General features: G+C 47.7%; 6 protein-coding genes, 1 long non-coding RNA gene and 1 other non-coding gene across 20 annotated transcripts; 3 read left to right on the forward strand and 5 right to left on the reverse strand.

Moving 5' to 3' along the window:
• Positions 1-9,984: 9,984 nt before the first annotated feature.
• Positions 9,985-28,410, reverse strand: RBP7 (retinol binding protein 7). 2 transcript variants are annotated; one of them, XM_060141503.1, is made up of 4 exons: positions 28,262-28,410; positions 16,855-17,033; positions 16,638-16,739; positions 9,985-10,225 (listed from the first exon to the last, which is right to left on the reverse strand). In XM_060141503.1, exons 1-4 carry the CDS (start codon positions 28,332-28,334, stop codon positions 10,175-10,177), a joined length of 405 nt encoding a protein of 134 aa, XP_059997486.1. In that variant the 5' UTR covers positions 28,335-28,410; the 3' UTR covers positions 9,985-10,174. The 2 variants fall into 2 exon arrangements, with proteins under 2 accessions (XP_059997486.1, XP_059997485.1); XM_060141502.1 differs by lacking the exon at positions 28,262-28,410 and adding an exon at positions 27,483-28,237.
• A 5,657-nt stretch (positions 28,411-34,067) lies between these two features.
• On the reverse strand, positions 34,068-62,433 carry NMNAT1 (nicotinamide nucleotide adenylyltransferase 1). 2 transcript variants are annotated; one of them, XM_060141500.1, is made up of 6 exons: positions 62,003-62,433; positions 53,743-53,865; positions 43,173-43,343; positions 40,932-41,115; positions 39,487-39,632; positions 34,068-38,761 (listed from the first exon to the last, which is right to left on the reverse strand). In XM_060141500.1, exons 3-6 carry the CDS (start codon positions 43,285-43,287, stop codon positions 38,361-38,363), a joined length of 846 nt encoding a protein of 281 aa, XP_059997483.1. In that variant the 5' UTR covers positions 43,288-43,343; positions 53,743-53,865; positions 62,003-62,433; the 3' UTR covers positions 34,068-38,360. The 2 variants fall into 2 exon arrangements, with proteins under 2 accessions (XP_059997483.1, XP_059997482.1); XM_060141499.1 differs by lacking the exon at positions 53,743-53,865.
• TRNAE-UUC (transfer RNA glutamic acid (anticodon UUC)) lies at positions 45,413-45,485 on the reverse strand. Its single transcript has one exon. It is a non-coding gene; the product is annotated as a tRNA-Glu (tRNA).
• LZIC (leucine zipper and CTNNBIP1 domain containing) lies at positions 62,207-72,779 on the forward strand. Of its 2 annotated transcripts, XR_009539101.1 has the most exons (9): positions 62,207-62,485; positions 62,797-62,956; positions 66,919-67,023; positions 68,095-68,230; positions 68,565-68,663; positions 70,515-70,610; positions 71,021-71,102; positions 71,597-71,779; positions 72,473-72,779. XR_009539101.1 is itself a non-coding variant. In XM_060141504.1 (8 exons), exons 3-8 carry the CDS (start codon positions 66,923-66,925, stop codon positions 71,653-71,655), a joined length of 573 nt encoding a protein of 190 aa, XP_059997487.1. In that variant the 5' UTR covers positions 62,207-62,485; positions 62,797-62,956; positions 66,919-66,922; the 3' UTR covers positions 71,656-72,004. The 2 variants fall into 2 exon arrangements, 1 of the variants encoding a protein (XP_059997487.1); XM_060141504.1 differs by lacking the exon at positions 72,473-72,779 and having other exon boundaries at positions 71,597-72,004.
• Positions 72,780-88,225: 15,446 nt separating this feature from the next.
• CTNNBIP1 (catenin beta interacting protein 1) lies at positions 88,226-141,225 on the forward strand. 6 transcript variants are annotated; one of them, XM_060141509.1, is made up of 6 exons: positions 88,226-88,395; positions 89,652-89,744; positions 111,307-111,391; positions 122,504-122,622; positions 123,183-123,273; positions 124,151-124,423. In XM_060141509.1, exons 4-6 carry the CDS (start codon positions 122,527-122,529, stop codon positions 124,264-124,266), a joined length of 303 nt encoding a protein of 100 aa, XP_059997492.1. In that variant the 5' UTR covers positions 88,226-88,395; positions 89,652-89,744; positions 111,307-111,391; positions 122,504-122,526; the 3' UTR covers positions 124,267-124,423. The 6 variants fall into 6 exon arrangements, with proteins under 6 accessions (XP_059997492.1, XP_059997488.1, XP_059997494.1 ...); XM_060141510.1 differs by lacking the exons at positions 88,226-88,395; positions 89,652-89,744 and adding exons at positions 103,044-103,178; positions 107,788-107,900; XM_060141507.1 differs by lacking the exons at positions 88,226-88,395; positions 89,652-89,744 and adding exons at positions 103,044-103,178; positions 110,530-110,760.
• A 22,949-nt stretch (positions 141,226-164,174) lies between these two features.
• Positions 164,175-166,406, reverse strand: LOC132515256 (uncharacterized). The gene is made up of 2 exons (XR_009539102.1): positions 166,034-166,406; positions 164,175-165,165 (listed from the first exon to the last, which is right to left on the reverse strand). It is a non-coding gene; the product is annotated as an uncharacterized LOC132515256 (long non-coding RNA).
• A 358-nt stretch (positions 166,407-166,764) lies between these two features.
• Positions 166,765-246,436, forward strand: CLSTN1 (calsyntenin 1). 4 transcript variants are annotated; one of them, XM_060141514.1, is made up of 19 exons: positions 166,765-166,922; positions 207,855-207,977; positions 219,566-219,595; positions 220,764-220,959; positions 222,303-222,511; positions 225,605-225,754; positions 225,868-226,053; positions 228,847-229,095; positions 229,435-229,556; positions 234,728-234,890; positions 238,508-238,564; positions 239,846-240,003; positions 241,066-241,214; positions 241,507-241,733; positions 242,219-242,389; positions 242,728-242,873; positions 243,915-244,050; positions 244,345-244,529; positions 244,862-246,436. In XM_060141514.1, the coding sequence occupies exons 1-19, from the start codon at positions 166,832-166,834 to the stop codon at positions 245,069-245,071; spliced, it is 2,958 nt and encodes a 985-aa protein (XP_059997497.1). In that variant the 5' UTR covers positions 166,765-166,831; the 3' UTR covers positions 245,072-246,436. The 4 variants fall into 4 exon arrangements, with proteins under 4 accessions (XP_059997497.1, XP_059997499.1, XP_059997498.1 ...); XM_060141516.1 differs by lacking the exon at positions 238,508-238,564; XM_060141515.1 differs by lacking the exon at positions 219,566-219,595.
• Positions 246,365-276,240, reverse strand: PIK3CD (phosphatidylinositol-4,5-bisphosphate 3-kinase catalytic subunit delta). 2 transcript variants are annotated; one of them, XM_060141513.1, is made up of 24 exons: positions 276,109-276,240; positions 274,200-274,318; positions 260,741-260,913; positions 257,888-258,116; positions 257,558-257,787; positions 256,960-257,139; positions 256,495-256,644; positions 255,917-256,006; positions 254,695-254,916; positions 253,907-254,003; positions 253,673-253,803; positions 253,131-253,181; positions 252,882-253,049; positions 252,669-252,790; positions 252,328-252,471; positions 252,058-252,157; positions 251,733-251,911; positions 251,526-251,638; positions 251,222-251,300; positions 250,517-250,684; positions 249,808-249,931; positions 249,465-249,610; positions 249,161-249,293; positions 246,365-248,510 (listed from the first exon to the last, which is right to left on the reverse strand). In XM_060141513.1, exons 3-24 carry the CDS (start codon positions 260,879-260,881, stop codon positions 248,373-248,375), a joined length of 3,135 nt encoding a protein of 1,044 aa, XP_059997496.1. In that variant the 5' UTR covers positions 260,882-260,913; positions 274,200-274,318; positions 276,109-276,240; the 3' UTR covers positions 246,365-248,372. The 2 variants fall into 2 exon arrangements, with proteins under 2 accessions (XP_059997496.1, XP_059997495.1); XM_060141512.1 differs by having other exon boundaries at positions 252,882-253,181.
• Positions 276,241-284,068: the final 7,828 nt, after the last annotated feature.

The following is a 284,068-nucleotide window of genomic DNA, read 5'->3' on the forward strand; positions in this document are numbered from 1 at the left end:
TGTGCTCTAGAGCCCACGTGCCACAACTACTGAAGCCTGGGTGCCTACAGCCCGTGCTCCGCAGCAAGAGAAACCACTGCAATGAGAAGCCTGCACACAACAACGAAGAGTAGCCCCCGCTTGCCGCAACTAGAGAAAGCCCGCGTGCAGCAACGAAGACCCAACGCAGCCCAAAATAATAATAAATAAATTTTAAAAAATAAAAGAAATTAAAAATAAATAAAAATAAACATGACATACAGAGTGGAAGTCCTGGATTGATGGATTTCATTTATTTATTTGGCCATATTTGCATTCCTCACCATGTTTCTGTATTGAGAACATATGTGTCGTTTTATCATTATCAATATCTGGGTAAGTAATATAAACTGAGGAAAATGGGAATTCCCTGGGAGTCCAGTGGTTAGGACTCAGTGCTTTCACTGCAGTGGCCAGGGTTCAATCCCTGGTCTGGGAACTAAGATTCCACAAGCTGCGCAGCGTGGCCTAAATAAATAAATAAACTGAAGCAAAGAGTCCAGGAGAAATTGGCTCCGTCCATAAATGGAATTTATCGATTTACATAACTGCAAAGTCCAGAGCAGATTTTCAGGTCAGGTTTGTTCCAGAGACTCGACAGTGGACCCAAGGTTCTTGATTCTCTCTGTTTTCTGCAGTAGCTGCCTGCTCCTCTGGAGGGCTTCCTTCACCGTGTGCTGGTGGCCCCCAGGATGGGTTATACTTCCTCATCCAAGCCTTGTAAGGAAGAGATTGTCTTTTCCCATCCTTCCCAGCTAGAATCCTGAAACCCGCTCACATTAGACCACTTGGACAACATGTAACCAAAACAAACAAGCACTAATTGATTTAGTCTGGGTCACATGTTTCACTTCTAGAGCTGGGGTGGAGTTAACTTCAGCAGAACCAAATTGAATCTCCCTGAGCAAAATAAAAATCCCATTATCCGGGCTTCCCTGGTGGCGCAGTGGTTGAGAGTCCGCCTGCCGATGCAGGGGACACAGGTTTGTGCCCCGGTCCGGGAAGTTCTCACATGCCGCGGAGCGGCTGGGCCCGTGAGCCATGGCCGCTGAGCCTGCGCGTCCGGAGCCTGTGCTCCGCAACGGGAGAGGCCACAACAGTGAGAGGCCTGCGTACCGCAAAAAAAAAAAAAAAAAAATCCCATTATCCACCCCACTAGTTAGAAAGCTAAATGACAGGGACTTCCCCAGCGGTCCAGTGGTTAACAATCGGCAATGCAGGGGCGTGGGATCGATCCCTGGTAGGGGAACTAAGATCCCACATGTGTGGTGTGGCCAAAAAAAAAAAAAAAAAAAAGAAGAGAGATAAATGGCAGCTTCTCCTGAGAAATAAGTGACTAAGTAAATAGTCTTAAGTTGCTATTTTAGATAATACCAGTACCAGGGATGGATCTAGGTTTTGTAGTATCTAAAACATAAACAATTTCGGAGATCTTCTTTAAGAAAAAGAATACAAAATGAGTCTCAAATGTGAATTTCAAGAATTTGAAATTTGATTAACCGCCCTTAAATAAATTTTAAGGGCGGTTTGATTAACCGCCCTTAAATAAATTTTATCTGCAACATACTCATTGTCTCTTCATATGATAATTTCATAATATAATTTTTTAGAGAGATTTTAAAAAGTAAACTAATCTTTCCTCTATCGTGGTTGACCTAAATCTACTTTTTATTACTGATAGCTTAGGAAAGTTTCTTTTAGCTTCACAACTCATTATAGTAAGGATATTACATTATTGGTAAGGATAGGTAAATTTTAGGACTGTTTTTAAACTTGGGGCTATTTCTTTTTCTTTGGTCTGCGGGATCTTATTTCCCTGATCAGAGATCAAACCCACGCCCCCGGCAGTGGAAGCCCAGAGTCTTAACCACTGGACTGCCAGGGAAGTCCCTTGGGGCTATTTTTATGAAATTTCAGACATGAACTGGGATATTTCAGAGCGTCATACGTTTTCTTTTTTTTTTTTTTTTTCGCGGTACGCGAGCCTCTCACTGTTGTGGCCTCTCCCGTTGCAGAGCACAGGCTCCGGACGCGCAGGCTCAGCGGCCATGGCTCACGGGCCCAGCCACTCCGCGGCATGTGGGATCTTCCCGGACCGGGGCACGAACCCGTGTCCCCTGCATCGGCAGGCGGACTCTCAACCACGCGCCACCAGGGAAGCCCTGAGCACATAAATTTTCTTATGCTGTGATTAACAGTAACACTCTGAATTGAGGACTCACAATCACCAGTTTGCTTTTGCCTTCATCATGGTGTCTTATGTTTCATATTAACTCCATCAGTGTCAGTATTTTATGTAAACTAGCCAGAAATTTAAATCTTTTGACTCACCCCCTTTCTTTTTTTAACATTTATTTTATTCATTCATAGTTCATTTACAATGTTGTGTTAATTTCTGCTGTACAGCAAAGTGATTCAGTTATAAATATATACATTCTTTTTCATATTTTTTTTCCATTATGGTTTATCACAGGATATTGCATATAGTTTCCCATGCTATATAGTAGAACCTTGTTCTTTATCCATTCTATATATAATAGTTTACAATCTGCTAATCCCAAACTCCCAATCCATCCCTCCTCCACACCCTTCCCTCAGGGCAACCACAAATCCTTTCTATGTCTGGAGTCACTCCCTTTCTTTTTTTTAAATTAATTAATTAAATTTTGGCTTCCTTGCTGAGAGCAAGTGGGCTTTCACCAGTTGTGGCAAGCGGGGGCTACTCTTCGTTGCGGTGTGCAGGCTTCTAATTGCAGTGGCTTCTCTTTGTTGCAGAGCACAGACCTTAGGCGCGTGCGCACGCGCATGGGCTTAAGTAGTTGTGGTGTGTGGGCTCAGTAGTTGTGCCTCCCGGGCTCTAGAGCGCAGGCTCAGTAGTTGTGGTGCATGGGCTTAGTTGCTCCGCGGCATGTGGGATCTTCCCAGACCAGGACTCACACCCACGTCCCCTGCATTGGCAGGCGGATTCTTAACCACTGCGCTACCAGGGAAGTCCCTCCCTTTCTTAATTGGGTTATCAAACAATTCAAGAAACTATTCATTACACCTATGTAAAATTTATCCTTATAATGAACTATTGCTTTGGGTATGACCTTTAAAAAAATTTTTTTGGTTACAATTCACTGCTTAATGTTAGAATCATTTATATGGAATTTATCATTGACTTTTTATGACTTTTGTTTCATATTTTCAGGACCTAGTACCACTTGGTGAACCTCTCCAAATGTCTGCTGACTTGAATCCAATCTAAGCAATTGTGATAAAATGCGTCTAATAGTTAACTATAGTAAATCACCATGAAGATGGCCTCTTGCATTTTAAAATGACAGAGGGATACTTTGCATATCATATTTTCCCACTTGTTTTACGGAACCATGCCAAAATGTCTTTCCAAACTGCAATTAAAGCAGTGAGGCATAATTAAAAATATATATTTGGTCTTTGTCTTTGATTCCTGTCACAGAGGTCCAAAAACTCTTGGAGTTTCCTGAGTGATAGGAGTGTCTTTGTTGTTCATAAGGGGAGACTGCAGATCAAGCTTGAGTTTGTCCTAATGAGACAGCTTAGGGTGTTCCCCCCCTCCAAATAGCCTCAGAATGGAGACTGGTCACCAGAAAGACCAAGCACTTTATTAGAGGGTGGGAACCCTCTGTCCAGCCTACCAGCCTCCGGGAGAAGAAGGGGGACTGGAGATTGAGTTCTATAAAAACCTTTGAACAATGAGGCTCAGGAGAGCTTCCAAATTGGTGAACACATCGAGACGTTGGGAGGGTGGAGGACCCAGAGAGGACATGGAAACTCCATGTCCCCCCACCCTTGCCTTATGCAGCTCTTCCTTTCGCTGTCCCTGAATTGTATCCTTTATGATAAACCAGTAACGGGAAGTAAAGCTCTGTGAGTCATTCCAACAAGTTATTGAACTTGAGGGAACTGTCGTGGGAACGCAGAAGGCCACTTACTGTACAACTTGATTTATATAAAAAAATCCAGAATAGGCCATTCCATAGGGATAGAAAGTAGATTAATGGTTTCCAGGGGCTGTGGGGAAAGGGTTGACTGCTAATGGGTAAGGGGTTTCCATCTGAGGTAATAAAAAAGTTCCAGAATTTGACAGTGGTGATGGTTATACAACACTGTGACTGTACTTACTGTCATTGAATTGTACATTTTAAAATAGTTCAAGTGGTAAACTTTGTTATGTGTAAATTACCACAATTTTTAAAAATGCACCCATTAGGATGGCTATTATCAAAAAGCCAGAAAACACATGTTGGTAAGAATGTGGAGAAATTGGAACCCTTGTGCAATTTGGTGAAATGGCACAGTTGCTGTGGTACACAGTTGGCCATTCCTCAAAAAGTTAAACACAGGATTACCACGTGACCCAGAAATTCCACTTGTGTATATACTCAAAAGAGTTGAAAGCAGGGACTCGAATGGATATTTGTACACTTGTGTCCACAGCAGCATTATTCACAATAGCCAAAAGGTGGTAGCAACTCAAATGTCCATTGCCAGATGAATGGATACACAAAATGTGGTCTATCCATACAATACAATGGAGTATTAGCCTTTAAAGGGAAGAAAATTCTAACACAGGCTACAGCATGGATGAACCTTGAAGACGTATGCTGCGTAAAATTTGCCACGCTCAAAAGGACAAATATACGATTCCACACAGGTGAATAGTCAAATTCATAGAAACAGAAGGTAGAATGGAGGTTGCCACCGGCTGGGAGGAAGTGGAATGGAGAGTTGTTTCGTGGGGACAGAGTTGCAGTTTGGGAAAATGAAAAAATTCTGGAGACGCATGGTGGTGACGGCTGCGCAACAATGTGACTGTACTTAATGCCACTGAAGTGCACTCTTAAAAATGGTTAAAATGGTAAATTTTATGTTATGTATAGTTTACCATAATTTTTTTTAAAACACTAAAAACTAAAAGAAAGAAAGAAAAGGAGAGAAAAGAAAAGAAAAAGAAAGGAAAAGAAAAGAAAAGAGAAAGAGCAAGGGCCCTCTTTCCTTCCCCAGAGGGCCCCGCGAGAAGAGGATGCAAGGCTCGTCCAGAAGGGGGCGCGTCGGGTCCCCGTGCTCCTCCGCAGCATCCGGGGCTACCCAAGAGGGGTCACTCCACCCCACCTTCCCTTAACTTCAAATCTGGGGCAGGGTGTGGCGGGGGGCGGCGGTGACGCGGGGGCGGGGTTCCCCTCTTTCTCGGGCTGTCCGGCCCCTTCCCCGTGTTTGGGTGGCGCAGACGGTGCCCCTCTGAAGCGCGCGCCACTCCCTGGAAAGCTCCTGTCTTTCCAGAAGGCTTCCTCTGCTTCCTAGGCTGGCAGAGCTCGCGTTCGGAGGAATCCCCTATTTTATTCTATTTTATCTATTTCGTTGTTGCTCTCACAGGATGGCCAGCAATAACTTTGGGGAACAAACAGCCTCAGCGCGTCACCCTCCCACACATCAGGTTCCTGCAGCGCGCGCAGCGCGCTCCGCGTGGACACGGCTACCCGCCCCTTCCTCCCAGGGACGCGTAGCAGCTGCTCCCAGAACCGCCCAGAAAAATCCGCATAGCCCTCCCCCGGTGGACGTCTCCTGATTGAAACAAAAACTCCGTCGTGGAGGATTCTGAACTCTTCATAACTGGAGCCAAACTAGCACCATAGGCAGCTGTATACCAGTCTTTTCCTTGGAGAATGAGAAGAATTTTAATTTCTAACGCTTAAAACTTTTAATAAAATGCCCGAAGAAACAGACATCTGCAGGGGTAATGGGATGAAGGGTCAAACTAAAACCACTCCTATCTTGATTTGGTAGGTTGCCTAAGTGGGGAATGTTTTTTAAAAAGAAATGTTTCCTAGACATAAGGTGAGAGGAAGGAGGAGAAAACAAGGAGAAACGCAGAGAACTAGGGGCTTCCCCGGTGGTGTAGTGGTTAAGAATCCGCCTGCCAATGCAGGGGACACGGGTTGGAGCCCTGGTCTGGGAAGATCCCACATGCTGTGGAGCAACTAAGGCCGCGTGCCACAACTACTGAGCCCGCGTGCCACAACTTCTGAGCCCGTGTGCCACAACTACTGAAGCCCATGCACCCAGAGCCTGGGATCCCAAACAAGAGAAGCCACCGCGATGAGAAGCCCGAGCACTGCAAGGAAGAGTAGCCCCCGCTCACTGCAACTAGAGAAGCCCTGCGGGCGGCAACAAAGACCCAATGCAGACAAAGAAAATTAGAAAAGAAAAAAGAAAAAAAAAGGCAGAGAACTACTGCTTATTACTTATGAGTTATATAAGGGAGGAATGGAGGAGAGCCAGCCATTCTGGAGCTGGTGCACTTGCAGGTGGAGGTAGACAGGTTCACGGCTTTGCTAAGAGTGATGCTCTTCTCCTGTGACCTGAGAGTCTCATAACTTGGTTCGAAGAACTGAATAGATACATAAATAAATAAATGCTCTATACCCTGAACTGAAGTGGATAGATCCACGTACTGCTGAGCAGCGGTCTAACAGATAAGATTGCTCAAAGTCCCCTGGCTCTGCGAAAGGCCAACCTCATCTCCTCCCACTCTCAGCCCTGCTCCAGCTGCCTCCTGGCTGCACCTCCAGAACGTCAGACATCCTTTCACTTCAGGCCCTTTGCACTGGTCCTCTTGCCCCCCAGCTCTCCACAAAGCTTATTTCCTTGTTTTATGACTCTGACTAAATATCACACTTTCCAGAGATTTTTCTTAACCATCTTGCTTAAAAGGGCACCAGCAACATCCTGTTTTCTCTATTCCCCTTCCCTATATATATATTTTTTTGATAGCACTTACCACTGTATGTTTAACATATATATTACCTATCTCCTCCCTTTGGTTCATGAAGGGAACAATTTTTCACTTTTTTCACTGCTAAATTCCAGGAATTAGCATGGTCCTGGGGAAAGCAGGTCCTTCATGTTTGTTTTCTTTTTTGTTTTGCTTTGTTTTTTGGCTTCACTGCACTGCCTGTGGGATCTTACTTCCCAGACCAGGGACTGAACCCAGGGCCACGGCAGTGAAAGTGCCGAGTCCTAACCCACTGGACCGCCAGAGAAGTCCCCCCATATTTGGATAAATTAATAAATGCTGATAAAACTTTGCCTTCCCACTGGAGCCTATTGTTTCAAATTGCCCCAAAGCAATGCAGTTATGTTAGGAGATTTCTAAAAAGGGGTGGTCTCACAGCCCACAGCCTCCAATTTGGGTTACTCACTACATAATTCTCAAATCTGACTGGGTCTGCAACCTCAGCCAATCCACCTACTGCCTGATTCTATCCTGAAACAATCTTGTGTTCTTTCTTTTTGGTGGGATCACAATATCTAATTGGATCAACAACTGTCTTCTGACTTCATTTGACTCCAAAGTCACCACTTTTAAGGTCAAACTAATAACTTGGTTTCTGTTATTTATGTCGACTGAAAAAAAAAAAGCACAGCCTAAAAGCTGAGAATTATGTTTTATTCAGCAGACTTACTGAGGACTTAAGCCCAGGAGCCAGCCTCTCAGATAGCTCCAAAGACTTAAGGGAGAAGCCGGAATATATAAGAGTTTTTGCAACAAAAACCAGGTAGTCAGAACATCAAAAGATTACTGTTAAAGAAAAAAAACAGGGTCTTCCCTGACGGTCCAGTGGTAAAGAATCTGCCTTCCAATGCAGGGGACGCAGGTTCGAGCCCTGGTCCGGGAAGATCTCACATGCCGCAGGGCAACTAAGCCCGTGCGCTGCAACTACTCAGCCTGCATGCCTCAAACTACAGAGCCCACACACTCCAGAGCTGGTGCACCACAACTAGAGAGAAGCCCGCGTGCCACAAAGATGAGCTCGAGTGCTGCAACTAAGACCCAATGCAGTCAAAAAATAAATAAAAATAGGGTTTCCCTGGTGGCGCAGGGGTTGAGAGTCCGCCTGCCAATGCAGGGGACACGGGTTCGTGACCCGGTCTGGGAGGATCCCGCATGCCGCGGAGCGGCTGGGCCCGTGAGCCATGGCCGCTGAGCCTGCGCCTGTGCTCCGCAACGGGAGAGGCCACAACAGTGAGAGGCCTGCATACCGCAAAAAATAAATAAATAAATATATATATATAAATAAAAAAGAAATTTAAAAATAAATAAAAATAAAATAAATAAATACGAAAAACAAACCAGACATCTCAAGTTAATGAATTTAGCACTTTTCTATGTATGGGAAGATGCAAGAGTCTGGGCCCATTGAAATAATTCCTTTGATATGCACCTTAGCTATCTAAGGCCAGTATCCTATTTTTCTCCATCCTGGGTCCCCTGAGGGTGCAAAGTTGGAGGCTGCCGCAGTGGCTGGTGGCTTGATGGCTGCAGCATTCTTGGTTTACTGATATGGCAGGCCACATTTTTTGTCCACACTTAAAACAAGAGCTATATCTGAGACTCAACACTTTAACTTCCTATAGATTTCTGACATCACCAGCAGATGGTAAGCTCCTACAGGCACAGACCTTTCCTCTGCTGTTGTCCACGGAATCCCTAAAGCCCAGCTTAGAGCCTAGCACGTGGTGAGTACTCAGTGGCCATGAGTCCTTCCCTGACTTGCCTTATCATCTGGCATAGACTCTATGGTCCGTAAATTCCATCCATCTCGCCAAGTCGCTCCCCTCCAAGACTCCCTGAAACTACCACCACATCCCTTCTGCTTCTCACTGTCTGTACCCCTCTGCTGGTTGGAACCTCTGCTGGTTCCAAAACCCTTCGCATGCTGCTTCAGTACCATTTGTGCTGCTAAACCATCCTCACCAAGATGGCAAAATCCTGCACCTCGCCTTATGGATAACTTGGGCATCTCAGAGAGCACTGAACCCTCCCTCAAGCCTGAACATTTCCTTCCTTTGCTTTCCTGATGTCTCCCTGTTTTTCCCACCCCTCTGGTCCTGGGGCTGTGGGGTTTGTACCTCGGGTTTCTCTCTTCTCACTTTAAACATAATGTCCCAGACAGTCTCATCCATATGTGTAGTTTATATGCTCGACAACTTGTGCGTGTCTCCGGACCCATCTATCCATTGTCTCCTGGCAGCCTGGCTTTCACCCGGCACAGGCACCTCAGAATCTGAAGTTCTGACTCCACTCTCTTCTTCTGCTTGTGTTACCTTCTTTCTGATGGGCCTCACCCTTCCTATAGCAGCCTGAAACAAAAGAGAGCACCTCCCTTGATTCTTCCCCCTGCCAGCATCCCTAGAGCTCATCCATCACCTTGGACTATAGATTCTGCCTCCTTAATAATTGGTTACTTCTCTCCAGTCCCAGGAGTCCTTTTCCCGTATTTGAGACCTGGGCTCCAGGTGATCCTGAATGACGTCACCTCACACTGTGATTTCCACCAGGCTTTCCAAACTGCCTCCTGATTCGCATCCCCCAGCCACAAACTTTCATCCCTCTGCATTCAGAGTTACTCCTCTGAACCAACCTAATTGTGCATATCTGCTTAATACCCATCACCATCTTTTATTACCTTGGGGACAAAAATCTCACCTCTTTACCCTAGCATTCAAGATTCTTCATGGTAGGGCCCGACTGTCATGTCAGTTTCGCCTGCCGTCTCTCCCCCCGCCACCCCACCCGATGCACCCTAAGCTGCAGCTATAGCAATCTTTTCAGTTTTTCAAACATCCCTCCAACTTTTGCCTAGAATGCTTCCTGCTTACCTATGCTTCAGGTCCCAGCTTAAGGATCACCTCCAGAAATACCCCAGACCCCTGCCACCACTTGCCCATCCCCAGATGTCAGGTTTGCCCCTCCTGAGTTCTCACAACTGCCTATACTTCTCACCACTGTTCAGACTGTTTGTTTCCTCCATTTTCCTCAGTTGACCTGGAAGACGGGAATTAAAACTTGTTCATTGGTGTGTCAGTGGTGTGCCTAGAAGGCTTCCAAATATTTCTGAAAATAAGGAGATATGCTAAATTTAGAAGGAAAACATCATAATCATTGGACAGGTTTATTGAAGCTGAGAAGTTTTCTCACAATCCAAATGGCTTCTGGTACAGGATGTGTGACACCTTTCTGACCACAAGGCCCCATCCACCAAACCAGGACAGATCAACACCTGTTTATCCTGGAATATAATTCAGCATTAAGATACTGCCACATGTGGACTCTGCGGCTGGATACAGATCAAGCTCTCTGGAACGTCTGTTTGCACACTTGGCCTTCACAGAACATTTCCTAGGGGCAGGGAGGAAGGGAAGACGAAAGAAGATGAGTTGGCATGTGGTCTATTACTATTAGTCACAACACTTCTGACACCAGGTACGTGGTGTCTTTTCCAATCCCATGTCTCCAACCCTCTGACGCCAAACTGGATGGTCAAGAGTTTTTCTTTTTTTAAAGTTTCACTTTTACTTGTATCTTTCTTTCTCTTTTTTAAAAAATATTTATTTATTTAGTTGTACCGGGTCTTAGTTGTGGCAGGCAGGCTCCTTAGTTGCAGCATGTGGGCTCCTTAGTTGTGGCATGCATGTGGGATCTAGTTCCCTGACCAGGGATTGAACCCAGGCCCACTGCATTGGGAGTGCGGAGTCTTATCCACTGCTGGAATGGCCAAGAATTTACTTCAGTTCTGACACTGAGGACCACAGCTAGTGCAGACCCCACAGGTCAAGGGCTTAGTCTCATGAGATTGCCCTTATTTCAGACATCAGTCACAAGTCCCAGGCCACCTATACTTCTGACCGAACAACTGTAAATTGGGGATTCCCACAACCCCCTCCCCTCAGGTTCAATACTTTGCCAGAATGGCTCACAGAAACACTCTCTACTTGTACTTACAGATTTATTGTAAAGGATGCAACTCAGGAAGAGCCAAACGGAAGAGATGTATAGGACAAGGTATTGCCGGGGGCGGGGCGGGGGGGGGCGTTTGGCGGGGCGGGGGGGCGTTTGGCGGGGCGGCAGAGCTCCAGGAGGGCTACCCTTCCAGCACTTCTATGTCTTTACCAACCAGGAAGCTCTCTGAACTCCCTTATGTAGGGGTTTTTATGGAGGTTTCATTACACAGGTATGATAGCTTAAATCACTGGTCATTGCTCATTAACTTAATCTCCAGATCCTCTTCCCTCACCCACGCTCAGGGGCTGTGCTGAGAGTTCCAGCTTTCTAATCCGGCCTTGATCTTTCTTGGGACCAGCCCCCATCCTGAAGCTATCTAGGGTCCCCAGCCACCAGTCAGCTCATTAGCACACAGAAGACACTCTCATTAACTCTGAGATTCCAGGGGTTTTAGGAACCAGGTACAAAGACCAAATATTTATTCATGTATGTATGTTTGTATGTATGTATACTCTATTTTTTTGGAATTTTTGAATTTTATCTTATTTATTTTTTTATACATCAGATTCTTATTAGTTATCCATTTTACACATATTAGTGTATACATGTCAATCCCAATCTCCCAATTCATCACCCCCACCCCTGCCACTTTCCCCCCTTGGTGTCCATACGTTTGTTCTCTACATCTGTGCCTCAATTTCTGCCCTGCAAACCAGTTCATCTGTACCATTTTTCTAGGTTCCACATATATGCGTTAATGTATGATATTTGTCTTTCTCTTTCTGCCTTACTTCACTCTGTATGACAGTCTCTAGATCCATCCATGTCTCTACAAATGACCCAATTTTGTTCCTTTTTATGGCTGAGTAATAGTCCACTGTATATATGTACCACATCTTCTTTATCCATTCGTCTGTAAATGGGCATTTAGGTTGCTTCCATGACCTGGCTATTGTAAATAGCGCTGCAATGAACATTGGGGTGCATGTGTCTTTTTGAATTATAGTTTCTCTGGGTGTATGCCAGTAGTGGGATTGCTGGGTCATATGGTAATTCTGCTTTTAGTTTTTTAACTAAAAATACTCCATACTGTTCTCCATAGTGGCTGTATCAATTTACATTCCCACCAACAGTGCAAGAGGGTTCCCTTTTCTCCACACCCTCTCCAGCATTTGTTATTTGTAGATTTTCTGATGATGCCCGTTCTAACTGGTGTGAGGGGATACCTCATTGTAGTTTGGATTTGCATTTCTCTAATAATTAGTGAAGTTGAGCAGCTTTTCATGTGCTTCTTGGCCATCTGTATGTCTTCTTTGGAGAAATGTCTATTTAGGTCTTCTGCCAATTTTCTGATCGGGTTGTTTGTTTGTTTAATACTGAGCTGCATGAGCTGTTTATATATTTTGGAGATTAATCCTTTGTCCGTTGATTCATTTGCAAATATTTTCTCCCATTCTGAGGGTTGTCTTTTTTGTAGTTTCCTTTGCTTTGCAAAAGATTTGAAGTTTCATTAGGTCCCATTCGTTTATTTTTGTTTTTATTTCCATTATTCTAGGAGGTGTATCAAAAAAGATCTTGCTGTGATTTATGTCAAAGAGTGTTCTTCCTATGTCTTCCACTAAGAGTTTTATAGTGTCTGGTCTTACATTTAGGTCTCTAATCTATTCTGAGTTCATTTTTGTGTATGGTGCTAGGGAGTGTTCTAATTTCATTCTTTTACATGTAGCTGTCCAGTTTTCCCAACACCACTTATTGAAGAGACTGTCTTTTCTCCATTGTATATCTTCGCCTCCTTTTTCATAGATTAATTGACCATAGGTGTGTGGGTTTATCTCTGGGCTTTCTATCCTGTTCCATATATCTATATTTCTGTTTTTGTGCCAGTACCATACTGTCTTGATTACTATAGCTTTGTAGTATAGTCTGAAGTCAGGGAGTCTAATTCCTCCAGCTCCATTTTTTCCCCTCAAGACCGCTTTGGCTATTTGGAGTCTTTTGTGTCTCCATACAAATTTTAAGATTTTTTGTTCTAGTTCTGTAAAAAATGCCACTGGTAATTTAATAGAGATTGCATTGAATCTGTAGATTGCTTTGGGTAGCATAGTTATTTGCACAATATTGACTCTTCCATTCCAAGAACATGGTATATCTCTCCATCTGTTTGTGCCATCTTTGAGTTCTTTCATCAGTGTCTTATAGTTTTCTATACAGGTACAGGTCTTTTACCTCCTTAGGTAGGTTTATTCCTAGGTATTTTATTCTTTTTGTTGCAGTGGTGAATGGGATTGTTCAAATATTTATTTTTATTGTATCACAGCTTGTAAGAATCATCCCAAGAGTATCCTTAGAGCAAGGGTCCTTCTATCCTCTGCTTCGGCAGAGTTCTTGGCTATGCCAAAGAAGGATGCATGCAATTTGAACATTACTTCTTACAGCCAACTAATCTGAATCCTCAAACAAATTTGTTTTTCTTTGTAGGTTCATGTTACATTTTTGTGATGGCAAGTTTCTTAACTTTGTTTTTATTGCCAGAAGAGTGTGAGATTTGTCAATCTAAGAATCAAAATATCTTCAATGTCTTTGTAATCAAAGACTCCCCAGACTCTCAAATACCACCCAAATCCAACTTTAAGATGAGTGCTCTCATTTTGTTTTCATGGATCTCACCTAGATTTCACATGTATGTTGAGACTTAAAAAAACAGAGTTGGAAGCACCCATTCTTGTCAGACTTAGATTTGAATCTCTACTCTGCAACCTTGGGGAATTTCTAAATCTCAGTCTCTTCATTTGTAAATGGGAAAAATAGTGTCCCTTTCACAGGACTGTCTTGAAGACTAAGTGAGAAAATGCACTCAAAGGATTTAGCTACGTAATCACACGCAAAATCATCACTCAAAAACTGTAAGCCAGGGCTTCCCTGGTGGTGCAGTGGTTAAGAAACTGCCTGCCAATGCAGGGGACGTGGGTTTGAGCCCTGGTCTGGGAAGATCCCACATGCCGCGGAGCAACTAAGCCTGTTCGCCACAACTACTGAGCCTGCGGCTCTACAGCCCGTGAGCCACAACTGCTGAGCCCACATGCCACAGCTACTGAAGCCCGTGCGCCTAGAACCCGTGCTCCACAACAAGAAAAGCCACCGCAACAAGAAGCCTGTGCACCACAACAAAGAGTAGTTGCTCACTGCAACTAGAGAAAGCCTGTGCTCCGCAACGAAGACCCAATGCAGCCACAAATAAATAATTTTTTAAAAAAAAAAAAATGTAAGCCATTGTAACATACCTGTATGGCAGGAAGAAATTCTCATTTTAAAAGCCATAATTAAGCCTTTATGTACAATTTTATACCCTCTAGATTATATTGAGAAATTATTGATTAGGTTGAGCTATAATTTGTATGGTTTTTAAGTGCTGGTGGCATAAGAAATTGTTATACCCTTTTGGAAGCGAGTAAGGCAACAAAGTAGCAGGAGGCAATGATGTCTCTGACAACACTGATCCTCTCGCAAAAAATTCTGTTTATATGAATTTAAGAAATAGCTGAGGGCTTCCCTGGTGGCGCGGTGGTTGAGAGGTCGCCTACCGACGCAGGGGACGCGGGTTCATGCCCTGGTCCGGGAAGATCCCACATGCCGCGGAGCGGCTGGGCCCGTGCACCATGGCCGCTGAGCCTGCATGTCTGGAGCCTGTGCTCTGCAACAGGAGAGGCCACAACAGTGAGAGGCTCACATACCGCAAAAAAAAAAAAAAAAAAATAGCTGAAAACACCCTGAAATATTCCTGGACATTGAAATTAAAAAAATGTTTTACTAATATGAGAGTTCATGAACCTGATGGAATATTATGCAGCCAGTTTGCTACGTTATTATATGTATTCAATTTATACATGATGAATTCAATAGGGAAATTATTTAGAAACCTGGAATATGTTTTTCTATTGAATGAAAAGGAAGAATATTCTAACAGACTGGATGGTAAGATACCAAACTGAAAACAGTGAGTTGGGATGATAGGATTGCTGGGCATGGTTTCCTGTTTAGCATTTTCTTTAATAATCTCATCAAATATAAGAACACTTAACAAGAAAATACAAACAACCCTATCAAAATAATGGGCAGAAGACCTAAATATACTTTCTCCAAAGAAGACATACAAATGGCCAATAGGCACATGAAAAGATGCTCAATATCGCTAATTATTAGAGAAATGCAAATCAAAATTACAATGAGGTACCAGCTCACACCAGTCAGAATGACCAGCATTAAAAAGTCTAAAAATAACATATGCTGGAGAGGGTGTGGAGAAAAGGGAGCCCTCCTACACTGTTGGTGGGAATGTCAATTGGTGCAGCCACTATGGAGAACAGTATGCAGATTCCTTAAAAAAAGTAAAAATAGAATTGCCATATGACTCAGCAATCCCACTACTGGGCATATACCCAGAGAAAACCATACTTCAAAAAGACACATGCACCCCAATGTTCACTGCAGCACTGTTTACAATAGCCAGGTCATGGAAGCAACCTAAATGCCCATCGACAGATGAATGGATAAAGAAGGTGTGGTACATATATACAATGGAATATTACTCAGCCATGAAAAGGAACGATATTGGGTCATTTGTTGAGATGTGGGTGGGCCTAGAGACTGTGAAGCAAGTGAGAAAGAGAAAAACAAATATATATTAACGCATATATGTGGAATCTAGAAAAATCGTACAGTTGAACTGGTTTGCAAGGCAGAAATAGAGACACAGATGTAGAGAACAAATGTATGGACACCAAGGGGGGAAAGCAGGGGTGGGGGTGGGGTGAAATGAATTGGGAGATTGGGATTGACATGTATACACACTAATATGTATAAAATAGATAATAAGAAGCTGCTGTATAAAAAATAATAATAATAAATTAATAAATACAAAAAAACCCCAAAGAATTACCATATGATCCAGCAATCCCACTCCTGAGCATATACCCAGACAAAACTATAATTCAAAAAGATACATGCACCCCTATGTTCATAGCAGCATTATTCACAATAGCCAAGACATGGAAACAATCTAAATGTCCACTGACAGATGAATGGATAAAGAAGATACGATACACACACACACACACACACACACACACACACACACACACACACACACACACACACACACGATGGAATACTACTCAGCCATAAAAAAGAACAAAATAATGCCATTTGCAGTAACATGGATGCAACTAGAGATTATCATACTACGTGAAGTAAGTCAGACAGAGAAAAACAAATATCATATGACATCACTCATATGTGGAATCTAAAATATGATACAAATGAACCTATTTATGAAGCACAAACAGACTCACAGACATAGAGACCAGACTTTTGGTTGCCAAGGGCGGGGGAGGGAAGGGATGGACTGGGAGTTTGGGGTTAGTAGATGCAAACTATTACATATAGAATGGATGGACCACAAGGTCCTACTGTATGGCACAGGGAACTATACTCAATGTCCTGGGATAAACCATAATAGAAAAGAATATAGGGCTTCCCTGGTGGCGCAGTGGTTGAGAGTCCGCCTGCTGATGCAGGGGACATGGGTTCGTGCCCCGGTCCGGGAAGATCCTACATGCTGCGGAGCGGCTGGGCCCATGAGCCATGGCCGCTGAGCCTGAGCGTCCGGAGCCTGTGCTCCGCAACGGGAGGGACCACAACAGTGAGAGGCCCGAGTAACATAACTGAGTCACTGCTGTACAGCAGAAATTAACACATTGTAAATCAACTATATTTCAATAAAATTAAAAAAAGAACAAAACAGGGCAAGTACCAGGTGGAGTTGGTCCCCTTCAATCCAATGGGTCCAGCCTCTGTTCTTCTTTTGCCCCTTCTGCACACAGGTGAGTCTGTCATTGTCCCAGATGACCAAGCTCTGCATGAGGGATGGGAGAAAATACTGGTTTGCTCTAGCAACATCCTCAGGTATTACTAGGGAAGGTGCCAAGGTAAACTTGCAAAACTAAAAGCCTACGTCATTTAATTTTTACCTTGCATTTTCTGTTATCCAGGCCTTTGTTATCCTCATCAAATTCTTCTCCAACTTTAAATTTCACAAGGTAGTTCCTGAAGCTGCTGTTCGTGTGAATGGTAAAAGAATCCCCATTCTGCTCAATCACTTTCTGTGGTTTCAGCAGCCTGGCTATCTTACGCGTGGCAAAGTCAATATCTTAAAAATAAGTTTTTAGAAAGAAAAGAAGACATTTCAACATTTCCTTGAGATGCAAAGACTAAGAATTTGGCAGCTGTCCTCAAAATCATTGCATTTGATGGCTAGTCTTGCTTTTACAACTTCAGTGTCGTCTCCTGACAAAATTGGATCTACAGGGTCAGCTATCCTGGCAAATCTCCTTCCAGAGGCTGATTAAAAATCTTGAACAGGGCTTCCCTGGTGGCGCAGTGGTTGAGAGTCCGCCTGCCGATGCAGGGGACACGGGTTCGTGCCGGTCCGGGAAGATCCCACATGCCGCGGAGCGGCTGGGCCCGTGAGCCGTGGCCGCTGGGCCTGTGCGTCCGGAGCCTGTGCTCCACAACGGGAGAGGCCACAACAGTGAGAGGCCCGCATACCGCAAAAAAAAAAAAAAAAAAAATCTTGAACAGCTTTCAGGGAAAGTTTATTTGGCTGGCTGTGCGTTAGGTGATGGATTTGAAGCTGGGCATGGCAAAGACAGTTCTGGGAATCCCCTCTGAGGTTGACAAGAGGACAAGGAAGCCAAGGGGACTGGGCTCAGGCCCCAATCCAGCCTCAGTCACAGATGCCTTTTTCTGCTTTATACATTTACACTTCCAGTTAAGACAGCATTTGAACAGTTTCTGAACACAGGGAAAAAAAACAAAACAAAACAAAGCACCTCTAACAAAAAAGAAAAACAAACAGGGAATTCCCTGGCAGTCCAGTGGTTAGGACTCGGCGTTTTTACTGCCAAGAGCCTGGGTTCGATCCCTGGTCGGGGAACTAAGATCCTGCAAGCTGTGTGGTGCAGCCAAACAAAAACTTAATAATTTAAATTTTTTTTAATTTTAAAAATTAAAACAAGAAAAAAATTAAAATGAAAAAAGAGGAAATAAAGCACCTCAAAAAACATTGTAATCATGCAAATACTACTATACATTGAGAAATCTTTAATAAGCTTTAAAAGAGTCACGCACCAAAACATGGAACACTGAGACGATCAGCATTTTGGTATAGACAGCTCCCATTAAGTGGCTATCAACCCATTAGGTACTAGAGGTAAGGGTTGCTATTTTATTTTATTTATTTTATTTATTTATTTTTAACATCTTTATTGGAGTATAATTGTTTTACAATGGTGTGTTAGTTTCTGCTTTATAACAAAGTGAATCAGCTATTCATATACATATATCCCCAAATCTCCTCCCTCTTGTGTCTCCCTCCCACCCTCCCTATCCCACCCCTCTAGGTGGTCACAAAGCACCGAGCTGATCTCCCTGTGCTATGCGGCTGCTTCCCACTAGCGATCTATTTTACATTTGGTAGTGTATGTATGTCCGTGCCACTCTCTCACTTCGTCCCAGCTAGGGGCAGGACAGGAATAAAGACGCAGATGTAGAGAATGGACTTGAGGACACAGGGTTGCTATCTTAAATAGGGAAGCCAAGTGCCATTTCAGCCAGAGCTGAGGGAGATGACGAAGTAAGCTGTAAGCTGTGCAGATTTGGGGGGAAAGAAGTGTAAGACAGAGGTCACAAGGCTCCCAGGAAGGGCGTGCCAGATGGTCTCAGGAACACCCAGGAGCCTGGGGTGGCTGGAGCAGAATGAGGGAGATTGAGGAGGAGGAGGAGACCTAGAGCTAAGATGCGAGGGGACAGTAAGGACCATCGGGCTTCAACCCAGAGCAAGATGGAGTCAGCTGGGAGCCACTGGAATGTTTAGAGCAGGTGACACGATCTGACATGATCAGGCAGTCACCCTGGACAATTCTATGAGTCACAGGGCATGGTTCTCCTATTTAGGGACTGTCCTATTACGTAGAATAAAGTTTTAGGAATCTTCATTGCAGAGATTTGCGTACCTCACTGCAGGTAGCTTGGTCCCAGAGTTGACCCCTGTTTTAATTTGTTTGCCTAACAGATTCGGTTTTTCCTGACACGACTGCCATTTGCAGTTAGCTGTGTTTAGCTGTGCTTCTCGGGGCCAGGTGCCTCATACTTCCATTTCCAGCCTAGAAAACGTGGCCAAGCCCTGAGTAGGGGTCCTTCAGCATCTCATTAGCCCCCACCCATTTCTTTTGTCTTCTTAAAAATTTTTTCTCTTTTTTTGGCCTCGCCACGTGGCTTGCGGGATCCTGGTTCTGTGAACAGGGATTGAACCTGGGCAGTGACAGGGCAGAGTCCTAACCACTGGACTGCCAAGGAATTCCCAGTCCCAGCCATTTCTAAGCTCAATGATAGTATAAATGTTTTAGAATGAAATAATGCCATTTGCAGCAACATGGATGGACCTAGAGATTATCATACTAAGTGAAGTAAGTCAGAAAGAGAAAGACAAATACCATATAATATCACTTATATGTGGAATCTAAAATATAAATATCTACGAAACAGAAACAGACTCACAGACATAGACTCACACCCCTCTTGTGGCTGGCAAGAGGGGTGGAGTGGGGGAGGGAAGGATTGGGAGTTTGGGATTAGCAGATGCAAACTATTATATATAGCATGGATCAACAACAAGGTCCTACTGTATAGCACAGGGAACTATATTCAATAACCTGTGATAAACCATAATGGAAAAGAATATGAAAAAGAATACAAACGTATAACTCAATTACTGTTTTACAGCAGAAATCAACACAACATTGTAAATCAACTATACTTCAATAAAATTTTTTTTAGTTTTTTTAACCTAGAACTCAAGTTTTTAGCATGAAATGCAAATGATCCAGTCTTTACTTGTTTTCAGCAATGTTTAAACATTGAGGCTAAACCCTTAAAATATTTATCTGATTATTAAAATGACCAAGCCAAATTTAAAATAGTTATCACTGACTTTCTTTAAACCCTATTCTGTATGTGGAACAAAAACAAACAAGAGGGCTTCCCTGGTGGCACAGTGGTTAAGAATCCGCCTGCCAATGCAGGGGACATGGGTTCGAGCCCTGGTCCGGGAAGATCCCACAAGCCGCAGAGCAACTAAACCCGTGCGCCACAACTACTGAGCCCGTGCTCTAGAGCCTGTGAGCCACAACTACTGAGACTGCGCTCTAGAGCCCGCGAGCCACAACTACTGAGCCTGCATGCCACAACTACTGAAGCCCACCCGCCTGGAGCTCATGCTCCACAAGAGAAGCCATTGCAATGACAAGCCCGCGCACCTCAACGAAGAGTAGCCCCCACTCACCACAACTAGAGAAAGCCTGCGTGAAGCAACGAAGACCCAACACAGCCAAAAATAAATAAATTAAAACAAACAAGAATCCAAACTTGAGATAATTACTTTACATCAGTTATGCTTTTACCATCAGTGAGATGATTTGTTGCTAGTAAATTTATAATTAGTACTACTGTTACTGAAAGCTCGGCCTCTCTGCGCACCGGCGCCTAATCAAATCCAGGAGACAGAGTTTTGGGTGAAGTAGAAAAGGAGAGCTTTATTGCTTTGCCAGGCAAAGGGGCACACAGCGGGCTTTGGCCTCGAAAAACTGTGTGTCCCAACCCCAGAGGATTTGATGAAGGGTTTTATAACAGTGGTTCAAAGGCGGGGAAGTCTCTGACAAGATTAGGGTGTGAGCAGGGCTTGCACTTCCTTAACCTCATCTCATGTGGTCATCTCCTCATCTTAATGAGCTTCCCTGGTCCCTTTAATCTTGCCTCAGGTGGTTTCTTGGCTGCAACATCTTGATTAGCAACTGTTGGAAATCCGCCCTTTGGAACTCAGGGAAGGTCATGGAGGCTGGAGTCTTGCCTGTAAGAAATGGTAGACAGGGACCTCCCTGGTGGCGCAGTGGAATCCACCTGCCAACACAGGGGACACGGGTTCGAGCCCTGGTCCGGGAAGATCCCACATGCAGCGGAGCAGCTAAGCCCATGCGCCACAACTACTGAGCCTGCGTGCTGCAACTACTGAAGCCCACCTGCCTAGAGCTTATGCTCCACAAGAGAAGCCACTGCAGTGAGCAGCCCGTGTACCTCAACAAAGAGTAGCCCCCGCTCACCGCAACTAGAGAAAGCCTGCGCACAGCAACGAAGACCCAACATAGCCAAAAATAAATAAATAAATTTTAAAAACCGGTGGACAGGGACTTCCCTGGTGGTCCAGTGGTTAAGAACCTGCCTTCCAATGCAGGGTACTCAGGTTTGATTCCTGGTTGGGGAAATAAGATCCCACATGCTGTGGGGCATCTAAGCCCCCACATCACAACTAGAGAGGAGCCCGCACGCTGCTACTAGAGAAGCCTGTGCCACAACAAAAGATCCTGCGTGACGCAACTAAGACCCGACACAGCCAAATAAATAAATATTTTCCAAAAAGAAGAAGAAATGGTGGACAAAAGAAGGCCTCCGTGCGCAGGCCGCACTCGGTTTCACTACCACATTGTAAGATTGTCACTTAACAGATTTGCAGTTGCAAGGTTGGTCTTTTTAAAGATCAAAATTTAAATTAGCTTAAGTTCTGGTCATTTTCTACCAGGTCTACACTTACCATGACCTCAGTGGCCAAATGGCTTTAGTGCTCATAAGGCTTTTGTCCAGGTCAAACCATGCTTTTCCACACCATTAGATTTTTCAGTAGGAAACAAGACATTCCAGCAGGAGGAGGAAACAATCTAAAGGATGCACATCCTATTACAAGGATGTGTGTGAGCATACACATTTTAGGGCAGGATCTCAAAGAGGCCAACACAAACAATTACTTTTCTAAACTTCATCTGTTCACATTAACCCTTCATCCCAAAGCCACTTCTAATCTTGAGGCAATGTGGGTCTTGGAGCCAAGAGATACTGGCTTTAAATCCAGTTTATGTGGTAACCTTGGACAAGCTGGTAACATCCCTGCCTTCTCATGTTCATGAGATTAAAGGGGAGTCCAGACAAGATGGTCAAGCCCTTGCAGGCATTAGCACAGCATTCTTTCCTGCCTAGAGCTTCACACCTTGGGTCTTCCTTTGCTATTGTGGGGTCCACCAAGAACTCCCAAATCCAGAGCTAGCTCCTCCAGTCTTTAGAACCCAAGCAAACTTTCTTCAATGTCCAAAGGACAAATTGCCTTTCTTCTCCCTGCAATTTGGCAGAAGCTAGGAAAGCGCAGTATCAGAGCCATGTTGGGGAGTTGCAGGATCAGCCCTAGTCAGAAAGGAGTAATTTTTCCCCTCAAAAGAGATGCTGGGGGACTTCCCTGGTGGCGCAGTGGTTAAGAATCTGCCTGCCAATGCAGGGGACACGGGTTCGAGCCCTGGTCTGGGAAGATCCCACATGCCGCGGAGCAACTAAGCCTGTGCGCCACAACTACTGAGCCTGCACTCTAGAGTTCGTGAGCCACAACCACTGAAGCCCGCGTGCCTAGAGCCCGTGCTCCGCAACAATAGAAGCCACCGCAATGAGAAGACTGCGCACCACAACGAAGAGTAGCCCCTGCTCGCCGCAACTAGAGAAAGCCCGTGTGCAGCAACGAAGATCAAGTGCAGCCAAAAATAAATAAATAGATACATTTATAAAAGAAAAAACAACCATAAACATTTTTAAAGGGAGAATTATTTGGGGAGGGGGTCAGAGTCTTTGCTCTCTTCCACTGTGTGCAGACTTTCAGGGTGGTGTTCTAGGAATCTTGTGCTCAGTCTGAAGTTACCATCATCCACCTGGGTGGAGACCTTAGTTCCCGCATAAGAACTCAAGCATAAGAACGCTGAGATGCTCATCACTGAATGTTCTTTATCAGATTGTTATGTATATTCCTTGAGGAGGAACAAGGACCCTGCCCCAAGGCTGCACTATTGTTTCTTGACTGCTCCTCCTTTGTTTCTGCACTCCCTACTTTCCCTGATAAGCAACTTGAATCTTACCTTTGGAACTCAGGGAAGGTCAAGGAAACTGAATGAAGCCTACTTCCTACAAATAAGAAAGGAGGGACACAGAAAGGATTTGTACCCATGAGGGCCCCACAGGATTCTACTCAGTTTCAGAATCACCTAAGAATCTGGTTGAATGCAGATACTGATTCCATAGATCCAGGATCTGGGATGAGGCACAAGTGTCTGCATTCTAAGGAGTTCTGCTGGTCCTTGAGTAACAAGACCCTACAATCATCTGGATCTGGGCCTCTATTTTGCCCAGGAAAAATGCATTGACCCTGGAGTCTATGTTTTTACACGTGGAAGGCAGAAGAGAGTGTTTGCCACACCAATAGCCATGTGTGCCAAATCATTTTCTTCCTAGGGTTTTGGCAACTGGCAATAGGTTTTAGGCTGATTTCAGCTATTGTATAAAATGCTAATGTAAGCAGATAGGTTAGGGGGTCCCCCAGAGAAAGAGAACCAGGCATGGCTTTCTTGACATAAGAGAAACCATTTTTGGCCTTGCCATTTTTATTTTTTTGGTGTTGCCTTTTATTTTTATTTTAGTTTAGTTTAGTTTTTGGCCATGCCGTGTGGTATGTGGGGTCTTAGTCCCCCAGGGATTGAATCCACACCCCCTGCATTGGAAGCACAGAGTCTTAATCGCTGGACCGCCAGGGAAGTCCCATGGCCTAGCCATTTTGTGATCTAAGCCTGGCCATAATGAGTGCCCTTGAGCAGGTCTTAGTAATGCAGGAACAAAGGAAAAGCCGTCAAGAAAAAATAGTTCAGCAATAAAACAGAGTCCTACTTCCGTAAGCAGCTATTTTGCCCCTTTCCTGCTTGCCTATTTCTGTTCCCCTTAAACCTTAATTATGACAATGACATCACTAGGTAACATTTAACCTAACTCCTGACTTATGCTCTACTAAATGTCCACAATGCCTTGCCTAACCTGTTGATTCTTTCCGTAGATTAAAAGAAGTAGGAATGAAGAATTAAGTAAAGAATGACTAGTTTTCTACCCCCAGCAACTCCCTGAGCAAATTTACAGGCAGACCACACAGGCAAAATAGCATCCAAAGGGAGATCAGAAGTCGGCAGGTTTGCAAGCAATGGAAAAATGACGAAGAATCTGACCTCCTACCTTAATAATTAACTGAGATTTTTTCCCCCTTTTTCCCTTTAAAAACTTTCATGGCTGAGCATAATCTTTGGAGTTGGTTTTGGGACATGAGTCCAACTTCTCCCCAGATTGCCAGCTTTTCTGATTAAAGCGACTTCCCTTTCTACCAACACTTGCCTCTTTAGTATTGGCTTTTGAGCAGGAGAAGCGGAACCTGAGTTTGGTAACAATTCCTCCTCAAGGAATATACAGAACAATCTGATACAGTCTTAGTTCCACAGGAACTAAGGCCCCCACCCAGGTGGAGGATACGATGGTGTTAACCCTCCTGAGTTGAATCAACTAAAGCTTGGACTCTGCCCAATTCTATGCTGAATTCTCCTCTGCTCAAACCCCTTCGTGAATACGCATATACCCTTAGCTTAAAACTTCACCAATTTTGCTATTCAGGGAGACAGTGCTTTGGGAAAGATCCACAGTGTTGTCCTTACTTGCTGCAAGAAATAATACGTCCTTTCTTCTCCTGATCTTTGACTTGGTTGTGTCTTTTGGCTGGACACCCACCAAGAGGCGAACCCAGATTTCAGGTAACACGAAGAGATCCCTTGGTTTGTATTTTAGACACTCTAGAGTATCGAATCTGATCCAACCACCTCTAACAGATGGGGAATCTAAATGAACTCAGAGGTTATATGACTTTGATTCTATTACCAACAATCACCAGCTAGTTATCTGGGTTTCCAGTTTGGTGGTCTGTTATACTAACTAGTCTCTACTCCAGCATCCTTAGCACACTTATATTTCTTTTGGGAAACAGACTGCAAATAACAGTTGATGTGTTGTCTGGATCTAGTATCTTTCTGGAACCTGAACCAAATGTAAAAAAAGGAGTAGTGAGGCAGGATATTGACTCAATACTCTATGGCTTAATCCTTTGTGAAATGCGTTGGATGATAAATGAATATAGCTAATGTAAATAACTAGCCTCTGTTGGCCTCTAGGATCTAATACAGTGGCAGATAATTGATAAGCTTCTACTGAAATCACGAAAAAGAAAGTATCAAACAAGGGGTCATAGCAGAGCGTAAAGAAAAGAAAGACAGTATTGGGGACAGGTGAAGGATTCCATGAATACACATTTGAAAAACACTAATTGCAACACTCAGAAGGCTCCTTTGCGATACGTGACAGGCTTAACAAAAGATGTCTTCGCACACTTGAAATGTTGACCCTGACTCCATTCCCTGTTTTCTTCTCTAAGAAATTTGCTCTAAAAGCCATGGAGGGCCTTCCCTGGTGGTGCAGTGGTAAAGAATCCACCTTCCAATGCTGGGGACGTGGGTCGATCCCTGGTCGGTGAACTAAGATCCCACATGCCACGGGGCAACTAAGCCCACACGCCGTAACTACTGAGTTTGTGCGCCTCAGCGAGAGAGCCCCCCTGCTGCAAACTACAAAGCCCAGGCCCTCTGGAGCCTGTGTGCCACAACTAGAGAGAGAAAACCTGCATGCCACAACTAGAGAGAAGCCTGTGTGCTGCAAAAAAGAGCCCGTACCACAACGAAAGATCCCGCATGCCGCAACTGACCCAATGCAGCCGAATAAATAAATAAATAAACGCCAGCCATGGAAATGGTTAAAGAGAAAGAGCATAGCAAGGCAAAATTCAAAGCCATCCCCTGGTCTTTAGCACGTTATCCTCCGTAAAAAAGCCAGATACTAGCCAGAGAAACCAGGGAAGAAAGCACTTACGGTAACATGTCGCCACTAATTTGGGGGTGAGGAGATAAGTATATTATCAGGATTTACTGCTTTTGGGAAAAGTCATCATTAATTCCTTCTTATGAATGGGAAAGAGAGGAAATGAGATTCAGGTGAAGGTAGAATATGCCACCCTCAAATGTGCCACTTTGTCATACTGACTATTTTGAAATGAAGATGATTGGGAAGCAGATAGAAGAAAAACTCTCTGCCCTTCCCCCAGAAGCAGGACATAATTGTGTAAATGTGTCCCCCCTCTCTCTGTACCAGGTCGGACAGAAGTTAGGGAGACAACACTAGATTCCTCTCAGCCTAGAGATGGCATCAGATTTTACATAATAGGCTTTACGAACTAGCTCTCATTTTCCATTAGTTCCTTCATGTATTTATCTTCCCACAATTTGCCACCCCTAGAAAGTCAAAGCCCTTTTCTTTGTCTTGTCACTCTTTGCTGAGATGCCACATAACCAAGTTCTAACCACTCTGAGATGCTCACCACTGAATGTTCCTGTGTGTATTCACCATGCATGTGCTAACAAACTTCTCTTTGTTCGTGTCTTGTTACTCTTTTTTAAAATAATTAATTAATTAATTTTTGGCTGCATTGGGTCTTCGTTGCAGTGCTCGTGCTTCTCACTGTGGTGGCTTCTCTTGTTGTGGAGCATGGGCTCTAGGTGCGTGGGTTTTAGTAGTTGTGGCACGTGGGCTTCAGTAGTTGTGGCTCACGGGATCTAGAGCTCAGGCTCAGTAGTTGTGGCGCACGGGTTTAGCTGCTCCGTGGCTTGTGGGATCTTCCTGGACTAGGGCTCGCACCCATCTCCCCTGCATTGGCAGGCGGATTCTTAACCACTGGGCCACCAGGGAAGTCCCTACTCTGTCTTTTTTAGTCTAATTAACAGGGCTCCAGCCAATGAACTTAAGATGGGTAGAGGAAAAATACTTGTTTCTTGCCTATGAGGTTTTGTGTCAGTATGAATCAGATTTAGCTTGAGAAGTTCCAGACTTCCCTACTTAGTGTGAGAAAGGGAGGGGAGAATCTTACCATAGGCTGGGAGATCTTAAAAACACACAGGAGCCTTAGAACCGTACGTTTCAAAGTGGTTAAAATGGCCGATTTTATATTTATTTTAGCACAATTAAAAGAAAAAAGAAATAAAATGGATCCCCCTGCTCTCAGTTTACAGATGGGGAAACTGAGGCCCAGGTCAGATAATGAGGAGGCGGAGCCAGAGCAGTCCCCAGGCCCCTAGACTCCCAGCAACTCCCGCCCAACTGTCAATAGCGCCACTGATGGGTGTCATTTAGGCGAAAGTGCTTGGCACAGAGTAGGTGCTCAGAACTATCAAGTCTGAAGAATTAAACTAAGGGCAGGACGAACTAAGAATCGGCACGGAAAGGAGGCGTTCTACAGTCCCGGCAGGAAATAAACTCTTGAGGCCCCGCCGGCCCCCTACGCACCCTGGAGGCCCCCGCGTTCCCTTCCCTCCGCGCCTAGAGCGCCGGAGCCCAAGCCGGGCAGGGGGCGGTGGAAGCGACCCCCCCCAGACGGCCACCCACAGTCCTCCCGGCTGGAATTGGGCCCCGGGGTAGGGGGGGACGGGGTAGTGGCCTCTGAGGGGTCTGGATTTCTTGACCCTCCTCAAGCCCTCGAGGGAAGGAGAAGCCAGAAAACTGAAGATTTCAAACGTAGCCCCCGAACTCCACCGGGCACCAGAGTCACCTGGGGGCGCGGGCGCGGCCGGAGACCGGCTGGGGAAGGTCCTCTGGGGCCCGGGAATCCGCGTCCCGGACCAGCTCCAGGTGATGTTGATGCTGCCGGCCGGGACCTCCCCGGGACGGCCACTGGGCTCGGGGAATCCCAGAGCCGCCGCCCGGAGCCTCGCGTTCAAGCGGCTGCGCAGCGAGGTTCTCTCGGGAGGGGCTTCGGGCCGGGGCGCCCCCTCACCCGGGTGGACCCCCATCGTGTCCCCGAGCCTCCCAGCGAGGTGGGCCCATGCCACCCGCGCCCCCTCCTACTTGGAAGTCCGCGATAGGACAGGAGCCTCGGCCGCGGGGCAGAGACGCACGGGGCACCGGCGGACACACGGAAGGGCAGGCTGAGAGACTCGCGGACGGGGGAGAAGGAAGGACGGGGAACGGGTGGGCGGACGGGGGACAGGAGGAAGGACGGGAGGGACCGGGACATGGGCAGACGGGTGGGGGGGGCAAGGGGATGGGGGAGACCGAAGGATGGGGGACAGGCAGACCGACTGGAGGACTGGCAGACGAACGGGGGTGGGAGTCCGACGGTCAGACGGACGGACAGCGAGACGGAGGATGGACGGGGGTGGGGAAGCGGGGTAACCGGCGGATCCTCAGGCAGACGGGGGGACGGAAGGACGGACGGACAAGGGTGAGGGGAGACAGGGAGACTGACCCACAGGACAGCCCGGCCTCCTCCGCCCTGACCCGGACGCGCGGCCGGAGCCCGAGGCCCCCGCACGGCCACCCCGGCCCTACCTAGGGCCAGCATGTAGCCCTCCAAGTTGTCGCTGCTGAGCAGGTTCCAGGTGCCGCTGAGGTCGGCGGGCATGGCGGGGCTGGGGGCGGCACTAGCGGTGGGCGGTGGGGACTCGGGAGGTAAATGTGTGGCCGGGGAGGCGGGGCCTCCGGGAAGCCCGCCCCACTCTTGGCCTCCTTCGCCACGCGCTGCTGGATTTCTGCTACCTCCCTTTTGGAGATAGCTCAGTTTTCCTTTGGGCTTCCTCCTCTCTGCTTTAACTCCAAACCGTGATCACAGCCACACTGTCTTCTCTGCCTACATGTTACTAACCAAGGGATCTCCTTCAAAGGCATGGCATTGATTACTGTGTCAGCTGCAAATAATATACCAATAAATCCAACTCCAGTGTTCTCAATAAATAGGGGGTTATTTTCCTTACCTCTCAAGCAGCCCTGGGATAAGCAGTTGCGGGTGATGATACGGCAGCTCCATTTTCACGGAAGTGGCACCTCTGTGATTCTCCCGGCTCTGTGATTCCTGCCGGTCACCTCACTGTGATGAGTTGGCTGCTGGGTTTCCAGCCGGAACATCCACATTCCGCGAAAGAAGGGGTAGAGCACCACTTGCCATTATCCCTTCATCAGATTTCTGTTTACCCTCATTGGCTCAAACTGTGTCTTATGCTACTTCTAACTGCAAGGGAGCCTGGGGAATCTAGTATCTAGTCTTTAGCCTTGTCAGTACAGAAAGGCCAAAGAGTAAGGTGCTGGGAATGTGGGCTAACGTATAATAGCCACAAACACCCTGTCTATAGGCTGGCTCCAAGACTTACCTGTCCATTTCTTTTCTTTTATTTCTATTTTTTAAAAAACTGTTATTGGAGTATAGTTGATTTACAATGTTGTGTTAGTTTCAGGTGTACAGCTTATCTGTCCATTTCTGATCTCTCCCGTGAGCTCCAGACTCAAGTATATTAATAGCCAACGTTTATTGAGTGATTACTATGTGTATTATCATTTATCACAAAATCCTACCTCTCTAATAGTTACTTTAGTATCTCCATTTGACAGAGACAAAACCTGAGACACAGAGAGGTTAAGTAACTTGCCCAAGTTCATACAGTTGGTGGAAGACTCTGGATTCGATCTCAGGCAGCCTGACTCCAGAGCTCATGTGTCACCTCTCACTGCTTAAGATGCCTCTCGGGACTTCCCTGGTGGTGCAGCGGTTAAGAATCCGCCTGCCAATGCAGGGGACACGGGTTCGATCCCTGGTCCGGGAAGATCCCACATGCCGTGGAGCAACTAAGCCCGTGCGCCACAACTATTGAGTCTGTGCTCTAGAGCCCGCGAGCCACAACTACTGAAGCCCACACGCCTAGAACCTGTGCTCCGCAACGAGAAGCCACCGCAATGAGAAGCCTGCATACCACAACGAAGAGTAGCCCCCACTCTCTGCAACTAGAGAAAGCCCACACAGCAACAAAGACCCAATGCAGCCAAAAATAAATAAATAAATAATAAATTTATTTTTAAAAAAAAGAATGCCTCTCGATGTCTCCCCTTGGATGACTTAAAGGCATTTGAATGTAACATATACAAGGCAGAAAGCATAAAACAAAATTATTCCTTGGCTTTCCTCATCTCCATAAATTGTACCACTAGTCACTTGGTTGCTTAAGCCCAAAGCCCATTTAGACACTGGATTTCTCCCTTCTCTGCTCACCCATATCCAATCCATCAGCAAATCCTGTTGGTTCTTCCAACCTAACCCAAGCCACCATCCTGTCTTGCCTCTTCCTGGACTTGCTGCTTCAACTCCTGACCCCACCAAACCATTCTCCATCCTGCAGTCTGGCAAGCTTTTGAGAAATGTAATTCAGATCTTATCACTCTCAGGCTTAAAATGTTCAGTGTTCAGTGTTGTCCCATTTTTCGTAAGAGGAAATTGCACTCCCTCCCATGGTTCCTAAAGCCATTTCTGATTTGGTTCCTGGATACTTCTCCAACATCATCACACTCTGTCTCCCTCGACTCAGCAACTCCAATCATACCAGTTTTGTTGTGGTGGTGATTCTGTGCAGAGGTCAAACCCTTTCTTTCTTCACAGTCTTTGTATACAGTGTTCCCTCTTCCTGGGAGGTTTTTCCTCCTGGTTTTTGCATGGTTAGCTCCTCTGGCTTCCAGTTCAAAAGTCACTATTAGGGAAATAGTCATTTTTAACCATGCTCTTCATGGAGAAGAATTTTCCCTAAACACCCTGTGGTTTTTTTTTTCCAACCCTATTTCTTCCTCATGGAGGTGGAATGAGTTACCTGGTTGGGGGAAACCAGGGTGACCAACCATTACGGTTTCCCCAAGACTGAAGGAGTCCCAGGCCATGGAACTTTCATTACTAAAACTGGAAAAGTTCTAGGAAAACTGGAATGAGTTGCTTGCCCTACGGACAACAGCCATTGAAGAATTTTATCCACTAGGTAGAGTTAGTCTATCGAATATTGTAAACACAGATTCTCAGTATTTTCTTCTCCCTTTTGACACGGACTTGAGGGTGTGTCTATTTCACAGACCTGAACTTTCTCTCAGATAGACTGCCTAGACTGGGGGAGTTAGCATATAATTTATTCTTGCCACTCCCAACTCAATGGCTTAAAATAATACAAATCATTAACTGGCTCACAAATCTGCAGTCTGGGGAGGGCTCACAGGGCATGGCTCATCTCAGCTCCATGTGGCATTAGCTGGGGTAACTTGACTCCAGTTGGGAGGGCTAGAGAAGCCACTTCCCAAATGGATCCATCTCATGGCTATCTGTTGGCTGGGAGCCCAGCCAGGCCTGTGGGCTGGGGGCCAGGTTCCTTTCCATGTGGGCCTCTCCATGGGCTGCTTGGGCTCCCTCAAGCAGGGATAGCTGGGCTCTAAGAGGGAGCATCTTGTACCATCTTGACCTAGTCTGAGAAGTCATATAACATCACTTCCACCAGAGTCCAAGGCCCACTCTGATTCAAAGGGAGGGAACACGGACCTCATCCCTCAATGTCACACTGTAAAAGGAGCATGTGAGATGGGAGATTCTCATAATAGCCAGCTTAGAAAACACCATCTGTCACAGTTACCAATCCCTCTTTTGACCCTCACACGAAGCTACAACTCCTAACCTGGACTTTATCAGTCATGAGGGTGCTATTTTGGGAATTCCCGGTGGTCCAGTGGTTAGGACTCGGCACTTTCACTGCCGGGGCCCTGGTTTGATCCCTGGTTGGGGAACTAAGATACCGCAAGCCTCGAGGTGTGGCAAAAAAGGTGCTATTTTGGTTCTCCACTTATTGTTTCTTTTGTCTTATTTTTCCATTAGTTTAGAAGTTGAACAGAGAAATATTTGGATCTCTTCAAAAATCTGAGTCACCTTTTCAGAACAGCCTTCTGATATACATTTACTCTGTATCACATCTCTGCTTATATCCTTCATAATTATCATAATCCATAATCATCTTTTCTTGCTTTGTTTACTGACTACCTTTTTCATTAAGATGTCAAGGGCAGAGACCATGTTCATCTTATTCACCTCTATAGTATCCCCAGTGCCTAGTACAGTGCCTGGCAAGTGCTTAATAAGTGTTTGTTGAATGAATGGCTATGACCTTTCCAAAGGAGAAATACCATTTTCATTGAGGAAACCATAGTGGCACTGCCCTGCTCAGATGAGGGTATTGATTCTCATAAGTATGAAACATTGATTCCTTTGGTGGAACATGACAGGATGATATCAAGTCCTGGGATTAGATATACTTTGCCACGTAAAGGGCACAGAACTAAGAACTCTGACCAGATTTCTGGAGCATGAAACCTGTTTAAATTCCAGATGACTAAAGGAACAGGACATGGAGAAATCACATTTCCTTCCTATCCTTAAAATCTGATTGTTCTAAATGTTGGCCTGAAAATGAAAGTCACAGAAATAAACTAATAATAGTTCTAGCAATTGTGCTGGTTGGTATGGCTTTTGGCCAGCTTGAGCAAGGGCCATCTATTAGGGAGAGGGTTGAATTTTAGTTGAAGTGGACATAGCCTGGACTTGCCCATGGGAGGAGGAATCATTTTCTCCTCTGCAATTTCAAGATCTTTCTTCTAGACTAAGACCAAAGTTATCTCTCGAAAGGAAAGAGAAAGTTATCTGGCCAAATTTGAGCCCTTTCTTTCCTTCTGTTTGATACTGGCAAAGTAAACCATAAAATTAGAGCCAAGATGAGGTCCTAAGCTTGTGTACAAGCACTGCTTCTCCTAGACAGTAATGGATGGGAATGATGAGGGACACTTGATGAAGTCTGATACTGGTCCAGCAAAGAATGGTGTGGACAGTAGTAAACTTCACCCTATCCATACCTCCCCTCCCTAACACAGGAGGCAACACCGACAGGGAGCTCGGTGCAGTTCCAGGGATAAGACCTGGATACACAGGGGTTCGTTATACTTTTATCACTAAACCTATGTCTGAAAATTTCCCTAATGTTTTAAAATGTAATTGTTGTCATGATGCTCACTGGTTTGGAAAAACTTATCAGGCAGTTTAACATGATTTGGGACACACTGTCTGCTGTATCATTCAGACTTGTAAGACGCTTGAGGCAGAAATGGATCAGAATCCCAGCACTGAAGTCCCCTCAGCGGGAGGAGGGCCATCGTCCCTCAGGAGGAGCCACAACAGAGAACGGGAATCCCCACCATGTGCCGGCGCCACTGCAGCAGGCCCGAAACCCTACCTGGACCCTTCCAAGCTCCCCTCCTATGAGCCGCCACATCCCACCCCACACGCCTGGCCTCGGTCAGGCTGGCTTCCTTGCTAAAGCCCATAGTCACACGCCTGTTCTTCTCCATACCTCCTCTTAGGTTGTTCCTCCTGCCTAAGGTTGCTGGAGTTGGGAAAAAAAACAGACTAGAAACAGGACTCCTCAAATTTCAGATAAGTGACAAATAGTTTGTAGTATAAGGAGTTCCAGCTGGAACACCCTCTGTCCTGGTTTCCTGATTACAGGACCTCTGGGCACTCATTTTGAGGAAGCCTTCAGGAGTGGCTCTGGAGACTTCCCTGCTGATGCTCCAAATGCAGCATTTCTCTGCCCGCCCTCCCTAACTGCAAGCAGCCTGGCGACAGAGGCTGGTGACAGGTGCTGAAGGGTGCTCCCTTTAGCACCTCAAGTGATGAGTGTTCCGAGAACTACTTCCTGGTCATGCAGAAGGGTGGGGACAGGTGGCAGCTCAGAGTGGTGAGAAGCCAGTGAGTGGCAACTCTCCATCAGGGCTACAACATTTCAGAGCCGGAAGGGGCCTCAAAAATCATTGTTTTCGGGGCTTCCCTGGCGGTCCAGTGGTTAAGAATCTGTGCTGCCAATGCAGGGGACTCAGGTTCGATCCCTGGTCCGGGAACTAGGATCCCACAAGTCTTGCAGTGCGGCCAAAAAAAAAAAAAACACAAAAAAACATCACTTTTGTTTACAGAAAGGGAATCTGAGAGACAAGTGACTGCCCCCATAGGCTGACTGACATGCCTGGAGCTAGAAACCCGCCTCCCAGGCAGAAGCTTCTTCTGCTGACTCACAGGCAACAGGGCTGCAGGGTGATGTTCTGGTACCAGCATGGGCAGCTGGGTGCCCTTCTTCCTCTTTTTGTTGGTTAAGAGTGAACTGCGGCTCATACCCCTCCTTCCTCTGACTGGGCATTCACTGCCCCAGTTCCAAGGAAATGCTAACACTGGGCAAGTTCAACTTAGTCCATCTGTATGGACTGAACACATCAGACATCACCATCAGACTACCATACTGTTGAAAGTTTTATTTATTTGTATTTATCCACTTTGGGTGGACGCAAATTTCAAGATTTGACTAAAACCTCATTCTTTGAAAAGTAATACATTACACAAGGAGTAAAGAGGTTAAGAGCACAGGTTCTGAAGACAAACTGCTCGTTCAAGCTTCAGTTTTGCCATTCACACCAGTCACCTAATTGTGCCCATTTCCCTTATGATATAAGGCACATGTTAGCACATGCCGGGCACAATTATTAAGTGTTGACATTATTAAGTTCAAACAGCACCACTGGTGAACTAGGTACAGATCTTAGAGATGGATACTGTCTATGCCTTCTCATAGTCAGGTGGATGCTATGGTGAACATTTTAGATCAAGAGGCCTTTGGGAGTAATTATGAGAATGGTGGAGGAATGGATGTCCCGTGGCACCCAGAAATAAATGTCAAAGGATCCCATTTCATAATATAGCAACTTCCGGGCTCCCAGAGAAGTGACTTGGAGAGGGTGGGGTAAGGATGACAGCAGCCCCACCACTGCCGTGCATGCTGACCTTGGGGGGATGCTTCCTTCTACCCTGTAGTGAGATACTCAAGGGGGCAGGAAAAGAAAGAGCATCCTTTGACCCAGGAGATGAGGCTAAATCAGCCCCTTGGCTCAATCGCACTAGGCATTCAGTGCCCCAGTTCCAAGGAACTGCTAACAAGTGCTGTTCACACTTGTCCACTTACCAGGCAAACAACAACACAGATCTCCCCGTATGCTGTAGGCTCAGCTGAATGAAGCTGCAGTAAAGGACTTCTACTGAACGCTCTTTTGCTGCTTCAAATTAGACAATGTAAGAGGTAAGGGAGTACAACACATAAAAAACACCAGCATCAAACAAAACACCAGCTCTACACACTTCCTAAACTCTTAAATTCACATTACAAGAGCCAAGTATGAAAAAGGTATGGTAGGGAACAAACAATGGCATTTTTCCCCTCTTCCTCAACAGAAGCCACAACAGTTACTGATATTTATTCCCTTGTGAAATTCATTGTCTTATTTCATTATCCAAAGAGGAAGTTCTGTCCTTAAGGATACCCTAAACTACATTATTACTTTGTGGCATTAGCAGCATCCTGGTACTGGGACAAAAAGGCAAGCAGCTCCTTCCATGTACAAAGTTGTTGATCCATAAATAGCACAACAATAGGATCATTTCACTGTTACCAGGTCTCCTGGGAGGGTCCCCACATGCCTTACCCAGTGGGCCCTGAGGTCAATATACTCACAGCTAAGCAGGCTGTGAGCACTTCTAGGCAGGAAGGCATCAAAGTAGAAAAGTTTCTAGCACTGGAAACTTCCTGCAGTTCACACACAGTTCATATAAACTAAGTGTAGTTTTCCAGGAGAAGAAATCAAAGTTACATTTTGATAACTTCATCTGTTTCTAGATTGTTATTTTTCAGTACTGCTACAATTCTTAAACTCCGAAAAGCTGAGGAGTGGAAGAATGATCCTCATCTCTACAATCTGAGATTATAACCTTGCATTTGTTCAGCAGATAAGAGACTGAAGCTATTGGGTGCCAGGCTTTGCTCTCCTCCGTCTTTGAGAAGTCAGCCTGTTGACTTTATAAGAATAAGCCACGAGCTGTAGAATTTACATTTGCCAAGTTTATTTAACATTTTCCTTTTTTAAATGGTGGCTTCAGATCTGACTATCTAACTGCACAGGTATAAGTACATTTTTTTCTCCTACAGAGGTATAAATCCTTTAGAGTGGTGTAGGTATGAAATGTAAATTATTAGATGTAGGTATGTAAAGGTAAATTATTCTACTTTCTTCTTTTAAAATTATTATTATTATTTTGGGGGGCTGTGTCAGGTCCTTGTTGCTGCGCGTGGGCTTTCTCTAGTTGCGGCGAACGGGGGCTACTCTTGACTGCCATGCACGGGCTTCTCACTGCGGTGGCTTCTCTTGTTGTGGAGCACGGGCTCTAGGGCACACGGGCTTCAATAGTTGTGGCACGAGGGCTCAGTAGTTGTGGCGCACGGGCTTAGTTGCTCCGCGGCATGTGGGATCTTCCCAGACCAGGGCTCGAACCCGTGTCCCCTGCACTGGCAGGTGGATTCTTAACCACTGTGCCACCAGGGAAGTCCCTATTCTACTTTCATTAGAAATTTAACTTTAGTCCTCTTTCTATCACAGAGTGATTGTCATGAACCATAAATCTATTCTAGAAAAAGCTATTTCTGGTCTTTTTGTTTTATTAATTGGTAAAACTTCCACAAAATTTCAATCAGTAGCAAACCATATAACAAGTTTGTGTTTTTAACATAACGTTATGACTTCAATTATTATTTGAGTGTTCTACTTTGGGTAAAGTTCCTACAAAAGGACAAGAAGAGAAAAAGCATAAGAAAACAGACTCTTTTTCTGCTTAAATCCACAAATGGCAGGTTCACAGTGGGCTGGAATAGAACCAGCAGGGGTCTTCAGAAACTCGAGAGTTTTAGATTGAGGCTGTGGAGATTTCTTCCACAAGCCACTCATCAGGAACCAAAATTCTGAGCTAAAGGAACTGCTGGGGGGCTTTCCTGGTGGTGCAGTGGTTGAGAATCTGCCTGCCAATGCAGGGTACACAGGTTCGAGCCCTGGTCTGGGAAGATCCTACATGCCACGGAGCAACTAAGCCCATGCAGCACAACTACTGAGCCGGTGCTCTACAGCCTGTGTGCCGCAACTACTGAGCCCACATACCACAACTACTGAAGTCTGTGCGGCTAGAGCCCGTGCTCCGCAACAAGAGAAGCCACCGCAATGAGAAGCCCGCGCACCACAATGAAGAGTAGCCCCCGCTCGCTGCAACTAGAGAAAGCCTGCGCACAGCAACGAAGACCCAACGCAGCCACAAAAAGAAAGAGGAACTGCTGGGCTGGTCCAGTGCAGCATTTCTCGTGTCCTTTCACCATCTGATTAAGCTACCAGTAAAGGCTAAGAGCATTCACACCTCACAAAATCCTTGAGTGAGATCTCTCATTCTCTGTGGTTCTCTCTGTGTCAGGTAGCACGACATCCCTTCTATACAGAGATGGCAGATGGCCAGGGCTGGACCACGAGCCACAACAGGGCTGTGCTAAGAGAATCTGTGCATAACGTGGGGAAGGCAGAGGCTCCCTGCCTCTCATGGGCATCAGAAACACCCGTGTACCTTTCTAAACGTTCCAGGGCTTGGACCCCTCTCCCTGCCTCTACAGGTGGGGCTGCAGGTAAGCGTGCCTAGCAAAGCTTCACTGGCCTTCTGATGTGTGCCGGAGAGAACCGGCTCCTGGCGTAGTTTCTGCCAGGACTTCACAGCCGGTATTTTACACAGCTGGAGATGACTGATCAGTGATGCATTTTACAAGATCACTATTTTAAGAATTCTTTGGCCACCCTGAGTGAGCGCTGCCCAGGAAAAAAGGCATGCATAAAATGTTCGTTCCTTTCGTAACTAAAATTAGGATCTTAAATGGTCTCTTTACTTTTCACACTTTACTTCTCTTTCTGTGGTAAAGCCAGGATGTCTTTTTTGAATTCTTTTTGTAGTTAGTTTGATTGAATGTTCTTCTACAAGGTTCTTCTACAATTAGTTCTGCTACGCATCTCTTGTTTTAAAGATAAAGAGGGGACTTCCCTGGTGGCGCAGTGTTTAAGAATCCACCTACCAATGCAGGGGACACGGGTTCGAGCCCTGGTCCGGGAAGATCCCACATGCCACAGAGCAACTAAGCCCACGTGCCACAACTACTGAAGCCTACGCTCTAGAGCCCGCGAGCCACAACTGCTGAAGCCCACGTGCCACAACTACTGAAGCCCACACGCCTAGAGCCCGTGCTCTGCAACGAGAAGCCACCGCAATGAGAAGCCCACGCACCGCAACGTAGAGTAGCCCCAGCTCGACGCAACTAGAGAAAGCCCGTGCACAGCAACGAAGACCCAATGCAGCCAAAGATAAATAAATAAATTTATAATAATAATAAAAAATAAAGATAAAGGGATTTGTATATTAAATGTTCTTCTATAATGTTCTTCTACAATTAGCTCTGCTACTAATCTCTTGTTTTAAAGATAAAGGGATTTGTATATTCCTAAAAAAAAAATTGAAATCATTCACCTTAGTAACTTCTGATAAAGATAAACCTGATTTTAAATTACTACTGATTTTTACCAACCTTTTAAACTTTAATTTATTAAAGAGGATCACAATTCCTTCCCCCATTTACTAACACCCACACTGTTTCAAATTCCCAAAAGGAAAGTCCACAATACCATGCTGGAGAATTTCTCATGTGTCAGCTTCTGCAGTTTTTCTCTGCAAAGGAGCTAGGATCACCCCAACATTCCTCTCCTCACTCTCGGAGCTATACAAACTATGCTTCTCAATATATTCCTGGACAAGGTCTGGTACCAAGTAGCGAATGCTCTGGCCCCTTCTGAGGGCTCGCCGGATCTTTGTGGATGAGATGTCATTGGTGATCCATTCATTCACCACGTGAATGTTGTTCTGGTGTTTCCACAGCAGGTCGGATTCATAGATGAATTTCTGAGCATCATTTCCAGCCCGAGTAATACATATAAGCCCATAGTCTCCCACGATTTTGGTGATATCCTCACCCTTCCACAGATTGGGCACACCAAAGGACTCCAAGAGATCTGCTCCACACAGCAACTTCACCTTTGGCACACCTGGGAAGAAGAAGAAAACAGAGCTTCAGGGTTTGCCTTTTTTTCTTTTTTTAAAAAAATATTTATTTATTTATTTGGTTGTGTCGGGTCTTAGTTGTGGCAGGCGGGCTTCTTCGCTGCAGCTTGCAGGCTCCTTAGTTGTGGCATCCAAACTCTTAGTTGCGGCATGCATCTGGGATCTAGTTCCTGGACCAGGGATCGAACCCAGGCCCCCTGCATTAGGAGTGCGGAGTCTTAACCAACTGTGCCACCAGGGAAGTCCCAGGGTTTGCCTTTTTAATAACGCCCTGCATCAAAATGAATGCGTACGTGTGTTCTTCTGGGTTCATAGTTTCTATCAGATTCAGATTCTCTAAAAAGAGATCCAGGATCCCTCAAAAGTTAAGGTCGACCTCCTGCAGGATAAATAAGCTCAGGGTGCCTCTGACTCTCCCCTCCTTCCATCATAAAACTAACAAGGGGTGGGGAATTCCCTGGTGGCCTGGTGGTTAGGATTCCGGGTTTCCAATGCCATGGCCTGAGTTCAATCCCTGGTCGGGGAACTGAGATCCCGCAAGCTGTGCAGTGCAGCCAAAGGGGAAAAAAAAAGAAAGAAAAGAAAACTAACAAGGGGCATTTTCCAGGCACCCACACATACTGAATATGAAAGTAAAATACAAAGGGGGCTTGCTCGGCTCTAGAGTCTTATCAGCTATCATTGGTAAGTCCTGGCAAAACATACAGACCTTTTGTTTTTGTTTGCTCTAGTGATTTCTTTTGACTACAATCTTGTCTTTGTTCAGCCCACTTCCTCTTCCGTCCAGGCCTTTCCAGTACAGGTGAGTCCTGCTGCTGATCACAGCTACTGGCTTCCAGCTTCTCTTGATGGTGTCTAAAAAGCAACAAAGCAATAGAACATTTCTCTTTGTCACTATGCTCAACTGAAACGTCATCCCTCTGGAGACGCCTAAGAGCCTCTGATGCAATGTTAAAGGTTGGGAGCTGTTAAACACATTTAACCACAGGTACGATGCCCAACTACTCAGAATGGATGCCTTCGAATACATAGTACTGCTGGGTCGGAACGGATGCTGGCAGCCCTGGGCTCTGGCTGTCAAGAATGGAAAGCAAGGAAAATCCTGGGAGCACAGCAAATGGTAGCTATTACTATTCTAAGCTGTATGTGTCTGTGTCATAAAAACAAGCGTTAACATTGATTACAGAAAGTAAGTCCCCTAAATACCAATGAGGTCCCTTCTGAGAGCACGTTCCTAAGTCCAACAAAGTTGGACTTTGTTGTTCTTAAGTCCAACAAAGTTAGCCTAGGTACCCAACTAACACAATCGGCTATATAGTACTGTACTGTAATAGGTTTATAATACTTTTCACACAAATAATACATAAAAAGCAAACAAGTATATACTGGACCCCAACAAGTAATCTCTTACCATGTCAGCGTGGTGGCCAGACCCTATAGACTGGGACAGTTTAAGAGCAGCATCGTTGGCAGCAGAAGCAGGAACAGTTTCCTGACTCCAACTGCAGTTAAGGAGGCATGACCTTGAAACAAGCCACCACTTCTACTCTTCCAGCCCTTTCAACATTTCTGCATGAGCACCTAAAATCCCTTTCTGCTTAAAATGCTCAGAGTGGTTTCTATTTCCTATCGTAAGCCTAACTGATATGGTTAGAACCAGAAGGTTCGAACTCTAAGAACAGACATTAGACAGGTTTTTCCAAAAGTCCTGGTGTTTTATACTCAAGAGAACATTCAGCAATAATTAGATGTCACTCACTCTGGTTTCTGAACCCTTAAACTGGAGCTGTTTCAGCGTTCTGAGCACGGCGATTTGTGACAACCCCCATATGCTGTCAGGGAAGCAGTTCCCAAAACCAGCTCTCTCCGTGATCAAGCATCATGGCTTCTCTTCCTTAAATTACCTGCCTCTCTCTTTTATACTTAAGAAGACTGACCACAGTAACATCATCTTACAACTTCACCTTTCTCACTTGGGGCACAGACAGGCCAGGTGTGCTTCCTCTATTCTTTAATAGGGATATACAGTTAACAAGTGTGCAAACATCTCAAAACACGGTGACAGCCATAAAGGCTGAGCACCACCCACACCCTGTTACCATGTGATAACCTCACACAGGAATGGCATGGCAAAGCTGACTGCACCATGGATACCTTAGCACCGTGGCAGTCTCTATCCAATCCTGTTGAAGACTTTCCCATGTATCAACTTCCAACCATTTTGAGTTCTTGGTGGCGAGTTCTGCCATGATAACTCGGTGATGGGCAGAGATGAGTCCTTTCTTCTTATATGCATCGCCGACGGGAGAAATTATGCCTTTGATAACTTCATATTTCCCTGGGTAAAGAAGCAGATTTGATATGAGGTATTATAACAAATTAGATTTTATGCACAGGAAATATCATCAATATGGTTTCATAATCACAGATTTCCCCCCTCCTCCTTTTTTCACAGGGATCCAGGTTTATTTATTTACTTTTAATTGTGGTAAAATATACATAAAATTTACCATTTAAGCTACTTTAAGTGTACAGTACTGTGACATGTTGTACGACCATCACCACCGTCCATCTCCAGAACTCTTTCAACTTCCCCAAGTGAAATTTCTGTACCCATCAAACACTGACTCCCCATTCCTCAGTTTAAATTTTGATTGATGTTGCCAAACTGCCTTGTAAAAAGCCTTAATCTATTTGTATACACAGGAGCCCATTCCTTCCCAACACCCGATATTTGACATTATCAAGTTTCAAAACTTGTGTCAATGTGATGGGAAGAATATATCTCATTTTTTATTTTAGTTCCCTGATTATTAGTGAGTTTGGACACCCATCCATCTATCAGCACACAGCATGATCACTTATGTAACAAAACAAAATAAATCTGTGTGTATGTAGGGGAGAAAAAGTTTTCCTCGACCCTCTTAGGGTCCCTGGTGGGGTGTGAAACAGACAAAGATAGATTAACAGGAGAAAAGCATACAAATTTACATAATGTAAGATTTATGTGACACGGGAGCCTTCATAAGGAAATGAAGACTCCAAGAAACAGTTAAACCTAAGTACAGTAAGTCCCCTACATATGAACCTTCGAGTTGCGAACTTTCAAGGATGCGAACGTGTGTTCGCATGTCCAATCACATAAGTTAGTTAACATGTCTGGCGTACACTGTCACGTGCACTGCATCCTCTACAAGTGGTTGTGCTTTTGTGTACTTTACTGTACAGTACTGTAAGGGTACAGTAGTATAGTATCTTTATTTCTAGCTAGATTTGCAAGAGGACGACTTCACTGAACTCCTTGCTGTGCAGCACAAGGAGCTTACTAATGAAGCTGTGATGGAATTGGAGGCCCAGAGAAAGGACAAAGAGAGAGGAGAGGAAGAAGTAACTGAAGAACTGAAGAGATTCACGACTCAGGAAGTGGCAAGGGGATTGTCTTTATTTGAGGCGGCACTGTTAGTTATTGAGGCATACGACCTGAACATAGAACGGTACACGAAGGTTGCGGCAGCCGTTCAGAATGCAATCCAGGGCTACCAAGTCATCTATGATGAGAAAAAAAGAGCTACTACCTAGATTGTTTTTTCAAGACGGTAGATGGAATTGAATCCAACAAGGAACCAAGGAACCAGAACCTGTGCCATCAGCGTCAGGCGTGAGTGACATTGCAGCTCGCCCTCTGTCTCCTGTTGCTGACGATCCTTCAGCTCTACCATCTCCCACCTCCTCTCCCTCCTCCAGTCAGTAACTCTTCTTGCCTGTTCACTCGATGCCAGCCCCTGTATGCCAGCTGTTGTCCTGTACTACTGTACTTTTCAAGGTACTGTACTGTAAGATTAAAAATGTTTTATTTTTTGTGTTTGCTTGTTTTTTATGTATTATTTGTGTGAAAAGTATTATAAACCTATTACAGTACAGTACTATATAGCCAATTGTGCTAGTTGGGTACCTAGGCTAACTCTGTTGAACTTACAAACAAATTGGACTTATGAACTCACTCTTGCAACGGAACTTGTTCTATATAAGGGACTTACTGTATTTTTATGCTAGATTAGATGAAGGGTAAACAGTCATGGCAGAATACGATAGGGCAAAGAGTACAAGGTAAGTATAGAAAACTCAGGGGAATTTAGCAAAGAATGTTTGCTTGACTTCCCTTTGTCTTCAGAGATTAGGATGCTCCTTTTCTCCGGGTTTAGGGAGAGCACCTCTCACATGAACGTTTTACGATCTGCTTCAGGGAAGAGGGGTGGAGGGAGGAGGTCAGAGTGATCTTCCTGCCTCTGCTGTTTTATCAAAGTCCTTCCGCTTAAAATATCCAATATGCCAAAGTGCTGTATTGTAGGGCAGTGCATCCTGAACCCCATCATTGCTTTTGGCTACTCTTCCTACCTGTTCCATTCATGTAGTCCCTAGCCAGCTCAAACAGCCTGAGGTGCATATTGGTGATAGGATTAAAGGAACCACAAGCAAGGAGAACCACTTCTGTCTTCTCTGAGTTTTCCATGCTGAGAATTTGAAGTTGTAGATCTAAATGGAAAACTCTGACACCTCTCTTATTGTCTACAAAGGAAAAAGAAAGTAAGTTCAGTTACAGGGCTTCTGATGTCTTTCCATGTTCTCATTCCAAAGAGGTGGAATAAATAGTTAGCTTCACTGACTATGCTGGGTGAATTGCAAAAATGGCCCCTTTTCTCCACCCTTCCTTTTCAACGTGAATTTGCAGCTCCTACCATAAAGGGATGGAATCTCCTTCGCACCCTTTGTGACTTGCGTTGGCCCAAACAATGTGGCACACGGGAAAGTGTTCCCATTCTGAGCCTAGGCCTTCGAGGTGTTGTACACTCCCACTCTCTTTTGGACTCCTGCCCCTGACATGAAAACAAACCCAGGCTAGCCTGCTGGAGGATGACAGAACTTGCAGGAGAGAGCTGGTGCTCCGGCTGACAGACAGCTAACCATCAGCTATGTGGTTGAGGCCATCCTAGACCATCCAAACCCCAGACAATCTGCTTAGATGCACGAGCAAGTCCAGGTGAGATTAGCTGAGCCTGGATCAGATCAGCAAACACACAAGCTGAGCCTAGACTCATGAGCAAAAATGAATGTTTGTTTTGCGACTGCACTATTGTGACCGGGTTAATAGATACAATGACATTATCATCCACCAAATATAACTCCCCAACAACCCGTCCTTCAAAACCGTATTTTGCCTCTTAGTCAACATGGTCATGTTATCACTTTCAACTGAGTAACAGTTTACAACGGACAAACTCTTTTCCATATCAGTTATTCCATTTGATCCTTCCATCACCCTAATGAAGTAATGCAAGGCAACTGAGTTTAAAATTTTATTAAAAATTTTTTATTAGGGCTTCCCTGGTGGCGCAGTGGTTAAGAATCCACCTGCCAGTGCAGGTTCGAGCCCTGGTCTGGGAAGATCCCGCATGCTGCGGAGCAACTAAGCCCATGCGCCACAACTACTGAAGTCCACGCACCTAGAGCCCACGAGCCACAACTATTGAGCCCGCATGCTGCAACTACTGAAGCCCACGCGCCTAGAGCCCGTGCTCCGCAAAAAGTGAAGCCACCACAATGAGAAGCCCGCGCACCGCAATGAAGAGTAGCCCCCGCTCACTGCAACTATAGAAAGCCCGTGGGCAGCAACGAAGACCCAATGCAGCCAAAAAATAAACAAATTAAAAAAAATTTTTTTAATTAAACGAATTCACGTATATAGATTTGAAATCATAGGGTGACAAAAGGCCCATAATGGAAGCAACAGTCATTGGCCATATCTCACCCACCAACCCCTCCAACCAAATCCCTAAGAGGCGACCACTTTTAACTTTTTCAGCTATTTCTTCTGGTCGAAGCTATCGTAATTCTATATTATGTGCTTATAATATTATTTCTTAATTTATTCAAAGAGTGTCTATTTACTTTCTCTCATGATCAAAGAAAATTAGCTCATACACCCCCATTACACTCAGGCTATATACTTGGGAAGTTTGGGAGAGAGTCGTGAGGGTGTATGAGAGCTAATCCTCATAGATTATGTATAGGGGGAGAGATAGAGAGAATCTCTAGTCTATGCTGAAAGTCACCTTCTCCCACAATTCTGAAGGCATTGCTTCTAGACTGCAGTGCTAACAGTGAGAAATCCAAAGTCACTTCCAGTAATTCTGATCCTTTTAATGTGGCTTATATTATTTCTCCCTTGAAGCTTACGAGAACTCTGTCCCCAAATGTTCTGAAATTTTACAGTGATGTTCTCCAGTGTGGCTCTATTTTCATCTATTGTGCTGGGCCCTGAGCAGGCCCTTTCAATCTCAGAACTCATAACCTGCAGTTCTATAAAATGTCCTTGAGTTATTTCATGGATGATTTTCTACCTTCCATTTTCTCTGTTCTCTTTGGAAATGCCTAAGAGTTAGAGCTGAAGCACCGGGACTGGTCTTCCAATTTTCTTACCCTTTCTCTTCTCTTTTCCATCTCTTACCTTCATGCTCTAATTTCTAAATATCCTCAAATTCATCCTCCAATCCACCTATTGAGGTTTTCATTTCTGCTATTATACTCAGTTTTTTTTTTTTTCTTTGGGCCACATCTCAAGGTTTTCAGTATCTTAGTTCCCCGACCAGGAATCGAACCTGGGCCCTCAGCAGTGAAAGTGCTGAGTCCTAACCACTGGACTGCCAGGGAATTCCCAATACTCAATGTTTTAGACCTTTGTCCTCTGAATGTTCCTTTTTATGGTATTCTGTTCTTGTTTCACCAATGCATTACACTCTCTTATTTCTCTACCAATATTAATGATACATTTTATATTTCCTTCAAAGAGCTGATAGGAAGTTCTAAGTGGGTAGGTAGGGCTTCTGCACAGTGGGCTTCATTGTATGGTAACTTGGCTGTATTACAGGTCTTTCTCCTGGGATTGGTCAGCGTCCACAAAAAAAGTATCCTCCAACCTCCTGCCTATATAGCATCACAGTTACAAACCCCTGCTCTGAAATCAGGTTGTCCAGGTTCAAACCACAGCTCCAATACTTACATGAGCTGGATGACCTTGGGCAACCTAACCTTCCTTTTGCCCCAGTTTTTCTGTCTTAAAACAGAGAAAATAATATTACCTACCTCATGATTATTGTGAGAATTAAATGAGACAATACACATATGCTACATAAAGCTGCTTTTGGCAAGTAACGAACACACTATGAATATAGCAATTATTTATGTTGCATATCATGTTGCTGTAATTCAACTCCTTTTTTTTAAAAAATTATTTATTTATTTATTTATGGCTGCGTTGGGTCTTCATTGCTACACACGGGCTTTCTCTAGTTGCAGCAAGAGGGGGCTACTCTTTACTGCGGTGCACGGGCTTCTCATTGCGGTAGCTTCTCTTGTTGCGGAGCATAGATTCTAGGCGCAGAGGCTTCAGTAGTTGTGGCTCACGGGCTCTAGAGCACAGGCTCAGGAGTTGTGGCACACGGGCTTAGTTGCTCCGTGGCATATGGGATATTCCCGGACCAGGGATTGAACCCTTGTCCCCTGCACTGGCAGGTGGATTCTTAACCACTGCGCCACCAGGAAAGTCCCTCAACTCTTTTTGATCTTCAAAAAAAATTTATTTCAAATGGTTCAATCAACTATTATTACTCTACTGAATCTGTTTTTTCATGGAGGCTTTTTTCCTGAAATTCTTTCTCTAATCTGGGCTGAAAATCTCTAACCCATTGTGCATCTGTCATTCTGAAATATGACATTTCACCTCTCTCCTAAGGGAGATCCCCTATTTCTTAAAACCATGTCATTGTCTTTCTTGTTTTACTTCCTAATTTTTCTGGAGCATATCCTCAAATAGCTTCATAATAAAGGGCAAATGGGAGATAAAATAAATGTCTTTATTCTTCCTTAACTGAGAGAATTCTAGGCTGCAATTTTCTTTTAAAATTATGAATGCACTCTTCATTGTTTTCTGCCACCGAACACTGCTGTTGAAAGTCTGGTGCTATTCTGATTCTTGTTCCTTTTCATGTAACCTGCTTTGTCTTTTTGGAAGATCTGAAGCATGTTCTTTTTATCCCAAATGCCATAATGATGCATCATAGTGGGGGTCTTTTTCATTCATTGTGCTGGGACTCAGTGAAGCTGTCTATCTCCAACTCAAAGCACTCAGTTCTTTAATAAACACTCCCTATTAACTATCAATAAATAAAATACTTTCAGGAGTTCCCCGGATGCCAAATTGCTCAAAGTGTTTTGGGAACTTTTAGGGAATCACCTGTAGAGCCTGAAGTATTTTTATAATTAAAGTTGAAACATAACGAATGACAATAAAGAAACCAACATTTGGGAATTCCCTGGCAGTCCAGTGGTTAGGACTCTGAGCTCTCACTGCTGAGGGCATGGGTTCAATCCCTGGTCAGGGAACTATGATCCCACAAGCCTCATGGCGCGGCCAAAAAAAAAAAAAGTAAACTAACATTTATATGATACTTTCTAACTTACAAACTACTTTTCATGCACATTATAATTTAATTCTCACCATAAAAGAACAAAAAATGGCCAAAGACATTTAGTTTGTTCCGAATAATAACCTATTGTTAGATATTTAGTTTTTCTAGTTAATCATCTATCATTGGTCATTTAGATTTATCTAATTTTTCACTATTACAAACATCTCGAAGAAATAATAAGTTGAGAATGAGTTGGAAATTAAGGCTATAAAACATCTCACTGTGTACCTGTAAGCCTTGCCAACACTCAGAAGACCTGTATCAGGACCATTTATTTGTAGCCCAATTGTGTTCAGACCCAATTGTTAGTCTGACCAACTTACTTTTGCTCAGATTTTATGCTCGCGTGAGACAAAGTTAGTGAGTGGCAGAACCAGGGCTAGAATTTAGGTTTCCTGACTCCTAGGTTCTCTCTCACCAAAAAGAAAAATTCGAGATAAATTGGAGCTGTGTAGATTGGAAATGAGCCCTTCTGGCTGAAGAGTTGCGGAATGTGAACTTCAGTTCCTTAGACAACAGGAAACTTTGACGGTTTCTGAGCAATGGAGTGACAACAGGGTTCTAGAAAAACAATGCTCTAGAAAAACAATGCTCTAGAAAAATAAGGTGACAAGAGTCTTTAAAAATCCTTATATGGTTGTATGATCTTGACCTGATCACTTAATTCTGTGTCTTAAGTTTCCTCAACTGTAAAATAGAGATCATGATATGTTACGGCAAAGTGCTTATGACAGTGCCTGATGCATTGTCAAACAGCTACCAAATAAATGATAGCTGTTATTTGTGAGGAAAGTGATAATACTGATGATGGTGATGCTATTGGATTAACTGGAAGGGGCAAAACGATAGGAAGGCCAGTTACAAAGTAATGAAAGCTTCAATTTAAGTACAGTCAGTGGGAATGGAAATTAGGAAACATTTATTCAATAAATACTTGAGGTCTACTCCAAACAGTGGCAGGGATCACAGGGACACTGCTAATTGTTAATAGGAAATAAAGGAGAGAAGAGTCAATAATGCTCCACACAGCATTAAAAAAATGAGTTCACTGGTTAGAATGATTTAAATGTCCTGCCTTTCAATTATCATCCCAAGGATGATACCAGGATTCACTTGGGGCTTGTTCCCCCCCTCCCACTCCTTATCTGCCCCCCCAATTCCCATGCAAAGTACCTGTGGTATTATGGAGTGGCCCTGGGCCCACAGGGAAATCAGGGTATCTGGCCAGCTACTGAGCATGCTCTCAAGGACCGTGGTGGAGGGGCTTGATTCAGCTGGAGCCCAGCGTCAGTTCCAGCCCCACCCATCTCAAGTTTCAGGTACCACTCCCCAGGGGGACTAAGCTGTGAGCTGAAGAACAGTAAGCTTGAGAGCAGGAGGTGCAGATCCCCTGGGAGCTGTTGGCTGTGCAGGGAAGGATGGAACAAAGAGCTTGAAGCCCCTCCCTGACCTTGGGGGCGGGCTCAGGTTTCCAGGTCCTCCCCAAGGGAAGGGGTGGGGAAGGGGTTGGGGGAAGCTGATCTCTCAGCTTAAAGGAAGCTTTCTCTCTTTTCACATTCATGACCTGTCTCAAATATCCAGCTCAGTTCTATTAATTCACTGTTAACACAGCCAGCTTTAGACTTTAGATCCTCAAAGCCATAGAAGAATTAGGTTACAGCGAGCTTCTATCTATCATAGTTTAGAGTGGCTTTCAAAGAACAAGGATCTGCCCCTCTCCATTGGAGAGTACTTCCTCCGAATCCCCGAAGGGTTCGTGTGGAGGGAAGGGGGCCTCGGCAGGTGAAGAATGAGTGTAGAGGAGGTTTGGAAGCTCTAACGGGACTGTTCTGGGTCTTCCTTGCCTTTTGCTCCAGGTGCTCAAGGACCAGGGCGACCATGATTCACTTCTGTCTGGCTCATACAGCCTATCACTTGCACTGCTGGCTGCCAAGATCTCATCAGCTCAGGCTGTAAGTGCCCCTCGTCAGCCCACCGTGGCAAAAAGTTCATTTCTTCCTGAGGCTGTCCTGAGGTTGAAGTAAAATTTATTTTCAACTTTAAAATCACTGACTTGAAGTTTCAAAAACATTGATGTGTAAACATTAATGAAACATTTTGTAAACATTAAGTCAGTTTTTAAAACATTAACTTAAAAAAAAAACTGTTTGGCTTTTCTTGTCACACTTCAGAATGCTCAATATAATTAAATCTATTTTGACCGACTGTTAATGCAATTGACTTGACAACTTCTCAGATTTACACCTCTAAATGGACACTATTCCTTTTAAAATAGTAACCTTAAACATGTAACCATATTCTAGTTCTAACAATGTGCCATTGCTTTAGTCTGGGGGTGTATATATATATATATATATATATATACATATTTTTTTTTTTTTGGTACGCAGGCCTCTCACTGTTGTGACCTCTCCCGTTGCGGAGCACAGGCTCCAGATGCGCAGGCTCAGCGGCCATGGCTCACGGGCCCAGCCACTCCGCGGCATGTGGGATCTTCCCGGACCGGGGCACGAACCCACGTCCCCTGAATTGGCAGGCGGACTCTCAACCACTGCACCACCAGGGAAGCCCTGGGGGTATATTTTGAAATTGCTTTTTGTTTTGAGTACCTTCACTGGGGGTAAATCTTTGTCTTTGGAGGGGAGATTTAATTTCTACAAATACCCTAAAGTCATTCGGTGCTAAATCCAATTAATAAAATAAATGAAGGTGAAAAACAGTTTACAGTAAAGAGGTAGAACTATTAGTTAAGGAATAAGATTTTCCTACATGTGTGGAAACTATGTAAGTGTAATCTCAAAAGAATTTCAAAATTGAGCGGTAACCACAGACCTCATTTGGTTGTGTAAGTTGTGGTAGGTACGTTAACTCACTCAGTGTGAACCACCTGGCTGGGGGGAGAGCGAGCACAGTACAGGGCCACAGGGTCCTAACCATGCTGTAGCTCACCCTCTGCTCTGTAGCTCTACTGCTCGCTACTACTAGGTGTTTGTCCTCAGACTAGACATTTAATGTTTCTGAGCCTCGGTATCCTCATTTATAAAATGGGAAACCACAGTCCCATTTCATAGGATTGTGTGCATATTAAATGAGAAAGTGAATAAAAAATGTGACACATTTGTCTACTAATTATGAATATTAATAATTCTTACTATTGCTTGTGGGTTGTCTTATGGCATTAACTTACAGCCATGGTAAAGAAACGAAGGTTCTCAGGGACTTCTCTGGTGGTCCAGTGGCTAAGGCTCCATGCTCCCAATGCAGGGTGCCCGGGTTCGATCCTGGTCAGGGAACTAGATCCCACATGCTGCAACTAAGAGTTCACATGCTGCAACTAAAGATCCCGCATGCCGCAACTAAGACCCAGCACAGCCACAATAACTAAATAAATAAACAAATAAATAAGAAAGCAAGGTTCTCAAGATTCCTTAGAGACCAGTAATCACAGTGATATAGTAGGAGCTCAATAAATGGTTACTATTATTCTTACTAAAGTATTATTAGACATAATTTTGCTGTAATGGGATGGATCTTAGTTCATCTTTGCTATGTTTAAAACTTTTATTTCTGTGGTTTGATGTAACATTCTCGTGAAACAGAACTTGAATTTGGTTTCTTGAAGGCATTTTATCACTGAAAAAGTAATGTATCATGTAACTCACTGTGTCCCATGCAGCCAAGTGACAGTGTTCCTGTTTGGGATCACCATTCTGACCCTCCAATTCTATGTTCTGCTGAAGTAAGTTCTTTCTCCAGCCAACCCCCTCCCCTGGCAGCTCAGCATGCACGTCTTACCTGTGGAGATGGCTCGGGTGCCCTCTGCCATTCCTGTTATGTGTTTAATTGCAGCCTGCCCCATTGTTTTGCCCCTATTATCAATGGTAGTCACCTGTTTCACCTCTTCGAAGAGTCAAAAATCTCAGTACAGCCAGGAGAGCTGGGATTTGGGCAGATTGAGTTTAACTTTTAGTCAACAGTTATTTCTTCTAGTATAAGAAGTCGTCAAATGGGAAACAACGAGAGCACCGACGTTTCAATTTATAAATTCCCTAGAGAGCAGTCCCAACAGCCTAGCATTAGCTAACTTCTGCAAGGCTGAGAGTGACACAGGCACACTCAACCAGATTATGACCTGACCTGTTATTTCAGATTCTATGCTGGAAAGTAGTTTTGGCTGAAAAAGGCAGTTAATACCTTTTTCGGGCAAACGAGGCAAATGCAATTTGATACATTCAAAATCAACTGCAGTTCTAAAAATCCTAAAAAAAAATCTGAAAACTTAAGTGATGGGGAAGGAATGGAAACCGTGACACTCCTTGTAATTAGCCTAACTCAAACTTGCCAGCTTCTACTATAAGAGGTTTGTGTGTGGTAGGGCATATTTCCTTACTCCAGAATTTCCACAAAATGCTTTTTCACCAAAATATCAAATTAACATGAATTAGAAAAATGGTAAACATTATTTGTCCACCAATTAAGATATTAGTAACTCTTAATAATATTTTTATTAATGCTAGCATTAATTAATTTGCAGTCACAGTAAAGTAACCAAGGTTCTTAAGAGGAGTGAGTTGCCTGGAGCCAAATGAACCTAGTGCCACAATTAGAATTCAAGGATCAGGGCCTTCTGGTGTTACACTAACAGCGTGGATTTCTTCTAATAAGTAATCAATTTATGTATGACCCAGGGTATTGATTTTTAGGCCCAGATCTTCTCGATACTGCAGTCAACCTCTCCTCACCAACCTGGTTGGTAATATCATCTTTACTTTCTTCACAATTGGTAAGTGTGCAGTCATTCTGTCAGGCACTTTTAAGTGTCTACTATTTGCCAGACACTACTAGAATAAAAACGGGTAGAATAGGACTTCTTGCTCTTCAAGAGCTCAAAGACCAAAACCTAAGAAGAAATTCACATTTAGAATTCAGGTGAAGGGAATTCTTCTTTTTGGTTTTAGTTTTTGGCCATGCCGCACGGCAGGCGGGATCTTAGTACCCCAACCAGGGATCGAACCCGTGCCCCACTGCAGTGGAAGTACAGAATCTTAACCACTGGACCGCCAGGGAAGTCCCTGAAGTGAATTCTTAAAAAGTTCCTTAGTATCTCTTTTAGTCATCCTACAACTTGAATATGAACCCAAATTAAATACTAATGTTTTGTTTTGATGTTATAAAATTCTTTACAGTTATAAAAATATCAGATTTATCCACTCATTCAATAAATAGTTACTAAGGAGATGATATAGGTAGAAAAACAGGGACCTCAACTAATTGAAGTCAAAAAATGATACAGAAGAGTTGGACTCTGAAATGTGCTGAAGTTTTAGGAACACCTTAAACTAGTATATTTTACTTATATTTTCCTTTGTATGTACTTTTAAGAGTGATGTGAACTTTAAATTATGTCTAAATTTTTATAAAGTGAAAAAAGTTATTGGATGCCTTAACATGGTTCTAGAAAGAGCCTCCAGAGAATTCCCTGGTGGGAGGCCAGCTCAAACAGTAATCCCACAACAGCAGGAGCTACTTCTTCTCTCTGACCTTCCTTGCCCTCATTTCTAAAATGGAGATAAAAATACCTGCTTCACAGTTTTGCTGTAAGGTTTAAATGAAATAATGGGGGAATTAAAAAAAAAACTGTCACAGTTATTATCACTAGCATTGCCAATAGTAAGCACATGACCTCGATCAAAGGAAAACCTTAGCCTGGCTAGGTTTTGAGCACTTTTGTTCCACAATAGATACATGAGGAAACACCTTCTATTTAGGGTCTGCATTCAAGAGTATACTTCTGAATGAAATAATGCCATTTTGCAGCAACTATATGATATCACTTATATGTGGAATCTAAAATATGATACAAATGAGTATATCTACAAAACAGAAACAGGCTCACAGACATACAGAACAGACTTGTGGTTGCCAAGGAGAAGGGGGAGTGGGGGAGGGAAGGATTGGGAGTTTGGGGTTAGCAGATGCAAACTATTATATATAGGATGGATCAACAACAAGGAACTATAATCAATATCCTGTGATAAACCATAATGGAAAAGAACTTGAAACAAATATATGTATAACTGACTCACTTTGCTATACAGTAGAAATTAACAAGACATTGTAAATCAACTATACTTCAATAAAAAAAAAAGAGAAATGTATTTCTGAGATAATTCAACCCAGTAAACTGAGGCTGTTCTGCTGTCCTTTTAGGTTTTACCGTGCTGCTTACTCAGATGGAACCGGTCCCACAGGCACTAAAGAGGATGTTTTCTGTATTTGGTGTGGGGTCCTTCAGTGAAGGAGTCTGCACCGTAGTGTTAACATTTTTGGCAACCGACTGTGTACGTTCTTAAATACTGAATTTCCAAAGGCTCATCTTAACCTGAAAGCTTGGCTGTATACAATGCACCATTAGTCCTCAACATTTATTTTCTACTTACACTAGGAATAGAGATGGAGAGATAGAACTCCTCAGTAGACACATCACAGTTAAAACATTTCAACAGGGAAAGTTTAAAAATTCCATGAGAGATTTTTCTTTTTGTAGAGTGAAGTCTGCTTTACTAGAAGTAAAAAAAAAAAGTTAAGACATTAATCAACAGTGGTAGGAACTGCTGGATGGGGTTGGCACATTAAGCAGCGAGCTTTCCATCTCCCGCTAAGTTGGTGCCTTTGTTTAAACCCTTTCAGCAAAAACATTTAAAATATGTATTGCAATTAAAAGACAAGTATTCCTAACAGTTCTTTCTTCCTCCCAAATATAGGAAAAAAGGACTCCTGAACTTTACTACTTGTCTGTAATGCTTTCAGTAAGCAGCGTGGTTTCTACAGGTAAGCAAAAACTTCCCAAGTAACCCATACCTATTTAAAGGCTTAACCAGTCCTTCAAGGGAAGTAAATGCTCAGGTAGGATTCTTACATTGCAAGGGGAATGTATAGCTCCTCTTAAGGCAGGAGCTCCAAGAAGCTGCAGAGTTTTAAAAGCAAAGAAAAAGCAGAGAGGGTTAGAATGGGATATAAAAAGCCATCCTTCTCACATTATTTCCACTCCATTTAATTAGATCCCATTCTTTATCCTACAGTGTTTTGCTCAAGCCTGGGGCTGACTTGGCTGGCCAGTGTAACCTGTCAAAGGCCAGATGCTAAATCAACAGTCTGAAGCTGACATCTGAGCCTTGCTGGTCCCCTGCCTTAGATATATGTCTTGGCAGGTTAAGCCTTTTCCAGCAGCCTTGTCATCTGACTACTGCCAGCAAACATGTGACCATCTCCACCCTGCCACTCCTAGATGAAGTGGGGTCAGCTGAACATCAGAGCCACGACAACAAGAAGCACAGCAAAACCAGTCACTGGGAAGAAATTTGTCAGGTGACAACATTAATGAGCACTGACAATGGATAAAAAGGAATCGTTCAACCAAAATCACTGGGTCGATATCACAAGCAAATTCAGCCCCAGTAAGGATCTCCTATTAGATACTTTCAAGATCATTAGTACTTTGACTTTCTGAACCTCCTTTTCTGTTTCAGTGAAGTTAGTAGCATCAGCTGGATGGCCACTATAAAAGTATTGAGAAGGAAAAAGAAAAATATAGATCTTAGTAATGAACAAAGGTCTAGTTTCAAAAGAACACAGTGATCCAGAGTGTATATTTGAACAAGGTCAATCTATCACTTCTTTAAAAGTGCAGCGGGAGATTTTAGAGTAAAACTCATCACGATCTCCCCTACCTGGGCTACACCAATCTCTTGCATCATGACAGTCAACTGCTGTCTAGAGAAAATAGCCAACTGACCTGCATGATGTTGTCTTTTGACTTGTTCTGTGTGTATGCACAGATTCTGAGGGATTTTAAGTAGTAGCTAGATACTCACAGATGCTCTCAAAGTCTTTAGTAAGTGGAGATAATGCCATTTCTTGAGGGGAAGAACAGTATCTCTTGGCAGAAGGAACAAGTTTAATACAAACATCTCGCAACACATCTATGACAGACACAGATCTTCACAAATGGGAATGATTGTTTTCCATCTGCTTCTCTGTTCAGGTGATACTTGCTGCAGGGGAAGTTACCCACCAACACACTATCCATCCACCACACTGACATTTTCTGGGCACCTTTCACATTCCAGACATAGCGCTAAAACTTAGGAGTTAGAAACGCGAGTAACTCATAGGTTAACAGTGAAATCCCCTGAAATAATTCTTTTACTATGGGTAACAGAAACTATTTAAAAGTAACACAGCCTTTTACATTCTCTAGACCTCATTAACCAAATATCAACATGTCAGATGAATGTCAACTTATCTCAAGATAGGATTTTTATCAGAAGTTTCTTTTTTCCTGAACTATCTTGCCCCTCACCCCCAAACCTGATCTACTTGAAGATCTCAGCTGATGACAAACCCATCCTCCCAGTTGCTACAGTCAAGTACCTCAAATCATCCTAAATGCATTGTTTTTCTTTTCCCACACCGCATCAGGAAGTCCTAATGGCTTCACCTTCAAAATACATACAGAATCCAACCATTTTTCGCTAGTTGGAAATTTTTAACTGATTTTCTAAATGCAAGAGGCTGCTTCTTAAGACCAAGGCTTCTTGGTACTTCTTTTTTTAAAAACTAATTTATTCATTTGGTTGCTCCGGGTCTTAGTAGCAGCAGGTGGGCTTGCAGGCTCCTTAGTTGCAGCACATGTGCTCCTTAGTTGTGGCTCCAGGGCTCCTTAGTTGCGGCACACGGGTCCCTTAGTTGTGGCATGTGAACTCTTAGTTGCAGTATGCATGTGGGACCTAGTTCCCTGACCAGGGGTCGAACCCGGGCCCCCAGTATTGGGAGCGTGGAGTCTAACCCACTGCGTCACCAGGGAAGTCCCTGCTTGGTACTTCTGTGTCTTGAAATTATGCAACATTCTTAACGTAACTCCAGAAAACGAAATTCTGTTTCTTAATTGATAAGCATAACTTGAAGCAAAATTTAACCAGCACCTTAACCCATAACCTATAAAACTGAATTTTCATGCACATTTATGCTTTTATCATTTCCTCCAAAACCAAGTCACCAGAGTTAATTTCATTAAGAAACATTTATTTTATGCTACCAATATCGTATGAAATACAAAGCATGCTCTTTCTCCACACAGGTGAAAAGTATAAAATTTTAAACTGCTATTTTTTAGCCCCTCATAACTTAGACAGCCATGATCAGCAATCGTCCCTCATAGACTGACAACACTTTCTGCTATAACCCATGTTTGCTCCGAGTGGAAAACTTTTGCTGAGCAACTTCATGGGGGATGCTTTGTTTTAGCAGTTCTCAATCTGGGACCTGGGCTTCAGAGGTACAAAGTCTCTGAAGTTGTAAGCAAAATGTTGGGCATGTGCACCTATGAGCAACTTTCTGGGAGAATGTAAAAGGAAGTTTGAGAAAATAAAAACATTAAGCATTACACTCATTAAATTTACTATAAGAAAAAAAATACTTGATGTTTGACATCCACTACTCTCCATTTAAAATTTAAAAAACAGGGCTTCCCTGGTGGCGCAGTGGTTGAGAGTCCGCCTGCCAATGCAGGGGACACGGGTTCGTGCCCTGGTCCGGGAAGATCCCACATGCCGCGGAGAGGCTGGGCCCGTGAGCCACGGCCACTGAGCCTGTGTGTCCGGAGCCTGTGCTCCGCAACGGGAGAGGACACAACAGTGAGAGGCCTGCGTACCGCAAAAAAAAAAAAAAAAAAAAAAAAATTTAAAGTTAGTCTTCACACTACTTTTTCCACAGCTGCTAAACCCTAGAAGTGAAAACTTTCTAATTACTAATTGAATTGAATTGAATATTGAATTTCTAAATGCTCATCTAATCTGAAAGCTTGGGTATATTCAATATACCATTAGTCTTCAATATATACTTTCTACTTAGATTAAAATTAAATATATGTAAAAATGGAATTCCTAATTAGACATATGTCATAGTTAAACATTTCACTGGAGAAAGGTCAAAAAATTCCACAAAGAATTCTCTTCCTTTTTCTACTTTACTATAATTTTTTCTAAGTCAATATGGAACTGTTGGAAGATTGTTTTAGGGTGTCCCCATGCTCAGAGTTTGGATTTTATCCTGTAGGGAATGGGGATGTTTTAGAGGGCTTAAATAGGGAGTAATATATCAATGCACTTTAGAAATAATTCTCAGGACTTCCCTGGTGGCACAGTGGTTAAGAATCCGCCTGCCAAGGCAGGGGACGTGGGGTTGAGCCCTGGTCCGGGAAGATCCCACATGCCGCAAGCAATGAAGCCCATGCGCCACAACTACTGAGCCTGCGCTCTAGGGCCTGTGAGCCACAACTACTGAGCCCATGTGCCACAACTACGTAAGCCCATGTGCCTAGAGCCCGTGCTCCGCAACAAGAGAAGCCACTGCTCACTGCAACTAGAGGAAGCCCATGCGCAGCAACGAAGACCCAACAGTCAAAAATAAAAACAAATAAATAAATAACTTTATTTTTTAAAAATGCATTTGTATAATGGCATATTAAATAATGGGGCTATGAGTAAAACAAAGTAAGGCAAGAGGATAAGGAGTGTTGGAATTCTAAATAGGGTGGTCAGGAAAGGCCTCACCATCTGACATTTGAGCAAAGAATTAAAGGAGACAAGGGAGTGAGCCATGCAGACACCTAAAGGAAAAATGTTCTAAGCAAAGGAAACAATGCAAAAGCCCTGAGGCAGAAGCAGGCCTGCCCAGTTCCAGGATCTCCAGCGAGATCAGAAGGGCTGAGCAGGAGTTAACAGAGGGAAGGAGTTTTGGTAGATGTCATCAGCGGTAAAAGGGAGCCACTGCAGGGTTTCTGAGCAGAGGAGTGACATGACCAAACATATTTTCAAAGGATCTCTCTGGCTGCTAAAGCCGACAACAGAATGTAGGGGGAAATAGGGTGGAAGAAAGGAGACCAGATGGGAAGGTACTGCTGTAACCCGGGTGAGAGATGATGCTGACATGGACCAGGGTGGTAGCAGTGGAAGTGGTGAGAAGTCATTCGATTCTAGATATATTATAAAGGTAGAGCCAATGTGATTTGCTGATGGATGGAATGTGTGCTGCGAGAGAAAGAGGAGTCAAGAATGACTCCAAAAATTTTTGGCTTAAGCAACTAAAAAACTAGAGTTACCTTTAACTGAGAAGAGAAAGATGGTCATGGAATAGGTTTAGGGAAGAAGATCAGTAGTTCAGCTTATAAAGAAGTTAAGTTTGGGATGTCTATTAAATATGCAAACAGTGGTGTTAAGTAGGTAACGCAGAACAGAGCCCAGGTCAGGGGAGAGGACAAGAGATTTACTAGATTTGGGGTCATCTGCATATAGATGGTATTTAAAGTCGTAAGACTGGATGACATTACCAAGAGAGTGAGTGAGACAGAATGCAACAGCAGTGTGGGCATCACCGGGGAACTGGTTAGAAATACACAACCACAGGCCCTACCCTAGGTCTACTGAATCAAAATTTGCATCTTAACAAGATCCCCAGGTGATGTGTATACATCTTAAAGTTTGTAAAGCTCCACTGGTCCCGGTGAGAGATAATGAAGGGTAATAACAGGAGGGATGGTGTCAAGGGTTTACAAGTAGATGAGCTGAGTGAATGGAGGAGGGAAGGAGGTGAAGGGAGATTTCTGACTTAAGAGACCACTTAGATGGTGTGCCGAGAGTCAACAGAGAGTATTAGGGGAAGCACAGGTTGGGAGGTATGAAGGGAAAGCATAAAGAGACACACTACAGTTTTAAAGGTGCTGCTGAACTTGAGGTATACACAGGACATCCGAGTAGGGAGATCTAGTAGGTAGACAGAAAAAGAGAGAGACTAGAACCTGGCAGTAAAACCCAGAGACACTAAAGACTACCTTCAAGGAGATATCACGGTTAAAAGAAGGCTGTTTATTTTATTTGATTTTTTTTTTGAAGAACAGAATTAGAATGTTGGTTGGTTGAGGGAAAAGCACAATTAGGAAGCCACACAGCCTGCAAGAAAGCTAATAATTGATGGAAAAAGGTCCCTAAGGAGGCCACAAAGAAAGGATTTTTTTTTAAGAAAGGATTTTAGGTACAAATTAAGAGCATAGCTTAAAAATAATGAGGAGAAATGAAAACATACGTCTACACAAAGAATTGTATGGTTGGGCTTTATACGTAATAGCCAAAAGCTGGAAACAACTCAAATGTTAATCAAGAAATGAATGAATGAATGAAGTTTATTATTAGCTCAAATAATGGAATACTACTGAGCAATAAAAAGGAAGAAACTACTCATACAAATAACATGGATGAATCTGAAGAGACATTATTTTGAGTGAAAGAAGCCAGATACAAAAAAGAACACGCTATATGATTCCAGTTATATGAAATTCTAGAAAAGAATTTATAATGACAGAAGACAGATCAGTGGTTGCCTGGGGCGGGGGAAACTGACAACAGAAGGGCAGAAAGCTTCAGGGTTCCTGCTATGGAATCCTTATTTTTTCTCCTGTGCTCTTCACTGAATGGCAATACATTCACCCATTCTCTTTGGATGGGCTTGTTTCTCAAAAATAAATATCCAGTTATACTAATGTAACTATAATGATGGTGACAACTATAACAGTAACATTCATTGAGTTCTTCCTGTGTGCCAAGCAATATACTAAGCACTCACGTGATCCTTACAACACTCCAATGAAGTAGGTACTATTATTCTCTCTTTTTTTCCCTAACATATGAGGAAACTTAAGCTGAAAGAGGTTGATTAACTTGTTCAAGATCTCACAGCCTGTGTAACAACCTTGACTCTAAAAGTTCATGCTCTTAACCGTTACACAAGATTTACAATTGTACGTTATCTACTCGTAGACATTAGAAAGAGGTCCATGCATTCAGAGTGCCTTTGGCTCATGGTACTTCTTTTTTTTTTAGATGTTGGGGGTAGGAGTTTATTAATTAATTTATTTATTTTTGCTGTGTTGCGTCTTCGTTTCTGTGCGAGGGCTTTCTCTAGTTGTGGCAAGCGGGGGCCTCTCACTATCGCGGCCTCTCTCGCTGCGGAGCACGGGCTCCAGACGCGCAGGCTCAGTAGTTGTGGCTCACGGGCCTAGTTGCTCCGCGGCACGTGGGATCCTCCCAGACCAGGGCTCGAACCTGTGTCCTCTGCATTAGCAGGCAGACTCTCAACCACTGTGCCACCAGGGAAGCCCCATGGTACTTCTTATTAGCCACTCAAGTTTCATCTGCCCCTGCATATTCCCTACCTAGTTGGAGCAGCTAGTGCTCTCTGGACTCCCATCCCAAGTCCAAGTTGAGGTGTCCTAAACCTTCCCAGCTGCCAAGTAGTATTTATCTGGTTTTCCAGTTATGACTCCCAGTTCTGAGGTTTTCTTCCCCAATACTCTCTCCTGTGACTACCTACCTTTCATTCATCTTTTCCCAACATCTTCTCTTCCCTCCCTATTTCCCCTCCAGGCTTGTATTCTATTTTTGTTTGAGAACTGGAACCCAAACCAATTTCTCTTGTCTGTGCACTAGGAATACTTTTTCATTGTCCATTAGCTCTAAACAGAACTCAAAGGTATGTAAGAATACTCTCAGCATAGAACCGCTGAATCAGATTGTCACCGAGAAACAGCACACAAATACAACGCACGTATGGTGAGGCCTTTCCTCCACCACTTCTAAGACTGTACACACTAAAACCAACATAAATGCCTAAATAGAACACCTTATTATCATCATCAAAATTAGGGGATGAACACAGTGAGAAAATGTTTATTCAGCAAGTTCTTCCAATGATGAAAGAAGTATATTTTCCAGTTTTGTTTTGTGTGGCACTGGCCCTAACTATTTGTCATTGAGAGTTCGATATTCCACAAAAACGTTGACGCTTCCACACATATTCACATGTCAAAAATTAGAGCTAATTATATTAACATGACAGCCACTTACTTTTACAAAGCAAATTCTGTGAATCTGAAGCGTTTTGCAAGGTAGGCTATTGGTACCATTCCAACTGGTGTGTCAACAGTCTTCTCTAAGTTGGACTTAGAAGAGTGGTTTCACATGCAAATTGTAACTCTGAGAAACAATTTACGGTGATAAATTAAGAAATTCTATGATTGGACAAACAATTCATTCTGGTGGAGTTCTACGGTAATCTTGGAAGTTTGTCCTGGGTGGCTGAAATATAATTAACTTTAAAGACAACACCTGAGAAACAATTTCGCCGTAAACCCTGATGTCGTCTTGTGGACTAATGACTTCAAGGAGATGGGCTGGGAACATCTGAAAATGTTTTAATTTTCTGAGTAACTTCTAGACTGTTGCCAACAGCTAGCAGTCTCTCCTCAAGAGGACTGAGTGTCCCGCTTCCAGGAACATGGATCTAGTCTTTTATAGATTTGGAAATTACGGATTTCAGAAAAAAGAGAAGTGCCCCGCCAAGCCCAAGAAGCCTCTAGAAAAGGATTTTTCCCCCCCAGGGTGCACTCACTTGTTCCAGAGGCAAATTTACCGAGGTTTTCGGTTCCACAGAGAGAAACAGAAACAATGAAAGGGCAAGACTCCCTGTTCCAAACTTTAATGTGACCTAGCTTCAGGGACAGTTGTACTTTACCCTCAAAGACCCTAAGCAGTCCTGAGCTGACTCCGCCAGAGACGGGTTTTTCAAGAGCTCTGGGAGGTGACTTACCTCCTCCTCAGGGCGGACCAGCCCGAGCTATCCGAGAGACGCTCCGCAGCCCGGACGCTAATGAGGGTAACACCCGCGGCCGCGCCCTCATTGGCTCCAGGAGGCCGGAAGTGCGTGCGTCTGACGGAAGTGCTCCTCTTCTACGCGTCCGCTGAGCGGGGCCCCTCAGGTAGGCGGGGCCCCTGGCTCCGAACTCTGGGACCGAGTGGTGGGTGGAGGCGGAGAAGGGACCCCGAGGGCCTGAGGAGGTGGTTCGGTTTCTGGTCGGGAAAAGCGGAAGAGTTTCGGAGGCAGCGGGTTCCCGGCGACCTCTGGTGGCAGTCGGGCCTAGTCGAGCCGGCCGCCGCACGACCCAAATGCGGGAGCTTCATGTTCCCCGTTGGGAGATGGGATTTGGGGTTGTGATCGGGGCTGCTCCCTGACCGCTGACTCCCTGTCCGGATGGTTGAGGTCCAGACGCTGCTCACTTCCAGCCGGGAAAATGTATGCGCTCCTTTTCCGTGGTTTTGGATATGACAACTTCCTTCAAGGCAGATCCGGGTGCGGGGTTTTCCTGAGTAACACTCTCGGCCTCACTAGAAAAAAACCTCAGAAAGACTGCCAGAGGCACAGTCGCAAGAGAAAACGGGTTTCTCCCCCTCCTCCACACCCCCTCCCGCCCCTATGATGTCGTCCTAGAAAGAGAGGGTGTGTTTCAGTTGCAGGCTGCCCAAGTGGCAGTTACTGGGACTGCTTTAGGTATACGTTTATGTATAGTAAATAAAACCACTTTTTAATGGTTTCCCTTTTCCCAGCCAGCTCCACCCCCAGGTGGTTTGAACTTTGAGCCTCTTATTGTCCTGATGAACAGTTTCGCTTTCCTCAAGTTTAAGACACTTGGAACTTCAAGAATTGGAGGTTTATGCAATTTGAGACCGGTCCGCACTGAGCAGAGTTCAGAGGATTAAGAGACAGGTGAGCATGAATGAGTACCTTAATTCTCAAAAATTAAGTTTTTGGGCTTCCCTGGTGGCGCAGTGGTTAAGAGTCCCCCTGCCGATGCAGGGGACACGGGTTCGTGCCCCGGTCCGGGAAGATCCCACATGCAGCAGGGCGGCTGGGCCCATGAGTCATGGCCGCTGAGCCTGCGCGTCCGGAGCCTGTGCTCCACAACGGGAGAGGCCACAGCAGTGAGAGGCCCGTGTACTGCAAAAAAAAAAAAAAATACTTACAGTTTTTGAAGAGTAATTTTGCAGTTTCGGTAAAAGGTGCACCACCTTTATTGAATACTAGGTGGTGCCCGTGAGTTAATCTTTCTGGGATAAATCTCAAATAATGTAGCATGAGGGTAAGGTTTTTAAAGCATCTTCATCTTCTCTGAAATTCATTTAGAATAGCTTTACCTCCTTACAGTACGTTGTGCCTTTATACAGTTCATTCAGTTATCGAATATGTAGTCTGTATTAAGTGCTGAAGAGGCTAAGAAAGGAATCAGACCCATTTCTGCTCTCAGTTTACAGTCTGGAGAGGAAGACAGACAAATAAACAACAAGCTATGATGAAATCACATATAATTCAAGGCAGACATAGTGTTAAATGGAGACTAAGACGTAGAATGCCGTGGCAAAAGCAATTAATTATCATTATTCATTTACCATTTATTTATTCAATACCTTCTATCTGCCCAGCATTGTGCTAGACGCTGGTGTATAAAGAAAATGTAAAATCCCTACTCTCAACTCACAATGTAGTGATTGGGAGGGAACCAAGGAAGGCATTATGGAGAAGGTGAAACTTGACCTTGAAGGATGGATGACTTGGCCTTGATAAGTAGAAGAAAATGCAGGCTCAAAAGAGAAGGATGAGGACTTCCCTGGTGGTGCAGTGCTTAAGAATCCGCCTGCCAATGCAGGGGACACAGGCTCGATCCCTGGTTCAGAAGATCCCACATGGCGTGGAGCAACCAAGCCTGTGCGCCACAACTACTGAGCCTGCGCTCTAGAGCCTGCACGCCACAACTACTGAGCCCGAGTGCCTAGAGCCCGAGTGCCTAGAGCCCGTGCTCCGCAACAAGAGAAGCCACCGCAATGAGAAGCCCACGCACTGCAGTGAAGAGTAGCCCCCGCTCGCCACAGCTAGAGTATGCCCGTGCACAGCAACAAAGACCCAACGCAGCAAAAAAAAATAAGTAAAATTTTTTTTTTTTTTTTTTTTTGCAGTACACAGGCCTCTCACTGTTGTGGCCTCTCCCGTTGCGGAGCACAGGCTCCGGACGCGCAGGCTCAGTGGTCATGGCTCACAGGCCCAGCCGTTCCGCAGCATGTGGGATCTTCCCGGACCAGGGCACAAACCCGCGTCCCCTGCATCGGCAGGCGGAGTCTCAACCACTGCGCCACCACGGAAGCCCTAGCCAGTCTTTTTTTTTTTAAAAAAAAGAAGGATGAGCTTCTTCTCTGTCCCTTTAATCTTGCCTCAGGTAGTTTCTTGGGTACTCCTCCCTTGATTAGCAGCTATTCAGAATCCACCCTTTGGAACTCAGGGAAGGTCTCGAAGGCTGGAGTCTTACCTGTAAGAAATGGTGGACAGGGAGTTCCCTGGTGGCACAGTGGTTAAGAACCTGCCTGCCAGTGCAGGGGACACGGGTTCGATCCCTGGTCCAGAAGATCCCACATGCCACGGAGCAACTAAACCTGTGTGCAACAACTACGGAGCCTGTGCTCTAGACCCCATGAGCCACAACTACTGAAGCCCGTGCTCCACAATGAAGAGAAGCCACGGCAATGAGAAGCCGGGGAACCCCAACAAAGAGTAGCCACAACAACTAGAGAAACAACTCGCAACAACTAGAGAAAGTCGGTGTGCAGCAATGAAGACCCAACACAGCCAAAAATAAATAAATTTTTTTTAAAAAGAAATTGTAATAGCAAAAACCTTATTTCTGATATTAACAAAAAATACAAGATATCTAAGAACACCCAGTGTTTAAAGCCTTTGTGAATAAAATAATACTTTTTTTTAAACTAGAGATCATAAAAGAATGCTTTGATAAGTGGAGAGATATATTGCTTGATTGGAAGTTTCAAATTTTAAGGATACAGATTTTCTCCATATTAATTTTAATGTAACCCCTGTCAAAATTTCAACTGAGGGACTTCCCTGGTGGTACAGTGGTTAAGAATTCGCCTGCCAACGCAGGGGACACTGGTTCGAGCCCTGGTCTGGGAAGATCTCGCCCATGCACTACAGCTACTGAAGCCCACGTGCCTAGAGCCCATGCTCCACAACAAGAGAAGCCACCGCAGTGAGAAGCCCGTGCATTGCAACAAAAGGTAGCCCCTGCTCGCCACAACTAGAGAAAGCCTGCGTGCAGCAACGAAGATCCAATAAAGCCCAAAATAAATCAATAAAATAAAATTTAAAAATTTCAATTGAATTTTTTTGGGAATTTGTCAAAATGATTCTTAAATTCATCTAGAAGGGAAAATGTACAAGTATAGTCAAGAATTTTGGGGAAAAAAAACAATAATAGAGCCAACTCCTTATCAGTCATCAGTATACACCAGCACTAAAGCTATAATAATTAAAATAGTAAAGTAATGCCTTAGGACCAGAATATTATCAATGAAACAGACTTGAGTCTGTTTCTATTGAGTCTCAATTAAAGGTAGCATAAATAAATACTAGTAAACAGTGTTGGGGCAGTTGGCTATCCATTTGAAAGAAAATAAAAGTTAGATCCCTACTTCACAGCATTAACAAAAAAATAGTATATTTTTGGGAATTCCTTGGCAGTCCAGTGGTTAGGACTTGGTGCTCTCACTGCCATGGGCCCGGGTTCAGTCCCTGGTCAGGGAACTAAGATCCCACAAGCCCCACGGTGCAGCCAAAAACAAAAACAAAATAGTATATTTTAAAAAATCTTGAGATGGTCAGGGCTTGCTTTCATGGGACACAAAACTAAGAAAACATAGAGGAGAACATAGGTTTGGCCATTAAAAATAATAATTTACCATAACAAAAAATGCCATAAATAAAATTTAAAGCCAGGAGACAAGAGATAATATTTGCAACATAATTGCAAGGACTTTATATCCATGTTATATAAATCAGTAAGAGAAAGATAATCCAGTAGAAAAATGGGCACATTTCCAAAGAAGAAATTCACATCAAAAGTTGTTCATTGGGTTTCCCTGGTGGCGCAGTGGTTGAGAGTCCGCCTGCCGATGCAGGGGACACGGGTTCGTGACCCGGTCCGGGAGGATCCCACATGCCACGGAGCGGCTGGGCCCGTGAGCCATGGCCGCTGAGCCTGCGCATCCGGAGCCTGTGCTCCGCACCGGGAGAGGCCACATCAGTGAGAGGCTCGCGTACCACAAAAAAAAAAAAAAAAAGTTGTTCATGCCCACAAGTCATTAGGTAAATGCACCTAAAGACCAATAGATAATACTAGGAGTATTCTGAGTCCTGGAGTGTACTTATTAAGAATGAAAAAGAATGTTAAAATGAATCTTGTAAAGCAGAGTCACGCCTGATCTGTTTCTTTATAAATCTGTATTTTCATCTATCAAATATGTTTAAAGTAAGATAGACTAATAGTTAAGACTTCTAATTAATTTGTGAATTCAATTAAGAAGACTCCCAGGCATTTTTGTGGGGTGTTACTACTATATGCGTTTCACCTTTTATATATAAATAGAGATTTTTTTTTGCACGACTATCTTCCCCACACCTGTAGCTCAGAAAGAGTATAGCCAATTTTTTTTTTTGGCTGTACCACGCAGCATGCGGGATCTTAGTTCCTAGACCAAGGATCGAACCAGCACCCCCTGCAGGGTAAGCGCAGAGTCTTAACTACTGTATTGCCAGGGAAGTCCCCACCACTTTTTTTTGTGTGTGTGTGTATAGCCTACTTTAAATTGCTTTATTGTTCTACTTAGTAAAATGGCTTCCAGAGGAAAGACAGAGACAAGCAAATTAAAGCAGAACTTAGAAGAACAGTTGGATAGACTAATGCAGCAATTACAGGACCTGGAGGAATGCAGGTAATAGTATAATTGTGTGCTGCTATGCTGTAAAATGGCTTTTGTCTCCTGCAGCTAGATTATAAGCTCCATGTGTGCAGGCCCATGTGTGATTTTGGTTTCCCCTGTAGTGTTCTTCACAGTGCTTTGTCTGCTGGAGAAATAAACTCAGTACTGGCTTTGGAGTTAAAAAGGCTGGGATATTGAAAGTATTTAGATTAATTTCAAAGTGAATGTGAACTTGGGCTAAATATTTAACCACCTTAAGTTTCCATTTCCTTGAGTATGAAATGGAAATAATAACACCCATCTTGTCTTCAGTATTTGAAGTAGCCCTGCCTGGTATCAAGCTGAGAAGGTACTGCTTGAACTTCTGGTGTGTCTTCAGCCTTAACTGCTCAAAGAAATAAGACTGCTCATTGCCTTTTTAACAACCTGGAAAGACTATTGTAACTATTGCAGATGAGGGAACAACACAATGCTTGGCCCAAAGCAGGCACTAGATAAATGGGAGCTGTTTTGTAGTAAATGTTTAATAAATGGCTTGTTTGGAGTACTCAGATGGCAAGTACTGCATTGCTGTTGTATTTCAAGGTGCATAAAATTTTACCTACCATTAATGATAATGATGGTAATAATAACAGCTATTTATTAAGTACCTATTATATGCCAAGTACTTTCCATATTTCATTTAATGCTCATAGCAACCCTATAAAGTAAGTACTATCATTATCTACAGCTTATACAATAGATTAAAAAAACTCAGACTTGGCTAGTCAAATATCTTGCCCAAGGTTATACCATTGATTCAGAGACTGCTTAAAAGGATGTTATTATGTGGTTTGTTTGTTAAGTATGTCTCATTTTGGTTTAAAAAAAAATAAGAAAGTTTAATTGTCAGAATTGCAGGAAAACGCCCACACTAATGTCTGAACACATCCATCATTAGTATTTTGATATTTCCTTTCAGCCTTTTTCCCCCAGGATATTTTTTGTATATATATGTATCTGAAGTCTTAGTGTATAAATACTAAGATTGTTTTTTTCTTTTGGAACTCTATATTTTTCTATATTATGTTCACTGTACTTCAGAGAGGAACTTGATACAGATGAATATGAAGAAACCAAAAAAGAAACTCTGGAACAACTAAGTGAATTTAATGATTCACTAAAGAAAATTATGTCTGGAAATATGACTTTGGTTGATGAACTAAGTGGAATGCAACTGGTAAGCATAATTTACTTACATTGGTGACACAGTTTGGTTTTTGTTGTTGTTTTTTTCCAGTAAGTATATTTAAGATAGAAAATGTACCCTTTTTGGGGTTTAACTTCTAGAGGAATGTCTACTTATGGATAAAACAGCATTTGCTTCCAGATCTTCATCTAGTTATATATTTGACTCCAGTGACACGCATAGAAATAGCAAATGGATACTAAAGTTGTAATACTGTTTGAGGAACAAAGAAGACCTATTAAGAATTGAAGACCTATCAATCAAATATTGTAATATCTGCTTTGTTGGACTATTTTGGTTAGTTTTCACCTTCTTGTATTTCTAGGCTATCCAGGCAGCTATCAGCCAGGCCTTTAAAACCCCAGAGGTCATCAGATTGTTTGCAAAGAAACAACCAGGTCAGCTTCGGACAAGGTTAGCAGAGGTAAAGTTTCTTTAAATTGATCCAGTCCCTGTATGTATTTCTTTTCTCAGCCCAAGAATTTGCTCATTATGTTATTCTAAAGTTTAAAAATTGGTCATTTGAAAATGTACAACACCAAGAGTGAACCCTAGGGACTTCCCTGGCAGTCCAGTGGTTAATACTCTGTGCTCCCAGTGCAGGGGGCCCGGGTTCAATCCCTGGTCAGGGAACTATATCCTGCGTGCCGCAACTAAAAGAGCCCGCACGCCGCAATGAAGACCCGGCGGAGCCACATAAATAAATAAATAATTTTTAAAAATAAATTAATTACATTTAAAAAACAAAAAGAGTGAACCCTAATGTAAAGTATGGACTTTGGGTGATCACGATGTGTCAGTGTAGGTTCATCAGTTGGAACACATGTACCACTCTGGTGGGGATGTTTATAATGGGGATACTATGCATGAGTGAGGGCAAGGGGTATATGAGGAATCTCTGTACCATTTGCTCAATTTACTGTGAACCTAAAACTGCTCTAAAAAATAGTCTATTTCAAAAACTAGTCAGTTGACTTTAAAGCCACAACCCACAACTAGGTTTCTGACAAAATTAGTCCTTTGAGCAGTTGTCGTTGATAACAAATAGAGGTTTAACCAGCATATGGCAGTTTAAATTGCTACTGACTGCTTCTGCTACAACTCCACATTTAAAGTTTTACTATTATTTCTGGAGCTCTGAATTGAAATCCCATCTAGCATTCATTAGCAGCCATGCTTTATGCATGTGCAGCCTTTCCCATCTAAGAATTTCAAACATCTTTATAAACCTGACACTTGAGGAAGTCTGTTTATAGACTTGAATATAGTTAAGACATTAATAAGTTATTTGCAGCCATTGGTAACTTAATAGCATAGTGGTTAAGAGCATGGATTTGGATCAAACTGTTTGGATTTGTACCCCTGTTCTACTGTGGACGTATGTGACGTTGGGGAAGTTATTTTCTTCAACCTCTTTTTTTTTTTTTCTTCTTTTTTCTTTTTTCTTTCTTCGGCCGCACCATGCGGCATGTGGGATCTTAGTTCCCCGACCAGGGATCGAACCCGCGTCCCCTGCATTGGAAGGCGGATTCTTTTTTTTTTTTTTTTTTTTTGTGGTACATGGGCCTCTGACTGTTGTGGCCTCTCCCGTTGCGGAGCACAGGCTCTGGCCCAGCTGCTCCGCGGCATGTGGGATCTTCCCGGACCGGGGCACGAACCCGTGTCCCCTGCAACGGCAGGCGGACTCTCAACCACTGTGCCACCAGGGAAGCCCGGAAGGCAGATTCTTTACTACTGGACCACCAGGGAAGTCCTTCTTTAACCTTTTTTTGTGCCTGTTTCCCCATTTGTAAAAAGGCAGTAATGATAGTCCCTACCTCTTATGGTTGTTATGAGGTTTAAATGGAGTAAAATGTGTAAAGCACATAGAATAGTACCAAAGCATAGTACATGCTATCAGTGTTTCTGGTGGTAGAGGTGATATTTAACCAAAGTTCCAGGAGATCTGTTACCAGTTGTCTCATTCAGGCCTTTAGACCACACTTCAGTTTAATAAAATAGAGTTCTTAGAGGATAGCTCCTCTTTAAAGAAGCTATTGACCTACTAATTCCTCAGTAGAGTTTATAACTAAGACAATGGTTATGATTAGTATCAAGATTTATTAGAACTGTGTAATAACATTTCTATCATGTTTGCCTTGAGTTGTTTCTATAGTTCTTTATAATATTAATTGGTAGAGGACCTTTTCTTTAAAAAGTACATCTGAAAAGCTTGATTTTATGCAAAGAATGCTTTTAACTTAAATACCATATGCTTTGCATTCATCTATTACAGATGGATAGAGATCTCATGGTAGGAAAGCTGGAAAGAGACCTGTATACTCAGCAGAAAGTGGAGATACTAACAGCTCTCAGGAAACTTGGAGAGAAGGTACTTGTATTTAATTTAATATATTAGGTATAAAGAAAAAGTGTGAAGTATTTGGTATAGAATTTCTTGATCTGTGATTTAGTTTGTGGTCCTAAGACTTTTTTTTTTTTTTTTTTTTTTTTTTTTTTTTTTTTTGCGGTATGCGAGCCTCTCACTGTTGTGGCCTCTCCTGTTGCGGAGCACAGGCTCCAGATGCACAGGCTCAGCAGCCATGGCTCACAGGCCCAGCCGCTCCGCGGCCTGTGGGATCTTCCCAGACCGGAACACGAACCTGTGTCCCCTGCATCGGCAGGCGGACTCTCAACCACTGCGCCACCAGGGAAGCCCCTAAGACATTCTTAACAGTGATTCCTAGAGCCACTTTGTTCACATTTGAACTCAGTCCTTTGAGTTTTGTTCTGTTTGTTTAGCTGACTGCAGATGACGAGGCCTTCTTGTCAGCAAACGCAGGTGCTATACTCAGCCAGTTTGAGAAAGTCTCTACAGACCTTGGTGAGTACCCTCGTATTTCTGAAAGCTGGACATGAATTACTGCTCTAGATTGACAGATGGCACGGGTGAGATAAAATGATGGCCTTTTCTTGAGTTTAGAGGTGAAACCAGAATTGTTTTCTTTATAAACCGCTTTTTAATGGGTTTGTTTTCCAATACTATTTAATTAAAAATAATCAAATTAATATAGCCTAATGCTTTAAAATATTTCAGCTAAATGTAAATATAAAAGTAAACTAAAATGTTACATGTTCTATTTCATACCCTAATTAAAGTAAGTATTTGTAACCAATAAATTGCCCTATGTGGCTGAGTTGTTTGTGCAGGGAAGGAAATTGTCGTGGCAGTGGGGAGGGTCAGGGATAATGCGCTGATAATAAAAACTCGTTTCATTTTCTGTTTTATCATCTACGTGATAGATTTTCTTCTCTTTACCTGGAACTATAAATGCATTTGAAATGACATTTCTGTTTATTATGTGTCTTTCTCCTTAGGCTCTGGCGACAAAGTTCTTGCTTTGGCAAGTTTTGAGGTTGAAAAAACAAAAAAATGACATGGTGTGAAAACTTAGGACATTGATCGCATTCTTGTTGTAAATGGCATTTTTCTTCCGGGGATTCTGAGTCATGGCAAAGAAGTCAAGAGATTCATGAAGTGTATTAATAACCTAAGAAAAGGTGACAGAAAAACATACTTAAGGCTTTTGTTTATGCCCTTCGTCATTGTGCTTTGTGTAGGGGTACCCACTTCTGTGATCCTGGACTTGTTGGGATGGAGGGGCTCACTGGACCTTATTCATTATGATTTGTCTGTTTAAGAGAAAACAAAATAGTGTCTCTGCCTGTCTTTATTGAGCCTCCTTGTTTTTAGATGCTGGTAGTAAATGAGAAGATGTGAACTGATGATTCTTTTCTGCTCATAATTTATCCCCACTTGTTGGAGTAAATAATGTAGCAACATCAACAGACCTCATATGTGTTCACAGAACTTTAGAGTTCTGAGTGATCTTAGAATCATTTTCATTTTACAAACAAGGAAAGTAAGGCTCAGAAAGAGCAAGTGACTTTCTTAAAGTCACATTAGAGACAGAGCTGGGAATAAGACTTGGGTGTCCTGTCAGTTTAGTGTCCATTGAGTTTTATTTCTTTATTTTGTGCTGCTTTTAAAAAATAATTCCCACATATCGGTATAAGTCCGTATTTATGAAAATTCAATGTCCCCAAAAAAGTTGTCACTGAGTGACCATTCCCCAGCCCGTAAGCTCTCAGTATGAATGGTGCCCATTGTGTCTCTGAGTTTTGAGCTTGGAACAATGGGAGCCCTGTTGAGAGTCTCCTGAAGTAACTTAACCTCCTGCGTTGTTTCACCAGGGAAGCAATTGGAAGTGGCAGCTCGAGGCCCTCCCTGTGTGTGACCTCTTTGCTGAAACCCAGAGGGTGGTGACTGTAAACTACTATTTACTCTTCAGTTTGGGAGAAACACAGAATAAGTTATGAGAAGAAGCCGGTTTCTCTCCTGAGTGTTTATGTCTCTCTGCATGCTCAGATATATAGATTTTTCCCATATGCATGTACGTCACCTTATTTCCTAGGCTCTGGCCACTTTATATTCTTTCACATTTTTCTCAATATTCTTTTTCTTTAGACTTTATACAAATTAAAAACATTTTTAAAGCTTCTTGTGTACTGTAAACTCTACTAGGTGCTCTGCCAACTGGACAAATTAGGGGACCTCAGCTACATTAATGCCTTATTTGGAACTTTTAATGGGTAATTTTTTATATATTGGTTTATGATGGTCACAAACTCGTTAAATTGTGACAAACTAAGAAAAAGCAAATTACCTGTTATTCATCTAGGGCTTTATGGTCAATCACCATTATTTCATTATTCTGTGTGTTTTTTTTAACCAAAGTGAAATTCACATGACCATTTAAAATTCATCATTTTAAAGCGTGCAGTTCAATGGCATTCAGTACATTCACAGTGTTGTGCAATGACCACCATTATCTAGTTGCAAAACATTTTCATCCCCCCCAAAGGAGACCCCATACTTACTAAGCAGTCATTCCCTCCTCCTTCCAGTCCTCTAGCGACCAGTAATCTACTCTCTGTCTCCATGGATTTACCTATTCAGGATATTTCATATAAATGGGATCATATAGTATGTGACCTTTTGTGTCTGGCTTCTTTCACTTAGCGTAATATTTTTTAGTTTAATCCACATTGTAGTGTGTATCAGTACTTTGTTCGTTCTAATGGCTGAAAATATTCCCTTGAGTGGATACCACTTTGTGTTTATCCATTTATCTCTTGATGAACATTTGGGTTTTTTCCACTTTTTGGCTATTGTGAATAGTGCTGCCGTTATGAACGTTAGTGCCTAAGTATTTGTTTAAATATCCCTTTTCAATTCTTTTGGGTATATACCTAGGAACAGAATTACTGTTTGGGTTTTGTTTTAATTCATAGCAAGATTCCCTTCCAGTAGTAGTAAGACAAGGAAAATTAGGAATATTTTATATTTGAAAGAGGCCTAAATGAATCTGGAGTCCTTAATTTTGGTTTCCCTTAAACTTTCTGTAAGACTAACCTCAGTGAAATATTTTGTCATTAATCACATTAATATATTCATTTTGTAAGTGATGACTAGTACTTAATTTAAAATTAACCTTCGTTTCAAAGTGACCAGGTTTGCAGTGCCTAGCAAGACACTGTCAGTCATGGCCGTGTGACCTTTGGTAGATGACAATATATATATATATTTTCGGTGACAATATTTTTTGAGCCTCATTTTCCTCATCTGTTCAGTGGGGATCATAGGAGCTAACTACTACATAGGATTACCGTGCATTCCCCTCTCTTTCTTAATGTAGAAAGCTTTACATTGGGGTTAATCCACAATTTAATAGTTTTTTCAAGGGCCATATGATATGTTTATCACAAATTTGGTAACTTAGAAAAATAATTTGAAAAGTCTATACAACTATAGTTATTAAATGACTTGTAAACTATGTTCATATTTTGCTATATTTAATCTTCTAGTTTTTTAGACCTCTTGGGAGGTCTCAGACTGCAATAACTAATGCTAAGGCAGCTTTTTGACATCCTTGGGTCAAGCTAATATTTTAAGGGAAAGAATTCCTGCATTTTTCAAAGAACTGGGGTTGCCGCAGAAATAAATTCCAATGATCAAGTGTCCAACCTGGCTGTTTAATGAAATCTAATAATTTAAAACAATTTCTCTTTCAGTGTTTTGCTTTGTTTTTATCCTGTGAGTGTTAAGTTAGGTAGAGGAAGAAATCAAGCAGTAGAATGAGTTGTTTCCAGGAACGAGTTGGAGTTGGGACAGATGGGTTGTTAACTTTGGTCGATAGGCCTTTTATTGAAGACACTCAGCCAAAGAATGGTCATCTTAGGCAAAATAAAAGACTGTGCAAATCCACCATTGGAATAGTATCTTATTACAGTGACCGGTGGATAGTTTGAAATTATTACAGAAAAAATAAACCCAGACCATTTTGCCTAGAGCTTTTCAATCACTTTCCTGTCCACTTTTTTTTCTTGTCTTTTCATTACTAAGACCAAAGAACACTCTTCTTTGCCTCTCAAATTGTTTTTCAGCATTAATATGTAAATTAAAACTGTCAGCACTCCCACAGACCCCCGTGAACAAGCTGTATAATTGCTTCCAGTCTGTGTGGCCCTGGAATTGAAAAGATTTAGAAACTGGGGAAACTAGTACTTAATATTTTCATTAAGTTGCAAAAAGCAGGTTAGAAATATGGCTCTACTAGATATCACCCTAGAATATGGCCTTTTGACATCCTCACTCATTTTCTTTTTGAAAGCCCCTCTCCCTGCTCACACTAATAGCAAGGTGGAAAGACTGTAATGCTGAAAGGGTCTCAAACACAAGGGGTTAGTGACATTCTTAAGAGCTTACAATGCAAAGTCCATGCTGTTCCAAGCAGAGGACCAGGAAAGTTGAGTGGTTTGAGGCTGTCAGTTGGTAGCTTCCTAACGCTTGGTTGTTTTCCTCTGAGAGCATCACATTCCTTACAGCCTCAGACAATGGACTACGATTAAAAATAAACAAGTAGGGCTTCCCTGGTGGTTCCCTGGTGGCGCAGTGGTTGAGAGTCCGCCTGCCGATGCAGGGGACACGGGTTCATACCCTGGTCCGGGAGGATACCACATGCTGAGGAGCGGCTGGGCCTGTGAGCCATGGCCGCTGAGCCTGCGTGTCGGGAGAGGCCACAACAGTGAGAGGCCCGTGTACCGCAAAATAAAATAAACAAGTAAAAAATATTTTCTATAAAGGAGGTCAAGGAGAACCACCAATTTCCTTTTGAGTTAAGAAAGAAGACAGGGACTTCCCTGGTGGTACAGTGGTTAAGAATCCACCTGCCAATGCAGGGGACACGGGTTTGAGCCCTGGTCCAGGAAGATCCCACATGCGGAGCAACTAAGCCCGTGCGCCACAACTACTGAGCCTGAGCTCTAGAGCCCACGAGCCACAACTACTGAGCCTGCATGCCACAACTACTGAAGCCCGTGCACTTAGAGCCTGTTTTCCGCAACAAGAGAAGCCACTGCAATGGGAAGCCCGCACACCACAAAGAAGAGTAGCCCCCACTTGCTGCAACTAGAGAAAGCCTGTGCGCAGCAATGGAGACCCAACGCAGCCAAAAATTAATTAATTAAAAAACAAAAAGAGGAAGATAATGCTAGTAAGAGTCTTTTCTAAGATTATGCATCAGTCACAGGTCCTCTGTCCTCAGCTTCTGGCAACTGTGACTGAACTTCTGAAGCCTTCCCACAAGAACCTCTGATTTTGTGTTTCAGTCATAATTTCAATACCTGGTTTAAGAGTTTAAGTTATTGTAATTATGTCTGTTCATTCTAAAATGTCTTAGTTCAAGTACTATTTTTTTGTTGCTGCTAAATTGTCATATATATAAGAAGAGTTCAGTGATTTTTTTGGCTTGTATGAAAACCTGATTCTTTTAGGCCTGGCCTTATTCCTGCAATACTCGTAAACCAGGCAGGCCAAGTTGAAAACTGAGGCAGTGACCCTCGATGATAATTTAAAAAATAGGTAATCTAGGTAAAAGTAAATATTTGGCCTGGATTAGGTTGTAAGTGATTGTCTTAATCCTGTGGTTGACCATGTTCTTAGAAAATGTGGTGTTTATTCATCTTTAAAAAAAATTTTTTTTTTTCGGCCACGCCACTCGGCATGCAGGATTTTAGTTCCCTGTCCAGGGATCAAATGCATGCCCCCCTGCAGTGGAAGTGCCGAGTCCTAACCACTGGACCACCATGGAAGTCCCTTAAAAATTTTTTTTTTAACTTAGCACCTCAAATTTTACGTCACGTTTATTCTAGGTCTTGGTAAATTATACCTTAGATTTGGTTTTTAAAGCTCTGAGCTTGTAAATCAACTATACTTCAATAAAAATAAATAAAAATTTTTAAAAAAGATAGCAGCCTGTAGGAGGCAATAAATCTGGCACCCTATGTCAATGCTTGGAAGAGAGTCACCCACCGATCAGGAAAGTCCACTTTAAATTCATAGAAGCAAGAAATAAACTTCCATTGTGTTTGAACCACCAAAACAAACAAGACCTCTGAGCTTATACTCATTTATTTAAATATTTTGTTTCATATTTACTCAGGAGAGGAGCATTTGTAATTTTCGAGCAAACAGGCAAAATCTCAGCCCCTTAGCCTCAGCCTCGTGGCATTTCTTTTCATCCTGTCTTCCAGAACTATGAGTGGTTTATTCCTCTGCAAGAAAATACCATGAGCAAGAGTCCAAATAAAAGAGTACGTGAGACATACCTAAATCTACTTTCCATTCTCAGGAAGGAAAATGTGACCTCTGTCTTTAACTTGTGAGCCTGGAGCAGAAATGAGGGATGTGAGTGTGTGCTCATTCATGTGTGTGCCTCTCTTCTGGGAACCTGACTGCTCCCACAGTACTCTTACGACCTCCCACGGTGCTGCTCTTGCCAGAGAGGGAGGTTGATTGTGCCAGGTTAATTTTGTTACAATGAAGGCGCTGGACAAATTGTGTACACTAGACCCTTTTACTTTGAAAAACTCAAAATGTGCTTTCCCTGGTGGGGATTAGGTCTTGAAAATGAAGAGAATGGGTTTTAGAAAAATCTTAACAACAATTACTATGTGGAAGCAAGGAAAGCTTCTGTCTGCTACCTCTTCTGATTGTGATGTCATTTATTCTTTCATCAGGCATTTATTGAGTGCTGAGATACGCCAGACACATTACTTGGCTCTTTTTGGTTAAATTTTCTAAAATGGATATTGAATAGAGTCCTTTTATTAAAAAAATAAGACTCTTAAGTGTTTATATGGTTAATAGAAGTTTAGATATCCGGCTGCATCACCAAGAGGTTTATTTCACAATGATAAAATGTGTTTTAAATAGACCTACCCCTCCCTCCAAATTTGTCACTCCATCATAGTTAGCTGGATCCTTAGAAACATTATTTCAGATGTGTATTCACATATTATAAGGAAGATTACACTGGGAAATAATTCTGATCTGTACAATTTGATCTAAATGATCTCTTTCATCTATAATTTTTTACCTCATTTTAAAATCAATCTTGTAGGAAATTCCCTGGCGGTCCAGTGGTTAGGACTTGGCGCTTTCACTGCTGTGGGCCTGGGTTCAATCTCTGGTCGGGGAATTAAGATCCTTCAAGCCATGCAAAGTGGCAAAAAAATTAAAAAATAAAATAAAATCAATATTGTAAAATGCATATCTCACTAAAATACACTTGACCCTTGAACAACACGGGGGTTGGGGGTGCCCACCCTCTGCGCAGTTGAAAATTCATGTACAATTTGACAGCCCTTGGTATCTGCGGTTCCTGGATTCAAACAACCACAGGTTGTGTAGTACTGTAGTATGTATTTAGTGAAAGAAATCGGTATAAATTGACCCACACATGCAAACCCATGTTGTTCAAGAGTCATCTGTATTTATGTTATTAAGTCATTTTGGAGAATATTAAATGGAAAGAAAGTGGGAATACTCCTGTAGGGGAGGAAAGATCTCTTTCCTCTTTTTGTGTTCTTAACTGGGACCCCTATAACAGAGGCAGATTAACAAGAGAAAAGCATACACATGTATTCACTGTAAGTGTTATGTGACATGGGAACCTTCATAAGGAAATGAAGACCCAGAGAAACTGTTAAATCTGAGTGCTTGTATGCTAGATTTGATGAAGGGTGGAAAGTCGTGGGAAAATGAGATAGAACAAAGGTGAGCTAAGTGTAAGAAACTGAGGGAAACTTAGCTAGATCTGTTTGTTCCCATTCCTTTCTGTCTCTTCTTTGAAGGTAAGAATGTTCCTTCCTTCCAGGTACTGGGGAGGGCACCTCTCACATGAGGGTTTTATGACCTGCTTCAAGGGAAGGTCGAAAGTCCTTACTACTCATGCCATTTCTCAAGTTCCATCAGCTTAAAATAGTCAATATGCCAAGGTGCCATATCATGGGGTGGTGTGTCCCCTGAACCCTGTCACTACATTTCTAATCCTAATTGTGCCACTCTTTTATACTTAATTTTGGTCTCATTTTGTCAAGTCACCTTCCAAATATTCATGTAGATATTTTGTGAAGAATAGTTATTAAATGGTTAAATGGCTTTGAAACTACAGTGTAAGGAACTGTACAAAATTAAATAATGCCACTTTCATTAAAATATTTAAAATCTTAAAATATACATTTTAAGAATACTAAATAAAATAGAGGCGTTGTGTTTGGTTTGACAAAGGGAAGCTTGTGTTCATATCTAGATATTTGAAATAACAGGAAATTAAGATCATAAAATATATTAACTAGGAGTACCTAATGTGGGGAAAAGCCTACAATTCTGTTTCTCCTGTCTTTTCGTTTCCTGGATATGAGATTAATTTACTTTTAAATTTCCTTTAATGACATAACTTGTGCTAAAGAGATCTTATAATAACCCAAGACATCCTAGTGAAAGGATGTTATTGGGTTTGTGGGAATTTGTGTGTTAATATTACAGTCTGTCTCAGCAGGGTGTCATTAGCAGCAGAAATGGAAGGCAAATTAAAACTAGTCTTTTTATCTTTTCCAGACACTGCAGCCCCTTTAGAATGCTGTTTCTATATGTCTTCTCTGAAAAGAAATTAAATGGAAATTGCGTGCTCAAAGTTGTTTTAAAGTCACAAGTGTCACCTGTATGCTTGCTTAAGGACTCCCTGCCTCCTCTTCTCTGTGAGCATGTCTTCTGCTTTCCTGAGAAAGCTTTTCTACTTATTAGTAAAATAAGTGTCCCTTTCTGTTCTGTCTGTACTTAGCCACCAATTAGTAAGATGGGTAGAAATGCTCCCATGCTGAGCATCCTGCTGGGGGCATGGAAGAGGCTGACACTACTTCATGATGTGAGCTATATGAGTGCCTTTTTATCTCCCAGGAGAGGTTCTCAATAGGTTTGGTCTGCCCCCTGGAGCCTGTAGCTATTTTAGTCTAACTACTCATTAAAGTCAATCTAAGATATTGCTAAAGCCTTTGGATTCTTCAAGTGCATTGCCTCCACTCGAATTCAGCTAAAAATAGTTCACTTTCACTCCCCAGAGCTGCTTCCAAGTTACATGAACTCTCCCCTCAGCCTCACACTCCACCAAAAATATTGATGTCCACAGCAAGACTAGCTTCTTATTAAAGACCCAGGACTATGGCTGTGAATGCATTCCTAACTGCAAGAATGGAAGAAAAGAATGAATCCCAGTTAAAGCTAAGCCCAAGAATGTGAGATAAATCAGGACTTTGGGGGGGAAACGGATTTGTTTTCCTCCCAAATAATAAATTTTTTAAAAAAGAAAAGAAAAATAAATGCAAAAAACCCCACCCCCCAAACAATAAATTAAATCTAAAAATTGATGAGAGTACATAGCACTGTGCCAGACTCATGCATCATAAATTGAATGCCTGCTGTGCCATTCTAAGCTGATAACTCTAAGCTGATAATATTATACAGTTTTATATTCTGTCCGGTAAAGGCTTTGGGAAAATTAAAGCAATTGTTTGGGGGCTAAAGCAAGGTGGGTTAGGACGAAGAAAGCAACAGACTACCATGTATTTATTCTCCATCAAGAATGGAAAATGCCTTGATGATAGCTGCTTTGATATATTGGAGTATTACTCAACAATTATTTATTCAGACCTTCCTCCCTTGAGGTGGAATATACTTCCTTATCCCGCTGTTTGGGGCCTGGCAATTAGACTGAATTTGACAAATGGGCTGTTTATGGATATGACTCCTGGAGAGGTCTGCAATGTGCTTCCACAGTTTGTCTTGGTACTCTTGCTCTGCCGTTCATCATAAGAGGAATGTGCCCTTTGTGGCCTCTGGTTCAAGGAGAATGAGGACACATGGAGCAGACTTAATCCCAATCTACAGCTAAACCCTGTTGATCCCGGCCTGACCCAGCAGAGTCACAGTCAACCCACAGCCTGAAGTATACCCACACCAGGCAATTTGCAGACCCCTGAACAAAAACCACAAATGCTTGTTAAGCCACTGAGTTTCGAGGTGGTTTTTTTATGCAGCAGTCACTTGCTAATACGCCGTTCTTATCCCACTTTAGTTCATTCTCCTTGCAAAAGCCATAGTCATCTATTTAAATACAAATCCAACGATGTCATATCCTTGTTTAAACCTTTTGGTGGTTCTCATTACTTTTGGGGATAAATACTGAATGTTTAGCATGACCTATGAAGTCCTGTATGATAGGGGCCTGACCTCTTTCCCCATCACTCTGCACTCCAGCCACCCGGCCTTCTCTCACAGTAGTTTGATCTCACCATCCTCTCTTGCTTCCTCATGGCCTTTTTATGGGCTGGTCCCACTGTGTGCTATCCTCTTCTCCCCACTCTTTGCTTAGTTAACTCCTACTTATACCTCAAGTGTGAGCTTAAATATTATTTTCCCAGGGAAACTCCCTGACCCTAATGCAAGGTTAGGTTCCCAATTATATGGTTTCAGAGCCCATTGTGTTTCAGCTTTTGGCACTTAACTATAATTGCAATGAATTATTCAGGTGTATAATTCATTGGTGTATGTCTTATCCATCATGAGGGCAAGGACAGTATGTGTCTGATTTGCTGCTTTATCCCCTGCCTCGCACAATGACATGCGATTGGCTAAAGAGACTATGCTTGAACAAAAGCCAGGGGATACATAATAGTTCACGTGTGAAACGTTGATGAAGTTCTGAATCAGTTCAAATGAAAGGTCCCGTAAGAACTTAGAGGAAGGTAGTGTGAATATTGGAACAAGGTCAGAAAAAGACACCTGCAAAGAAAACACAGTCTCTTGTTAGTCACAGAGCCAGGTTAGTTACAGTAATAATGAGCGTTAGATCTCTAAATGTTATTGAATTAGAAATGAAAACTCCGATTGTAAGAGGAAATGTCATTAGCTGCCAGGGGATTGACAATTTGGAAAGGTTGCACTGTAGAACTACCAGTTAGTTTCAAACAAGTGGAGATTGTCCAAGAATTTAAAAGTAAGATCAAACTGTGCCTTTTTTGAGCTCTTAACTTTTTAAAATAGTGTCACAGCTTATGTAATAGGAAGAAACCGTTCTAGGTATCCTGATATATGCAAAGAAAAAGTAAAACCTACCAGGAATGACACGACGTTTGTAATTTGAAGTGAAAATCTCACGAAGGTTTTAGTACAAAGCACAAAGAAAAGAAAATCAAGGATGGAGCTTCAAGCGTTAGACTTCCAGTGCCCTTAGTGTGTATGAGCAAGAAAGATGCATCTCGAGGGGAGACTTGGGACTCACAACCTCAGGGTTCACTGGAGCCTACGAAGACCTGGCTGAGCCTCGTCCTGTCACTCCCTGGCCTGCACATGCCATCACAGAGGGCAGCCTGTGGAAGCCATTTCATTTTCATATTACAGTTTTTCAGCAATGTATACAAATGTAGCCTAAGTTGCCTTTTTTCTTTTTAAGGGAAAAAAGTGGTAGAGGATTTAAAAAAATTCCTTAGCTGTTAAGTATCTTGGTCTATTTCCTTTGGCTCTATAGCTTGAGTGAATTAAAATGATTTCGACAGAGGATTCTAGAGTGCAGCTTCTTTTATTTTCCTTTTGCCGCCTGTGTTGACTCTCATGTTCTTTGCTTAAATAATTAATAATCATTAGTATCTGTTATGCAGCGTGTGGGAGAAGAGTGGATAATCTGGGATCCCAGGACATTTGCACTATGCCTGTCCCCTTTGCATAAGCTTTCATGTGAGGCTCTTCACTAGCTGGCACCAGGGTGTAGATTTGCTGCCCTCAGCCTGTACTGTTTATTAACTATAAAAAAAGAGCCCCATCTGATTCACAACCAGCTGGGGGCAAGTACTGCTGATGGGAAGTAATTTCCTAGAAGAGCAGTAATGAAGAAAGTGAGGGGAGCGGTGTGTGCAGAAAACAAAGCCACAAAGTTCATTTAGATTGAGCAACCTCTGCTGGACCAAAATGCAAAATCTAAGTGTCTGTCACATCACTGCAAAGCCCGACCTCAGTCTTACAAATAGCAAGTAGCTAAACATATAGATGTGGAACAGGAGGGTTTATACTCTCAGGTAGGTTTGAAAATTTCTACTCTTAGAACAGTGAAGGGTAGGAGAAAAGCTACAAATATTTAATAACAGGCAAAGCTACAAATATTTAATAACAAATATTTAATAACAGGGCCTGTTATTAAAGGAAGGAATTGCTTGTCAGGAATGGTCTTTTCAGTCCCACCTAAATACACTGGTAACATTTCAATATCTACAGATATAAAATGCATTCGTTTGTGCAGGGGGGAAAGATAGCTGTTCTGTCATTTATTACCAGAGAGTAGAGACTCTTTGCTTTTAGGGATGGTAATTTTTTATGCTTAATTAGACGATAACCAGCTGGAAATAAAAAGGTGATACTGTGCTTAAAGACTAATAGGCTGAATATTTGGATCCAAATTGAGGCCTTATGTTGGTTTGTCTTTACTAGGTGAACATTTGAGGCTCAGAAAGTACACTTATTAGGCATGTTGGTGGGGCTTCCCTGGTGGCGCAGTGGTTAAGAATCCGCCTGCCAAGGCAGGGGACACGGGGTTCGAGCTCTGGTCTGGGAAGATCCCACATGCTGCGGAACCGCTAAACCCATGCACCACAACTACCGAGCCTGTGCTCTAGAGCCTGCGAGCCACAACTCCTGAAGCCCACGCGCCTAGAGCCTGTGCTCCGCAATAAGACAAGCCACCACAATAAGAAGCCCGCCCACCGCAATGAAGAGTAGCCCCCGCTCACTGCAACTAGAGAAAGCCTGCACGCAGCAATGAAGACCCAATGCAGCCAAAAATAAATTAAAAAAAAAAAAAAAAAAAAAGACGTGTTGGTCTGTCAAAACACTCAGCCAAAGAAGTGAATAATTATTTCTTTATGTTGTTCCCAAGCACAGTACAAACAAGGTTCCGTGATGTAGGGAGCATGTACGTATCAGATGCTGTAGAAACCAACACTCTAGGGACGGGTTGGCAGCGAGCCAGATGTTCAAAGCTGCACATACCCCACTCATGACACAAAATATGTATATCCACTGCTCTACAAAATGCTTTCATCATTGTGTTTAATAATTCCTTATTATCTCCAAAGTAAACTTAAATGACAGTCACTTGCCAAGGTGAAAGAGGAGAATGGCACACGACCGCGGCATGCTTTGTCTGCTGCGTGCTTAGCCTCCTGCCTCCTGCGTCACTGTCTATCCTCAGAGAAGTTAGAGTTGTATCGCATGTAAACAGGATGACAAATATAGGGACCGAGGGGCTTCCCTGGTGGTGTACTAGTTGAGAGTCCGCCTGCCGATGCAGGGGACACGGGTTCGTGCCCCGGTCCGGGAAGATACCACATGCCGCGGAGCGGCTGGCCCCGTGAGCCATGGCCGCTGAGCCTGCGCGTCCGGAGCCTGTGCTCTGCAACGGGAGAGGCCACAACAGTGAGAGGCCCGCGTACCGCAAAAAAACAAAAAAACATAGAGACCGATGCAAAAGACAATTTTTCGAACTTTCTATATAATTGGAAGTTATTAGTGTTTAAAATTTGGTTTTCAAAACACAAAAAGAATTGGTTCTTATTTTTTCTTTACTAAAAAAAAAATCTCTTCTTTATTCAGTACAATGTCTTTTCCTTTCTCTCCCATTCTCACCTTGTACCTGCTTCACTTGTAGGCAGGAGGCCCTCTTATAGGGTAAAATTTGAGGACCACTGTTGCCATAACTACTTCAAAATAGCTTTCCTTCCCTGCAGCCTGCTGTGGCTCCACTGTTGTTTCATACTTGGCCTGAATATTTTACTGTTAGAGTTATCCCTTTGATACAGAGGATAGAGATTTTTTTTCCTCCAGAAAGCAGCTATTTAAAGATACATATATGTCTGGGAGCACAGAGAGGCCCTCCCCAAAGCTGAAAGGGTAAAATATAGAATCATAAATTTATTGAGTGAAGCGTGAAAAAAGGGTTGGTAGCATTGGAGTTGCGGGTGGAGATGGGGAAATAGGAGTGGCTATCAATGGGAGGGAAAGTCCTGGGTTCAGTCTTTACACATTTATTTATTCATGCAGTATTTGTTGAGCATCTACACTGCCAGCTACTATACTAGGTGGGAGTGGTTCACAGTGACCTCGTTGCCCTCCTGGAATTTATGGCCATGTTGGGACTGGGGCTGGCCTAGCATAGGTAAAGAAAAGTCTCCTTGAGTTTGGGATTAGCAGATACAAACTACTATATATAAAATAGATAAACAAGGTCCTACTGTATAGCACAGGGAACTATGTTCAATATGCTGTAATAAACCATAAAAGAAAAGAATATGAAAAAGAATATGTATATATATGTTAAACTGAATCATTGTGCTGTACATCAGAAACTAACACAACATTGTAAATCAACTACACTTCAGTAAAAGGAAGAGAAATGGTACTCATATGTACCAAAGCACAAAGAAGTATCCTGTGATCAAGGAATAGGGAGAGGGCCTGTGTGTGGTGGAAGCTCAGTTGGCAAAGGTAGTTCAAGGTCAGGCTGGAGCCAGATCATGCAAGGCCTTGTAGCCATGCTAAAGATTTTGAACTTCATCAGGAAAACAAAGAGGAGTCGTTGAATAGCAGAGGTGGGACAAGATCAGCACATTTTAAGAAGATCCCTCTAGCTGCTGTGTGGGCAATGGATTGACGGTGTTAGGGAAAGCCTGAATGAGGGCACACTTGGAAGTTAGTGCTGGAGTCATGGTGAGGGCTGATGATGGGTTAAACTGGAGCAGAATAGTGGAGAGGGTGGGAAGAGGGGAGATTCAAGGTATGGTCTGAGGGTGGAAACAACATGGACTGAACGTGAGGGATAAAGGAGAGCGTGGTGTCAAGGATACTCTTAAGTTTCTGGTATAAGCAACTTGGTGGAGTGGCGCCAGCTGTTGACAGAGGAAAGGCAGATTTGGGGACCTATTAAGTGTGAGATGGTTTGTGCAGAATTGGTGCAAGGTCTACTGAAACCATGGAACATACCATGATAGGTTCTCTCCCTTTCACTTTCCTTCCCTCCAAATCTTGGTCTCTGTGTCTGTCCAGTAACATTGCCTCATTCCTTCAGAATTTTCCATGGGATGGGTGGAGGATGATGCTAACATTTTTGAGGTCACATCCTTACAGCTCTTGATCCAACAGGAAAGAAAGAACTTCCCTTCATTTCCAATTCAGAAAGTTTCAGAGAAGGACTCCAATTGGCTCCGCTCAGGTCACATCCTCTTCTTAGCCAATGGTCAAGAGAACGCAGCACTTAAATTGATCAAGCTTGGGTTCACGTCTCCACTGTTTGCTTTTTTTGTGGAGGGGAAAGGGTAGAATACTATAGTTGGTAACCTCATCAGCACCTCTGGTGGGTAGACGGTGGGGAGGAGCAGTTCCCCAAAGGGCAGAGGCAGTGCTGGGCTGTCAGAACTAACAGATGTTTCCTGCCTCCTAAGCCTTCAGTGTTTCATTCTGCGTTAATCCTGCAGTAATACTACTATCTAGAAATGCAGAATTTTCCAACTCTGAGCTGATGGGGTAGTTAAGGGCCTGGCTATGTTGATGAACTTATTGTAATTTTGAACTATGAAAACAATGTATTTATGAAAATTTTGAAAAAAGGAAAAAAGCATCCACTATTTCACACTGACACCTTTTCATTTTGTGCATTCCTTTCCCACATTTTTCCTTAAGCATATACCTTTCTTTTTTCCCTTCTTGCATGTGGGAATCTCAGTTCCCTGGTCTCATTTCCCCAACCAGGGATCAAACCCGTGCCCCCTGCAATGGAAGCGTGGAGTCTTAACCGCTGGGCCACCAGGGAAGTCCCTTAATTCATTTGTTTATTATTTTTTTAAATATTTATTTATTTTGGTTGCGCTGGCGGGCGCCTTAGTTGCGGCTTGCCGGGCTCCTTAGTTGCGGCTTGCCGGCTCCCTAGCTGTGGCATGCAAACTTTTAGTTGCGGCATGCACGTGGGATCTAGCTCCCCGATCTGGCTCCCTGCACTGGAAGCTTGGAGTCCCAACCACTCTGCCACCAGGGAAGTCCCAATTCATTTGTTTAAACATCAATATTTACATGAAAATAACTTGAATATGTAAGTTTGTTGTATTGGTATGCGCTGGGAAACTTGAGGGACAAGCTTGTAACTGTATTGCAAAATATTGCTTGAGCTCTTGTTATGGGCCTGGTAGTCTGGAAGCTGATGGAGATACAGACATCATTAAAATCTATTTCTGGCCTTTAAAAGTTCATAATCTCATGACTTTTGATAAAATTAAAGTATTCCTCAATTGTAACTAAAAAGTTATTAAATCAAAAGAGCAATATGGACATTGGAGGATATAAATACAGTAAAAAAAAAAAGTATCTTGTATCCTTGCATAGGGAAGGGAAAGAAAAGTGAGGGGAGTGGAAGAGGATGGGACAGAAAAGGAGTGAAAAGGCTGGGGAAAGCGGAGCAGTAAGGCCTCTAAACTGTGGTTAGTGTCACCCCATGCAATTGTTAAGTTAAATGTTGAAAGTGAGACCACACTTGAAGACACGCGTCCCTTTAAAAGGGAAGGTGGGTGTTCAGAGCAATTCTCATTTTGCCTAAAAGGGGCTGTTTCTCTCTATACTCTCTCCAGACAGAGCCAGATTAGCAGACATAGTCAGACTTCCTATAGAAACATTTTAATCAAGGTCACCCTTCTCCCCAGAAAAATGCACTCACTACCAATACAAACAGTATTCTAAGTTTAACCCACAGAGGACCATCCCTGGGCTCTCTGGGCTCGGTGGATCCAGGTTAGACAGGCCCCCAGTTCAAGAGTCGGCCTAAAGGTAGCAATACTCCCAGCTCCAAGACTCAGGAAGACCACTCCTCTAAATGTTTTGCAACCTCGTCCATTTCAGATTTTTCAGGGGTCCTGGGTAAATCGGTCTCACCAAGGATTCCGCCCCATCTGGCTGCTCCCATTTTTAAACACAGACCCGTGCGTGGGAGAGGCCATTATTTTTACGGGATCACTGTGCTTCTGGAGCAGCTAGGGACAGGCAGAGTTGCTTTACCGCAACGCCGGGTCCATCCTTAACCCGGGCTCCGCCCTCAGGCCGCCTCCTCATCCGAGCCCCCGCCCCTCCTCCCCTGCCAACCCCCGACCCGCTCCACCCCTTTGCTCTGAGAGCCGCTCGGCCACTGCCCGCGACCGGGTTCCACCTGCCCATCTCGTGGCTCCGCCCCGGGGCCACTGGTCCCGCCCCCTTCGAGGGGCCCAATGAGCGTGCCCGAGCACTCCTCAGCCCCCCCACTCAACTGGAATCCCCGCCCTCTGTCCGATTTAACCAATGAGAGCCACAGGGTGTTCCTGGCCACGCCCACCACATCATCCGGTCACGCCCCCGGCGCCCGGCCCCCCCGGGGCGTTGCCGTGGCCGCGCCTCCGCCGCCCGAGCGGAGCCAGATGCCGCCCCCTCCGCCGGTCCCTCCCCCGGCGGCCTGGCGCCTCCCTCTCTCCCCGCCGCGGTGACTCACTGAACGGGAGGCGGAGGCTAAGGCTGTTGCTCCCGTTGCTGCTGCTGTTGCTGCTGCTGCTGCTGCTGCCCCCGCGGCTGCTCGGGCTGTGCGCGCCCCGGAACAGGCCGCCGCGCGCCGCTCTCGGACCCGCAGCCCCCGCCCGCCCGGCCGGGTCGGGCGGCCCAGGTAAGCGCCGAGGCCGGCCCTCGCCCTCAGCGCCTGGGCCCGCGCCGCGCCGGGGCTCGGGGGAGCCGCCGGCCCTTTGTCTCTCGGGGAGGGGCCGTGGAGGGCGCCCCCGACCCCGCTCGGACCCACCAGCCGGACCCCCGGCACGGCGCCCTGGTCTGGGCCGGGCCTCCTGCCCCACCTGGCCCCCGCTGCTCCTGCCACTCGCCGCCCCCGCGACAGACCACCATCCAGCGGTCCTCAACCCCCCTTACCCCGGGGGTCGCCTCCACAGGTGTCCGAGCCATCCACTCTGTTGCTCACCCCACCGCGTTGGCGGGGTTGTCACCGTCTGTCGGCACTCCAGGTCCCGTGCCCTCTTGTGTCTTCCCTCACCTGCGCCCTGCTCTCAGCATCCTGACCCTCTGTATAAAGCCCTCCCATATTTTCCCAAACTAAATGCTGCCAAGATCTGGTCACTGATCCACGGTTCCTCTCCCTAGTCTGGTTGAACTGTCGTGTCCCCATCCCACCTCTCCTAGTGAGTGTTCCTAGACGGTGCACATTGTAGGCATACATCTCACCTGTATGGCAGGCGTGTGTATGTGAACCTGCAAGATTAACCACTCAGAGCCCCAGACTGCACTTCTCGCCTCCTTTCCATCATCCCCACCCCGACCACTTTCCTTTTTCTTGGACCTGATAACCGAGACACTTAGGTCTGATACCCAACCTCTGTTAGGCCCCGCATGCCTGCCTCTCTCGTGTGTGCTGAACTTGTCTGAGCAGTACCTGCTGTCAGGTTAGCCCCTGGGAAGGCCCAGGAGGCCTGTGTTGGCCGCAGATGAAGAGTTTTATGAATAATGAGATGTGAGGCTGGCAGCACCTCCTATCTGAGAATCTAAGTACACTATAGCTGTTAATTACTTTGTCTCCTGTCACTCACACTACTTAGGGAAGTGTGCCTGGCCGACGGCTGGGTAAATTGAGGCACAGGGTGTGTGGGCAAGGGACCTGGAGGCAAGTCAGAGTTTGTCCTGAGGTTCTGCTCCCAAGTATCTTGGCTCTTAGCTCCCTGCTACAACTACTGGGCTCTAGTTCCTGGCTTTAGACTCTAAGTGATACTGATCTCTTGGGCCATTAAAGTGTCCAGAGAGACCAAGTTTCCTTTGATTTAAAGCAGGACTTTGAATTATAAATAAAGGTGCTGGCTGTTAAATGCCAGTGTGTCATTCATGGTTTCCTGGTGGAGTGAGTGGTCCTTGTGTATGTGTCAGGCAGCATTCCAAGCACCGGGGGCTACAGTGGTGAAGAGAGACACAGCCCCTGCCCTCCTGTAGCTGACCTTCTGAAGAGGAGGGATTAAACAAGTAAGTGGACAAAATAATTTTAGTCATGGTAAGTGCTGTGAAGGTGGGAAGAGCCAGTTTGGATTTTATTCCAAGTGCAGTTAGAAACCACAGGTGGATTTTAAGTAAAGAGGTGGTAAGATCTGATTTGTTTTCAGAGATCATTCTGGCTGCTCTATTGAGACTGGATTGTAAGGAGCAGGGATACTAATTGGGAGACAGACTGTTGCCGCTTCCGGTCAAGGGGTGATGGTGGCTTGGACCAGAGTAGGGGTAGCAGAAGTGAATAGGTAAAACCAGTCTGCTCCCCCTGAGAGAGGCTCAGAGCTTTAAAGCAAAACTTCAGGGAACACCGACTTCGAGTTATACTTCTGGCAGAGAATTTCTAGACCTGACCAAGCTCAGGTTTAACTCAGCAAACCTTACTCAGCACCTGCTGTGGGCCAGGTACTGTGCTAAACTCTAGAGATACTGATGTGACCAGGGTGAATAGGGAGCAGTCTCCACGTTCTAACAAGGTGCTCACAGAAACGTCACCCACCCCCTCCTTGAGGGAAGAGGGTTTGTAGGCTTAAAAATCAGTTCGAGGTGGAGGAGGGCAGAACACACTGGGCTTCATTCCCACATCCGGCTGCATTATTTAAATGAGAGCGTTATTGCCCTGCCTCTGCTGTAGGATGTTGCCCAAAGATATTGGGACTGATCTCATGGTGGGTGGGAGAGCAGCTCAGTGGCCGTGAACTTGAACCATTAACCAGAATAAAACTTGATCTCCACGTTGCTCCAAGTCTGGGCTGTCAGAACACATCCGAGCTATAAAGGACCGTGGGGCCGGGCCCCTCTTACGGTTGGGCACCTGTGGTCCCTAGAGAGTGAGTAACTCTTTTGAAATCCCATAGCTGTTTGTACATTTGCTAATGGTATCCGTCACTTTCTACCTCTCAGCTTCGTATGCACTTGCATGACCCTAAGCTTTCTGAGGCCAGGGTCTCTATTGGATTCAACTTTTCCATCCCTCACAGCATCTAGATCCTGCCCCAAAAGTACACTCATCAAGTACGAGTTGACTTGCCTGGGTGTCTCACAGCACCTAAAAGTAGAGCCCAGGAACCCTGACCCTGTCCATGTCTTTTCATTAGATTCCTCCTCAACCAGAGTATACCACGGGGGTCAACCCAGCAGACTCCATGTCACTGAGCTCACAGCGCTTCCTTGATGGGTCTGCTCTCTCTCCAGCTCTGCCTACAAGGAACAGCTGCTGAGGGTGCTGACCAAGTAGTTACTTGACACTCGGCAGATAGGAAGCATAGCTCTTAATCAGAGCATGGACTTCATACCAAGACTATCTGGGTTTGGGTCTTGGTTCTGCCATCATGAGCTTCATGACCTTCAGCAAGTAACTTAACCTCTCTGTGCCTCAGTTTCCCCATCTATAAAATATTAATACTTCATGGAGTTGTTGGGAGGCTTAAATTAAGTAATACCTATTAGATGCTTAGAACAGCACTGAGCACCTTGGTATGGCTTGGTTGAAGTAGTAGCTGTTATTTCACCATTTTTTTTATCTGATTTTTATCTCCCATCAGAATTTAAGCTCTTTTAGGGCAGAGATTTTGTCTTTTTTTTTTTTTTTTGGTCTACAGTTAGACTTTGTAGGCACGCAATAAATATTTCTTAAATTGTATGGCTTATTGAACACCTACTGTGTGCCAGGCACCATTGTAGATGCTGGGGATATAGCCAAGAACAAGATCACCAAGTTGCGTGATCTAATGAAGTTTACATTCTAGTGGGAGAGACAGACGGTAAACAAGTACACAAGTGAACAAAATAATGTAGGATGGTGAAAAGAGATGCACGGAGAATAAAACAGGGCAATGAGATGGAGAGTGCCTGGGTCATAATTTTAGCGAGCTCTGAGGAGGTAACTTTGAATGGAGACCCTGCGGATGGGCAGAGGACAGTAGAAGCAAGCAGCCTGTGGCGGCTGGAGTGTACAAGCAGCCTGTGGCGGCTGGAGTGTACTGAGTGAGGAGGTGGCAGGAGTGGGGTCTGTGGCCACAGTGAGGAGTTTGGATTTTACTCTTCAATTCTGAACAGTGGGAGGTCAGTGCACAGGAACCTTTCCTGGGGGTCCATCCTAGGAGAAAGACCTGGACGATTGGAAGAGCAGTGAGCAGGCTCTCCTTGTCCTGGGAAGGCTTTTGGAGGCCATCAGTGTTGCATTTATTCCCCTCAGGTTTCTCATGTCTCTGACCTAGGTACCCAGGAGATGTGGGATCCATCAGCTAACTTAAGGAAGTTCCAGGTGTGTGTGTCTGTGTGTCCTGCAGATTCCATCAAGCCACGTTTCTCCCCTGAGTATGTAGGTAATTGGTCAATGTTTCTTAAGTTGAATGAATGAGCATCGCCAGCTCTTAGCATCTTGTCCTGTACAGTGGCTTGTCCTGTTCTCTGCATAAGGAAAAGCTTCTTGTCATGGTAGTGACTCTGGCGTAACCTTGGAGTTTTGCTGCTGTTCTTATGTGCATCAGGGACCCCCACATACCTGTATGTCACAGTGTCTTCACAGTGTCTTGTTTTGTTTTGTTTTTTCGGCTGCACCGCTCAGCTTGCAGGATCTTAGTTTCCTGGCCAGGGATTGAACCAGGCCCTTGGCAGTGAGAGCATGAGAGTCCTAACCCCTGGACCACCGGGGAATTCCCTGTCACAGTGTCTTTGTTGGAAGTGTACCAATATTGACTGGGCAGCTTTCCTCCCCCCCCGACCCCATCCCCATTTCTCTACCAGTCCCCTGCTGAGTACCACCAGGCCACACTGTCACCTCTGAACACTTCCTGTATCATTATTTGATCTACACTCCTGCACATCACTTGATCCAAGTATGGTGGTACCTAGAAAGCATTGGCTGTCTTTAGTCTGGGCTGAGTGGAGTTGGGAAGCTCAGCAGAAATGGAGTTTCAAACCCAGGAGTTCAACTCACCAGGAATCCAAAGTTGGCCTCTTCAGACTGAGGGCAGTTGGCCAGCCTTTCAAATCCTCACTCAGGCATCCCCTTGTCTGTCAGTGTCCGTGATGCCAACCTGCTCTGCTAACCTTGAGAGGCCAGTGAGAGTTGGTAGGAATCAAATAGGACTTTTGTGCTGCAAGTCACTCTCAGGGTTCTGGCGTATTTCAGTGGCCGAATCGGAAATGCTTGTTAGCCACGTGTTGCCTGTCTCCTTGTAAAAACTAAACCCGGAGTGGGTGCAACCTTTTTCTCTTGTTACTGTTGTTCTTTATTTTGTTTTTGTTTTTTTTCATTATGAGAGTGATGCGTACTCATTTAGAAAATGAATGATGACATTTTCTGTACTTTTTCTCACTTAGTCGTCACTGTAGTTTCTAAGTAGCATTATTACCATTTTGCATATTCAGAAGCTGAGGCCTGGAAAGGTTAAGTACAATAAGCTGTTTGAAGTGAAGATAGTTGGGAACAAAGTCAAGATTCAGACCCAGTTGGTGGGACTCCTGTGTGTGAGTTCTGGACACCATATTAGATGCTGCCTTGCAGCAGAAACAACAGAGAAGAAAAGACATCTCCCTTAAGCCCAGCGTGGATGACATTGTGAGGGTGCCCAGAGTTAGCGCACTGGCTGCTGCAAAGAGTTTGAATCCTGTGCCTTTTCCCTGTCTCATCTGACCTTGGGCAAACTAAGTCACCTCCCTTTGCCTTACTTTCCTCAATTGTAAATGGGGATAATGATCCTTGTGCCTAAATAGCTCCCAGGGGCATTGTGATGTTTGGGCCAAAGTGCTTTTGAACTTCTTTTATGAAAGGGCACTGAGCCCCAACTGCTTATACTCTGTCATTAAAGACCTATTATGTCCTGATCCTCCGCAGAGCCTTGTTAAAGGGGGAAGACAACAGCCCCCAGACGGAAAGGTGTCCTTCTGTGGGGGGGTTTCCTCCTTCCGAAGTTTCTTAAGGATTGAAGGTCATGAAAGTTTCTCCATTTTTAATGTTCATGTTGTTCTGTAGAAGCTTCTGGAAGCAGCATGTAAACTGTGCATCGTAACAGGTTCGAGGACCGTTGATGGCAGGGCAGAGAAGGGGGTTATAGGGCTTGGTTTCTAATCCCGGCCGTGATGTCTTTGTAATATAAACCAAGAACACAGAGATAGCAAGAGGTGATGACTATCTTCCATTCATCCTTCCTTTCCTCCTTCCTCCTAATAACTCACTGATTCAAGTAATAAATATTTACTGAACTTTTATTACGATCTGGGCCCCATGGTAGGCCCTGGGAATACTGTGGTGAGCAGGGTAGAATTAGTTCTTATCGTACAAATCTTAGAGTCTAGGGCCAAGAGGCTTACTATCTAGTTGGGAGTCGTGTGACTAAAGCAAGAACATGTTGGTGAGTGTTTTGAACTCTCAGGAGGAGAGTCAGGATATAATTTCCAGATGTCCACATCAGCCGCATGGGTACCTGCCCTGGACGGACATTACATTACGGTGGAGGGTTGGGTTTGGCTTCCCAGAAGAGCAGGGGAAGAGTTAGTAGATTGGAGCCCTTGTGTGTCACACTTAACAAAAGCTGTGCTAGTGTGGGTGTCTGTAGAAACAGTTAGCACCTTGGCAGTCCCAGTTAGTAAGAACTACGTTTCCACTTAAAAGCTTATTAACCCTTTGTTACCCGAGTTCAAGTCAGGGAAGAACGATCATGGCATTGAGCTCTTTCCACAGTTTTTTTTTCAAATAAAATTTATTTATTTATTTATTTATTTTTGGCTCTGTTGGGTCTTCGTTGCTGCGCGTGGGCTTTTCTCTAGTTGCGGCGAGCGGGGGCTGCTCTTCGTTGCTGTGCGTGGGCTTCTCATTGCGGTGGCTTCTCTTGTTGCAGAGCACGGGCTCTAGGCGTGCGGGCTTCAGTAGCTGTGGCACGTGGGCTCCGTAGTTGTGGTGCACGGGCATAGTTGCTCTGCGGCATGTGGAATCTTCCCGGACCAGGGCTCAAACCCATGTTCCCAGCATTGGCAGGCGGATTCTTAGCCACTGCGCCACCAGGGAAGTCCCCACAGCTTTCTGAAGTTATGCCATCAATCCAGTGCCTATCTTATGAGAAGACCATCAGTGCTTGTCTCCCCGGAATTCCCTGCCTGCCTGACAGGTCTCCCTTGGCCAACTTTGGAAAGCAGGCATACGGAGGCAGGCAGGCTGTGGGGCTGGCTGCATCAGTGCTCTCGGCATGATGCCAGGGACACCTCTGTCTGTGAGCCCCCATTGGGGTCAGTTTATGCAGAATGGGGTGGGGGAGGGTTCTTTCTTCCCCAGGTCTGCCCAGCCACAGGCCTCAGGATCCCTCCAAAGAGTGCGGTCAGGGAGGCCCAGCAGTTTCTGCAAAAGCACCCAGTGTTCTTCCACTAGCCCTCAGGCCAGAGCTGGGGTGGAGAGGGCACAGGGCTGGCAGAGGCGCCTGCCCACATCCAGAGTGAGAGGAAGGTGCCAGGACAGGGCTCCGCTCCCGGGCAATGTTACTTTCACCAGCCCCTGCAGTGTCACTACCTTCCTGGTGCTGACCAGGTGCCCCTTCAGTCTGGAGGGCCTCAGAACCATCCAGCATCTGATCAGGAGGAAAAGCCCAGTCTGGCGAGGAGACCAGGTCACTCAGTGCCCCTGGGCTTGTTTTTGTGCGGTCGGAGCCCACGGTGCTGCCAGTTCAGCTGGGAGAATGTGACCCACTTCCATCTTCTCTCCCACGTGGAGAGCTGGGTGGGAGGCTTTTGGAGACCAGCTCCAATTAAGGCTTTTTCAGCCTGAGTATCTCCTGAGTATCCAGCCCACATGTTTCCTGCTGCTGGAATCCTGTGGTCCGTGTCCCTGAACTGAATAACAACTCCAAAACAGATGAAGTTACCTCCTTGTCGTTCTGCAGTTCCGGCTTCCACAAGTGGGGCTTCCTTCGGGGGTCAGGGTCCCTTTTGGATTCAGACACCTTTCACAGTGTGGGCCCCACCCTTGTTCTTCCAGCTAAATCACCTGGCGAACCAGGGGCCCAGTTTCCAAAGAGATGGGTTAGCCTTGACCTCCCTGCCCAGACCAAGGCCTCCCCGCCCCCTGCCCCAGGCAGCCCTGGCTTCCGACAGACCGATCCATCCTGACCCTTGTCCTCACAGTATGTCCTTCTGCTCAGGAATATGAACTAAAATGTGTTTCGGACCCTCTAGGTTTCTTCCATTCTCTCCAGGTAGAGAGCATTTGAATGATTTTCCATTTATAATTTTATGTTTCTCCTGCGGCGGGGCTGGGGGGAGGGGCGTTGGAGGAAGACAGTTTAAACACACGAGGCTGTGGGTGCTGCCGAGATGATCTGGAGATTTTAAATGGTAAGGGGGTAGTTCTGAGCCCCTGAATGATGCAGTCTTACTTACTAAGGAAGGAGCAGAGGTGATAGAGAAACCGCCAAGGTCAGGTCCGCTGAGCTGTGATCTCAGACCTCTGTGAGCGCCGTTTCCCACTATGTGCTCCACAGCCGATCGCTGGAGTTGCAGGAAGATGGGGTGCTGGTGATTTTTAGGGGGAGCACGGTGGGGCCTACAGGCTGGTAAGCTGGCTTACGGGTGTCTCTCCAGGGCCCTGGCTCTACTTTCCTGCGTAGAACAGCCTTCCGGAGCTTACGGTGGGATGTGGTGGGGCAGAGTCAGCCAGCACAGGGGCAGAGTCCTTCATCCCTACCCCAGGGGAGCTGCTGCTGCCACCCGAGAGCCATCACTTTACGTCTGCTCCGGGACTGGCTGTCCACCCTCGCCTCCCGTCTCCGAGGAAGAGAAGAGCTCTCGCAGGCCTGTGAGCGATGGTGGCAGAGCTTGGGTGCTCAACAGCAGCCACGGCACTGGACTGGCTGGCTGGGCAACCAGCCACCAAAGTGGAGGAAGATGTTTTATTCTCCTCTTCTGACCCCATTCCACGTCCTTTAAAAAATATACCGTTGGGATTTTTTGGAGTAGGTAATATATACGTAGTACAGAACTCAAAAGGCTAATTGTTGAAAACTAAGTCTTCCTCCCTCCCTGAAAGAGACGCCTCGAAAAAGACACCTGTTAGTGGATGTCTTGTGCATCTTAACCAGAGACCTCCTACACACGTACAAGTGCATCAGGTACGCGCTGACTGCACACGTGCCCGATGTGCACTATTTTTTTTCCACACTGTAATACACACTGTCATGCACCTTACTTTTTTCACTTCACGGTAAGTACTGGAACTCATTCTGTTCCACCATCATCATCATCATCATTTGGCTAATACTGCTTCACTTACCCTGTGCTGGGTATTGTTAAAAGTGCTTTGCTTATGTTAATGCGTTTATTCCTCACAACAAACCTGTGAACTAAGGACTGTTATTGTCCACAGTTTGCAGATGAGCAAACTGAGGCACAGAGCCATTAAGTTAATGTCTGAGGTCATTTACAGCTACCCCACTCCTTTTAATGGTTCCCTGGCATTCTTTTGATTGGTTATACTTATACTGAGCGATTTGAAAGCAAGTTGTGGACTTCCCTGGTGGCGCAGTGGTTAAGAATCCGCCTGCCAATACAGGGGACACGGGTTTGAGCCCTGGTCCGGGAAGATCTCACATGCCACGGAGCAACTAAGCCCATGTGCCGCAACTACTGAGCCTGCACTCTAGAGCGGCAAGCCACAACTACTGAGCCCGTGTGCCACAACTACTGAAGCCCATGCTCCTAGAGCCCGTGCTCTGCAACAAGAGAAGCCACCGCAGTGAGAAGCCTGCGCACAGCAACGAAGACCCAATGCAGCCAAAAATAAATTTATTTTTTTAAAAAAAGAAAGCTGAAGAGCTGCCCTTATTAAAAAAAAAAAAGCAAGTTGCAGGTATCAGATACTTTGCATCTCCTAAGGCCATGCTCCGACATTATCCCAATACTATTTTCAGCCCCAAGGAATTTACTATTGACCCAGCAGTGTTCTCTGATATACAGCCCACATCCAACTTTCCCAACCACGCCCCTCACTTTGGCCTGCACCAGTTTTTAATCTGGGATCCAACTGAAGATCTCAACTTCACTAGGTTCCCAAGCTCTTTCCTCTCCCTTAGCCTAGAGTGTTCACTAGCTTTTCTTTGTCTATCACGACATTAACATTTTTTAAAGTCCAGGACTATTGACTATTAGTCTGGTTTTCCTTAGAATTGGAGTAAAGGTGAACATTTTGGTGAGAAATGATTGTAGCTGACGTTGTCCACGTCCCGCTGGAGGCACACAATGCCAACCTGCCCCGCTTCTGGTGAGGCTGGGTTTGTGGATCACTCAGTTATGGAGCAAAGTTTTAAAAGTACAAAATAGTAAGTATATTAAAAGAAAACAGTGGGAGAAGGAAATAATATGAAATGAAATCTGTAAGTTATAAAATAAAAGATGTTAAAATCTGATTACATAAAAATCAAAACTCTACATGGATAAAATAATATAATTGAAAGAACAATGACAAATTGGGGAAATACGTGTAACAAATATCACAGCCATAGGACAAACTGCCTTAATATATAAAGAGCACTTGTAGATCAACAAGAAGAAGACTGCCAACCCAAGAAAGAAATGGGCAAACAACATAACAGATTGCTCTTAATGATCTGAAATGATGCTCTATTTCCTCATCAGGAAATGCAAATTAAAACTATAATGATATACCACTTCCCACCTATCAGATTAGCAACAAATCAACTTCTGCCAAGGTATGGGGGAAAACAGGTGTTCTTGCACCATTTTGGGGGGCACATAAAAGGTCACCATGTCCATGGAGGGCAACTTGGCAAAATATTAAACATTTAAACACATGTACACTTTGCTGTAGCAACAAAGACTGTAGGGATTTATCCTATAGACAGACAAAAGCATAAAGATACATGTAGGGGTTTCCCTGGTGGCGCAGTGGTTGAGAGTCCGCTTGCCGATGCAGGGGACACGGGTTCATGCCCTGGTCTGGGAAGATCCCACATGCCGCAGAGCGACTAGGCCCGTGAGCCATGGCTGCTGAGCCTGTACGTCCGGAGCCTGTGCTCCGCAATGGGAGAGGCCACAACAGTGAGAGGCCTGCGTACCGCAAAAAAAAAAAAAAAAAAAAAAAAAAAAGATACATGTAGGAAAATACTGCTTCTTAATAGCAATGAAAGAGAGGGAGTTCCCTGGTGCTCTAGTGGTTAAGATTCGGCACTTTCGGGACTTCCCTGACAGTTCAGTGGCTAAGACTCCATGCTCCCAATGCAAGGAGCCTGAGTCGATTCCTGGTCAGAGAACTAAGATCCTGCATGCATGCCGCAACTGAAGATCCCACGTGCCACAACTAAGACCTGGAGCAGCCAAATAAATAAATTAAAAAAAAAAAAAGATTTGGCACTTTCACTGCTGTGGCCCAGGTTCAATCCCTGGTCGGGGAACTGAGCTCCTGCAGCCAAAAAAAAAAAAAAAAATTTTGGCTTCCTTGGTGGCACAGTGGTTAAGAATCTGCCTGCCAATGCAGGGGACATGGGTTCGAGCCCTGGTCCAGGAAGATCCCACATGCTGTGGAGCAACTAAGCCTGTGCACCACAACTACTGAGCCTGCATACCGCAACTACTGAAGCCCATGCTCCGCAGCAAGAGAAGTCACCAGAATGAGAAGCCTGCACACCACAACGAAGAGTAGTCCCCACTCACCACAACTAGAGAAAGCCCATGCGCAGCAGCAAAGACCCAGCACAGCCAAAAATAAATAAATAAAATAAATGTTAAAAAATATTCAAAAACAATAATAAAAGACAGAAAATTTAAGTGCTCAGCAACTTGTTAAAAAAATTCTTTTTTTTTTTTTTTGGCTGCATTGGGTCTTCGTTGCTGTGCATGAGTTTTCTCTAGTTGTGGTGAGCGGGGGCTACTCTTTGTTGCAGTGCACAGGCTTCTCATTGCGGTGGCTTCTCTTGCTGCAGAGCATGGGCTCTAGGCGCCCAGGCTTCAGTAGTTGTGGCACATGGTCTCAGTAGTTGTGGCTCGTGGGCTCTAGAGTGCAGGCTCGGTAGTTGTGGCGCATGGGCTTAGTTGCTCCGCGGTATGTGGGATCTTCCGGACCGGATCGAACCCGTGTCCCCTGCATTGGCAGGCGGATTCTTAACCACTGTGCCACCAGGGAAGTCCTGGAACTTCTTTTTTGGGTGAGTTATTCTATTTGGGACTTGGAAGTCTTATGACTGAGTATCTTTCTGGCAGACTTACATGACTTTTCTAGAAGCAGGTAAGAACCAGTGCATTGGTGCCTATATTTTCTGTTTTTGTTTTGTTTTAACATTGTTTCATGTGCTCCAGGTAAATTTGCAAGGAAGTTTAGTTCTCTGAGACTTAAAGTCTTAATCCTCAGGAATACCATCAAACTAATGTGTAGTGTAACTAACCTCTCTCTCTCCCGAACCTCCATATAAGCTTTTTCCTCTCAACTGAGAGTTTTTGCAGGAGGTCAGATTTTGCTTGCATTTTGTGGATATGGGCTTGTGAAAGGTCCTGGGTTTCATTTTATGAAATTTGACAGTCTGAGGTGAATAGCTGGCCTGTAAAACCAGGAGTCTTTTTGCCAGGGGAGCGCTCGCAGGCCAGTTTTGCTGGGAGCTTCTTCTCCCTCTCTGTGACTTGGTGACTAATGGTTTCATGGCTTTCGGGGTGGAGGATGTCATTACAAATGGATGATGGGGCTTTGGCTTCTGAACTGGATTATCTGGGCATGCTGAGTGGGTGGGGAGCAGAATATGCCATCCCAAAATATACCACTTGGGCATATTGATTATTTTGAATTATAGTTTCCTGAGAAACAGCCAGTGCAAGAAGGGCCCTCTGACCCTCCTTTATCCCCCTGAAAGCAGGAAATAAATCTCCCATATGAAAGGTACCTTCCCTGTACCAGGGGGTAGAAGGCATCCTTATCACCAGAGACAGGGGATTCAAGGCTGAGAAGGCTGTATAAACAAACCTTGTTACTTCCTCACTAATTTACTACCCTAAGCCCAAGCTTCTTTGTCTTGTCAATTCTTCACAAATTTATCATTTCTTTGTCTAAAAGATATAAGAGATGCCTGCTCTGGTCACTTCTTCAAGCCACATATCTTTGGGGCTCCCATATGTACGAAATTAAATTTGTTTTTCTCTTGTTAATGTCTCCTGTCAATTTAATTATTAGACCAACCAAAGACCTTAAAGGGAAGAAGGGAAAAGTTTTCCTCCCCTACACTGGTCTGGGTGTTTGTGTGCAGCCCCCTGGGATTGGGGGTAGTTTCTTTCTTAGAGCTTTCACACAGCCCCTAAGGCCTCCCATCCATTTCTGTCCACTCTCCTGAGCTCTTCCACGGTGGCCCTGGCCCTGAGCAGGTGACTGTGGGTGGATTCCTGCTGTTTGGGGCGCTGTGTTTTCCCGTCTCCTCAGAGCCTGTGCATTTTCCCTGATCATCCCTCCCTTCCCCTCCAACCTCCAGCATCATTGTCTCCAGACTGGATGAGTTTTGTGACCCATCAGAAGTTCTCATCTTCATGCTACTTCCCCAGCAAGTTAATGGAATGAACACATGTAGATTCTGAAGTTGCCTCTGTTTAAAATCTTTTTTATTTTGATTATTAGCTTGTTAAACATTTAGGGAGGAAGGAAACTGAGTGTTCAGCAGCCTCTTAGGGGGAGGTTTCCTTCTTCCTTGGATTATTTTTTGTTCTGAGGTGGCTGGAGGGAAAGGAGAGGGAAGGTCACGGCCTGTGTCACGGAGCAGAAGCAGTTATCCAAACAAACAAACAGTGTGGCTTATGTGACATGAGGGTGTAATGAATGCTTGCAGTGTATTGCAGTAGTATGGATATGTGTTCGAGGTAAACAAACATAGCTTTATTTTTATGCAAAGTAACACGTACCTGTACGCTGAAAGCCTATAGGAAAGAGGAGGCAGTAATCCTAAAACTTATGTTCTTAAGAGTTTATGAGAAGCTTCACCCAGGAAGCCAGGCCTGGGGCCTCTCAGCTGGGTCCTGAGGACAGCCATCCCCAGAGCTGGGCAGTGAGGAGTGGGCTGGCTCTGGAGGCCACCCCAGGGAGACTGAGCCCTTGCCCTGCGAGCAGCCCAATTGGTTTCAGGACCTAATTCTCGCAACAGGAAGCTGGAGGCCTTTCTGGCCCCATTCTGAGGGGATACAGTGAGCCTGGTCCGGGAAACTTATTTATTTGAACCAGTTATAGGAGACTTCAACGGAGGGAAGGGATGGAGGGATAGTGGGGGCAGAGCTGGAGAGGGCAGTGGTCCTTGAGCAGCCCACCTGCTGGCAGGCATCGGGAGACCTGGGCCGCCTTATCTGGGCCTGCCCCTGAGAACAAGGCTTGTCCCCTTCGGCAGGAGGCTGGTGTGAACGAGCCCATCTGGCTCTGAGTGAAGGGACCTTATGTAGCTCCTGATAAATAAACAGCACTGTGTCAGTTTTTCCCCTTCCTCTTTAAAAAAAAAAACAGCCCCGCCACCAAAAAACAACAACTTTTAAATTTCCCAATTTAATTAACGTTTTAAATGGTGACCCTGCAAGAGTTGGCCTAGCTGTGGGCGGTGGGGTTGATGGAGCTTCCGTGGGTTAAAATTTCCATTCTGGCCTCTTTCTCTGGAGGTAACCCAAGGTCTGTGAAACCTGTCCAGGCTCCTTCCCTGGGATTATTAGGCTTGGAACTGGTCCTTCCGGCCCCAATTTGACTTCAGCCTGATCCCTAAGAAGGCTGACCAGCAATGCAGATTGAGTTTTCCCTTTGGGGGGGGGTGGTGGTGGGTTGTCAGCATGCTGGGGGCATCTCAGATGTTGATCTAGGTCACAGGAGAGAAAAGGTGTCCTTCTGCCACCAGCCTGCACAGGTGAGCTTTTGACACTGCCAGGTGCCGCTCAGCCCACGGTGAAGGCCGTCCAGCTCGAGAGAGCCTGCCTAGGAGTGGGAGGCGGTGCTTGCACCCGCTCAAGCGCTGGGAGTGCCTGCCCTTACATCCACTCATAAATAGACAAGGGCTCTGGAGTCTGCATTACCCACCCCTTTGGAACCTGCAGGAGGCCAAAGGTCAGACTGAATCAGAGGAAAATCCGGAGCCGGATTTTGTAGGCGCACTGGTTCCTGATTTCAGGTCTCAGGCTCCGGCTTGGCCAGGTTCCAGGGCTCCAGCTGTTCTCTGGGAAGGAAAAAAGAATCTCTTTTTAAATTAGGTCAGAAGATGCCTTTCTTTCTTTCTGTCCTTGTCCCCCTATTGTGCAGGGATACAACCACCACCTGCACGTCCCTCGGTAAGAACTACAGAGCTTAAGGACTTCGCCCGGGATCCGAGTGTCCCAGTGCAGCCGAGGAAACTTCCCCCGGCTCCGTGTTCCCTTCCTGTTTGCATTGTGCTGGCTGAACCGCGAGGGCTGTCAGAGCAGTCCTGCCAGGTACTCTTGCTTAGCTGTGAAAAGGACTTGAAGAGACAGTGAGCTCTGGGTAACCTTTTCTACCAATCAGGCCAAAATCACAGGATAAAATTTTTTTTAACCAGAAGTTTTTGCTTTTATTATTATTATTATTGGCCGTGCCGCATGCGGGATCTTAGTTCCCTGACCCGGGATCGAACCCGGGCCCCCTGCAGTGGAAGCGCAGAGTCTTAACCAGTGGGCCACCAGGGAAGTCCCCAGAAGTTTTAAACAGACGCCTTTTACCAATCCAGTTACATCAACATTTATAGTCTGTACATGCAGGCTCCTTCAGTTCCTTGATGTCTTAGGTTCTCTGAGGTGAGGACATTCTGAGGCTGGGGGCTTCCTTCGTGGTTCCCAGGTGAATCTGAAATCTGTTCATTCACTTAACTGTGCATGGGACTCCAGATGTAACTGACAGCAGCAGGAACCCACCAGATTCCTCAGCACAGAGCCTACGGTCTTCAAGCTTTTCGAGGGTCCACAAAAATACTGGAGACCTGAAAAGAAAAAGTATCTGCTCCCTCTACTCATGGGAGTTATATGAGAATTCTATTTAATGAGAGATATGGGTCCATTTATTTATTTGTTTATTTGGCTGCACCGGGTCTTAGTTGCGACATGCAAGATCTTTAGTTGTGGCACGCAGGATGTAGTTCCCTGACCAGGGACCGCACCTGGGCCCCCTGCATTGGCAGCACGGAGTCTTAACCACTGGACCGCCAGGGAGGTCCCTGGGTCCATTTTAATATGTCTGTGAGAATAAGGCTGCCTGGGCCCACGAAGGACTTAAACCACCCTGTGGCCTGCCCTCAGAGAGCTTCCAGTTTGGAGGTGGAAATAGAGGCACAGACACCCAGGTGCAGTGCTTGTGCAGTGCTTTGAGTAGAGGAAATTTGGGTGAGTGTGCAAACACAGGCTTCAAAAAGGTAACGATTGAACAGTGAACAGTAAATAGGGAGGAACATTCTAGGCTGAGGGTACAGCAGATGTGAAGGCCGGAGATGCTGAATGAGCCTGGTGCAAGTGGTAATGAAGGTGGCCACCCGGCAGGGCTTCTCATCCTCGGCACTATGGGCGTGGGGCTGGGGGGACGGGGCGCGTCCTGTGCACTGTAGGTGGTTCTTCCCAGGAGCATCCTCCCAGTTGTGACAATCAAAAATCCTCCTTTCTTCAGACATTGCCAAGTGCCCCCATCTGAGAACCAGCGCCAAGCAGGGACCGTGGTGGATGGCCAGGGGCTGCCTGCCCGCCCCTGCCCGAGGGTGCAGTGGAGGGAGCCCCTTCCTGTCTAGCGTGCGGGTTTGTGCCTGCCCCCGTGTCCTCTGGTTTGTGTGACGCTCTATGTGCAAGAGTGGCTGGCAGGCTGTCTCCGAGGGGAGTCAGGCCACGGAAAGGAAGGTGCACCCCGAAGCCCCCTTCCCAGGCTGGCTGGTTTTCTGTGTTGATGCCTTTCCCCCTGTTGTCTGGGCAGCCAGGCAGGGTGGCTGTGCTCTGGATGTTGGGCGGCTTTGAATGATGTCATGTGGATTTGATTTTAATGCTTCAAGAAGTTCACCGAAGGGCCTTCATCAGAGCGGCTCACGCCTGGAAGAGAAAGTGCCCTGTTGCTGTGAAGGGGCAGGTGGCAGCTCTGAGGTAGGAGGTGTTGGGAGGGTGGGTGTTGAGAGTTCCGGAATCTCCTGTGCAGCAGACCTGCGGCCGGGGAGGAGGGCCTGTTGGTGTCTGGGCTTCCCAGCTGCTCCCCCGCGGATGAGGGCCGCCCTGGGGCCTCCAGAGCAACTGCAGCCTCTCCTGCTGCGACCCCACTTCCCAGGGGCTTTTTAATGTTTTCTTGACCTTTAATTTTGATTTCAAATCTACAGAAAACTTGGAATAGTGCAGTGAACACACCTGTGCCCTTTACCTGGATTCACCAGTGTTACCTTTGCCGTATTTGCGCACGCACTGTCTCTGTTCATACTCACACTCACACATACACACATTTCCACATACACACACACACACACACACACTAACACGTGTATATACACATACACGCTCACACACATACACATAAACACACACGTACACACTAACAAACGCATATACACAGACACAAACACGCACATATACACATAAACACATTCACACACACACACAAGCACACTCATACACATATACACACTAACACAAACACATGCATATACACATACACACTCACACACATGTACACATACACACTCACATACGCATATACACATACTAACACAAACACATACACATACACACATGTACACGCGTATACACATATACACATAAACATATACACATACACACATACACATATATACACACACACTAACACAAGCACATACACACACATACACACTCACATGCATAAACATACATACACAATAACACATACACATACACGCTCACACACATACACAATAACACATACACATACACGCTCACACACATATACACATACACACACATATACACATGCACACTAATACAAACACACACATATATACACATACACACATATACATACAACACTCACACATACACACTGATATATACACACACACTCACATATACATGCTCGCACATATACTCACACACATGCATACATATACACACACACTCACACACACTTTTTTTCCAGAACCATTTCAGAGTAAGTTGCAAGCATTGAGACATTTCACCCTTAAATACTCAGCCTGTATCTCTCAAGAACCAGGATATTTTCCAATGTATCCACAATATATTCATCACATTCAACACATATAACATTGATACACTACTAATATCTAATAAATACTCCCTATTAAATTTTCTCCAGTTGCCCAATAGCAGCCTGTGACTCCCTCACCTCTCCCCTCCCTGGATTCCATCAAGAACCATTCCCTGTATAGTTCTTATACTGCCTTATTTCATGTTCTGATTAGCAGTTATTTTGGGTTCTGGCTTGTCTTTTCCCTGTAAAGTGGGTTTTCATCTCAATTTCAGTTAAAATGGCTAATGGGACTTCCCTGGCGGTCCAGTGGTTAGGACTCTGTGCTTCCAGTGCAGGGGGCACAGGTTTGATCCCTGGTTGGGGAACTAAGATCCCACATGCCATGGGGCGTGGCCAAAAAAATAAAATAAAATAAAATAAAATGGCTAATGTTTCTATCAGCTTCTGAACTGGACGGGGCTGATAGGATGGAGAGAAAGCGTGGATTTTCAAATCCAGGCTTGTCACCTGTTAGCTCCATGGCCTTGAGCAGGTTACTTATCTTCTCTGAGCGTTGGTTGTCTCATTTATAAAATGGGAATAATTCCTGCCTTGCAGGCTTGTCATGAGGACCCCATGTGCTGAACAGGCCTGACATTGTGCCTGGCCCTTAGGAATGCTCTAGCAACCACAGTAATTATCACTGTTGTTCTGCAACTTCACCTGGCTTCACAGAGCAGGAAGGAGCTTTGGGGCAGGTTGGAATTTGGGTTGGTGACCTCAGGACAAATTCCTTATCCCAAGCTCATCACCTAAGAATGGTGCTGCGTCCTGAGCGGCAGAGCCGTCATTACACCTGTTTTGCTCCTGCTGGTGGAGTGCGGTTCAAGAACGCCGAGCCTGGGTCTGGGTGGAGGAGGCCAATATGTGGAATTTATTTATTAAGGTGGTTGCTCACGAGGCCCTAGAGTCCGGGAGGTTGCGGTTTAATTACTGAGAGTGGAGCTTGTGGAAGTTCTCTCTGGTGCCCCAGCTTTGATGTCGCTGGGGAACCTGAGGTGCCACCCCAAGTGGGACTCTCAGCCCGGGCTGCAAATGAGGCTCAGGGCTGCCTTCCTCTGCTGAGCGCGTTTCTGTCCACTTACTTGTTTACTGGAGAGCAGTGTACCATGGTGGGGAGCCTGGACGTTCTGGGTTCGAATCCTGCCCCGGAACGGACTAGGACGGGCTAGCTGGGTGAGCATAGACTAGTGCCCTCATTTGTAAAACCTTATAGGGATGCTTTTGCAAAGACTGATTGATTCATATACGTGGAGGGTTCAGAACAGCGCGCGGCCAACAGCAAGCCAGAATGTATGTCAGCTGTTTCTTTAAAGCAGTGTTCTCACCTGGGGGGGACTTTACCCCCCAGGGAGCACGTGGCAAAGTCTGGAGACATGCTTGGTTGTCACAACCAAGGGGAAGGTGCTTTTGGCTGGTAGAGCCCAGGGATGCTGCTAAATAACCTCCCATGGGTGGCACAGTCACCGCAACAGAGAAGTATCCAGTCCAGAATGTCGCTAGTGCTGAGGTTGAGAAACTAAGCATTCTGGGCAGCACGTGGAACATGGAAGGAGGTCGTGTTCCTCACCACCCCCACCCTTATCCTTCCTTTGATCTGCTTCCCTCCCCCTCCTCCCCTCGCTGGTATCCCTCCCACTGTGCCCAGGGCCCCAGTCCAGCTCCCCCAGGCTTCCCCTGGCTCACCTGACCACTGACACCTCCTTTTCCTCTCAGCCAGCTCGGTTTTTTATCAGAGTACCTATCTCCTTCCTCCTTACTAGGTTATTTACCCACTGATTACTTCTCGTTTATTTCATTTTGTCTGTTCTTCCTTCTCCCTAGAATGTACATAGGGACTTTGGCCTGTTTTTGCACTGCTGTATCCCAGTCCCAGTAAGTGCTCAGAACGTCTGTTGATTGCATGGATGAATGCGTTCCCCAAGGCCACGCGGCTGGTACGTGACATGCCAGGATGTCAGTTCTTCGCCGTCACCCATGTCGCTCCTTCTTCCCAAAGTGCCCCCCCAGCCCCCCACCCCATCCAGCGCAGCGTCTCCTAGAAGTGCCCCAGACGTTTCCCGGATCTGGTCCGTCACCACGTTCTGACTCCGTCTCCAGAACGCTTTGTGGATGTGCACGGTGATACCGACTTCATCTGAAGGACGAGCCTGCTCTGTTTCCACCCAGGGGCTTCTCCGTGGCCCTGGGAGCCCAGCCCCAGCTGTCGGCCTGTCCTCAGGGCCGCCACCAGCAGACCGGCAGCTGGCATGTCACACCCACACCCCCTCCCGCAGCCGCAGTGCAGTCCAGGCTCCGACACCGCTCCTGTCCCGCAGTTCCACCTGCCGAAGTGTCCCAAGCCCTCCCACCCTCACCGTCCCTTCTCCGTCACCCCGCAGCCCAAGCCCGGCCCTCACCTGGCCCAGCAGGGACCTCCCCTCCAGCTTCTCTCCATCTCTCCTCACACCGCAGCCCTCACGCCACAGCCACAGGGGTCTTAGGCTTTACCCGACTCTCCCGCTTGAACCTCTCCTCACCCCCCCCGAGACCCATGTGGTCCAGTACCTTGAGCCTCCTCACCTGCCTCCCTGGCCTCAGCTACACCTTCTTCCTCCAGTTTTCCCAAAGGCCCAGTCTCTTCCTGTTTGAGGACCTTTACGTGTGTGTGTGTGTGTGTGTGTGTGTGTGTGTGTGTCCCCCAACCCAGCTCCTCCTGACCTGAGTAACAGCTCAGAAGTCACCTCCAAGGGTGCCTGCCCCCAGGGCGAGGTCAGATTCCCAGCTGCGCGTCCTAGGGCACCTTGCACTTACCACCCCCGACCCCTGACCCCCATCATTTATCACCATCTGAGGCTCTGTTTACCAGGGTGTGACTTGATTCATGCCTGTCTCCCCTGCTCACTGGGAGTCATTATCACAAGCATGCTCGCTTGTGTATCCTCAATGCCCAGCACAGGGCCTGGCATATGATAAACAGATGCTTAGTAATTGTTTGTTCAAAGAATGTCTGTTCCCTCTGCCTGCAGCGCGCTTCCCCATCTTCTCTACCAGCAAACTCCTATTATTCATCCTTCAAGACCCAGTTTCAGGGTCTTCTGCTAGGAGCTGGTCCCTCCCCTTCCTCTGTGTTGCCACAGAGCTTTGCACATCCCCTTACTCTGCCACTTAACTACACTGGGTCAAGGCCCTGGGTTTTTTCCTCTCACCTCTGAGCTGCTCATGGGGAGGTGCTGGGCACGGCACGTTACGTGCAGTTGGCACTCTTGGAAGTGTTTGTGTTTTTAACCTGACCTATCTTTTTGGTTCATTGTTACATATTATTTGTGTTGTTTTCCATTTGCCTTGTGCAGTGTGGTTTCCTCAGCCATTCTGGAAGCTCCTGGAAGGCAGGCTTAGTGTCACAGCCCCACCTTTGTATCTCCTGCTTCCTGAGCCTGACACAGGGCTGTGCTCACCTAGAGAGGTTTTATTCTAGTAAATCTTTCCTGAGTCCATGTCATGTCTACTTAAGGTTACGGTCCCCTTGGCAGTTGAGAGCACTTGACATCCTTTCCCTCATTCTGGACTGGCTAGATAGTTGGTGGCACCCAATGCAGGACCCCTTGTTAAAAGAGTTATTCAGAATTTTAAGACGGCAACAGGAGAGCATTAAAGCAAGAGTAGGGCCCTTATGAGTGCTCGGACCTGTGCTGGTGCCCAGGCCTCATACTCATGAAGCCAGCCCTCATCTCCTTGCATCCTCCGAGGGAGGACACGGTAGAGGTCCTGATTTCCTTTTGACCAGTGGCAAACTGGAGGGCTCAGAGGGCAGTGACTGACCTCAGGTTGCACAGCTGACGATCGACAGAGTAGAACGGGAAACAGAGTCCAGCTCCGGAAGCGTGCTCACTGTCTCCACCGGCTCTGGGGCCCCAGGCGCTTTGGTCCTCGGTTTCCTCCTCTATAAATTGGGAACATTGACCTGATCATCGGGTGGCAAATGGAACAGCTGGTGTGAGTCCCCAGATGGTCCCATCAGGAGCCACCACATCCCATAGGCACCCTCTCCTTCAAGTCATGAAGCCAAGGTTCCTCTCTGTTTCTTGGACAGTTCGAGCCCTGTAGACAGTAGGAGGCTAATTGGCTGTTGGGATAGTTGGAAAATTAAAGCCCCTCAGAAGTGGGAGAAGGTTGTCTCTTTTCATCTCTTTTTGAAGGAATGTGGGGACTTGGGTAGAAGGTTCCCCAGGGATCCTTGGTATTTCAGTGCTTTGATGTCTAGAGGAATAAAAGAGCAATTAATCGTTGTAAATGTCTTTCCCGTAGGGTAGGCTGAGGGTGGGGGGGTGGCAGTGGCAGGTGACTGCTCTTCCATCCCAGGGCCATCACTGGTCTAAGGGCTCTGCAGACCAGAGACCCAGGGTCAGAGCAGCGTCTCCCTGTAGGGGAGGCTTCTGAATCTCACTTCCTCTGGAAAGCACGTTTTCCTCAGCCTCTTGGGTGGGTGAGTAGCAGAGATTGCTGAAGACAGATGGGTTGCAGAGCTCCCCTTGGTCCCCTAGAATAGGTTTCTCAATTATCCAAAGACATCTGTCCTCACCGCAGGGCTGAGAGCCAGGAGTCCACCTTTAAACCAAGTGCTCTGAGGCCCACATGCCGCAGTGGAGGGGTGGCCGGGCTGCCACGGGCAGGCGAGACTCCGGCCCCCCCGCCTGCACCTCCACCCACCATTAGCAGCCTCCCTCCTGTCTGGTCAACCTGCAGAGGACCCAGACGATGAGGGTGTGTGTGGAAGGCCAAAGAAGAGAAGAGAATGTTCTCTGATTCCTAGAAGAGGTGTGTTTGGGGCAAGCACACCTGTGGCCAGACTAGTAGGTTTTAAATTATCTGAATCTGTGTGTGTGTGTGTGTGTAAACTTATGTTTCCATATACAACTACAGATGTTCCCCAGGCACACAAATACCGTGCAAGTCTGAGCACAAAGTGGGCGGAGCGCCGAGGTAGCTGTGCCTGGCTTGTCGTGTTGTTTGGTGGGTGGGATGCCTTCTCGGGCAGGTGCAGGACTTGCCCATCAGCTGCCCGGAAGTGATTCACTCTGGTCCTCGACATCTCCCAGCACGGCTCTCAGTCGGCCTCGGTGACTAACCCAAGGGGAGGAGGGTGTGTAGTGACCTGCTTTGACAGGAAATGACAGTGCATAGCTGCAGCCAGCACCTTATCCCAGGGTGCTGGTGCAAGTTTCTGGGCTGGCCAGACATACAGATATTTCTAGACCGTGTAGGGCCCTTGGCCACAAGCTTCCCGCCATCCGCCTATATCCCACAGCACTGGCCGTGGCTCCTCCTGGTTCCTCCCGTGACCTGGGTTCTGTGTTTCCACAGGGCTGCACCTTCCTCCTTCTCCCCGGCCACAGCCTGCCCGTCACAGTTGAGCACCTGTTTTCCTGAAGGTGATTTCCAGGAGCAGGTAAGGACCCCAGGGGAAGGACGTCTGGTAGAGTGGCCATAGAACGGCATTGAGGAGAGGGCCTTGGGTACTGGCTCTAGGGCTGACGGTGAAGCTAGCACATCTCATATCCTTTCTTCATCGTCCCTGATAATGCTCATTGCTTCGGCTGTGTGGGTTCTTAACAGTGAGCGTTGTGGTTCTGCTGATGTCTTTTAGGCTGTTAAGATGTGTAGGGTCTGAATTAATATTTTATATAAGCTCTGTGAGTCACACAGTTATATGGCACTGTATTTTCATGCAATGTAAACATTGTACAGATGAAAATGTACATTTTAAAACATGAACATCTAAAATATATCACTTTTTTTTTTAAATGGACGAAAGTCAAGTGCTGGGACCCATGGGGGAGAGGTGGCTTGTGTACCTATAGGCGCCCCCTGTTGTCTGGCCAAGCCCGAGGTCAGGCAGCATTTACAAGCAGGTGGTAGACCACCCTGGGTATAAACGTATATTCCAATTTACATAAGTGTGGGTGTTAAACAGCATTAGCTTTAAGTTTATAAATAAAAAGGAGTGCAGGTGGCTGTGTTTGTATTTGGGCGCCCCCCCACAACCCCCCCCCCCGCCTGTCAAAGGGAGGCCAGCTTTCAAAGTCGTTTATCAGAATGGGTCTGACTTGTGCATGTCCTGCTCTCTGAGTCTTTCCTGCTCTACCTCCCAATTCTTCCCAAGTGAGATCAGCTGTTTCCAAGCTGGAGCTCATGTGCATAGAGATTAGGTCCCTCTAATCTCTGGGCAGGAACGTGGTATCTTACGGACGACCTCGATGCCTCCCAGAAAACGTGGTGCGGCCTCCCAGGCCACGAGCCACATTGTCACTTTGTAAGCACCCTTCCCAGTGGTTGGGAACCCCTTCCTGACTGTCTTTTACCTACCAACCTTCCTTCAACAGAGATGCAGGCTCAGAACCAACAGAAGTGTGTAGAAGGTGTGTGTGGGGGTGAATGCATCTGTGTGTCTGCAGTGAATGTATGGAACTCAGTTTCTCTGAAGTGCATTTGTCCCAATCAGGTGTGATTTTCTGGAATCACGCCCACTTTCGCGTAAGCCATGGATATCTGTGACACAGCATCCACTTAGCCACAAGCCTCTCCCCTCGCCCTTCGTTTGCATAGTTGATAGTTGCCTGTTTCTTTCCATTTTCTATGTTTTGGCTCATGTATGCCTTTCCCTGTTTAGCTTCCAGAATGTTATATCTTAAGAGAGGGAGCAGGTCTGTCTCTGACTTGGGCAGTTAACACTGAGGGATTTTCTTAGGATTTAGGATGGAAGCTCCACCATCTTAGGCGGTGGCGTGTTTGTGGGGTCGCCAGGAGACCATACGTGAGAAGCAGCGTTACCTTACCTTCAGCTCTCACAGCTGAGGACTGAATGAATAATTATTGTGTCCAAATTCTTTGCAGTTTGGACTTAGGTAATTTAAACACATTTTAGTGGAGACCAGTTCTTGATCCCTACAGGGAAGAATAAGAATTCTCAAGTGAAGTTAATCTGATGTGTGTCAAAACTGTGATGAAAACTTAACCACATGTTCCCTTGGATAGGCACCAAACTCAAACACACTGTAATACACTTGCAGCATTACCAGCGACTGAAAGGTCGTTGTTGTTTGGGTTGATTGTGGTTGATTCTCTTCAGTTATTTCTTTCACATTGGCACCCTTGATGCAGCTTCTGTTTCGGATGGAATTATGTAAACAGGTCCCAATGTTCTCGTCCATCAGGATTGGAGTGTGGAGGGCAGGAACACGTGTTCACGCCGCAGTCGGCCCTGACCCATTCCTGGGTGTTCTTTCTGTCAGGCAGCAGGGTGGAGTCAGCTCAAACTAGAGCTTGAAGAATCCTAGAAGACCAGCAGTTTTAGGAAGGGCAGGAGTCCTCCCAAGGCGAGCAGTAACAGTTTAAGAACTGGTCTCTGCCAGGGAAGTGTGAACAGGGAGTGACCTGGCCCCAAAGACCCATTCAGGCACCAGCGACACCCCAGGCCCACGGCTGGGTGTGTGAGGCCCCCTGGTAATCACAGTGTGAGTGTGGTGGGTCCCCGGGGAGAGTGGAGCTACAGTGGAACAGAACCGGTCTGTACGTGACGCCAAGGGTAGGATTGTTGGGAGGAGCAAAGTTCTGTGAAACAGACCCCGTGTAAAATGATTGAGACGGGCACCCACACACACTCCTGTGGGTGCTGAGCCCTCATACCTCTGTTGGAGGAAGCTTGGCTGGTCAGGAAAGGACAGTGAGGAAGGGGCTCTCAACCTCTGTGAAGCCAGCGTCCCGAGGTCCTGGGACGCACAGCAAAACCAGAGACATATCCTTGCCTGGGTAGAGCTGGCCCCTAAATGGGGGGATAGAGCTTGCTCTGGGACCCAGGACTGGGGGTGGTTTGTGACAGTAGGACCACTATGAAGCCTTGAACCAGAAGGGCCGTTGGAGGGCTTGTGTTGGGGGCCGAGGAGGTGGGGGGTGAGGGGGCAGTAGCATGGAGGTAGGGGAGCGGGTGGGTGTGGCCCTGGGGCTCTGGTTCTTGTGTGTGTGGCGACACCTAGTGGCCAATCCCTTGACTTCCACAAGGAGAGGGCCAACTGACCATTAGCCCTTGGACACAGGACAGACTCAGAAGACTTTTACCCCTGGAAGCCCTAATTCCCAATTTGAAGTCTTCATGGAGCATTTCAGATGACCTCGGAGAACACGACAGCCCAAGGCACACAAAATACTCAGGAATGAGAGTCTTTGGAAAAGCTAAATTTGGTTATGGAGACTGGATTAGGGACTTGTATTTGACCGTAAGTGATGTGGAGATGGTAGGGGGTGGAAGCCCAGACCCCACAGGCTGTCTGGGTTCTCTCTTCAACCAACTGGGCCAGGGCTGAAGGAAGACGGGGCAAGCGAAGCAGCCACGGCCCCGGCCCTCCAGCAGGTGCAGGAAGACAGTGAGTGAGCACCCCGGCAGGTGCTCTAGGAAGCGGACAAGGGACTTCCCTGGTGGTCCAGTGGTTAAGATTCCATGCTCCCAATGCAGGGGGCACGCGTTCAGTCCCTGGTCGGGGAACTAAAATCTGCATGCCGCATGGTGTGGCCTAAAAAAAAAAACAAAAGAAGAAGAAACTGGGATGTGATGGGACCACGTGCCCAAGAGGGCCTGGGTGGGGCGCACGACCTACCGCGGTCATGCAGTCAGGAAAGGCTCCCCAGGAAGGCATCTAAGCGAGCGGAAAAGAAGCCAGTTCCAGCCTGGGGACCCCAGTGCAAAGGCTGCTGGGGAGGAGCTTCTTGGCAGGTCCTAGAAACAAACTGGGGGCCAGCGAGACAGAGGGGAGGAGTGGGAGCGAGAGGCAGAGCCGGCCATGTGGGGTCCTGGCAAGGGCGTGAAGCGTATCCTGGGGTAGGTTGGAGTGGGGAGAAATGTCATCCATTCTGGCTTTTAAAAAGATCATTCCAGTTAGGTAGCCTCATCCACCAGAGGGCAGACGGCAGAAGCAAGAAGAACTACAATCCTGCAGCCTGTGGAACAAAAACCACATTCACAGAAAGGCAGACAAGATGAAAAGGCAGAGGGCTATGTACCAGATGAAGGAACAAGATAAAACCCCAGGAAAAACAACTGAATGAAGTGGAGATAGGCAACCTTCCAGAAAAAGAATTCAGAATAATGATAGTGAAGATGATCCAGGACCTCGGAAAAAGAATGGAGGCAAAGATCGAGAAGATGCAAGAAATGTTTAACAAAGACCTAGAAGAATTAAAGAAGAAACAAACAGAAATGACCAATACAATAACTGAAAAGAAAACTACACTAGAAGGAATCAATAGCAGAAGAACGGGTAAGTGACCTGGAAGACAGAATGCTAGAATTCACTGCTACGGAACAGAATAAAGAAAAAAGAATGAAAAGAGGGCTTCCCTGGTGGCGCAGTGGTTGAGAGTCCGCCTGCCGATGCAATGGACACGGGTTCGTGCCCCGGTCCGGGAAGATCCCACATGCCGCAGAGCGGCTGGGCCCGTGAGCCGTGGCCGCTGAGCCTGTGCGTTTGAAGCCTGTGCTCTGCAACGGGAGAGGCCACAACAGTGAGAGGCCCGCGTACCACAAAAAAAAAAAAAAAAGAATGAAAAGAAATGAAGACAGCCTAAGAGACCTCTGGGACAAATTAAATGCAACAATATTCACATTATAGGGGTCCCAGAAGGAGAAGAGAGAGAGAAAGGACCAGAGAAAATATTTCAAGAGATTATAGTCAAAAACTTCCCTAACATGGGAAAGGAAATAGCCACCCAAGTCCAGGAAGTGCAACGAGTCCCATACAGGATAAACCCAAGGAGAAACATGCCGAGACACATAGTAATCAAATTGGCAAAAATTAAAGACAAAGAAAAATTATTGAAAGCAGCAAGAGAAAAACGACAAATAACATACAAGGGAACTCCCATAAGGTTAACAGCTGACTTCTCAGCAGAAACTCTACAAGCCAGAAGGGAGTGCCATGATATACTTAAAGTGATGAAAGGGAAGAACCTACAACCAAGATTACTGTACCTGGCAAGGGTCTCATTCAGTTTCGATGGAGAAATCAAAAGCTTTACAGACAAGCAAAAGCTAAGAGAATTCAGCACCACCAAACCAGCTCTACAACAAATGCTACAGGAACTTCTCTAAGTGGGAAACACAAGAGAAGAAAAGGACCTACAAAAACAAACCCAAAACAATTAAGACAATGGTCATAGGAACATACATATCGATAATTACCTTAAACGTGAATGGATTAAATGCTCCAACCAAAAGACAAGGAGCAAATCAGACTCGCTGAATGGATACAAAAACAAGACCCAGGGCTTCCCTGGTGGCGCAGTTGTTGGGGGTCTGCCTGCCGATGCAGGGGACGCGGGTTCGTGTCCCGGTCCGGGAGGATCCCACATGCCATGGAGCGGCTGGGCCCGTGAGCCATGGCCACTGAGACTGCGCATCCAGAGTCTGTGCTCCGCAGCAAGAGAGGCCACAGCAGTGAGAGGCCCGCGTACCGCAAAAAAAAAAAAAAAAAAAAAAAAAAAAAACCCACAAGACTCATATATATGCTGCCTACCAGAGACGCACTTCAGACCTAGGGACACATACAGACTGAAAGTGAGGGGATGGAAAAAGATATTCCATGCAAATAGAAATCAAAAGAAAGCTCGAGTAGCAATACTCATATCAGATAAAATAGACTTTAAAATAAAGAAGCTTACAAGAGACAAGGAAGGACACTACATAATGATCAAGGGATCAATCCAAGAAGAAGATATAACAATTATAAATATATATGCACCCAACATAGGAGCACCTCAATACATAAGGCAAGTGCTAACAGCTATAAAAGAGAAAATCAACAGTAACACAATAATAGTGGGGGACTTTAACACCTCACTTACACCAATAGACAGATCATCCAAAATGAAAATAAATAAGGAAACAGAAGCTTTAAATGACACAATAGACCAGATAGATTTAATTGATATTTATAGGACATTCCGTCCAAAAACAGCAGATTACACTTTCTTCTCAAGTGCGCACGGAACATTCTCCAGGATAGATCACATCTTGGGTCACAAATCAAGCCTCAGTAAATTTAAGAAAATTGAAATCATATCAAGCATCTTTTCTGACCACAATGCTATGAGATTAGACATGAATTACAGGGGGAAAAAATGTAAAAATCACAAACACATGGAGGCTAAACAATACATTACTAAATAACCAAGAGATCACTGAAGAAATCAAAGAGGAAATTAAAAAATACCTAGAGACAAATGACAATGAAAACATGACGATCCAAAACCGATGGGATGCAGCAAAAGCAGTTCTAAAAGGGAAGTTTATAGCTATACAAGCCTACCTCAAGAAACAAGAAAACTCTCAAATAAACAATCTAACCTTACACCTAAAGGAACTAGAGAAAGAAGAACAAACAAAACCCAAAGTTAGCAGAAGGAAAGAAATCATAAAGATCAGAGCAGAAATAAATGAAATAGAAACAAAGAAAACAATAGCAAAGATCAATAAAACTAAAAGCTGGTTCTTTGAGAAGATAAACAAAATTGACAAACCATTAGTCAGACTCATCAAGAGAAAGAGGGGGCTTCCCTGGTAGCGCAGTGGTTAAGAATCCGCTTGCCAGTGCAGGGGATGCAGGTCCGTGCCCTGGTCTGGGAAGATCCCACATGCCGCGGAGCAACTAAGCCCGTGCACCACAACTACTGAGTCTGCGCTCTAGAGCCCACGAGCCACAAATACTGAGCCTGCGTGCCACAACTACTGAAGCCCAGGCACCTAGAGCCCGTGCTCTGCAATGAGAGAAGCCACTGCAATGAGAAGCCCACACAACACAACAAAGAGTAGCCCCCACTCGCCACAACTAGAGAAAGCCTGCGTGCAGCAACGAAGACCCAACATAGCCAAAAATAAATAAAATAAATTTATAAAAAAGAAAAAGAGGGAGAGGACTCAAATCAATAAAATTAGAAATGAAAAGGAGAAGTTACAACAGACACCGCAGAAATACAAAGCATCCTAAGAGACTACTACAGGCAACTCTATGCCAATAAATTGGACAACCTGGAAGAAATGGAAAAATTCTTAGAAAGGTATAACCGTTCAAGACTGAACCAGGAAGAAACAGAAATATGAACAGACCAATCACAAGTAATGAAATTGAAACTGTGATTAAAAATCTTCCAACAAACTGTGATTAAAAATCTTCCAACAAACAAAGCCGTGACCAGATGGCTTCACAGGTGAATTCTGTAAAACATTTAGAGAAGAGCTAACACCCATCCTTCTCAAACTCTTCCAAAAAATTGCAGAGGATGGAACACTCCCAAACTCATTCTATGAGGCCACCATTACCCTGTTACCAAAACCAGACAAAGATACTACAAAAAAAGAAAATTACAGACCGGTATCACTGATGAATATAGATGCAAAAATCCTCAACAAAATACTAGCAAACAGAATCCAACAACACATTAAAAGGATCATACACCATGATCAAGTGGGATTTATCCCAGGGATGCAAGGATTCTTCAATATATGCAAATCAATCAATGTGATACACCATATTAACAAATTGAAAAAGCAAAAACCATATGATCATTTCAATAGATGCAGAAAAAGCTTTTGACAAAATTCAACACCCGTTTATGATAAAAACTCTCCAGAAAGTAGGCATAGAGGGAACCTACCTCAACATAATAAAGGCCATATATGACAAACCCAGAGCAAACATCGTTCTCAATGGTGAAAAACTGAAAGCATTTCCTCTAAGATCAGGAACAAGACAATGATGCCACTCTCACCACTCTTATTCAACATAGTTTTGGAAGTCCTAGCCGTGGCAATCAGAGAAGAAAAAGAAATAAAAGGAATACAAATTGGAAAAGAAGAAGTAAAACTGTCACTGTTTGCAGATGACATGATACTATACATAGAGAATCCTTAAAATGCCACCAGAAAACTACTAGAGCTAATCAGTGAATTTGGTAAAGTTGCAGGATACAAAATTAATGCACAGAAATCTCTTGCATTCCTATGCACTAATGATGAAAAATCTGAAAGAGAAATCAAGGAAACACTTCCATTTACCATTGCAACAAAAAGAATAAAATACCTAGGAATAAACCTACCTAGGGAGACAAAAGACCTGTATGCAGAAAACTATAAGACACTGATGAAATAAATTAAAGATGATACCAACAGATGGAGAGATATACCATGTTCTTGGATTGGAAGAATCAATATTGTGAAAATGACTCTACTACCCAAAGCAATCTACAGATTCAGTGCAATCCCTATCAAACTACCAATGGCATTTTTTACAGAATTAGAACAAAAAATCTTCAAATTTGAATGGAGACACAAAAGACCCCGAATAGCCAAAGCAGTCTTGAGGGAAAAAAATGGAGCTGGAGGAATCAGACTCCCTGACTTCAGACTATACTACAAAGCTACAGTAATCAAGACAATATGGTACTGGCACAAAAACAGAAATATAGATCAATGGAACAAGACGGAAAGCCCAGAGATAAACCCATGCACCTATGGTCAACTAATCTATGACAAAGGAGGCAAGGATATATATACCATGGAGAGAAGACAGTCACTTCAATAAGTGGTGCTGGGAAAACTGGACAGGTACATGTAAAAGAATGAAATTAGAACACTCCCTAACCCATACACAAAAATAAACTCAAAATGGGTTCGCGACCTAAATATAAGACCAGACACTATAAAACTCTTAGAGGAAAACATAAGCAGAACACTCTTTGACATAAATCACAGCAAGATCTTTTTTGATCCACCTCCTAGAGTAATGGAAATAAAAACAAAGATAAACACATGGGACCTAACGAAACTTCAAAGCTTTTGCACAGCAAAGGAAACCATAAACAAGATGAAAAAACAACCCTCAGAATGGGAGAAAATATTTGCAAACGAATCAATGGACAAAGGATTAATCTCCAAAATATATAAACAGCTAATGCAGCTCAATATTAAAGAAACAACCCAATCCAAAAATGGGCAGAAGACCTAAATAGACATTTCTCCAAAGAAGACATACAGATGGGCAAGAGGCACATGACAGGATGCTCAACATCACTAATTATTAGAGAAATGCAAATCAAAACTACAGTGAGGTATCACCTCACACTAGTCAGAATGGGCATCATCAGAAAATCTACAAACAACAAATGCTGGAGAGGGTGTGGAGAAAAGGGAACCCTCTTTCACTGTTGGTGGGAATGTAAATTGATACAGCCACTATGGAGAACAGTATGGAGTTTCCTTAAAAAAGTAAAATAGAATTACCATATGATCCAGCAATCCCACTACTGGGCATATACCCAGAGAAAACCATAATTCAAAAAGACACATGCACCCCAATGTTCACTGCAGCACTATTTACAATAGCCAGGTCATGGAAGCAACCTAAATGCCCATCCACAGACGAATGGATAAAGAAGTTGTGGTGGGCTTCCATGGTGGCGCAGTGGTTGAGAGTCTGCCTGCCGATGCAGGGGACATGGGTTCGTGCCCCGGTCCGGGAAGATACCACATGCCGTGGAGCAGCTAGGACCGTGAGCCATGGCCGCTGAGCCTGCACGTCCGGAGCCTGTGCTCCGCAACAGGAGAGGCCACAACAGTGAGAGGCCTGCATACTGCAAAAAAAAAAAAAAAAAAAAGTTGTGGTACATATATACAATGGAATATTACTCAGCCATAAAAAGTAACGGAATTGAGTCATTTGTTGAGACGTGGATGGATCTAGAGACTGTCATACAGAGTGAAGTAAGTCAGAAAGAGAAAAACAAATATCGTATACTAACGCATGTATGTGGAACCTAGAAAAATGGTACAGATGAACCGGTTTACAGGGCAGAAGTTGAGACACAGATGTAGAGAACAAACTTTTCCCCCCAAGGGGGGAAAGCCACAGCAGGGTGGGGATGGTGGTGTGCTGAATTGGGTGGTTGGGATGGACAGGTATATACTGATGTGTATAAAATTGATGACTAATAAGAACCTGCTGTATAAAAAAATAAATAAAATAAAAAAATTAAAAAAGAGCACACAACTTACAAAAAAAATAAATAAATAAAAATTAAAAAAATAAAAAATCATTCCGGCTACTTGCGCTGGGTGGTGGAGTGGAAGGAAGTGAGAAGGGATGGACAGGAGGAGGAGTGATCCCCCAGAACCGAGCCTCCCCACTCAGCTGTGCTGGGAACTGAGGGCTGTCCGCTGCGCTCGTGCACCTGGCCCCAGGGGACGGCTGGCTGCCTCTCACCAGAGGTCATTCTGCAGGCAGCTCACCCCTCCTTCCTGGTTACCAGTGTTAATTAGACCCTTTTCTGAACCAGGAGGAGGTGACAGGATAGCAGACAGTAGAAGAGGAAGCCTGGGCTTTGGTGGTGGAAAGGAAGGCCCTGTAAGTAGACGGCACTGCATTGAGTGCACAGCTGCATTGCTACGCAATATACATTTTGCCCTATTGTGCAGGCTTTTAGGGCCGGAGCCCCTGTTAGCTTCTGGGGACTGAGCGGTTGACAGGAGCCTCCAGGGAGGCTGCTGCCCAGGGCTCTGGCGCCTTTCTGAGTCTGCCCTTCACCTGGGAGAGCCTGCTGGTCCAAGGCTTGCTGGCCCCTGAGGGATGGATGGTGTGAGGAGTGTCCTTGGCCCGCAAGCCCGGCTCCCTTGGTCCTCCGAGCGCAGCTCCTTGGCACCAGGGCTGCCAGGGCTCCACCCCCACCAGCTGCTGCGTTATTTCTGACTCATCCAGGAGTTACAAGTGTGTAACCCAAACCCCTCCACGCCCGGCTTCCTCCGCCCAGCTCCTCCTGGAGGGAGGAAGCCCTGGGACCCCTCTCCTGGGACCTTTCTGCAGGTCGGGTCCCCGCCGCACCTGGACGCAGCTGCCGCGTGCAGGAGCCGCCCTGTGGCAGGTGGGTGGGCTTGCGAGGGAGCCCGGGCAGGTGTGAGCCCGCAGCCCCGCGCTCGCCGTCCCCATCGAGGGACTCCTTGGAGCCCAGCCCAGGAGGCAGCCTCTTGAACTCGTCAGGGACTTTGGCAGAGGGAGCTGTCTTGGTGTTTGGGGGCTGGGTACTGATCCCATGGCTTCTCCAGCTACAGACCCCAGCCGGCTGCCTCTGATCATGTCACTTTGCTCCTCACGGAAGTTGCTGGCTTTGAAAGACGGGGACACTTTGGGTTTCATGCAGCACATCTCCTGGGCTCATAGCAGGAGCCTTGCTGAGGGGTGGCTGGAAGGTAGAGCTGGCAAGAAGTCTGGGTCAGCTCAGCCACCTGGGCCTGACAGCTCCACACACAGAGGGGGCCGGCCACCAGTGCCTGCTCCGGGGAGATCCCTGCTCAGTCTGGCTGTCGGGCCAGCAGGCGTGAGGGAGGAACGGGCAGCTCGCCACCTGCTCTGGGCTCTCAGAAACGAGCCCCTGATGCAACATGGGCGGCCTGACAACTTGTGCCGGTATGCGGGTATGTCTCGTCCTGACACCGCCCCACCCCATGCTTCTCCTCGCTCTGCAGGAGTCCCCAGAGCTGGCCAGGGCATGAACCGCGAGGGGGCCCCCGGGAAGAGTCCGGAGGAGATGTACATTCAGCAGAAGGTCCGAGTGCTGCTCATGCTGAGGAAGATGGGCTCCAACGTGAGTGCCTTCGGGGCGTCGAGCAGCAGGTGTCCCAGGGAGGTTGCCTGATGCCGGCGGGCAGAGGGGCTGTGACCACCTTCTGTAGCAGCTGTGGTCTGGGGATGGGGATGCCAGGCCTCTGGCTTGGCTGTGGCTAATTCAGGCTCCCGGGCACAGGCACCAGCATGTCCAGTTCGGCATGGCACTCCCTGTGCCATGTTTGGGCCAAGTGGGTGAGGGTCCTAAAGGCCCTGACCTTCCTTTCCTCCCCTCTACCGGGAGTCTTCTCTTCCGGTGGTGACCGGCGGGCAGGACAGCCACCGAGAGGGCAGCAGATGTGCAGTGGCCCTTCTCAACAGGAGAGGGAGGGGCTCCCCAAGCAGGGCCTGCCCTATGCTGGAATCCCCGTCCCCGATCTGATCCTGGTGCCAAGGCCTGTGGGCCCCATGGACCAAGTTTTAGGGGTGGGAGCAGAGGGGAGAGGGTGCTCACCCTGGAACTAGAAGGTCAGTTCGCAACAACAGAGGCCCAGGGAGCGGGTGCGGGCCACCCTTCACCCAGCCCTCTCGCCCCTGCAGCTGACGGCCAGCGAGGAGGAGTTCCTGCGCACCTACGCGGGGGTGGTCAGCAGCCAGCTCAGCCAGCTACCCCAGCACTCCATCGACCAGGGTGAGTCCATTGACCAGGGAGAGTCGAGGGCCCGCGTGGCCAGCGACAGCAAGTTGTGGTTCCTTTAGAAAGCGTAGCTCCAGCCCTTCCAGATGGGTGGTCCACGAGAGAGAGATTTCGGGGCGGCAGCTCCCTCACCCACAGAGCTGAGCCCCAGCTGGCGGCAGCGTCTAGACGTGGAGCCTGCAGAGCCTCCAGAGCCTCCAGGCCGGTCCCTTCTCCTTCCCCAGCTGGGAGCCAAGGACCCAATCAGGTAATGGGGGGGATCCCTTTCTAGGCCTGGGGGAGGAAGAGGAAGAAATGGAGGTGTCTGGGGGCCCCATAGCTGCAGAGGCTCTGGTGGTTGCATTTCTTCAGCCTTTGCCTGCCCCTGCCCCCCGCCCCCGAGTACCCTGTTCAGGGACAAGGAAACCACCCTTGTGCAGGGGCCTGCTCTAGGTGCGGGCTGCACAGTGGCTGCTGTGTTCCTGGCTGTGCCCAGGAAGGTGGCCCCGGTGGTCCTGGAGGTCTCCGTGTGCCCAAGGGAGCTATTTCTCTTTTGAGTACCCTCAGCCAGTTGTAATAACGGTAGTGGGTAACACTGAGTGTTTATTGTCTAGCAGACTTGAGCTGCCAACTGTATTACTTCTACTTAGCAGGCGAGGAAACGGGGGTTCTGAAGCAATAAGCCACTGCAGCCAGTTCCTGGGGGGCCCAGGATGCAAACCTGCAGCCCGATTGCAGAGCTGGGTTTGTCTCTGTCTGTCCTGGAGCCGCAGGAAGCTGCTGGGCACTTAATGGGCTCTCCCTTTCTGGAAGCCTTATCCTGACCCTGTGGCCCAGGACCCTGACCACCAATTTCCAATTGCTTGGAATTCTTGGCTGTTGAATCGTGCAGCCGGTGACCTGTCTGGTGTGAGCTGGCTCCCAGGAGCAGAGTGCGGATGGGCGTGTTTGCTGATCCCTGAGGCCGGGGAGGTGAGCAGACCTGGCACACGGGACTGCTTTTCCTGAGGCTGCCCTTGTTCTCCTGGATGTCACACGCCGGGCTCTGCCCTGGCGCAGGACCCGGTTCCCGAGCTCTGACGTTGGGTGTGACCCAGCCTGTGCGCCCAAGTCAGCAGAAATGTCGAGGGTGTTCCCGTGGCCCCAGCAGCTCCCGGGGACAGCCTCTCGCCCGGGCCACCCTCGTGCCGCACCCTGTCTGCACCAGCTGTGCTGTCAGCCACCGCTGGGGAGGAGATAAGGGGTGTGGAGCCTGCCCCCCCACCCCGTCCTGGGATATTTCTTCTGGGAGAGGTCTTTTCTCCTCCAGGGCTGATCTGGGTCTTAGCGGGGGTCCCTCTCCCCTGCTCCCCAACCGCATTCACTTGAAACCCTCAGGCTTCTGAGTCCCTGGGGCATCACCTTTTCTCCCAGCCTGGTCTTGGGTCACTGGGTTAACCTGAATTTGAGCTGCAGGGGTAAGAATGCCTCTAAGTAGAAAGCTGTTAATGGGAAAAAAAATCAAAAGAAGCTATAGAACTGTCAGTATAGGAAACACCACCACATACACTCCCTACCCCCTGCCCATATTCACACACGCACGAATGTATGTGTATAGAGCAAAAGAAGCTGAAAGAATATTTACCAGGTTGTTTAGAGAAAATTTTGATGGAGGGTGGAACCACATAAGGGACTTTGACTTTCCAAGTCACACAGTTTTTTGTAAAACTAATTTTTTTTAACATTGCGCATACATTTCTTTTACAATAAGGGAAGTTTTTTTTTAGATTCTGAATGGCTTTTTTGGTTTCCTATTTTTCTTTTTCTTTTTTTTTTAATTGAAGTATAGTTGATTTACAATGTTGTGTTAATTTCTACTCTACAGCAAAGTGATTTAGTTTTACATATATACATACATTCTTTTTTTAAATATTCTTATCCATTATGGTTTCTCATAGGATATTGAATATAGTTCTCTGTGCTGTACTGTAGGACCTTGTTGTTTAAAGGGGAAGTTTTAAAAAGTGTTTTTAAGAGAACTCTTTTTGTCTTGCTCAGCTAAACCAACAACTGAAAATAAAAATGAGCTCTGCTGAGTTATTTAAGGCAGTCACGGTGACCTCACCTGGCCTGAAACTGCTGAGCAGTCAGGAGTGAGCCGTGGGCCTGTGGGTGTGATTTCGTGGCCCTGGAATCCGGGCCCTCCTGGGTGTGGGGCGTCCACAGACAGACAGGCTGGCCTTGGGTACTTCTCTCCGGGAAGCAGGCTCCTGGGAGTGAACCTGGAGCTGGGTGAGAATCTCTGGGGAGATGGTTCTCTGCTGCTGGGCTGCCCTTCAGTCTGCCCCTCGCCCCACAGTCACCTCCAGCGACAAGCCTCACAGGCTTACTGTATTTTCTTTGTGCCAACAAAACAGCAAGCAGTCCAGTCTCTCCCACTATGGAGGTCCAAGCCTGAGAGCAGGACCCTACATTTCTGCCCACACCATGGGGCCAAATGGGGCTTTGATAAAATTCTAGCCTGCCCACCTTCCCCGTTGGCAGAGCCGACCTCAGCTGATGCCACAGGGCATGTTGCTGTCAGAGTCTCAGGTGCCACCCGTGTGGCAAGAGCCCTGGATCATTGCTTCCAGTGCTCAGGACCCCAGCATGAAAGGCCCAGAAAGGCCTAGGAGCATTCGGGGTGATGGGCGGGACCGTCCCGTAGAAGCCTGGTGTGAGCACCTCCTGCCACTAGGCGGCACTGTCTCTCAGCAAATGCCTGTGCGCTGCTCCGCCGGCTCCCGCAACTCTGACCTGTGCTGTTCCAGCTGCCCTCAGTAGGGGGCCTGAGGCCGCCCCATCAATGGGTCAGCGCTTGGCCATCCGTCCCGGGGTCCTGCCCACCACCTTGGACCCGCACACGCTTCCCCTCTGGGGCTGGAGGGGTCTGGTACCGGGAGCACTGCTTGCCCTCCCCAGACCCAGGTAGGAGAGCAGCAAGCTGGGCATCCCTCAGCCCACGCCTCCCGGCCGCCCCCCATCCCATTCTTCCCTCGGTGAACACGTGTTCAGTATCTGCTGGGTCCAGGTAGGTGCTGGAGACCCTGGTGCACGGGCCTGCACCATAGCGCCTCACCAAATGGTTCCAGGAGAGGGCCCCAGAGGCCCCCCAGTACTGCACTGGACAGTGGGTAGACCTGCCTGGGCTGTGCTGTTCCAAGACCACCCTCGAAAGCCTCCTTCTGGAAGCCCTCCTTTCCCTCCCTTGTCTTCCATGAGACCCCCCCCTCTCCCCCCTCCCCCATTTTCTGCTTCTCTCTGCTCACTGCCTCCCACCCCCTGCCCCCCCAGTGCCTCCTTTCCCCTCACCGTGGTCATGCTGGTGTTCTCCATATTTTGTCCTCTCCTCTCAGTGTCACACGCTCTCCCTGGGAGGTCACATCACTCCCGTGACTCCCAACAGAGCTCTGGTCGATGCCTTCCAAATACACCCCCTCAGCCCAGACCCCCTGCTGACCCCCAGATTGATGCGCGCTCTCTACTGGCCATCTGGCCGCACACGCCCCACATTCAGCACGTTCAGGGTCGTAACCTCTCCCCGCCCCAGGATCTGTGCTCCCACCTGTATTCTCTGTCGTGAGGATGTGCCACCCCATGAACCCAGTGTCCTGGGGACCAGCCACTGACTCCTGTCTTCCCCAGGTACCTAGGAGGTTACCAGGTCCTCTCGATTCTCCCGCCTTAATGCTCCTCACATCTGCTTTGTCTTCTCCATCTTGGTTTGAACCCGCATTTTGGTCTGAGCCCATGTTAATTCTTGTCTCGATCACCACAAACAGCCCCTAACTGGCACCTTGACTTCTCGTCTTGCCCTCTCCGTGCACTTTCTACCCTGTACCCAGAGTGAGTATCGAAGGCTACATCAGCGGGTCTCTTCCCGACTTAAAATCTTTCAGTGGCTCTCTACTGCCTTGAGGATAAAATCCAAACCCCTTAGCGTGATGAGCAGGACCCCTGCCCACCCGACACCAGGACCTCATGCTCCACAAACAGCCACAGTGAATGGCTTTCAGCTCCCATCTCAGGCCTCGTGCGTTCACGCCTTTCCGTCCCTGCATTTGCCTCTCGGCTGCCAGGAGCCCAGCCCTGAGCCCACCCCCTCCCCTGCCTCCCACAGGCAGGGGCCAGGCCCTCCTGTGATCCCCACCGCACACGTGTACCTCAGCCCTGCTACTCCCCATACTGTCTCCTGGTCCATCTCTTGACCAACTCTGAGCCCCTTGTGGCTTCCCTCTTTGTATTTGTGGGGCTGGGCCCCCCAGAGCGCCAGCATGTTCTTGGGTGAATGAATGGACCAGGCTCTGGGTCTGGGAGCCCATAGTCCCCCGAAAAGGCAGGAACATGGAGCGCTTGTCTCCTGGTCCCCAGGGTGGCCAAGCAGACCCGACATCCTCGCTGGACTGACTTTGAACCAAAGGCAATCATTGCTTCTCTGGGAAGGTCGCCTTGCTGAGAAGCCCCAGCTTGAGGCTCGGGGGCGGAGAGCAGTAGCTTCCAAAGCAGGCTCAACAGAATGCTGAGTTCGTGCCTTTCTTACTGTCAGTGCTGTTCTCTCCATAACATATGTCGATCGTTTTTCCTGGCTATGAAAGAATGCATAGTCATTGTGGAAAGTCATTGGGAAAGACAGACAGCAGAAAAGCTTAGAGGATTGACTCCTACCGTGTAGCTAGAATCACTATTCTCTTGCATTAATTTCCCAGCAGACTTTTTTAAAAAATATGCATGTATTTTCATTTTCAGAGTTGAGACCATACAGTGTAAACGTTGTAATATCCATTTTAACATCCATGTTTTCACTTATGATAATTTTACCATGTCCTCAAACGATTTTCAAGAAAACATTTTAGCAGTCACGTGATATGCAGCCATGTGGCTGTGCTATCATTTTTTGACCGATCCTTTACCTTTTTTTGTTTGTGGCTGCGCCGGGTCTTAGTTGCGGCACGTGGGATCTTTAGTTGCGGCACATGAACTCTTAGTTGCGGCGTGCATGTGGGATCTAGTTCCCCGACCAGGGATCGAACCCAGGCCCCCTGCATTGGGAGTGAGGAGTCTTACCCACGGGACCACCAGGGAAGTCCCCTGATCCTTTACTACTCAACATTTGTTTTTCATTTTTGCTATTGATTATAATTAATTTAATTTATCGAGCTCCTCCTATGTGCCAGGTTCCATGTCAGGTAGCATTAAAGTTATCCCAGAGAATCCTCATGACAGCCCTGTGAGGCAGCCACTGTCACAGGCCCACTTTCACGATGAGAAAACAGGCCCTGAGGGGTTGAGTAAGGTGCTCAAGGTCATAGAACGGGTCATGTGGGTCCAGGGTGTGGTAAACAAAGACCGTCTAGGAGTGGCTTACAGGCCATGTGCATTTTTAAGCAGAACAGTGTTTTACCAGAGGAGCAGGTGTGCTGTAGGGAGTTAGCATGGTATTTCAGGAGGGCATGAGAAAATTGGAAGGATTTCCTGCTGCCTTCTTTTTCTGGGCCTTTCACCTCCAGGTGCCTTTGAACGTGCTGGTTCTGTTTGAGCTCCAGGTCTCTCTCTGCCGCAGCACCACATCGGGGCCGGATGCGGCGAGTGCCAGTGCCAGGCCCCTGGTACACTTGGCAAAGGCCTCCTCATGGCCAGTCGCCTGCAGAACTACCATCCTCGAGCCATGCTTCGTATAGACCTTTGTCCAGCCGTCCTGGGGCTGGAGGGACCCTGTCTTGATGTGGCCCATTTTGTTAAGGAAGCCCTCGTCCTTTCTCTTCCCCTCTTTCTGGCCCTGGAGCCCAGGGCCCAGGCCCTGGCACGCTGGCTCCCCAGGCCTGTTCCAGCCTCTGTCTGATCACACTCTTTCTCGAAGAGACTTTCCAGGGAAGGTCCCCAGCCTGAGCCAGCTGGGCGGTCCCAGGGCTCTTCCGGCTTTCCCCTGCGGAAGCCAAGGCTGCAGGCTCGGGGTCCGCTGCCAGCAAGCCTAAAATAGGTCATTTGGTCTCAGGGTTACACTGAGAACCTTGTTAAAATAGCTGTGGTCATGGGCAACCCAGCAGGGAGCCAGCGGCCCAAGGAGGGGGCCCACCCAGTGCACGGCCCTTCCAGGGACCAAGCAAGCTCACCCCTGTGCTCATCACCCCACTTGACCCTCCCAGCGGCCCTCGAGCGGGGTGCCGGCACAATCTCTGTCTTGCAGCCAGCATTCTTCCTGGAATCCCTTCCCGCGCCATCTGGCCTCTGCTCTTTCCCTTCCTCTGCCGCCCTCTCTGCCCTTCCAGGGCCGGCCCGCTTCCCTCCTCTGGCTCCTGGACTGCCTGCGGATCTTTCCTTCCCTGTAGCGGTTATCACATCAGGTCAGGAGCCCCGAGGGGCCAGGGCCCGTGCTGTGCTCGCAGTCTCACATTTCCCCGTGGTCCAGCTCCGGCACAGAGTGGGGTCTGTCAGATCCCTGTGCAGACCGAGGCTACCCCTCTGTGCGGACCAGCTGCCGGGGTCCCGGGACCCCCATCTGCTCACGTGCGGCTCTGAGGCTTCTCTCCCAGAGGCTCCAGGTGACAACCAACTCTGGACTGAAATTACTGTCAGGCCCCGGGAGAATTCCAGTCAGTGGGATGGGAAGCTAATCTTTTTAAACTTTAATCAACACTTTCATGAGAATTACCTGTAACCTAATAATAATAAAATTGAACCCAAAAATCTCATATACATTGAATCCGACTGAAAAATCAACCAGAAGGACTTGGTACATGATAACTTGTGTCACGGAAAAAGAATAAAAAATACCCCATGTTGAGGGGGATGAATTGGGAGATTGGGATATACACTACTGACACCATATATACCACTATATATACACTATTGATACCATGTATTAAATAGGTAACTAATGAGAACCTGCTGTATAGCACAGGGAACTCTACTCAATACTCTTCGGTGACCTAAATGGGAAGGAAATCCAAAAAAGAGGGGAGATATATATACGATGGTTGATTCACTTTGCTGCACAGCAGAAACTGACACAGCATTGTAAAGCAACTATACTCCAATAAAAATTAATTGAAATAAATAACCCCAAGAAAGGGAAAGAGCTGAAGAGCAGAGCTGGTCGCTCAGTTCGGCCTCTGGTTCCGGCCGGTGAAGGGCTGCCTTGACCTTCCTTTACCAACGTGATGGGTGCTATTGTGTAGAGCTGAGAGCAGGGGCCTCCAAGCCCCTGTGCACCTCTGCTCCCACTCCTGACACCCAGAAGAGGCAGACCTCTGTCCCGGGGAAGAGCATCAAGGCCAGTTGGGCCAGCGATGGCACTGTCCTGTTCACAGTAGCCCATTGATCTGGGTGCCAGGCGACCGCCCCCGGCCTCGAGTTGCCAGCGCAGCAGGGCAGATGGAAACACGGGCAAACACGTAAAGAATTTTGGGTGCAGATCACAGGATGACTGACCCTGAGGGAAGGGAACCCCCCTAGAAAGCCCCAGAGGTAGGATGTGTGTGCTGGGCTCAGTGGGGTATGGGGGGGTGAGGTGGGTTTGGGGCACGTGGGACTAGAGCAGAGCAGGTGTACTAGAACCCTGAGGGGTAACCCCACAAGATGCTGTTTGTGATGCTTTATGCTGCGGACATTATCCAGGTCAGTCAGATGGGCAGGATACGTGTGTTTTGCAGGTGAGGAAACGCAGGTGGATGTGCAGGGACTTGCCCAGTATCGCACGGGTAGGCAGGGGTCAGACCCAGGTCCAGGTACCGTGATCCACCAAGGGAGCCCAAGCCTGGGGAGGCGCTCGTTGGTCTGTCAGGAGGCCCAGGACCCCTGCCAGGAGCCGCCTCCCACCTGGGCCCAGGTACCACCAAGCCTGGAGCCTGCCTTGGCTGCTGAGACCTTGGCGACCAGTGTCGTGCTGTCTCTGGGTAAAAGCCATCGTCTGGGAGCTTTGGGTGGCAGAGCTGAGCTGTATAGCAGCCCTGGGCTCCTAGGCTACGGCTGCTAAAAGCAGCACGTGCCGCCAGGCAGGTTTGGGGCTGTCTGGAGGGAGACCTAGTCCAGGATGGTGCCCGAGTCTCACTCCCGTGGAGACGTTTGCCCTTGTAGGAGTGTCTGGGACCTGTTTTCCTGGGAGCCTCGCTGCCTGGCTCATCTCCCCAGAGCCAGTAGCTGAGCCGTGCAGTTTTCGGGTAGGTGGGTAGCCGAGTAGCAGATGCTGGTGGGTATGCACAGCAAGAAAGTGAGCTCAGGGGGCAAAGAGGAAGCACCAAAGCCGAAAACCACGTGGTCAGACAAGGGGCAGACGTCGGGAATGGGAATCATTCCCTGGACGCTTTGGTGCGTGTGGCCGTGTTTCCTCTCCAGCCGGTCAGCCGTGTGCGTGGAGGATACGGAGTTTTCCAGGCCCCAGTCATTTGCCCTCATTGGGAGGGTGTTAGGCCCATTAGGAGGTCAGGAGGCTGAGATGCCCGAGCCCGGCATGGAGTAGTTGTGCTCAGCTCCGGCCAGGGATGGGCGTGAGGCTTTCAGAGAGGCTGGGGTGCTGCCGCCCTTGCAGGAGCCCATGACCCTGCATCGGGTGACGTGGGTGTCCCCACTTATGGCTGGTGCTGGTGCTGGGAGTCCCCGCCTTTTCTCTGGTGACATCTGTACCGGGCTGTGTCCTGAACTGTGGGGCACCGGGGCTGGAAGGCTTTGGAAGCTGGCCCAGGCTTTTGTTACCTTGTGTTGGTTTCCCGGGGAGGGTCTACTCTCAGGGTTGTTGCCTCTCTCCAGCCACCTGTGAGCATCCACTCCTCCCGGCTGGACTCTGCAGGAGCTGGAAGAGCTCTCCGCAGCCTGTCCCCCCGCAGCCAGGCGCTTTGCTGAGCTGTAGGCTGGACCAGCACGGTTAGCACATCCCTGCTGCCCGAGGAGGCTTCATCCCTTCCTTCCGCTGCCTGGTCTCTCTCTCCGCGGGGTCCCTCCTGGAGAGGGGGTGGTGGTGGTGTCTGGAGCAGTCCTCGTCCGCCCTGGAGCCAGGCCCAGCTCCATGTGAGCTCCAGGGTCTGTGCTTTTCCTGGAAAAGGGCAAAGGGCTCCACTAGGATGTCTCCGGCCAGGTCTGAGAAATAGCGGCCGGGTGTACCCTTACTCCGTCCATCACCTTAGGGCTGCAGCCATCTCCCTGTTCCTCTTTCCTGTTTTTTCTCATTCCTGGGCCTTTCTCCAAACCACACTGCTCCCTGCCCGCTGTGCCCCAGCACCCTGTAGTGAGCTGGCTTCCCGATGGCAGCATGCTGGTTCCCTTCGGTGAGCGGGACGTGGGCTGAGGGCGGTGCTGGTGTGTGGAGCCTGGGCTGGGCTTGTGATTCTGCTGGTGTGAATTCATCCTGAGCTTGCAAACAGACCAGTGACCCCATTGTCTGTCTCCCGCCCCCAGCTAGGGGCCAGCCTCCCTTTTCTAAGCTCCTGAATATTTGTCATTTTTCTCTCCCCAGTCACTTGACTGGACTCCATTAAAGGGGCAGAGCTGGCACGGGCCGTGGGGTGGGATGGCCCCCTCGGTGCCCTGCCCTGGTGCAGAGAGCTGTGCCCTCTCCAGCGCCTTGGCCCTGCTCCCCGTGGCAGGGGAGCCATGGTACTAGGGGGGCACCTGGCAGAACAGTAGGCGGGGGCAGGGGGTGGGCGTCTGGGCTCCTCCCAGGTTGGTCTTCTGGATTCCATGTTGAATTTTCTCCAAGATACCCCAGGGCTGCTCTGGTGTTGCTTTATAAATCCTGGGTCTTGGTTCCATTCTAATGGGAGCAGATGGATTACTGCAGTCTCTGCCAGGAGGCCTGAGCAGCCCCAGTGCTCAGGGTAACTGGAGCAGGACCGATACTTCCTTTTCCTAATAGAAAACGACAAAACATGTAGTGTAGCTTGGTCTTCGGAGTCTGCGTCGGGTCCTCCCTCTGCCTCTGATTCACTGAGTTGCTTCATCTCTCTGAGCGTCAGGCTCCTCACCTGTAACGATTCGTCCTGTATCACTGTGTTAGATGCTGTGGTCAGCGAGGGCCTGGGGAGGTGATTTTACACAGACCGGCATGAAGTGCGAGAGCTGTGAGCAGAGCATTGAGGCAAAGGAAACCGCAGGTGCAAAGGTCCTGGGTTGCAAGTGCCTGAAGGACAGCCCGGGGCCCATGTGGCTGGAGCGGAGCGGGGGGTGGGAGGAGGCATATAAAAAGGGGTGAGAGGACAGCGAGAGGCCAGATCATGGTGGGTCTTGAAGCCACGGTGTGGAGTTTGGAGTTTCCCTTGAGTATGATGAGAAATCTTACAATAAACCACCTTTGGAGAGTTTCGAGCAAAGGAGTGGCAGGATCTGACTCATAGTTTTAAGAACTTCCTTCTGACGGCTATGTGGAGAATGGACCCTCGGGGTCCAGAGAGGGGAGATCCAGGAAAAGAGGGTACAGGAGGCTAGTGAGAGGGGTAGTGGTGGCCTGGACCAGAGTGGTAGTAGGGGAGATGGTAATGTATTCAGGATACATTTTAAAAGCACAGCCAGCGGGATTTGCTGATGTGTTATACGTGGAGTGTGTGTGTGAGACAGGGAATCGGGAATACCCCAGGGTTTTTGACCTGAGCAACCAGGGGATGGAGGTGCCATGGGCTGAGATGGGGCAGGCTGCAGGTGGGGCAGGCGTGGGGCTGCACCATTTGACATTCCACCAGCAAAGTCTGAGGGTTCAAATTTCTCCACATCCTTGCTAATGCTTGTTATTGTCTGTCTTTTTGATTCCAGCTGTCCATTGGGTATGAAGTGGTGTCTCATTGTGGTTTTGATTTGCATTTCCATAATGACTGATGATGTTGAGCGTCTTTTCATGCCCTTGTTGACCATTCATATATCTTTTCTGGAGAAATGTCTATTCGAGTTCTTGGCCCATTTAAAAAATTGAGGTGTTTGACTTTTTATTATTATTGAATTGTGTTACTTATATATTCTAGATAGGAGTCCCTTACCAGATATATGATTTGCAGATATCTTCTCCCATTCTGTAGGTTGTCTTTTCAATTTTTTTGATAGTGTTTTTTGAAGCATAAAAGCTTTTAACTTTGGGGGCTTCCCTGGTGGTCCAGTGGTTAAGACTCCACGCTTCCAATGAAGGGGGTGCGGGTTTGATTCCTGGTCGGGGAACTAAGATCCCACATGTGGCGTGGCCAAATTGTGGGGAGAAAAAAAAAAGAAAAAAAGGCTTTTAACTTTGATAAAGCCCAATTTATTTATTTTTTTCTTTCGTTGATGGTGCTTTGGGTGTCATATCTAAGAAACCATTTCCTAACCCAAGACTACGAAGATTTACTCCTGTGTTTTCTTCTAAGAGTTTCATAACTTCAGCTCTTATATTTAGGTCATTCCTCCATTTTGAGTTAATTTTTGTATATGGTGCAAGGTAAGGGTTCAACTTCATCTTTTACATGGGAGTATATCTCGTTGTCCCAGTACCATTTGTTCAGTTCTTTCCCATTGAACCCTCGGCACCTTTGTCAAAACTTAATTGACCATAAATGGGAAGGTTGATTTCCAGCTTCTCAATTCTATTCCATTGATCTATGCCAATTTCCACCCAAACTTGTTTACAGTAGCTTTGTAGTAAGTTTTGAAATTCAAAAGTGTGGGTCCAACCTTGTTCTTTTTTCTCAAGATTGTTTTGGCTCTTCTGCATCCTTTGCGTTTCCATATGAATTTTAGGAGCAGGTTGTCAGTTTCTGCAAGAAAGGCAGCGGGGATTTGATAGAAATTGTGTTGAATTTCATCCGGCGATGTTTTAAGACATTGATGTTTTGTTCTTTTTAGAGTCCAAATTTCATACTTCATTTGTTAAATTTATTCCTAAGTATTTTATTATTTTTGCTGCTACTGTAAATGAAATTGTTTTCTTAATTTCATTTTCAGATTAGTCATTTCTAGTTTATAGAAATACAAATGATTTTTGTACATTGACCTTATATCCTGCAACTTAAACTTGTTTATTAGTTCTAATAGTCTTTTAGTGGCTTCCTTAGGATTTTCTATATGTAAGATCCATGTCATCTACAAATATAGTTTTATCAATACTTCTTTCCAATTTGGATGCCTTTTATTTCTTTTTCTTGCCAAATTGCCCTGGATAGAAACCTTCAACACAGTATTGAATAGAAATGGTGAGAGTGGACATTGTTTTCTTGTTCCTAATCTTGAAGGGGGAGAGCTTTCAATCTTTCACCATTAAGTATGATAATAACTGTGGGTTTTTAGTAAATGCCCTTTATCGGATTGAGGAAGTTCACTTTTATTCCTAGTGTGTTGGGTGTTTTTATCGTGAAGGGGTATTGAATTTTGCCAGATGTGTTTTCTATGTCTATTCAGATGATTATATGGTTTTTGTCCTTTTTTCTATTGATAGGATATATTACATTAATTGATTTTTGGATATTAAACCAACCTTGCATTCCTGGGATAAATGTCACTTGGTCAGAGTAAATAATCCTTTTTATATGTTGATGTATTCCATTTGCTAGTATTTTGTGAGTATTTTTGCATATCATAGGTATTATGAATATCTATATTCATAAGAGAGACTGGTCTGTAGTTCTCTTTCCTTGCGATGTCTTCATCTGGTTTTGGCTTTATCTTTTAATGGGTCAGAGAGTGTGGAACAGGAGAGACTGATCATCTTCTCCCCTCCTGTGCTCATGGCATCTGGTGGGAAAGGACAAACAGAAAGGACAAACTCTGAACCCAAGTCCAGACAGCGTCAGCAGAGGTACCAGTGGGGTGGACCAGCCTTGTCGGTAAAACAGGATAGTAAACCTAGCTGACGGCGCAGAGGCGGTGGGCTCGGCCTGCTGGCTTCCTTGTAACATCTTCCTGTTGTGAGTCCTGCGTTTCCAGGACAGTGAGAGCATCTGAGGAACCCCCACATCCTAGCCTTTAAGGGAGAAGGAGGGACCATGAGGGTTAACCTTGGAGACCCCTCCTGGCTCTCAGGCTCTAAGAGCTTGAATCTTAATAACTAACTAAGCAGCTCACCCTCCCTGTTAGGTAACTGGCCCAAGTTCCATGGAAAAGAGGAAAGGGAAGGGCAGCATCCTCGCCCAGAGGCCTGTGAGCTCAGGTCAGGCCCTTGTTGAATGATGAGTACCGGGCCAGCCAGTGATAAGGACAGGTCAGACAATGCTCTGGAAGAGCCTGCCCCCGCTCGGGCCCCAAAGGAAAGCAGATCCCTGGTGGTGAGGCCTGGAAAATAGCAAGTCCTTTAGGAACAGAACAGAGTACGGATGGGCAGCAGCTCTGTGGGCCCTTTCCGCACCCAGCTAGCAGCAGAGTGGGAGGCTCTATAAATGGGAGCTGCAGATTCCTAGCCTTCCCCACCCCAGCCAGGGATGGGGCCACCAGCTGGCGTTGCAGCCCTGCCTCAGGTGTCTTGCTAAATAGTTGTTGGAGTCCCTGCATGGCCTTGAGGAGGTGACTTCTTTCTCCACCTCTCAGGGTGTAGCCCAGCTACACACACTGGGCAGCCCCCGAGTCTGGGCTCCTCCAAGGAGCCAGTGGCCATTCCCTCTGCAGACTCACTCTTCCTTCCTGGGGCAGCTGGTGCTATTTTTGTGCCTGCAGCTCAGCACAGAGGCCCAAGGTCCCTTCGAGAAAGCCCACGAGACAGGCAAGGAAAGAAGTGAGTGGGCTGTCCCTGTTCATGGCATCTTTTGCTCACAAGTCCCCTTTCGTGGTCTCTCTTCAGCCCCCTCCTGCTCAGCGAGCTGGAGAGGCGGCACTCGGGAAAAGCCGGCATCTGTTAGGTAACCAGCTCAGCTGCCGTGCAGGGTATGATGTAACCTTGGATTCTGTGGTTGCTAGGAAAATTCTGCCGCAGTGGTATTGCGTGGTCCGAGGACTGAGGCGAGAACAGAATGTTCCCGGGACGACAGGGGAAGGACTGGTAGGGCTTCCCAAGCAAAGGAGCCCAATCCCAAGAAGTCGGATGATTTGAGCTCCTTTCTAGAAGCTCGTTCCCCTTTGCAGGAATAGAGGTTGTACTGGTAACAGCAGAACCCCATCAAGGCAGATGGGGCATGTGTGGCACGGTTACTCCCCTGTGTAGCACCTTGGCCCTCTGGTGCCCCAAACCGAAGGACACGCCTGTAATGTTACATCCTTGTGGACGGGCCCTCCTTCTACAGCACCCATGCCTGCGTGCCTCCTCCGTGTGGCAGGGCAGTTAGGAAGGAGGTCAGGACGAGGCTGCCAGTGGGAAGGGGTGACTCCCTGTGGCGTGGACGGAGGTGGCCGACACCACGCCCCGGGGTGGGGGCCGGCCGTGGTGGCGTCCTGCCCTCTCCCTGACTCCGTTTCACATGTCCGCCGCCCCACCGCGCCCCGCTGCCCGCGCGCCCCTCAGTGGCCTTTCCTGTTTCTGCTGCTCCGATCCCCCTCCCCGGGAAGAAGTCCTCCAGCGGAACAGAAGAGAAGTTTGTCTAAAAGGCCATGGGCAACTGACTGTTACTTCACGTTCAGGGTGCTACCAAGAACGATCCTTTAGAGAAAGGGGAGAGTGGGACTTCCCTGGGGGTCCAGTGGTTAAGACTCCGTGTTTCCACTGCAGGGGCCACGGGTTTGATCCCTGGTTGGGGAACTAAGATCCTATATGCTGTGCAGCCAAAAAAAAAAGGGGGGGGGCAGGGGGAAAGGGGAGAAAGTGGCAGGGCCCAGGCAGGGTCCGGGCCCAGGAGGTGGGGTGGGACCTGCAGGTCACCTCACCTGCCCTGCAGGGTCTGCCACTCAGTCCTTCCTGCCCAGCAGCTTCAGGTGGGGGAGGCAGGTCAGCATTTCAGGCTCTTTCCCTCCTTCCTGCCTTTTCTGGCTGCATGTCAGAGCCTGTCTTATGGAAAACAAGACAAAGGAAGTGATTTCATGAGTGCCTGGACCAGAATCCTCAAATCCACCATTAAAAATAACAACAAAAAGATTATGGCCATTATCTGTCTCCATGGGAGCCGGGCCGACCACGGGCTGGAAATGGGCCTGGCCGCGCTCCCCTGAGCAGGTGCTGGGTTTGGGCAAAGAGGACTGGCTGTTAGGAATTATGAGCAAGATCCTCCAAAAGGATCAAAACAAGAGTCTTAAGAAGGAAGAGAGAGGTTCCCAAGGGCCCCCGGCTTTGGTGACCTTGGAGCAAGGGTCACAAGCAGAGCCCTGCTCCAGGACAGCAGCCTGGGTTCTTGGCACGCTCACCTCTTCACCGTGTAGCCTTGAGCAAGCCTCTGAGCCTCGCCCCTGCGGCCTGCAGCCCACAGCCGTGCAGCAGGGTTGCTGGCCTACCCTGGCCAGGCTGTAGGGGAGGCCCAGGCCCAGAGGGGAGGTGGGCTCCCCCAGAAGCACTTTGTTCTCGGAAAGCACCCCGCTACAGTGGACTGACTGACACTGCATCGGGGGCCGCAGCCTCCTCGCCTTGTCCCAGGTTGCAGCCCAGGGCCAGAGGACCATCCAGCAGCAATTCTTTCGCCCTGGTCTGCAGGTGCAGAGGATGTGGTGATGGCGTTTTCCAGGTCGGAGACGGAGGACCGGAGGCAGTAGCTGCAAACCCCTTGGAATACCCTGGAGGCTGGCAAAGGCCAGGAGATCTGTGTGGACCTCACCGGCTGAGTGGCAGAGGGTCACCTTCCCTACCCCGACCCCCTCACCCCACCCCTTCCCGTCCCGCCCCACGGCCACTCAGAATCCTCCAGGGAGACACCAGTGGTGCAGTTACGATTGGCTTAAAGGGACGGACTCATGATTGGCTGCGGGAAGAAACCTTTTTATTTTTAAATCTCGACCAACGCAAACCTTTTTATTTCTGACTCTTATTTAAAAAAAAAAAAAATGCGCCTCGGTGTATGGCTTCTCAGGAAGCTCTCCGAGCTCTGGTGCTTTATTTCGGTCACTTTTTAGGAATGTGAAGAGGTCCGATTGGCTGCTTAAACTGGAAAAGGATTTTGATTGGCTGGCTAATGGGAAACGGTTTTTTTTTTTTCTTTGATTGGCTGCAGGTGTTCTGCTGATGGCAACAGCTCCTCTCTTTTGAATGTTGAAAACAGGGTTTGGGACGTTGGTTGTTATATTTGACTTGAAAAAAGAAAGAAAGAAAGAAACCAAGTGCGCTTTGCAATATTTATTACACAAAGAGCTTGCTGCTGCTGCTTTGACGTGTTTTTTGTTTGTGTTTGCATTTGATTGGCTTTCGATATGTGTGTTTGGTTTCCCATTGGCTCACCCATGACTCCTGTTGCCATGGGCTGCCCACCCCCTGCTGCGTGCGGGCCCTCTCCAGCCCGGGGGTCCACCTAGAGAGTGCTTTTGCTTTAATGACCACAGCAGGCTCCATCAGCGAGGGGACCCCTAGGACGCCAAGCAGGGCCCACATCTGGAAAACAGGGCCCCAAGGAGGTTTGTGTTGTCCTGAAGGAGCAGCCCAGAGCTTAGAGGTGACCATTAGCCAGGATTTACATGCGTCACTTCATGAGTTGGCAACCAGCCAGCATCCCTCGGTGAGAATGGAATCGCTCACACGCGCCATCCGGGCCTCTCCAGCCTGCCCGCGCTGAGCCATTCCCTCCACATTCAACTTCCTGAGGCCTCATGGTGGGGGCTCCTCTTATAAGGGGCAGGAGCTGCTCCCAGCTCTGAGACCCCAAAACATAGCAGAGGTCTCTGCCCGAGAGCCCAGAACCCCCACAAAGGCCCCAGGTTGGCTCACAAGGGCCAGGAGGCCTTTGGCGCGAAACGCACCCTCCCACCTCCCCCAGCCTCCTCCCGAGGTGTGTGCTGCCAGCGCAGTGGGTCCTGACCAGCCCTGGGAGCTCTCTCATCCGAGGCCGTGCCCTTCACTGCACTGCCTTCAGAAGGGTCTCTCTCCGCAGCAGCCTGGAAGGGACAGCGTCATTATTTATGAAGTGCCCACTGGGACCGCTGGCTGGGTCTTCAGTGAGCGAGTGCCACCCGGCTGGCCCTCAACCCCGCCCCCAGAAAGACATTGCAGAGCAGTGGTCTTTGAAGGGCTGCAGGAGCCCCAAGTCTTCCCACCTGCCCTCCTCCCCCTGGAGGCGGCCTGTCCTGCTCCCTGCATCTCTCGCGGGAGTGGAATCTGGGTGGGGAGTTGGAGGAAGATGCGGGCCTGGGGAGGGGAAGCCTCCCCGCGCCCCCGCCGCGACCTCCCACCCCCATCCCGGAGGTAGTAGATGGCTGAGGTCTCCTTCTCACCCCAGGTACCCAGAGCCAGGAGAAGACGCTCAGGGCCAAACTTCCCCCTTCTCGGGGCTTGGGGCTGTCGTGGAGCAAGGGAGCTGAACGCCAGCGTGTCCCGGGCCCCAGCCCCCGGGAGCCCCATGGCCCCGTGGCCGTTCACACTGTGCTCTGAGCTTCCTCTGAGCTTCCTCTGAGCCTTGCCCCAGCGGAGGACTTGACACGACCTAGACACCCCATCCTCCTACACACAGGGGCCCCCGCCCTGGCTAGCTGGCCATTAGTCTGAAAAGGCCGTTGATCCCCAGGGGACAAGGACTGTGGACCCCAGCAGGGGCCTGAGAGCATCCTCCTCCAGGGGGGGCAGTGCGTGTATACACACATGTGTGTCTGTACTCGTTCCCAGCTCAGTGGCCCGCAGCTCCAGCTGAGCCCCTGGGGAAAGGTGAGTTTTGTTCAGTCTCCCCCCACCACCCAGGTTGTAACATCTGTTATCAGCTGTCTTTGCCAGTGTTGCCGGCTGGCCCCTCTCCTTGTACCTGTAGCCCCCGTCAAGGGTCCGAGTCCTGGCTGACGGTGTGTTCCTGCCCCAGTCTGTCCTTGTCAGGGTCATGGGCCTCCCTCTTGTAACTTGCGATGGCCCTGATCTGTCTCATCTTCTGCAGAAGAAAAGTGGAAATGTTGCTGTGGCTTCGTATTTCAACTAAAAATATTTCTGTTGAAGCAAATAATTAACAATAAAGATTTTTAATAGTTTGGCTCATGAGCTGATTTCCCCGCATCACGTGGACTCTGCTGCTGGGGCCCGCCCTCCCCGAGGAGGGGCGAAAACACCATGTTTGCTAGTTGAATTGTCTATGACCTGGAGTGGAGCCGGGGGTTTGGGAGAATTCCCAGATCTACCCACCCCAGCTGACACGTCTGTAGGAAGGGTGAGCCCCCTTTTTGACCTGGAGGTTCCCAGTATTGTCCTAGTTGGGCTGAGGTCAGTAATCCTCAGACGTGGCCTCCCCACTCCATGCTCTCAAGCAGACACTGAGCACCCCGTCTATCCAGACACCCCAACATCCTGTGTGATGGCAGTGGTCTTAGAATGCTTGTAACAAAAGTCCAAACAGACTATCCATCCGTCCATCGTCCCAGAAACAAGATCCGTTGGTGTTTGGCTGTATATTCAAGTTCGGAAGCTAAAGTCATTTCTGCTTGAGGAATTTTTGCTTTGGAAGCATTTTCTAGAATTTTTCATTTCCACCCTTCATCGTCCCATTTTAGGTCTTTATTTATTTTTTTTCTGCTTACATGGACTCAGTCCTTCTATTTCCTTTTCAAAGAGTTTCCCTGGGTGCTGAATGCTATGAGGTTTATAGGACATGGGGACTGACGGCACAATCGACAAAATTAAATCTTAGGGTTGGAAGAGATGTTGGAGGTTGTCTGGCAGCCCATGTAGTAGCCAGATGTGTGAGTCCCCTCTGAAGCATCTCAGAAAGGGCTTGTCTGGCCTTTGCTTGAATACCCTGTAGGACTGGGGAACTCACTACCTCACAAGATAGCCCATTCTACCTTCAGGTAATTTATGCGCAGCCTTATATTGAGTTGGTCTGCCCTTCTCTGTAACTTCCTTTTCCAGGAAGGAAATTACAGTTCTTGAGAGAAAGACAAAAAAAGACAGCTGTGTTAGCCAAAAGCTACGTGTCAAGGGACTCATGTTAGGGAAATGATGTATAGAATCTCCCCACCCCCAGCCGGTGTTCTGAGTGGCACTGTCGGTAGCTAACCTTGGACTTAATCAGCTCCTCTAAGCTGGGCCATCGTGCAGAGGGAGGGGTTGGCTGGCCCGGATACCACCTGCCCAGCCCCCAGAAGAGAGCCTGGCACTGGAGCCGGGAGGGAGGAGTCTCCCAGCGCTGTCTGATGGGAATTAGGCTACTTCAGCAGGGGAAGGGGGAACACTGTGGGGGCAGGCCTGGGTCTCCCGGGGTCTGTCAGCCCACACAGCAGGCAACCTTCTGGGTCCACCTTCCTAGGTACAGGGGCAGGGGCCAGCAAAGACCCGGACCTCAGGCTTGGGACTGCTGAGGCCTGAGACAGCTGGGGGCCAGGCTGAGCCTGGGGGAGGCCAGGGTGGGCTGAGGAGGGAGGCAGGGCACCTGCACTTGCTGGTGTTTCCCAGGCCTGGGGGGAGGGTGGTGGAGAATGAATGAAGCCTTCTCCCTGGCCCCCGCAGTGAATAGCACCTGTGAGTGCTATCCAGGCTGCTCCTGCCTTTGAACAGGGCCCTTTGTGACAGGGAAAACGATCCCTCCTGGGCACCTGGTTCAGTGGTGGCGGCTTCCGGAGCAGGGGAGCTCGCTGGGCCCCAGGGGACCGCCCCCCCCATCACCCACCGGCCCCGCCCTCGCAGTCTCTTTCCCTCCCCCCCTCCTCCTCTCTCTGTCTCTCTGGCTCGCTCGCTCTCTCCTGGCTGCCCACTCCCGTTTTGGAGGATGAGCTACGCCTAGACTATCCTGAGGCCATGGTTAGAAAACACTTCTGGCAGTTACCCGGTGGTCTAGTGGTTAGGATTTCAGGCTTTCACTGCTGTGGCCCGGGTTCAATCCCTGCTTCGGGACTGAGATCCTGCCAACCACCCCTCCCCCAACAACAAAAAAAACAAAACCAAAAACACTTCTCCATCCAATGAAGCAACTTTCTCTTCTGGGGCAATGAGTGGTGTTTACAAGACTTGGGGGCTTGGGGCACCATGACTGCTAGTCCTAATTTAAAGAAAGTCCTCATCAAAGGACAAGGGCAGTAAAATGCCTTTTGAATACAGCCAGTGCATCGCTTTGGCTTGGAACTGAGCCTCACGGACGGTTTCTGAGCGGCGGGGGCGGAGAAGTCAGGGAAGGAGGAGAGTGTGCAGCAGGTGGCCGCCTTGTTGGCACACCTGTGGGAGCCCCGCCGCACCTGCACAGCCCCAGAGCCTCTGAGAGTTTCCTCCTCTGGGCCCTCGGCCTTGGCCATGGAAGGAGGTGGGTTTTCGCAAACATCTTTTATGCAGGTGACACCCGCATAAAGGATTGTTTTTTTTAATCTTTTGGCCGCACGGTGTGTGGGATCCTAGTTCCCCGACCAGGGATCGAACCTGCGCCCCCTGCATTGGCAGCATGGAGGCTTAACCACTGCACCGCCAGGGAAGTCCTGGTGTCCCAGTCTTAATAACACAGTGAATGTGTCTTGGGTGGGTGTTATGTGTGTACAGGTGCGTAGTACTTTATGTACACCATCTTCAGTCATGTGTGAGCTAAGTATGTTATTATCCCCATTTTACAGATGAGGAAGTGGGGGTTACCTAGTTTGCTAAAGGTCGGCATGGTACAGCCGGAACTTGGACCCAGGTTGTCTGACCCCAGACTCCATGCGTATAGCCACTACTTCCAGCTTTGACAGGAGGGGGCGGGTTGGGACTGGGGTAAATCCTGTGTCGCCAGGCAGCCCAGTACCTTTTCCCCAGGGCCATTCTGGTGCTTGCCCTTGTTCTCCAAGCCCTGTTGTGTGCGACTCTAGTAGGTTGTTAACAGGTATTTGTCAGGCAGGTTAACCCATTGCTGGGTCCTCGGTTCAGCCCTCATCTCCAGGATGAAGCTGCTGTCCCAACTTGTCCATTCTGACGCGTGCTTCTCGCCTTTCACCCATTCTGAGGCCTCCTCGTGCGGACCTGGCAGTTCTCCAGGCTAAGCTGGTTTCTCTAGCATAAGTTCCTCTTCCACTTTGCCCTAACTCTTCCTGTTCACAGCCCCCCGCCAGCACCTGGCAGTCCAACCTTGAAGCACACCCGTGTCCAAGTGAGGGCAGCGGGAGAGCTCTGAATCTGGGGACAATGGGCCGGGTTTGTGACCCTCTGTACCTTTGGGCAGGTCTCAGCCTGATTTTTCTCATCTATAAAATGGCAATAATAATAGAAACTAGTGGACCTTTGACAAACTACATGAAAATGCTTTGAACCCAATAAAGCCCTGGACAAACATGGTTCTCTCCTGACCTCATTTTATGCTGTTTACTCCCATAGTATAAATCGTTACGTCTTTATGTCTTTGGGGGCTGGGGAGACATAAAGTGTCCACAGCAAGAATTCTGAAGGCCACCTGGTGGGATTGAAGCAGCTGTGTGACTTGGGCCAAATTACCCACCACTGGAAAGACAGAATAAAGCAGAGCATCGATTCTATAAGGCTGTTGCTGAGAATGAACGAGATAATGCACGTGACAAGCTTGGCCGCGTGACCCGCCCACAGTGGGTGGTCAGCACATGCGGTCATCATTCAGTCACCGTGACGGTGTCCTCCACCCCCATATTCCCTGCGTATAAGTCACGCAGAGCAAGGCCTTGTCTGCAGCTCCCGGCCGTGCGTGGGGGGGAACAAGCCTCAGGTCCGATCAGGTGCTTGTTGAATGCTTTTCTGATGAGGATGAAAGGGCTGAGAGGCTCCCTGGTTGAGGCCAGAGCCGCCTCCTGCTTCCGCCCCCCCAGGGCCTCTCCCTCTGCTAAGCAGCTTTGCACGCAGGAAGAGCTGTAATTGGAGCAGAGTCCCTCAGCCTTCCGGAGCCCACAGAGCTGAGGGGGGTCCCCCAGATGGACCTTGTCATGGCTGGACAGGCAGGGAGAGGCCTCTCGGAGCCTGGGGGTGGGCCATTCTGCCAGGGTTCCAAGGACCCTCCCGCTCACTGGCTCGTGCTTCAACTCCAAATAGAATCCGAGGCAGCCAGGGAAGGGGATAAAATTAAACCCTTGATCATGATCAAGTGGTTAAAGAAAAGCCTATCCCAGCCGGAGATTCCTTCCCACAGCGGCTGGCTCCGCCTGAGAGCAGACCGAAGATGGAGCCGCTGGCTACTAGCGCCCAGCCCCCTCTGCCCCTCCTCCCTCATCAGAGATCCCCCCACGCCCCACCCCCCAGGCCTGAGGTCCCCCAGCCAGAGCTGTGGAGTGGAGCAAAGCCCCCGTCAGTCCCCGGGGTGGCCGCTGGCAGGGGAGGCCCTCCCGGACGCTGGACTCGGGAGCTGCACAGACCCGGGTTCAAACCCAGGCTCTGCCAGTTACCAGCTGCGTGACCCAGACGAGTCACTGAAGGGCGCCAAGCCTCTGCTTCCTACTCTGGAACGTGCCTCCTGGGCTGTGGTCTGGATGCAGTGCGTGGACACCAGCAGTGGCGGGCCCAGGGTGGGCCACCCGGGAGCAGCCTGCCTGGGGTCGGGCACGTGTTTGTTCACTAGAGGGAATTTCAAAACAGTAAAACTGGCTAAAGTTCTGGTCCACTTTTTTTTTTTCTTTTTGTCTGCACGCACCAGCAACTTGACCTCCCCTCAGGCGGCCTCTTCTGAGCAGGCCACACTCAAGACTCCGGCTGAGATGCCACCGAGGTGATGGGCCTCCCAGGCCCGGCTCCGGGGCCCTCCATGCACTTCCCTGCCCTCAGGGCCACCGTGGGCAGCGCAGGGACAGCCTCCTGTCCTCACTGCAGCCCGGCCTGTTGAAGGCGGCGGCAATGGCCTCAGGGCCACCGTGGGCAGCGCAGGGACAGCCTCCTGTCCTCACTGCAGCCCGGCCTGTTGAAGGCGGCGGCAATGGCCTCAGGGCCACCGTGGGCAGCGCAGGGACAGCCTCCTGTCCTCACTGCAGCCCGGCCTGTTGAAGGCGGCGGCAATGGCCTCAGGGCCACCGTGGGCAGCGCAGGGACAGCCTCCTGTCCTCACTGCAGCCCGGCCTGTTGAAGGCGGCGGCAATGGCCTCAGGGCCACCGTGGGCAGCGCAGGGACAGCCTCCTGTCCTCACTGCAGCCCGGCCTGTTGACGGCGGCGGCAATGGCCTCAGGGCCACCGTGGGCAGCGCAGGGACAGCCTCCTGTCCTCACTGCAGCCCGGCCTGTTGACGGCGGCGGCAATGGCCTCAGGGCCACCGTGGGCAGCGCAGGGACAGCCTCCTGTCCTCACTGCAGCCCGGCCTGTTGAAGGCGGCGGCAATGGCCTCAGGGCCACCGTGGGCAGCGCAGGGACAGCCTCCTGTCCTCACTGCAGCCCGGCCTGTTGAAGGCGGCGGCAATGGCCTCAGGGCCACCGTGGGCAGCGCGGGGACAGCCTCCTGTCCTCACTGCAGCCCGGCCTGTTGACGGCGGCGGCAATGGCCTCAGGGCCACCGTGGGCAGCGCGGGGACAGCCTCCTGTCCTCACTGCAGCCCGGCCTGTTGAAGGCGGCGGCAATGGCCTCAGGGCCACCGTGGGCAGCGCGGGGACAGCCTCCTGTCCTCACTGCAGCCCGGCCTGTTGAAGGCGGCGGCAATGGCCTCAGGGCCACCGTGGGCAGCGCGGGGACAGCCTCCTGTCCTCACTGCAGCCCGGCCTGTTGAAGGCGGCGGCAATGGCCTCAGGGCCACCGTGGGCAGCGCAGGGACAGCCTCCTGTCCTCACTGCAGCCCGGCCTGTTGAAGGCGGCGGCAATGGCCTCAGGGCCACCGTGGGCAGCGCAGGGACAGCCTCCTGTCCTCACTGCAGCCCGGCCTGTTGAAGGCGGCGGCAATGGCCTCAGGGCCACCGTGGGCAGCGCAGGGACAGCCTCCTGTCCTCACTGCAGCCCGGCCTGTTGAAGGCGGCGGCAATGGCCTCAGGGCCACCGTGGGCAGCGCGGGGACAGCCTCCTGTCCTCACGGCAGCCCGGCCTGTTGACGGCGGCGGCAATGGCCTCAGGGCCACCGTGGGCAGCGCGGGGACAGCCTCCTGTCCTCACGGCAGCCCGGCCTGTTGACGGCGGCGGCAATGGCCTCAGGGCCACCGTGGGCAGCGCGGGGACAGCCTCCTGTCCTCACGGCAGCCCGGCCTGTTGACGGCGGCGGCAATGGCCTCAGGGCCACCGTGGGCAGCGCAGGGACAGCCTCCTATCCTCACGGCAGCCCGGCCTGTTGACGGCGGCGGCAATGGCCTCAGGGCCACCGTGGGCAGCGCAGGGACAGCCTCCTGTCCTCACGGCAGCCCGGCCTGTTGACGGCGGCGGCAATGGCCTCAGGGCCACCGTGGGCAGCGCGGGGACAGCCTCCTGTCCTCACGGCAGCCCGGCCTGTTGACGGCGGCGGCAATGGCCTCAGGGCCACCGTGGGCAGCGCAGGGACAGCCTCCTGTCCTCACTGCAGCCCGGCCTGTTGACGGCGGCGGCAATGGCCTCAGGGCCACCGTGGGCAGCGCAGGGACAGCCTCCTGTCCTCACTGCAGCCCGGCCTGTTGAAGGCGGCGGCAATGGCCTCAGGGCCACCGTGGGCAGCGCAGGGACAGCCTCCTGTCCTCACTGCAGCCCGGCCTGTTGAAGGCGGCGGCAATGGCCTCAGGGCCACCGTGGGCAGCGCAGGGACAGCCTCCTGTCCTCACGGCAGCCCGGCCTGTTGACGGCGGCGGCAATGGCCTCAGGGCCACCGTGGGCAGCGCAGGGACAGCCTCCTGTCCTCACTGCAGCCCGGCCTGTTGACGGCGGCGGCAATGGCCTCAGGGCCACCGTGGGCAGCGCAGGGACAGCCTCCTGTCCTCACGGCAGCCCGGCCTGTTGACGGCGGCGGCAATGGCCTCAGGGCCACCGTGGGCAGCGCGGGGACAGCCTCCTGTCCTCACTGCAGCCCGGCCTGTTGACGGCGGCGGCAATGGCCTCAGGGCCACCGTGGGCAGCGCAGGGACAGCCTCCTGTCCTCACTGCAGCCCGGCCTGTTGAAGGCGGCGGCAATGGCCTCAGGGCCACCGTGGGCAGCGCGGGGACAGCCTCCTGTCCTCACGGCAGCCCGGCCTGTTGACGGCGGCGGCAATGGCCTCAGGGCCACCGTGGGCAGCGCAGGGACAGCCTCCTGTCCTCACTGCAGCCCGGCCTGTTGACGGCGGCGGCAATGGCCTCAGGGCCACCGTGGGCAGCGCAGGGACAGCCTCCTGTCCTCACTGCAGCCCGGCCTGTTGACGGCGGCGGCAATGGCCTCAGGGCCACCGTGGGCAGCGCGGGGACAGCCTCCTGTCCTCACTGCAGCCCGGCCTGTTGAAGGCGGCGGCAATGGCCTCAGGGCCACCGTGGGCAGCGCGGGGACAGCCTCCTGTCCTCACTGCAGCCCGGCCTGTTGAAGGCGGCGGCAATGGCCTCAGGGCCACCGTGGGCAGCGCGGGGACAGCCTCCTGTCCTCACTGCAGCCCGGCCTGTTGAAGGCGGCGGCAATGGCCTCAGGGCCACCGTGGGCAGCGCGGGGACAGCCTCCTGTCCTCACTGCAGCCCGGCCTGTTGAAGGCGGCGGCAATGGCCTCAGGGCCACCGTGGGCAGCGCGGGGACAGCCTCCTGTCCTCACTGCAGCCCGGCCTGTTGACGGCGGCGGCAATGGCCTCAGGGCCACCGTGGGCAGCGCGGGGACAGCCTCCTGTCCTCACTGCAGCCCGGCCTGTTGACGGCGGCGGCAATGGCCTCAGGGCCACCGTGGGCAGCGCGGGGACAGCCTCCTGTCCTCACTGCAGCCCGGCCTGTTGAAGGCGGCGGCAATGGCCTCAGGGCCACCGTGGGCAGCGCGGGGACAGCCTCCTGTCCTCACTGCAGCCCGGCCTGTTGAAGGCGGCGGCAATGGCCTCAGGGCCACCGTGGGCAGCGCGGGGACAGCCTCCTGTCCTCACTGCAGCCCGGCCTGTTGAAGGCGGCGGCAATGGCCTCAGGGCCACCGTGGGCAGCGCGGGGACAGCCTCCTGTCCTCACTGCAGCCCGGCCTGTTGAAGGCGGCGGCAATGGCCTCAGGGCCACCGTGGGCAGCGCAGGGACAGCCTCCTGTCCTCACTGCAGCCCGGCCTGTTGAAGGCGGCGGCAATGGCCTCAGGGCCACCGTGGGCAGCGCAGGGACAGCCTCCTGTCCTCACGGCAGCCCGGCCTGTTGAAGGCGGCGGCAATGGCCTCAGGGCCACCGTGGGCAGCGCGGGGACAGCCTCCTGTCCTCACGGCAGCCCGGCCTGTTGACGGCGGCGGCAATGGCCTCAGGGCCACCGTGGGCAGCGCAGGGACAGCCTCCTGTCCTCACGGCAGCCCGGCCTGTTGACGGCGGCGGCAATGGCCTCAGGGCCACCGTGGGCAGCGCGGGGACAGCCTCCTGTCCTCACGGCAGCCCGGCCTGTTGACGGCGGCGGCAATGGCCTCAGGGCCACCGTGGGCAGCGCAGGGACAGCCTCCTGTCCTCACTGCAGCCCGGCCTGTTGACGGCGGCGGCAATGGCCTCAGGGCCACCGTGGGCAGCGCAGGGACAGCCTCCTGTCCTCACGGCAGCCCGGCCTGTTGACGGCGGCGGCAATGGCCTCAGGGCCACCGTGGGCAGCGCGGGGACAGCCTCCTGTCCTCACGGCAGCCCGGCCTGTTGACGGCGGCGGCAATGGCCTCAGGGCCACCGTGGGCAGCGCAGGGACAGCCTCCTGTCCTCACGGCAGCCCGGCCTGTTGAAGGCGGCGGCAATGGCCTCAGGGCCACCGTGGGCAGCGCAGGGACAGCCTCCTGTCCTCACTGCAGCCCGGCCTGTTGAAGGCGGCGGCAATGGCCTCAGGGCCACCGTGGGCAGCGCGGGGACAGCCTCCTGTCCTCACGGCAGCCCGGCCTGTTGACGGCGGCGGCAATGGCCTCAGGGCCACCGTGGGCAGCGCAGGGACAGCCTCCTGTCCTCACGGCAGCCCGGCCTGTTGACGGCGGCGGCAATGGCCTCAGGGCCACCGTGGGCAGCGCAGGGACAGCCTCCTGTCCTCACGGCAGCCCGGCCTGTTGAAGGCGGCGGCAATGGCCTCAGGGCCACCGTGGGCAGCGCAGGGACAGCCTCCTGTCCTCACTGCAGCCCGGCCTGTTGAAGGCGGCGGCAATGGCCTCAGGGCCACCGTGGGCAGCGCAGGGACAGCCTCCTGTCCTCACTGCAGCCTGGCCTGTTGACGGCGGCGGCAATGGCCTCAGGGCCACCGTGGGCAGCGCGGGGACAGCCTCCTGTCCTCACGGCAGCCCGGCCTGTTGACGGCGGCGGCAATGGCCTCAGGGCCACCGTGGGCAGCGCAGGGACAGCCTCCTGTCCTCACGGCAGCCCGGCCTGTTGACGGCGGCGGCAATGGCCTCAGGGCCACCGTGGGCAGCGCAGGGACAGCCTCCTGTCCTCATGGCAGCCCGGCCTGTTGACGGCGGCGGCAATGGCCTCAGGGCCACCGTGGGCAGCGCGGGGACAGCCTCCTGTCCTCACGGCAGCCCGGCCTGTTGACGGCGGCGGCAATGGCCTCAGGGCCACCGTGGGCAGCGCAGGGACAGCCTCCTGTCCTCACGGCAGCCCGGCCTGTTGACGGCGGCGGCAATGGCCTCAGGGCCACCGTGGGCAGCGCAGGGACAGCCTCCTGTCCTCACGGCAGCCCGGCCTGTTGACGGCGGCGGCAATGGCCTCAGGGCCACCGTGGGCAGCGCGGGGACAGCCTCCTGTCCTCACGGCAGCCCGGCCTGTTGACGGCGGCGGCAATGGCCTCAGGGCCACCGTGGGCAGCGCGGGGACAGCCTCCTGTCCTCACGGCAGCCCGGCCTGTTGACGGCGGCGGCGAGCTGAGGTGATGGCTGAGCCGCTGGCAGCCGGCAGCCTAGCCCGTGAGAGGAGGAGGCCTGAGCTGTACCTTGGCCGGGAGCTGGGACGCTGGGAGAGGAAACAGTGAGGCAGTAAAACTAGCCCTTGTTTCCCAAAGCCTGCGCTCCCTCCCGTGTCCTGGCTCACAAGAGAAACACCCACCGCCCCAGGGAGCCAGAGGCCCAGGCCCGGGCGTGGGGAAGGGGCCCGGATGAGGGGGCGGCCGACAGTGGCACCAGCCTCACCCTCAGCTGTTTCCACAGACCCTCCCAACGCTCTGACGGTGCCCAAGGCAGCCTCTGCCAGGCCTCCCTGGCCTGGCGTGGCCCCTCCTGGCCAGGCCTGCTGTGCAGTCCCTGCTGTGCGCCCTCAGAAACACTCTGCGCCCCTCACCCCCAGACTCCAGCCCAGAGGAGGCCGGCGGCGGGGGGCTGGCTGCCCCTGCCCACCCACCCCCTTCTCAGCCAGACTGCCCCTGCCCGCTTGCCCCCCTGGGAAACTGGTCCAGCATCCCAGGGGAAGGTGGTCTGTGGGCTTTCCTCTGGCCGAGTCACCCGCCCATAGCACGTCCGAAACTGCTGAGGCCGCAGGGAGGCCATGCCCTGGGAGTGGCAGCCTGGACTCTGGCCCCTCAAGGTTTCTGTCTAGAACCTTCCTTGGTGGCTCCCACAGGTGCCCCTAGCTCAGGTGGCCAGCTGCAGAGGGGAGCCCTGAGACCTCTGGCTGGCCCCCCGGACCTCTCCAGACTTCCAGGGAGTTAACCCGGCCCAGCTGCCCCAGCTGGGCCCCTGAAACACCGGCTGAGGACCTCCTGCGCGTGAGCTGGAAGGTGGCGGGTGATGAGAGGGACGCAGCCGTGCGCTGTGGAGACGGAGGAGGCCGCCCGGGCAGACTGATCTGGAGACACGCCACAGGGTCCTGGGAGGGAGCAAAACCCTTGTCACGGAGGAGGTGGACTCAGGCCTGTTGCCAGGAGTCCAGGCAGTCAGAAGGGTCCCTCGGAGCTCCGGCACCTGCCCGTGGGGCTGTCCTCCTTGCCTGTTGTGTGGCCCAGGGGGCGGGGCGGGGTATCAGGGCAGGGCAGTGGCAGAAGCCTGCGGGTCCCCTGGGGTCGCTGGTCCCTGGCTTCTCTCCGGCAGCCAGACCCAGAGGGGGCAGCTGGAGGAGCCCGGGAAACTGCTTCTGAAGGAGAAAGCGTCTGGGGGGCGATGCGCCGGGGCAAGCCCGGGAGTTCAGGCTGGAGCCGGGCATTTGCCGGAGAGCTGGCAACGCATCCTCACCGCCCTGGCCCGCCTGGCGGATTCCTGCTGCCGCTGCTGGACGGGCAGCTGCCAGCACTAGCTCGGGCCTGCTCTGGCCGCCCCCTCTCCAGGCTGTGTGATCTATTCAGGGCCCAAGCATTTGTCCTGGGGGACTAGGAGGGTGAGAGGGGGTGTCCTAGTGCCCTGTCCCTCCTCTGAGACGTTGGGAGGACGAGCTCATGCTTGTATGTGGAGGGCACCAGCAGCTTATGAGATTAAGCTCTTAAAGGTCATTAGGCAGAAGAGGAGGCTGGGGCAGGGTGGGGAGGGGGTGGGGCATCGCCGAGAGAGCACTGGACGGCACCTAGGGTCTGAGCGCTGTACCTCCCTCCGCCACTAACCTGGAGTGATTCCATCCCATGTGTCTGAGCCTCAGTTTCCCACCTGTGAAGCAGGGGCTTGTAGGAGTCATTGGTGCCGCTCCCCAAACACTCCCGTGTGCTCCCTTCCAGGCACACAAAAGGATTGTGTCCCCCTCCCCCTCTTTTTTCAGTTAAGCGTGGCCCTGACTTGCTTTGGCCAATGCAACATGGGCAGAAGTGCTGGACCATTTCAGGGGGAGGCTTTAAGAGTTGCTTGGTAATGTTCCAGAGGTGTCTGGCCTATGAGCCTGGGCCCTGGCGGAGCCCTTGTGCCAGGCTACCAATGAGGAAAGAAGTGTGTTGTTGTTTTGTGCCCTGAGGGTCTTGGGCCTGTTTGTTTCGGCAGCATCACCTGGCCTCTCCTGACCACTAGATAGCACTGGTGATCTCGAGCCTTTGAGGCTCAGTGGCATTCTGACTCTTGCTGTATCATAGAAGGCTCTGTTCTGCTTACCGCCCAAGGGCTCCCCTGAAACCGTGTGTCTGGGAGCTGCTTGCCTTTCTGGTACCCGAGAAAGCACAAGTAAGGCTGCCCGCATTCCCACCCTGTACCCTGCAAGGCCGTGGCTGCCCTTTGCACGCAGGATAAAAATCTCCCCTCCCTTGGGTAGGCAGCCCAAGGCCCTGGTGACCTGGCTCCTGCTAACCTCTGACCTCATCTCCTGCCACGCTTCCCTGCCCTCCACACCCAGCCCCTTGTCTCCTCTCATCACCCAGACACGCTGAGCCTGCCCCCACCTCAGGGCTCGTGTGCTGGCTCTTCTCTCTACCTGCAATTCTTCTCCACATGGCTGAATCCTCAGTTTTCAGATGTCAGCTCAAGTGTCACTCCCTGTCTTAGTCTGTTCAGGCTGCTACAACAAAATATCACAGACTGGGTGGCTTATAAGCAACAGAAATTTATTTCTCCCAGTTCTGGAGGCTGCAAGTCCAAGATCAGGGTACCAGCGTGGTCGGGTTCTGGTCTCACCAGCCCTCATGGTGTCCTCACGAGGTGGAAGGGAGGAGGGAGCTCTGTGGGGTCTCTTTTTTTTGCTGTACGTGGGCCTCTCACTGTCGTGGCCTCTCCCATCGCGGAGCACAGGCTCCGGACGCGCAGGCTCAGCGGCCATGGCTCACGGGCCCAGCCGCTCCGCGGCATGTGGGATCTTCCCGGACCGGGGCACGAACCCGTGTCCCCTGCATCGGCAGGCGGACTCCCAACCACTGCGCCACCAGGGAAGCCCTGTGGGGTCTCTTTTATAAAAGCACTAATCCCATTCATGAGGCCTCCACCCTCGTGACCTAATCACCTCCCAAAAGCCCCACCTCCTAACACCATCACATTGGGTGTTAGGATTGCAACATATGAATTTTTTTCGGGGGGGTGGGGCACAAACATTCAGACCATAGCACCCCCTTGAAGGGGCTTCACTGACCACCCTATATTGCTTTCTCCTCCCTGACATGCTCTATCCCATTTTTCTGTTTATTTTCTTTATCTGAAAAAGCCTTATTTATGAATTTCTTCCTTTGCTTGTTTATCTCTCATTCCTCCCACTAGAAGGTAAGCTCGTGGGAACAGGAACCTCATCTGGCTTCTGCACTGCTATGTCTCCAGTACCTGACATATTGTAGCCTCTCAATAAAGATTTGTTAAATGAATGAATAACCTTGACCTTGAAATAGCTTCCTCTGCTGAGCCCTCTGTGACCCACAGATACAGTGACTCTATTTTCTGAACAAAAACAAAGAAACTTGGGACCTACAGAGAGAAGGACATGGTCTGTTTCTCTGGCTGAGGCCTCAGGGCACGTTTCAGGGGGGCTGGGCCCTGACACCTGTGTGGCAACCCATACCCACAGCCCTGTTGGGCCTGCCTTGGCTGGTAAAGCAACCCCAGGCTCAGGGACGTGCAGTGGTCACAACCTTCTGACTTGAAGGCAGCAGAAACCCATCTCCAACTGGATCCCGTCGCTGGAGAGGCTCTGGGGGTAAGTTTGTAGGATGAACGCAGTTGCTGCGGGAACCAGGGCCTCAGGGACTGGAACTGGAGACTCACTGCTTTTGAGGGGATTCTCCTCTTCTAGGTCCATCGCTGCTTGTGTCTGCTTCACCATTTGGTCTTATCATCTCCTTTCAGACTGACCTCCTCCTACAGCAGCCTCAGTGCCCCAAACAATCCCAGGGCAGTGTCTGATTGGCCCTGCTTGGGTAATGTGCCACCTTTGGACCAATCACAGTTGCTGGGGCCTTAGCCACATCCCCTTCCTGTGACCGGGGTGGGACAGGCTCTTGAGAGCATCATCGCCACCTGGGCCACATGCAGAACAGCAGTGGTGCCTAAAGGGAATGATGTTGTGTGATTGGGGACAAGCCGTCCACCACTGGGCTCTGGTGCTGGCTGAACCCCAGGTGGTGAGAAATCCCACGGTGACATCAATCCTGGGTGCTCAGCTAACCTGCCACGGGGGTAGGAAGAGGACCTGCCCCTTGAGATCAGGGTTTTCTTCTTCCACATGTAGACCTGGTTTTGCCATCCTAGAGCAGCACTGTGGTGTCATGTAGCCCCTACCTAGGATGGCAGGTGTCCCACAAGAGTAAAAGAAGGCCGGAAAATGCTACATGCTATACACATTCTTTTGGAGAGTCGCAGTATACTAAAGGTTCTGAGAAGTCCTGCAATAAAGACATCCATTTCATTTAGCTTTTCATCTAGCTTTTCCCTCCCCTATTGGAACACAGAACTCAAGTCCTGAGCCCTGCTGCTTATGGGTTGTGTGTGATTTCTCCAAGTTTCAGTTTCCCCACCTGTGAACTGAGTGATAATACCAACCCCCATAGGGTGGTTTCAAGTGTGGAATGGAAACAGGTCTTTGGTAAGTATCTTGTGAGCCTGAAAGCCCTGTGCAGACACCTGACTATTTTCCAGTTTAACCCGGGAAATAACACATACTCTGTTTACCTTACAAGGTAAGTAATCCTGAGTCATTAAGATTAGGGGATGACAAAGGGAAAGGAGGTGACGCATCCAGGATTGGCCAGACAGGTGACTAATCAGAGGTGGGTGCAGAGGAATTCCAACAGCAGTGCTGTGGAGACTAAAGGCTTGGGGGCCAGGAGAACAGAGGCCACAGTGATGGGAAACCCTGGGAAGAGGTGCTGGGCAGGAGGGAGGTGCTGGCTATCACTGCTGAGTCTTTCTCAAGCCTTCTAATCAGACAGCATCACTGGTGTCCACTCCCCGAGCCTTCCTTGTCTCCCATGGGGAACTCTGCATAGGATGGAGGTGGGTCTATGAGTTTGCTTGGGCTGCCTTAACAAACACCATAAGTGACTTAAGAGAAATTCATTTTCTAGGGAAGTCCCTGGTGGTCCAGAGGTTAGGACTCCATGCTTCCACTGCAGGGGGCACGGGTTTGATCCTTGGTCGGGAACTAAGATCCTGCAAGCCATGCGGTGCAGCCAAAAAAAAAAAAAAAAAAGAAAGAATGAAATTCATTTTCTCACAGTTCTGGAGGCTGGATGAAGGTGTTGGCAGTGTTGGTCCTGCTGAGGACTGGAAAGGAGAAATCTGCTCCAGGCCTCTCTCCTTGGCTTGTAGATGGCTGTCTTCTCCCATGTCTCTTCACATCATCCATCTTCCCTCTACGCGGCTACATTTCCCCTTTGTATGAGGATAGCAGTCATATTGGATTAGGGCCCACCCACAATGACATCATTTTAACTTGGTTACTTCTGTCGAGACCCACCCCCTCCACATAAGGTCACATTCTGAGTTACTAAGAGTTAAGACTTAAACATAACGAACTTTGGAGAGACACATTCTACCCATAATGGTGGGCATTCTCCCGAGTGGGAGTCTCCCTCCATCTCACCAGCCCAACTCCTTGGCCAAAAGCATGTGGATTGTGGCCTCCTGGCAGAGAGATGGAGCCCGTAATTGTGTTAATTGCCACAATACCAAATCTGCAATTAATATGCCGTGGGAACACTGAGCAAATGGACTAATAGCACATAATTGGACCTAAACTACACCCTCAGCAGGGCCGTGGGGCTGCGCTCCGCTGTTTATGCTCCTTTTCAAATTAGCAAAGACGAGCAAATTAACATCCGTTTCCCCTTCACCCTGCTCCGAGGGGAGCTGGGGGGGAAACGCGGGGAGGGGGGATGCTTGGCAGGCACCCTAGTTGGAGCCCGTCCAGAGCCGGGCACCAGGCTGGCCTTTGGAGCTGTGGGCAGGATGAGGGTGTTGAAGGAGTGAGGAATCCAGAGCTTTCCACAAGTCCTGACACGGGGGCTTTGGCTGACCCCCCCCCCCCCCACTAGGATGGCAGAGAGTCTGGTGACCAGGGCATAACTCACATGCAAGTGGCAGCTGTTTGGGGCCTGGGGCGGGATGGGTTCGGCTTTGGAAACTTGAGGCCTGGTGCTGGGATCTCTCGTCCTTATTCCTGAGGTGGTGGTCAAGTCCGGGGGCAGATGGCAACCCTCCTCAGAAGGGCAGATACAAGCTCCTCTGCCCTTTCCGCACGCAGGCGGCCTTGTGTTTCCTCAGCCCCAGGGACAGCTTTCCGGAGCCTCCTCTGCCCGTGCTTGCCTCCTTCAGCGGCAAGGTGCCCTGCTCGGGCCTGCTGGCAGCCAGCCGGAGCTTCTGTCCTAACACGTGGCACCCCCGGCCCAGCCAGCGCCCCGCAGAGCCTCCACCTCCCCCACCCACCGCCGCGCGTCTGGGGCTCCCTGTGCTCATACTTGGCCGCCCGTCTGCTTCTTCCTTCTTTCCAGCTCCCAGGTCTTGCCCCAGGGACACAGGAATGGACTGAGCCTGTGGCCTGCGGTTCAGGTAGTCTTTCCTCGCCCATCTATCTGGGCTCCTAGCTGGGCTTGTGGGGGACCAGGGTGGGAGTCGGATTAACAGACTCCCCAGCTGGCCCCCTCCCCTCCCCTCCAGGCCACTAGGGTGCCTCTGCCCCCCAGGGCCTGGGCGGAGGGCGAGGGAGGCCCTTCTCGCTCCAGCGCCTTCCTGAAATTTGCTTGTCTGCCTTTCCCAGGCTGTGCTGGGCCTCCTGCCTGGCTCCTGCTAAGCCAGCCACAGCAGGGCTCATTGAGAATTCTTGGGTCCTCTCTGCGGTTGGTCCATGCGTTGGTGGTGTCGGGGAGACTGTCTGCCTCTGACAGTCAGCTTCCTCATTTGCATCCCCTAAATCAGTGCCTTCAGATGCTGGAAGCCCAGCGCAGCAACCGAGGCCAGCAGGGGAGAGGAGAAAGGGCTTCCTGCTGCCCCTTGAGGCCCAGGGGTGACTGGAAACAAGAGCCCCTAAGGGAGGGCACAAAGGGGCGGCAGCAGAAGCCCCTCCCTAGGCCTCCCCTGGTCCCTCCCGCCTGCGGAACAGGGAAGGGGGCAGCACCTGCCCTGTGGCTTTGCTGTGATCTTCTGGGCCCTGAAGATGCCTAGGGCTCTGACCCAGTGCCAATCCTGACCATGCATCCACCATACCAGGAGCTCCCAGAGCTGGAAGAGGTATTGGACAGGATGGAGGTCAGCCAAGCAGTTCTCCCGTCTGGACGCCCCTCTGACTTTTCCCGGTGTTGCAGAAACTTTCACCATCAGAGCAGTTTCTGGGAGCTAGTGATGTCGGTAAGAGCTTAAGCTTTATGGCCAGACAGATACAGGTTTGAATCCTGGCTCTACCACTGAGCTTTGTGACCTTGGGGCAAATTACTTGACTTTTCTCAGCCCCAGCGTCCTCCTCTGTAAAAGCATGATAATCATGGTATTCATTGCATGTGATCGCTGCCAGCGTTGAAATCAGACAATGCACAGAAAGCTTCTTGCACAGCAAACACTCGCCATGTGAGTCATGCTCGTTATTTCTTGATTTCTGGGGGTGATTAATCCCTGCTACACAGATGAGGAAGGAGGGGAAAAAGGTATCCCTGAGCAATTAAACGAACGGGAGGCTTGAAAGAGCCAGAGTTTCTGAAATCTGGCTCTTGATTTTTACTGTCATTTGCTGGTCCAGGAAAAAACACAAAAAGGCCAGAGGAACCTCTGCTAATTCTATGCTGCACGGTCTTGGCAAGTCACTCAACCTCTCTGAACTCCTGCTTCCCATCAGTTAAATAAAAACCCCTATGAGGGAGGTTGTTGTGAGTCCCAAACGCATCAGATGCCTTTGAGAAAGGAAGTATGCTAAACAGATGCAAAATCTAAAGGGCTGCATGAAAGTAGTTATTATAACCATCATCAACTCCTTAGACATCTCAAGTACATTCATATACATCATCAACACCATCGTCATCATCGTGGGAGCAGTTACCACTAACTGAGCATCTAATATGTGTCTCAGACTGAGCTAAACCCTTCATATGCATTCTCTCACTTGATCCACACAATAATCTAAAGGAGGTATGGGACTTCCTTGGCGGTCCAGTGGTTAAGACTCCGAGCTTCCATTGCAGGGGGCACAGGTTTGATCCCTGGTCGGGGAACTAAGATCCTGCATGCTGCATGTCGTGGCCAAAAAAAAAAAAAAAAAATCTAAAGGAGGTTGATGATGATGACGATGGTGATGATGACCATTTTACAGATGAGGAAACTGAAGCTCAGAGTATCTAGGTTGTCTGGTCTTTTCTGCTAGTAATCGGAACCCAGGTATATCTGAAGTAAGATCGTGTGAGTAAGACAACCTTCCCATTTTTTTTAACCACTTTATTCCACAACCTCCCCCGTAATTCTAGGAAATATGATGGAGCTACGGATAGAACCCAAGTTTGGTGCTGTTTCCACTGTGCCCAAACAGTGGCCGTGTTTCCTCTGGGCAGTTTCTGCCCTCGCCTTTCCCTCCTCCCTGGAAACCCAGTCTAGTCCTTTCCATCAGCGTGTTGTATGCAGACAGGGCACATCATATTTGGCTTGTGTGCCCTCAGAGGGACCACGTTTGCCCATATGTGGTGTGTGTGTACAGCGTATTGGGTGTATGATCGGTGCTGCAGAATAGAATAGCCACCCCTCCTCTCGGGCTTCCCTGGTGGCGCAGTGGTTGAGAGTCCGCCTGCCGATGCAGGGGACACGGGTTCGTGCCCAGGTCCGGGAAGATCCCACATGCCGCGGAGCGGCTGGGCCTGTGAGCCGTGGCCGCTGGGCCTGCGCGTTTGGAGCCTGTGCTCCGCAACGGGAGAGGCCATGGCGGTGAAAGGCCCTCGTACCGGCAAAAAAAAAAAAAAAAAAAAGCCACCCCTCCTCTCCATGGCGCAGAAATGAGTGGCACGCGTGCATCCCCTGGCAGCCCATCCAAAGAGAGGAGAAAAGGCTGTGTGTTAACTTTGGGAGTGAGGATAAGCAGGAAAGCTCAATCTCTGTCCCTTTTGGGGGTGCAAAAGTGAGCTGCGTGGCTTCTGTGTCAAGGTGAGTTTTCCTTTCCTGGAAAATTTCACCAGCCAGCGATAGCCGATGCTTCATGTGTGGGAATTCCTGGTTCCTTTGCAAGTGGAGAGCTATAGAAAGCTTTGGAGAGAGTCTAACCCAAACCCATGCGCCCCAAGCCGAGTCTCTGGAGACCACAGGAATGCCCCTTCCTAAGTTAGGGTTTCTGCCACTGCCAGAGAGACGTAAAGCCCCGAGCCATGGACAGAAATGAATAATGACAGCTGATGTCGTGCGTTCGTTCCTCTATCCCTCACATCCACCCAGGGAGGTGGGCACTGACTTATCTCCATGTTACAGATGGAGATACAGAGATTGGAGAGGTGGAGAACCTTACCCAAGGCCACAGAGGGAGAAAGCAGTACAACTGGCAAAAATACAAAAAGGCTCACTGCCTCACTCTTCGTAAAAGCAAAAGACTTGAAACAACACATCATTAGGGAACTGATGAAATAAACTCCAGTGTGTCCGCAGGAAGGAAAACTCTTTCTGTACTCACAACACCTCTTTTTTTAAAAATTTTACTTTTGGCTGCATTGGGTCTTTGCTGCTGTGCGCAGGCTTTCTCCAGTTGCAGCGAGCGGGGGCTACTTTTCGTTGCGGTGCGCGGGCTTCTCATCATGGTGGCTTCTCTTGTTGCAGAGCATGGGCTCTAGGCTTAGTGGGCTTCAGTAGTTGTGGCTCACGGGCTCAGCAGCCATGGCTCACGGGCTCAGCCGCTCTGCGGCATGTGGGATCTTCCCAGACCGGGGCACGAACCCGTGTCCCCTGCATCGGCAGGCGGACTCTCAACCACTGTGCCACCAGGGAAGTCCCCTCTACTCACAACACTTCTGACACCAAATGTGTGGGTCTTCCACACCAAAAATTCTCTGATTCTCTGTGGACATCAACTGGGTGTCCTACAAATGAACTTAATCTACTAATCACCTAGAGTTAGTGCAGACCCCACGAGTTAGGGCTCAGCCCCACCTGCCTCTACTTCTTTTGCAAATCGCAGGTAGTGGGTCCCCAGGTTACCCACACTTGTCTGATCTGGCTGTGACCCCCCCCCTTCAGTTTCAATAATTTGATATAATGACCCACAGAACTCGAGGAAACACCCGACTTACCTTTCCCAGTTTATTATAAAGGATATTATAAAGGATCCAAATGAACAGCTAGATGGAAACGTCCCTAGATCAAGATCTGGAAAGGTCCCGAGTACAGGAGCTGCTTTCTGTCCCTGTGCAGTTGGGGTGCATCACTCTCTCAGCAAGTGGATCTGTTCACTGGCCCAGAAGTTTGCCGAATCCTGTAGGTCAGGGATTTTTATGGAGGCTCCATTATGTAGGCATGATTGATTATTAACTCAATCTCCAGCCCCCTTCCTCTCCCTGAGGTTGGGGCAGAGTGGGGCTGAAATTTCCAAGCTTCTAATCATGGCTTGGTCTTTCTGGTGACTGGCCCTCATCCTGAAACTATCCAGGAGCCCACCAAGAGTCACCTCATTAGAACAAAAGATGCTCCTGTCACCCAGGAAATTCCAAGGGATTTAGGAGCTCTGTGCTAGGATCTGGGGACAAAGGCCAAATATGGATTTCTTATTATATTACAATATTATGCCACACGAGGGAGTACTACGCATCTATGAAAAGGAATGAAGACTCTGTTTGTATACTGAGATGCAACCATCTCCAGGATATTTTACTAAGTAAAAAAAATCAAGATGCAGAACACCTGGTGCGATATGCTGCTTCCCCCCCCCGCCCCCGCTGCACTGCATGGTATGGGGGATATTAGTTCACTGACCAGGGATCGAACCCGTGCCCCCTGCAGTGGAAGTGCAGAGTCTTAATCGCTGGGCTGCCGGGGAAGTCCCGTGATAGGCTGCTTTTTATCTAGGAAAGGGAGAGACATATCTAAATATTCACTTGCATTAAAAAAAATTCCCACAATAGAAGGATAAGCCAAAAAAGACAAAATGGTCATCTTCAAGGGGAGGAGGGGACAGGAAGGAAGAGACAGGGATGGAACTAGACTCCTCTGAGCATCTTGCTTTCTAGATTTGACTTTGGACCCATGCCAATATTTAATATAATCCTATAAGATTAAATGGAGGGACTTCCCTGGTGGCGCAATGCAGGGGACATGGGTTTGAGCCCTGGTCCGGGAAGATCCCACAGGCCGTGGAGCAACTAAGCCCGCGCACCACAACTACTGAGCCTGCGCTCTAGAGCCCGTGAGCCACAACTACTGAGCCCACGTGATACAACTACTAGAGTGCCACGCGCCTAGAGCCCACGCTCCACAACAAGAGAAGCCACCACACTAAGAAGCCCGCGCAATGCAACGAAGAGTAGCCCCCGCTTGCTGCAACTAGAGAAAGCCCGTGCGCAGCAACGAAAACCCAGGGTAGCCAAAAATAAATAAATTAAAAAAAAAGATTAAATGGAAATATTATAAAAGGGAAGGAAGCGGATAGATATGGGTTTGTCCCACCAGAGTTTCTGCTCTTAAGCACACGTCATCTCGTCCCTCATTAATTATCCCTTCTAACGGCAATGGAGTGACCTGGCCAGGCCATTAGAAGGCAGCGATGGGGCCAGACCTCCTGGCTTCCAGGGCCTCGAGGAACCCTGGTGGTGGTGCTGGGGCTGTGGTTTTAGTCCTATCTGTCGCTCTCATCAAGATTCTCACAACCTTCTCCCACGCAGCCCTGAAGTGGGTTTTCCCCCAAGAACATCATTAGGAGAGCGGCCACAACGATGGCTTGCCTGCCTCCAGCTTCGGTTCCACAAACACTGGCCGAGCAGCACATGCTGTGTTAATAGTAATAACCCGCCCACCAGAGAAGGACTCGGCCTTCTGGCAAAGAGCCTTCCTGCATAAGCCTTCATTTCATCCGTTTCTACTCTGGACTTGGGAATGAACAATCCAGTGAGGAACCCCAGCCTGGATGAGGAATGCCTCCCAGGACCTCGGACAGCTGGAGGGTCTGACGTGGAGGGGCAGGCTGGCTCCAAGTTGTGGGATCCCATGCAGGGCTTTTTTTTTTTTGCATCTTGGGCGTAATTTCCTGTAGGGAGAAGGCATCGTTTGGGCTCAGACATGAAATTGAATCCCAGGTGTCCTTCTTTCGAGCAATGAGCTGAGCAAATTTTACATTTGCTCATCTGGAACCATAAAAGTACCTTCTGGAAAGAGTTGCTGGAGGCATAAGTAATATGTCACTTCCAGGTAGAAAGCTTAGGCTATTGTTATTAGCAAAAGCCATTTCAAAAGATGCGGCACCATGGAAATTCTGTGTCCTCTCTACTTACTGCACAGACGGGCTGACTATATGTTCAAAAGATCAAGTCTTCCTTGCCTGGCTGACAAAGCCACCGGCTCAACCTCCCAGTCAGTCGCCGCCTAAGGATGGGCCTGGGTGGTGCCTCATTTCCCCCACTCCAGGGCTCCCAGAGCTGCTGCTGAGTCAGCAGCTGGCTTGGCTCAGGCAAGGACCCTCTCTGCTACCCATAGCCTCAGCTTGGATCGATCCCCATCTCAGGGCCATTTTGAGGCCATCCATCACGTGGAGACCTCTGAAAAGTGCCAATATGGCTGAGGCTATCGTCAGGCCAACCAGAGACTGAGTTCACTGGTTTCCCTGGCTTCCAACACGCTCAAGCTGAGCCTTGCAGCTGGACTAACTGTCCTATGGGCACTATCTCAGCGTGTGCAGGTTGCACTGAGCTCTGGGGCCGCCTGCCTGCCCACCTGCCGCTGGACCTGCTTAGATCTATGTCTCTGTTTCTCTAAGGGACAGAGTGGGTAAGAAGATAAAGGGATCAGGATTGCAGACACCAAAGAGCTTCAGTTTGTGTTGCTTATAGAACTGAATACATTTTCCCTCTTGGCATCAGCCTATTGACTCAAAACATAGTTCTGAGATTATGCCTTTCTGATTTTATGTTTTGTAAATCTCCAAGGTCCCTGGAAACCTACAGGCTATGTTTTTTACTCTCTGAGATGTGATCTGCATGATAATAATAAAAAACTAACTCAGCAATTCATTTCGTTCATCACCGAGTGTTTATTGAGGACCTACTGTATGTTCAGCAGTACGCTAGGAGCTCGAAGGAAAAGAACAAACTACCATAGGTTTAGACCTATTGTATATTAGTCTCTAGGAGGCACTTTAATTGCATCATCTCATTTAATTCTCACAACTCTAGGAAATAGGTATCATTATCCCATTTCACAGGTGAGGAAAGAGATTCAGAAGGTTCTGTAACTTGTCCAAGGTCATTCGTAGTAGCAGAAGCCAGAATTCCTATCCAGTGCTGTCTGACTGTACCATCTGGGTCCTTCCCACTAGAATAGTGTGGAGAAGAAGAGGACACATGTGGAGTAGTCAATCAACAGCACAAAGTAGCAGATTACGAAGCCTGGATTGTTGGGTTAAGAGCATGTGGGTTTGGGGAGCGAGGGCCTGATAGTCCAGAGGACTTCCTGGAGGAGGCAGCCCAGAAAGTGCACTGGTAGGACCTGAGGCTCAGGGCAAAGGTTGGGGATGGTGTACTATGTGATGCTGCCCCTGGGAAGGAATGAACTTGAACTCAGAGAGTGGTGAGACAGTGGGCCCTGAGGTCAGCTGGGTGGGGCCTAGGCATGAGGGGTGGGAAGCCCAGCAGAGCTGTCTGGGCCTGATGAGGTGGCAGCAGGGAGCCACTGGGAACCAGGAAGGCCTGGAAGCAACAGCAACACCCGGAGAGGATGACTCTGCAGTGCTGGAGAGAAGGAGTGGGGGGCATGGCTTGGAGATGGCAAATGGGCCAGGCAGGTGCCAGGGGGAGGGGTCTATCCAAGGGAGTCTAGTCCTCTTGGACTCAGGGGCGGGATGGGCAGGGGGATGAGATGTGGAGTCTTCAGGCTTTGGTGGAGGATGATTTTGAGGGACAAAGGACAGGGAAGAGCATATTCCATCGCAGACTGCTTTGAAACTCCCTCCAAGGTCACATCACACCTCTGTTCACTGCTGTCCAAGGTCTTCCTGTGGCCTGTAGGATTAGGTCCAAATCCCTCATCCTGACATTTAAGGCACCTCACAATGGCTTCGATCTACCTTTCTGGGCTCTTCACCCACTACTCTCCTAAATAAGTCCTCTGCTCTCCACAAACTGAGTGACTCATTCTCCTCCCAGCCTCCCAGGCTGCCTGCCTACCCTCCCTCACCCCATCCCAAGCTGGTCTCGACAAAGCCGTCTCCACAAAGCCCACCAGCCGGTTAGACCCTCTCAGCAAACAGGGCCAAGGGCAATCACTGTGCGGTGAATCACCTTTGATAGCTCTTCCAGCAGAGTCTTGAATAATTAACATTTTATCGTTTAACCTTTGCTGTGGGTGTCTCCTTAATGCCAGCCCTGTCCTTGAGGGCTGATCTTTTTACAGTATTTGTTTCAACCAGGGAAGTCATTTCGCCTGAGTTTCCTTCTCTGCAAAATGAAGCCAATAAAGTCGGCTCATAGGGCACAGTGCCTGGCACTCAGGAGACCATCCATGACTGTCCTGGTCCTCTCCTCTAGTGTGAGGCGCCCCCAGGGGTCGGGGGGAGGTAGGGACCCCAGGACAGGAAGAAAAGAGGAGGACCCAAGAGCCCTGAAGGGACCCTTCTGCATCCATTTGGATTTCTGCATTTCTAAGGGACTGTTAGCATCACACTAAGATCTAGAAAGGGTCACCTGCACAACCCGCCTTTAAAAAGCCACAGACGGATTTCTTCAGCAAATGGAGGAATCCTGAGTTACAAATTCAGGACGGACTTGGAACAAGCAAGCTCCCTCCCAGCGCTGGAACCGCTGCAGCACGTGCTGCGCAGCCCTTGATTGTTTACAAAGCGCGTTTCGCTGACCTCGTCTCCTTGAATACCTTTCACGACCCCGCAAGCTCCCTCTCATCACCGCCACTTGGCAGAAGAGGGCACCGACGTTCTGGGAGGCGACGTAACTTGCTCCAAGTGGCGCAGGGTGTTGGCGCTCAGCGGCCCTGGGCTGCACCCTCCAGCGGGGTCTGCACTCCTTGGGGTGGGGTTGGGAAGGGGAGAAAGGGGAGGCACGGGCCCCAGGGTAGCTCTCGCTCGGCTCCGGGGCCTGTGAGCGCGCGTGGGGATGAGGAGTTGATGCCCTCGGCTGCGGCAGCTGACAGGGGGGTGCAACCCCCGGATCCTCTCCCAGCCTCTCTCGGGCGCAAATCCCCGGCGCGGCCCCGCGGGCGCGCGCTCCAGGCCCCGCCGGCGGGTTCGTAGGCCCGCGCGCCCCGCCCCCACCCCACGCCCCGCGCGCTCCCCGGGGCGCCGCGCGCGCGCCTCGCCGTCCCTCCCCTCCCCACCCCGCCGTCGCTCCCCTCCCCACCCCGCCGTCGCTCCCCTCCCCGCCCCTCCCGCCGCCACCCCTCCCCCGGCCGGGTACCCTCGCCGGACCCGAGAGAGAGCGCCGCCGCCATCTTAGTTGCTGCCTCTGCCTCCAGCGAAGCGCTGCCTGCGCCGAGGGGAGGGCGCCCGCGGCCCGAGCGCGCGGCCCAGCGTCACGGCGGCGGCGCCTCCTCGGACCCCGGTGCTCGCCGCAGCGCCAAGCAGCCGGCCTCGGGCCACGAGAGCCCCGCTCGGCGCCCCGCGCGCGTCCCTGCCGCTCCCGCCTCGGGCGGGCCGCGGCGCCGGGAGCCGGAGCGATGCTGCGCCGCCCTGCTCCCGCGCTGGCCCCGGCCGCCTGGCTGCTGCTGGCCGGGCTGCTGTGCGGCGGCGGGGTCTGGGCCGCGCGAGGTAAGCGTCGGGGCCGGGTAGGGACGCGGGGGCTGAGCGCCGGGAGCCGGGTCGGGACGCGGGGTTCGGGGCCCGGCGCGCGGCTCTGGGTCGCGGTGCAAGAGGCTGTGGACGCGCGCTGCAGGCGCCGGGGGAAGCTGGCCGCCCCCATCGCACTCGCGCCGGGTTGGTGGCTGCGCGGATCTGGGGGGACGTGCAGAAGGGCCGAAGTGTCGGTCAGTCTTCCTCGGCAGCGCCCGCAGGCTGGGGAGGCATCCCTGGGGTGAGATACCGGGTACGTGTGTTGTGTGCCGAGATGTGCATCAGGCCGGGTTTGCATGCACAATTTTTGGTGTGTGCTTACATAAGAGCCCACTTCTCCGCATCCTTTCCCCGGATCCCGATTATCTGCTGCTGCTCTACCGCGGACGCGGCGTCTGCGCCCTTTTCCGCCTCCTTCCAGGGTCTTTTAAACGTGTTTTCGAACGAGCCGAGGCTGAAACTTCTGGCTCCCCTCCCACCTTTTCACCCAAAGGTGAAATTGTGATGAGGTTTACGACCGTCGTCTCACCCGGTGTCAGAAATCTTCCTCTCCTCCACCCCCGACGCCTTGGTGCAGTTTTTCTGACAGTAATTTAGGTCGTGCAAAAACGAGAAACCCCTCTTTGATTCCTTAGGGCCGAAATTATTTTATGGTTACTTGGCCAAAACATATTACTTAGTGAATCGATTGTTTTGTTGTTGTTTTAACCTTCAACCGCTTAATCTTTTCAGCGTTACACGCTCTCTGATATTGACTGATCTTGCCAACGAAAAGCTTACGCATTGCAGATATATGCTTCCGAGTGGATCTTGGAATCATAAACATTTTCCTCGGCCTCGGAGCAAAGTAATCTAGGTGTAGTCTATAGAGTGCTTGGATCTATCCTTCTGATTTTTTAAATCAGAAATTTTGAGAGAGGGAGGGTTGATGGAAGGCCGAATGAAATGGTCATATTTCAATTTAGCAAAGCTTTTAAAATAATTATCATTTTCTCTTTCTGGGCATGACATATCAAGAGAGTATGGTGTTCACAAATTAAAGGGCAGGAGAGGCAAGTGCATGTTTTGTTGTATGTTCCTTTCTTCACATCCAGGATGATAAACTTTGAATACTTCTTTCATTTATTTCATTTCTAACATTCTTTTGACTCTGTCAAATTCAGGTCTCAGTCACTAAGTAGCTAATTGTTCTCAGTTTGATTTTACATCAAGGTAAGTTTGAAATGTTCTTTCCAGATGTGGGATGGAGGTCTCTAAGTCTAATAGATCCAAGAAAAAATGTCAAAGTTTGCTTCTCTTGGGGAAAACCCACACAGCTTAAAAATATGTGCTTGGATTGGGTATTTTGGGAACAGTTCAAGTATATTTAGTTTAGTCAGTGATAATATTTCTTGTTAAAATCCACATTTTCTTAAGTTTGTCCATTCACCTGCATTTGGTGTTCATTATTGAATTAGCAAATGGGCTAATTAATTAGCCCATTAGCATTATTGAAGATTTCAGCTATCAAATGTCTTCATTATGGCGGACTAACAGAAATCTTATGTGAAAGACGTGTTGAGGGCTTGAGTCCTTTGTAATTTGCTAACTTTCTCTAAGCTTTTCTTGGTGCATTTATAATGCTTAAGAATCTTAGTCTTCCAAATAAAAACACATTTTAAACATCAGTTCTTCTATTGCATTTGTTGTTTTTTTTCCAGCTTGCAGGTTAGAAAAACGTCTCATGAATGTTCCATGAAATGCTAATAAAACGATTTCATTTTGAGATGTTACAAATAAATTTTGTATTTAAATAGGCAGTTTGTGAGGACACTTTCTGTGGGCTAATTGTAAAAGATGATCATTTCAACTAATACCTGAATTTTTAATCCTGCAAAACAGTGTGACATTAGTAACTGCTGTTCATTCATACTGTAGCTACCTCTAAAAATAATGGGGGAAAGATAACGTATAAACAAGGAGAGAATGTGAGGTTTTGTAATATAAATTCCATTGTGACTATTAATTCGTTGTTTTATGGAGAACCCTAAATTTCACTTTAATTGTAACTGTAGTTCTCAAAAAACATCAAGTAAACCAAAACATTAGGAGAAATTTCCTTGGCATGCCCTATACTGCCTTCCTTCTCTCCAGTCCATCAGTGATCGGGAAATAGAAAACTGAAATAGAGAAAATAGAAAGCTTATATGAATATTAAATAAAAATAAATGCAATCTTGTAATGCGTTTCAAAACCAATAGATAACATTCACTGTTACTTTTCTGTTTGCGCACAAACTTCTCAGTGGAGCCTCTCCTCACCATCCTGGTTGAAATTTCATCTCTCGGAACCCCTGAATCCTCCCTCCCCTGCTTCACTTTTTCTTTTCTCCATAGCACTTACCCCATTCTAACACGCTCTGTTATTTACTTATTCTGTTTATTGCCTGTCTCCCCTCACTGGAACATATGCCCCAAAGTGGAAGGGTATTTTGGTCTGTGTTGTTCACATATGTATCCGCACACAGTAGGCACTCAGTGTTTTGTGAATGAATGTATAACTCTGTTCCAGTTTAGGCAGCGTAGTGTCTTTACATCCTAATTTTTACCTGACAGATAAGTGTTACGTACTGAGAAAAGCATTACAGACAGAGTATAAAGGAACTTGAATTCTCCAACACGGATATAAGACTTCATTAGTAGGTAATTTTTCAAGGATTCATTATGTTGATTGCAGCATTGGAGTATTAGATCATAAAAGTCTGTATCAGCCTTTGACGGCTATAGCTCTGTGGCTACCACTTCGAGTTCATTTTTCAAAAAAACTGTAATTCTCAGCTTTTTGGGAAAGCTTAATTTTTTACCTTGTTTTTCACAAGCAACTTTGAGGAAAAATTATTATAGACCTAAATATTACACTTAATTTAACATTTTTATTGCTGAAAGTAAATTTATTTCACGAGACCTATAACTAAAGAAATAATAAAATGTTAATAATAAAATGTTAATAATCCTGAATGTATTCCGATTTAAGAGCCGTGACTCGATTAACTGGAACCCTCTTAACTGGAGTCCAGCTTTTGGCTGCATCCTACTCTCAGGAAAAAAACCATAAAACCAAACAGTTTCCTAGAAATTCTTTTTAAAAAGGAAGTTTTAGGCATTCATATCATACATTATCTGGGTCAGTACTATTTGATTTTTGAGCCAAAAAAAGCAGTTAATTAAGTTTTAGGTATGAGGAATATGACCAATAAATGAATTTTTAATGAAATGTGATAACATTTTTTTATTGGAATTAGAAAATGCTATAATTCCATGATACTAGTTTTAGGACTTGGTTAAGCTTACTCAGCCAATTCTTAACATTTAAGATGAGGAACCTGAGGGATATTAAATATTTAAGACATGAAAGAAAAGGATTGAATTTTTTTCGTTACTGCTTTCTAAGATAGGAAAATGTAATTTTTTGGATAGAGTTTTCGCTTATAAGAGTTGAAACATACTACCCAAAGCAATCTATAGATTCAATGCAATCCCTATCAAACTACCACTGGCATTTTTCACAGAACTAGAACAAAAAATTTCACAATTTGTATGGAAACACAAAAGACCCCGAATAGCCAAAGCAATCTTGAGAACGAAAGAAGGAACTGGAGGAATCAGGCTCCCAGACTTCAGACTATACTACAAAGCTACAGTTATCAAGACGGTATGGTACTGGCACAAAAACAGAAAGATAGATCAATGGAACAGGATAGAAAGCCCAGAGATAAACCCACGCACATATGGTCACCTTATCTTTGACAAAGGAGGCAGAAATGTACAGTGGAGAAAGGACAGCCTATTCAATAAGTGGTGCTGGGAAAACTGGACAGCTACATGTAAAAGTATGAGATTAGATCACTCCCTAACACCATACACAAAAATAAGCTCAAAATGGATTAAAGACCTAAACGTAAGGCCAGAAACTATCAAACTCTTAGAGGAAAACATAGGCAGAACACTCTATGACATAAATCACAGCAAGGTCCTTTTTGACCCACCTCCTAGAGAAATGGAAATAAAAACAAAAGTAAACAAATGGGACCTAATGAAACTTCAAAGCTTTTGCACAGCAAAGGAAACCATAAAGAAGACCAAAAGACAACCCTCAGAATGGGAGAAAATATTTGCAAATGAAGCAACGGACAAAGGATTAATCTCCAAAATTTATAAGCAGCTCATGCAGCTTAATAACAAAAAAACAAACAACCCAATCCAAAAATGGGCAGAAGACCTAAATAGACATTTCTCCAAAGAAGATATACAGATGGGCAAGAGGCACATGACAGGATGCTCAACATCACTAATTATTAGAGAAATGCAAATCAAAACTACAATGAGATATCATCTCACACCAGTCAGAATGGCCATCATCAAAAAATCTAGAAACAATAAATGCTGGAGAGGGTGTGGAGAAAAGGGAACCCTCTTACACTGTTGGTGGGAATGTAAATTGATACAGCCACTGTGGAGAACAGTATGGAGGTTCCTTAAAAAGCTACAAATAGAACTACCATATGACCCAGCAATCCCACTACTGGGCATATACCCTGAGAAAACCATAATTCAAAAAGAGTCATGTACCAAAATGTTCATTGCAGCTCTATTTACAATAGCCCAGAGATGGAAACAACCTAAGTGTCCATCATCGGATGAATGGATAAAGAAGATGTGGCACATATATACAATGGAATATTACTCAGCCATAAAAAGAGACGAAATTGAGCTATTTGTAATGAGGTGGATAGACCTAGAGTCTGTCATACAGAGTGAAGTAAGTCAGAAAGAGAGAGACAAATACCGTATGCTAACACATATATATGGAATTAAAAAAAAAATGTCATGAAAAACCTAGGGGTGAAACAGGAATAAAGACAGACTTACTAGAGAATGGACTTGAGGCTATGGGGAGGGGGAAGGGTAAACGGTGACAAAGCGATAAAGAGGCATGGACATATATACACTACCAAAAGTAAGGTAGTTAGCTAGTGGGAAGCAGCCGCATAGCACAGGGAGATCAGCTCGGTGCTTTGTGACCGCCTGGAGGGGTGGGATAGAGAGGGTGGGAGGGAGGGAGACGCAAGCGGGAAGAGATATGGGAATATATGTATATACATAACTGATTCATTTTGTTGTGAAGCTGAAACTAACATACAATTGTAAAGCAATTATACTCCAATAAAGATGTTAAAAAACAAAAAAGAGTTGAAACAAAATAGGAGATTCGGTTATTCTGAAAATAATTGAGTCTTATTTCTCACCCCTTCTGATTAATTGAGGTTTTAGATCATTACGTTCTTAAAAATATACTTTGGTCATGATTTGGTAAGAGCAGAGGTACTTAAGAAATTTATCTTTTATAATTGAAATTTAAGGTATTGATTTGTGATATTAGATTTTTAGTAGAGCTGTTCTATCTCCAGAATGTAGATTCAAAGTTGGTGGAAATGATTTATGCAGTGTCATGTTCTTGCACCGTTTAAAAAACCCCAAACCCTCACAAGTGACATTTTGACACCAGTAGAGGCTATGCAAAGACCAGAGTTAGGAACCTTCAGACTATGACAGTCCTGCCCTGCCCGCATGTCAGCCTGATGCAAGGTGCCCGTTTTTCCATAGAGTCACCACCACCTAGGAGTTGGGGCACAGCATCCAGTTGTCCCCTATTTGATAGATCCTTTCTTCCCTATGTTTTAGAGAGATTTTTGTTCATTTTCTCATTCAGCTGTAGGATGATACTAGATTAAAAACTTCCACAAGATATGTTGCTAAGGCTTTTTTATTTTTAAAGTTCTAGGCAAAGATTCAATTACTTCAAAGTCATGGAATTTAGAACTTCTTAAAAACCAATAAGATACATCTGAAAGTTAACTTCCTTCTATTCCAGAACCCCATTGAGAAGTATGCAGTGGCATGGTAGAAGAAGAACCGTGTGTTTCTTTTTTACCTTTGGTCGGGCATGAATTTTTTTTTTCCTGGAATTTTTCTTTGCAGCAGTTATGTCTGAATTTTATTTTATTTTTTATTATTTTGGCTGCGTTGGGTCTTCATTGCTGTGCGCGGGCTTTCTCTAGTTGCGGGGGGGGCCACTCTTCGTTGTGGTGCGCGGGCTTCTCATTGTGGTGGCTTCTCTCGTTGCAGAGCACGGGCTCTAGGCACGCGGGCTTCAGTAGTTGTGGCTCGCGAGCTCTAGAGCGCAGGCTTAGTAGTTGTGGTGCACAGGCTTGGTTGCTCTGCAGCATGTGGGATCTTCCCGGACCAGGGCTCGAACCTGTGTCCCCTGCATTGGCAGGTGGTTTCTTAATCACTGTGCCACCAGGGAAGCCCATGAATATGTTTTGAACCAGTCTCATTCTCTCGTGACAAGAACTGTTCTATCAAGTCTGCTACTCTTCAAGTCTACCTTGATCTGTACTTTCTGGAACTTATTGTTTTAGGGCAAAAGAAGACTTTCCTGCATCCAGTCTTTTTTAATTTGAAAAACAGGTTTATTGAAATATAATTCACATACCATAAAATTCACCCTTTTAAAGTATGCAGTTCAGTGATTTTAGTATATTCACAGAGTTGTGCACCCATCACCAATATCTAACTGCAGCACATTTTCATCACCCCCAAAAGAAACCCCATATCCCTTAGCAATCACTCCAAATTCCCCTTCTTCCCATTCCCCCCTGGCAACCATTAATCTACTTTCTATCTCTATGGATTTGCCTGTTTTGGACATTTCATATCAGTGGAATCATTATAATATGTGGCCTTTGTGACTAGCTGCTTTCAATTAGCATGGTGTTTTCAGGATTTATCCATGTTGTAGTGGGTATCAGTGCCTCATTCCGTCTTATAGCTGAATAATATTTGCTATAGACTGAATGTTTGTGTCCCTCCAGAATTCATATGTTGAAACCTAATCCCCAATGTGATGGTATTTTGAGGTGGGGGCTTTGGGGAGGTGATTAGGTCATGAGGGTGGAGCCCTCACGAATGGGATCAGTGCCCCTGTGCAAGAGACCCCAGAGAGCTCCCTTGCCTCTTCTGCCACCGGCGGATACAATGGGAAGATGGCTATGAACCAGGAAATGGGCACTCACCAGACACTGCATCTGCTGGCACCTTGATCTTGGGTTTCCCAGCCTCCAGGACTGTGAGAAATACATTTCTGTTGTTTATAAGCCACCCAGTCTATGGTATTTTGTTATAGAGCCCAGAGAGACTAAGACAATATTCCATACTATGTGGATAGACCACGTTTTACATATCCATGCATCAGTTGATGGACATTTGGGTTGTTTTCCACTTCGTGGCTACTATGAATAATGCTGCTGTGAACATGCATGTTCAGTTCTGTTGGACATATATTTGTGTGGACATACATTTTCAGTTCTCTTGGGTGTATAACTGGAGTGGAATTGCTGAGTCTTATAACTCTATGTTTAACATTTTGAGGAGGTACCAAACTGTTTTCCAGAGTAGCTGCACCATTCTACATTCACTCTTGACCTCCATAATCACTCCCAGGAGCATCTTTTTAATTAGATACATATATCACAGTTGTCTAAGTGTTTTCTTATGACATTTCTAAGCTGCTGATTTTTTTTCCTGCTCTCGGGATAAATTGGCATTTCATCCAACCAGCTCCTTCCTTCACCCCTATCTCCCATATCATTTCTACCCAGGACATTAGACTTTGAGTTGAAAGGAGCTTTGAAAGGTCTGTCCTCTGCACTAAAGTAGCCTTCCCTGTAAAAGAGACGTTTCTTCACACGTCCCTGACAATTGATCATTCAGCCTGGGCACTTGCTAGCTCACAAAGAAACCGTTTTCTTCCAAACATTGTTTGGGACTTCAGTCAGCTTTCCTTAGGACTAAATCTTATCAATCCCTCAAACCTTTGCAGGCACCCAGCCATGCAGCTCTTTGTTTTTGTCACCTCTCACTTGAAGAAAGGCTGAGAGCATCTGTGGCCAAGCGTCCATCCCCCAGGCCCTGATTTCTGCCTGTGGTCTGAGGGATGAGCTAGTACAATGCTGCAGACCCAGTGATTGGGGGACACCCTAGTCACAGCAGAGTAAATATCTAGGGCTTAACTTTATGAAAGGAATTGTAAGAAACACTAGAATTCTTAAACTATGACTAGTTTAGAAAATGACATTTCTTCATTCATTACAGTTTTGTTAATACTAATTGGCTAAAAAGTACTTTGTTAAAGTAAATTGGTTTGTCTGCTCCTTTGATTTATTCTTTAATTAAACCATTTGTTATTTACCCAATCTTCAATTCATAGTATAAAACACTTAGAAATGTCTTTAGATTGAAAGTGAATTTTAAAACAGTAAAAATGAATGTCATCTTTAATACCTGCTTAAAGTATAGTGAAGACATATTTATTCTGAGCGCTCCCTAAATCTTAAAAGTATTAATACAGTACTTTCATTTTAAGGACCACCAAGAAAAAAAAAATTGAAGGTCATAAACTCAAATTGTAGATAGTGTAAAACTTGAGTGATTTGTATGAGGTTGTCTAATAAGTGACTTTTAAGGAGCAAAATTTATTCCATCTGAAATGCAGAATCCAGTCACATTTCATTTTGTGTATCTCAGACGTAGTTAATGATGAATATTGATAGGACCAGCTGCGTAGTCAAAGTGTGGGGCTCCTTTGTTCAAAAATTATTAGGAATTTCAAGATGGCAGCAGAGCATTAAACCAGGCATGGGGCCCGGCACACCCAGGAAACTGGTCCTGAGTCTTGATAGACTTAATGTGGCCAGAGTATTAATAGAATGTGGGCCTGACTCTGAGATTTTAGCCAGAGCCCTGGGTCCTCTGGGCACCTCTCAGATGAAGCAGCTGAGGCCCAGCCCTCCTCAGGGGCACCTCCCCACTGATGCACCCCCCTCCCGCCACTGCAAGACTTATTCACTGGTGGCCTCGGGGTGGAGACTGCACACTCTGCTCTGTCCCCCAGCACCTGGCGAAGGACAGAGCATACTCAGTTCACAATAGACAATGCGAGCACATGGGAGGTAGAGGCTAATTGAGGAACAGGGTAGCTTTTGACTTGGGGGATTAAAGCCTTTCCGTCAAGCAGATTATATTTACCTTTAAAGAGCCTTGACTAATTCATGCCAGTTTCCTATTACTCATGGAATTAGTAACCAGGATAACAGAAATAATTAAAATTCTTGGGTAATCCCTAATCTTTCTTTTTGCCATGCGTTTCACGTGTTTATCAGAATAGCTAGTAAGTAGCAAAATGCACTGGCCTGAATTTAATTTTCTCCCCAGGCCGCTCTCACTTTGGGCCACAGTCATGGAGAAAGGTGGGAGGACTGTAAGGTAGGCAGCAGCCGTTCTCAGCCTTTGAGCGCCTCATCTGCTAGTGCTGTGTTAATGGTTGGGTCCCTTGATAATCCCTCAGCCTGAATTATAAAGCCCCAAGTTGGCAACGTTTCTGATCTTGCTTCTGAGTTGTTTGTAAATATCCATTAATATCTGCACATGATTCCTGAATACAGCACTTTCATTTGGCAGGGGTTTTAAAAAGTCCATGCCCGGGCTTCCCTGGTGGCGAAGTGGTTGAGAGTCCGCCTGCTGATGCAGGGGACGCGGGTTCGTGCCCCGGTCCGGGAAGATCCCACATGCTGCGGAGCGGCTGGGCCCGTGAGCCATGGCTGCTGCGCCTGCGCGTCCGGAGCGACAGGAGAGCGCGTACTGCAAAAAAACAAACAAACAAAAAGTCCATGCCCAAGTGTACGAAGCCTTCTCTTGCTTAATTAAGGGAAGCCATTTGTATCTTAGAAACATTCAAAGCCTAGAATGGAAAATGAATTAAATGCTTTTTTATATGAAATCTGACATTTTAAAACCTTTTCTAATCGGAGGAAGATGTACCAGTGGGATAATTTAGTAACATAGCCTCTCCCCCAATTGTGACTTCAATTAATAATAACTGCAACATTAATACTTGTTTGATGAAGTGTTTTAGGTCATAAGTGCCAGTAATTAATATATTTGCTTACTCAGTTAATAAAGTTTGCTGACCCTATTTTTTTCTAGAATTAGTCCTTTCTGAGTATTGAAAGGTTTGATATATTTATCACTACTTTTAAAAAGTAATGCATAAGGCAAGTATGTCTTCACTGCACTTTTTTCTTTTCTATGAAAATGGTGTATGCTTATGTGGTTTTCAGTACTGATGGACAGAGTGAACCAGGGGCAATGAGAAAGCAAACATGGGCCACTCAGGCCAGGCTTCGGTTGTTTAAGCCTGAAGGGAGAAGGCTAAAAGGGTTTCCTGAAGTTTCTGTTTTATCTAGAAACTCATCTCCGGGGTATAGGAGAGCTGGTGGGGATTTGGAGCAGAAGCTTTGCCTTGGAATAGAGCAGTCCTGACTGTACCTGCTTATCTTTTGGAAAACCCAAGTGCAGACAGGTAAACTGAGGCAAGCTGGTGCAGTGGGCGGTGGTGGAACCCTGGCGCCTGAGGAAACCCCCAGTGGTGGCTAACAAAAGTCAGTCCGTGTCTAGTTCTGGTCAGATTGAAATCTTGTCTCCTGAAATGCTCAGGCACATTTTATTCCTCTGAGCTCAGGTTGCCTGGGTCAGGGGAACTCAGCCCAGGTGAGACTACCCCAGCTCTGTGCTGTCTTCAGCTGCCTTAACCTGGCTTTGTCTTGATGTTTTGTTTCCTGGGACCCATTTCTGATTCCCAGATGACCTGAAAAGGCAATTCATATCACTCTATTAGGAATTCAGATTGGAACTCAAGTTATATTTTCCCCTGGACACGTTGTTACAAACTGCTTAAAGCCCAAAAGTGATGGTCAGAAACCAGTTTACCCATTACGAGTTGAAAATCAGGCAAATACGCAGTAAAACACAGCCCACACACAGCATTATAATATTAATCATTATATAAACCAACGAAAGGCTGGTTCCCATTTTGTGGTAAGTAGGTCTTGGAGTAGTAGAGCAGCTTCAGAGAATGTGTGAGGCATGCTGGCTTAGGCGTGGAATGAAGAGGAGCCTCCAGGAAGAGAAAGGTCGAGGGACTACGAGCCCGATGACCTGAGTGACCCAGCCTGTGCGAGGAAACCGAGGGAGTGAGGCCTGTTCATGGCGACCCCAAAAACGAAAGACAGGTAGCGGAAGAGAGGAGACCTGGGCCAGCAAGCCCCCTGGCACCCAGGTGGCGGCACTGCCTGGGGTGGCCGGGGTGGAGGAGAGGCAGGGGTGTAGCAGGCCCTCAGCAGGCAGAGTGTCAGCCACGCCAGGAACTGCCTGTATGTGCAGGTTGCCCCTTCAAGAGAATACTCACTGATGTGCATCGTTTAAACGAATGACTTACTGTCTGATGTACTGAATGTTTTTCATCAAAGAAAATTTTACTTAAGAATTGCTATTTAAAACCTTTCCGGGGCTTCCCTGGTGGCGCAGTGGTTAAGAATCCGCCTGCCAATGCAGGGGACACGGGTTCGAGCCCTGGTCCGGGAAGATCCCACATGCTGCGGAGCAACTAAGCCCCTGCGCCACAACTACTGAGCCCGCGCTGTAGAGCCTGCAAGCCACAACTGCTGAGCCCGCCTGCTACAACTACTGAAGCCCGCGTGCCTAGAGCCTGTGCTCTGCAACAAGAGAAGCCACTGCAGTGAGCAGCCAGTGCACTGCAACAAAGAGTAGCCCCTGCTCGTCACAACTAGAGAAAGCTTGCACGCAGCAGTGAAGACCCAGTGCAGCCATAAATGAATGAATGAATGAATGGAATTGTAATGGTAGGGTTCGTTTGAAAAAATAAAACCTTTCCTTGGGGGACTTCCCTGGTGGTCCAGTGGTTAAGACTCCACACTCCCAGTGCAGGGGGCTCATAGTTCGATCCCTGGTCAGGGAACTAGATCCCACATGCATGCTGCAGCTAAGACCCGCTGCAGCCAAATACATAAGTATTTTTAAAAAGTAAATAAAACCTTTCCTTGGGACTTTCCTGGCATTCCAGTGGTTAGGACCCCGTGCTTCCACTGCAGGGGGTGCAGGTTCAATCCCTGGTTGGGGAATTAAGATCCCGCGTGCTATGCAGTGTGGCCAAAATAAATAAATAAATAATAAAACCTTTCCTTGAATTTTTCAAGTCCCTGAATCTATATGAATTAAATTTATACCTTTGTAGAATTATTTTACTAAAGCAAATGTAAAAAAATGTATTTGACATAACCCCCCAAATTCTCAATTGGATTTGTAGGTGTCATTTACTAGAGGTCATCCTTTCTAGATAATGGTGACATGGTGATGTCTAACAGTAACGATAAAGGATCAGTTGTAGGCTTCCTCTTCAAACTGTTATATAGGATACGTTGATTGCTAAGGCAGTGCTTCCCTAAGGATGTTACATGGTTAGGTGTTACTTGGTAAAAGGTGTCTGTTGGTCACCTAAGTTTGGGAAATGCTGTTAAACAGGTTTCATTACTGTAGGACTTCTCAGAACCTTTAGCGCAGTCGTGCATGTTGAAGAATCGCTGCGCAGGGGTATAATCCACATTTATCCAGGTGGTTGACCATGGGCCCTTCCTGGAGCGCGTTGTGGCACTCGTGTTCCATAGGACACACTTTGGGAGACGCTGCTCCAGACTGTCCCCCCACCCACCGTAATGCAATTTAGTACAAAAAAGAAAAAGTTAAAATGACCGAAAATACTGCCTTTGAGATCCTTAGTCTTAACACTTTTGTACATATCTCTAGTTTTTTTCCCCATTGTAAAAATTTACCTACGTAGCCAAAGCTTTAAACAAAATGAGTTTATTTTATTCAGTGTTTCATAACTCTCTCAGTGTCATTCATTAAACATTTGTCCTGGGTATGGTGGGTATAATAATCCATTAGAGGGATATAGCGCGATCTGTTTAGCTAGTCCTTTAGGATTTCCAGACTGTTTAGACTCAGGATCCCCATGCTCTCAGAAATTACTGAGGACCTCAAAGAGCTTGTGTTTATGTGGGTTTTATCTATCAATATTACTCTATTAGAAATTAAACTGAGAACCTATTAAAATATTTAATTATTAATTTAAAGTAGCAGTAATAACTCATTAGATGGTAACAACATATTTTTGATTAAAAATAACAACATATTCCAAAACAAAAAACAATTTAGTAAGAAGATTGGCATTGCTTTACATTTTTGTTATCTCTTAATGTGGGCTTAAGAGAAGGCAGTGGGATTCTTTTTATTTTTTTTTGGTGGGGGCTGTGTTGGGTCTGCGTTGCTGCGCACGGGCTTTTCTGTAACTGTGGCGAGCGGGGGCTACTCTTCATTGTGGTGCACGGGCTTCTCATTGCGGTGGCTTCTCTTGTTGCAGAGCACCTGATCTAGGCGCCCGGGCTTCAGTAGTTGCAGCACGTGGGCTCAGTAGTTGTGGCTCGCGGGCTCTAGAGCGCAGGCTCAGTAGTTGTGGCGCACAGGCTTAGTTGTTCCGCGGCATGTGGGATCTTCTTGGACCAGGGATTGAACCCGTGTCCCCTGCATTGGCAGGTGGATTCTTAACCACAGGCAGTGGGATTGTGCATTCAACCTGTTGCTGCCTGATGATTGGTTGAAGTAGGTGAAGAAAATCTGGCCTCACAAAGACATGTAGCTGGAAAAGGGAGGCTTGGGGACCGCCCCCCCCACCTCCCCGCAAGAGTCTTCAGACCACATTCTGATAACTGCTGCTCTAGGGCAGTGGTTGATGGCAATGTCAAAATACAGTTGGGGGATATGTCAACAGTATTTTCCTTCTAAATAATACTTGAAGCAGCAAAGCAAAGCTTGCAAATGATGTACTTAAAAAAAGAGAGTAATGAGAGTTAATTCACTTATTCCTATAATCCTGTCTCTTATTTACGTTGTCACTTGCTTTCTTGAGTGCGGAAGATGGGATTGGAGTTACAGCCCTCATTATAGACTTGGATTTGCCTATTGTGTGCAGCACATTCCACAGCCAGTGAGGGACTCTTATAAGTGGGCAGTCAGTATTGAATCAGCATCTTGTGTGCCTGTGGATTATTATGTTGGTTTTCTTTTTAATTTCACTGTAGGACACGTTTTTAATGAGGGAGGAGGCAAGAATAGGTGACAAAGTATAAGTAGATGTTAAAATCAGATTTATTTGGGCTTTTTCTTTGGTAGTGTACAATTACTCATTAGTATTTTCTGTAGGATGAGATCTGGGGAAAAATTGTCTTTTAAAAGAAAATTCAATACTTAAAAAAAGAGATTGCTATCTTTGCTTTTCCTCACATTATGGCCCTTTTGAGACCTTTAAGTGGCTGATTTTATGGTAAAAATGTTTTTTATAACTACCACAATAGAAGAAGTCTGATTTATTTTCCTGAAAAATCTTTTGGTGTTTTCTCAGAATCTGGAGTAAGTTGTGCATGGGCACGTACGTGTCCTGTTTGTCTTGGTGGGGAATGGTTGGTTGTTTTTGCATTTCCCTTGGTGACCAGGGAGCTAGTTCTCAGCTAGACTACATTCCATAAATTCGGTTTCCTCTCGAGAGGTCGCCTCCCCTTTTATGATAAAGTCCTTTACTTTGAATATCTGGCAGTTTGCCTTCCCACTTAAATAATGTCTGGTTACTTGAATATCATTGCATTAGAACGTTCAGTACTTTTAAACCACTAAATTTAAAAAAAAAATCTCCTAATCTATCTTAAAAAATCAGTTTCTGCATTAATATGGCTAGAATTCTAGAAAGGAAGGTATTTTAGAAATCTAATTTCATTTCGTTTAATCAGCCCATTTTACCATAGAGGAAACAAGTGAAGTTGTTATTGTTATTGTCAGTATGATATTTTTATAGCTCAGAATGTGAAAAGTAGGAAACATAGTGGAGACCAGCCAAGAGTATCTTTAACCCTGTTTCTTTCTATAATAAATAATATTCAGAAAGCATAAATTTGGGTGATTTGTTATGAACCTTTCATGTGCAGTTGAGTCAGGGTAGATGATAAAGTTGGAGTAGAGTTTTAAAAATTCTGAAGAAAGGGTACATTGTATTGACAAAGTTACATTTTTAAATTTTGTATCACTTTTTTATGCAAGTGTCTCAGAAATCTGCACACTGTGCTGGAATCAGTTTTGGATTTGACAAGAGCTTTAGAAATGATCTCGTGCAGCTTTGGATGTGATCCTCTCTGTCTGAGCACTGACATCAGTTGACCAGGCCCCGCTGGAACTCGTCTAATCGGGGAACTCCTTCCATTTTGGAGGGCAGCCTTCATTGTCAGAAAGACCTTGGTGTTCTGCCTCTGGATCCCCACAGAGTAAGCGCTGACACCCTAGGAGTGTCGTGGAATGGCGAAGAACGTGGATTCTCTAGCCAACTCTGGTTCACATCCCAGCTCTGCTATTCCCTTATTTGCCTTTTACAGAGGAAGAAGCTCAGGCACACAGAGATTAAGGAGCCTGTTGGTGTTTATATGTTTAACCCTTATATGTTTAACCCTATAAGATTAAACAGATTTTGTCAGTGTTTAGAACACTAGAGTATACCTTATGTGTTTGCTGTTTTATTAACTCAAATCCATAGAACTCTCCCCTCCCTTTTTAAAACTTGAGGTGAAATTCCCATAGGATAAAATGAACATAGCATTTTTAAAAATGAATAAACATTTTTGGTTATATTTTAATGGATGCAAAGAGAATGTATAACAAGTGTGCCATGTGGAGAGTTAACAGTGGCCTTGCAGATAAGCCTAGAGGTTTCTGTCACCCTGAACTCCAACCTGAATAGCATTTGATATAAAATAAATGAAGTCAGCCTTCTTCAATATTGACCCAACCTAAGTGATTATTATTACTGCATCTCATTAGCCTTCAGTTGAGCCAGAAAGGCTCTTCTGCCTGAATGTTTGAGTCTGGAACCCTTCCCTTTTAGCCTTAACTCACAACCTGAATATCTCTATTCATTGTCTGCTCCAGAGCTTCTTGAACTTTCTTTGTTCACAGTACCTTGGGTGCATCAGTAACCTTTTCACAGAGCCTTCAAGCTAAAAAGAAATGCCCAGCAATTCTGTTTAATTAACTCCTTAGGTCCAAACAGCTTAATATTTATATCCTAACATCTTAAGATTTATATCCTAATAACTTAGTAGCTGTTTAAAAAACACAAAGAAATTGAAAGAAAAAATAATATAATAATACTTTTAATTCATCTTAAAATAATCACAGGAACTTACTCATGGGATATGAGCTCCTGTTGAGCACAGCCACGACTTCTCAAAGCTTGAAGTGAGGTCGGACATGGATGCCCTCTTTTCTATTCCGTGTTGATTTTCACAGGCCACTTCCTTGGGTCACAGCAACTGCTAAAAACTCAGCCTTGCAAAGCTGTGACACCATAAAAAGGAATGCATTGCAGTTTAATGTTGAGCTGTGAACTACCTCGAACTAGCAGTTTGTCTGGTACCTGACAGACTCAAAGTATCACTTGTTGCCTTCAAATTTAAAATAACCTATGTCTCCCCTGTACGTTTGCAGGGACGCCTTGGTGCATAAGTTTAGGGAACATGGATCTACTTAGAAGCACAGAATTAATTAAATGCTAAGATGCTTCGAGAATCCACTGCATTCAAAAAAATAATAAAAATTAATAAACTATATATTTTAGAACAGTTTTAGGTTCATAGAAAAATTGAGTGGAAAGTACAGAGTTTCCTTATACCCCAGTCCCCATACATGTACAGCCTCCCCCATTATTAATATCCTACACCATAGGGTATGTTTATTTCAATTGAGGAACATTGACACAGTGTGAACGTCCATAGTTTAAGGTTCACTCTTAGTGTTGTGCATTCTGTGATTTTTGACAAATGTATAATGACGTGTACCTACCATTGTAGTTTCTTACAAAGTAATTTCAGAGGTGGCCGGTTGGTGTGGCTCATGAACAGCCTCTTCAGTACAACTTGATTGAAGGTCAAGTTGGTTCGTCTGGCCAGAAACCTGTACAGCTTGAACAACAGCTTTAAGTAGGTGTCCTGGCTCTTGGGCTCCTTGCGTCGAACGTTTCGGTCCTTGTGGCGGATGTCAACTCCCGTGATGGCGCCTCCTCCTTAGCCAGGTCCGGAAAGCATCCCTTTACTTTTAATCTATATGTGTCTTTATACGTAAAGTGGGTTTCTTGTAGAAAACACATAGTTGGGTCTTGTTTTTTTTTTTCCCCCCCCTAATCTGACAATCTCTTTTAATTGGTCTATATAAGACCTTTTAGACCTATAGACCTTTGATGTTTAAGGCGATTGTTGATATAGTTGGTTTAATATCTATCATACTTGTTACTGTTTGCTGTTTGTTGCGCTTGCTCTTTGTTCCTCTTTATGTTTTCCATGTTTTTTTGCCTTTTTTGTGGTGGTAATGAGTATTTTATATGACTCCATTTTCTCTCTCTTCTTAGCATATCAATTATACTTCTTTTTCATACTTTTTTTCATGGTTGCCCTAGAGTTTCCACCGGATATTTACAACTAATCTAAGTCCACTTTCAGATAACACTTACTGCTTCACAGGTAGGGCAAGTACGTTTTAATGACAAAATATTCCTGATTCTTCCCTCCTATCCCTTGTATCATTGTTGTTATTGAGTCAGTTATATACATAAGCCTTCAAGAACATATATATGCACATAAGTATACAGTATCAAGTACATTGTTGCTGTTATTATTTTTAACAAACTTATCTGTTAGCTCAATTAAGAATAAGAAAAAATAAAAATTTTTATCCTCACTTATTCATACTCCAGTGCTTTTCTTTATGTAGATCTGAGTTTCTGACATGATTTTCCTTCTTACTCGCAACAGATTCCCTCAATTTTTGTTTGTCTGAGAAGGTCTTTAATTCTTCCTCAATTTTGAAGGATAATTTTGCAGGGTACAGAATTCTAGGCTGGCATTATTATTTTTTTCTCAACACTTTAAATTTTTCACTTTGTTCTCTTCTTGCTTGTATGGGTTCTGAGAAGTCAGATGTAATTCTTATATTTGCTCCTTGGTAGGTAAGGTATTTTTCCCCACTCTGGCTTCTTTCAAGATTTTTTCTTTAACTTTGATTTTCTGCAGTTTGAATATGATATGCCTAGGTGTAGTTTTTGTTTGTTTGTTTTGCATTTATCCTGGTAGGTGTTCTCTGAGCTTCTTAGATCTGTGGTTTGGTGTCTGACATTCCTTTGAGGGCAGTTCTTTCATTGTTGCTTCACTCTGTTCTTTCCTTCTCCTTCACGTATTCCCATTTATGCATATGTTATACCTCTTGTAGTTGTACAAGTTCCCATAGTTGTTGGATTTTCTGTTCTGGGTTTTTTGTTTTGTTTTGTTTTTCAGTCTCTTCTCTCTTTGCTTTTCAGTTTTGGTAGTTTCTGTTGTCATATCCTCAGGCTCAAAGAGTGTGTTCAGTCTCCTAATGAGCCCATCAGAGGCATTCTTCATTTCTGTTAGAGTTCTTGATCTCTAGCATTTCTTTTTTATTCTTTCTTAGAACTTTCATCTGTTTACATTATCCCTCTGTTCTTGCATGTTTTTCCATTAAAGCTCTTACCATATTAATCATAGTTTTGTTTTTTTTTTTAATTCCTGGTCTGATAATTCCTGCTTTCCTACCATATGTGACTCTGGTTCTGATGCTTGTTCAGTCTCTTAAAAGTGTGTTTTTGCTTTTTGGTATGCCTTGTAATTTTTTTGTTTGTTTTTCCTTGTGGCTTGTGGGATCTTAGTTCCCCAACCAGGGCTTGAACCCAGGCCATGGCAGTGAAAGCACTGAGTCCTAACCACTGGACTGCCAGGGATCCCCTGCCTTGTAATTTTTTGTTGCAAAGGTGGACATGATGTACTGGGTGGAAGGAACTGTGGTAAAGCAGCCTTCAGTGATACAGCAGTAAAGCTGTGGGAGAGTCAGTGTTCTAGAGTCCTGTGATTAGGTTCTGGTCTTCCAGTGAACCTGTGCCCTTGGTCTGTGAACTCCACCAGGGCTTCTCAGGCCCCCTCCCATCCTTAAGTGGGACAGGATAGCTAGAGTGGGCTGGATTTGTGTATTTCCCTTCCCCCAAGTAGGTTAGGCTCTGATACAACCCCAGCAGGTTAGTTAGGCTCTGGTTAAATAGCTAACCTGTTGAGAAGAACAGAATGCTCTGGCTTATTTCAGAATGGTTCCTTTTCCCCTCCCCCTGCTGGAGGCACAAGGGGACTTTTCCCCGGATATTCACTGTAAGGACCTGGCAGGGCTCCTGGAGGTAAAACAGAAGTGTGGGGGACCCCGGATGACTGGGTCCCCCTGGAGGTTTTAGCCCTCAGAGTTGTCCATGGTAGCCTCCAGCAATTCATCAGTTTACAGTTTGCATTTTCCTCCCCTGGCACTGGTTTCCTGGAGGATTCTGACCATGGGTTTCTGCTCTGGTAAGTTGTGATTCTCTGTGTAGTTCTGCTGTCTGTCTCTGCCATTTTGGCGGCAGCAGTTTGCCCTGGGGCCTCACTTCTCTGATGGATCTAAGAAGAGTTGTTGATGTTTCAGTTCAGCTTTTCCCTGGTTAGCATGGAGTGATGACTTTTTTTTCTCAATATATTAAGCATTTAAAAAATTTTATTTATTTTTGGCTGCATTGGGTCTTTGTTGCTGCGCGTGGGCTTTCTCTAGTTGCGGCGAGCGGGGGCTACTCTTCGTTGCGGTGCGTGGGCTTCTCGTTGCGGTGCCGCCTTTTGTTGCAGAGCACAGGCTCTAGGTGCGTGGGCTTCAGTAGTTGTGGCACATGGGCTCAGTAGTTGTGGCGCATGGGCTCTAGCGCGCAGGGTCAGTAGTTGTGGCGTATGGGCTTAGTTGCTCCGCGGCATGTGGGATCTTCCCGGACCAGGGATCGAACCCGTGTCCCCTGCATTGGCAGGCAGATTCTTAACCACTGCGCCACCAGGGAAGCCCCAGAGTGGTGACTTCTAAGCTCCTTACATGCTGGACCAGAAACCGCGAATTCTCAACATAACATTTTAAAGTGTGTAGGTAATTCAGTGGCATATAGTATATTCACAGTGTTGTGTAGCCACCACCTCTGGGTAGTTCCAAAACATTTCATCACCCCAAAGAAAACCTTATATCCTTTAAACAGTCACTCCCCATTCACCTCTCCCCACAGTCCCTGGCAGGCACTCCTCTGCTTTCTGTCTCTATGGATTTAATTATTGTGAATATTTCATGTAAGTGGATTTAATTATTCTGAATATTTCATGAGACCCTTTATGTATGACTTCTTACACTTAACGTAATGTTTTTGAGGTTCATCCCCATTGCAGCATGTATCAGTACTTCATTCCTTTTTATGGGTGAATAATATTCCATCATATGTATGTACCACATTTTGTTTATCCATTCATCTGTTGATGGACATTTTGGATTGTTTCCACCTGTTAGCTGTCATGAATAGCACTGTTATGAATATGCACACATGGGTCATTGTTTGAGTACCTGTTTTAAATTCTTAGGGGTTTATACCTAGCAGTGGGATTATTGGGTCATATGGTAATTTTGTTTAACTTATTGAGGAACCACCAAACAGTGGCTGAACCGTTTTGCATCCCCGCCCACAAGGGGAGTTACCATCCCCTCCCCTCCCGACACCAACTTTTTATATACCAACTTGTTCTTCATGTGATGTATTTCCAAAATCTCTCTGCCAGCCTGCCTGGTTTCTTTGCCCTTGGGTGCTCCATGGTGTAGACACCACCTTTCAGACAGGGCAGAAGGCTTAATAGAGTTCCACACACAGGAGCAGAGTTGGGGTGGCATGTAGCTAGTACCCCTTGTCCAAGCTTCTCAGCTGCCCCCTCACACCGACTTTATTAACCTGACCCCCAGGACCCCCCACTTTGGTGCTGAACCCTAACCAGATGCTCTGCACTGGTGCAGGTGTTCACATTCGTCTTCATTACACTTCTTGCTGCATGTGACCCGCCTCTCCGTGCTGTCAGGTAATTTTGAATCCTGACTCCACAGTTTCTATCTGTCCATTCTAGCTGCTTGTGATTTTCAACTTTGATATAAAGGATGAAGAGCACCACCCAAGAATGGGCCTTTGAAAGATGACCAGAGTCTGGTCCAGGTTTCCTGGGTGCATTATTCAGTGACCGTTTGGGATGGCCATTGTAAATCCACCCACTTTTATTTCCATTCAGTTTCCATCTTGCCACTCAAAAGGAAATGAAGAGAGGCCTCCTCAAATGCCTTTTCAAGGTTTAATACACTATTGCTAGAGTTTCAAATGGGTCTTGGTAAGGAAAGTTTTTATCAAGGCACTTTGGAAATAGAAGCCGATGTTATTTCTCCAGCTTTCCTGTGACTTTCCTAATAACCCTCTCAAAAGAGAAAATGTTTAATAATACCTTGTTCTTGTGAATAAGGTCACCAGCTCTTTGTGATTTTTCTTTCCTTCTCTAAAGGCACAGAAACCAGTCTAGAATTTTTTCCATGGTCAATGCCAAACTCATTGAAGTATAGCTAAAAATGTCCATCTTCTTCCCATTCTTGAACCAGGTTATCATCTTTCACAGACTCCTTAAATATCAACCATAGTATGGGAATTCCCTGGCGACCCAGTGGTTAGGACTCTGTGCTTCCACTGCAGGGGGCCTGGGTTTGATCCCTGGTCGGGGAACTAGGATCCCACAAGCCGTGTGGCACGGCCAAAAATTTAAAAAAAAAAAAAAAAAAGGTCAGCCACAGTGTAGGTTTGACATTCTTCCCCGCCCCCGCCACCCCTGCAATTCTATCTATAAGTTTTCTCAATGTCCTGGGGTTTGAAACACCCAGAATAACTTAGGGGAATTATGTCCTTGTTGTCTTCCTTCATGTCTCATCACTATATTGATTCTGCTCTTCTTTTTTAAAAAATATTTATTTATTTTATTTATTTATTACGCTGCGCCAGGTCTTAGCCGTGTGGCACTCGGGATCTTTTAGTTGTGGCACGTGGGATCTAGTTCCCTGACCAGGGCTCAAACCTGGGCCCCCTGCACTGGGAGCGCAGGGTCTAAACCGCTGGACCTCCAGGGAAGTCCCGATTCTGCTCTTCTTCGTGTAAATGTGCTTCTTGAGAGACTCGGTGGAAAAATAAGATTGAGCTGTTTCATTTTCTGTGTTGATCACAAAACCTTTACATTTATTTTAAATAGGGTAAGAATTCTATGGAAAAGCATTTATCTTGTTATCGTTGGTATTGTAGGAACGTAAGTTAATAAAGGAGCAAAAAATCGGGGAGCAAGGACAGGATTTTTATATTTTTGCGGTCAGCTGTTGTGTTTTTTAGGCAATTCTAGTCAACTTATGACAGTACTTTGGGTAACAGCTGTTAAGAATGTTGTATTGATAGTGAATGTCAGAAGGTCTTGGACACTGTGTGGCCTTTTCTGAACTATATATGATAAAGTTTTCCATTGTATATGAAGGTCAGGAGACTAAAAAAACACAACAGAACTTGGAAATTGCCACTGGACTATTATGTTACGATTCAGGACAGCGCCCTGTCCTATTTTAATTCAAGACAAATGTGATAACGATAAGAAGAAAGAAAAGGGCAAACCCGGCCTGTATTTTCTGGTAACATAGCAAAAAAAGGAAATTTAAGGAAATCATGACAGGTACTTTTTTGCATAACTAGATTTCTGATTGACTTGCGTTGTGAGCGTTAATTGAAAAATGGATGTGTACAGATCACCAACTTGAAATGCTCTAACAGTGGTTTGGCAGTAGATTTGTTCCTGTCATGCTGTATATTTAATTCTGTAGGAAACTGCATAAAAATATATGTCCTCTGAATAACTTCCATGCACTTAAGATATGAACTGAGAGGTGTTAAAGGGCTCTGTTCCAAAAATATTTTCCTCCACCAGCTGGCAGGGTGCCTGCGTTTCTTACCTTAGTTTCTACTTTTGTATTAAATCATTGAAATCCTTGGCACAGTGCAAGTGTGGCTATCTTGTCATTATCCTTCATCTGCACCCGACTCAAATTAGTTTCTCAGACTAGCAGGCCAGTCCTAGCAGGATTGTGAGGAAGTGGAAAGTTGGAGCAGGTGAGTTTAGATTTGGTACAAATGAAGAGGTCAGGAAAATCTGGAAGCACACGCTGACGGGGGTGGCTGCGGGGTGGGGAGCGAGGCAGGTGTGTACGTTGGTAACCCTGCGTGTGCAGAAAGGCAGTGGAGTGACCTGAAGATAAAGTTCACAATTTTGCATGGCATTGCCTGTGAGAAATGCTGTATATTACGTCTCAGCGAATTAAGTCATGCATGAGATGCTTTTGCTTAAGGAGGGCTCTTGTGCTAAGACAAAACCAGTGGCTATAGGTGGTACCAGTTGTAAGTATCCTAGAAGAGCGAATCCAAAGACAGCTGCCTCCCAGAATAGCTCTCTGGGGGTGGGGATCAGGTGGGGTAGGGGTGCGTACAGAGGGCAGGAAAGCATTTAAGAGAGCAAAAGCGGAAATTGCCCAGTTTCTCTTAAAGAGAACTCTCCGAATGCCTGTATTCATGAGCCTCACATGATTCGTTCGTGCATTGTTGGGGAGTGCAGCAGAATCTCCTGGAGAACGTCCCGTTCCAAACCTGCCCAGCCCCAGGTCAGTCTGACTGGCTCAGATTCCAGGGTGCAGCCCAGGAGACAAGGTCTGGAAGATGCGGCCCGCACCCTGGTTATGGAGCACTGCTGTGGTGCATGCAGTCAGTGTATTCCTTGCCCTCTGTGGTTTGAGCTCCCCTCATCTGTTGGGATACAAATTTTAAGAAGTCCCTCCAGTTTCCCACCTCTTCTTCCTGTCACAAAGCCGCATTCTGAGATATCTCAATAATCATGCACGAATAGTCACCACCAGAGGGAGCAGAGCATGAGAAAAGCTCATAGGGGGCTCGTGGCGCAGTGGTTGAGAGTCCGCCTGCCGATGCAGGGGACACGGGTTCGTGCCCCGGTCTGGGAATATCCCACATGCCGTGGAGCGGCTGGGCCCGTGAGCCATGGCCGCTGAGCCTGCGCGTCCGGAGCCTGTGCTCCGCAACGGGAGAGGCCACGACAGTGAGAGGCCCATGTACCGCGAAAAAAAAAAAAAAAAAAAGAAAAGCTCATAGGGCCCCCTGAACCTAACCCAAGCACCCACCACGCTGGTCAGAGAAGATCCCCAGGTTCCCTGGGGATGTCACCCTGCAGACCGCCCACCTGTGGGGTATTGTGGGACTCGGGCCAGGTGCCTCCTCCGTTCCCAGGGATGCTGCAGCTGAAGGCAGGGCTCCCCGCACAAGGGGCTGCAGAGTATTCATGACCAGGACCCTGGAGGAATCCTGTGAGCCCAGAGCACTTCCGCCTGGACCCCTCCCAGTGCAAACACTGAGGGAGATCCCTGACCTCCCAGAAGTTTGAGGACTGTCTGCCCTGTGCATCTCGCCCATCACCTGGAACTTCTGGAGGAGTCGGGCAAGAGCTTTTGCTGTTGGAAATTGTGTTGCAGCTGAACACAAGGCTCCCACGCTGGAGTGGCTGTTGCGTCACGTTTGTGACATTCAAGAGAGGCTCTCAGCATGTGGGATAGTTGTCCATGAAGCTCAGGAGACAACAATGGAACACAGGCATTATTATAGTTAGACCTGCGGGTTGTGTTTTAGGTTGGTACCTGGCCTGTTCATGTGATGGGGTAAATCTCAATATTGAGTAAAACAGAATTTGATTAGAAAAGTAATTGATTTCACTTCTTGTTACGGAAGTGTTTCCATTTGCTTACTAGAAAGTCTGTGAATGTGATATTGTTACTTTGGAGAGTTAAATCCAACTTACTTTGAAAATCAGAGTGCTAGAAAAATGAGATAATGGGCAGCTGAAGGGTAGGTAGCCTCATGTTTGTTTATTTATTTATTTATTCATTTATTTATTTGGCCATGCTGTGTGGCATGTGGGATCTTATTAGCTCCCTGACCGGGGATCGAACCTGTGCTCCCTGCATTGGAAGTGCGGAGTCTTAACCACTGGACCACCAGGGAAGTCCCTAGGTAGCCTATTTAAATGTTAAAAAAATATTTGTTGGAGGCTGCTTTAAAATATTCACATTTTCCTGATAATTGTGAGTAAAATATGCTAAATACCTCCCTTAATGGCTTCGGATCGGTTATTATACTGTGTTGTGGATGGTACATGTAGATCTTCATGGACCCATCTAGAGAGCAGACCTGGAACTTGTTTAAAGAAGGATATCCTTATTCTATTGCCTATCCATCCATCTGCCCATCTGCCCACCCACCCACCCAGTTTCCTTTTCATCTTTCTCATAACAGTGAAGTAAGAATGTTTAATTATGTAACCTCCTGACTAGTGTAACAAAGATGCTTTTCTGTAAAATTAATTAGGGGAACAAGATGGAAGCAGCCCTCTTGGAAGTTATTTTTTTTTATTATTCTCAATAAAAGCGTAAGGCTTCTATCTTTATCACTTGGGCTTTTCACCATTATTCAAAGCATACTCTATCATTTCAGCTTCAGATTAACTTCTTTAGTACTTTCAGCCTCTCTGTGTCACTAGCCTTTACTTTCTTTAAAAATGCGGCAAGTGTCTTTCCTAATTTGTATTTCTTCCTTGGCTCTCTCCTGGGGTCATGTGGGGAAGTCTCCATGAACTTTTTTTTTTTTTTTTTCCTGGACGCGCAGGCTCAGCGGCCATGGCTCACGCGCCCAGCCGCCCCGCGGCATGTGGGATCTTCCCGGACCGGGGCACGACCCCGTGTCCCCTGCATCGGCAGGCGGACTCACAAAATTTTTTTTTTTTTTTTTTTTTTTGCGGTACGCGGGCCTCTCACAGCCGCGGCCCCTCCCGTTGCGGAGCACAGGCTCTGGACGCGCAGGCTCAGCGGCCATGGCTTACGGGCCCAGCCGCTCTGCGGCATGTGGGATCCTCCCGAACCGGGGCACGAACCCGCGTCCCTTGCATCGGCAGGCGGACTCTCAACCACTGCGCCACCAGGGAGGCCCTCCATGAACAATTAAGATATTGCTGCTGAAGACTGTGAAATACAAGTACAATTTGAGAACCACAAGCATAAAAGAAATGTAGTTTTACACTTTGATTTCCAGTTACATCAAGGTGCTAGGTGAAGACGCCAGGTTTCTGAGGGTCAGCTGATAGAGATTTCACTGTGTTTGGGAACAGTGATTCTTACCTGGACTGGTGTCAGCAGTCGTATGAAGCCCCTAAAACCTCCCGCCATGTGTCACGTGTGTTTTTGCATTTTTACCTTGGGAGGGGGTTCGTGGCTTTCATTAGATTCTCAAAATTGAGTCCACGATCTGAAAAGGTCCTGAACGTTGTTTTAGGAGGACCTGCCTCTTTACTAACAGACCTTCAGTTATTTGTCTCTTAGGTGTGTGGGGATGCTATATTTAAGCCAGATTTAATATCAGAAATTCCACTTGGCTTTTTATTAATCCTAATTTTTTAAAAGCACATTTGAGATCATCACACCCTGATTGCTCAAAAACAGCATCGTGACTGTTGCTGTCTCCTGCCCCATTGTGTACCTACATCTTTTAGGAAATCAGTCTCAGTGGAGAGTAAAATTGAGCATATACAGTGCCCGGCACATAGTCAGTGCTCAGGAAGTAAGTGTTGTATTTGATGTTGAATCTACAGAACTAGATCTATTCAAGCCAGTAGAATTTTCAGGTCAGAACAGAAGCAAATTGAAATATATTGATGAAAAAATTTTTAATGACAGTCTCAATAAACAAATACAAAGTAAAATTCCTCTGTACAACATCAGGAAATCAAATCCAACAGTATATCAATACAAAAAAAAATTATACACCATGACCAAATGGGATTTATTCTATGTGCACAAGGCTGTTTCAGCATTAAAAAATCAGTAATCCACCATATCAACAGGTTAAAAAAAATCATGATCATATAAATCAATGCAGAAATAGCATTTGACAAAATCCAACACTCGTTCATGGTAAAAACTCCAGCAAGTTAGGAATAGAGGGGAACTGTCTCAACCTGATAACATCTACAAAAAAACCTACTTAAATAAACATACTTAATGGTGAAACAAAAATTGGGAGGTTGTGGAAACCATGAAAGCTTTATTGTTTAAGGGTGATCAATGGTTTAAAGTTTTTTTCTTTCATAGCAGTCAAATTCATGATGAAACATCACAGACAGAGAGGTGTATTGAGTTAAATTATTTGATATACCAAAACAGATTAGTATGAATCCTGACTGGGTATTTGATGATATTAAGTAATTACTGTGAATTTTTAGGTGATAGTGCCATTGTGGTTGGTTTCCAAAAGAGTCATCTTTTAGAGATGTATGTTGAAGTATTGAGGGGTGAAGTTATATGATGTCTGGGATATGTGTCAAAATATTTGAAATTGGTGATAGGAATGGGGGTGTATAAATCAAACAAGATTGGCCCTTCGTTGATAATTGTAGTGGTTGAATCATGGTTCCATGGGGTTCGTTATTCTAGTCTGTACTTTTATATCTTACATAATATAAAAAGATAAAATTACATGATATAGAACTTGTTTCGTCTCACCCATTAGGATGGCTGCTATCAAAACCCGGAAAGTAACAAGTGTTGGTGAGTATGCGGAGAAATTGGAACCTGTGCACTGCTGGTGGGAATGTAAAATGATGCAGCCACTATGGAAAACAGGACGGCAGTTCCTCAAAAAATTAAAAATAAAATTACTGTATGATCCATCAATCCCATTTCCGTGTATGTAGCCAAAAGAATTGAAAGCGGGGTCTCGATACATGTACACACATGTTCATAACAGCATTATTCACAGTAGCCAAAAGATGGCAGCAACCCAAATGCCCATTGATGGATGAATGGATAAACAAAATGTGGTATATACATACAGTGGAATATTATTCAGCCTTAAAAAGGAAGGGAATTCTGACACATGCTATAACATCAGTGAACCTCAAGGACATTATGCTGATTGAAACAAATCAGTCATAAAAGGACAAATATCTGATTATGTGAGATCCCTAGAGTAGTCAAATTCATAAGAGACAGAAAGTAGACTGGTATTTGCTGGGGGCTGGAATGACGAGGGTGCAGAATCATTGTTCAATGGGGACAGAGTTCCAGTTTTGCAGGATGCAAACAGTTCTGGAGATGAATGTACTTAATGCCATCGAGCGGTACACTGAAAAAGGTTAAGATGGTAAATTTTAAGTTGTGTATTTTACAACAATTGAAAAAATTTGGAATTTGGAGGAATAAATAGAAGGCTGCCTTTAAGCTTGGGGAAGTTGGAATTGTAGAAAATGTAATTTTGCTCCCTATGAATGAATTCTTTCGCAGCATGTACTTAAAACTTGTCAACCATCACATAAGCTGTACAGGGGGCAGGGAGTGTTCTCTTCGCTATTATTTCCTCAGCACTTAGAAGACTACCTGGGGCTCAACAAAGATGGATGGATGGGATGATGGATGGATGGATGGACGGTGCATAGCTGGATGATGGATGGATGGACTGTGGATGGATGGTGAATGGATGAACGATGGATGGATGATGGATGGACGGTGGATGGATGGACTACGGATGGACGGTGGATGGATGGATGATGGATGGATGGACTATGGATGGATGGACAGTGGATGGATGGATGGGTGGACAGTGGACAGATGGGTGATGGATAGATGGATGGTGGATGGGTGGGTGATGGATGGATGGACGATGGATGATGGATGGATGGACTGTGGATAGAAGGAAGGGAACAGAAAGAAGCGCCTTTTGCTGGATTCTCCCCATGCTGTCGTCTCCTTAACTGTCGGTCCAGGATGGGAACAGCTGTCCCATCAGCCATGTGCTATGGAAGCCTAGACACCAAACCACAGTCTTGGGTCAGCCCCTTCAGCCATTTACTGTTTCTTATCTTGTCCTGACGTCTTTTACTGATTTCTCTGATTCCATTCTTGCCCCTTCCTGTCACCTCCAGCCTGAGGCAGGCGGTCTTCCCTCAGGCGCCCCATCAGGTCTCTCCTTTGCTTCCATCTGCATTGGCTCCCCCCATTCACATTGATGTAACACACATAAATTATAGAATTATGAAATACACAAACTATAAAAAATAATTCAGATTATCTTTGAAGTCCTCAAATGATTTTAATGTGGAAGACCTTGGTTTTCCTTAAGGTGGTGGATCTAAGTCAGTGGCTCTAGGGCAGCTGGGGAGGGCGGTTGCATTTTGAACTTGGGAGAAGGGCACCCAGGCTCCTCCCTGTTCCGCTCTTCCTTACTCTTTGGTCTCACCCAGTGACACGCATCCTGTTCCCTGACACGTGGAACTACGGGTAGCACGGGCAGGCCACCAGCCTCCTCTCGTAAAATGGCACGGCTGAACGTGTAGGGCTGCATGTTCACGGTAGGTGAAATGTGAATAAACACAAGCAACGTTTCACTGTACCATTAAAAAGGTTGTTCGTTTGCTTAAGGATTTATTTTATTTTATTTTTATTTTTTTAAGGATTTATTTTACACTGAAATGTGATTTTATTTTAAAAACGAACTTCATATTGATGTAATACACAAATTATAAAAAATAATTCAGATTCTTTTTGAAGTCCTCAAATGATTTTAATGTGGAAAAACCTTGGTTTTCCTTAAGGTGGTGGATCTAAGTCAATGGCTCTAGGGCAGCTGGGGAGGGTGTTTGCCCCCAGTGGAGTCTTGGCAGAGTCTGGAGACATTTTTGGTTGTCAGAGCTGGGGAGGTGCTACTGGCATCTAGTGGATCGAGGCCAGGGATTCTGCTAACCATCCTGCAGTGCACAGAATGGGCCACACCTGAAAAGTGTCTGGTTCAGAATATGAGCGGTGCTGAGGTTGAGAAACCCTGATCTAAACAATATCTAATGCATATAGATTTTTCCAACACTTTGACATTAAATTTATTTGGGATTGCGATGAAGAGGCCCTTAAGCCTGCTTACAGAATTTGTCTAGAGATTCTTTGGACATGTTCAGTTTTAATTATTTATTTATTTAAAAAATATTTTATTGGAGTGTAGTTGATTTACACTGTTGTGTATCTGTTGTACAGCAAAGTAAATCAGTTATACATATATCCACTCTTTTTAAAATTCTTTTCCCACATAGGTCATTACAGAATATTGAGTAGGGTTCCCTGTGCTATACAGTAGGTCCTTATTAGTTATCTATTTTATATATAGTAGTGTGCATATGTCAATCCCAATCTTCCAATTTATTCCCCTCCCCCATTTTACCCTGGTAACCATGTTTGTTTTTACATCTGTGACTCTATTTCTGTTTTGTAAATAAGTTCATTTGTACCATTTTTTTAGATTCCACATATAAGTCATGTCAAAGACATGTCAAATATCATGTCAAAGACATGATATTTCATGTCAAAGACATGATATTTGTCTTTGACTTACTTCACTCAGTATGACAGTCTCTGGGTCCATCCATGTTGCTGTAAATGGCATTATTTCGTTCTTTTTTTATGGCTGAGTAATATTCCATTGTATATATACACTGCATCTTCTTTATTCATTCTTCTGTCAGTGGACATTTAGGTTGCTTCCATGTCCTGGCTATTGTAAATAGTGCTGCAGTGAACATTGGGGTGCATGTATCTTTTCAAATTATGGTTTTCTCCAGGGAAGTATTCAGTTTTAGAAAAAATTAAGAGTAATACAAAATATATTTTACAAAGTCAGAGGAAACTAATGCTGTATTAGCTAAAACCATTACCAGGAATAACCTCAGCTGAAAAGGAGAGCTGTGTATAAATTTCATGCAGTGTAACTTTGGTTGATTAAAAAGTTTCCTTTTTTGGTTAAAAAAAAAAGTGCCAGGTGTTTTTGGTTTGCTTTTTGTTTTATACTTAACAGTATCACTCTGTATAATGCTACTTCTCTCTTTTCTTTTGCCAAATAAAGAGGATAAAATGAGGCCAATGCAGGGTCTGAGGCTGTAGGGAATCTCCTTTTGCTGTAGGTTGTATTCAGAAAGATGATGATAGGGAGGTTGTCATGGAAACACCTCCTGAGTCTCCTAAACTCTGGTCTTTCTGCCCTCGCAGTTATTTCTAAAACATAGCTATTGCTTTTGATTAACTTATCAGCAAGTATTTGTTGAACGCCCGTGTGTCAGGCATAGAGTGGGCCCTTCAATTACCTCATTTATAATCCTCCAAACAAGGTTATGGAAGGTGGTCTCATCCCCCACTTAGGATGAAGAGTAGGCACAGGATGGTTAAATAATCTGCCCCTAGTTACAGCGGGAGTGAGAAACAGAATTTATTCATTAACTAAGTTCTGTCTGATCCCAAAGTTCTTGCCTTTTCTACCAGACCACATTGTTTATAGCTTTTAACAGCTTCTTACTGTCTAAAGAATTGAGAGAGCTCATTGGTGTAGCACAGAAGAGGGATGCTTGCCATGTTACCCTAAAATCACAGACCAAGACCCCGTCTAGCTGTACCTCCTTATACGCTTAGAGCCATGCGTTCATCACAGTCTTGCTAGTCCCAGAATGAGCCACATCTTTCTCTACCTTTCTACCTTATATGTATTTTTTATAACTATTTTTAAATCGAAGTATAATTTACAATGTTGTGTTAGTTTCAGGTATACAGCAAAGTGATTCAGTTATATACATGTGTGTGTGTATGTGTATATATATATATATATATATATATGTTCTTTTTCAGATTCTTTTCCATTATAAGTTATTACAAGATATTGAATATAGTTCCCTGTGCTATATAGTAGGCCCTTTTTGTTTATCTGTTTTATATATAGTAGTGTGTGTCTGTTAATCCCAAGCTCCTGATTTATCCCTCCCCTCTTTCCCCTTTGGTGTAACCATAAGTTTGTTTTCTATGTCTGTGAATCTATTTCTGTTTTATAAATAAGTTCATTTGTATAATTTTTTAAGATTCCACATATAAGCGATAGCATATGATACTTGTCTTTGTCTGACTTACTTCACTTAATATGATAATCTCTAGGTTCATCTATGTTGCTGCAAATGGCATGATTTCATTCTTTTTTATGGCCGAGTAATATTCCATTGTATATATACACCACATCTTCTTTATCCATTCACATATCCATGGACATTTAGGTTGCTTCCATGTCTTGGCTGTTGTAAATAGTGGCCCTGTGAACATTGATATGCCTGTATCTTTTCGAATTAGAGTTTTCTCCGGATATATGCCCAGGAGTGGGATTGCCGGATCATACGGCAACTCTCTTTTTAGCTTTTTAAGAAACACTTATATGTATTCGTATTCTGTTTAAAATACTCCCTCGCAGCTGAGAAACCTCGCTTACCCTTTTAGGGGTGTCCCTGGGGCTGTCTCCACTTGTGCTTCTGGCAGTCCCTAGAGTTGACCTCAGATATTTCCAGCTCTCTTTCCAGACACGTAGAATGGCACTCCCCCACCCTGGGGAATTTGGGTGAGGCTGTGTGACTAGTTCTGGCCATGAATTAGGAGCAAAAGTGACTTGTGTCCCTTTTGGGTGGAAGGTTCGGCTCCCACCGGGAGACCCTCCAGAGCTCTCTCTTTCCCTCTGGCAAGGGGCGTGGCCACATTTGGGATGGTGGCTCCTTGGTCATCTTGGTCCCTGCTGATTGATGAAGTTCCTGGCACACCTCATAACCCCTTAGTTGTAGCCACATCATTTAGAATGTAGATGGTCTTTGACATGTTTGTGTTCTCCAGAGATTGTGCCACGATTCCCCGAGAGCCCAGCACCTTGCCGTGTGCTTATGCATAGCAGGTGTTCAGGGAAGATCTCTTGGAACAAGCTCCAAGTCAGTGGTGATGTGAAGCTGAAAGGACCTCTGATGTTAAGCTGCTTTGAAGAATCAGGGATGGTCAGCTCTGAATAAGAGTATTCAACCGGGACAGTACTGAGAGAGTCCCAGAGAATGTATGCCTTTTTATATTTTGCTTTGGGCCCTGTGAATATTTTATTATAGTTTTCGAGAAAAAAATCGGCTGGAGATTTTATACGCATATAATTTAAGACACTTTTCTATACATATCATCTTTAACAAAGGGCCTGCTGACTCAGATTACATTCTGCTCCTTTGGTAAGTAAAGAGCTAGATTTTTAATCGAAACCCGGTGATTTGCAGCATGGAATCGGAGGCACCTGTCGCCACCTAGTGTCAGTGTTCCTTAATTGCAGATTGAGGTTAAACACTGAATCTGCACACAAAACATGAACAGCATCTAAGATATACCAGCAAAACGCCTATAATCCCTTAAAACTAAGTCACCTGTCATTATTTATTATGATATCAATATTGGCCCGATATGACCAAGCTAAGTGTTCTGGAATGCGGAGGGGCAAACTGGATTGATGTCAAGGCCACTGCACACAGGCTTTGGAACAACCTTGCCTGAGTCTGTGATTTGTGTGTCCTGGGTAAGGGGCCATCCTCTCTTTAGTCCAGAGCGTTGGGATGTACTTAGGGAGATGAAAGTTTTATATTTCAAGTTAATCCTGAAATTGACTCTTACATTCTTTTCATTTTGATTTTTAAATTGGTGGCCATTTCTAATGATTAAAGTCTACCACAGCCACCGAAACTAGCCGTGTCCTAAAATGATAGGTGTGTTCCCCAGGTATAGCCTACATTTATAGGGTTGATTGCTAGCCTTGTTAATTTGATAGGGATGCATTGACTCTGTAGACTGCCTTGGATAGTAGAGTCATTTTGTCAATATTGAATCCTCCAATCCAAGAACATGGTATGTCTCTCCATCTTGTTTGTGTCATCTTCAATTTCTTTCATCAGTGTCTTTTAGTTTTCTGAGTACAGGTCTTTTGCCTCCTTAGGTAGGTTTATTCCTAGGTATTTTATTCTTTTTGATGCAATGGTAGATGGGAGTGTTTCCTTAATTTCTCTTTCTGTTCTTTTGTTGTTAGTGTATAGAAATGCAACAGATTTCTGTGTATTAATTTTGTATCCAGCAACTTTACCAAATTCATTGATGAGCTCTAGTAGTTTTCTGGTAGTGTCTGCAGGATTTTCTATGTATAGTATCATGTCATCTGCAAACAGTGACAGTGTTACTTCTTTTCCAATTTGGATTCCTTTTATTTCTTTTTCTTCTCTGATTGCCGTGGCTAGGACTTCCAATACAATAAGAGTGGCGAGAGTGGACATCCTTGTCTTGTTCCTGATCTTAGTGGAAATGCTTTCAGTTTTTCATCATTGAGTATGATGTTTGCTGTGGGTTTGTCATATATGGCCTTTATTATGTGGTGGTAGGTTCCCTCTGTGCCCACTTTCTGGAGAGGTGTTTTTTTAAAATTTATTTTTATTTATTTTTGGCTGTGTTGGGTCTTCACTGCTGTGCGTGGGCTTACTCTAGTTGTGGCAAGTGGGGGCTACTCTTTGTTGTGGTGCACAGACTTCATTGTGGTGGCTTCTTTTGTTGCGGAGCACGGGCTCTAGGCGTGCGGGCTTCAGTAGTTGTGGCACGCAGGATCAGTAGTTGTGGCTCACAGACTCTAGAGCGCAGGCTCAGTAGTTGTGGCACACGGGCTTTGTTGCTCCGCGGCATATGGGATCTTCCCGGACCAGGGCTTGAACCCGTGTCCCGTGCATTGGCAGGTGGATTCTTAACCACTGCACCACCAGGGAAGCCCTCTGGAGAGTTTTTATCATAAATGAGTGTTGAATTTTATCAAAAGCTTTGCCTGCATCTACTGAGATGATCATATGGTTTAGCCTTGCTATTCTGTGATTTTGGTTAATGCTATGCCATTCAAAACTTAGTTGGCTTTTTTATGATCTAGAATGTAATGAAATGAATTGGGTAAAGACTCTGAACATGGGTGACCTGCTCCTAGACTTATGGCCTGTAGTCTCATGTCTTTCTTTATGACTTTTTTTGGATGATTACAGGAACGTCAGTCATTTGTTTGCATAAATGTTTTATAATGCCAATTGAATGTGATGAAATATTAAAAATATCATTTATTAAATATTTAAAAGCTCAGTCAATGGAACTGGCCAAATCTCTTCATTCTACTGTCAGCTCAAGGAGCAATTTAGAAATTTTGAGTTATAAAATTAAAATAGTGGGGAAAAATAAAAGAACGGGGACCAGCTATTCAATTATTATTCCCCTTGAACCATTAGCCATTTTCAGCTGCAGGCCTTTCCATTAGGGTAGGCAGAAATGCATCACAGGTTTTCTGCAATTCGCTTTGCCTAGTATTTTTACTTTCCTACTAGGCTAAATAAATCCACTTAGTTTAAGTCTCAGGGGTTTTATGGACTCACATATTGGAATAGTCTTCTTCAGTTTTATTTGATGTGCTTATAATTTTATTAATAAAATCTTAAACGTGAAAATAAATTGGAATTGAATATTGCTGTTAATAGTACATTATCAATAGTGAATTGAACTGTTAGCCTCTCTGTTTCAAAATTAGTGACAAACAACGGAGGTTTTGGAGTTTTCTTTGATGGTCTTTTTTTTTTCACAACTCACACACACACACTATATTTTATTTTTACAAGAGATAAATAAACTGACACCAAGCATTGTAAATGGATGACCACAACAGAATCAACAATGATTGCAACTACCAAACACGAAACACGCTCATACTATGTCATAATATTGACATTCAGTCCAGGAATCCTCCACTGTAACAGCTCCTTTACTTTTGGAGTACTTTCTTTAAAATGGCCTGTTTATCTGTATTAGGTCTGTAACTCCAGGCAGTGTTCCAGCCTCTCTCGTAGGATAGTTTAGCAAGGCCTGGAGAGGACGGGACTTTCAGCAGTTAGGGAAAACATTCAACCTGATTGCAAAGCGAGGCTCTTTTCTGTGCTCACTGGAGCCCTCTCAGCTCAAAGGCTGCAGCCAGCTGTGCGGCCCGTGCAGAACACTGTGCCGGTTAACTTACCCCTGTCCTGGGCGGTATTTCAGAAGGAGAGGGGCAGGTGTACCACAACCAGCTGAACTCGCTCCACCAAATCTCTTGTCCCGGGAGCAGCTCTTGTGAGGGGAGATGTTTTCCAGAGGCACTATAAACTTCTGGCCCTTGTGACCTGGCTTTGGGCTCCGCTTACTTTCCAGGCAGACCCCTCGGTATTTTGATGTATGCGATGCCTCCGGATTCTTGTCTCCTTTGCTTAGAACATCCACCTTCCAGAAACAAAAAATAAAAAACATCTTCCCAATGTCTAAAACACCAAATCGTACCTTTTTTTTTTTTTTTTTTAAATCCTCAGCACCAAAACTTTCTTCTCTGTGAGAGAATTTATAAACCAGGGCACTGATTTTATCTGTTCTCTACATGGGGTTCCTTATATACTCACTTATCAGCTAGTTCCTGAGGAGTGAGATGCTATTGTGGCCCGAGGTACTGGGAATTAGCAGAGAACAAAGGTCACACCCTCCTGGAATCTCTGGTTTTGTACCGGTATGTGTGCAGGAGAAGTAACAACACAACCCCTTTGTGGCATCTACTGAGCACCCGACACTGTCCTGAGCATTTTACACATGACTGGTTTGATCACACAGGAACCTACCAGGTGGGTACTGTTGCTGTCCCCAGTTTACGGGTGAGGAAACTGAGGCCAAGGGAAGCCAGGTAATCTGCCCCACGTCCCAGGCTGACTGCCTGTGGTCGGGAGGAGTAGCAGAGAAAAGAAGAAGGAAGTGGGGGGCTAGAGGGCAGAGCAGCAGATGCAGTTATAATTGGAGGAGGAAACATTTGAAGAGGCCTGAAGCGAGGGACCTTGTCAGGGCATTTGAGAGGTCAAAGCTATTTTATTTTTTTATTATTATTTTTTTGCGGTACGCGGGCCTCTCACTGTTGTGGCCTCTCCCGCCGCGGAGCACAGGCTCCGGACGCACAGGCTCAGCGGCCACGGCTCACGGGCCCAGCCGCTCAGCGGCATGTGGGATCTTCCCGGACCGGGGCACGAACCCGTGTCCCCTGCATCGGCAGGCGGACTCCCAACCACTGCGCCACCAGGGGAGCCCTCAAAGCTATTTTAATTATATTAAGATATGACTTGCCTTTTCCTCATTTTCTCATGAGTGTGCAGCGGAGTTCTCTAGAGGCTGCATGACGTGTCATAAGCAGCATATTGGCTGCAGGAGTGGCGGTGAGAACCCACCTGTCTTCTACTAAGCCAGAAGGTGAAAGGGTTTGCAAAAGTGTAAAACATTGCCAGTCTTCTTAGTAAACTCTGTTTTAAAAAATATTTTCATTAAAATATTATGATAACTTACAATGGGTTTTTTTTAATGACTTAATAAATACTAACATTTTTCTTAGTTTTAACTTCCAGCACAGTAAATACTGATAGATAGATGGGCCCCACCTAAGCCAAAGCTGTGTGGGGTCCTCAGTATCTTTGGTGTAGACAGGTTCTGAGAGCACAGGCCTTGAGCCACCCCTGTGTGAGAAGCGGTCCCCCAGCCACCGTGGGAAGGAAGAGTCAGTGCAGGAGGCAAGGATGAAGCGGTTACTTGGCTTTTGTAGTAGATCTAAGTGGGCAGCAGAGAGGATGAGAAATGGCTGCGTCTGGGTTTATTTTGTGGGTGTGGATTTTTAAAGAATGTGGAAAAATACCCGTAACATAAAATTTCCCATTGTAACCTTTTTTTTTTTTTTTTTTTTTGTGGTACGCGGGCCTCTCACTGTTGTGGCCTCTCCCATTGCAGAGCACAGGCTCCGGACGCGCAGGCTCAGCGACCATGGCTCACGGGCCCAGCCGCTCTGCGGCATGTGGGATCCTCCCGGACCGGTGCACAAACCCGTGTCCCCTGCATTGGCAGGCGGACCCTCAACCACTGCACCACCAGGGAGGCCCTGTAACCATTTTTAAGTGTGCAAGTCAGTAGTTTTGAGTTTGTTCTTTCATACTGTTGTGCAACCAACTCCTGGAACTCTTTTCGTCTTGCAAAACCGAAACTCTCTACCCTTTAACCCACTCCCCGTGGGTCTGGGTTTACTTTGAAAACAAAGGCGGAAGGATTTGCTCTTGGCTTGGATGCAGCATGTGTAAAATGTCTGGTGGATGCGTCATTAAGTAGAGAGATGGTAGCTTTTTTTCCCGCCTTGCAGACATAGGCCTACACACGTCTGCCCGTTCGGGATTTCACATGTGAGCGCACTGCTCCTCCAATAGGTCACGAGGGAGTTAAGTGCAGGTGAGGCTCAGGTGCTTCTGACCCTCACCTTCTCCCATCATCACATAACAGCAAAAAAAGTAGTATCACATCATGGTCACATTGTATTAAAGATGGTTAAACATTTAAATTTATTTTCAGTTACTTCTGGGTTGACTTAAACTTACGGAAGAGAATCTGGGTAGTTAATTCAAGAAATAGGCACCAACTATGTGGAAATAAAGTTTCGTAACATCCCTTTTAATCAGATCAGCTTCAGGAGTCGTTCCCGTGGTTAACTACATAGCCTGAGGTTATAATGTGAACATTCAGAAGGTGACAGTAAAAGGAAAATGGAAAGGTTCCAACTGTGAGATGAGCCCAAAACAAGCTGGTGGAGATAGGAACCCGGGGAGGGGCTTGGTGGCCACAACCAGGGAAAGTCGCAGCACAGACCCCCACTGGGGGCAAAGCCCGGGGCAGAACGAAATGGACAGAAACTACAAATTCATTTTCTCAGGTAAGCAGACTGCCAGAGCAGATGTTCTTACCTTAAAAACAAAAGTAACAGTGCTAGTGCCTAATTGAGTAGGAAAAACACTTCTCCAATTATCTACCCCAGCCCTGTGGGTTGTGGGGTGTCCCTGGTTCATAAAAGAGGAAATTGAGATCAGGAGAGGTCAGTTATATGCTCCAGGTCACGCAGCAAATAACAGAGGAGAGCTGGACTCTGAGTGCAGGCTGGCCCAATCCCAAAGGGGTGGTGGTTTTTTTTTTTTTTTTTTTGTCTGCGCTGGGTCTTCGTTGCTGCGCGCGGGCTTTCTCTAGTTGTGGCGAGCGGGGGCTACTCTTCGTTGCGGTGCACGGGCTTCTCATTGCGGTGGCTTCTCTTGTTGCGGAGCACGGGCTTTAGGCGCGGGGGCTTCAGTAGTTGTAGCACGCGGGCTCGGTAGTTGTGGCTCGCGGGCTCTGGAGCGCAGGCTCAGTGGTTGTGGCGCACGGGCTTAGTTGCTCCGCAGCATGTGGGATCTTCCCGGAGCAGGGCTCGAACCGGTGTTTCCTGCATTGGCACGTGGATTCTTAACCACTGTGCCACCAGGGAAATCCCGAAAGGGGTTTTTTCTTGAACACTGCGTTTTCAGTCAAGTTTTTCAGAAATTTTGCATTTTCTTTTCTTTTTTTTTTTTTTTTGCGGTACGCGGGCCTCTCACTGTTGTGGCCTCTCCCGTTGCGGAGCAGAGGCTCCGGACGCGCAGGCTCAGCGGCCATGACTCATGGGCCCAGCCGCTCCGCGGCATGTGGGATCTTCCCGGACCGGGGCACAAACCCGTGTCCCCTGCATCGGCAGGCGGACTCTCAACCACTGCGCCACCAGGGAAGCCCTCATTTTCTTTTAATACCTCATATTTGTAATTTTATATTCATAAGTCTTGTTTCACCTCTTTTATGTTTTTGTTTGTAATGCTAATTTTAAATAAATAATGTATTATTGTTATAAAGAAATAACATTTTTAAATTGAAATATAGTTGATTTACAATATTAGTTTCAGGTGTACAACATAGTGGTTCAGTATTTTTTAGATTATACTCCTTTAAAGATTACACTCCTAGGGACTTCCCTGATGGTGCAGTAGTTAAGAATCCGTCTGCCAATGCAGGGGACACGGGTTTGAGCCCTGGTCGGGGAAGATCCCACATGCCGCGGAGCAACTAAGCCCGTGTGCCGCAACTGCTGAGCCTGTGCTCTAGAGCCCGCGAGCCACAACTGCTGAGCCCGTGCTCCACCATGAGAAGCCACCGCAGTGAGAAGCCTATGCACCGCAACGAAGAATAGCCCCTGCTTGCCACAACTAGAGAGAGCCTGCACACGGCAACGAAGACCCCAAGGCAGCCAAAAATAAATAAATTTTAAAAAATTAAAAAAAATAAAGTTTTACCTAATAATGGCTATATTTCTCTGTGCCGTACAATATATTCTTGTTGCGTATCTATTTTATACGTAGTAGTTTGTATGTCTTTAAAAAGATTTTTTTTTGAAGTATGGTTGATTTACAATGTGTTAGTTTCTGGTATACAGCAAAGTGATTCTGTCTTTTTATATATATATATATAAAATGTGTATATATATATATATATTCTTTTATATATATATTCTTTATATATTAGGTTGGCCAAGAAGTTCATTCGGGATTTTCCATAACATCTTACAGAAAAATCCATACAAACTTTTTGTCCAACCAAATATATTATTCTTTCTCAGATTCTTTTCCATTATAGTTTATTAGAAGATACTGAATATAGTTCCGTGTGCTATGCAGTAGGACCTTGCTTAGTTTGTATCTCTTAATCCAAGAAACAACATATTTTATTTGTAACTTTTCTAAGAGAGGCAGAAAACAGAGATAGTAAGATATGATACCGTCCATAACCATCAGTCTTTTTTCTTTCTTTCAATTTCTAGAGCAATTTATTTCTTATTTTTGGTTGCTTCATGGCCTCAGATAATTTCTACATCACTTTAGAATTTCATCCCATTTGGGCGTTGATACCAAACTTGGCCACAAAAAATAGCAGCGTGGCCTTCCGAACTCATGAGAGTTATATTGTTTTAATAATGGATGTGTGTCTTCAAAAGCAGTCGAGTTGAAAATAATAATTCTAACCTGGCCTGTGTCCTTTCTGCTTTTTCTGTTTTTGAACACAGTCAACAAGCACAAGCCGTGGCTGGAGCCCACGTATCACGGCTTAGTTACGGAGAGTGACAGCACCGTGCTCCTCGACCCGCCACTGATCGCCCTGGACAAAGATGCACCTCTGCGCTTTGCAGGTACCAGCGTGTCTTTGTTCACTCCCCATGAGCTTGGGCTTGTGGGAAGCATTTCACACATCCCCTTTGGGTTGTTTCTGAGCCTTTCGGAGAATGTCTTGATAGCGAAGGGTTGTGTGTGGCCCCCACGCACCATTTTTTTTTCCTTTTAATTTTAAGAGTTGGGGTACCTGACCCCCCCCCAAAAGCCGGTACTTGTTGAAAAGCAAAATATTTAATTGCATCACTGCGTTCCTTGTCTGGATGTAACCAGAGAGAGAGCATCTAGACCAGTGCATCTCAAACTTCAGCATTCATGCAGAGCACAGGGATCGTGTTAAAATGCAACCTTAAAAAAAAAAATGCAAGTTTAGATACAGTGGGTCTGGGAGGACCTGGGATTCTGCCTTTCTAACCTGTTCCCTGGTGCTACTGGTCCATGCACGGCGAGGATCTAGGTAATTACGGCTCAAGATTTTCCTTGCACTGCCTAGGTTTCAGTTACCTGAAAAGACTTATTTAAAGACATTGAGCAATCTTTTATAAATGAATTCTTTGGGCTTAGATTTTACTTTCAGTAAATTTTTAACGTGAGTTACTTCATAAGATTGTCAGCTAAGTGTTTATAGGGACAAATCTCTAGGGTTGCTTTGGAGATTTGCTGCTTTGCCAGCATTCAGTAGCACTTTGCAAATCAGAACTGTCCTTGCTTTACGTCGGGGCCATAGTAACTTCCTTAACTGGTGGAGGAACGGGCTGCTTCACCCTTTCTTTGTCAGAATTGACTGTCAATTCTGATAGTCAGAATTGACGTCGCGAAGTTAATTTTTAAAGAGCAGTTTCTGCATGATGTTTCTCCAGAACAAAATTTCTGTTTGTTCTGTTTGCCTCGGGACAAATGAGAAAAATTCAGTAGCTCTTGTAGATCATTCCGTACGTTAAATTTCGTATGGTAAATGGCGGCAGTGATGTGAGGCTGCCTCTGAAGAGCTATTTAAAAAATGAATTTGTTCTTCTTTCCGTTCAAGTGCCACATCCCATTTCCAGGAAAGTAACCCGAGAAGCAGCTTATGGTATTGGAGTCAGTTCCAGTTAGTTTTACTTGTTTATTGGTTTTTAGACAGAAATCCAGTTAGATGGATGGTAGAGGAAGCGCTCTGTGCTAGGCGTACAGTGTCTGTCTGGTAGCCAAGGGGATTTTTTTGTTTGTTTGTTCCCCCCCACCCCCGATTTAAAATCATTTTTAGCATTGCCTAGTGGTTTCCTCTGTGAATAGCTAGATTTTTGAGTGTTTGCATATACATATATACACACACTTTGCATGCAACACCTTTGGTTATTATATGCAGTTCCTCCTTATGGGTGTGATGTTTCAGTGCCTTGTAAATAACCTTGATGGGCTTATCTAGCTCATGTTTCTGAGGGGACTTGTACATCTCTGACATCTCACACATTCTGAGAAGTGACTGCTGTCAGGAGTTTTGTATTTACTCCCCCAGGCCTCTCTTTATGAATTCTCATCTGTGTCCAGTCCTGTTGCTGGTGGAGCTCTGTCCCATTACATCACTCGTGATATATAACACTTATAAAGCGTTTTGTGTCCCAGGCACTGTTGTAAGTGCTTTACAAATACGCATTTGTGTTTAATCCACAGCAACCTTTTGAGGTAAGTATGCTTCCTGCCACCCCTGTTTTAAAAAAAGAGGAAGCCGAGGCACAGAGCTGCTAACTTTGCTCTGGGTCACACAGCTAGTATGTGGCAGAGGCCAGATTCCAGCCCAGGCAGGATGGCTCTTTGCTCTGGTGCTGTATGTGGCACCACAGGAAGGTACAAAGGAAGGGAAGTAGGAAATGAAATGTACAGTGAATGCTAACTTTGAAGTCATATTAATAAAGTTACTTAGTTTTTCTTTCTCGTTGGATTTAATTTTATTGGGTCATTTATCAAAACTTAATGTATTACTGTGAATGAAATAGTACTTATAAAGTTTTATGTTTTTAGAGATTCTCAGGTATTTTTTTATTGGTGTGCCAAAGTTACATATTGGGATTTTAAAAAACGATATAGAGAAGCACTTTAGAGCCAAGTATAGTGGTAACTTGATTGTATTTGCCATAGTGGACAGAAAAAGTAAGTATTTTCCTTCTGGAGATTTTCACAGGGGAGCACAGTTGCTCTTATATTCTTTTTTTAAAAATACAATTCATGTACCATAATGTATGCAGTTTTTAAAGTGTACAGTTCACTGGTTTTTAGTATATTCATAAGATTGTCCAGCCATCAGCCACTGTCTAGTTCCACAACATTTCATCTCCCCCAGAAGAAGCCCTTGCACCTGCTAGCAATCACTCCCCTTGGCCACCACTAGTCTACTCCTTGTTTATGGGTTTGCCTTTTCTGGGTATTTCATATAAATACAACATGTGGCTTTTTGTGACTAGCGTCTTTCACTTAGCATGATGATTTGAAGGTTCACCCATGTTGTGGCATGCCCTTCATTCCTTTTTATTGCCAAATAATATTTCGATGTACGGATGGACCACATTTCATTCATTCGTCCATCAGTAATGGGCATCAGAATTGTTTCCACTTTGTGGTGATTGTGAATAATGCTGCTGTGAACATTCGTGTACGAGTTTCTGTGTGGACATCAGTTTTCAGTTCTCTTGGTTATACACCCAGGGGTGGAATTGATGCTCATCTACTCTTCCTGAAGCATGGTCCTCATCCTACCAAAGTGAGTAGCTGCACAGTCCAGGGAAGGGAACACCTGTCTCCTTCCCTCTTCTGTTGCCATGGTACCCATCCAACTACCCATCCAGCTGCTATACAGAACACTGCCCCCACGAGGCTGTAGCAGACGGGTACGTAGGAAAACAGACCCTAGAGCCAGCAGCCTGTGCTTGAATCCTGGCTCTGAAACTTACTGGCTGTGTGGCTTTGGGCAAATTACGTAAAATCTCTGTGCCTCACTTTTCATCTCTTGTAACATGAGGATAATATCACATACCTTACAGGGTTTGGGGAATATTAACTTATTTATGTATAAATATGAAGAGCTTAAAACAATGCCTGCTGTGTAGTAGGTACTGTGTACAGTGTTTGCTGCTGCTGTTATGAACCTTTTAAAAATATTTCTTTACTTGACGTTCTGTGAGAACTGTTTTTCCATCTTTCTCTAATAGTCTTCATAGTGTTCCATTTTCTCACTGATTTCTTAAATAACTTTTGTGTAAAGCAGAGGCTAGGTCTGGAGCCTTATTTTGATCTTAGGTTGGTTTTGGTGGCAACGTTGAGTTTATTTTAACACCATGATGATGGTGGTGGTGGAGGCAGCGGGCACATCTGACATTTATTGAGCTCTTCAGCGTGGCCAAGGGTGTTCTCAGGGCTCTGCACAGTTACTCTGTCTGATTCCTTCCAGCAATCTCACGCGCTGGGTACTCTCATGCCCCCATTTTCCATATGAAGAAACGGAGACTCAGAGCATGCCCGTCAGCAGCATGGCTACTGTATTCTCCATTTAATCCCTGGTCCCTAGACCAGCACCTGGGACTAGTTGACGCTTCCATAGATATTTGTAGAAGGAACGAGTGAGTTTGCTCAAGATTGCACAGCTCACAAACAGCCGCGCTGCCTTCGAGCCAGGCGGTCAGACTGCAGCGTGATTCTTAGTTTCACCAGGTCAGCTCTCGTGATATTGACTTCACCACGTTGTAAACATTCTGGTCCACAGTCTCATCCCATCACAGGACCTGTGTGTGGGTAACCACCGGAGATTACTCATGCAGCCTCCGAAATAATTACCTGTGTAATGTGGGAAGGCTGGTCACCAAAGTGTGTTGTAAGTTGTCACTCATCAGACATTCGTGTGAAGCCCACAGGGTCTGGCCCACATTGCTTTCTTGGGGGTAAAACTAAGAGAATAAAGTCTTGCTCTTTGTCATGTATTTTAGGAAATCGAAACGACTCAATTCCTTATTCAGCCCCTTTTCTTAATCTGCTGAAAGCCTGAGTAGAGGTGAGGGTAAGAACATGTATTGTACGTTTTATATATTTAATGGGGAGTTAAAAGCTGGGACCACTTCACAGGCCACGTTGTTGCTGTTTTGACGGTTACCCCTTCTTCACTGCCTGTATCGGAAGCTGAACACCCTGCACTCCCCACCCCCCTCCCCCCCCTTTTTTTTTTTTTTTTTTTTTTTGCGGTACGCGGGCCTCTCACTGTTGTGGCCTCGCCCGTTGCGGAGCACAGGCTCCGGACGCGCAGGCCCAGCGGCCATGGCTCACGGGCCCAGCTGCTCCGCGGCATGTGGGATCTTCCTGGACCGGGGCACGAACCCGCGTTCCCCGCCTCGGCAGGCGGACTCTCAACCACTGCGCCACCAGGGAAGCCCCCCGTCCCCCTTTCTGAAGCTCTTCCCTTTAGTAGGTGGTTCCAGAGCATTCTTTTTCCCGCCTTCCTAGACTGAGTACAGACATTCTACAAGATTAGTTAAAACAATTACGATACGAATGGAATCCAAAAGAAATTTCAGGGTGAGAACGGGAAGTTTACTTTTGTTGATATTAGAACCAGCTCAGATCTGTGCTACTTTTCTCCATAGGGCTTCAATACCACACACCTCTGCCCAGTTTTGCTTTTTCAGCATGTGCAGCTGGGCTGGCATTGTGTTTGCAGCAATGAGTTGGATGTGTTAGGTTAAGCCACATGAAAATGCCATTTTTGTATGTTGAAAATGTCAAAATATTTGAAAAAATGGAATGTCAGAAATTTTATGTGATTCAGCCTAGCATAAGGCAGTAATCAGTTGAGTAGCAGTTTTAACTAGGTAAGGATCCAGATGTCAGGACAGAAACTTCTTATTAACAGTTACTGACTAGAGTGAACTCATGTTGGATGCATTTGCCTCCAGGAAAGGTTTGAGATCAATAATCATTGGATATGAGGTAGCTTTGCTAAGTCTTCCAGAGAATGCAAAAAAGCATTTCTCAAAACACTGATCATCTAGGTGGGAAGGCAAAACCAGCATTGTCAGAGAGTTAAGCAGGGTTGCCAGAATGTTTATAGTTCAGTGTCAGGTGAGAGAGGCAGAGCGGTGTGGACTGGAGTTCATGAAAAGGCAAGGTGATGGGGGTTAAAAAAGGAAAGGGGGGCTTCCCCGGTGGTGCAGTGGTTGAGAATCTGCCTGCCAATGCAGGGGACACGGACTCGAGCCCTGGTCTGGGAGGATCCCAAATGCCACAGAGCGGCTGGGCCCATGAGCCACAACTACTGAGCCTGCGCGTCTGGAGCCTGTGCTCCGCAACAAGAGAGGCCGCAATAGTGAGAGGCCCGTGCACCGCGATGAAGCGTGGCCCCCGCTTGCCGCAACTAGAGAAAGCCCTCGCACAGAAATGAAAGACTCAACACAGCCAAAAATAAATAAATAAATTTAAAAAAAAAAAAAAAGGAAAGGAGGTGATTTCCAAAGGTAGGCTTGAGCTCCTGTCAAGGATGGGAAGGAGGTCCAAGGGCAGTGAAGGGCGGAGGGGAGGCTGGGGCAGAGGTGGGAGCTGGCAGGGCTTCCAAAGAGGTGGGTGAATAGTTAGCTCGTGTGGCTTGTGGAGGAGCAGAGGGTTGGAAGTGAGCTCAGGGCTGCACGGTTTCTGTTGTTAAGTTGAATGGACGGGGTGTTACCTTGCACGTGGTTTTCTAATCAAGTTTGTGTCCTGACATCGGATCCATACTTATTTAAAATGGCTGCTCAGCTGATTACTGCCTTATACCAGGCTGAGTCACATAAAATTTCTGACATTCCATTTTCTCAAATATTTTGACATTTTCAACATACAAAAATGGCATATTCATGTGGCTTAACCTAATACATTCATCTAGATGGTCCTAGGGCCCATCCGTTGAGTGCAGGTTCCCCTGTTCTACTCTTGCCTGTGTGCGTCTGTACTTGCAGGAGCACAGTTTAGAAATCTGTAACCAGCCCGTGAGGTTTGGAAACCACTGATGGTCCAGTCTCTCAAGTACGCACTGCAGCCCATCTGCATTGGAGCCACCTGGCAGTGCTTATTAGATTACTGAGCTCTGCCTCAGAGCTGCTGAGTCAGAAGTTCTGGGAATGGGACCTGGCAGACTACATTTTCAACGAGCTTCTGAGGCAGTTCTTGGCACACTGAAATTTGAGAACCATTGCGGCAGTCTGAGGAGCTTGGAGGACATAACCCTTGGGTGTATGCTTTTTGTACTTTTAAGGTATCTTGAAAACCTATTCTGATTAGAGCCACACGTGAGCTTGTTCTAGAAACAAGCCTGGACCAGTAAACAAGGAAGTCAAAAGTCTCCATAAATAAGAGTCAGCCTGGATGTCCAGTTGGTGGGTGTGGAGAGACGCCAAGGAGAGACAAGTGGGTTAGGGAGGAGAGTTGGATTAGCGGGGACGTTGTAGTGGACACTTGCTGCTCAGGAAATGTCCATTTTCCCTTAACAGCCCCTGGTCTCTTTCCTGTCGGGTCCAGGTCGGTGGCTGTACAACCCATCACCCTGCTTTCCCCAGCCAGGCACACGCATGAGCCTAGCAGGGCCGACCGGATGCTCCCTCTTGGGATGTGAATATCGAGCAGAGGGACAAAGGCGCTGATACCAGGTGTGGTCACATTCATTCCTGTCCAGACCATTTTGCTCTGGGACTGTTGTGGCTCCTCTTTGCTGGTCTCTCAAGCTGCCTTGGTTTCTGACAGTTTCCTAAGTCCCTTTCTCTGGCCTGCAGTCAATTCCATGAGTTCCCAGTGGCTCTTCAGTGAAGGCCCTTTCGCTGAGTTAGCTGGAATGGATATCTGTTGCCACCAGAGGACCCTAAGTGTTTTTTTTTTTTTTTTTCCTTTTTCCCCCGCGTCACGGCTTGTGGGATCTCAGTTCCCTGACCAGGGACCAAACCTGCTTTCCCCTGCAGTGAAAGCGTGGAGTCCTAACCACTGGACCTCCAGGGGCTTCCCCGAGCCCTAAGTGTTGGAGTGGCGCCCATGATCTCCATTAGCAGTGTGGTGTGAGGGCAGGACGGCACCAGAGCTGGTGAGGCTGCAGGAGAGGCTCTAGAGACACCCCTCTCGTTTGGGGAAGAGTTTGAGACCAAATTCAGATTTGGAAGAAGATGGAGAAAGAATGCCAGGCCAGCCAGAAACCAAAGGGACAGAAGAGAAAACACTGTCGGCCAAGAACCTGGATGCAGCTGGATGGCGAGAAGTCATATCTCTACTTTGCTGCGTTCACCCATTGTTATATTTTTATGTTTTGCTTTTTAAAAATTCTTTTGACTATTTTAGATGATCTAAAGGGAATGAAGAGTGGAGAGAGACAGGGGAGGGTTTGGTGCATTCTGAGGCCATCACAGCTAGAGGGGTCGTCTAGGAAACCTGGTGGGGCATTTCAGATATGACGGGATTCATCTAGCGGAGCAACGGTACGTGGTCTGGATTGAGTGGGAAGGAACAGGACAGAAAGAAAACAATACGAGAGGTGATTTTGAGGGGTCCTTCTTTGCTGAGGTTGGGAGAAGGCTGAGTCTGGGAGAGCAGCCTGAGGATGCAGAGGGCAGAGGTGCACTTTCTGTGTCATCACCATGGTGCAGCTCCACCTGATACATGCGGCTCCCACGTAACCACACTTATGTAACGGTCATACGTGTGTCACTAGGAGAACTGTATGCACAAGTGTGAAGGAGAGGGGAGAAGAATGAATCAATGACCACTTGAAAGTTTAGAAAGATCAGCTCTCAGGAGAATTATTGACAGAAATTGGTCCCTGGTTAGGAGGAGGAAAATCATACACTGAACGAGAGGCAGTAGGATACTCCCTATGAAAATATCCAAGGGATTATTGTTCATTTTGTTGGCTGTGTAATGTGATTGTAGTTATGTTAAAGAGAAAGGTCTTTATCTGCATCCAGTGAATGTTGTATGGATGAAAGAGATTAATGTGGGGCCTTAAAATCCTCCAACAAACAAACAAGCGAGAAGTTTGCTTGGGATAAACAGGCCAAACACCTCTTTCGTGAATCTCCTCCTCTTTTCTCTGCACCTCAGTTCCCTAAAGGGCACCATCAGCTGAAAACCCGGGCGTTCCTCCCAACCCTCTCACTCTCTCTGCCCAGTGGGCTGCAAAGTTCTGTCCATCCTCCTGAAATCCCTTAAATATTTCCTGCTGACACCGCCTTAGTCTAGCCCTCATCAGATCTCATCTGAAATACTGCAGTCGCTTTCACTCATTCACTCGCCCCTCGCCTGTTCCAGTCGGATCCGTCTTCCTCATTAGAATCGGGGTCCCCGGTTGGACGAGTAGATGGACCCCGAGAAATGCGTGTACTGGCCAGTGTGCAGACGATGGCTTAGAAGACCCAGCAGAGACACGAAGGCCACGCAGGTGGTACGGAAAGCCCAGGTCTGCCCGGGGTGAACTTCATGCTGCTCCTGTTGCATCAGGCTGCCAGCCGGCGAGATGGTTTTAAATCATTCCAGGCAAAAGGACCCAGTTGACCTAGCTGTGTAATGAGCACCGTGGATCTGAGGCACCAGGTCCTAATGAGGTAGCCCATTTGAGTAGTGACTTAGGTACAATCGGTGGGGTATGTGGCGAAGGTAACACATGTACGTTTTTGCTGTTCTCGTTGTAAATAGTTCCTGTCTTCTAGAGAGCAGCCTGGAAATACATGAGTTTCAGAATAACGTCTATTCTTAGATTTGATAATCATCCGTTTGAGGTGTTATTCCGTAACAAATCGTGGTAGAGGCACGTGTTCAAAGCGCAAGTACAACCCCCCATTCCTCCCTCCGGACCTTCCTTCCATGGTTTCTCCCCATGTCGGCTGAAGGCAACCTCATCCTTTGCAGTTTCTCACTCAGAATCCCTCAGCCTTGGCCTTACTTTCAAAACCCATCTGACCACTTCCCAGCGTCCCATGTCCTCCCTGCTCTGTCCTTCAGCGTCTCTGCCTGGGTCACTCCAGTGTCCACCTTTGCCCTCTGACAGACGTATTTTCGGCACAGCAGTCAGATGGATTCTTTCAGACTAATGAGCCATATTTATTTATTTCTCTGCTCAGAACTCTCCAGTCATGCCCTCCTCACTTGGGGGAGAAGCAGCAATTGTGTAGTAGCTGCCGTAGCTTCAGGTTGCTTGTCTGTATCTCACCTCATCTTTTGTCCTCCCCTGTGCTCAGCCACTGAGCAGCGCACGCCTCCTTGTTCCTGAGCCGGGCCAGGCCCAGGTCTGCCTCAGGACCTTTGCACTCACTGTTCCCTCTCTGTGGAACTCTTCCCCAGATGAGCATGTGGTTTGCTCCCTTAGTTTCTACTCTGACGTTACCTTATCAATGCAGCCTTCCCCGGACACCTGAAGTATCGACTGGAAACACCCCGGTGCTTTCCTACCCTCGGAGTCCTCCCTCCCCCTCCTCCTAGCCTGATAGCCTGAAGGAGTGACTGAGGGAGTTTCAGCTTTTGGCAAACAGTTCCACTCTCCTCATAATCTCAGAAACAGCCTCAAGGACATTGCCTGAATGATGAGTGTCTTTAAACTCTTACTCAGCAATGCACCAAGTAGGCGGCATCACCCAGGTCAGACGCTTCGTCCCAGGGTCTTAAGTCTCACTTCCCTACACAGCCGCCTTGTCGGCAAAGCACGTGCCGTCGCGGTGAGCGATGTGGGGCGGCCTCACAGTTTCCTCTTCGGAACAGCAAACTCCAAGTCAAAAACCGAGACGTTACCTGTGAATTCAAGCAGGGCAACCTGATTTACCTTAATGTGTACTATGCTGTGTTGGTACCTTAACGTGTACTATGCTGTGTTAGTATACACCCGAAAAGTGTGAATGCAAGCTGGTGACTTAGCGTTCTGAAAAACAGTTGGACGCAGCTGTTGTGCTCATGGTGGATTCCAGAGCAGTGATCAGCCAGCCTTTCTGTCAAAAGCTGGTAGTGAGATTTCGAGGCTTTGCAGCCCACAGGGTCTCTTTGGCAGTGACCCAGCTGTGCCACTATCGGGGGAGGGGAAAGCAGCCCTAGACAAGACATTAGTAGGTCTGTGTCCTGATAAAACATTACTTATGGACACTGAAGTTTGAATTTCATGTACTTTTCTCGTGTCCTGAAGTGATACACAGGAGCCATTTTCAGCTCGCAGGCCCTGGCTGGACTTGACCTGCGGGTTTGCCCCCACCACTCTGAGCAGTGCTGTCCCGTAGAGCTTGTGATGGTGGTGGGATTCCCTGTCCACGTCTCCATTCAGTAGTTACTAGTCACGTGTGCCCGTTGAGCCCTTGAAATGCAGCCACTGCGATCGAGGAACTGAGTTTTTAATATCACGCACTAAAATATGAATTTTAGTTCAATTTTTAGCAGCCCCTCGTGGCTAATGGCTCCAGTACCGGGCAGCACAGATCTGGAGAGAGCCTGTGTATGTGCCCAGGAAGCAGGACAGAAGGACCCACCGTAGCCTTGTTCATACACAGCAAAACACTGGAGTTACGGTGTGTTCACACAATGGGAAATAATTACAGTGACAGCAAACGTTCGCGGAGCGCTTTCTTTGTGCCGGGCAATGTTTTAAGCGCTTATGTTTTAACTCACTGGATTCTCCCTGTGCGTGCTGGTGAGAGTGAGTGAACTATGTGACTGCATACGCCAACGAGGACGAAGGCATCTCAGACACGCACGGTTGGAAAAGGTCGAGTGAAAAAGCAAGTCACAAAAATCGCGCACCATATGATGGCCATTTTTTGAAACTCAAAAATAAACAAAATGAAACAACACTGTTGAGGGATATGCAAATATGTGGTAAAACCATTAAAAAAAACCCAAAAAACAGGGAATTGAGGCTGTGTAACCTCTGGTGGGAGGGACGGTTTCCCCGGCGAGGCCACGCTACGTCCGGGGAGAGGGACTCCTGATCGTCTCGTTTCTGCTCTGTAGGGGTCGCAGGAAGAGGTGAGCAGGATTTATATTGACTTGGGAGAAGAGCTGTTTTCACAAAATAAAAGCCATGATCGTTGTAGCATCGCTACAGTTAGTACCGAATCTGGTTTCAGTTTGCATTTAAGTATGTGTTCCATTAGAAGAGGGCTTTGTGTTTGTTGCCTTGGTTGGGTACTTTAGGTGAGAACACATTGTTATTCAGCTCAAGAACAAAGGGTTAAAGTAAAACCCTTTCCTCCAACTGTTCTGTTAAATCTAAGGACCCGTTGAAAGTTACCAGAATCTAGCCACTGAGACCTTAGCTTGAAAATGAAAATCCGAAAACTGTAAAATAACAACTAGACTGACTTAGAAACTGTTATCATCAAAGCGGTCATGGAGAGAAAAATCCTCATGACACCTGAGGGTGTGAGGAGACTTTATAGCGGCATTTCATCACTAGGCTAGAGTAATCTGTGGTAAGTTGGATTCATAGAGATGTTTTGTTACTGAAGATGCAGTTCTGCTAAAGCTGGCTACCGAATTTGTTGTTAAATTATGTCAAGCTTTTCTGTGTAATATGTGCCTCTTTGACTTTTTTTTTTTCCTTATTGTTTCGGCTTCCTTCTTTCCTGTATTACTGACATGGGTTTATCTTTTCTCCCTTTAGAGAGTTTTGAGGTGACAGTCACCAAAGAAGGTGATAAAGGGTTCTTTCTATGCCTCTTATGAACATTAACCCACTAACTTTGTTTATAAAATTGGGAATCAGCCCTTAAACAGAAGAAACTGTCATGTTCTCTCACCCCTATTTATTCTCCTACTTTATTTCTATTTTTAAGTATATTGATGGAAATTGTATGTAACCAGACCCTTGGTTAGAAATATCTGGAAATCAGACATCCATTTGAACTACATGGATAATCCTGTTCCTTTTTTTAAAATTGGATTTAAGAGATTCACTTTGTGACCATTTTCTACTAGTTGTAATTTTGGAAGAGTTCAGTTTTATTTTTATGTGAAATATACTCTGTGAAGTTTTATACATACATCAAAGTATTTATATGTATTCTCCCATGGGCCAGAATGGAAACCTAGGTTTTAACTCCTAAATAAGCTTGTAGACCAACTTGGATGTGCTTACGTTCCCAGGCAGGCTTCTTTTTCAGGTCTGATAGGATAAAGTCCGAAACAAGGCAAGTCTAGCAAATCCCTCCCGAGAATGGAAACTGTATCTTAATTGTAGCTGATAGCTGTTGAAATGGATGCCTGAAAAGTTGGTATTTCTACCGTTTTCTCATTCAGTAGTTTGTTTTGATTCCCTAATTTTAGCCAGGCTCATTGCACAGGAAGACTTGTTTCTTCGATATATTTTTTTTTTTTTGACAGACTTTCTGTAATAATGGTGCTGAACCTATGCCTCACTGCTTCTTCCTCTCTCAACACTTAACTGTGCCTTCTAGCCTCCTCTCTGGTCCAAATCAAAATAGCTACCCAGCCCTCCCAGGAAGCTGGGCAGTCTCCGTGTTATCAGGCCTTGGCTGTTTGCTAATGAAACTACTTTGCCCTGGAGCTCTCTTAAGTACTCCTGTGAAATGCCTGTCTATATTTTTTCTCTTTCTCTTTTGTATTCCTGCATGAATGGATGCAAAGTTTAAACAAGTTGCTTGGAAAGCCAGAACGTGCTTCTTTTTACTAAAGCCCCAGAACTTACCCCCTGTCCAAGCACAAGTGCCCTTGCTTTGTTCACAGACCCCCTAAACCCCTGGCTGCCAAATTGTTGTTGTTTATTTTCTTTGGGGGAGGAGGGGAGTGTGCCCTTCGTTTGTGTGGCGGAAACTCTAACCCGTGCTGTTTTGACTCCCTAGGTGAGATTTGTGGATTTAAAATTCATGGGCAGAATGTCCCCTTTGATGCAGTAGTGGTGGATAAATCCACTGGCGAGGGAATCATTCGCTCAAAAGAGAAACTGGACTGTGAACTCCAGAAGGACTACACATTCACCATCCAGGCCTACGACTGCGGGAAGGGGCCTGACGGGGCCAACGTGAAAAAGTCTCATAAGTAAGTGAGCTGGACAGAGAGCGTGTGTGTGTAAGGAAAGTGGTGACAGTTGCCACTGCCCCAAGGCTTCTTGTTTTTGAAACATGAGGCAGAGGCTAGTTCCCAATTGTCCCCAGTGAGATTGTAAGCTCTTTGAGGGCAGGTATCCTGTTTACCCTTGTGTATGGCTCCCAGCCAGTGCCTGGCACATAGTAGGTGTTGAATAAATGAGTAATTTTATCCCACCAGATACTCTAGTAAAGAAACTAGGGCCTTACATTGAAAATTCAGAAAGCCTACTTTTACCCAGAGGAAGGTATTTTGTTGTTACGTTTATCTTTTTTTTTTTCTGTAAATTTAAAGGGCATGAAACGCTTTTGAGCTGGTGGAAGAGAGCTGGCTTCTGCACCCCATCCTGGGTGTGTTCACATCGTTCCTGCCAGTTGAGAACTACTGGTGTAACGGAGAAGATTGAACAAGACTTGGATTTAGCCTTTTTCTAGTCTTTTCTCCGCCACTTACTAGCCCTTCGACATTAGGCAAATTTAATTTTGTCGTGTCTCCGTTTCTCCTTAGTGTATTGGCTAAGGAAGGAGGACACATAGGTGAGGTGAGGTCGTGTAACCCATTGTGAGGGTCAGGATGGACGGGTAGCACTGGGGTGTGGAGGGTCTTGGTGAACAGTGGGAGTGCTGCATGCCAGTGAATCCTGCCTCTTCCTTTTTACAAAATGTGATATTATCATTTTCCCTGAAAAAGACCTCATTTCAGTCAGGGACCTTGTCTGATTCAGAAACATACCCTGGTCAGTAGCACGTGAGACTGACCGTTTTCTGTTTGTAGCCTGGTCTGATGATGCCCTAGTTTTCTTGTGCCCGGGCTGGGGAGGTGTGACATGGAACCAGGAAGGGCAAGTAGAGGTCCTTCATTTGTTGGGTCAGCAGTGGATGCTATCCCAGCAGTGGGTTCCTGATGGTCTCTATTCCTTAGAAGCAGGGCAGAACTTGTTTTAATGCTCATAATTTCCCATCTTCTATCTGTACTTCTTAACCCTTCTTCCTAATTTTTTTCCAGATTTTGCAACAAAACATTTTTAACTTTTTGATTGGAGAGCAAACAGATGTCTAATATAGTTTATCTCCCTTCTGCCAGCCCTGCCACACATTGTCAAGAAAATCCCAAGTCTCTTATTTCATATTACTGCCTTTGTACCAGCTCTCTTACTCGCTAGGACTTGGAAGAATCAACCAGATTCCTATTTTAACTTTAAAAGTTAAAGGAAATATAAGAATAGGGCGGAATTTTATTCTTGGGGTAAAAAAACAAGCAAAACACACAGCCTTTCTCCTTCCCCCTTCTTCCAGAGCCACTGTCCATATTCAGGTGAACGACGTGAACGAGTATGCACCTGTATTCAAGGAGAAGTCCTACAAAGCCACGGTGGTAGAGGGGAAGCAGTACGACAGCATCCTGAGGGTGGAGGCAGTGGACGCAGACTGCTCCCCCCAGTTCAGCCAGATTTGCAGCTATGAGATTGTCACCCCGGATGTGCCATTTGCTGTCGACAAAGATGGTGAGCACCCAGGAGCGTTCTTTCCTCACTGCGGGGGAGATGGGGTAGGCAGCCCCTCTGTGCCAATCGGCTTCTAACCCAAACTTTGTCTGCACTTCGGTGAAACTCACAGTTAGTCCGTTCAGGCTGCTCTAACAAAATACCATAGACCCGGGGGGCCGGAACAGCAGGCACTTACTTCTCACAGTTCTGGAGGCTGAGAAGTCCAAGATCAAGGTGCCGAACGTCAGTGAGGACCTGCTTCTTGCTGTGTCCTCTCGTGGCAGGGAGAAAGCTCTAGTCTCTTTCTCTTGTAAGGACCCTCATGACCTCGTCTAAACCTCATCACCTCCCAGAGGCCCCACCTCCTACTGCCATCACATTGAGAGTCAACAGTTCAACATAAGAATTCGGGGGAACACACACATTCAGTCCGTAGCAAGACCTAACTTGGTGTGTCTGTCTCACATTTAAGTTGTTTTGTTTTTTAGTTAAAGTGTAGTTGATTTACAGTGTTGTGTTAGTTTCAGGCATACTGCAAAGTGATTCAGTTTTATATATATATTTTTTTTTTTTTTCAGATTCTTTTCCCTTATGTTTTATTACAAAATATTGCCTGTAGTTCCCTGTGCTATACAGTAGGTCCTTGTTGGTTATCTTTTTTTTTTTAACTTTTTTTTTTAATTAATTAATTTATTTTTGGCTGCTCTGGGACTTTGTTGCTGTGTGTGGGCTTTCTCTAGTTGTGGTGAGCAGGGGCTACTCTTCATTGCAGTGCGCAGGCTTCTCATTGCGGTGGCTTCTCTTGTTGTGGAGCACGGGCTCTAGGCACGCAGGCTTCAGTAGTTGTGGCACGTGGGCTCAGTAGTTGTGGCTCACGGGCTCTAGAGCGCAGGCTCAGTAGTTGTGGCACATGGGCTTAGTTGCTCCGTGGCACGTGGGATCTTCCCGGACCAGGGCTTAAACCCTTGCCCCCCGCACTGGCAGGCTGATTCTTAATCACTGGGCCACGAGGGAAGCCCTGTTTTATATATAGTAGTGTGTATATGTTTATCCCAATCTCCTAATTTATTTCCCCCCCTTCCCCTTTGGTAACCATAAGTTTGTTTTCTATGTCTATGGGTCTATTTCTGTTTTGTATGTAAGTTTATTTGTATAATTTTTTTAAACATTCCACATTTAAGGCATATCATGATGTTTGCCTTTCTCTGTCTGGCTTACTTCACTTAGTATGATAACTGGTAGGTCCATCCATGTTGCTGCAAATGGCATTATTTCATTCTTTTTTATGGCTGAGTAATATTCCTTTGTATACATATACCACATATTTATCCATTCATCTGTCGATGGACATTTAGGTTGCTTCCATGTCCTGGCTATTGTAAACGGTGTTGCAATGAACATTGGGGTGCACTGTATCTTTTTGAATTGTGGTTTTCTCCAGATATATGCCCAGGAGTAGGATTGCTGGATCATATGGTAGCTCTATTTTTAGTTTTTTAAGGACCCTCCATACTGTTCTCCACAGTGGCTGCACCAATTTACATTCCCAGCAACAGTGTAGGAGGGCTCCCTTTTCTCCACACCCTCTCCAGTGTTTATTATTTGTAGACTTTTTGATGATGGCCATTCTGACTGGTGTGAGGTGATACCTCATTGTAGTTTTGATTTGCATTTCTCTAATAAATAGCAATGTTGAGCATCTTTTCATGCATGTACGTTTTGGCCATCTGTGTCTTTGGAGAAGTGTCTATTTAGGTCATGTTTAAGTTCTTACTCTGTCCCCTGAAAGCCTCTTTTCTGGCACCAAATCTTGTGTTCTCTTGTAGGGTGATCCTCTATTTCCTTTCCCACCAAAATCTAATAAAAATCCCCCACCGAAGGTGTTTTTATTTTTTTATCTCCCTACCTTTCAGTCAGCGTGCATCCGAATGAGACTGCCTCTTAGTAAGTTTCGTTTTCTGTTCTCCATCAGATTTGGCTTTTCTGCCTCGTCTTGAAGATGAAGGTTGATACCTCGCTGCCAGACACCCCGCCATCCTTAGTAACTGACTAGAATTAACTTACTCTGGAGCGCTGCTTCTTTATTAGGTTATGGCTTCTTGATGATGCTATGGTGTCTCCATTGTTAATGCATAGTCCAGAATCTTCGATGAAATGATGGACATTGCAAACACTTTGCAGACATTTGCACTCACGTTCAAAAAGCAGGCTTCTGTTCTACTGGCTGAGGGTAGGAAATCTCTCTCTAACAAAGTAAATCTTTTAGCAAGAAGTATTTAATGCAGCTCCATCTTGTATTTTTATAAATTTATTTATTTGTTTTTGTTTCTGGCCGTGTTGGGTCTTCATTGCTGCGTGCCGGCTTTCTCTAGTTGCGGCGAGCGGGGGCTCCTCTTCATTGCGGTGCGCGGGCTTCTCATTGCGGTGGCTTCTCTTGTTGCGGAGCACGGGCTCTAGGTGCACAGGCTTTGGTAGTTGTGGCACGTGAGCTTTAGAGCGCAGGCTTAGTAGTTGTGGCGCACGGGCTTAGTTGCCCCGCGGCATGTGGGATCTTCCTGGACCAGGGCTCGAACCTGTGTCCCCTGCATCGGCAGGCGGATTCTTAACCACTGCGCCACCAGGGAAGCCCTCCATCTTGTATTTAATATTTGAAATACTTGAATTATTTTGTCCCTTTTATTCTCTTACATGTTAACTATTAAATCTTAAATATAAAACCAAATACAACTATAAGAGTAAATGGAGGCTGAATTCTGTAGGCTCATTCCTCTGCTTAAATAATCCTTCAAGGTGGATTTAGTGTGCGTTCAAGCTCACAAAAGCATGAATGTTAATTACCTCAAGCATCAGTTTATTTCTGTGTCAGTGTTTCCAGGGCTGAAACACGTGCATTTTGTGTTTCGGCATAGGACGACAGAAGTCAAAAACAGTGGGTTTAAAAATAATCGGGGAAAAAAAAAAAAAATATATATATATATATATATATATGTATGAATCACTTTGCTGTACACCTGAAACTGACATAATCAACTCTACGTTAATTAAAAAAAAAAGTCAGAAGAGAGAAGCAGAATGGGTTTGGGTTCTCACTGTTGTTTTTCCTCTTGGAAGGTTATATAAAAAACACAGAGAAGCTGAACTCCAGGAAAGAGCAACAGTACAAGCTGACAGTCACGGCCTACGACTGCGGGAAGAAGAGGGCAACAGAGGATGCTTTGGTGAAGATCAGCATCAAGCCCACCTGCACCCCTGGGTGGCAAGGTGAGCCTCACTGTCTCTCTGCTGCTGTCACACCTGCTCTGAAAATCTGTTCACCACGGAGACCTAACAGGAGTTTTCTTCCCCCCCCGCCGTCCGTGTGTGGGCCCACACAGGATGGAACAAGAGGGTCGAGTACGAGCCTGGCACTGGTGCTTTGGCGCTCTTCCCAAACGTCCACCTGGAGACATGTGGTGAATCGGTGGCCTCAGTGCAGGTGACGGTGGAGCTGGAGACCAGCCACATAGGGAAGGGCTGTGACCGCGACACCTACTCCGAGAAGTCCCTCCACCGGCTCTGTGGTAAGGAGGCGAGAGAGGGACCCTGAACCCCTAAAAGTCTGTTCAGAAGAGTGTGTGTGTGTGTCTGTGCATTTTAAGAACCACTGATTTGAAGCAAGTATTTCTCTAACATGCATTGAGAATCATCAAAATAGGCATTCTATAAGTGGAGTGAGCTTTTTTTTTGCTCACTTTTAAATCCCAAACTTTTTCTTTTTTTTTTTTTTTTTGCGGTACGCGGGCCTCTCACTGTTGTGGCCTCTCCCATTGTGGAGCACAGGCTCCGGACGCGCAGGCTCAGCGGCCATGGCTCACGGGCCCAGCCGCTCCGCGGCATGTGGGATCCTCCTGGACCGGGGCACGAACCTGTGTCCCCTTCATCGGCAGGCGGATGGAGTGAGATTTAAATGAAATGAGACGTTTATGTAAGGACTGAAGGAAAAAAAAAGCTATAGGTAATGCAATAGCTTTTGGCAAACGTGAAGTAGAAAATGGAAACTAAGGAAACCTGCATCGAATTTATAGTCTTTATGTCCCACAAACAAGGTGTGGAGCAGCTGAGAGAATGATCGCAGATCTGACCCAAGGCTAGTTCTCCATCTTCACCGTCAGTTTGGATATTTTCCTGGTCTGTCTGAATGAGGTAAAGGTGAGGTATGGATGCCTCTTGGGGAAGATGTTGAGGAGGAATGTTCCGCTTGGCCGGTGGTAAAACACCAGTAACTTCAGTGGCCTCTTGATGCTCGGAAGGGCCTTTCGTAGGGAGCATTTTCCAGTACTCGTCTGTCTTTTCACTAAGTGATAATGACAGTTAGATTTAGGCAACCAGTTTTCTTTCATAATTGGAAATTGTCATATGAAGAATAAGCAAAAGGGAAAAAGTATATTCTCTGTGGCTCATCCTGATTCTGAATCCAAATATTCATAATCATGTACCTAAATGTATGTAAGTAAAGAGCTCTGGAATATTTTCTATTTTATACTATGTAAGTATAGTGTAAAAAACGTACTTTCTCGTAATGCCATTATTTTTTATGGTATTAAATGAACATTCTCTCAGCAGAACAGTTTAAAGGTAGAAAGAATTTTCTATTTGAGTGCTTACTGTACGCTAGGTCCTTCCACATGTGTTATTTCATTTAATCTTCCCATCAGGCCTACAAAGGTGGTAGCATTGGCCTCGTCTTTACAGAAGAATTAGTTGAGACCGAGGGAGGCTAAGTCGCTTGCCCAAGGTCACACTTTTAGGAAGTGGCCGAGCTGGGATTTGGACCAAGATCGTATGATACTCAAAAGACCAGGCTGTCCCAGCCAAGTCATGCTGCCCCTAGGAATAGAGAAGTCAAGGGCCCAGTGGCTGTGAAAGGTTGCAAAATCGTCTGTGGATGAATTTAAAAGAAAATCGAGCGTGGCAACGTGTAACAAAAGTTGTGAAAATGTTTCATGTTCTTTGGCTTAGTATCCCATTTCTAGGAGTTTATCCTAAGGGAATAATCATGGAGACACACAAAAGTCCTCGTCAAGGCAAGGTTTGTCACAGAGAAAAAATAGGGACAACTCCATGTGCACAGGACAGATCAGTTAAATATATCACAGCACAAATTCTATACAGTGAAATGCTATTCAGACATTTTAAATTATGCTGTAAAGAATATTACTGGGAATATATGTAGGTATTACATAGCAGGACTCCATTTTTATAATATATTCATATTATACATATTTTATGACATATATTCATACGTATTATACATATTTTAATAATATGTGTACATTCATAAAGAAAGGACTGGAAGTGTTTATACCCAAATGTTAATAGTGGGTATATTGGGGTGGGATCACAAGTAATGCTTCTTTTTTTTTCTCTTTTCTTTATTTTTTTATTGAAGTATAGCTGCTGTACAACATAGTGATTCACAGTTTTTAAAGGTTATACTCCTCTTTCTTTCTTCCTTTAAAAAAAATCCATGGTTATTATTTATGAATCTTTTTAATAATAAAAACCCTTATTTTTGAGGAAAAGTAAACTGGAACTAGCAAACTGTATAACCATTAAGATAAAAGTGGTACCTTAATACATGCACCCCAGTGTTCATAGCAGCACTGTTTATAATAACCAAGACATGGAACTCACCTGACTGTCCATTGACAGATGAATGGGTAAAGAAGATATGTATATATATATATATATATGTGTGTGTGTGTGTGTATATATGTATACACACACGCGTGCGCACACACACACAAACACACAGTGGAATATTACTCAGCCATAAGAAAGAATGAAATATTGCCATTTGCAGCAACATGGGTGGACCTAGAGATTATCATATTAAGTGAAGTAAGTCAGACAAAGACAGATATCATATGCTATCACTTATATGTGGAGTCTAAAAAAAATTATACAAATGAACTTATTTATAAAACAGGAATAGACTCACAGACATAGGAAACAAACTATGGTTACCAAAGGTGGGGAGAGGAGGGATAAATTAGGACTTTGGGATAAATATATACACACTACCATATATAAAATAGATAAACAAGGACCTACTGTATAGCACAGGGAGCTATACTCAATATCTTGTACTAACCTATAACAGAAGAGAATGTAAAAAAAAGAATATATATATTTATATATGTATGTATAACTGAATCACTTTGCTCTGCACCTGAAACTAGCACAACATTGTAAATCAACTCTAGTTCAATTTAAAAAAAACAAACAAAGACAGTAGCTTAGTGTGGCTTTGGAATGCTTATCCCTTTTGAGTTCGTCGCATGATGCATAGTGAGTGTCTCCGTGTTGCTTAGGCGCTGCGTCTGGCACAGCCGAGCTGCTCCCCTCCCCGGGCGGCTCCTTGAACTGGACCATCGGCCTCCCCACTGACAATGGCCACGACAGCGACCAGGTCTTCGAGTTCAATGGCACTCAAGGGGTGAGGGTCCCAGATGGCGTCGTTTCCGTCAACCCCAAGGAGCCTTTTACGATCTCTGTGTGGATGAGGCACGGGCCGTTTGGCAGGAAGAAGGAGACGGTCCTTTGCAGCTCAGACAAAACAGGTGGGTGAGCTTCGCTGTAAGGGGCGTCCGCTGTAGCGGTGCCTGGAGCTGGGCACCTTATTCTAACCCTAAAGGCTCCCATACGCTCTTGGTGACACACGTTGTTCTGTGCTCAAGACACTGCACTGGTCTCTGGGCGTTTGCTAGCTTTACTCAGGGGATTGGGCCCCTCTTCTCAGTAAAGCCCAAGCGTAGTTTTTCCTAAACCCTGCCTTGGCCCACCGTGGAGAGTTCACCCGTGCTGATAAAACTGTGTCTTCAAGATCCATTCAAGAAACAGCTTTTAGTTCTCCTTTGGGTCTTAAGTCGGCAGTTTACTAGTAGAATTACTCTTCGCAGATATGAACCGACACCATTATTCACTCTATGTCCACGGCTGCCGGCTTATTTTCCTCCTCCGTCAGGATCCTTCAGAAGAGAAGAAATACAAACCTGCAGAATTCCACTGGAAGTTGAATCAGGTGAGTGCATGGAAAACTCACTGCTCTGGGTGTTCTTCAGAGAGATTAAACGGGCACTGCGACCGTGAACAGGACCGGCTGTTTATGGGCAGGGTTTATTTACGATTTTATGATTTCTGTGTCTGTGGCTAATAGGACAGCAAATTAAATCCACTGAACTCCTTTTTACTGAAAGCCTAAGTTTGTTTTTTTACCTGTACGTGTTTTATACATAAAATATTAATACAGGCGTACCTCATTTTATTGCGCTCCACAGATAATTGCAGTTTTTATAAATTGAAGGCTTGTGGCAACCCTGCCTTGTCAGATGATGTTAGCATTTTTTAGCAGTATTTTTTAATGAAGGTATGTACGCTGTTATTTTTTAGACATAATGCAGTTGCACACTTAATAGACCACAGTATAGCATAAACATAAATTTATATGCACTGGGAAACGAAAATAAATTCGTAAGACTCGCTTTATTGTGGTACTCGATTTATTGGTGTGGTCTGGAACCAAACCTGTGATATCTCCAAGGTGTGCCTGTATAAAGAAATGATATGTTTCAAATCCCAAATATCGTGTTATAATTTATTGAGATAAGCAGCACTTGCTTCAAAATTGAGATTGAGGTCCTTGTATTTGTTTATTATTTAAGGCCTTGCCTCCCAAGTTGTGCCAAGGACCCTGGGTGCCTCAGCAGATTTGGGGGTGCGATGGGATATTTTAAATATTCAAGGAACCAGCAATCTTGACATCTTTCAGACACCACATGAACTGTTAGCTCGTGGGAATTTATAGTTTCAACATTAGAGCACATTATACTTCTTGTGATGATGTCATATCTTTGCAAAGCTGATTTCCTAACAGTTGCTGTGATAAAAATCAAGTGTCATGTGCAAAGAATCAGTGTGTTACAGGAAATGAGGAGATGCTGTAAACTGAGAAAGCCTTTTCATTAAAATCACAGCAGGTCATTTCCTCTTGTGCGTTAGAGTTGGGGCAAGAAGGAAACCTGAGCTTAATTTATTTGCCTCGTGGAGTTTGTGGATAAGAGCTGACATAGTGTTATAAGTGCCTGTAGTTGGTAAAATATAACATTGTCTGACACAGTTACAAGATAGATACATAAGAGCACATATGAGAAGGGAAAGAAGTATGTGATGGTGGAAAGATGAAGTGACTGTCAAGTTGGCAGTGTTCATCTCTTACTGGTGTAATTTTTATTTACATAGATCATTTCTTTCTCGGAAACTTCTGTCATCAGTTTTTTCAAGAAACTAAGAAAGGTATCGTACAGAAAAAAATGTTGCAATGTAGGTAGACATTTTAGGTATAGTTCTGTTTTAGTAACCACAGTCTACACTTAGATATTCAGTTTCTTCTGATGACATGTTTTAGAAAGTTTATCGTGGAAAATTTCACACATAGGTAAAGGTGGACAGATTAGTGTAAGGAACAACTCCACACACCCTGGCTTCAATAATTATCAGCTCTTGGTCGACCTTGTTTCATTGTTACCTCCACTATTAAGAGTTTTTTGTTCAAATTGTCTCATAGATGTTTTCGTGTTTACAAATTTGTCTGTTTGAATCAGGATCCAAATAAGGGGCCATACACTGGGATTGGCTGATAGACCTTTTGAGTTTATTTTAATCTGTAGATTTTCCTCTTCTCTCTTGGAGTTTCTTTGGTGACAGAACATGTGCTGTCTCTCTGTGCTGTCATTTACCACACTCCTCTCTCTTCCTTATACCCTGTAAATTGGGACTGGGCTGTAAAGGCTTGATCAGAATGGGGTTTGCATGTTTCTGATCTGTTTAAGCTCCGTCGTGTTGTTTCTCTTTGTGATTTAAGCAGCCGTCAGTGGTCAGTGTCACCACCCTTGTGGCACTTGATCTCTGGTCACTTGGGTCATAGGAAGTGTGTTCTCAGGAAGGGCTCATGGAAACAGTTAATTCCTGAGTTCTTACGTGTTGTTTTAATAGTTTGTCTGTGGCCTTTATACTGAAGGTCACTTTGGCTGGATATAACATCTCTGGCTCCGAGGTAAGATTTCCAAGAACAGAAAATCTGTCTCTCCTTGAGTTCTGATGTAAAATGTTGCTGTTAAAATCTGACAACAGCTTGATTTTCTTTCCTTTATAAAACACTCAGTCTTGGGCTTCCCTGGTGGCGCAGTGGTTGAGAGTCCGCCTGCCGATGCAGGGGACACGGGTTCGTGCCCCAGTCCGGGAAGATCCCACATGCCGTGGAGCGGCTGGGCCTGTGAGCCATGACCGCTGAGCCTGTGCTCCGCAACGGGAGAGGCCACAGCAGTGAGAGGCCCGCATACCGCAAAAAAATAAAAGAAAAGAAAAACACTCAGTCTTTTTGTTTGGATGACCATGGGATGTGTGTTTTTTTTTTTCCTTCTTCTTCTTTTCTTTAAGGTCATTTAATTTTACGAATATGTCTTGGTTGTCTTAGGTCTGTTTTCCCAAATATGTGGTATGCCTTTTAGTATCTAGTTTCAAACGTTTTGGTATTTCAGGAAAGTTTTTGTTATAGTTTTTAGTATTCTCTTCCATTGCTTTGGTTTTCCTCTCTGGGGACTCCTCTTATCTTTTGTTGATATTCTTTACCTGTTTTCTATATCTTTCCCTTTTGTTTAAATCATTCCTGTGCTTTGTCACCTCATTTCTGAGTTGCTCTAATTACAAACTATGTTCTTCTGTTTTGTCATTTTCCTCATGTCTTTTAGCGTGTTTTGAAATAACAGATTATCATTTTCATCTCTTTTGTTAGGTATGTCTTTCAGGTATGGTTTCATTATCTGAAGGGAGGTTATTCCCTTTGGTTGTCTTTTTTTTTTCTTTTAAAAACTTTTTGGGATTGAGTCGTGATCATGTTTCCCCCCTCAATTTTACATGAAATTAGCTTTCCTACACTTTGAAAAGCATGACTTTTTTTTTTCCCCCTAGCTTTAGGGTTTGATCTCTCCCTTCTGTTGTTTTCATGAAGTATTTTTTTAAAAATGTGGCTTCGCACACTCTGGTATCACCTGGATCAGAAGCCCTGTTGCTTTCCTCCCCCCGACTTGTTTCAGCATTCATGTAGTCACTTGTCCCCAGTATTGTCGTGGGTGTTGTCTGGGGTTTGGGGTTTTACTACCCTAATCACCGTGTTTTCAAGGAAATTAAAAAATGATACTAATTCTACTCTCTTCTCAGAATGTGCTCATGGTATTTCCCAAGAAACCCATACTGTTTTAAAAACTGGGGGTGTAATATAAATTACTTTCTGAAGCAGCATATATTATAGAACTTGTTTTAAATAAAGAAACTAAAATTAAGATCTTGTCTGTCTCAAAAGTGAATTACTGTGCAGTGTCTTTTTGTTGTTGTTGTTTTTGTTTCTTCGGTACGCGGGCCTCTCATTGCTGTGGCCTCTCCCGCTGCGGAGCACAGGTTCCGGACGCGCAGGCCCAGCGGCCATGGCTCACGGGCCCAGCCGCTCCGCGGCATGTGGGATCCTCCCGGACCGGGACACGAACCCGTGTCCCCTGCATCGGCAGGCGGACTCTGAACCACTGCGCCGCCAGGGAAGCCCTGTGCAATTTCTTTATTTAGAAATATGTGATTATACATTTATACACACATACATTATGCGTATATAAGAAACATATATACGATATTAGAGATTTGAATTTTTTCCTCAGACTTACCAAGAGCAGCTGCTTTTCTTTGGGGATAATCTTTGGTCATTTCTTCATTTATTTTGATGTTTCTGGTCTGTTTTAGCTCTTGATTTCTCTTTGGTTCAGTTTCTTAGAATTTAAAGGTAAATTGGGCAAGCTTTTTATTTATTTATTATTTCTAAATATTTATTTTTGGCTGCGTCGGGTCTTGGTTGCGGCACGCGAGCTATTCGTTGCGGCACGTGGGCTTCTCTCTAGTTGCGATGCAGGGGCTTCTCTCTAGTTGCGGTGTGTGGGCTCAGTAGTTGTCGTGTGCGGGCTTAGTTGCCCTGCTGCGTGTGGGATCTTAGTTCCCCAATCAGGGATCAAACTCACGTCCCCTGCATTGGAAGGCAGATTTCTTAACCACTGGACCATACAGGGAAGTCCCTGGGCAGGCTTTTTAAAAATACAGTTTTAGAAATTTCATCCCATAGCGTCTCCTTCTCTGCCTGTCCCTGTTCTTGCATGTCTGCCTCTTCCTCTAAAGCCAGAAATCAGGGAATGCCAGACCAGCCAGGCCTTGGAGACTGCAGACCAGCACCCCACGTGACAACAGGGGAGATACTGGGGAGCTGCTCCTTCATGATAGGAGAGGAGCTCAGTTGAATTTGGCCATCTGAGCTGTATGTTCGTATTTATTTAGACCATCACCTTTGAACCGGAAAAGAAAGCACATGTGCTGTAGTGGGCCTCGTTCAGAAACTGGAGGCATTTTTCATTTAAAAAAAAATATTTATTTATTTATTTTTGGCTGTGTTGGGTCTTCGTTGCTGCACACGGGCTTTCTCTAGTTGCGGTGAGCAGGGGCTACTCTTCGTTGTGGTGCGTGGGCTCTCATTGCGGTGGCTTCTCTTGTTGCAGAGCACGGGCGCTAGGTGCGCGGGCTTCAGTAGTTGCAGCACGTGGGCTCAGTAGTTGTGGCTCACGGGCTCTAGAGCGCAGGCTCAGTAGTTGTGGTGCACGGGCTTAGTTGCTCCGTGGCATGTGGGATCTTCCCAGACCAGGGCTCGAACCGTGGCCCCTGCATTGGCGGGCGGATTCTTAACCACCGCGCCACAGTGGTTAATGTGGAAGTGCCACGTTTTTCATTTTGATCCAGAAAAGGAATGGCCAGCCCCCTGGGTGGCGTCCATCCTGCTGATACTAGAATTTCCTGGTGTCATGCTCTTGGCAGAAGGGAATCGGGCAGCTCCCTGTCTGGGGTCCTGTCACATGACGAATGAGTAGCGCCCCCAAGTCTGAAGCGTCCTAGAGATGGTAATGTCACCTTGACCTTTTGGGGTGAGATGCAGTGGGATGAGACGTATTTTGTTGTTGTCATTTTAAGTCTTTTCCTTTTTAGGAAGACAGAGGTTCATTCTGGGTGACTTGTTCTCGTGTCCAGTTATGTCGCTCTCATGGCTGCGTCTTTGGGTGAGAGGGAAGGTGGACGTTTCACACTTAACCACCCACCCCCTTGGCCTTGTAGGTCTGTGACGAGGAATGGCATCACTATGTCCTCAACGTGGAAATCCCAAACGTGACTCTTTATGTGGACGGCGTCTCTCACAAGCCCTTCTCTGTGACTGAAGACTACCCGCTTCATGCGTCCAAGATCGAAACCCAGCTTATGGTTGGAGCTTGCTGGCAAGGTAACGGTCGTCGGCACCCCGTCCCCTCCAGGCTTTGAGAATTCAGTACTTCTTCTCTGCTCTGTTGGTGGAAACAGGCTCCTCTCAGAGTCTCACATCCCTTACTGTCCTCTCCTTTCTCTTTTCATTCCTTTGCCTGGTGTAGCCTTTCTGGGGGGGCACGGCTGCTGCCAGGCTCCAGGAGGGCTCTATTTACGATGCTTGATGAAGGCGTTGAAGGATGGGAACTCCTTTCCCGGGGGTCCAGGAGGAGCGCAGAGGGAGAGTGTCATTGAGGACCTTGTTTATAAATTATTTATGAATTAACCTGTTCGTTGGAAAGTTTACAAAAACAGAGAGGCAACCGTCAGGCACAGACACGTGAGTTGCTCCGGCCAGGAGGGCTCGTCAGAGTGATTAGCACTTGATAACCTGGCGGGAGCACCTTCAGTGAGGACTGGGGGAGAGTCCGTGGCCGTCTCTGCTGGAAGACCAGGACGGGATGTGATGACAGCCACCAGCGAGACGATACCTTTTATTCTTGTTTTCTGAGTGGCAGGCTGTGTGCCAATGGCTTCACATACATTATCTCATTAATCCTAATAATATGTTTGCGGGGCAGCAGCTCTTTTTATCCCTATTTCATAGCTGAAAAACCGGGGCTCAGAGAAGTAGTGAGCTGTGTTACCAGCTGGTTACGTGGTGCTAGGATTTGAACCATTGGAGCCAGTGCACTCAGGCCCAGTGTTCTGACCCACCAAACCAGGGGTGCTACCCTTTTCTGTGCCACGGAGTCCTTTGGTGGTCTGTGAAGCCTATGGACCTTTCTCAGGATAATTTCTTACTAGTCTGTGAAACAAAATAAAATACATAGGATTTCAAAGGCGACCAATTAAACTGAAATACAGTTGTCAAAGTACAAAAAGGATAAATTTGTAAAGTAGTAACACCTGTGCCGCTTTATTAGCTCACGAAGATCAGGCGCCTCCGTTAACTTCCGGGAGGCAGAGCAGGAGGGGCTTGGTAACCATGCTGTGTACCTACAGCAGAGCAGCTGGTAGGACATGATACCTGGCGGCACAGTCATAGTTTCTTCTAATATCCCTGTGATTTGCAGCTGACATTTATAACCAAAGGGAAAACTAAATTTTAGAAGTTAGTAAAAATTAAGCATGTGATTTTTCCCAGACCCCTTGGTCTGCTCTCAAGGTTCATGGGCCCCCCCCCCTCTCCAACTTTGCCCATGACTGTGTGTTGTGTTACTTCAGGGCGTCATCATCACTACATGTACCTGCTAAATAGGCCTTCTTTTTCCTTCCCTTTGGAAACATTATACCTTGAGTTAGGTTAGAAATTTGTGAAAGAGCCTAAATGCCAAGACAGTTTTGCTGCTTTTAGGAGAATTTGAATTTCATAATTTTCCTGCAGATCCTTCCATATGAAAAAGAATAAGACAGTATTTCACAGTGAACTTCTTCAGGAAATTCCCAGATTTATTACTGGTGACAGTCCATCTGTGAGAAAGTAGAACGTGAGACCAAGGAATGAGGAATAAATTATTAGAAAGTTTGTAGTTGTTACGCTTAAAATTTCAGGAAGCTTATAGTTGTTACTCTTAAAATTTTAGTTCAAACTTCCTTCCCAAATTAAACAATAATTTCTGAGTAATGATTTTAAAAATAAGAACAAGAATACAAGGGACTTCCCTGGATGTCCAGTGGTTAAGACTCTGCGCTTCCACTGATCCCTGGTCAGGGAACTAAGTAAGATCCCACATGCTGCATGGCGTGGCCAAAAAAAACAAAGAATAAGAACACAAGTGTGGGGACTTCCCTGGTGGCGCAGTGGTTAAGAATCCTCCTGCCAGTGTAGGGGACACAGGTTCGAGCCCTGGTCTGGGAAGATCCCACATGCCGCGGAGCAGCTAAGCCCGTGCGCCACAACTACTGAGCCTGCGCTCTAGAGCCTGCAAGCCACAACTCCTGAGCCTGCGTGCTGCAACTACTGAAGTCTGCGCGCCTAGAGCCCGTGCTCTGCAGCAAGAGAAGCCACCGCAGTGAGAAGCCTGCGCACCGCAACCAAGAGTAGCCCCCGCTCGCCACAAGTAGAGAAAGCCCGTGTGCAGCAACAAAAACCCAACGCAGCCATAAATAAATAAATAAAAAGTTTTAAAAAGGCATGATATTTACATATTAAAAAGAGAATACAAGTGTGAACCTAAATGTTATTTTGTATTCTGGAAACTTTGTTACATGGGTTAAAATACCCCACCCCCACCCCCACCCCCCCGTCCCACCCTGCCTTCCTCTTCATGTCACAGTGTCTCTGCCATCAGATGGCAATCAGTTTTCATCCTTTCTCATCTCTTTCTACCTCAGCCCTCTCAGCATCCTCAGCCAGAAGAATCTGCCTGTACATTTCCAAACCAAACACAAGTTTTAAAAATTTTAGTTAATGGGGGAAGAAGATCTCCTTTCTTCCTTTCAGGGGATTTGAAGTCCCTTCCCCTTCAAGTTCACTGTGGGGAGCCTGGGCTGGAGGCCCGCTTCATGGGATCAACGGAAACGTCAGTTGTAACTGTGTGTTAGGGGGACGTGGGAGCCGTGTGGGCTCCGGGGCTCAGCTGTGCACACCTGGCCTCGTCCCCATGTGGCCGCAGCAGGAAAGGTGGTGAGGCCTGCGCCGTGGGGTGGGGCGGGGAGAGGGAGCAGTGCACCCACCGCGCGGTCTGGAGGGTGGAACTTCTGTCCCCCGTCGCTGGGCGGGTGCCTCGACCCAGAACGCTGGTCGGGAACCACAGCCGCTGTCCCCAGGCCCATCACCGATTATGTTTCTCTGGGTGAGTTCCTTAACCTCCGACTCTCCCTTTCTGTTCAGAAAAACTGGTTAAAAATGCCTTCTTTCGTCTGTCACTTGGATGTGAGGGACATCCAAGTGTGAACCGATGTGAACTCCTTTTGAGCTTTCAAAAAAGACGTACATGTTCACTACACACCAGGCTTTGGACGCTGACATGTGTCTTCCCCATTAAAAAGGCCGGCGCTGTGGTCCAGGGTGGGTGCCTTTTGCACCAGGTACGTCTCTGCCGTCAGCGCCAGCTGCCACCTCCCAGTGTCCTGCCTGGACAGGTTGAGGAGATCAGTGAATTCAGTGCACAGCTGTTACTCATCTCATTTTGAATCTGACCTGTGTTTTGGCAAGGAGGCCGCCGGAAGGTGGAATAAAAGAATGGAAAGAGATAAACAATAAGGTCCTACTGTGTAGCCCAGGGAACTACAATATATTCAATATCATGTGATAAACCATAATGGAAAAGAATATGAAAAAGAATATATATATGTATAATTGAATCGCTTTGCTGTAAAATTAACACAATATTGTACATCAACTGTACTTAAATAAAATAAATTTTAAAAAAAAAGAATGGAAAGAAGCACGGGAGTGGTAACTATCCCTTTGGGAAAAGGTGATCAAGTACAGTTTTCATCCAGGTGTGGAGTGTGTCCCCAGGAGGGATGGGAGGGCAATTTTTCTCTTTGTGTTTGTGTTTGGTAGCTTTTCAAAACTAATTTTCAAGGTCCAGTTTGAAGAGCCTAACCTCTTGGTCCTTTTCTATTGTCTGTCTTGCTTTTCTACAGAGTATTCAGGAGTTGAAAATGACAATGAAACTGAGCCTGTGCCTGTGGCCTCTGCAGGTTGCTGGACTTCCTTGCCTACGGTTCACTATTGTGTTTCATTTAAAGACGAGACATCCATTCATTGTGCATTTCGCATGAGACACCCAAGTTGCATTTTGGTCCCAGACACTCTTTGAGCTGCTGCTTTGCCTTACGCTACCCCACTGCATCATGGGATTTCCCTTTTCTGCCCATTCTGATCCCAGTTGAAGTGAGAACAAATGACTCATTAATGCAATGTACTAATGGGAATTTTTTCTTTTCCTCATCAAATGTTACCCCATCCCACTGCGTGAGGCGCCCCGCTGAAATCTCACAGGCTGAGTTTGGTTGGGAGGCCACCTCCTGCTTCTCGTGTGTCTGAACCAGGAGACAGGAAAAGACTCGTGGCTAGATATTCTGTCCTGACTGATAATAAGTTTTAAATAATGTTTCTTAGAAATCTCGGTCCCTAGTGACGATTCAGTATCCAACGTCCCTTATCCGGAGCCAGGCATGCTGCTGACAATTGGTCTCTCCTCCTCCTCCAGTGTAAGAACAGGGTTTAGTACCTCCTGGTTTTGGCTCTTTGTTACAGTCTGTCAAGGGCCACCTTCTGCTTTTTCTTGTAACATCTTCACTCTTCCCAGTTATCCTCAGTAGTAGGAGACAGGCACACTGGGACTCAACAAAATAGCCCGTGTAGGCGGCCTTGATACTAGGCTTTGTGCAGGGTAGGATTTTAGCATTCCTTTTATCTTTCTACTCCTGCCTGTGTACGTTCATCCCCAAGTTTGTGTGTATTCCCCAAGTGTGCTCAGTTAGAAAAAGCAGCCCAGGGGAATTACCTGGCGGTCCAATGGTTAGGACTTGGCGCTTTCAGTGCAGGGACCGGGGTTTGATCCCTGGTCGCGGTGCAGCCAAAAAAAAAGAAAAAAAAAAGAAACCCAGCGCCGGATCCAGGCAGTGGTTGAAGAGGCTGGCGCTGGTAGGACATCACTTGTGTACCATGATGACGGGTGCAGCGAGGGCCACCCTTACCAGGAAGTGGCCGCATGTGTGGGGACACTCACGGGACCTCTTGGCTTCTGGGGAGGGACCCCCAGCTCCTCTCTTCTCCGGGCCACGTGCATGACCATAAACCATTTAATTTCCTCATTGTGCTTCCATGTCGATTGCAAGGCTAACAGGATCTGGTAGGAACTAACCCGCATGTCCACCCATCAGGCTGCCACCACCGGTAACATCACATTGAAAAGTGAAGCAGGAGGCCCTGGGCTGCACTCACAACTTCTGCTTTTCCACCCCCGTGTTCTGCAGGTGGTGACCTGCACATGACTCAGTTTTTCCGAGGTAATCTGGCTGGCCTGACGATCCGTGCCGGGAAGCTCACAGATAAAAAAGTGATTGACTGTCTGTATACCTGTAAAGAGGGGCTAGACCTGCACATCCCCGAAGGCAGCGGCAGCGGTGTCAAGGTAACACCAGCACCCACGACTTCCTCAGGCACAGGTGCGGAGGCTGTTGGCGTAAGGACCAACGGTGATTGGTCCTGAGCTGCCTTTACTCACAGCATCTCCGACACTACACGTGTGGGGTGTCTTTCTCACACCAGTTCTCCAGCTCCTGGACCCCGACTCCCCAGGCGTCCTGTAATCCAGTTCAGTCCTGACGCTAAGTGGGCACCAGGCCCCACTGCCCCCCACATGCCTGCTCCTCTGGTACCAGCTGCAAGGATCTGGGCCTCTGGTACCCACACTTGGCTGATAAAAGTGGAGGGTTCCCACAATCCCTCACCCTTTTCAGGTTCAATAATTTGCTAGAACTGCTCAGAAAACAGTTCACTTACTATTACTGGTTTATCATGAAGGATACAACTCAGGAACAAGCAGGTGGAAGGGAGGCTCAGGGCCAGGAGTGGAGGAGGGTGCACGGGCCTTCCACGCCCCCTCCAGGTGCACCACCTTCCCGGCACCTCGCTGTGTCCACCAGCCCAGAAGCGCTCCAGACCCTGTCGTTGAGAAGTTTTTGTGGAGGGTCTGTTATGTAGGTATGATTGACCAAATCATTGACCACTGTTGATTGATTAACTCAATCTCCAGTCTCTGTCCCCTCCCCAGAGTTTAGAGGTGAGGCTGAAGGTCCAGTGTAATCACGTGGTTGGTTTCTTTGGCAACCAGTCCGCATCCAAGAGTCACCTCACTAAGGTAAATTCTGGGGGCGGCTGAAAGGGGCTTATTAGGAATGAAAAAAGATGCCCCTGTCCGTCAGGAAATTCCAGAAGTTTTAGGAGCTCTGTGCCAGAAACCAGGGACAAAGACCAAATACATATTTATTATGTCACAGATCTGTCTGTGCTTTAGATGTTTACCATCATGTAATAGGATCACAGTCACTGGAATTATGTGAGCTTTTCTTCTCCAAGTCACCAATTCGAATCAGTCCCAAGCTAATCCTCTTCGTCAGAGTGTGTGTGGTTTCAGCGTCTTGCCCTTAGAACCTAATTCTGTTCCTGTCTCTCTGTTTTGGTGCCATTTCAGATCCAAGCCAACCCCAGTCAGTCAGTGTTGACCTTGGAGGGAGAGGATGTAGCGGAGTTGGATAAGGCCATGCAGCACATTTCCTACCTGAATTCACGACAGTTCCCCACACCCGGGATCCGAAGACTCAAAATCAGCAGCGTGGTCAAGTATGTGCTGACTTTTAACAATAAACCTGTCTTTGCTCAGTGACCCTTGAGAAGAGAATGTGTGTATTTAGGTTTTTAAGTCAACCCAGCCTCCCTTCTGTAAGGAAGGGTGATCTGTCCCTCGTTACCAGAAAGTTTAAGTGATGTTTGGAAGCCCATTCTGGGAGCGGCTGGCATCTTGTCCGCCAGGTGGTCGTGGAATCCTGGGGTCCACCTCCGAGCGCCTTTGTCCGTGTGGCTTGAGAAGCCGCCCTTAAAGCCCTGACCCTTCCATCCCCTTCCTTGTCGGCAGGTGTTTCAACGAGGCCGCCTGCCTCTCAGTCCCCGCGTTGGATGGCTACGTGATGGTTCTGCAGCCGGAAGAGCCCAAGATCAGTCTGAGTGGCATCCACCATTTCGCCCGAGCGGCTTCCGAATTTGAAAGCGCGGAGGGGGTTTTCCTTTTCCCCGAGCTTCGGATCATCAGCACCATCACGAGAGAGGTGGAGCCCGAAGGAGAAGGGGACGAGGACCCCACAGGTGACAGCCTAGACCCGTCGCCCAGAAGTGGGCGGCTGAAACCCCCCTGCTGCTGCTTATTCCTTGGCTTTTTTCCTCTGTGATTTTGTAGACTTGAATGTCTTAATGCTGTTCTTGGCTCTGCTTCTGGAATCGGACCCGTGGGCTAGAGCTCATTATGATCATTGGAAACCCACCTAGAGGGTCCTTTCATCTTTTTTCCAGCTTGACGTCAGTATCCGGGATGGCTCTTGTGGGTTGAGAGGGCAGGGGTTGCTGCTGTGGGGGTGCTCCTGCTGGCTGGCCCCCCATTCTTGGGCCTTCCTGGTGGCCAGTCCTCCTAGACACATAAAGCACCCCCAATTCTTGAAAATGACTGTCCCGTACCTCCATCCGTGGCCCCTAAAAGGCCTCTGTGAGTTGGAGGATGAGCAGACAGGCTGTCGCTGTGAGCACCTCCCTGGGCTCCACAGCCTCTGCTATTTCCGGTTGGGCCATTTTTGCAGTTCAAGAGTCACTGGTGTCAGAGGAGATTGTCCACGACCTAGACACCTGCGAGGTCACGGTGGAGGGAGAGGAACTGAACCGAGAGCAGGAGAGCCTAGAAGTGGACACGGCCCGCCTGCAGCAGAAGGGCATCGAAGTGAGCAGCTCTGACCTGGGTGTGGTCTTCACAGGTGAGAGGTCAGACCCCAGACTGGGAGAGTGAAGGCTCAGAGCCCAGCGCCCACCTTCTCCCAGCTCAGCAGCTGGAGAGAGTCCTGGAGGAGGTGGGAAAGGATGAGTGGTGGCCACGCACCTTCTCCCAGACGGGAAGGGGAGCACAGTTCTGCCTGGTGTCCAGTCCTCACGACGGGTGGAAGTTTGGGCGTGTGTGGTACCTGCCCCTCAGCAGGGGACGACGCCCCCGCAGTTGGCAAGCCAGGCGCGCGGCCGGGTGGCTCTGGGGCCCGCCTGCGGCCGGCCTTGGCCCCCGGCCCGCGTCCCAGGCTCCGCCCTGCCGCCTTCCCCGCAGGTGCCGACACCATGGCTGGCTACGAGGAGGTCTTGCACCTCCTGCGCTATCGGAATTGGCACACCAGGCCCTTGCTTGACCGGAAGTTCAAGCTCGTCTGCTCCGAGCTGAATGGTCGCTATGTCAGCAACGAGTTCCAGGTGGAGGTGGGTGCCGGGCGGTGCTGAGCAGGGCAGCAGCGTGGTGACCGGGTGCCTCGCTCACGGCCCTGATGCTTGCCAATGCCGATTTTTAGAGCATTCGTGGTGGCAACTGTTTAGGTTCATCCTGGGGTGGGTTGCCTTTCCCAGCCGGGGGGCTGCTCCCCATTAGACCTGCAGAGGTTTGGGGGGACAGGTTATACACGGGGTGGGCTGGGGCCCAGCACGGTGCCCCCCCTTCACAGGCTGCCTTAGCCTGAGAGTCAGAGGGGCCTCTGGAGGGAGGCGGTCAGGACCGAGTGGCGGTCCGTGCCTCGGGCTGAGGGGCAAGGTTGTTTCTTGAGATTTGACACTGCTTTCACCGGGGGAGCCGGGGCTTCGTTGCAGATGGCTGGCCCTGCCGTGAATAGATCCTTGGCGCAGGGCGAGGGTTGCCGCCAGCACCGGCAGGGCTGCTCTCCACTGAACGTGGTCGTGGGGACTTAGGCCGCAATGGCCAGAGGGCACTCGTCCTGCTGGGACACCTTTCGTATCACTCGGAGCTTCTGTGCCCTGGAGAAATGGACCCAAAGTTACTCTCAGCAATTGAACGCTTCCGTTGTGACCCCGTAGCAGCAGAATTAAACTCCCAGGGCTGAAGAGCCCATGAGTGTTTTCTTTGAGCCGAAGGGTAGCAGATTTGAAAGGAAATAAAGGCTCTGATTTGTGCTCTCTTTCACGTGGCTGTAGCTTTGGGAAAAGAGGGGCAATGTGGTGTGCCCGGGCTTCTCGAACCACCCGTGGTGAAGGGCCAGTGGTGGTGCTGTGTCTTCTCCAGTCTGTGGTGGATGAATTATTTTATTAGATACAGTAAAAGTGAGCTATTCCAACAGCAGAATGTTCTTGGCTGTGTGACAGCATCACGTGGTCACAGCAGCCTCGCTGGCCGCTTCTGTTCTTCTCTCTGCCCGCCAGCACCGGTCCAGGGCCCACTTCGGTGGTGCTGGTCAAGTGCATGTCCACTCCATCTGCGGACACATTCAGGCTGCCCTTGTGTCTCCGCTGCAGGTGAACGTCATCCACACGGCCAACCCCGTGGAGCACGCCAGCCACATGGCCGCGCAGCCACAGTTCGTCCACCCCGAGCACCGCTCCTTCATTGACCTCTCAGGTCACAACCTGGCCAACCCCCACCCGTTCGCAGGTAGGCCTGGGACGCCCCTCCCCGACTCCTGCCGTGAGCTCAGCCCCCCTCTTCCCCCACCGCCGCTCAGAACAGCCACCAGCGGCCTGGCTGTTATTCCACGTCACACGAGGAAACCGGAGCACGGACGGGGCGGTGGGGGCCCGAACCCAGACTTGAACCCGTGCTGAGCCTTTTCTCGGAGCTCCTCCCGTTCCCTGGGGGGTGGACGGAGCAAGCAGTGGAGGCCGAGGGCACACGGCGGGTCCGGTCGGGTCTCGTCATCACAGCCGTCCTGTCTCCTCTCCACCACAGTCGTCCCCAGCACCGCAACCGTCGTCATCGTGGTGTGCGTCAGCTTCCTGGTTTTCATGATCATCCTGGGAGTGTTCCGGATCCGGGCTGCTCACCAGAGGACCATGCGGGACCAGGACAGCGGCAAAGAGAACGAGATGGATTGGGACGACTCTGCCCTGACCATCACCGTGAACCCCATGGAGGTAGGCGAGGGCGGTGACGCCCCGACTGAGAACCCCTGCAGGCCAGGGCCCCAGGGAGGCTCAGCTAACCTTCAAGCTCACATGCTTTGTGTGGTCCGCACCATGACCCCGCGTGGGCAAACTGAGGCCTGCGGGGGCCTGCTTTAGGGTCACGGTCCGGCTGTGGCTGGTGCCCGGAGCTGTGCTTCCCTTCGTCTTTGGTGAGGAGCCTAGTCTAGCCCCTCTTGCTGGGTCGTGGGATGTGGCTTCCAGCCGGTGGACAAACCCTGGGTCACCAGCTGGGGCGGGGGAGAGGCTGGATTCATCGCCTGGTCGCCGTGTCTCTCTGTCAGACATACGAGGACCAGCACAGCAGCGAGGAGGAGGAGGAGGAGGAGGAGGAGGAGGAGGAGGAGGAGGAGAGCGACGCCGGGGACGAGGAGGATGACATCACCAGCGCCGAGTCGGAGAGCAGCGAGGAGGAGGGGGTGGAGCCCGGCGACCGGCAGACTGCGAGCCGGCAGCAGCAGCTGGAGTGGGACGACTCCACCCTCAGCTACTGAGCCGCGGCCGTGCCCGCCCGCCGTCGCCTTCTTTCCTGCTTCAGGAGGCTTTGCTGTCATCCCTGTGCCCACCCCAAGGGTCCACGATGTACAGAGTCATCCTGGCCAGTAGGTCTGCAGAGCCTCCCCGTCGCCGATCTCCGCCCACGCTTGGTGTATAGGGCCATAGGCTCCCCCTTGCTCCCTCCCTTCGTCCGCCCTGCTCGCTCTTAAGTTATGTGAGGAGCTGACGCTCGCTCTGTGGCTGATGTCAACTCCAGAAAAGCTGCAGTGACTGGACTCCTTGACAAAGGGTTAGAGTTGCTCACTCCTACCTGGTAGTCCTTTTCTTTTTTTTTTTTTTAAAAAAAAGTTTTTATTTTTTCCAAACTAGTGCATGTATAAAATGGCAGAATGGGGTTAATATGTAGATGATGAACTGACTTTTTAATATTTTGTAAATAAATTGGGATTCCTCGTGTCTTTTGTGCTAGCATAATCCGGGGCTGGATGCAAAGTGGAGCGGAGACACTGAGCGTGGGAGGGGAGGGACCGGAGACCCTGCCCATCCCACCCCGCCCCCCACCCCGCCCCAAGATGAGGAGAAAGGAGCACAGACATTGATCTGCTGCCCGGCAGGAGGGGACCGGATGAGGGACCCCTCTTTGGAGGCTGGAAACGGCCAGGTCTTTTCTTTGGGATTCTACCCATTGAGGGCTGCAGGGAGCTGGGGTCCCTGGCCATGTTTGCTCCCTTCTCCAAGGACTGGCATTTCCTCATGCAGGAACCTGGACTCAGGTGCAGCCTTGGGGTCCATACTGAATAGATGCAGGTTTCCTTGCCGGTGAGAGTATGTTTCGATCATGTGGATGGTGCAGACCCTCTGACCACTTGGTCTGGAGACAGCAACAGGCCTGGGGGATCCGTACTCAGAACCTGGCGGAAATGACACCCAATGGCCTGAAGGCAGTGCTCGATTCCCCCGAGCACCTGCGCCCCTCCTCCCCAGAGCCCCCGGGGGGTGAAACCATGCCCAGTAGGTGGTGAAAGGAGAGAACCGCAGTCAGGAGCAAAAACCCCTACAGCACGTGGTTTTTAATTTACGTGTAAATTTTTAGATTTCTAAAACTGGGGGAAAATAATTTTGAACACTGTTCTGTGATCATAACTGCTAGTTTCGAGGACACTGCCAGCTGTCCTGTGTCGTGTGTGGCCACCCCTCCATGTACTGTCACCGTCGCTGCTCTGTTTAGACCGTGGATAGACGCTAATGCGTAGACGGGACCCTCCGCGCTGTCTGTAGCCGCCGTGGTATCACTTTTCAGATGTGTATATTGATGATAGGTCAGAAAGTGTATACATACAATAAAGTCTGTTCTAACTCCAGTGGGAGAGCGGTTTGTTTTGGGTCTTGTTTTCATCTTAATCCTGCATCCTCTTGTTTCTTTCTGAGCCAAGAACATAACATACCAAGGATTTTATTTCTTTTAATCTGTTTTTACCTCTCATTTCAAGGTTTCAGACTGTTGAACCTACATCAGTTATGCTGAACTCACCTTTCCCATACAGAAACATCAAATGATTTAAAAAAAATAGAAAATACTCTTCTCGTCAGGCACACAGGCCATGCACCCAACTGGCTATTGCTGTGTATATGCAGTGTGCTGCCCACACCACGAAGCACAGACTCGTCCAAATAAATAACAAGTAGACATAAACTCGGCTTTTCCTATTTCCAAACAGGTGGATGGGTCTGATGAATTCAGCACTTAGTTGGGAACCAGAGTCTGGTCAGTGGGGCTCTGTGGGTGGCATGGATTGCTATGGGCAGTGCCTCTCGGCCACCTCTCGTGAACCAAGAAACAGAGTTGGCACCTGGACTCTTCTGGAAGCCGTGCACCAGGCTGCTGACAGGGCAGCTACTTCTGGCTCTGCTGAGCCGTGCAAAGCCTTTTGAGAGGTAAGTGGTGTCGCCCCTGTGGGTCCCGAGTCGGCTGCTAATACATGAAGCTCACCTGTGGGCTTCCAGAAGCCCAGGTTCTTAGCCCCATCTCCAGAGTTGGCTCCAGAAGGCTGAGGGAGGCCCGGGAACCTGCATTTCTCGAGCTCCTCAGACGCACCTAAGGCTGAGCCTGAATCATTTCAAGCTAGGTACCGTCAGAGGAAAAGATGCCACCACACCCCTAACTCTCACGCTTCTGCTGCCTGGGTACTGGGAGCAGGTTCTCAAAGGTGAGCGTTGTGGAGAGGAGATCAGGTCTTTCATGACCTAAAACCTGCTTTAGGAGGAGGGAGGTTACATACAATTGCACAAAGTACTCGCACCTGCTTGTGTCTTGATCCATGACCAGGATGAGCTAAATCAAGCTCAGACCTTTTTAATGTGTCTCGAGGACCAGCGTGCACTATATGTGATGGGCACTGGGGCCTCTCTCCCGAGCCGTAGAGGTTCAGTAAAGTAGTTTGGCTATTTTTTTTCTCACCCGCAAACAAAATCACTTTACAGCAGAGATGAATTCCCGTACCCAGGAGTCGCTTTAAAAGTGGAAAGCAGGGCTTCCCTAGTGGTGCAGTGGTTGGGAGTCCGCCTGCCAATGCAGGGGACACGGGTTCGTGCCCCGGTCCGGGAGGATCCGACATGCCGCGGAGCGGCTGGGCCCGTGAGCCATGGCCGCTGAGCCTGCGCGTCCGGAGCCTGTGCTCCGCAACGGGAGAGGCCATAACAGTAAGAGGCCCACGTACCGCAAAAAAAAAAAAAAAGTGGAAAGCAATCATCCCTGAATCTAGAGGGTACCCAGGCCTCCTCTGGGGGCTGCCCAGAACTCAGTCAGTGGAGGGCACGCAGGTGGAGGGGGTGAACAGGCGTGGGTGCCCTGTCTGGACAGCAGGTACCGGGTCACTGCCAGGCACCAGGACCGGTGTAGCACGGCAGGAGCCTGGGGAGGAGGCAGCTCCCGGACGGGAGAATCATCTCTGCCGGCTCCAGACCCACCAGCTGGAAGACTTGAGGTCACAGATCCTCGGCGAGATGCGGCCTCGAGGTGCCGGGTTCACAGTGTCTTCCCATCAAAGCTCAGGGCTTGGATGGGGAAGTGGGAGGACGGTGCCCCTCCCCACATTAGGGTACATTTCCATGTATGGCTGTTTAGTTCCCGAAACATTTCAAGTCATAAATAAATAACCAGTGTAAACAAAAGGCAGTTGTGTAGGTTCTTTCCCAAGGATGCCGTCCAGCCTTTCAGGTCCCGGAGGGTGGCCGAGGGTGCCCGGCTCCCAAGACTGACAGCTCGGTTGTCTCCAGGCCCAGGGCTTGGACGGGCTGCTATTGCCTGTTATCTTTGGACACGTTGTGGGCCAGCCAGTTCACTTTGGTTTTCCAGCTCTCCCGGAGGGCTTCGTTAAACTTCACCCGGAAGTGCTTTAGAGCCTCCTCCTCCGTCTTCCCCAATGCCAGAGAATCCTGAGGCAAGATGGAAGCAATGGGCGTCCCACGGAGGGGCCTGGGCCCTGCTCAGCAGGGAGCCCCGTCTCCCTGCACCTCCACCCACTCTGGGCAGGTAACGCTCCCTCCTAAGAGAACTGCACCAAGGGAGCCAGGAGGGCGCCACCCAACACCTCCCCCGGGAAGAGCTCTTCGTGCCGACCCCAACCAAGGCGGCCCCTGCCCCGCCCCATCCTCAAAATAAGATGCCAACTTGAGCCCGGAGGTCTTGGCCCCAAAGGCAGGCGGCTTGGCCTTCTCCACTGGAAGCTGGCAAGAGGAAGAAGGGAGGGAGCAGCTTCTTCCCAGGAACTCGGGGGCCATGGCCCCCCCACCTCAGTCCCCGCCCCAGCGTCTCATAAACTGAAAAGACGCAGGAAGGAAAGACAGTTTTTAACCATGGAGGGAACCCTCTTGTACAAGTGGAAACGCCCGCAGCCTGCGGAGGACGGGAGGGTGGGCCAGAGCCGGTGGCTTCCTGCCAGACCCGGGTCCCAGGCCGGTGTGAACACACACGAGTCAGGAGGGCCCTGTGGGTCCACCACGCTCGGGGGTTGGGGGGGGTGGTGCCTCGAGGAGTCTGGGGCTCCCTGGTCTCCTGCCTGGCGGGGCCCTGCCCTGGCGTTTACCTTGAGGTACTGGATGTCTTTGGAGCAGCTGAGCTCAGGCAGGCCTGCCGCCCGCATGAGGGCAAAGAGGTGGAGAAAGAGCAGCCCGTGGCGCCGCAGGATGGTGTAGGCCCTTTCACAGTAGCCCCGGAACCTGTAGTGGGAGGTCAGGGAGCAGGCCCTGGGTCCTCCCGTCCCCCCGCACCCCAGCCAGCCGGCCAGCCCGCCCTCACCCTGGAAGGAGCCGCGCCCACAAAGCCCCAGCGTCCTCTGACTGACCGCCCCCGGCACCAAGGGGCATCTCGGGGGTCTGAGGCACCCTCACCTTTCAAATTTCTCACTATTATTCGTCTTCCCCTGCTGGATCACGTGCACAAAGTCATAGGTGAGGATGAACGGGACTCGCTCACGGTTGATTCCAAACTTGGTCTTGAAATTCCCCAGAAAGTGGCCGAAATCAATGTGGAACAGCTGAGGGGAGGGAAGAGCAAAGACCCAAAAGGAGTCAAAAAGGAGGGTGCCTCACCCAGAGGAGCCTGGGGAGGGAGAGGGAGCTGGAAGGGCTTGGATAGGGGGCTCTGCCAGCAGCCGTGTGCAGAGCAGAACGGCCAGCGGGCCAGCGCCGGGCGGCAGGCACCATGCTCACGGCAGCCCCACGCCACCCCTACCTGCCCGTTCTCTCGGATCATGATGTTGTCGCTGTGCCGATCGCCGATGCCCAGCACGTATGTGGCCACACAGTAGCCAGCGCAGGAGAGGGTGAACTCCTCAATGGCTCGATCCAGGGCCTCCCTGGGGGGCAGGGATGGAAACCACGGCCACACCGTTTTGCAGCTTCTTCTACCAAGAGGTGGTGTCTATGTCCCCTGCCCTTGAATCTGGCCTTGTGACTTGCTTGGACCAACAGAACATGGAGGAAGTGATGCTGGGCACCTTCCAGAGCCTGGGCCTTAAGACACCTTGCAGTTCCTGAACCTCCCCTACTGTCATGGAAGGAAACTGAGGCTAGAATGAGAAGCCACATGGAGAGAAGCCCCAGACGTGCAATCCTCCAGGCCCAGTCAAACTACCAGATGAGAGCAGTTGTGTGAGTGATTAAAGCAGAAGAACCACTCAGCTGAGCCAGCTCAAGTTGCAGATTTGTGGTTTAGGCCCCTAAGTTCGGGCTGGTTGTTATGCGGCAATAACTAACTGATACATGTGGGAACAGAGACCTGACCCGCTCCCCCACCCCCCCACCCCACAGCATCTATGGGATGGCCCTCAGCTGAGCCAAGAAGCCACAGAGACAGTCAAAGTCCCTCCTCCTTGCCTTTGATTCCCGAGGTCTGCCTCTTGGGAAGGAGAGGGCATCTGTCCCTTGGGCCTGAAACCTACCCAGGGTTCTTGGACTTGAGCCAGTTGAGCAGAGCATCCTTGTTGAAGGCAGCCGTGGCCGCCATGTTGCTCTTGTTCAGCTGGATGTTGGCGATGGTGTCTGAGTGAAGCACCACCTCGATGAGGCCTGTGTGGTCCCCGGTGGAGAGGCAGCCGTAAGGGGTCATCCTAGCCAGGTGGGAGGAGGGGCAGGTGGACACAGTGGTCAAGGGCTGTCCCAGGGGCTTCTTGACCCCGAGGAGCTTAACCCAAAAAGGCTGCAGGAGATGCTATTCAAGTTGCTGAAAAGAGGAGGCAGGTACTAGGGGCGAGCCCTTGACTCCCAGGGCTCCAGGGAAGGTTCCTTGGAGAGGCCACACCAGCACCCAAGATGCAGAGAGGAAGAGTCGGCACCGTGGCTGAACTCATGTTTGCTCAGAAAGAAAAATCCAGGTGGCTTGGAAGATGATGGGGCAGGAAGCCAGGGATGTTTGAGGCAAAGGGACCAATGGAGGGAGACAGTGCAAAGGGCCAGGGCTGGCCTTCTCCACCCTCATCCTGTGGCCCTACTGCCTCCCTGACCCCGAGTTTCAAACTGGTCCCTGCTCTTCTTAGAAGAGCCAGTCTTTTTTCCAGCTGAGGTGGTAATGTCAGCTTTGACAGGGGACCCCTCCGACGGGGTATGGTCCTAAGCAGGCACAAGTGGATGACGGGAGGGCCTCTCACCTCAGGTCCAAGCCCTCCTGCTTCCACAGAACGTCCATCAGCTGGATCATCTGCAGGGTCAGCATGTCCTGGCGGAGGTCTGTGCAGCCACCCCCGGGGAGGAAAGGCATGAGTTTCTGGTGGGTTCTCCAATCCCAGCCATGCCCAGGCCCCGGAGTCCCAAGACTCTGTGTTTTCGTCAGCTCGCCCTCCAGGAGATCTGCCCCTGGCCCCCACTGCAAGGTGCCCCCGCCGAGGGTAGCATGGCAGGGCGAGGGGAAGCCAAGGCCTCAGCGGGTCCCTGGCCGGGGCCCGGCCTGCTCACCGTCCCCGTTCTTAAAGATGATGCCCACGGTGCCATCGCTGCCCGCCTCCTCATTGCTGTACAGGACCCACAGGGGCTTCATCTTGGAGTCCATGAAGGTGCACTGCTCCACGCTGCCGGACGAGACCGCAGTCAGCAGCGGGCCCTCCTCAGGGCCTGGGGGGAGGGGAGGAGGTGGGGAGGCCCCGGCTGGGGCCTGGGGCTCACCAGACTTCAGCCAGCAGGGTGCTGGGGTCGAGCGGGGACTGCAGGTGGGAGAGGGCCTCCAGGTAGGTCTCCTGGCGCATGCACAGGTGCATCAGCTCCTTGGTCTGGGGCTTGGTGGTCTTCTGGGAGCTCACTTTGACGACGTCGTTCAGGGCTTTCAGCTTGCTCAGCGCTTCCCCCTGGCCAGGAGGATGGGAGGGCAGCGTGGGCCGGCTGGGAGAGGCAGGCTCCGAGCCTCGGCCTGGCCCACGCGGCTCTACAGGGGTCGGGGCAACTCTGCCCCAAAGCAGAGCCCAGGCAGGGGTGCGGGGGCCCCGAGCCTCACCTGCTTCATCAGCACCTTCATGTGATGGGTGCTGCCCCTGCAGTAGGCCTCCATGATGAGGCCGAAGCGCAGGGCCACCGAGGGCACGTGCATCTCGGAGCTGGAGGGAGGAAGAAGGGGCTGAGCCTCGCCTCGCCAGGCGGGGCCACACAGCCCCTCCCAGCCCGGCAGGACCCAGCCACCGAGGACACCCCGGCTGGCCGGCGGAGACGCGAGGCCCGCAGGCAAGAGGCCCCTCGTCCCCGTGGCCTTCCAGGTGAGTGCAGCTACCGCAGGTGCCAGAAGAGGAAGTGGCCGATCTTGCGATTGGCCAGGGCCCGGTCCAGCAGGAATTTGGTCAGCTCGCAGTCGAGGTAGGACTCGTACTTGAGCACCTGCACCAGCTGCAGCAGGTACTGGAAAAGCTCGTCATCCCTGCAGAGAAGGGAGGCTGGCTGGGGCCCGGAGCTTCACGGCTCGGGAGAGGGTCTGCAGCTGGCGAGGGGGCAGGGTAGGGGCGGGAGGCCAGCCTCACCTGAGCAGGCCCCCAGGAGAGGTCCCCAGCCAGTGGCTAGACCCGGGCCATTGGGGCAAAGCCGCCCTCTGAAGATGAGGAAGCCCGCGGGACTCACGTCAGTTTCCGCAGGGACTTGATCGCAAAGGAGCCCACGTGGCGGTCAGGGAAGCTGAAGTCCAGCAGCTCCAGGGCGCTCAGGACGGGCAGCTCGGGCCAGGAGCACAGCAGGTAGAGCATCTGGGGGGTGCCGGTGGTCAGGGCAGGGGGCGCAGGCTGCGGTCTGGCTCCAGACTCTGCCCCCTCCCCCGGCCCCGGCCCTGCCGCCCACCTGGGCCACGTCCTCGTGCTTGTTCCACTTGGTGACCAGCAGCAACCGGGCCAGCGCCTCGGGGAAGTGCTCCTGGATCTCGTGCCGCATCTTCCACACCAGGTCCTTCTCGTGCTCGTATAGCTCCCCGGACCCCCGGCGCTCCAGGATCTCCCGCAGCTGCAGCTGCTGAGGGGCACAGGTGGAGGTGGGGGGGCGGTGAGGGCTGCAGCCAGGTCCACGCCCCACCGCCCACGGCCCCCAGCTCACCTCCTCCTCCGTGAAGCGCCCGTGCTCCCCATGCCGCCCCAGCTCTAGGATCTGCAAGAGCGACCCTGCTGTCAGCGGCAACCCCGGGGCCTGGGCCAGCCTGGCCTGCGGGGCCCCCGGGGCGGGCGTCAACACCTCGGCACTGCTGACTTTGTGTGCCAGTGACTCTCAGTGGTGGGGACTCTCCCGCGTGCTGCAGGGCGTTTAGCAGCATCCCTGACCTCCGCCCATGAGATGCCAGGCGCATCTCTCCCACTAGTTGTGACAACCAAAAACGCCTTTGGACATTGCCCAAAGTCCCCTGGGGGGCAAAGCGGCCCCCGGTTGAGAATCACTGCTCTAGGACACATGAGGATTCCAGAGAGTCAAGGAAGCCCCCAAGCGTGTGTGGGCACCCAGCTCCCAGCCCGGGCAACTCACGGGGTGCAGGGACCATGTCCTGGGGAGCCCCAGAGGCAGGGTCAGGACAGTTAACCTTTAGCTTCGAGGTTTCTGGGCAGGGTGGGTCCTGGACCCCAAATGGCGAGGGCCCCCTCACTGACCTTGTCCAGGGCAGGGTAGTATACAGGGTGGGGGGCCACCTCAGGGAGAAAGATGACCAGGGCGGCTGCGCTCTCAGTGTTGGGGTTACTCCGCACGGTCCCACAGGGGTTCAGTAGCTCCCCTTTCTCGTCTGGATACAAGGACAGACGGAGTTGCAAGGGGAATGTCATCACGTGTGGGACCCACCTCCCCAATCCCCTGGCCTCTGCCTCTCCCTCCTGGCCTGGGCCAACCTGGGACGGAGGGCCACATGTAGAGGCAGCGCTCGCCGGTCTTGAGCTGGTTCTTGTAATCAAACAGCATGAGGTTGGCCCAGGCGATGGGGCAGTCCTGGGAGAGAAACCGGGCAGGTCACAGCCAGCCGCCAGAAAGCCTCCGTTTGCTCACCTGCAGGATGGGCCCAGCCAGACCATGCTTCCCACCCTTGCCCAGACTCCCTGTGAAGCAGCTGGCAGAGTCAGTCACCCCTCGACTCCCTTCTGCTCCCGGATGCATCCCGCTCTCGGCTTCTTGAGAAAGCTTCAAACAAACCACATAGGCCCTAGGGAGCTGGCCCAGCTCAGCTACGAGTGAGTCAGGGTGGCTCGGTGGTCAGTCACATCCTGGGCCCAGTGACTCAGTGCTCGACCACCACTCTGTCTCCAACTGGCTGCTGACTCAGGCCACCCCGCCCCCTGCAAGGACACTGCATTTGTCCTTCCAGGGCAGGGAGCTCCCTCCAGGTTCCCACAAGGACCAAAGGCCCAGGCCCAGATATTCCGAGTCACTGTGCTCATAAGCCCAGGAACCCAGCACCATCACATGGCAGGCAGGGGCGGTGGCTAGCGGGCGCGCGCGCGCGCGTGTGTTGTGTGTGCGCACGCACGATGTGGAGAGGCTGGGGTTCACAGGCCCTCCTGGACCCCATCCCCAGGCTGCATGCCAGCTGAGATGCTGGGAACAGGATGAGCAGTGGCCCCGGGGCGGGCTGCGGGACTGGACTGGGCCCATCACGGAGCGCCTCCCGACCGGCCCCACCCACCGCCTTCTTGGACTTCTTCTTGGTGGAGCGAGCCTTCTTGGCCTTCTCGATCACGGCGTAGAGCGCAAAGCAGAGGCGGGCCATGCGCGGTAGGTCGCAGATGTTGATGTCGAACTCCAGCCGCTGCTTCCACACAGGCTCTGAGCACACGCTCACCTCCGAGCTGGACACCGTCTTGCACAGCGTCTCGTTGCCGTGGAAGAGGCCGGCCTGCACCACCAGCTGGGGAAGGCACGGTGCGGGTGGCAGGCTGCAGAGGCCCAGACTCCCTCTTCCGCCGGGGTGTCCCTCCCACCTAAGGCTCGAATCTCCTCCTGAAAGGTCCTCATTTCACATGGGTCTGAACCCTCCCCCGCCAGGTGCTTGAAGGTGGTCCGGAAAAGGGAGGGCTGGCTGCCTGAGGGGGAGGTGTGGTCCTGGGGGGAAGGGGAGGGCTGCGTGGGCTGTGCTCCCCACTGACTGCGGGACCCTGGGGTGTGTTGGCTCCCTGCTCTGGGCCTCAGTTTCCCCATCAGGGCTCGGGAACTCCAGGGGCCCTTCTAGCTTAAGCACCCAAGGGTGCCCCTGCTGCTCAGAAGGGGCAGGAGCCCCTGTAGGCAGGGAAGGACTTAATGCCGCCTGCACATCTCGCCCTGCCTCCTCATGGCCCGGCCGCCCATGCAGCCCTCCAGGATTCACCCATGGGAGCCCACGCCTGCCCTGCTTGTGAAACTACCCCAACCAAAAAGTGCTCCCCAAAGAGCCCCGACCTCCTTGGACCCGGGTTTCCCGTCCTGCAAATGGGACGAGAAAACCTGCACCTCACAGGGCCGTCCTGAGGCCAGAGGAGGTGGGCGTGTGAACGACCCAGAGGTGGCCGTGGCCTTGGCCCCGGCCCAGCTGGAGCGGCTCCCCTTCTGCGCCTGTCACCTCCCAGGCTCTGCGGTTCCTCTATCCCTGGGCTGGGCCTGGCCCCACTACTTCCACCAAAGTCAATACCCAGAACTCGCTGGGCCCGGTTTCTCCGAATTGTCCTCTCTGGCCGGCTGGCCTGCTCCCCTCCCCCCTTCCTGTTTTGAAGCAGCTCATCACCACCCCCGGCAGGGATGCTGGGTAATGTGGTCAGGTGGCTTTCGTGTGACACCCCCCTCCTTCTTCCTCCGCCACCTCTCCAGGCCACAGCCACCGTGTTTGTGCAAAAAACACGCACTCCCCGGGCCCTTCCAGGCCCAGGAGCCCCTACCTTCATCCGCTCATCGGCATTCACTTTGCTGCCCTGGATCAGCTCGATGCAGAAAGGCTGCTCCAGGGACCACAGGGACACCGAGGCGGGCTGGGCGGGGTGGAGGGGAGAAGCGGGGGCGTTAAAGCAGGGGAATTCAGGGGAGGCTTGCGCTCCCGGCCGCTGCCAGGGCGCGTGGCCACCGCGGCGGCAAGGGTGTTGCAGATTCCTGCCCGCAACGCCATCCTTTACCAGAAAACCTGCCGTGCAGGCGCCCCAGGGGGCCCAAACCACCCCCCCCACGCAGCGCTGCAGGGCATGGAGTTCTGCCTACAGCACGGGAGACAGGAGGGGCAGGCAGCCAAGCGCCAGGCCTGGAGGCTGCCCCAGGAGTCCAGACAGGAGTCCGCCCCAGGAGTCCAGACAGGAGTCCACCCCAGCCCAGAGGCCCAACTCTCAATCCCGAGCAACCAGAAGGCATGAGACAAGGGACCCCTGGACCTATGGCTGGCCCAGGGCGATGCCCAATAGGCACCAGGGCTGGACCTCAGGTGGGAAGGAGGGCTGCAGGGGAGGGTAAGTGCAGGGCGCCAGCTCACCTTCTTCAGAGGAATGGGGGGCGGTTTGGCGCGTGGCTTTTGGACTTGGGGGGCGGGGTTGCTCTGCTCATCCCGCATGGCGAGGATGGAAGAGGAGTGCACCATGGTCAGGTGGGGGGTCAGCCCGCTGTGCAGGCAGCTGCAGATGTACTGAGATGGGGGGCGGGGTGAGTGGCTCCACTGTTCCCTGGACGACCGGCTACCCAGGGATGCCCCACGCTGGCCCCTGCCCACGCCAGGCCTTCTGGGGCCTCTCCTGCTGGCCCTTCCTGCCCCCGCCCACCTCCCTGTGCTCACGGGGAGAGCCAGCCCAGCAAGGGCGCACTCTCACCGTGACCCCCAAGGTCTGGCTTGTCGGGCTCGAGAGGGGCCGAGGACCAGCTCCCGCCCCCCCGCCGCCCCAACCCAGGCCCCAGGCCAGGACTGCAGGGAACCCAGGAACCCCTCCCGGACCCCAGGCCTCACCTGGAACTGGCAGAGGGGGTGGCTGCCATACAGGTACTCGTGCTTCCCGTTCACCTGCAGTGTGTAGTCCTCGGGCTGCTCTACCAGCGGCTGCCGGAACACCGTGGCCTTCTTCCGGAGCGCGCAGGCCATCAGTGCCAGGGGCACATCCTTGGTGGACACCTGGAAGGTGAAGCTCTCCTAGGGGGAGGAGGGAGGGTCAGTCCTCCACGCCTGCGAAGAGCCCACGGGGTTCTGGGGCACAGCGGGTGGGCTGGCCCGTCTGCAAGTATTAGGCGCCCCTTGCCCCCTGAATGTGAGCTCCACGACGGCAGGCTCTGAGGATGGCACGTGGCCGACACCAGGAAATACCTGTTGGATGCGTGAGTGGACCGAGGACCAAAGCCTCTTGGTCACTCTGCCTTGTGGAACTCGCCGGGTGGGACGTTTGGCCAAGCCCCTCGTATGCAATGGATACCCTACAAATACCACCCGATGTTGCTGGGAGGAGGATGAACTGGGGAGGCTGGTGGGTGACCGGGAGTCTCACAGGGGAAGTGTCCCCCGTGGACACGGCAGCCTGCATGCAGCACACGGGCCGGCGTGAGGCACCGCTCACCTCGCTGCCCTCGAACTTGACGTTGACGAGCAGGGCCCGGTTGGGGACGCGCAGGGTGCCCGGCCCCCAGCTCCGCGCCGAGGGCTCCAGCTGCAGGGGGAAGCTGTACTGCAGCCAGGCCTCCCAGCCCAGCTGCTGCCGGTGCGCGGCCACCTCCTCGCAGAACTGGCGCATCTTGGCTCGGAAGTCATTCACCTCCGGGTCTTGCAAGGAGTCAAACTCGTGGAGGCCTGAGGGGCAGGGGAGCCGGGTCAGCGTGGGGCTCGGGGGCGGGGCGGGGGCGGGGGGCAGGCCCGGCGGAGGTGGGACGGCCTGGCCTCGGCAGGGCACCTTTGCCGATGAGCAAGCTGATCTGCGAGTTGATGAGCTTCTTCACCCGGTCACCCTCGCGGGCCACCAGGCGCAGGACGGGCAGGAAGGGCTGGATGTCGCACAGCCGCCGCTGCTCGTCCTCCAGCTCCTGCTGCTCCGCGGTCTGGTTGACGCAGGTGAACACGTAGGCCTCGGGGTCACTGAGCATGTGGAACAGCGGCTCATACTGGGCTCGGTGCCACAACACCTGGAAGGGAAGTGGCCGGTCAGCTCCTCCCCTACGGTGGGCGGGGCCCCAGGGAGCCGGGAGGCGGGTGGAGGCTGGTCTCACGACCCTGGCAAGGGGGCAAAGGCAAGATCCCAGGACCACCACAATGCTCTCTCCGTCCCTTGAGCATTGACCACAGGGTCACTGGGAGTCGCCGTCCCTGCCCTTCTACGAACGGGGCCAGGTAGGCTGTAAACCTGGAGCAGAGCGGTGGGCCCTGCGGTCTCGCCTGTAGGCTACCCTGCGAGATGGCCGTCCAGACTTGACGTCCAGGCAACCAGCGAATCGTTCCTGGTTCATCACCCTGGTCTTTAAATGATGGCAAGTAATTCAGAAAAGTTTCACACACCGAGGGGGCCATAAACGCCTCCGCGGGCTGTGTCCAGTACGTGGCCTCGGGGTGAGGACTCCCCAGGGATCACAGGAGCGCCACTGGAGCACCAAGTGTTAGTGCAAAGGTGCTCACCGCTGAGTCACAGAGAAGATGGAAAAGGAGAACAGCTCTATTTTTCTTCCACGGGGGATCCATCAATGCAAACGGATAGCACAGGCGTGTGACCCAGAATCTAAGGATACCTGTACCAATGCACACAGGGCTCCCACATACAGCATTAAGTGGGAAAAGACCCCAAGCTATAGAACAGCAGTTGTAATTCAAGCTCATTCCCATAAAAACGATGATAAACGTATTAACTACTGCAAGCTACAGTCTGCCAAGTTACCGGAAGACAGACGCACCCATTCACTTACACACCGTCTATGGCTGCTTCAGGCCTACAGCGGCAGAGTTGAGTAGTTGTGACAAACACCATATGGCCAGCAAAGCCTAGAATATTAACTGTCTGGTCCCTGGTATAAATTAAAATATTAAGAAATTGAAACTGGGGACTTCCCTGACGGTCCAGTGGCTAACACTTTGCCTTCCGATGCAGGGGGTGAGTTCGATCCCTGGTCGGGGAACTAAGATCCCACATGCCTCTCGACCAAAAAATATAAAAACAGAAGCAGTACTGTAACAAATTCAACAAAGACTTTAAAAATGGTCCACATCAAAAAAAAAATCTTAAAAAAAAAAAGAAATTGAAATTGAACTGGGATATGAGGTGAGACTGCTAAGACCGATGTGTTTTATATTTCTGTGGTATTTGGAAGTTTAATAATATGCATGTAGAGCCCTGTGAGGAAAAAGATTAAAATGATATTTACACAAGATTAATAACATGAAAAGGATGTTACAATGTTAACTCAGAAAAAAGATATAAAAATTCATAATCAGAGCTATCACCAAAAAACACTGCATAGAAAAGAAAATAGGAAACAGCCAAAGTGTTAACTGTGCTTGTCTCATACGGCTGGATCATGGGTAATTTTTTCCTTCTACTTTTTCTTATTCTCCTAAATTTCAATGTGTCCATAGTACTTTTGAAATGGAAAAAAAGAAATTTCATTTTTAAAGAAACACCCAGGAAGGGAAGATTAAAACACAAAACAAAACAAAACAAAACTCAAGTATGGTCCATTGCTTCTCTCCTTTTTTTTCTGCTCCCAAGTATAGCTTTTCAAATTCCGGGCTAAGGCCTTGTCCTCTGCCATGACCCATTAAATCCCACACTTTGCAAGTGGGATAAGCCCTTTGAAAGGTCACAAGACAAGATGTACCAAATACCATCCAGATATTTCATCCTTTGACTCAGTAATCCACGATGAAAATTATTCAACAAAGCCAAAAACCATTTGCAAAGATGATGTTGACTATGATGACAGCTCTGAAGACAAAAGACCGGGAGAACTCAAGCGGCCATGCATGGGGTGTGGTTTCAAACGTGATGGCACAGTCATGGAGAGGATGAAAGTTCACCCTGGGAACCAGCACCCTGAAGCTTTCACAGGAATCTAGGAAGGGTAAACGTGCCATGATAAAGGCGGGAGCTGAATTTGGAAAGCTAGGTGGATTTCAACTGTGAGTTTTTAAACAATTCTTGGACATTATTTTTATCTTTTAATTTTTTTTTTTTTTTTTTTGGCCGCGCCACACTGCTTGCGGGATCTTAGTTCCCTGACCAGGGCTTGAACCTGGGCCCCGGGCAGTGAAAGCGTGGAGTCCTAACCACTGAACTTCCAGGGAATTCCCATATCTTTTTTTTTTTAATTTACTTGTTTTATAATTTATTTTATTTTTTAAGATTTTTGGTTGTGTTGGGTCTTCGTTGCTGTGTGCGGGCTTTCTCTAGGTGCCACGAGTGGGGGCTACTCTTCGTTGCGATGCGCGTGCTTCTCATTGTGGTGGCTTCTCTTGTTACAGAGCACGGGCTCTAGGTGCGCGGGCTTCAGCTGTGACTCGCGGGCTCTAGAGCTCAGGCTCAGGAGTTGTGGCGCACGGGCTTAGTTGCTCCGTGGCATGTGGGATCTTCCTGGACCAGGGCTCGAACCAATGTCCCCTGCATTGGCAGGCGGATTCTTAACAACTGTGCCACTAGGGAAGCCCCCCCCCATATCTTTTAAAATTCATAGCTGAGGATCTCAAATCGGAGAGTTGCAGAGTCCATCTGTCTGCTTCTCTGAGTTCCAAGCTCTGAGAACTAGTTTTAAGGTCAAGATCGTACCTTCTTGATGGTGCTGAGGTTGGCATTTCGGGACACAGGGAAGTTCAGATAGACCCCCGTGGGCAGCAAGAAATCAACGGCCACGCTCTGATTCTCCTCCTTGGTCCAGAATTCCATGGGGCAGTCAACCCCGGGGGGCATCCTGCTCTTTTAATTCTCGGATACCAATCGTCCTGCAAAGGAAGCAAAGGCAAAGTGAGGCCCTAAGGTGTGCTGGCTGAGTTCTTTAGTAGGACCCTTTGGAAAACAGGATTTCAGCGCTTTTGTCAGCAGGAAGCTTGGGATGGAGTCCCAGCCGGGAGGTGGCTTGTGCCTCCTGCTGCCCCAGGCCACTGTCTAGGCTGAGCTGCCGGCACTCCGTCTGCATCCTTCACGGCGGTGCCCCCAGTTTAAACCGCCAACAAACCCATGCCAAGTCATTTTTTCTCAGGAACACACACACGTGGGAGACCTCACCATGGCCACCAGCCGGCAAAGATGGAAAATGGCAGGATCACTGGGCAGACAACCCCAGACTTGAGAGGGAGCGAAGGACGACGTTCTTTGAAACTTTTTGACCAGAAACCAAATGGCTTGAAAATGGCTTTAGCCATCAAACAAGCTGTTGAACTATCTCAGCCATACCAAACCCACTGCCCGGTAAGTAACAAAATGTTACAGACACAATAAGAGGTCTTTGAGTCTCTCTCCCACTCAGGGTTACCACCACCTGGATTCTGGTTGTTTATAGTTTCCATGCATGTTTTTATCCTTTTATTATACTAAAATGTGTCCACAAACAATTCCTAATATTTTTCCATGCTTTAAAGCATTGTATGATTACTGAGTCTTCTGCCCTTGTTTTTGCCACTCAACGCTGCAATCTAGATTTATCCATGCTGATACATGTAGCTCTAGTTCATTCATTTTAACTCTTGGGAGATATTTCACTGTGTAAGTACACGACAATTTATTTACCCCCCTCTCTTGCTAAGGGACCTCAAGGTTTGTGTCTACTCATGTTGGTTATTACAAATGATGCTGCAACGTATATTCTTGCACACGTCTCCTTGTGTACAAGTGAGAGTCTTGGTGAACACTGTCTAAGAGAAATATGATGTGAGCCACACGTGGAATGTCAAAGGTACCAGTAGCCACATTTTTAAAAAGTAAAAAGACACAGATAAAATTCAGTTAGTAATCTATTTTATTTAACTCAATATATCCAAACTATGGTCATTTCAATGTTATCAGTACAGAAAAATTACAAGATAGTTTACATTTTTTTGGTGCTAAGTCTTTGAAATCTGGTGTGTATTTTACACTTACAGGACAATTCGGACGCTAGGTTTTCATCAGAAGTATTTCATCTTATGTAGATTTCATACAATTAACAGGTTAAAAAAGTAGGTTCACAGACTCAAGTTGTTCCAAATATACTAAAAAGTTTTCCAATAACCAAATCGAGTATGAATTCTTATGTTTAAATGAATTAAAATTAAATAAAATGTTTAAAAATTCCATTCCTCAATCATACTGTCCACATTTCAAGTGCTCAAGAAATACATGTGGCTGGTGGCTGCCATACTGGGCAGTGCAGGTAGAGGGTATATGCCTAGGAGTGGAATTGTCAGATCATACGTATAACCTACGACAGGTATAACCATATCCTTAACTTTTTAATCTCCGTATCTTTGCCAGCACTTGGTACTGTCAGATTTACTCATTTCTGCCAATCTGGTGGGCGTGAAATGCTCTCTTGTTTTAATTTGCATTTCTCTGATTATCCATAAAATGTTTACCTTCTGCAAATATCCAGCTTATAAACTTTGCCCATTTTTTCTGTGGGGTTGTCTTTTTCTTACTGCTTTGCAGGGTTTCTTACATTCTCTAGCTTCAGTTCTTTTGTTGCTTGAGTGAGTTGGCAATATCTGATTTGAGTCATCTTTTCACTTTGTTTATGTGTCTTGTTAAGGAGCAGAAGTTTTGAATGTTGATGTAGGCAAATCTTTTTCCTTCATGTTTTATCATTTTTATTCTTTAGACAAATACTTCCTTACCCTAGGGTCACATCCTCTGAGATTTAAGTGACTTTTTAAAATAGTTGAAAGGAAGTGTTTAGTTTGAGAGAGCTGTTCTTCTGGTGGCTCTGCCAGCTGGCTCCAGGCCTCACCCTCAGTTACATGCAGAAGCTGCTCTGAGCAGCAGGGCAGCATGTCACCCTGTGCTACCATGTTACCACTGTTGGGATCCACTTCCTCTGGTTGTAAAACCACATCCTACTTTGGGTTCCTCTTTCTGAGAACGGCCAGGCCAAAGGCTTTTTTTTTTTGACTCAGAATGTGGAGGACAGTCAGGAATTCTGGAAAATCCATTTACAGTGCTTTGGCCAAGCTCAGGAAGGCATCTTTGGCCACTCAGTCCTGAGGCTAAGATGAGCGCATGCAGCAGGAACTCCCCAGGACTCTAGCCAAAGGGGTGGATGGGGTACCTCAGCGCTGTGGAAACGAAGCCTTCGACTACACTCATCCATCTGGGATGCAGGGAAACACGTTGATATTAAAAACTCATTCCTAAAAGAGGAAGGCTCAGGATAGTGTGGGCAGGACAGAATCAAATACCAGAGAGGGGACAGGAGAAGGATGGGAATTCTTTCCCTCTCTGTGGGCCCAGGACCCAGGATGCAGCTGCTAACAAGCCCCAGCTCTCCATGAAGCCCAGACCTGTCGCTCTCAGTGTGTATGGGACACAGATGTCAGCTAATCCCGAGGCTTTAGAACTGCTCCAAGAATGCGGATTGGTACAACCACTTTGGAAAACTGTTGAGCAGTATCTACTAAAGGTGAACACATATGCCCTACGACCCAGCAATTAATTCCGGAAACGCCAGCACAGGTGCGCCAGAGGAAGCATACAAGAGTCTGGTACCGCTGTTCCTAGTAGCCCCCAAACAGAAACTTCCCAAGTGCTCATCAGCAGTCGAATGGAAAAATAAACTGTGGTTTCCTCTCCCGATGGAATGTTATGTTAGCAGTGAGAGTGGATGATCTATCAATTCAACAATATAAATGAATCTCACACATATAAGGCTGAGAGAGAGACGTCAGGCACAGAAGAGTATGTGCTCAAGCTCCCATTTATATGGAGAACAAGCGCTGGCAGAACTAGTCTATGTTGGCAGAAGAAGAGATAGGGGTTACCTCGGGTGGAAGGCAGTTTACCCTGGGGGAGAGTGGCACAGGGGTGCTGGTAACTTTCGGTTTCTTGATCTGGGAGCTGGGGACCTTCCACAAACTCAGTCCAAGTGGCTCAGATGGGTTGACTTCTCTCCTGGCTCCCGGAGTGGCCTGAGACCCAGGCCCAGCCTTTCAGAGCCCTGCATTTCCCCTGGCCACAGGGACTGGGTTGGAAGCAGGAACGGGACGTAGCCCCAGCCAACTGTCATACCTCTCTGGCTACAGTGATTCTAGGATGGACATGTGACTGTGAAGTCAATCCCACGGGTTTTGACATCTGGACTTCTTTGGGGACTTTCTCCTGGGAGAACAGAAAAGACAGAATATCTACCAGGAGCTGCTGGTGACCACCCGCTGCTCTGAGGGGTGGAACCCGAGAAAGGACCAACGTGGAGGAAAGCAGAGCTCAGTATGGAAAGTGAAGCAGGGTCCCGAGGACAGCCTTTGATTCCCTGGATCCAGCCATGCCTGAAGCTACACTCTACCTCTAGAATTTTCAGTTCTATCAGCCAAAAAACCCGCCCCAGCCCCGCCTTTTTGTTGTTAACTTAGAGCAGTTTGAGTTGGATTTTCTATCACTTGCAGCTGAAAGCATTTATTTCCATTAATAGAGCAGCACATTCCATTTTTGGAAGCTTCTAGTGTTAGAAATTTCTTCCCTTGGACACTGGCCCACCTCTAAGAGCCAGCCCTGTCCTTTGTGCTGCCACCTAGAGGCACACGGAGTCGTTATCTGACGGCTCTTCTGCGGGATGGTGGCCCCAGCACCTCTGTTCTCCCTACAGAGCAGATTTAGACCTTTTGCCGAAGTTTGGCTCTCCAAGAAAGCAAGATGCTCCAGATGGGGCCCGGCAGGCCAATGGTAGGAGAACGTTCTAGTCACCAAACTCCCATTTGTTTGGCCTAAAAGTGTATCAGGCTCCCCTCCCCCGCCTCCCCTTCCCACCGAAAGTTCTTTGGTGGCCACATCACCAAGTTTGCTGGCTGCCAACCCTCCAGACACTTCTCACAGTAAGCCAGGATCTCCCAGTCTGTACAGGAACACTAACTTCCTGAATCTAGACGCAGGAACTCACAATTATTCTCGGTAATTTCATCTCATGGAAATAATCAGCACTCATGTATTATTGGATTTGACATTTTGTATATATCACTTAACCTGAGATATTTTAGTTTATTCGACTAGTATTTATTAAGTGTCAGGAATCGTGCGAGGTGCTGGGAACACAGTGGTGAATGAGACAAAGGGTCCCTCCCCAGAAGGCGCTTACACACCAGCAGGGGAGACACAGTAGACAAGAAGGATGTTCCCGCGTTGTATCAATGCGGTGAAGGACAGAGTGTCTAGTGACGACGTGATGGAGGACAGCAAGAGGGGCTACTGCATATAGGGAGGCCGAGAAAGGCCCCTCTGAGGGGAGGACACTGGGGCAGAGGGCCAGGGTGAGCCATCGCGTCCTGAGCCGACAGAAGGCGGGCCCTTGCCGCTGGAGCGTAGGGGAGGGTGGGGGATGAGATGGGCTGAGGAGGTCAGCAGGGACCAGTCCTGCAGAGCCTTTACAGGGGAAGCACCTGGCTTTCACTCTAGGAGCGATGCAGTGAGTGCACAGCCCTAGAGGGTTTTAGGAAAGGGAGCCACCAGATCCTATTTGCATCTGAAATGATGCTGGAGGGCTGCAAGCATGCAGGCGAGAATGTAGGGCAGCTCGTGCCACAGATGACTGTGCCTTGACCCAGGAGGAGGAGATGGAACTGGAGAGGGAGGGAATCAAGGTACATCTATGAGCTGGTGGCGGGGTGCGCGGTGCGGGGGCGTCAGGTGGGGGACAGTGAGAGAAGGAGCAAGGATAACAGGCAGGTTTGGGCTTGGGAGACTGCATGGCTGGTGGATATTTACAGAGATGGCAAAGTGTAAGGGAGAAACAGATTTGCAGGGAACTGAAACAGCAAGAGCTCCATTTCAGACATACTGGATCTGAGCTGCTTACTGAACATCCCAATGGAGACAGCCAAGGGGCAACGTCCCAGTTTGCAGCTCAGGGGAGAGGTCTTAGGGGTCACAGAGATATCATTTGGGATCAGTAGACCGCACACACATGTGGAGCCATGGGGCCAGGAAGGTAAGTAAGGGTCACGACCACCCTCAAGGCACTAAAGTGGGATGGACCAAAGAAGAACCAGGAACAATCCTTCTCACTCTGTCATGCAGAATCTTGAGAGAGGCTTCCTCTGTCCGTCCACATCCGAATCGTTAATAAAATAGTAAAGAAAACTGGGCAAGAAGGAGCTCGCTTCCTTTCACCTTCCCACTTCTGGCCCACACGATCCACAGAACAGCTGCGCGGCAGCAGAGTCATCCTGGCCGGGGTGGGGCGCCGGGGGTCTCTGTCACCAGCCCTCTGCGAGCTGTTCCTAGACATTCCCAGGTAGATGCACCTTCTCTGGCCTGAGGTTGAAGAACAGTTTCTCAGCTGTGAAGGTCTGAGGGGTCTGACCTCCTGAGTCCTGAGCGGCCGGCAGAGGAGTTTCTCTAAAGATTTCGATACAAGGACATCTGCCACCACCATCCTTCCCCACTGGCAGCAGGGAACGCCTCAGGGGGCCCTAAGTTATTTCTAAGGGAAAAGGGCAAGCAAGGGATGTAGAATCCCACAAATGCTTCTTCAGGACTAGGAGTGACCTTGCAGCCCACAGAGTCCCCCTGGGCTGGCAGACCAGCTGGCTGATGGCTTGTCCCAAGCTCAGGACTGCCGAAGGATCCCTTTCTTTCCTGTTGAAACGCCACCATTTTGGGGCTCTGAGCTGGCGTCTCCCGAGTCTGTTAGACTTCTGCCTCTTTCCAGTAGCCGTCACAAATGTGGCTGACACACTGACCGGGAGATGCTGCCCAGCCTTTGTCAATGTAAAGACAGGCTTTTTGGTGCCTAGGGAACAATCACATGCCCTGGGGAACAGCTTCCCAAGGGAACACGAGTCACTCTCAGCAGGGGACAGGCAGTGGGAAAAGAAGGGAAGTTGTGTCTTGCTTGTCTGAGCGATAAACATCCTCCTCCCTGAGGGGACGCCCTGGGCAAAACATGCCCTGTACCTTCCGATGTTATCCTAAAGCAAGAGTCTAGAGGTCCCCCTGGACGGCTCCTATGAACCTGTATAGAGAGAGATGTTCGTGTCCTTAACCTGAGGACAAAACATCTGTCCAATGCCTGGATTTCAGAGCCCAAAGTTACAACCTAGTTAGCCCAAGGGAAGGAGCCTCAGTCACAGAAAGTTGTAGAAGGTAGTTACGCACACAGTCTAAGTATCTACCATCCACCCAGGCTGGGAGGATGTGAGACCAGCAGCCATGTGACAAGGGGCAGGGGGCCACAGGGGCCGGCCTTCCACATCACGCTGAACAGAGCAGAGTTCACATTGGGCCTCTTGACCCGGGTTTATTTCCAGGACTTCTCGGCCTCAAAAAGTCCTTCTAATCAAGTGCTGTTTCCGGTCAGTCTCCCACGGAGAATGAAATGAACACTTTTCCTGTTGCCCAACTTAGATGGAAAGTGAGAGCAAGTGAGCGCTTCAGAAGCAGAGCAGAAGATGCTTTACCTGGAGGGCCACCACCTGCTGAATCTCCTGGATGTTTACCCCGAAGGAGCTTTCCAGAAACCACCACCCTGCTCTGGCGGCCAGGAGATCCTTCAACCACCACATCCTCCTGGAGACCCTCAGGAAAAAGAATGAGGGGCCCCTCCTTGACCCAGAAGGCTGAAGGTCCCAAGTCCTATTCATTCATTCACTCGCTCATTCATTCATTCAGCAAATATTGATTTGATCGCCTTCTATGTGTCCATCAGGGAATGAGACAGGCACCATCCCTGCTCTCACAGAGTTTTTAGTCTAACGGGAAAAGACAAAAAAAGAAAGAAACAACTGAATAAACAAGATGATTTCAGAGAGTATAGGATTAGAATGTGATAAAACAGGTTTGCAGGGAGCATCTTCTTTGGATGGCAGGTCAGGTAAGGGTCCTCAGGTGAGATATTGCAGATGAGGCCCAAATGACGAGAAGGATCCAGGAAAGATCTATGAAGTAGGGTTCCAGGCAGCTGGAACGGGAAGTGCAAAGGCCCTGAGGCAGAAGACCAGGTAATGGGAGTCACAGCAGAAGGGGAGACTGGGGAGAGACAATGTGGCTGATCCTGCAGGGCCTTGGAGCCTCCGGGAGGAGCCAGGCTTTGTCACCACTGCAGTGGGAAGTCACTGGGGGGTTTTAAGCAGGGGACGGAGATGGCCTGATTTTATGCTTTACAAAGAAGACTGCTTTGGCTGCTGTGAGGAAAATGGAAGGAAGGGAGGCAAGAATGGAGCGGGGAAAGTAATGAGGCCAGGGCCCCAGGTCAGAGCTGGCAGAGCAGATGAATGAGGGAAGGCGTTGGGCCCTACAGGCCACGAAACACCCCAATCCTCTGCTCTTAAGGAGCTGAGGAACAGGCATCCCAGCAGCCCAGCCTTGAAGCCTGCAGCCTTCACCTTCTTGAAGAGAATGAAGCCATAGGCCAGAGGGAAATGCATGGCCCAGGGCCCTCAACAGGTACAGTTTTAGGATAGATGTGCTATTCTTCCAAGATACAAATGCTTTCTTTTTTTTGTTTGTTTTTGTTTTGGTCCAGGCAAGTAGGACATCCTGAAGACCACCCCAGGAAGAGAAAGGACGGGCTTGTTTGGAGGGCTGTCTGACACCCCAGCTCCTGCCACCTGGAGAAAAAGAGGTCAGAGGGGTGAAGGATGGGATTGGACAAAATAACAAAAGTCACGTGACACCGTGCAGAAGAAGGCGTCCCAGTGTCTGCTTGGAAGGTAGGCTGAGGACATGAACTACCTTATTCCCTGGTTTCCTATTCTACCCACTTCTGCCTCCCTCACTTCTTTTTTTTTTTCCTTCTTCTTCTTCCTTTTTTTTTTTTCACTCTCTCCCATTTTAAATGTGTCTCCTTTGAGTCCATATTATTCAATAGGACAGTAACTTCTAATTTGAATATATTAGAAAGGAAAAAAATCCTCAGTGGGGGAAAACCAAGACAGACGTCAGAGAAGGAGATGTGTAGGTCTTTGGAAATTCTGTTCTATATGGGAAAAAAAGAGAGAGAGAGAGACTGACTCCTGCTACTGCCATCAGAAAAAAAAAATGAGCCAACTACCCTACAAAAAGTTCTATCCCTATGATCTCCTATGATGCTCAGTTCATGGTGCACCCAGGGGGGCCTTGGGCCTGCAACCATGCAGGGTCCCTCAACACTACACAGCAAAATCAAGAGAAAGGTCCATGGTCTCATATCTGGTAATTTGGGGAATCTGGAAACTGTCTTAAGGAAGCATTTCAAAAGTGAAAAAGAAAAAGCTATATGCACAAAGATATTGATTGTAGTATTATCTGTGAAACTCATAAATCAAAAATAATAAAGAAATGTCTAAGTAAATGATAACACGAACAACAAGAGTGAATGTAGTCATTAGAATGACACGGCACTGCAAATACTCCCCACATTAAATGAAACCAATAATGCACATATATTTACCATGGCAACATGTGTTTGTGGACAAGACATTTCAGAAAGCATAGAGAAAATGAAAACAGCTATATGATGGGTGGATGTGGCCATCATACTAATGACTTTTAAATTTTAATATCTGTGAAAGTTTTGCAAGCACATAATTTTAAAAATTAATGAAAACTAAAATGCTTGCAGCAAAAAATGAGCAGTCCCTTGACCTCTATATCCAAACAAATCACCCCCAATTTCAGTTGTACCTTTTGCATTTATCTCTGCATTTCTAAAGAACAGGTTTATACTGATATTTCTTGATCTTCAACTTTTAACTTTTTACCTGAGAAGATGAGTTTGTGCTTTCCTTCACATACACACATGCATGGATCCTCTCCCCCATTTCCTGGATACAGTTACGGGATCACTTTCTATTAATCAAACTTTAGTTCTTCCATTATTATAACCATGTAAATATTGTTCAAAGCTAAGCCACATCCTATACTATGGTTTCCTTTCTTGTTCAACTTTTTGTTACTCCTACCGTTGCCTCGTTTTTAATTTTCTTTGTTTTCTATGTGTGAATATGTAATTCTTCCTCAAACTCTCTAACAGCACTACAAAATCCTTATAATACAGCAAATATGTCAGATAATCCATCAGCTCCATTTTTTTCTTAGAGATTCCTCCTGGGGCCCTCAGCCATCTTGCTCCAAATTGGGCTGGCTGCTCTCTAGACCAGCTGCACAACTGTGATATTGGAACTTCTCTTCACTATCATTATGGGAATTCCCTTCACCTTCTCTCTACCAGTCAGGGTTCTTGGTTGCAAGCAAAGAAGCTGACTCTCACTGATTAAGCAGGGAAGGAGCTGACAGGTTGTCTGACATATTTGCTGCATTGCGAGGGGTTTAATAGTTCTGTTGGAGAGTTTGAGGAAGAATTAGTGATTAGGACATTGAAAACAAAGCAAATAAAAATATGAGGCAACAAACAAAGCAATTAAAAACATGAGGCAACTATCAACTCCAGGAAAAACAAAAAGTTGAATAAGAAAGGAAATATAACTGTACTACACCATGTGGACTCCATGATACAGGATCATGTCTGATGGCAAAATTGCTGGTATTGCCACTGAGTACTGGGTGCTACCTTGTACCCCTGCCACTTCTGTGCCAAGAACTCAACCTTGAAGCCCATCCCCGCTATCACCACCATAACCATGGAAACAACACACGTTTCATCCCTCTTTTCTCTGTCAAAATATAACATAGGTACATTTCATCAGTGGAGCCCACATCACAGGTGCTGGCTGCAGGGGAGGCTTGCAAGAGAGTACTTTTCAGTTTCCATGGTGGGGTAGGTGTTTTTTTCCCTCCCCACTCCCAAGGCTCAAAGTAAGACAACAGCTGAAATACAGAAAGTCATCTGGTGGCTGAGCCAAGTGAGAAACAAGAGACAACTGCATATTGTACCACTTGTTCCTCTTTCTTGGTTTACTCTCTCATTTTAGTAAAGCACATCCTCTAGTAGCTTCCTTGAAAAGGGATACAAAGAGTGTGTGTGTGTGTGTGTGTGTGTGTGTGTGTGTGTGTGTGAAGTTTTTGAAAAATTACATGTCTGAAAAAGGTCTTCATCCTATTATTTTGCTTGAATGATGATTACAGAAGTCTGGGTTGGGAATTAATTTCCCTCAGAAATTTGAAAGAGTTGCTCCACTGTCTTGTAGCTCCTGGTGTTGATTTTGTAAAGTCCAACGCCATTCCGTGCTCTGATCTTCTGTATGTGGCCCCTTTTCCCTGCGCTGGCTTTTAGTAACTTCTATCTCTGGACTTTTGGAAGTTCATGTTGATGTCCCATAGAACATCTTTTACTTTGATGTAGTGTATCTTTTTAAAAATATATATTTATTTATTTTTATTTTTGGCTGCATTGGGTCTTCATTGAGGCACGCAGAATCTTTTTGTTGCAGTGCGCGGGCTCTTCGTTGTGGTGCATGGGCTTCTCTCTAGTTGCAGCGTGTGGGTTTTCTCTCTCTAGTTGTGGCACGTGGGCTCCAGAGCGCGTGGGCTCTGTAGTTGCGGCACGCAGGCACTCTAGTTGAAGCGCACGGGCTCAGTAGTTGTGGTGCGTGTGCTTAGTTGCCCCGCAGCACGAGGGATCTTAGTTCCCTGACCAGGGATTGAACCCGCGTCCCCTGCATTGGAAGGCAGATTCTTTACCACTGGACCAGCAGGTAAGTCCCTGATGTACTGTATCTTCTTATTCATTGGGCTGAGTGCTACACAGAGATTCTTAATGCAAACTCTTGAGTTCTAGATTTTTTTTTTTCCTGGAGTTTAATAACTTTTCCTTCTCCATTTCTCTCCCTTGAGCTCCTATGAGATGGATACTGGGCCTCCCAAACTGCTCTAATTTTCTTATCTTCTCTTTCTTATTTTCCATCCCTCAAGTCTTTCTGTCTTACTTTCTAGAAATTCATTGTTCAATCTTCTAACTCTATTCTATTGAAGTTTCTACTTCTACTAGCCTAGTTTTGATATCCAAGAGCTTATTATTGTTTTATAAATATGGCTTTTTTGAAAACAACCATGTTTATGACTTCTGGGTCTCTGTCTTTCATGTTAGAGGACTCATTCGGCGTGTGACGATCCAGGCTGCCCATTCAAATTTAAGAGAGAGGCACTGAAAGGTGCTTGTGCAGGGCCGGTTGCTTGGTAGGTGTCGCTGAGAAGTAGCGTTTTTTCATGAGGTTGGGTTCCTTAGAGAGAAGTTCAAGGCCCCTGCCTGGAGGATGGGTAGAAGCTAGGCTGCCATGTTCCAGGAACCAGCTTGGAGAGGGTCTGTCTATTCAGCATGCAAACTTTCACTGAATCTTCCTGTTCTCAATATAGAGACTCCCCTGCCTTCTGCTGCTCTGGTTCAATACTGCCTGCAGGAAACTAGCCATCTTCTGCTGGTGGAGGAGGGAGCTGCCTGGCTACGTGGCCTGAGAGAGGGGTCTGTGGCTCTAACACACACTTTAAACCAATATTCCTGCTTCCAGCCCTGCTCCCTGCCCCCATTGTTGGGAACACTCTGTGGCCCCCATTCTTTAGCCTTTGGTGGGTCGTGTGTACAAGCCAGCTTGCTTCCCTCACAGCCAGGACATTCAACATTCTAAGCTTTGCTTTTCTTTCACCCACTTGCTTCCCATCTTTCAAAAGTTTTGCTCATATCCCTCCCCCTCTATCATCATTTTCTGTTTTCTTAAGGATTTATACCTTTTTATTCCTCTACTCTCATTTTAGTGGGCTTTTGAAACAGAGCAGAGATAAACACATGCATTCAGTTATGTTTTTGTGGAAGTTCATGATAATATTTACCAAGAAATAAAAATCAAGTTTCCAAAGATACACGCAGAGAACACTCTCCAGGGAGGATACTCCAACAAGGAAACAATGGTTCTTTCGGGAGGGGGGTAGGATTATAGAAGAGTGATGCTTGTAATTTTTTTGTATTTTGTAAACTTCCGACAGTAAATAGGTATCCTTTACAAATCAAAAAGTAGGAGGGTTAAAAATCATGATTTAAAGGCATCTTCTGAAACACAAATCAAGATAGTGTGAACAGGTGTGTAGCAGAAAAAGAAACTCTAATTCCTCTACACAGGTCTACACAATCCATGGTTTTCGCCTACGTGCCAGGGAGTCCTGGGGTTCCACAGAAGCACCCCAAGGCCTTCAGAGGGTGGCAGGAGTAGGACAGCTGCTCAGTGGGAGGAGTTCTGGGCCAGTCTCTACTTGTACCACAGTGGCACTCTTTTAATCTGCTTTAGAGGTTAAAATTCTGCTTAATACTTTGATCTTTTTAAAGAGGTCCACACTCACAAAGAAGTTTGGAAAGTACCAATGAAGACCTAGAAAAAAGGAGGTGGGGTGGGGGAAAGCCTCCAAGGATGACATCATGTAACCTCGTGCCCTACCTGAACCATCAGAAATGACAGTAGCTGCTCGAGCAACTGTATAAGGAAGATGGTGCTGGGCACCCACAGAATACATATGTACCCACACAGCTTGCAAACGGGACAAATCTGCACACTTGCTAATCACACCCAGCTGCCCCCAGATACCAAAGGCAGGTGTTCAGCGAAGGCTCAGTCAGTGTCAGTCTCTGACCTCAATTTCTTCATTTGCACAATGAAGGGACTACATTCAGCTTGCAAGCTAATGTCCCAGAAGTTCCAAGGAGCATCCTCTTACTGATCCAGTGACTGCCAACTCTCTAGAGAAACAGAATGTCCCCACCTAAGGACTCCTTGAGAAGCAATATCAAGTTATGAAAATCCAATCCACTTCCTTCGGAAGAAGGTTTTAATTTTTCTCGCACCAAATAGGTCAGCCCAGCCCTATCATGAACGCAGCAAGTCAAAGACCAAATGCTGCAGTTTAATAATGGGCTCCAGGGCTCCTCGGAGCACAGCCATCCCTTCCTTCCCAGGTAGCAGCATCCCTCTCTTGGGAAGCTGGCTGGGGTCTAGTTCACATCCCCCTTCATAGGCTCTGAGCACAAATTTGGGTCACTCTCTTCCTTTTAGCATTCTAGTCCTAAAGAGAAGTTCTCCTTTGGCTAGATAGTCAGGGAGGGTGGATTCCATTCAAATTCTTAACCTATCTACAAAATAACATCTCCTCTTCCCGCCCGCCCCCCAACACTTGTTTCCTTTGCCCAACCTACCTCTCTGGAATGGTCCAAGAAAGACCAGCAGCAAAGGTCCCTCTGCCTGGCAGATTAAAGATGCTTTGGGATCAATGAGCGTCATTCCGCCCTTGCCTGACTCTGAGCTCCTTATCTGTCTGAAAAAAAAGAAAAGAAAAGAAAAAGAAAGAGAAAGAAAGAAATCTTTAAAAAGAGAAAGTCTCAGAAAACTTCTGTGCATTCTCTTAGAGGACTTTAGCTCAAAAGCAACTGTCTCACCAAGGTTTCCTTTTTGCAAACCAGTCACATTGTACTTAATGGGCCTTTTTCACCATCTGTGTCAATGCCACCCCCAGCTCCCTTTGGTGGTACTGAAGCAAACCACAGGAACATTTCCAGTGCCTGAAGCAGGAATTCATATACATACAGATGACTCAGATCATTTTTAGAGTTGTTTGTTGTTTTGTTTGGTGTTTGAAAGCAAAGTAAGTGATCTGAGTCAAGCCTGGGTTCAAGTTCCATTCAATGGCTGCAAAAAGCAGGTCTGTGAACTTGAGGGTCCCCATTCCAGACCCAAATTGTATCATAAAGGAAGATTCATCCCTGCTTGCTGGAGATGAAAAGGAAGGGTGTGTGGGGAGGGGTCGGCCCACTCACTGCAGCTGTGGTGTTTCTTTCCCTACTGTGGGCGGCTCCTGGAAATAATCTGACCCCAGAGACAGAAAGACACCTGAGCTCTGGGAGCCCAGGCGGCTGGGTTCCAGCAGCAGGACCTGCCACCCCCCCAACTTCCCCCCAGCTACCTGCACAGCAGGATTCTCCTGCCTGGAACCCACTGGGCTCCTCAAGAGCAGGAAACCTAAACCATTGGTTTCTCCATGAGACAAAAAGCCCAGTCCTAGGAAGCCGTTGGAAAAGGTGTCATTCCAAGAAGACATTTCCCAAGGTCCAAGCTGGAATTCACCCGGCTGCCAGCCTAATCCCTGGAAGGATACCCCATGGACCCTGCTGCAGGAGCCCAGGAACATGGGCTTGGATGGTCTCTCCATTTAGCATCCAGGTGAGAGGATGGCAAGGCACTTCCCAAAGCACTGTCACCAGAGAAACGGGAGGTCAGCGACAAGAGCTAAGAAAGAAATAACTTCCATTCTGACCAAGGGAGTTAATTAACAAGAGGACAAAAAACAACAGCTCAGTCACAGGGAAATGAGACACGATCGTAGAGAAAGCACTTTCGAAACGAGGAAAGACGAAGCAAAAAAAGTGATGGAGCCGAGAGAATGAAAGATAAGAGAAAAATTAGTCCTTAGGAATTCAGGTCAGGAAATACGGAGCCGGGACAGAATTCACAAGAGGGGGCGAGGGAGGACGTCTTTTGCTCTGGCCCTCACGCTGGTCGGGACCTCAGGAGCTGGGTCTACCGCCCTCTAGCCCTCTGGGTTCAAGGGCAAAGCTTTGGGAGGCAACGCTAGGAATGGCCAGAGCGCAGGATGCTCGGTCCCGAATCGGGGGCAGGGGGAGGGGAGGGCGCGCGCGGCAACTGCTCGGTCCCTGACAAGTAAACAGCTTTCCCCGAACAGGCGCGCGTCCTCGTCCGGAGCCCGGCTGAGGGCCCTGCTCATTCCCATCTAGGGCGGTAGCGGGACACCCCGGATTCCCGGCCCCACGGAGGCATAAAAGGGATGCAATGAGATCAGAAAAGGAGGGTATGAATCAGCCCACACCAGAGAATCACAACGCGAGAGCGGCCCGCTGCCTCGGCCTCCCCAACGGGGTTCGGTCCGCCCCGGGAACGCGCCTCCTCCTCCAGACCCCACGCGCCCCCGGTCCCCGGATCTCCCCAGGCGGACAAAGCCCGGCGCTGGGCGGGGCGCGGCGGGGCGTGGCGGGGCGTGCGCTGTGGGGGGCACTGGGACCCCGCAGACGCCCGCACAGGTGGGCTCCGTACCGGGTGTCGATGCCGGGGGCGGGGCCCGGTCTCCCTGGAGACGGTTGCCCAGGGGACGCGGCGGGCGGGTCCCGGAGCGACGGGAGGGCGCGAGCCTCTGGGCGGCGGCGCGGAGCCCCGGGGGCCTGAGGGCAGGCCCGCGGTGCGGAGCGGGTGAGCGGGGCATCCGCGGAGGGGCGCGGTCCTGGGCGGGGTCCGGACAACAGGCCGACGCGGGCAGGGCCAGGGGGCGGGGCGTCCCCGGGGCTGGGGCGGGGCCAGCGGCGGCGCGGGCACCGTCGGCAAATTCTCACAGCCCCAGCCAGGCGAAGCTCTGGAGAGCAGGCGTCCGCTGCGCACCTCGTGGACACCGCTGCAAATCCTCCCGGACCCCCGCTGCTCCCTGCTGGCGGGTGGGGTTGCGCATGGAGTCGGGAACCTCAGCCGCCGCTGGACCCCGGACGGCTTGCGCACGCTGGCCTTGGCCCCCCTTCGGCCTTGTAACCAGAGGATAGAAAATGCCACCTGCCAAGTGAGCCAGGGCCGGTCGTCCGCCTGCTTTCGTCTCCCGGGTTCCCAGGGAATCACCAGAAAGGGCGGGGCAAGGGACCAGTGTCACTTGTCCGGAGCCGGGGTCACCCGAGTAACTGGCCGGCCCTGGCTCTGTGCTCAAATCCAGTGTGCGGGCTGTTCCCCAGCCGCTGGGCCTCCCTCTCCATCGGAGTTTACCTCACATGTCGGATTTAGAAAATAAATGGGTTAACCCGGGACTTTCACGATACACCTATTCATTACAATGAACTATGCGTGCTGGCATAGCGTGCGTGCAATAGCGCGGTCATCCCCCTGCACTTTGCTCCAGTTTTCATCCAGGCATCACACTGTAAAGTGGGTATTGTTCTCCCTTGGGTTGTAAATGAAGCCGAAGCTCAGAGGGCAAGGAACTCACACACACACAGACACACACACGTCCGCACCCAATCCCACAGCCTCTTAGCAGCAGAGCTAGCTTTGGAAGCACTTTGGACTGGTACCGGGCCCACACGCTTCTTGCCCTGCAACGTCCCAGGTCCCCTCGAATGTTCTTTCGGGTCCACAGCCGGACTTCAACCTGTGTCACAGTGGAGCGCAAGAGGAGGAGGGGAGTGCGAGGTTCAGAGTGACCCCAGAAGGACCCCACCCGAGCGGGGCAGACGTGGGGCAGAACAAAGTGGCCTGAGGCACAGCCCTCGGTGGTCCCAACTGCTCCGCACGTCTCCGCCTCCAGCCAGTGTTCCAGGTGAGGCGCCCAAGGCAGGGCCCGCCCATCCGGCCCAAAGAGCCTCCCTCCGCCCCAGCGTCGCCTAGAGCCTGCGAAGAGGGCAGGAGAAAAACTCAGCCAGGAGCTCCCGGGAATGTTGAAAAAGCCTGGGATGCGCAGACCAGGCGGCCCGGCCGTGGGAGGTCGCGGGACCCTCGGTGAGCTCTGCGTCGCCAACCCCAGCACCCCTGTCAGGGCCGGGGTTCCGGGCGCCCCGGCCACCTCGAGGAGAAGAGAGGGGGGTTCAGGATGGGAGGATCCCCCTCCGTATCCCATCCCCGGATGTCACACACAGACACACTCACAAAAACACACACTAGCATGCACGTTCACACACACACACGCACTCGGGTAAATTGACACAATGACGCACGAAGTCACACACTCCCGCACAAGTACTCAGACACAGAGACCGAAGATACACACACAATTACTCTATGTAAACACACAGTGACACAGACGCCGAGACCACAGACACACACGCACTCGTGCGCATTCACACTCAACCTCACTCCCTACCCGCACAGCGCAGCGGGCCGTGCACTTTGCCGACCATCTCTGGAGAAGGCGGAGCCTGGCCACTGGGTGGGAACCGCCCCGCACCCAACCCAGCGCTCCGCCGGCTGGCTTCCTCCACCTCCACCTTCACTCCCGGGGACGCTGGCGGCTCGAACCCGGACTCAGCCCGGGTAGGGAGGGGTACCTCGTGGGGGTGGGGGGAGGCAGGACCGCCCTTGACCCACAGGAAGGGGATTTCCCGGGATGAAAAATAAGCCTCAGGGTCACAGCTGGACCTTGGATGGGCAGACAGAGGCTAGGAGGGGTTCTCTGACTGCCATCCTGACTGGGGAGGGGTTGTATCCCTAACAACCCCCAACCAGGAAGCGATAACGACCCCACAGGGCCAAGCCACCAAAGAGATTTTCCAAGGGGCAGACAGGCTTTGGCTGTTCCCATCTCCATAGGCGGCCCCAGGCCCCCCATCCTGCAGACTTCCTTTCTCTCCAGCCTGGGTCTGGTTGAAAGTCAAGCTCAAAGACAAGGTCCCTATTAGCACTGTTCAAATTGGGGTATTGTTTTCCTCTGGAGCCAAGAGAAAAACCCAAGATTCTTTGAAATGGCAAAAGCCACAGAAGTCATCCTGTGTGTATTCACGGATGTACTGGAACTGCACTGACAAATTCCCAAAAGATACATAATGTAATCAGTTGTTTGGGAGAGAATTAAGTGAATTAATACAGACACATGGAAAGTCTCTATAACAGTGCCCGGTGTGTATACTAACCACTCAGAAGTGTTTGCTCTCACAGATGGGAAACAGACACAAAGAGATGCAGCAACCTGGCAGAGAGGGAAGAAAAATCCAAGTCTCCTGATCTCCTCCTTCCAAGCTAAGGGATCTTAAGTCCTTTTTGAAATAATAGTGAGGGTATAAAGAAATTAGTTTAGTGGATAAATAAATTAGTTTCACCATTGTTAGAAAGAACAGGGCAGTTAGATTCCCAGTCCTCTACTAGCACTGCCAGAAGGAGCGGATCCTCTTTTATAAGCTCCCGAGCTTGAGGCAAGAAATCCGAAGAGCCTCTGCTCGCACCCGTGAGAACCCTTGGTACATTGAACAGACCTGTAAGAGGGGAGTTGATCTGCTCCATGAGGCACTCCTTCTCCCCATCCTGACATCTCCACGTGAGCTCGCTGTGATGAAATGTCAGCTTCCCTCTGCTGCCCACCGATATCCCAGCCTCCAACCTTCCTGGAATTCTGCTTGGCTCTTCGACTTCAAACCTGGCACTCAGCATTGCAGGGGGTCAGAATGTGAAAACCCTAAATACGCCACTTTGGCATATTGATTATTTTGAATTAAAAGGAGTTGATAAACAGCCAGTGCACAAAGGACACTCTGAACCTTCTTTATCCCCTAAAAGCAGGAAGTAAATCTCCCATGTGAAAGGGATCTTCCCTGTTCCAGGAGGTAGAAGGCATCCCTAACCACCAGAGACAGGGAGTTTAGGGCCAAGGAGGCTGTGCAAACAAACCTGGTTAACTTTAAAAAAAAAATAATTAATTAATTAATTTTTGGCTGCGTTGGGTCTTCGTTGCTGCTCTCAGGGCTTTCTCTAGTTGCGGAGAGCAGGGGCTACTCTTCCTTGCAGTGCACGGGCTTCTCATTGTGGTGGCTTCTCTTGTTGTGGAGCATGGGTTCTAGGCATGTGGGCTTCAGTAGTTGTGGCTCACAGGCTCAGTTGCTCCGTGGCATGTGGGATCTTCCCGCACCAGGGTTTGAACCCATATCCCCTGCATTGGCAGGCGGATTCTTAACCACTGCGCTACCAGGGAAGTCCCAAACCTCATTAACTTCTTCACCATCTTACTACCCCTAGCCCAAACCCCTTGTCTTGTCAATTCTTCACAAATTAATTGTTTGTCTAAAAGAGACAAAAGCTTTCTGCTCTGGTGACTTCTTTGAGGCTCACATCTTTGGGGGGCTTCCATACACATGTATGTGTTTAAATTTGTTATTCTCCTGTTAATCTATCTTTTTACTACAGGGCAGGTGTGGGGAGGCCTCCGCCAAGAACTTAGAAGGGTAGAAGGAAAATCACTTTTCTTTTTCTATAGCATTTTTAGGTGTGGTCAGATAAGATTAAGCTGAGTAGGGACAAGACTAAAAAGGCTACAGTTGAAAAAAAAAAAGATGAAACTAACAACAACCAAAAAAACAAACAGTTAAATGTTTGTTTTAAGTTCTATTGGGAAAAACAGGAAGACTCTGAAAAATAATCCTCCTCAAAGGCGGAAGACAGTTACCACAGTTATTCACATAATTCCCCTGTCCTTCTGTTCCCTTGATCTTTTTACTCTCAAGGCACAAGGATGAGGAAACCTAATTACAGGAGTGTCTGGCTCCTGCTTGCCTGTCATCTTTACATATTTTCATTAATCTTTGAGACTCTCACCCCCAGGTAACTCAAAAAGTGGCTCATCTGTAGTTAAAAAGCAAAGTTAATTAGAATCTGGAGGTTCCTCCTTTCTTTTGCTAATTCCCCAAGCTTAGACCAAAAAAGGCTGTCGGAACTGAGGCTTCCAGAGTTTGTGATCTGGGGGTGGGGGAGGGGAGGCATAGATTTCAAAAGTGATGCTCATGTCTGCGATGCAACCTGTCAACCCAAAAGCGTGCGTGGTTGCAGGGAATCTCCCCAAGAAAGGTAGGAGCGCCAGCCCTGGAGTTAGATCTGCCTTTGGATGAGTGTCCTAATCTCTCCAGAGCCATATCCTCCCCTGTAAAAGAAGAGCCACCAGACATCACCGACTTGGCCAGTAGAGGTAAGGAGCCACGGGACAGCACAGGTAGGGGGCTACCGGCCGGGCCTCACGGTGGGGCACCTGGTTATATCCTGCGTTCCACCACGGTTTCCTGTGAGCCTTAGGTTTCCAATTCTAGCATGTGATCCTTGTGGGAGGACATGATGTCTTAGACTTTTTCATACATTTTAGAGAAGAAAAGCTATTCCTCTGTTTCTGGAAAAGGTCAATTGTGAATTTTTATTCTGAGAAAATTAGAGTAAGGGGATAAAAAGGGTGCCTGGAACATCAGGGGACCGTGTGAATCACACATCAAAGCTCACGAAAGATACCCTGGGGGACTCGGGAAACTGACCTTCTCGAATCTCCTTGGGAAAACCTCTAGATGTGTTTGAGAAGCCGTTGAGGGTAAGGAGATTCAACTAAGGGCTAGGAAATTTTTAAAAGTTGGGTCCAAACTTGAAGAAGGTAAAAAGAATGAATCTGGCAATATTAGACTAAACATATTTACTGAGCTGCAGCTTAAAGATCATTTAGTTAAGACGGGGGGCAGGGGGCTTATGTAAGTCACACAATCAGATCCACAGCAGTCAGTACCTGGGAGATACCAAAGTGGACAGCACCTAGTGGCAGGGCAGGAGTAAAGACGCAGATGTAGAGAATGGACTTGAGGACACGGGGCGGGGGGGGGGGGGAAGGGGAAGCTGGGATGAAGTGAGAGAGTAGCGTGGCCATATATACACTACCAAATGTAAAATGGATGGCTAGTGGGAAGCTGCTGCATAGCACAAGATCAACTCGATGCTTTGTGATGACCTAGAGGGATGGGATAGGGAGGGTGGGAGGGAGGCTCAAGACGGAGGGGATATGGGGATATATGAATACATACAGCTGATTCAGTTTGTTGTACAGCAGAAACTAACACAACATTGTAAAGCATTTATACTCCGATAAAGGTGTGAAAAAAAAAAGTGGGCAGCAGCAGAGGGAATGGCATCTAACATGTTCTGGCCCATACAACATGGCAGTCATCATGCTAAATGTTTTTACATTTATCATGGAGGCTTTAAAACATGGTGGCCAATTCTCATAGAAAAGGCATCTATGTCTCCTCCCCTGAAATCTGGGTGGGCTTTTGACTTCCTTGACTAAGAGACTATAGCAGGAGTGGTGCTAAGTGACTTGAGAGTTTAGGTCATAAAAGGTCATACAGCTTGCACTTTGGTCTGGAACCAAGCACCAATGCTTGTTATTGGAGTTCTGGCATCAGGAAAGTGTGACCCAGAGCCGCCATGCTGTGAGGAAGCCCAAAGCCAGAAAGAGAAGCCAGTGTAGGCACTCAGGCTGGCAGTCCCATCTGGGCCCAGCCTTTGAGTCATCCCTGCCCAGGCAACGAGACAAGTGAAGAAACTCCCAGGTGATTCCAGCACCCCCCCAACCCCATGTTCAAGTAATCCGCAGCCCTTTGAGAGTCTTCCCTGCTGACCCCAGACACCACAGAACACAGCCAAGCTGTCCTGTCCAGCCCTGTCTGAGTGCCTGGCCCACGGAATCCATGCCCATAATAAAAACACTTGTTACTTTATATCTCTAAGTTTGGTGTAGTTTGTGCAGCAGTACATACCTGGGACTTTATCTCATCAAATCATCAAAAGAACCCCACAAAGTAGGTATTATCATCATCTCCTTAAGGAAACTGAGGCCCAAGACTTACCCAAAGTTACACAATAAGTGGCAGAGCAGGGATCAGAACCCACATCTACCAACAACTAAAACTGCTTCTAACGATGAATCATCCACCTCCTGTAGGGCACAAGGGTCGATTTTTTTTTTTTTTTTTTTTTTTTTTTTTTTGCGGTACGCGGGCCTCTCACTGTTGTGGCCTCTCCCGTTGCGGAGCACAGGCTCTGGACGCACAGGCTCAGTGGCCATGGCTCACGGGCCCAGCCGCTCCGCGGCATGCAGGATCCTCCCAGACCGGGGCACGAACCCGCGTCCCCTGCATTGGCAGGCGGACTCTCAACCACTGCGCCACCAGGGAAGCCCTAGGGTCGATTTTTTTATGCATGATATATGCCCATTTTATCATGACCCAGTCCTGCCCCTCAAGACAATCTTATGGACCACTTGGAAAAGGAAGGGTCTCCGGAGACTCTGTTAGATGATGTGACCCAGTGCCCTGGTGGGAAGTGGTCAAAACCACCGGGATGAGTCCTGGGCCTGTTCTAGCCAATAATACCCTTCTTGACAACGGGAATGAAAGGAAATGCAAAAACTGGCTCACCCATTCGATAGAAATGCAAACAGAATTCACAAATACCTGGAGAAAGAATCTGTAAAAATTATTCTAACAGAGGTGGGTAAATCTGGTACAACCAAGCTCAAGGCTATATATAATTACATGTCAAGCTCCCTAATTACAAATACAGAGTAGGGGGAGAGGGAAGAGGCCTCAATAGAGCATGGAGCCCAGAGAACTCAGAGCTGACCCAAAGCTCATTCAGAGGCAGCACTGTAAGCCCTTCATGAACGAGCCCGCTGCGTCCTGGATCTCATAAGGACCATTCTCTATATGAGGACCATTCTCTATATGAAACTACATCCAGGTACTTGCCCTTCTTGGTAGTCACACCTTTGTGCAGCTCCCCCACCCACATTATAGCAGGGTTGTGACCAAAAGAATATGGCAGAGTGATGCCAGGTCACCTTTTAGATTAGGTTATAAAAGACCGTAGGGCTTCGGTCTTGGGCAATCTTTGTCTCTTTCTCTCATCTATTTTTTTTTTTCTCTTTTCTCTTTCTCTCATCTTTAACTCTGGGCTAAGCCAGCAGCCATGTTGTAAGGACACTCAAGCTGCTCTATGAAGAAGCCAGCCTACATGGCAAGGAACTGACACATCAAAACCTTGGCAGGTACCTCCAGCCACATAAAACCTGCAGCCCTAGCTGCTCCCAGATTCTGACCCAAAGAAACGGAGATGGTAAGTGTTTGTTGTTTAAGCTAAGTTTTGGGATAACTTGTTACACAGCAGGAGATAACTAATACACTAATGGCTGCCGTGTTCCTTGCTGTGTGGCCCAGCACCTGCTCCAGGCTTAGTATAGCAGAGGCTCCGTCCGATACCTGTGGCTGAATAAACAGTCAGTACAAACAACTCCTCCACTGTAATTATGAGTCAGACACGTTCCTAAAGAATCGGCAACAGGCCGAGTGAAAGAAGCCAGCCACAGAAGACCACGTCCTGTATGATTCGATGTGTATGAAATGTCCAGAACAGGCAAGTCCATAGAAACAGAAAGTAGACCAGTGGTTGTCTAGGGCAGGGGGGTTGGGAAGAACTGGGGAGTGACTGCTAGTGAGTACAAGGTTTCTTTTTT

The sequence above is a fragment of the Lagenorhynchus albirostris genome, chromosome 2 (genome assembly GCF_949774975.1).
Source record: "Lagenorhynchus albirostris chromosome 2, mLagAlb1.1, whole genome shotgun sequence".
In the NCBI taxonomy this organism is placed as follows: domain Eukaryota; kingdom Metazoa; phylum Chordata; class Mammalia; order Artiodactyla; family Delphinidae; genus Lagenorhynchus; species Lagenorhynchus albirostris.

What these genes read in the sequence shown, in the direction of transcription:
- CLSTN1 (XM_060141514.1), top strand. Translation starts at nt 166,832, where the DNA reads ATGCTGCGCCGCCCTGCTCCCGCGCTGGCCCCGGCCGCCTGGCTGCTG. An exon ending in CGGGGTCTGGGCCGCGCGAG is followed by an intron (nt 166,923 to 207,854) that starts GTAAGCGTCGGG and finishes TTTTGAACACAG; the next exon opens with TCAACAAGCACAAGCCGTGG. An exon ending in GCAACGAGTTCCAGGTGGAG is followed by an intron (nt 242,874 to 243,914) that starts GTGGGTGCCGGG and finishes TCTCCGCTGCAG; the next exon opens with GTGAACGTCATCCACACGGC.
- NMNAT1 (XM_060141499.1), bottom strand. Translation starts at nt 43,287, where the DNA reads ATGGAAAACTCAGAGAAGACAGAAGTGGTTCTCCTTGCTTGTGGTTCC. An exon ending in GGACTACATGAATGGAACAG is followed by an intron (nt 41,116 to 43,172) that starts GTAGGAAGAGTA and finishes TTCTTTACCCAG; the next exon opens with GGAAATATGAAGTTATCAAA. An exon ending in AGAGCAAACAAAAACAAAAG is followed by an intron (nt 38,762 to 39,486) that starts GTCTGTATGTTT and finishes TCTTCTTCCCAG; the next exon opens with GTGTGCCAAAGGTGAAGTTG.
- LZIC (XM_060141504.1), top strand. Translation starts at nt 66,923, where the DNA reads ATGGCTTCCAGAGGAAAGACAGAGACAAGCAAATTAAAGCAGAACTTA. An exon ending in AACTAAGTGGAATGCAACTG is followed by an intron (nt 68,231 to 68,564) that starts GTAAGCATAATT and finishes TTGTATTTCTAG; the next exon opens with GCTATCCAGGCAGCTATCAG. An exon ending in GAAAGTCTCTACAGACCTTG is followed by an intron (nt 71,103 to 71,596) that starts GTGAGTACCCTC and finishes CTTTCTCCTTAG; the next exon opens with GCTCTGGCGACAAAGTTCTT.
- RBP7 (XM_060141502.1), bottom strand. Translation starts at nt 27,723, where the DNA reads ATGGGGGTCCACCCGGGTGAGGGGGCGCCCCGGCCCGAAGCCCCTCCC. An exon ending in GGCCGCGCCCGCGCCCCCAG is followed by an intron (nt 17,034 to 27,482) that starts GTGACTCTGGTG and finishes CTTATTTTTAAG; the next exon opens with ATATTGACTTTGCCACGCGT. An exon ending in TGGATAACAGAAAATGCAAG is followed by an intron (nt 16,740 to 16,854) that starts GTAAAAATTAAA and finishes TCCCTCATGCAG; the next exon opens with AGCTTGGTCATCTGGGACAA.
- CTNNBIP1 (XM_060141509.1), top strand. Translation starts at nt 122,527, where the DNA reads ATGAACCGCGAGGGGGCCCCCGGGAAGAGTCCGGAGGAGATGTACATT. An exon ending in TGAGGAAGATGGGCTCCAAC is followed by an intron (nt 122,623 to 123,182) that starts GTGAGTGCCTTC and finishes TCGCCCCTGCAG; the next exon opens with CTGACGGCCAGCGAGGAGGA. An exon ending in CCAGCACTCCATCGACCAGG is followed by an intron (nt 123,274 to 124,150) that starts GTGAGTCCATTG and finishes TGAATCGTGCAG; the next exon opens with CCGGTGACCTGTCTGGTGTG.
- PIK3CD (XM_060141512.1), bottom strand. Translation starts at nt 260,881, where the DNA reads ATGCCCCCCGGGGTTGACTGCCCCATGGAATTCTGGACCAAGGAGGAG. An exon ending in AGAAGAAGTCCAAGAAGGCG is followed by an intron (nt 254,004 to 254,694) that starts GTGGGTGGGGCC and finishes TTTCTCTCCCAG; the next exon opens with GACTGCCCCATCGCCTGGGC. An exon ending in ACCCTGCTGGCTGAAGTCTG is followed by an intron (nt 251,639 to 251,732) that starts GTGAGCCCCAGG and finishes CTCGTCCGGCAG; the next exon opens with CGTGGAGCAGTGCACCTTCA.